The sequence below is a fragment of the Callospermophilus lateralis genome, chromosome 19, assembly GCF_048772815.1.
Source record: "Callospermophilus lateralis isolate mCalLat2 chromosome 19, mCalLat2.hap1, whole genome shotgun sequence".
Taxonomy (NCBI): domain Eukaryota; kingdom Metazoa; phylum Chordata; class Mammalia; order Rodentia; family Sciuridae; genus Callospermophilus; species Callospermophilus lateralis.
The window spans coordinates 12,331,426-12,614,303 of NC_135323.1; the positions used below are offsets into that span (position 1 = coordinate 12,331,426).

Consider the following 282,878-nt stretch of genomic DNA (forward strand, 5'->3'; position numbering starts at 1 on the left):
CCCAGACAGGCCAGAGGGCAGCGGTGCCAGTGATGCTCAGGGCCCGCCACTGGGGTTGGGAAGCTTGGGTTAGACGCACAGAGGACAGGTCTGGTGACCTGGCGAGTCTGGGGGCCCGGCTCATCCAACCACTCACTTGGGGTGGTGACTTGTCCAAGTTGTGCAGCCCCACGGGGGTCACCCTCCCGGCCACGTGCAACCTCCCACCAGGACTTGATCCCCGTAAAGCATGCTGCTAGTTTCAGGGACACTGGTGTCCCCCCACTGCCAGAGAGGAAGCACGGGATTTGGGCCAAGCTGTCCAGCACATTCCATCTTCCTGGCCACAAGGATTGGTTCAGGGGTGGCCTAGGACCTTCAGACGGATCAATCGGAGAGGAGAATCCTGGGAAATGTGGATGCTTTTTTCCCAAGGCTAGGCTTCAAAGGATAAAAGTGGTCTCAGCAACTGAGCTCAGGCATCTTATAATGCCCCCCGAATGAAGTAGGTAGACGCTGTGGAAGGCAGAGAGGTGAGACGGACAGAAAAAGACTCCTAGGGGATAGTTGAGTTGCTGGGTCAAGCCCCACCTGAAGTCTTTACTCTGGATGGTCAGTCACAGGATCCACAAGTCTGTTTTTGAGACAAAATAGATGTTTTATTACTTGAAACCATATGCAGAGGGCAGGGGACTGGCCTGCCTCTGTTCTTCATTCCTGGTCAGGTGTGCTGAGCCTTTTGGGAAGGCCTCATGCTTGTCCATGCACCTGGCTACTCCTGAGGCTGGCTCTGGTTGGGAGTTCACAATCTCTACTAGTCGAAGGAAGCAGGTTGGGTAACCACATGACCCAGATGCAGCTCCCCTGGCCCCCAAGCGCTGTGCTGGTGAGATCAAGCCTCACTCACCTTTGGATCACTGGGCCTGGCCTAGCATGGGAGGCGAGGTCACTGCTCACCCAGGCTCTTTCTGCGTCTTGCCTGACCTATTGCCGCTGACCTATTCTCTTTATAATCCACTTTCTTAAAAATTAGGACGAATTAAAAGCAAAGCCGACAAGATGCAAAGCCTTCACTCCAAGTCCCGACCCACAAACTGAGGATTTGCTCAGCTACTGGATTCTGGAAGGCCCAGTCCCACACCAGAGGCCAACCCCATCCCATGTGCTCACCACTGGGCTCGGCTGAGCACAAAACCTGGGCAAGGGGACAAAGGAGGGAACGGGTTGGAAACACTGAGTCAGAGAAGAGCGCGAATCTCAGGGCCAGGGAGGAGGCCTGGTGGCTCAAGGTCACCGGGCAGATCAGCCAGGAGGGGGAAGAACTCTTTACAGAGTAAGCCTTGTTCCAGCAGGACCTGATCCCGTGCAGGCTGCAAGGCCGGCTTCCGGGTGGACCGGGAGAAGGGCTGGGGGGGGGGGGGCGGCTCCAGGGCCAGACTTCTGGGCTTGCAGCCTGTGATGGTGGGGAAACTCCTTTTGCCACTAAAGCACTTGGTTGCCAACTGGATTCGTCGTCCTCGGTTTGTGAGTCGCTGGGGACCAGAGAGAGCGGTGACTCAGTGAGCCCCGAGCACGTCGTTGGCACTGGAGGGGGAGGGGCGACTCGGAGTCGCTCCTGGTGATCAACTTCAGAGCCTCCTCCTCCCCTCTCCTCCCAGCCGGGACCCAGGGGTCGGCCGCGCGACCGGGGACCCTTCCCCGGCTTCGACCCTCCCGAAGTGTCCACGACTCTCGGCGCCCGCAGACGACCCGGGACCCAGCGATCCCGGCGGGAAGCCTGCAGCACCCTCCGCTCCTCGTGCTCCGGCTTGGAACTCAGGCCCTCGGGACCCCTCTCGGGCCCACCGTCTGCCCCGGGCGACCCCGTCTCCCGGCCCGGGCTTTCTCTCCGCGGCGGGAACCGGCCCCTTCCCCGCCCCCACGTCCTGGGGTGTCCGTCTGCTCCGGCCGCCCCCGCCCCTCCCCGGCCCGCCCTCCTCCCGTCTCCGCCCCCGGCCCCGCCCCCGGCCCCGCCCTCGCGCGCCCCGCGGCCCCCGGCCCCTTCCCCAGCGCCCCCCGCCGGGGCCCGGGCTGTGGGGAGCGGGAGCCGCGCGGGCCCGCGCCCCCTCCCCGCGCGCCCCGTCCCCGCGCGCGCCCGCGCCCCTCCGCGGCCTCCCGGCGCCCGCCTCCCGCCCTCCTCCTCCTGGTGACGTCCGGTCCCTGCCCGTCTGAAAACTCCGCGCCGCGGCGGAGGAGGAGGCGGCGGCGGCGGCGGCGGAGCAGCGAGCCGAGGCGGCGGCGGGGCCGATCGGGAGCCCGAGCGGCAGCAGGGGCCGGGGAGCCGCGGGGAGCGCGGGGGCGGCCGGAGCGCGCCGGGGTCCCCGCGCCCGCCCGCTCGCCCGCTCGCCCGCCCGCCCGCCGCGCTCCGAAGATGGTGGCGGCGCCGTGCGCCCGGAGGCTGGCCCGGCGCTCGCACTCGGCGCTGCTGGCGGCGCTCACGGTGCTGCTGCTGCAGACGCTGGTCGTGTGGAATTTCAGCAGCCTCGACTCCGGGGCCGGCGAGCGCCGCGGGGGCGCAGCGGCCGGCGGCCACGAGCAGCCGCCCCCGGCCCCGGCCCCACGCCGCGAGCGCCGGGACCTGCCCGCGGAGCCGGCTGCAGCCCGGGGAGGAGGCGGCGGCGGCGGCGGCGGAGGCGGAGGACGAGGAGGAGGACGGGGGCCCCCGGCGCGGGCGCGGGGAGGCGGCCCCGGAGAAGCCCGCGCGCAGCAGCCGGCCAGCCGCGGGGCGCTGCCCGGCCGGGCGCAGCCGGTAAGATGCCCTTTGGGCCGGCGCCCTGCGGGGAGGGAGGGAGGGAGGCAGCCGGCCCCACGCCCCCAGCCCGAGCCGCGGTCGGCGGCAGCACGGCGCACCCTGCCCGCCCGCCCGCAGCCCTCTCTCCCCGGGCGGGCTCGGGGGTCGTGCGCTGCCCCGTCCGAGTCTGAGGACGGCCCCCTGGGGTCTGGGGAAGTTATCTCCGGAGGAGGCGCTCTGAGGGCTCCCGGAGCCTGGCCGGGCTCCTGTTCCCCGTCGCTCTTGCCGGGCGCCCGACTCGCTCCCCGCCTGTGGGTGTGGGTGCCTCGCTCCCCGCCCAGTGCGCGGATCGTGCCGGCGTCCTCCGCTGCTGAGGGGTGGCTCTAGCAGCTGCCCCCTCCGTCTCCGGCGAGCTGGGCGCAGACAGCGGAGCCCTCCTGGTCCTGGCTTGAGAAAGGCTCAGGGATGGGTGTCCCAAGTCCCTGACCGCGTCCCTCAATCGGCACTCTGTACTAAGTCTGAGGTCCCGGTTACTTTGAGCCTGGATGGCTCAGCATCCTGGCTCCACCTTCTCTCCCTCTCACCTTGCCATCTCCCGTGCCCTCCCGTCTGCAGCTTCAGGGCAGGGCCTCTTCCAGCCGACTGCCTCTGTCTCGGTGCCCCTTCACCTGTCAGCCCACTGTCCAGGCGCCTCCGTGGGTCCTTTGCCCTTGTTGGGTGTGAGCAGTCAGGGCTCTGAAACTGTCTTTCACGGATCTTGTGGGGCCATCTGGTTGGCTGGGTGGGGAACTGCCTTGTCCTACCCTGTCCCCAACTTCTCCAGGGGTCCCTTTCACACATTCGGAAGGCTCCTTGCTGAGCCCACTGAGGTGGGGGCTGGAGGTCCGCAGGCTTCCACTCTGGGCAGGGTCCACGCTCTGCATGGGCGGGATCTTCTGTCTTAAGGCGCAGGATGGGGATGGGTTGTGTCTGTCTGTGTCCTCCTCATGCCACTTGCCTGCAGGGATTTGCTTAGTCCCTTAAGGATGTTAGACACGGTGTGGGAAGGGGGGCCCAGGATCTGTAGGGATGGAATGCTTGTCTCTCCTCGTTTCACCCAAGACTGCCTGGGCACACAGCGCCTTCTGTGCCTTCTGGTCAGCCAAACTTCTTTGGAGTTGACCAGCCCTCTGTGCCAGAGTGTGGCTCTTTGTGCCTGCGGGCTGAGCCAGCCCCAAGATGTGATGTGATGGCATTTCTCCCTGCCCTGTGGGTTGCAGGGAGAAGTCTTCCCCTCACTTGTAAGGAGGAGAGAGTGGAGTGAAATTGCTGACGGAGAACCGGAATGTTCCCATGTCCTGCAGCCTCTTATTTACAGGGGAGGGGACTCAGAGGCGCTGCCTTTGAACTCCTGGAACTGAAAGTAATGTGTTCAGGCAGAAACACAATTAGATGTTCTCTCTGGATTCCGAGCCCTCCCGGGAGGTGGGCAGGAGGGTTCAGGAGCACGTCCTGCTGGCCCAGTGTTCTAGAGGTAGGGTGGTGCTGGGGCGGCGGGGAAGTGGGGCTGACTGGACCCTTTGCACCTGGGGTTCAGGAGATACCTTTGGGGTGCAGATACCACCTGTTGAAACAAATGAGGGGAAGAGATGGCTGGCTGACTTGTTCTCAGGGCCCTGATGACTTGAGCATCCGCCATGACCACTCCTTGTGGGTTCAGCTTAGTGTCCCTGCCATCTTAAGTGCCAGCTTAGCCACAGATGGTTTGCAGTGGGCAAGGTGGGGGTGGGGGTGGGGAGCATACCAGTTTCTTTTGAAAATTCCTTTTGGAATTCCAGGTGCAACTGTGGAGTTGCCTGGCTTCATTTTTTTCTGCAAGTTCAGTTCCTGTCCCCTCGTTTGCAGCTCCCAACGCCTCAGTCCTTCACCTTCTGATACAAGTATTTTCTTTTTCTTTTTCACTCTTCCCGTCCTGATAGTTGGCTACTGGGCTGTGTGCCGTTGGCGCTCCTGGGCTTGTGTTTTAGTGTATCTGTTCCTCTCTCTCTTGTCTTCCTCCCTTTCTGCATCTACCCCTGTGGGCTTCTAGGGCTTGAAGTCACAGCGCATATGCATACATTCTGGCTGCAGCCTGGGCTCTGGCCCCTTGTAGCTGTGCCCACCCAGCCCCTGCCCTTCCCCTGGACCAAGGAGACCAGAAGGGGGCAGGCTGTTCCCGAAGTCCAGCATAGCTGGTGCTTGGGTTGCAGGCAAGGAGAGGACCAGACCGATTTGCAAGCCACAGAGGCCCTTGCAACCCTCGGTTTGTTCCCAGACCCTTCTGGGGTGGGGGTGGGGGGGCTGCCAGCATGGTGTTTTGGAGGGACGACTGGGAGCAGGATATTAAAAAAAAAAAAAAAAAAGATTAAAAATTCCTGTGACTTTCCAGATGACTCCTGTAAAGCACCTCAGAGGCAGCGCTTGGGCAATGGTGTTCCTCTGCTCTGTGGCTGGTGGGGGTGGGGTGGGGTAGACAGCGTTGGCTCTTGCATGGAGAGGGGATCCGATCCGTGGCCTGGGGTGGGTGTGTCGCAGAGTGTCAGGCAGGCCTTGTGCATGGAGCATTTTTCTAAAACAGACCCTGCTGCAAGAGCCCACTCCGCCTGTGTGTGCTTTGCAGGCGCGGGGAGCTGTCAATCGCTGGAAAAAGCTGATTGTATTTTTTTTTTTTTTTTTTTTTTTGGTGCATTTCTGAAGCCGGGAAGGAGCATCCAGTTTTGCAAGGAGACAGAGTCAGAGGGCACAGGGACGGCGGTGAGATGGCATGTCCATCAAAGATGTGCAAGCGTCCGCTTTCCGCTCAGCCTCTTGCCTATTAGAATGATCGTGCCGATTGCAGCTGTTTGGTGGCCGGCCGTGGCCCTGATTTTTCCCTGGGTCTCCAGAAGCTGTGGATTTTATTGTCATCTCAGAATTTAAAAACAGCAGGCTTCGTTATATGGGGAGGGGATATACCGGGGCCAGTGGGGTGCTGTCAGAAAGATCAGCTCCAGTCTTGCATGCATTGTGGAGAAGATGAAAGAGAGTCGCTGTTAATGTAAAGAATGTTTCTTTTCTTTCCCTTGGTGAATCCCTGGAAGACCTCACAGTTTACTCTTTGTGCCCTTGGATAAACTGCTACTAAGTTTCACTTAAGAAATCTAATTTTTTTGTGTTTCTTTTTCCCTCCTCCACACAGACATAGACACCCTGCACTCTCCAAGTTTGATCTCTTTCTTTCTTTTTTTTAACTGACTCTTTTGAAATGTTGGTTTTTCGGCAGAAATTCCTCATACTTCGCATTACTCAGATAACTCAGAGGGCTTTTGCAGACAGTGGCAGTGACTTTGAAAGCTAGTTCACAGCATCCAGACCGCCCGGGCTTCCAGCAGGCTTCCAGCAGGCTTGGAGGCGTAGCTTTTCTTTCTGTCCAAATGTTTTGGGACCAAGAGGACAGAGGGTATTTTACTAATTTTTTTTTTCTTTTTTTATTTCTTGCTCTCAATGGAGTTTTGTTTTGTTGGAGCAATGCATTACACTTTGTGTCCAGAAATGTGTATCATTGGACCAATTTATCTTACTGCAAATGTTCCCATCTGCTTCATCGTATACTAGAAAATGTTAAAGGAAATAAAGTGGGGATTATTATCAACATATATACATACACAATATGATATAAAATATGATATAACAGGGTGTAGGTTGAGTGTTCCTTATTTGAAATGCTTGGGACCAGAAGTGTTTGCAATGATGGATTTTTAAATTTGAGAATATGTGCTTACACATAGTGAGATACCTGGGGAACGGGACCTCAGACGAAGCACAGAATTAACTTACAAAGCACAGAGCTCACTTACGTTGCACGCGTCCTTTGTGCACAGAGCCTGAAGGTAATTTAGTGTGGTATTTTTAGTGTGCCTGTGTCTCAACTGTGACAGGTCACATGAGGGCAGGCTTAGAATTTTCCCCTTGTGGGGTCGTGTTGGCACTTTAAAAAGTTCTGGATTTGAGAGCATTCAGATGGCAGGTTTTTGGACGAGGGTCCGTGCGGCCTAATGCGCGAGCCTGTGTAGTGAGCATGACCCTCTACCTGTGCACTCGCGCCTGTGTCTCTTTCTCGCTTTCTTCCTACTGTCACGTTTAGACTCTCTCTACACCAGTCGGTTTTTACCTTCCAGAAGGTTGGGTGGAGAGGAGCTTGCTGCTCTGCAGACAGGAAGCCAGCTGAGGCATAAATTCTTGCTTCCTGGGGACGGCCCAACTTTGGTCATTGGTCCTTGTGGAAAGAGAAATTGGGTGGCTTGGGTAGAGCCGAGTTGACATCATTGTGGGCATGTGTGTGCCCAGAGGAGAAAAACATCCCCTGGGGTCTCCGTGGCCGGATTTCACCTCCCCAGCTAGAGCTATTTAGGGTCAGGGGGCCACCGACCCCTAGGAAGGAAGACAGAAATGCACCCCAATGGGCCTGTGCAGGGCGAGGGCAGGCCCGGCCCTGGCTCTTGGTTAGTGCTGCTTTGTGCTGGTCACTTGCCAATCCCTCTCCCTTCTTCCTCCGCATCTCCCCATTTCTCGTGACCCCCCGATTCCCCATCTACCAGAGACAGAGAAGATGCTTTGAAGACAATAAATAATAACAACCCCAACCCCAGCAAAACCCAAATTCAAAGGGAGTGGGGGTGGGAACAGACAAAAAAGTTACAGGGAATATGTGACTGATTCCAGCACAAATGAAAGAGGCCTTGTGTGGTGCCCGGTGGCGCACCGCACCTGGGTTCCAATTCTAGCTCTGTGCCCTTCTACCTCCAGCCATGGGCAAGTCACTCTCCTCCGTCAATAGGCCACCAAGGCCACCTCAGTGGGTTGTGTGAGGATGGATTCCAGTAAAATGTGTGTGAACTGATTTGGGCCTGGCACATGCTAAATGGTCCAGTGTGAGCTGCTGTTCTTGACAGGAAATTCTTGGTCCATTTGGAAATGAGCATTTGTGTGTGTGATTATTCATTTTCCCACACAAAGGAGGGATTAAGTGAATACCAGGCCATTGAATGCATCTAGCTCCTTCTGCATGTGCAAGCCTTGAAGCAGGATGGACTGTGGCAGGACAAAGAATACCAACATTTATTGAGCACCGACTGCATGCTAGGCATAGTTCTGGTGGACTGCATACATTATTTTATTCAATGCTCCCCCCAAACATACCTACCTATCTATCTCCAGGAAGGAAGAGGCTGTTACCCAACTTATACCAAATTGTGTCTAAGAACCCTTAACTAGAAATCTCTGGTCTTAGGATTGCTGGTTTTGTGGCAGAAATAGAAGGGAGCTTTGTGAACATTATCTCACTGTCTCGCTGAATCCCCCCGAGCTCTATGGGATAGGGCTGTTGCTGTCCCCATATTACAGATGAAGAGACTGAGGTTCAGAGATGCAAAGCTGCTTGTTCATTAAGAACCCAAAGTAGGGGACTAGCAGAACTGGGAGCCACACCCAGCTCTGCCTCCTTCCCACTGCCGTGCAGCGTTCTGAGCTCCCTCTCTGCACAGTTCTTGGATAAACCCTCAATGCAGCTGTATCTTTTTTCTAAAAATCACTATACCACTCTTCTCACTTCTGACTGCAGATTCCTAAAAATGTGCCAACCTTAGAAAAGCAGCATATGCACCGTTTGCTTCGAATCCGCCCCCTAAACAATGATGCAAACTGATGGGCCACGATAGCAGTAGAGCCCGTTTTTCACCCTTCACATTAACTTCTCCGGTTAGAGGATTATACTTGCAGCAGCCAGCAGTCATGGGGCTGACCGTGACCAGGCCCTGTTGTGGATGTGTGCAAACATTAACTCCTTGAAACCTCCTGCTACAGAGAGGAAGCTGGGGCACGGGGCGGCGAAGGGACTTTCCCCGGGGTGCACCGTCTTCCGTGGCAGAGCAGGATCTGAACCCACGGAGTCTGCGTTCCTAAGGGCTCTGCAACCTCCGTCTTCTCAGCATCCCGTGAAGGCGTCTGGCTTGGAATCCCAGAGCGCATGTTGATTCCTTCAAAACGGCCAACCCCAAGGATGCGATCTTAGTTTTTAAGAATCTTATCGCCTTTACTGAAGGTAGCACACACAATCACTGTAGTTAGGCCCAGGGGCATATCCATCATGTCACCGGGTCACTCATTCTTTGGGGAGGGGCAAGAACACCTGGAATCTAGTCATTGAGCACAAATCCCGAGTCCAGTAACTGAGGGCGCCAGGCCAGGCGTCTTGTATGTCAGACTCTGGACTGGCTACTTTGTGTCCTTTGACCCAGATCTCCTGATTTCAAGGCAGAGTTTTATGGTCCTAGAGAAGAAAGTGTCTCCTGTAGTCCAGGAGGCTGGGAGCATGCCCGCGAAGAATGGAACTTGAAGGAGGAGTTGGCCGGAGGAAGCAGGTTGGGATTCGGCTCTCTCTCGCCAGGGGGCCGGGCAGGAAGGGGCTGTGCAGGGCCCGCTGGCCAGTGGGGGGTCGGTCCCCACTGCTGTTCCTGCTGCCCCCCGCCCCCCTTCAGTTCAGCTGCTCTGTGGTTATCTAGAGGAGCCCACGAGACCTGTCCCTGACAGCCGGGGTGACAGGGACGTGGCAGTGACATCTATCTCCTGAAGGCGCAGTTGGGATCTGGTGAGCACTTCCTTCCGCCTGCAGCAGGAGCCGTCCGTTTGCCCGCAGACGCTCACCGGGGTGTGCCCCTGCGATGCCTGTGGTTAGGTGGCCCCTCCCCAGGGAAGCCCGAGATGTCACAGAGGAGGGTGGATGTCACCTTCTGCTTTACTAGTGACCAGAGAGTGGAGCCCAGCCAGCTGGATACTTGGAGGAGTGGACCCATTCTAGCCCTTCTGGGGGAGATGGCCTCTGAATTCAGGGTCCCCTGAGAGCAATGAAATGGGCTTGTGTCCTCTGAGACCTGGTTTGTCCCCGCCAGGTGACTGGCTGGCTTAGCGGAGCATCTGATCCAGGCTGACGTGTCGGCGGATGGTGATGGGGTCCTGTGAGCTGCTTTGCCTCTCTCCCAGGGGCTCTGCCGTAGGCCTGCCCGGGAAGCAGAGAGGGTCGGTGTGTGGCCCTCCTGCAGCCTGAAGGGGTGGAATGGGGACCGCGAGGTTGACGCCAGGGCTCCCCACCCAGGGGAGCAGACGTTCAGGTGGTGACTGTGATAACAGTGACGGGGGAGGGCGGTTACTTTCGCTGAATGTTTGCCTGGCACCAGCCACAGCAGGAGGACTGGGAGGACCTAGCCCCTGGAATACAGCGACCCCCAAGTGAAAGCCTGCTACTCTCTCCTGTCACCTGTTTTATTGAAAATAATAAGAGCCAAGACAATAGATTGCATAAAAGTTAAACTTCCAAGAAGTGGCTGGAGTAGGAGTTGGGGTTCTGTGGTGACTCTGACGGCTGTTTTCTTAAGTCTCTGCCCAACTCAGTCAAAATAAGTGTCTCAGCCTAGCTTCACCTCTGCCCGCCCTGCATCCGTTCATGCATGCATGAATATATCCATCGTCTGTCCATCTGTCATCCACCCATCCATCTACCATCCACCCATCCACTCACCTATTCGTCCGTCCATCCACCCACCATCTATCCATCCACCCGTCCGTCCGTCTACCCACCCACCCATCCTCCACTCCAACAGAGTGGGCCAGGCCCCGTGCCCAGCACAGGGACCACCTTGGTGAACAGGAAGCGCATCCCTCCAGCCCTCCTGGAGGCAAGGATTCGGGGTGCACTTCTAGGTGCCTGTCACAGTTGAGGTTCCTCTCACATGTCTGCCCAGTTCTGATCGCCTTTTCCCACGGTGGCTTCGTGGACCCAAGAGGAAGGTTTCCTCTGGAAAGGCCCGAGAGAGAAATAGCATGGGCCAGGGCTCATGAAGGTGACAGGTCCCCGTCACCCCAGAACTGGCATTCCTGAGGCCTGGACCACCCCGCTCCTGGGGTCCCAGGTCTTCATCTTACATCTGAAGGGACGAGCCGGGAGATGTGGGGCAGTGCCAGGCGGAGGCCCAGAGGCTGCCTGTGGGGTTCAGGCGGGGCGGGCCCTGGCAGCGTCTGCTGGACCTGGCACGCGACTTCCTGTCTCCGCCTCCTCATCTGTAGCTTGGGGCCCAGGAAGGCAGCGGCTCACAGGGCTCGATGACGAGGTGTCACAGGGCCCACCTTCCTTATCTGCTCTGCCTCCTGGTGACCACACCAGGGAGACGCATGCAGGAGGGGCCTTGGATCTGCCCACGCACGGTGTCAGAACCACCAAGCACAGAAACGCAGGGACGGGTAGAAGTCCTGAGATGGGCCAGTTCTGGGTCCTTGTCCCTGCTTGGAGGCTAATGGCCATGCTGGAGGGTCGCACCCCAGACCATCCAGTCCCCCAGACCCGCCTCTACCTCCTGCAAGGTCCCCCGGCACCTGTGACCCGGGACTGGCCCCTCTGGGCCGCTGAGCTTGCAGCCTGTTTGGAAGACCTCTCTCGTCACTGGGAAGAGCTAAAGATACCTGTGGTCACCTGTCAGCTGTCCCCTTGTGCCATATTCGTAGCATTGATTCTCCCTAGCTGCGGTGGCCCTCCCTGGGCCTGTTGGAGGATTCCTCCGCTTCCTCCTTGCCCTGGGGACACCCAGGATAAGCAAATTCTCACAGCATCAGGCCGTCCAAGGGCGCACCTCCTGGACAGGAGCTCTGCCCGCGGTCCTGCGTGTGCTCAGCCGGGTTCCCCTGGGTGGGGAGCGTGGGGGTCAGGGTGGCTTACGTCATCCTCCCCCCTGGTTTTCCCATGCCCTTGCACCCCGAGGAGCTGTACCCAGGGAAGCTGGGAGTCATTGGAGATGAGGGCAGGGGGACCCTTAGAACATTCCAGAACACGTTGACTCTGATCCTAGCCCCTTCAAGGTTGATGTGTGAGTTCAGCTCTTTGTGTCTTTGTGGCCAGACCAGGCTGATAAGCCCACCTCCCGCTGTGGTCTGGAGGGTTCAGTTTGATAAGCGGATGGGAAAGTGCGTGGATGCTCAGAAAGCCCCGGAGGAGGACGGCAAGGGGGGACTCATTCTTAAAAAAGAAGACGGTCAGGGCTCGGACCTTTGTCCCCCTGCCCCCCACTCCTGCACCCGCCTGTGGAGTCCGCACACGTGGGTCCCGGGCCACTGTGTGCCCAGCTCGGTGTGAATAGGGGGAGCACAGAAGTGCCTTCGCTCTCCTGGGGAGGACCCGGTGGACGGATGGACTTGTTCCCAGCACGTGAGGGCAGGAGTTGAGGTCCCGAGAGAAAATCGGAGGCCGAGGTTGAGGGTTGGTTTTGGACGGGGAGATGTATATCTCTCTTCCTTTATTTACTTACTTTGGACTTATTTCATATATCATTGAGGGTGAGGCTATTTGGGGGTGAGGACTTCTTTGGACCGCTGGCTTTTGCCAGAGGAGTTACAGACGAGCGCTAAGGATCCCAGACGCAGCGTAGACACTGATCTCAGTGTGGCACTGATTACAGGGACGACCTGGGCAACGGTCCTCAATCTGACGCGTTTTATAGTCACTATTCATATATTTCATATGGGTACAGCATTCATTTAGTTCCTAAATTTTGTATATGTTCTTTCAACTGCCTTCCTTTCTTTCTTTTTTTTTTTTTTTTTTTTTTGGTACCAGGGATTGAACCCAGTGACTCTGACCACTGAGCAACATCCCCAACCCTTCTTATTTTTTACTTTTAAGACAGGGTTTCCTTAAGTTGCTTAGGGCCTTGCTAAGTTGCTGAGGCTGGCTTTGAACTTGCAATCCTCCTGCCTCAGCCTCCCAAGCCGCTGGGATGACCGGCACGCGCCACCGCGCCTGGCTGACATGGACATTCTTTTGTTTTTCTTTTGATGATTTTATTTTGAGACAGGGTTAAGTTTCCTGCGCTGGCCTCCAACTTGGCAATCCTCCTGTCTCAGCCCACTGAGTCGCTGGCATTACAGGTATGTGCCACTGTGCCCAGCTTACCTGCTTTTTTGTGTGTGGTGTTGTTGTTGTTGTTTTAGCCAAAAAGTATTCTACGCACTTTCTCCCAGGTGTGCAGCTTGGTAAGGTTTGACAAACTGGACACACCCCAGGAACCCACAGCCAGGGCAGGAGAGAGCACCGACAAGGTTCCAGGCGCCTCCCGCCTTGGCGTCGGGAGTGACCATCTTAAAGAACTGTTGGTAGCAGTGTCTCTCTTTAAATGTGTATCAGGGGAAAGACATAAGCGTGGTAGCCATTCCATCAAAATGACACATTGCTTAGCCTGTGGGAAAAGGGGCGTTGAAGCAAAAAGAAGTTAGTTAACAAAGTGAAGATGCTCACGTTATAGCGCCAGGTCCCCACCCGGATTCTAACCTGGATCCCAGCTTGGTTTGGTGAATGGCCATCTGGGAGGTCCAGAATGGCTACGGTTTGGGAAGCACCGATGTTTAGACGGCTGGACGATGTTTGGCTCCTCTGGTAAACAGCTGTGCTGCTCTGTTCCAAAGTTCAAGGGGGAGGGGTTGAAGTTAGACATTAGGAGGGACCGTGCTCTGGCTCCGCTGGAGTGGAAGTCCCCAACACGGGCCTGCTCGGTGGTCTCAGTGGCCATCTGTGTGGCTCCTACAGTCCTGGAAACTGATTGTCCCTAGCACGGCTTCTGTGACTGGGTCTGGGCTCCTCTCCTGTACCCTTTGGACTTACCGCCGTGCGTTCACTTTCTGTCGAATATCCGAACCCTGGTCCCCTACATGGCCGACGCGGAACGAGCCATAATGAATGACCGCGTTAGCCCCGAAAGGACATGTCGTTCTGAGCCAGGCAGCCAGGCTCAGCTGGGCGTTTGGAGCCGTTCCCAAAGGCCAGAGACGGCTGAGGAGCTAGCCCCCAGATGCAGAGCCCCGTGCCTCACCAGCCACGGGAATCGGTGGCCACTTCTGTCCCTGAGCCTCCAAGGGCGACCCCTGTCCTGACTTCTGACCCCCACCAGTTGTTTTGTGTCTCCTTTTGGGAATAGAATCCCTCAGTCTCATCTCGGCTTTGCTTAAGGCCATGTCCGTGAGAGTCATGTGTACCCGAGCTCAGCAGGCCACAGCCCCTGGGCCTCACCCGCCAGCTGCTTCCATAAGACCCGTGAGCTCAGAGCAGATTTTGCATTTGTAAATGGTTGGGCCAAAAAAAAAAAAAAAAAGAATTTTTCATGACATGTGACAATGACATTTGTGTCTACCAATAAAGCTTTATTGGAACGCTGTCCCGTGGGTGCCCTTCCAGGCTGGCCGTGACTTATTTGGCGCCACGGTGGCTCAGTGGAGACGGAGACTGGCCCACGGAAGTTAAAACATGCACTCTCCAGACTTTCTAAGAAAGTGAGCTGGCCTGGTGTCTGCAGGGGTCCTGGGACGGTCACTGCTGTCCCGCTGGGAGGCAGCCCAGTGGACATCTCGGTCCTGCTCTGGGCACACATGGAAGCTCCTGGTTTGGGGCCACCCTGCGTAGCGTCGCGGGGACCACTCCTGTGCGCGTCTGTTGGTGACCAGGGGAGCAGAAGTGTTCTGACCCTGGTTTTCAGCCGTCGATGGGGCAGATGCATTGGCAGTTGGAGCCTCGCCTTTCCTGCTAGGGCGGGGAGCTTGGGGACGCTGTCCTCTGTCTCGCAAGAGGGAGAATCCTCAGGCCCGGGACGCGTTCACGGTGGACGGCTGTTCCTCCATTTCGGTTTCTTCGAGGATGCCAGGAGCTGCCCGATGGTAACTGCTCTCGTTGCCTTTGGGAGCCGTGCCCTCCTCTGAGGTCTCCTAACCAGAGCCATCTTGTCCAAAGGGCTCTTATCTTTACGCACAAAACAGGGCTGGCAGAATGAGGCTCCCCCCAGACCCTGTCACTTCCTGGTTTGATTGACGCCTGTTTATCTCCGGCTCCTCTGGTTTTCTTGCTGGGAAGCAGATGAACACGGACTGGCAGCCCCGCTCGGCCCTCTCGCCCTCGGTGCGTGCGTCATTCTACATCCAAACGCTGGGCTGAGATGTCCCCTGGGGGACCACGGGCGTTGCGTGCAGGGCCACAGCGTGAGTGCAGGAGACCCCTGAGGAGCCGCCTTCCTGCACCTTGTCAGCGCCGCTTAGCACACAGGGTCCTGGTCTGGCTCTGACATGGGCCTTCTCCACTTGCCGCCCCACCTCTGCGGGCCCAGCCGCCAACCGCCCCGGGAGCAGGAGGTCAGGAGCTCTAGGAGCCCCTGGGCTTCCAGGTTCTCTTGGCACTGGCTGGGAACGGGACTTCAGGTTCCTCCTGGAGCCTGTCACAGAGTCTCATCAGCAGGGCCTCCCGCCGCCCGCCTGGCCAGCACTGAAGTCTGGCCGTGTTGGACGCCTGTCCTTGGGCTCTGCCCCGTGCAGTGAGCAGACTTGAGGGCTGTCACCGGAGAAGGCGGCTGGCGGCGGTCGCGGTATTTCTTTTGGATGAAGTTTGGATTATGTGCTGGAAGGGCTAGTGGCCCCGAGACCCAGTGGCAGCCAAAATCTGCTGTATTTGACGCTGTCTCTGGACGCTTCGGTTTTAGTTTTTAGAACAGGGCTGCTGAGCCGCAGTGCCACCCTGGGTTCTGAGCCCAGGGTCTGGGATTCCTAGACGTGAGACGCTGGACCCTGGATTCTGGTTGTAAGGTCCTTCCTGCAGCTTGACTGTTTGATTACTAAACGTTATGATTGTAAGTTTTTACAAAGGGTGTGTGTGTGTGCGTGTGCGCGTGTGTTCCAGAGGCGTCGTCCTTATCAAGACTGCTCTCTGGATGCCTTAACATGGCCTCATTGAAATCCATGCCTAACTTGGTCTCAGACAACAAATGAGCAAATGTGTAAACAAACAAACAAAAGGCTCATAGATTTCCAAGGTAGGGCTCTTCCAGGCCTCGTTCAGAGAACAGTGAGACGGGTTAAAATTCAACCTCTTCAAGCTCATCACAAAGAAAGCTAACCTGAGAGAACCCTTCTACATCACTCTTAGGTCAGAGAAGAAATCAGGTTGGACATTGCAGATCACTCAGTGATTAATGGAAACGAGAATCCCCCGTAGGACCCAAGAGGTAAGGCCAGTGCTGGGCCCAGAGGCCAATGGATAGCCTGTTTCGAAGGCGCTTTAGCTTTGGGTATTCAACAGGGAAGACGGAAGGGATTGACAGCCCCGTTTTGATTTGTTAAAAAGATCATTGAGAATTTTAAAAAGGCAGGAATCTGTGAAACAGGAAGCAAACACGGTCGTATTGACCCATGAAATCCTTCGTGAGCCAACAGTGCAGAGTATTGACTCAGCTCCTCTTAGGGTGAGAGTCTGGAATAGGTGAGTGTCCCCTCCCTCCAGCCGTGGCCAGTGCTTCTGCTATGGTGACTACAGTCCAGGGACCCGTGGGTAGCAGGAGAGGCCACCAGTGTAGTTTCATGCTGTTGGGACAGGTGGGCTCCTGCCTTGCTGTCTTTAAGACGGCTGAGGGATTCTTGTCCCTGTGTGTGTGTGTGCACCTGGGGCTGCCTGAGCCCTGGTTGCACATCTGTCTTCCTCCCAGGTGGGACCTGTGCTCGGGATCATCTCCCACCTCCCCACTACAGGGGGTCCCTCGGGTGTGCCCCGCCCTGCCCTCTGTCTGGGGGCCCTTAGTAGGACCCCCTTTCCCACCAGAGCTGACTGTGGGTCCATTGATCTCCCTGGGGTCTTTCCTGTGCATGAGCAGCACTTAGTAGGTGCTCATTAAGTGGTGCTCAGATGAGGAAGGGCCCTAAGTGCAGAAGCTATGGAGCTCCACTTCTTAAGACCAGGGGCCAAAGATTTTTCTCGAGCCAGGCCTCGAGTCCCGGGATGCGCTTTCCCGTCAGCCGCTCAGCCTTACGGGCGGTACCTTTTCAGTTTATTCTTTGTTCCTGTGGATGAGGGACATAACAGCAGTAGCAGCTGCCTTTATTAAGCCTTGACTGCATGCCAAGGTTCTTGTGTTTATGCTACCAGCGCCCTGTGTTGTGGGCATTGTCGAAATCGCTGTCTTGTGCATAGAGGAAGTGAGGCACAGAGAGGGGAAGTCACTGCCCCAAGATCGCCCAGCTGGTGAGGGACAGATCTGCCATCTCACCCGGCCTGGCACAGAACCCATGCTCTTCACCAGCACGTCACCCGATGCTGAGCCTTCTGGGTGGGATTCAGGATCAGCTGGATCTGGGTGAATCAGGGAGGGCCCCTCTCCCAGCTGCTGGCCCCGCCCCTTCCCTCTTGCCTCATCTTTGGCTAAAGGTCCGACAGACTCACATCCCGCCTGAGGGATTTTGTCCCCCTGCATGAGCACCTGGGGCCGCCTGAGCCCTGGTTGCACATCTGTCTTCCTCCCAGCTGGGACCTGGGCTTGGGATCATGATGGGGCCGCAGACTAGGGTGCACCTCCACAGGGAGACTCAGGGGGCCTCTGTGGCAGGAGAGAGTGGCTGGTCCTGCTCCCTGCCAGCTGTGTGACTTTAGGCAAGTTAGGCAGTCTCTGTGCCTCAGCTTCTTCATCTGCAAAATGGGGAGGACCACTGTGCCTGATTCAGAGGGTGGTGGGAGAAAGGAGTGGGTCGATGTATACAGACTGCTTAGCGCAGGGCCCGCGCACGTATTAATCACCATTAAGCTTGTGCTATTATTATCAGCGCTGGTCCTGGCAGGAGGAGGAGGAAGAGGACTGGACAAGGGGAAGTTGGGGACTGACACTGCCGCTTGCTCTCCTTCCTCCCTCTGGAAAGAGTGGGTGGCCCTGGATTCTGTTGCCCGCTGAGCCCTGCACGGCTGTGCAACCTCCACTCGGTCACATGGCGTCTCTGTACCCATTTTCCCACCTAAAAGTATCAGTCGTTGTAATGATGCTGATAAGGATAACTGGCCTCGTGGGAAGATGCACTTTTTTTTTTAACTTAGTAAATGATATTTCTAAAGCCTGGGATGAATTTTGCAATTGAGGTGTGTGTTTGCCGAATCTCCTGGGGCACGCCCTTGGGCCCCAGAACTTACTGGACGGGTGATGCGTCCCCCACGGGACAGATCAGTGTCCGGGAGGAGGCCGGCAGGGTACTGAGGTGCCGACCCACTCCTGCAGCCCGGGGTGGGGGGTTCTTGGGGTGCCCCCATTTCACAGATGTGGGCTCACGGGGGTCTGCTGGTCCAAGCTGCAGAGCTGGTCCTGGCCCCCCACAGGCCCGAAGCTGGGCCTGAGTCTCGCCCAGAGCGTGGAGAAGCGTCTCCGGCTCCCTCCCCAGGACGTGGGAACGTGTTCCTGGAGACAGCCTCAGTTTCTCCAGCTCCTGGTGGTCTCAGAGACCCTGCCAAGTTCCAACGCCTCTGACCATGAACTTGGCTGAGCGGCAGCGTTCTGGGCCAACCCCCCAGACCTGCGCCTTCCAGCACCCCAGGTCCTAGAGCCTTTGATAAAACAGCGTGGACGCGTCCCCAGCCTGGCGCAGGGTCTGGGGGGCTCAGCCGTGTTTCAGGCTGGACTTGCTGAGGCCAGACGCTCTGCCCTGGGGCTGGCGGGGCTGGGTGGGCTCTGGGAGTGCGGGAGGAGGGAGGAAACCCGCCGTGGCCCCTGGCAGCTCAGGCCAGGGCTGCTGGGCAGGGTCCAGACATCATCCTGCGGACGGCGACAGGCTGGGGGTCTGTGGGCAGCGGGGTCCTGAGTCATTGATGGCCGCTGACTGACTTGTGAAGGCCATTTGCAGAGGCCGGGTGGCAGCCAGGGCCGAGGCTCCCTCTGCCCGGAGCCCTGGGGACACTCGGGGCTCCCTCTGCTCTGGCCCAGCGAGCTTGGCTGTGGCCGCTGACCGGGAGATGGCTCTGGCCGCCCCCTGCTCTGTGCAGGAGCTGGTGGCCTCTGCCGTGGTGGGGGTGGGCTGTTCCCCCCGGAGGGCTGGTGACGCTCGGTGCTGAGCGGGGGTCCCCGAGCCGCCTGCAGTCCTGAGCGTCTCCCTGAGACTCTGGCCGCGGCCCTCGGGGACCGTTTGGCCCACTTTGTTTCAGCAGCTTGGCCTGGGGCCTGGGAACCCCGGGCCTGACTGGATCCCAGGTCCACCCCTTGCTACTCCGGCAAGAGGGGACCAGCGACATCCCGCTCTGGGCCTCAGCGTCCCACCTGTGAATGGGGTGGCAGTCCTCCCTGATTTGACGGGTTGTTGGGAAGATTCAGTTAATATTTAAACCGAGACACGGGGCTGGGGCTGGGGCTGGGGCGGCCCGGCCCATGGGAGGCCCCAGTAATGAACGTAAGTGCGTCCAGACGGGACCAAGCCCACCTGGTGCCTCCGAGCCCTCTCAGCAGCCCGCGGGGAAGCCAGGCTGGACCCGTAGAGGCCGAGGAGGGACAGTGGCCCTTGTGAAGTCACACAGCTGGTTTAAGGAGGGGTGCATTCTCCTTAGTGGGAAGACCTGGGCTCGGGTCCTGGGGCCACTGGAGACAGCTGGGACCCGCTGCCCAGCACCCGTGGGCTCTCTGGAGCCTCCTGGCCCCATGTGCAACTGAGATGAGCTACCTGCCCCGCCGGGAGCCCGTCATTGACTCATCCGTTCAGCAGTGACCAGGCATCGCCCGGGAGTGTGAAATATGAGCAGAGGTTCCTGCTTTGCCAAGTGGACATTCCGGAGGGGGAGGAGGACCCTCCTCAGTGACGGACGCTTCAGCAGATGTGTGTGGCTGCTCCGGAGCTGGGGTGACTGGCGTTTTCTACAGAGGGACAGAGAATCAGTCTTTTAGATTTTGCAGTTCAGTCTCTGTTGGGCTGGGAGGTCTGTGTGTGTGTGTGTGGTGGGGGTGCTCCCAAGTGCTTTTATAAGAATTAGAAGAAAGCGTCCACTCCAGCAGGAAGCGCGGGTTGACCCACAAAGTCTGTGCAGAGAAAAGTTAGCCTTCCCTCTGAACAACTCAGTCCCGACTGGAAAACAGCTGGATGAGCAGGTACCTTTGTGCAGTGCCCAACCAACACAACTGCCCATGGTGGCCCTGTGCAGGATGTCACCTCTATCAAATAGCAGGGAGTTGCTTTCTCTAGGTAACTCGGCCTCTGTTTGGCTGACCCCCGTATCCCAAGCCTGCCTGTCCAGCTAGGCATTGGCATAGACATTCAAGCATCTCTGAAGAGGCTGATATTGAGCAAGACATCACCATGAGGCCTGGCACCTCCCAGAGAGCCTTCCTGATGCTGGTGTCCGGCCTGCATCAGTGCCCCCCCCCTTTATCTTGTTAACAGTGAACACTGTTTTCTTGGGTCCCTTCTGCTGCTGAAGTGTGCCCTGGAGAACAGGCATTTGTGTTCCTTGCGGAGGCACCAAAGAGAGCTGGCGAGCAAACTGTGAGCAGCTGCTTCTCTGCTGGGGACAGGGACAGACAATGGGGCCTGCAGGGTATTAATCAGCTGCCTTTTCTGAGGCCTGGGGAGCCTCCACACTGGGGCAAGGCTGGGACTCCCTCACCAGCAAGGGGAAGAGCCCGGAGCCTGTGCCCTGTGCAAAGGCCCTCAGGCAGGTCTGGGTAGGGCTCCCGCGTTCCCTGCCGGAAACCCTGGGAGAGCCTGGGTCGAAGAGAGGCCTCCAGCTATTCACCGCGGGAGCGGTGGACTCCATTCTCAAACGCCACTTATTGAGCACCCTCTGTATGCCTGGCTCTCCCCGGGCCTCCACAAGAAGAGGACACTGGTTCAGAGTCCAGGGCCCAGGGTGTCTTGGCTGAGGACCACCAAACGCCCCACAAGGCTATTCTGATCTGGTTTGGGAAGAAGGTGGGGTCCTGGAGTCCCTCATTTTAGGGGGGGGGTCTTGCTGAGACCAGGGTGCAGAGACGTGGGCGGGAAGGGAGGAGCCGGTAGGCAGCAGCAGAGGGTCCCGGGGAGCTGGGCTCTCTGGTCAGCAGTCCCTGGGGACCCTGCCCCCGGCTTTAGGATAGGAGACTCCCCCCCAGCTCACTGAGGGTCCACAGCGGGGAACTCAGGATGAGGATCAGACACTGTCGCCCGCCCAGAGCGGCCGATGAGCCCACAGGGCGTTGAGCCTCCCCTGGTAAAAGTCGGTTTGTGGGAAGAAATGGGCAACTCGGAGTTCGTTGACTGTGACCGTCCATTGGTTCTGAGCACTGATGACATCAGCTGGATCACACATCTCTAGTCGGGGTTCTCCAGAGAGACAGGAGCAGTGGGTCACCTGTGTGTCACCAGGAACTGGCTCAAGGGGATCTAGAGGCTGAGAAGTCCCAAGGTGTGCATTCAGCCTGCAGGAGACCCAGGAGAGGGGGCTGAATAATTCCCGCCTCGAGCTCCGGGAAAAACTGAGTCCAAGGCAGGAAAAGGCTTGTGTCCCGACTCAAGCCTCAAGGGCAAGAGCAGCTGCCCTCACCTGAGGGTGGGCAGCCTTTTTGCTCCACTGAGACCTTCCACTGATTAGGAGGAGCCCACCACATTAGGAGGGGCCATTTATCTCAGTCAAAGGAGCATTCACGGACCTTTCCATGTTAATCTTTTCCAGAGACACCCTCACAGACACACCCAGCGTCCTGTTGGGCCAAATATCTGAGCACCTTCTGGCTCAGTCAACAAGTAAAATTAACCACCGCAAAGCGGGAGGGTCAAAAAAAAAACTTTAGAACTTTTGATCCTTGGGTTCTGGCAGCGCTTTTTTGGCTCATGAGGGGAGTCGGTCACAGATGGCTGTATGGCTGTCCTCTTTTCCGTAGGATCCTATCTTTATCCTTGTCCATTATCTGGCGCTTACTGTGGCTGGGGATTTCCTGAGGGGACACTTAATCTTGTTCATTGTCTATTCTTCCCTTGCTACTTTGAGTACTTGATATTTAAAAAAAAAAAAAAAAGTACAAGACCAAGAAAAAAGGTTCAGGGATTTTGAAGGAAGGTGGGACTTGAGGCATTGAACAAGGACCTTGGGACCGGGGCGGGTGGGAGCTGTGGAAGGAGCCCGGGTGGGGAATGGCGAGGCTTGTCGCGGCCAGAACACAGAAGCTGTGCGGGGAGCCAGAGGTTCTTGGGCTCCACTGCATGTGGCTGGACGAGAACCAGGCCCAGGGTCATCTGCTCTTTATGTTTTAAAAGAAACCAGACATTTGCATTTTTAGCATAATCCCTGATGGATATTGGCAACGGATTCCATTTTTTTCTTCTTGTTTAATGCCATGTCTGAACTAAACAAAACACTCCTCTGCGTGCATTTATCCTTTGAACCTTGCTGTCCCTGCTCATGAATGAAGTAATGAGAGTGATAATAACAAATCAATAATAATAATTTTACCAAAATGTGTAATATTTGTTTGTTTTGCCGTGAGCCTGGCGTGATTCCCCGTCCCTAGCTGTGCCATCTCCTGCAGTCTTGAGAAGCCAGGGAGGCCCGGGCGAGCCCAGTTCACCAGGGAGGTCAAACGCCACGCCCACAGCCGATGCCACGCCCACGGCCACGCCCACGGTTGCCCCACCAACAGCCACGCCCACACAGCAACTCCCGCAACCCACAGCCACGCCCACGCATGGTGCCACGCCCATAGCCACAAGTCCCGCCCACTTCCACGCCCACCAGGTCCCGCCCACTGCCACGCCCACCCGGTCCCGCCCATTGCCAGGCCCCCGCCCATTGCCACGCCCACATATACAGCCTGCCCACTGCCACGCCCACAGCCCCTGTCATGTCCATGCCCACACTGTCCTGGCCACCGGCCCGCCCATATCCGCTTGCTAGCACCTGTTGGGGCTCAGCCTTTTCTCTTTCCGCTGTTAAAGTCTCTACCACGAAGATTGCCCTGATGCGGAAGGGTGGGGCAGGGTGGGACCTGGCTCCCACCCACACTGAGCCCCGGAGTGTCCCCGCCTGGGTTGTTGCAGATCATAGCAGAGAGCGGCGAGACGCGAGGGTAACACGCAGGAAGCCGGGTTTTATGGGGCAGTCACAGACCATGCTAGCCCTAGCCGCTTAAATATAAGTGCACCTGACCCTCCCGTGGACACCACCCGGGGACCTTAGCACCCTGGTTCGACTTCCAGACTGCCCAGCTGGTGGGGACAGAGGCAGGATTCAAACTTGGGTCTGGGGGGCTTAAGGCCTCCGAAAGCTCTTCTGGTCTCGCTGTGAGTGACAGGCAGGGCCTCGGGCTCAGCACCTCTCCTGAACTTTTGTCTTCTAAATTTTCCACAGTGAACATGTGTTTCTTTAATCAGAAAAGATAACAGAAGTCATGGGTTCATTCTGCATTCAAGCTGGTAGCTAGAGCTGCGGTTGCTCCTCCTCCCTCCCTCCCTCCCTCCCTTCTTCCTCCCTCCCTCCCTTCTTCCTCCCTCCCTCCCTCCCTCCCTCCCTTCTTCCTCCCTCCCCCTTTTCCTCCCCTCCCCCCCTTCCTTCCCTTTGCTCCCCACATTATTTTCTGGTTATGGCGTGTGCCAACGCGTTTTTCTCTAGGGTAGAGTTGTACATTTCTCTTTTAAATAATCTATTCAAGTAAACACAGCGTAACTAATAGCATGAGATATACACAGGTATACCAAAAAATATGAAGGGCTTTGGAGGGATGACTAATTTAGGATTTTCCCTTTCAGCCCTCAGACAAGAGGTGCCTATTTCCCTGGGAATGGCTGGTTTTTTTTTTTTTAAAAAAATTATTATTATTTTTTTCCTGGTTTCTGGTGAGGTTCTAGAGAGCAGAGAAACAGTTTCTCTGACCCATCAGTCAGCTCTGATTGATGGGGTTGACAGGAAGATGGTTGGAGATTCGGAGGCTGTGCCTGGGTCCAGAGGCAGATTCTGTGGTCAGCTAGCCGTGCCTGGGGCGGATGCAGGAGGGAGAAGTGGCATCAGTGAGCCCGGTGTCTGCCATCGCTGACCTGGACTGGTGCTTCACCCACCTTCAGCCGTGGCGATGACCACCACGTGGGAGCAGTAGCACCCTGTGGGTATCGAGTGCCCTGTTCATACCAGGCATCGTGCTAAAGTGACACATACCCCATTGTATCCGTGTGACACCTCTTTGCATTAGGGTCCCCATAGTTTCTATTTCATAGAGGAGAACACAGACACCTTGCGGGTGAGCGGCTAACACAAGACCACCCGACAGGTGAGCCGTTGAAGTGGGATATGGACCCAGGGCCCATGACTCTCAAGCCCCCACCGCTGGCGTCCACACTGCACGCCGGACACACAGCAGTCTCACAGGCCGGTTGAGCGTGTGTGAAACCTGGTCTCCACTCCGCAGTCACCTTGGCCGTGGACACTCTAACAGTCTGTGTATCAGGGACATTGGTGTCCAGTGCACTGGAGTCTTTCCGTGAAGCCAAGGAGTCGTGGTCACTCTGTCGGATCACCCTGATCACCAGATTGGGCCAAGAGGGGGGTATGCAGGTACTGGGACCTGTCACCTGCCAAGCCGGAGCCAGGGGACAGCAGGGTCCTCATGGCTGTCTCTCCGCCCCTTGGGGCCTTCCCTGGCCCCCGTCTGATTTCTGCTGAGATTCCTTAGTTATTCCATTTCTATGACCATGAAGGAGCCCCCGGTCGTTTTGGAAGCCTGCGCCCCTCCTCTTACACGGTGGACGGGTCTCCCCTGGTTCTGTTCATTCCGTCCTTTTCGTTTGGCACCTGGTGTGTGAGGGTCTTCCCTCCTGAGAGTTTGTAGTTTGGGTTCCACTGCAGACCTCAAGAATTCGGTGGCGCCGCTGCACCAGCCAGTGACCAGCCCTTAGCCCCTTTGCTGCGGACGTCCCAAAGCCCGATTGGGCCCTGAGGGAGAGGATGTTGGAGTCCAGGAAACTGAATTTCACTGCATTCTTTACAAACTCACCAGATTTAAGTTCTGCACACTTTTGAAAGGTCCCCCTGCCTCTAGGAACAATTCTTCTGTAACCGTCGCGTGGAGATGGTACTCGGAAGGGGCCCTCTGATACCTCTTTCTCCCTCTTCTCCCATCCTAGGTGACAGTTCCCTGGGAAGCGGGCTGCCCCCCCACACCCCCCACCCCCGCCTCTGCTGTGCCTGGTGGCATTTGCCAGGCTGGTGCTCTAAGACAGTATCATTCCAAGTGTTGCACGAAGGATTAAAGCACATGCCAGGCAGATGTGGGTGACATCGTGCACATTGGCTTAACGTGGGACGGTTTCCTGGAGCGGCTCCAGGAAACATGTGGTACAGATCAAGATGGCCTGTCCCCAGATGTCTTCTTGGTTTCTGTGGAGCCAAATATGATTAGAGACAGAGGATGCTGGGTTTGGAGAGCGGGTTTCTGTGGCCACATGTGGGCATTCAGACCCGGGGAACGCCATTAAAGTGGCCTCAGGCTGCCCGTACCCCGCACGGGCCAGAGGGTTCCAGATCGCCAGCCCCCCACCCCCCGCCCCGTGTCTGAGAGGTTGGGATTTGGGCAAGCAGGCTTATTTATCTTTTTTCTTGGCATCCTCTTCCCTGTCCTCCGCACAGCATGTTCTAAGATGTCATCTAAGGACTGCGATCCCTCCCAGAGAAGGGCCACGTTCAGGCCTGGGCTCCGCTCAGCGTTCCGCTCTGTACAAGGCGACCCGTACTCTTTGCCTGCCACGGAGGGATCTTGTGAGGATTAAATGAGATAATGCGGGAGGATTATCTAGCCTGGGCCTGGCCCCCGCCCTGGAAGCACACAAGAAGGTCAGCTTGGACAGTCATCGTCAGCCATCCTGCACGCACGGCCCTCTCCGCGTTCTCCCAGGGAGCGCGGGTGTGACAGAGGGAGGGAGGTCGTCTGGATCGCTCTCCTCCCGGGTGACCAGGCAGTTGGATAGAACCTGCTCTTCTGTCTTGGGAGCTCAACGGGGATGTTAGCTCCTCAGAGGAGACAGCGAGGGAGACTCACGTTGTATTTCTGAACTGTCACATAGCTCTCCAGTGTATCTCTCTCTCTGTCTTTCTCTTTTTTGGTATTGGGGACTGAACCCAGGGCTGCTTAACCCCTTAGTCACATCCCAAGCCCTTTTAATTTTTTATTTTGACACAGTTTCTTAGGTCTTCTCCAAGTTGCCGAGGCTGGCTTCAAACTTACAGTCCTCCAGCCTCAGCCTCCCGAGTCCCTGGGATTAGAGGTGTGTGCCACCACCCTGGCCTCCGGTATATCTCATTTAATCATAATGTATTCGGGCCATGTCTCAGCCCTCCTGTCCACTGGAGGTAACGTCCTCTCTGCAGTCCTATCCCCAACTCCGGGAAACTCCCCAGGGCCAATCTCTGCTTTCCATTTTTATAGAATGACCTTGTTCCTCGCCCACAGCTTAGAAGCTGAATGTGATTGCAGTAGCTTTAAGTAAAATCATCAACTTCCATTTGGCAAACCTGACGTGGTCCCTGCTCTGCGCGGGCCACCAGGCCTGGAGACTGGGGCATTCTGAATACTTTGAGGGTCAAGGTGCTGCAGTGGTCTGAGACTCTGGGGCCACACAGCCTGGGTTTACATCCCTCCACCTCTTCCTGTCTGTGTGAGCTCAGGCAAGTGGCTGTACCTCTCTGAGCCTCCATGTCCTGACTTCTGAGATGGAAGGAAGTGAAGTCATGCGCGTCTCTTGCTTCCTGTGGAACACAGAGTCATCCCAGAGGTGCACAGGGTGGGTCCAGCCGCTCACAGGCAAGGAGGAAAATGGAGTTGGTGAGAGACGGTCGGGCCCTGGCCAGAGGACACTGGGCTTTTAGCGCACTGGATGCCCTCCTGCCTAGGCTGGACACTGGCACGTAGTAGGGTCTTTGTGAATGCTGGTGGAATGAATTGTGAAGACTCCTGAGGTCCCGTCCTGTAGGGTCATTGACCTCCCCAGCTCTGAGGTTGGACTTGGATGCACCAACCCACAGCCGCCTGCAGTCAGGGGCAGGGCCTGGCACAGCCCGGGCCCGTGTCCCGTGGCCGCTTCCTCCTCAGGAGCTGCTGCTTCCTCTTTTAAAACTTTCTTTGTGGTAGAGAAGGCGTTGGGGTGCTGGGCTCTGCGGGCACTGTGCCTTGGAAGGAGAAGTTTCCGGAAGGTCAGGTGTGGTTCCTTGAGCTTGGCCTGGGCTTCTGGGGGCGCCCCTCTGGCCCTGCCCTTCCTTCCACTCCAGGGTCTGTGTGGAAAGTCGGCGTTGGTGAGTCTTGTGCCTCTCTCCAGGGCAGGTCCCAGGGTGCTGCAGGTGTCCCCAGCCCTCGCGCTGGGCCCCTGCCTCATGTCAGATGGCGCCAGGCGGGACCCTGAGCCTCTTCCCTAGAGGAATCCCGTCCCAGGGCATCCCTGGCTGCTGGAGGCAGGGGCCCGTCCAGCGCTATGGGGAGAGCAGCTGGGACAGACCCAGGCCACGCAGCGCTGAGCACCTACTGTGTGCCTCCAGGGCTCGGCCAGCCCATTCATCTGCATAAAAAGCCACGCGGGTGTCACCGGGTCACCAATTCCATTTTACAAGATGATTAACCCCAGGGCTCCAGAGAACCAGCTTCCGTAGGGTCCCTAACCCAGATCTTTTGTGTCACCCCCCCCCACGTTTTTTTCCTTCTGAATCTCACTCTTGATGATGCCTTTGTTTTCAGAAATTGAAGAAATGCACTTATTGTTGGACATTTAATATTGGAAAGCACTGTGGATGGACTGCCATGGCCAGAAAGAAAGGGGGGGGGGTCTTGGAAGGGAATCCCTGGAACCCCGGGAGTGTGATGACATACTGTCACCTCTCCTTGGAGGCTGGGACATGCCTCGTTCCAGGATGTTCCCAGGATAACGTTCACCCGAACACCGCTTGACATTGACGGTGACGGAGTCAGCCCACCCCAGCTGGGCCCGGGAGGGGGAGGGCTGCGAGCCAGGGCAGGCCACCGCAGGACTGTCCACTTCGATAAAGCCCCGGCTTAGAAAACCCCAAACACACTAAAGTGGATACCGTGATGGGATTTACGCAATGCTCTGTGAAGGGCAGCCCCAGCCCCATAAATACATGTCCGAAATCCAATCTGCCAAATGAAATGTTAAGGGCGCCAAATGGATTTCTCAAAAGGACCAGAGCTAAGATGTAGTTTGCTGGCCCTTGCTGCGCTTGCACTGGGGTTAGACGGGGAGAAAGAGAGAAAGAGAGAGAGAAAAGAAATGGAGTTTAGATTTTACTGTATTCTCCAGTAACTTAAGATATTTTCTTTTTTTCAATGAAAAGAGAGGAAGAGATTATCAGGCCTCTGGGTGTGAAGCTAGTTCTCATCTAGACACCTCTGCGGGGACAAAGGGATGCTGTCACCCACCAACTGGAGCCCAGTCCAGGCTCCAGCTATAGCTGGTGGGCGTGGCCACCCGGTCAGCACCCTGAGAACCAGGGCTGCTGTCCTTCGCTGGGTCCCAACCCCCAGTTCTGCCCTGGACTCCGAGCCGTCGGCCGCCTGTGAGTGTGTTTGTGGGTGGTGGGGCCGGCTGAGGGCAGAAGGTCAGGGGGTTGGGTCCCTCCCGACCCTGCCTGGGCCCTGGGGGCTTCTGTGCTTCCCCCCGGCTGGAGATACTGATCTTCCCATGGAAGGGCTTTGTGGCAGGTCCCAGATCCCTTAGCTGAAGCCCACTCCTCAGGGTTTCTGTTTACTTCCAGGCACCGGGAGGGACTTCTGGCTTTAGAGAGTCCCCCTCCAGGGTGTCCACAGGCTTCCCAAAGCGTGCCACCCCGGAGAGCTTGGCTCTCAGCGAGGCAGGTTCCAGTGCCGCCAACGGTCAGGCCTCTGTCCCCTGGACCCTCCCTCCTGCTTCCCGGAGCTCAAGCCAGTGGGTCTCGGAGGCACCTTTGAGGGCAGTGTCCTCCGCCCTCCTGGTGCCCTGATGGAGCCAGCATCACGGTCAGAGCCACGGCTGGGCCCTGTGGCATCTTCTCGTCCCTGGATGAGACAGTTATCTGCAGAGGACTTGCTGCGGCCTCTCCTGGACCGGCCACCTGTCTTTGGGGGTGCTGCGCTCAGGCCTCCTGAGTCACCCAAGAGCTGGGGGAAGTGAAATGTGAAAAAGAAAAAGCAATGGAAACCTTTCATTTTTTTTTCCCCTGAAAAACCATAATAGCAAATTTATGGATTTGAACATGAAAAAAAAATTATATATTTCAGTAACAAGAATTTATACCTTTTAAGGGTTCTATCCAGGGAAGGTTAGGGAATCGATTGAGCTGGGGAACCATCTCCGTAACCTAGTTTTAGATTCCCTGTGTGTGGGGGAGTCATTCCCCAGGCCCCCCGTCACCTGCTGTGGGTGAAGGTCCTGTTCTGGATCTTGCATATAAGTGGAAGCCTATACGGCCTTTGCGTCGGGCTCCTCTCACTTAGCGTGATGTTTTGTAGGTCGGGGCACATCCCACTGTCAGGGTGCGCCATATTGGATTTATCCACTCACCATTCGATGGATGCGTGGGCTGTCCACTCTCTGGCTTCTGTGAGCCTATGCACAGGAGTTTATGCATGGCCTGGTCTTCGTTTCTCTTGGGTGGGTTCCAGGGACGGGACTTATCGGGTCATATGGCAAATGTATATAGAACTTTTTAAAAAAATATCATCAAACTGTTTTCCAAAGTGGCGATATCATCCCACCAACAGTGTATAAAGTGGAACCTTCCATTTTTGATCCTCCTGTAGCTGAACGGTGAAGAGATTTACTAGAGGCTTCTGCATGTGAAATCCAAAGATGGGCCCCTGCCTGTGGGGAAACAGTCCCTTGTGAGCTTCCTGGTGTCACCCTGCAAGAGCCTCAACTTGAGTTCCGACGTGAGCTGCCCCAGCATGCTCCAGAGCTCTCTGACCCCACGGGGATCTGGACGGGGGCTCCTTCTCCACCCCCCTGGCTGGTCTCGCCAGCCACACTCCCCTGCAGTCTGTCACACTCCAGAGAGGATTCACTTTTACCACAAGTGCCCTGAGTCACACTGTTGCTAATTTAGCAACTTTTATTGGACAATGTGATTTACCCTCCACCGCCTGCCTTCAGATGGATTCATTACCTGCATTGATTGCTCTCTGTTGCTGTTCACCGCTTGCTAGCAAATGCACAGCCCTGCTTAAAAAACCGGGTAGCGTTTTGCCTTCTGATAATGATACTGAACTCCCTCCTCCATCGCCAATGACATGGTATTCCTCTTTTTGAAGATGGGCTTAAATTGCATAACTCCTTTTCCATGGTGATGAGAAAATAAATTACTTTTCTCTATTGCTATTCGGCTAAGTGCTTCTTAAATTGGGGTTTGGGTAGGTTTAGAAACTTTTTAGGTTTTTTTTCCTGCTTCTTTTCTTTCTTCCGTGTTTTCTCTGGATACTCCAGGTGAGCGCCTTGGACCCGCAGCCTGGGCATCCTCCGAGAGCTCGTTAGCGATGCCCAAGCTCAGGCCCCGCCCCAGACCTGCCAACCAGCCCGCGCTTTAACAAGACCCCGGGGTGCTGTACCTACACGGGGAAGTCTGAGGCGCTCTGCCTGAACCAGGGGGCAGCAGAATGAGCTCCCCAGGGCTACCTCTGGCCAGCTGCCTGTTTTTACAAATAAAGTTTTATTGGAACCCAGCCACGCCCTTTAGTCTCTGTCTTCTGTGGCTACCCGGCCCTGCAAGTGCCACAGGGACCTCACAGCCTGCAGAGCCCAGAGTGACACTGCGGTAGCTTGGTGGCAAACATCTGCCCGCCTCTGCTCTGGGGGTGCCTTTGTTTCTATTTACCTAGGTATTTTCGTGGGTTTAATTGGTTAGCTTTTTCTTCTTGAACTCTGCCCATTTATTACCCTAGACTCTGGCTCATTCCACTCTTTTTTTTTTTTTTTTTATCTTGTCAATCAATAATCCAGGAGAGCGACGAGGTACACAGCATTAACGTCGTGGGCGGTATTAGGAGTAATCTGGGATATTCGGGGTGTGGAGGATGCTCTTCAGGTCATCCGCAGATACTGCAGCTATTTTGGGTAAGGGACCTGAGCCGCTGCAGATTCCGGTTTTCAAGGAGGGTCCTGGGACCAGGGCCCGCCAGGTCCCGAGGGGTGAGCCTGGGTGTGACTCTGTCTGCATCTCTCTAGCCAATCATGGGAATTGGCCACGTGCCTGCGGAAGCCAGGAAGCCCCGCTGTCTGCCACCGGCTAGCTGGAGACCCAGGGACCCTGGTCCCCGTCCCAAGGCCTGGGGACCAGGGGCCAATGCTGTCAGTCCCAGTGCAGGGCTGCGGAAGGTGGCTGGGAAAGGCAGATTCCCAGGTCCTACCCTGTCACACCGGGGAGGGCCACCCACATGACTGAGCCCCCCTCCCGTGCTCACCTCATGGACACACTCAGAGATGGGGTTCATTGGGCCCCTGCCCCCCCCCGGCACCCAGTACCCCCCCACCCCAGCACCCAGTTGCATTTTGCACTGGGCCCCGTGACGATGGGAACAGAAGCCGAGTTCTCGTGGCCTCCACTCAGCCTGCGGTGATTGTCCCATGGATTGTCCCACCCGGTGACTTTGTGGCTGCTGTTCTTCTTGTCACCAGCCCAGCAGGTCTGGCGACTGTCTTCCTGTCCCCTTACTTTGCTCGTGCCAGGGGGGAAAGGCCACTCTGTAATGATTTCTTGAATGAAGCTCTCAGAGACGAGTGCGGAGGGGGTTTCAAAGTGAATTAGGGATCCGCGGCGGTCGGTGACGGTTTCGATCCTCATGACGACGTGCCGGTAATTGCTTCCAGGTGGCGGCGGTTGCCCTTTCCTCCCGCAGAGTCAAGGTGAGAGGTGGCGCTTTTCTAAGAGGGATGCTCCCTGAAAACCCGGGGCTCCTGTCTCCCCGGAGGTTGCAGGTCCCCGGGGGCCTCTGAGCCAGCTGGCGGGGGCCAGGGGTCACTCTGGAAGCTTCCGATTGCACCACTTCTCCCCTGGTCCCTGCAGGGAGGGACTGCAGCCAGTGACCCCGCAGGTAGCTGATTGAGTCTGAAACAGCTGCCTCCCCGCCCAGCAGGGACCGGAGTAGGGAACACTGGCTGCAATTTCTTTCCTCCTCCTCTCGGAGAGATTGTTAATCAGGAGCCTTCTGGAAACAAAAAAATAGAAAGTCAAAAAACGAGACCTGGTTTGCTGGACCGCATGGAAATCCACCACCCTGCCAAGCGGGGCCCAAAGGCCCCGGGTAGCAAGAGGACCTCGGGGTGACCGGTGGGGGGCTGCCCAGGTCTCAGATGCTCAGCTGCATAACAGCAGGAGAGACTTCCAGAACTTGGTGGGAGGTCAAAGGACACCTTCTGTACACACTGATGACTGTATTTAATTATGCCCTTGTCATCAGAGCCCAGGGTACTCACTGAGCATGTGCGTGCGTGTGTCGGGACTGGGGCCAAATCACGTCCATCTCTTAACTCTTCCCTCAGCCCCTGTGACCTTTCACAAAGGAGGAGTCCAAGGTTCTCAGGGTTCACTGGGCCAGGAGCACCAGCCGAGAAGTGGCAGGGCCGGGCTGCAATTCTGTCCGACCCCAGAGCAGAAGCTGGGACCCCCCCCAAGCCGCCCTGGCTGACCCCCTTGAAAATGACCGCGGAGCCACCCAGCACTAGGGCGTCAGGAGCTGACCGTGGGTTGGAATGAACAGGGTTCCAGTAGCTTTGAGATCTCACCCTCCTTTCCCGGAGCGTAGCTGTGACGATTTCAGGTGGTAGACAGGTGAACGTTTTAAAAAATGTATTTATTGTGTTTAAAGGAAATATGTATTGCTTGTCTATTAAACCTGTGATTTCAAAGTGAACTCGCAGCTCTCTTCCAAGCACGGATGTAAGAAAAGAAACAGCGAGTCTTTTCAAATAAAAATGATGGTGTGGGTGAAGACGGGGTGGGGCTTGCCGAGCAGCGATTCTAGAAGAAACCTCTTGCCTGAGCATGGGACAGCCCGGCGCAGGGATGGGGTGGGCGGGAGACACGTGAGCAGCCGAGCTGGGGGTGCTGGCAAGGAGACTTGGTTCTGGGAGGTTCTGTCAGCCCCTCCTCCTAAGTGAAGGTGTGTCACCAGTTGAGAAAACCGGGATAGGTTCCCTGACTTTCAGAATCATTCCTGAGATTATGCGCAAGAAGCTCAGCACAGCCTGCGAGGCGCCACCTCATGTGTCCATCATGGGACCTAATCAGACCCACACTGCACCGGCCTTCTCTTTGACTCTGAGTTCTCCAAGCCTGAACCTGCCCCAGGGCCTTGGCACCCACTCTTTTTTCTTTCTTTCTGGAACTCTTTACCCCAGATATCGGCATAACTAACACCTTCTTATTTTTCTGACCACCTTCTGAAAGTGACCTTCTCTGTCTACCCTATGTAAAGTCCCACTCCCTGTGCCACACGTCTGCAGATGCTCCTAAGAAGCGCCAGATAGTGATTATTTGAGGCACCTGGGCCGTAGGGTGTCTGTCGTAGCTACTCGGCTCTGTCATTGGTGCTCGGGCGGAGCTCGGGGTGACCCACCTGGAGGCCAGGAGCAGGTGCTGCTGCAGGGTCGCAGGAGGCCGGAGAGCAGGCCTCGCAGGGCTGTCGCAGGGGCAGAGGTGGCTTCTCCAGGGCGCGGGTCTCGCCGTGTCGGGAGGACCTGCTGCAACTCTGGGTGGAGAAGAAGGGCGCCCTGGACCCGGGGAGCAGCCCCGACGGGCTGTGGGGAGACCAGGGCAGCGGCCACCGGCCACTGCAGCAGGTCTCTGGGAGAGCCCGGGCTGGGAGCCGGGGACCCGCTGGGTTGGCCTCCTGAGACCCGTGAGTGGGGGTCGCTTCTCTGGGGACTGAACGGTCGTGCTGCTGCCGGTCATCGGAGGGGAGCTGCCCGGTGGCCCTGCAGCCGCGGTCCAGGAGGAACGGCCTCTTGGGTCCTCAGCTAAGGAGATGCTGGGGGTGAGCATCGTGCTGCCTCTGTCGGCTCCAAGTCCCATCAGGCCGCCTGGGGGGCTGAGCAGGTTGGGGAGCCTGGGGGAGACGGAGGGAGGGGGGCCAGCCCTGTGTCCAGGAGGCGCCCAAATAAGAGAAACCGCGACCTGCACAGCTGGGGACTGTACCCCCTGTCACCCAGGCCAGGAGGAACCGTCCCCAGGACGGCAGGGATTTCCCTCCAACTGCAGGGCCATGGGACGGGGAAACACCCTTACTTAGCACCTACTGTATGCACTGACGCTGTCAGCACTGCACTCTGCCCTGCAGAAGTAGGGGTGTCCAGGTGCCTTGGTTCCTTGGTAGTTCCAGTGTCTGCCCACCTCTTCCCCAGCACTGGCTACTTGATAGTGTTCTTTAATAAATCTGTTCAGTTTTGACTCAGCCCGAACCTAAGCTACAGCATCCAGAAAACCACGCTGTTAATAAAGTCTGTTTTCTTCTAATACGTGTCAGTATGAGTACAGAACTATTGAGTATAAATGCCCCAGGAGGGGAGGAAACAGAGGCCCAGAGAAGACTAGCCACTTGCCCAAGGTCACACAGGAAACTGTAGAGTCTGGGTTTGAGCACAGCTCCTTTCTGGACCAAGTGGTATATGGCAGCTTCTCAGAGGAAGGACAGGAGGAAGGATGTGCAGGCGTCCCACAGGCTGGGTGGACAGTGCTGAGGCCAGACTGGCCCTTTCTTGGAAGGAAGAGGCAGCTTTGGCCCATGTCATCCGGGTCCCCTTGTGTTCTGCTGGGGGACTTGCCTCGACTGTGGGGTTGGCTCCCGGGTGGTGCTGGCTTGGCACCGTGGCCTCTAGGCATCCCCCAAGCAGCGGGTCGGTAGTGACTCAGCCGTCGTGACGGAGCCCCCAGCCGACCCCGGGGTGTGGCAGTGGTGGCCCAGCGCGGGGCAGGACTCCGGCCGGGGCTCGTGCGAGGCCTGCAGAGAGGAGCAGACCCACAGGTGGGGTGACGCCAAGCCCGGGTTAGGGGTCGCAGCTGGAGGACGGAGGAGAGGGCAGAGGGGCCCAGCGCGGTCACCAGGGCAGCCCCGGGCAGGGGCCCCGTCTCCATCTGGCTCTGCGGCTGCCCGGCTCTCGGCTCCCGATGTCCCGCTCCGTGTCACTGCTGGTCTGTGTGGCCCTGCGGGGCTGGAGAAGGGCACCCCCTGGGCACGGGACCCCGAGGAGTCGCCCGGGTCAGTGCAGCCTGGCCAGGCAGGGGCGGGTGGGGAGAGCCCTGGCCGGCGTGCATCCCTCCGGCCACCTGGCCTGCACAGCGGCCCTGAAGGAGGTCAGCCTTGTGTTTTGGTGAGAACTACGTGTGTGTGGTGTTCCCCACGACTGTGCAGCAGCCACCTGGAAACCTGGTGGCTCAGGGCCCCGGGTCGAGGATCCCTCATCCGCAGAGCTCCCGACCAGAAGTGGTTGGATTCTGGGTGTTTTTCAGACATTTTGGAATATTTGCATATCCATATCATTTGGGTTCCTGTACCCGGGACACGTGGCCTGAAGGTGGCCTTATAACTGTTTGTACGGCCTGTCGTGTGGGATAGGATGAGGTTTTCCTCTGCGGCCTCACGGAGGCCCTCAAAACAGTTTGGGATTTTGGAGCCTGACGCATTATGAATGTTCAGATGAGGAAGGCTCCACCCAGTTTTGTTTTGTCCAGGGTTTTGTGGAACAGGAGGCTGGGGGGTCCTGCTGGGAGGGGAGCTGGGTCCTGCAGGGGGGTGAGCTGGGTCCTGCTGGGAGTCCAGCTGGGGGGTCCTGCTGAGAGTCTTGCCTGAGCTCTGCATGCTGTCAGCGAGCGCTGGCGGAGCCACTTCTAAAACAGCGTCCATCCCTGCCGGGTGCTTCTCTCCTCCTGAGCCCTCTGCCCCCAAGGGGCATCCTGTCTTCCAGAGCCTCTTCCTCCTGCTTTGATGTCCCCACAGCTTGGGGACCTGGGGTAGTGGCACCTTTTTGGTGGCTGGTCTCCAACAGGCTGGAAGGTGGAAGCTTCCGGAAACGTAAGGGTCACACCCAGAACTGGGACAGCCTCCCTCTGGCCCTACGCCACTGCTCACGCAGGTCAAGGCCACACTGACTCTAGGGACTGGAGGACTCGCCCTGGGTGTCCTCAGAGGAGCTGGCGAGGTCTTGCAGAAAAGCGGGTGGGATGGGAGATGCAGCGCAGCCGTCTTGGCAGAACCCAGTCTGCCGCTCGGTGATGGCCGGGGCTCCTGGAGCCTCCCAGGGGTCCTTCCGACTTGGACTTCTGTCTCCCTGTTAGGGTTTGGCTCTGGTTTGGGAATGCCCCCGAGGGCTCTTCTGTTGGGAGGTCACTGGAGTTGATGACATTGGAAAGGAGTAAGGTAGTTCTCCTGGGACCCCTGAATAGCTCTTGGGAGAAGGTTGTTATAAAAGAGCAGTCGGTGTTGGCAATGTTGAACGAGCAGAACTGTAAGCTAAATAAACCTTTTTTCCCTTTGTACAGTCACCCAGCCTCCGGTATTTCATTATAGTAACAGAAAACAGACTGATATACTCCCTTAAAAAGAATAACAAGAGGCCACGCCCAATGTAGTCTCTTAAAGTCAAAATATAAGCCTGAATCTTAATTTTTCCAGGGCTTCTTCATGGAGTCGTAATGTTTGAACTGAAAAGTTGCTCTAGGAAGGGAAACCAGCTTGTGAAATGAAAATAATCCAGTGGGAGTCACAGCTGTGGAGGGTAAGATGTGCCCCTATTAGAGGGTCAAGATCAACTGCCTCGGGTTTAGGGTGGGCCCAGAGACAAGGGGATCTGGCTCAACCAACTCCCCTTCCACCCTTGCATTTCAACCTGAAGAGTGTTTTATTGAGTCCATGAAGAAAAATCCCGTTGTTGAAATAGAGGCCGATTCAGACAGCAAATTGATGTTTTTGGTTGACATTTGCTTGTAAGCCAAGCCCTGGGGTTATTATTGGGCATTAGCCTCCTTTTAAACATAGGATGCAACAAATAACAAGCTCACACACACACACAGTGGAATATTTGGTGCTCTCTTGGCTAAAAAAAGTCTGAATAATCAATCTAAATAATCACATTTAGGCTTTTGGATGGTGCAAAACTTTGCAAAGAACAATAGAAAGAGATGTTGCATATTAACTATAACTAGAAAGGGGTTGCCTTGAGATGTTCCCGACGTGAGCAGGCCTGGTTTGCCGCCTCCTCTCTGCCATTTTCTTAACTGTCACCAGGCAGGTCATGGATACCTCCTCTGAGCCTCAGTTTTTTCACCTATAAAATGAAAGCAGGTCTTCTTATTCTACCCAATCCTGGGATTGTTCTAAGAATAAAATGATGCAACAGTTTGTGTTTTTAAGTTGAAAACTTCTTTGTGTACTGAGCCAGTATGGCCGATAACAACCAACACAGCAAATTCCTGTTGCCAGAGACTCAACGTGATGGAAGGGCCGGGTGCAGGTCCGCGGTGGAGCACTTGCCTAGCTTGAAGGAGGCCCTGGGTTCCATCCCCAGCCCTGCCAGGAAAAAAATAAATAAAACATAAAATAAATTAGCCTTAGCCATACCTTGCTGGCTCATTTAAAAATTAAGTGCCTAGAGTCTATAATTATTTGAAAATGCAAAGTTTAAAAAATTAACTGTGTAATTCTGGCATGAACTAAAGTTCGGGTAATAAGCCATAATTTAAGCACTTGAGCATTCCACATACCTAAACCCAACGATATTGCCAGTTTGGGCCAACCTGGGCGGCACGTTCCAAAATCAAAGGTTCGATAGTACAGAGTCAAAGCGTGAGCCATTGGACAGCGTGGCGCTGTTTTGAATTAACTTCACCCACTAGTGGAGCCCTGATGTGGAACGGGCTGTTTAATAGTCATGGCGGGTTCTTCTCGCTCTAATCCCCGTTAACTGATCAGCAGGGCTCCCTGGGGGGCTGTGAGGGGACCCCTGGCCTGGAGCATGCTCAAGTTCAAGTTCAAGGGGACAGGTCTCACCCTCCTTCATCTGCTGGAAATCAATGTCCCAAGGGACTAAAGGTTTCCCCTATGAAGTCTCTCTCTCTCCCTGACCTTTTTCTTGGGTCCTGATCCATCCTGAGTGCTCAAAACACAGCCCAAGAAGTCGTGGGAGAGGTCAAGGAAGCCCCAGGCCGTCCACCCCAGGGCCTAGTGCTGCCTCGTCCACCAGGTTTCCAGACAGCGTGGTCCCTCCTAAGTTTAAGGACTGCTACAGTGTGCTCTCCACCTGGTGGACAACCCGGCCCCTGGGCTGTTTTTGTAAATAAAGTTTTATTGGAATGTAGCCACGCCCACTGATTTACATATGGTCTCTCCACTTTCACCCTGCTAGGGCACAAGGTTACAACCTAGGCCCTGCCCTGTGCCCTGCTGAACCCTACAAGGGCACAAGGACAGGGAGCAAGCGGTCATTTTAACCCTGAACCTTCCCCTGCAGGGAGGAGGACCCAGGCTTGACTCAGGACCAGGGTTCCACCTTTTCTTCCAAACCTAGGGCAAATAGGATTCGCTGGAAATAAAATGGTATTTTCAGTTTGAAGGGAGCCTTAGGATAATGGTTAAGAAGTAAAAAGGGTCTGGGGTGGGGGATTTGAAGCTCTGGACCCTGATTCAAATCCAGCCTCCACCGCGATGAGCTCACGCGTCGGACTCTTCACGGAACCTGCAACGAGTGTGTTCAGGAAGCACCTAGTCACGGCAGCTGCCCTGGGTGTGCACTGGTCCATTCCCCTGGACCCCTGCTGTGTAGGAAGTCCCTGTCCACATCCGTGGCTCATCCTCACGGATCCCTATTCCTAACCGCAGCCCCAGCCCTCCTGTCATGGTTCTCTCTCCCCTCTGGGGCCTCCACTTTGAACTCAAGCTCTTTTTCTTTTTTGCAGTACTGGGGACCAAAGGATGGCGGGCCTCGTCTGCCTGCTCGGCGAGTGCTTCACCACTGAGCTACGTCCCTGTGCCCCACACATTCTAATTGATTTAGAGACAAGGTCTCCCTAAGTTGCTGAGGCTGGCCTTGAACATACAATCCTCCTGCCTCAGCCTCCCTGATTGCTCACTGTACTGCACCTTCTCCTTCCTAGTTCTGGATCTGCAGCTCTCCACTGAACCCGGATGGACCCCCTTTGTGACGGTCTCCCTCTGGCCTGTGAAGACTTGGCTGTGGCTGGGTTGCCAGGGCATAGTTGTTGATCCTAAGCTGGCGTCCACCCGGGCAGGCGCTCCCTGTGTTAAACTGAGAGGATAAGAAATGGGGAGGGGGGTCGGAGGAGAAGCCGAGGAGAGTTTGGGGGATCAAATCCTGGCTGCTTGCACCAATTCCTAGCTTGGCAGTTGGGGAAACCTGCTCGACCTCTCAGAGCCGCAGTTTTCTTGTCTGTAAAGTGGGGTGGTGAGGTGTGACCCTGTGTGCGTGGCCCCGTGTGGGCCCCAGCTGCGGGCTGCTGCGTGCTGGGCACAGGGTAACGCTGGGTGGGAGGTGCCCCCTCGGGACGCTCCCCCCACGGGGCTGTGTGGTTCCGATTCCTCCGAGCGTCTGACCTGTGCCGGGTCAGGGGCGGGAGGGGGCAGCAGTGACGCCCCCCAGCCTTCCGCCAGGCTCAGCTCGGCCCTGAAGGTGCTGCGGCTGTCACGGGCTCCTGCCGCCGCGATTCCCCATCTGGAGGCGGGCAACTGGCGGTGGAGGTGGCTGGCCAGGGTGAGCAGGTGACACCAGAGGGGCCTTCGGACGATCGTGGGCCATGTGGCCCCGGAGCCTTAGCCACGGCCCACGCTCCACTCTGAGATTTGCTTTTCCTGTCACCTGTAGCACTGTGCCCTTTCTCCTTTGTCACTCGTGTGTGGGGGCTTCCTGTGGGTGCCCAAGGACAGTGCCCATGGACGGGCAGGGTCAAGCTCCCAAGAAGCTCCCGGCCCCTCCCTCGGTCCCTCCCTGGGACCCCAGCGGCAGACCTCACAGTGAGGCTCCGGGACTCTGCCTGGCCCTGGTTGCCATGGTGCCTAATCTGTTTACAGGGACTGGATTCCGGCTTCGGGGGGTAGAGGGGGGAGTGCGGTGGGGTCCAGGGGGTTCAACCTGGGCCTCTGGAATCCCTGGTATGTGGCGTGCGCGCTCACGTGTGTGTGCACGTGGGCGAATACGTGCGTGTGCACACCGACTCTGCTCACGGCAACCCGAGGAGTGTGCCCCTCCACCTCCCGGGGCATTTGCTCATCCTCCTGGGGTGAAACAGAGGCAGGGCTCCCCCTGGCTCCCTCGGACCCCGGGCTGTTGGAGACCAGGTGCCCCAGGACCCTCACCTCGGGGAGCAGCGCCCCCAAGCCGGAGTCCACTCTGCAGCGTTTCTGTCAGCTGCTCAGAGTTTTCTCCTTTTAATGTCCCGAGGTCCCCTTGTCACGTCAGAATCATCGGGTGAAGGGACGGGGGTGCTTTGTGAGCGGTTCTTTGGTGACCGGGCGTTCTGAGCACCTGGGGTGGTGGAGCAGCGTCCCTGGGCATGAAGGACCCCTCGTTCACTCTGGACATCACGTCATTAGTGGACGAGGAGCCGGCTGCATGGAGTGGGGAGTGGGGAGCGCTTTGTTCCGAGGACACTCTCTCAAACCGGCTCTGCCAAGGGGCTGTGATGTGATTATTTAAAATTTTACCATCGACTCAATCACAGCAGCTGAGTTTTTGTGCAAGTTGGTGGCACAGGTGCTGCGTCCGGGGCTTGGATCTTGTGTGAGCCTCATGACTGGCCGTGGCCCAGCGCTCTGACCACCTACCCTCTGCCCTCGGGGTTGGGTACAGAGCCGAGGTCTCACAGCGTGACCCGTGACCAGGACGGAGCCAAAGCCTTGCAAACCTGGGTTTGGTGTTTCTTTCTTCTTCTGCTGGCTGTGGCGCAGTTCGCGGAGGGCCAGGTGCTGGCCGCGTGACCTGGGGAGCCGCGGTGGCAGCCGAGATGGTCCTGGTGTGGCTGCTCTCCCTCCCTGTAGTGGATCCTGGGTGCTTGGCTGCGGTCCCACCCAGGACCCTGCAGGTGGCCAGGCGTCCTGAAGGGCCTTCTTTCTGTGCCTCAGCCAGGTCAGCGGCTGGCAGTTGAAAGCCGCAGCCCCAGCTGCGTGACCGTGGTGGCCCCCTCTCTAACCCTGCCTGCTCTTGTCACCTAGCGGAGGTGCCGGGAGGCAACTGTGGTTCCAGGTCGGCGTCCCTCACGTCATCGCTCACTTGCTGGTGCACCAGGTGGTCCTGGGAGTCGCGGGGGACAGCCAGGCCCCAGGCTGCCGGGGCTGTCCACTCTCTGGTGGACGACGTGAGTTTCGGCTCCCTGGGGTCTTCAGCCTCTCGGCTCCCGTCGCTTTCTCTGCTTCCCAGTGAACTTCAAAATAGAATTCAGTGGCAGGTTGGGAGGTGGACCTGCGCCTCTCTCTAGCTCCGAGGGAGGCGCCTTTGGCAGGCTCCGCGTCCTCCTGCGCGCTCTGCTCACTTGTAGAAGGAGGCGCCGGAGAAGGTCTGTGTGGTCGGCGGCGTCTTTGCCGGCTCTCCTGAGCAGACTCTCCGGCCCGGTTTCTAGGGCCTATTTGGGATCTCCGTGCCTGGCCTCTGCACCCCTCCCCCACCTTATTCTTCCAGCAGCTAAAAATGGATCCCGCAAGGATATCGCGGGCCCGTCCAGCCAGCCGTCCATGCGCTGGAGGGATCGTTTCCAGAGAGGGGCTGGAGATGGGGGAACTGGTCAGTGGTGTTCTGTGAGCTCTTCTGAGCACCCGAGAGCAGAACTTTCCAGGGAGCAGAACTCATTGGCACCACAAGGAATCTGATCCTGGCCCGTGCGCTGGGTTCGGGAGGTGCCTGAAATCGAGATCTCACGGGCTCCTTAGAAATAAATCTGAGTTATTCCTGTTTTACAGGGAAGGTGACCGGGATCTGAGAGGTCAGGGAAGTTGCCCAGGGGCACACAGCCAGGAAGCAGCTGGATTAGAATGCAGAGCCGCCCGGGATCCCCATCCCCAGGCCTTGTGCCTCCCTGAACCTCAGATGATCTCAGCAGGCGTCCCGGGAAGGGGCCGTGAGCAGGCCGAGACAGTTAAAGGGAATTTTTTTTTTTAAAAAAAAGCAAAGGGATAGCAATTTGAAAAGTGACTTTAGAGAATCTGTGGGACCCTCCTGGGAAGACAGTGGGAAACGTCTCTTTGTCATCTTTGGTCTTCTTTTCCTGTTGAGCCTCCACACCCTGCCCAGGGCCTCGCTCCTTCTGAGCGCACAGAATAATGTGCTGAATGAACCTGGGGTGAATAAGGAGAAGAAAGGCTTCTTCTGTCTGTCGCAGTCCCTCTCTCTGTTTTCTTTTGAGTTCACATTTAGCTGCTCAGCCTCTTCCTCCTTGTCCTAAGGGACCTTGTGGTCCCTTCTGACCCCCAGCTCCTAGGGCCAAGTGCAAGGACGTAGTGAATACAACTTCTCTTCCTCAGGGACCCCCTTGGCTCCGCGTCTCCCTGTCTGTTCTCCAGATGAACAAGTGACTCACCGGGTCCTCAGCCTTCTCAGACCCACTTTCCGCCCCCCGCCCCCCTCCCTCTTTCCTGATTTCTTCCGCAGGCAGCTTGGGCTTGGTCCCATTCCAGCCCCACTGCGGAGTTTCCTGGCTCCCAGATGCTGATTCACGGGACCCTGGGAGAGCCCTGACTGAAGGAAGCACAGAGAGGGAAGTGGTGTGCTCTGGGTCACACAGCTATTGACTATGGGAAGCCCTGGGGAGAGCTTGGGGTTTTGACAAGAGACTGCAGGAGGGTGCAGACTGTAGTCACTGCTTTATTTCTAGGTGGCTAAAGCAATAACACCGAGCACATAGTAGGTGCACATGAATGCACAAATAGGGGACATCTTAGGGTCTTCAGGCCCCTTTGGGAGCTAGTTCCTCTGCCAGGGGCCCCTTGGCCTAGTTGTGCTGGGTGTCTCTGCCCCTGGTCTGTCTCAGTCACTGCAGTTTGGGGCCTGGGCATCTCCCTGCTCACCAGGGCCCCAGGGAATGGGCGTCTTGTGGTCTTGCTCAGGCTGGCTCTGCTGACCGCCGCGGCCTGGGCCCCGCGGAAGACACCAGAAGCCGGCCTGCTGCCCAGCGCTCTCTGAAACCTCCCCGTGAATCGCGACTCCCCAGGGCTCCAGCAAGTGAGAACAAGGCCTGGCTGTGAGCAGGTCCCTGGCCTCCGGGCGGGGCGTGCAGTGAATGGAAAGTCAGCCCCTGGGCCTGGTGGCTTGGCCCCGCCAGCGGGATGTTTTATAAAGTGACTTTTCAGGGCCTTCCCCCTCCACCAGGCCTTGGCACCGCCCCAGGGCCCCAGAACTGAGCGGGCCTTGTGTCTGCCTGGAAGAAGGACGCGGAGACGGGGCTGGAGCGGACGCAGGCTCCGGTTCCAGGAGAACCAGGGCAGCGTGCTGTGCGGCCGCCGGGACAGAGCGCGACAAGTGGCACATTCATTCCCCAGCAGGGGCTGGACACTGCTCAGCACTGTCCGCTGTGGGGACAGGAGGCTGGGTGGCCAAGCCCTCGGCTGGGCCAGGGCAGCGCTGAATGCCGCTTTTCTCATCTGAGAAAGCGCTCTGTGCTGTGCACCCCGACCAGGCACGTTTCTGTGCAGTGGCGCCCCCCGGAGGTGTGCAGAGGGACAGCTCTGCGGAGCCATGCTCAGGGGTCTTTGTGCTGAGCCCTGGTTCAGGTCAGGACTCGCTGCCCGTTCACCTTGACAGAGCCCTTAACCCATCAGCCTCGGTTTCCCGTCTGTCTAATGAACTGGTCATCGTCCGCTCATGGCAGGACAGAGATGAAGGTCGGCTGGGGGAGGACTAGGAAGGGTGTAATCCTCAGTGGCTGTTTTCTGCTCCTTGTCCCTCACCCAGCTGGTGGACAGCTCCGCTCTCTACCCAGCCTGGTTTTCTTTGGCTCCCAAAGGCAAGTCCGGGTTTCAAGCTCGGGCCTTGTGGTCTTGGAGGCCAGTCCTCCATGGAGGCTTGTGTGCACAGTAGAGGGCGGAGGGCTGTTCCCGATGGGCATCCAGGAGGGGGGCCTTCCCCACTCCTCAGAGACAGGGGTACGAGGGTGCCTCTGTTCAGAGACCCAGAGGTCCAAGCCCTGGTTCCTCCGTTTCCTGGCTGTGTGACTGTGGGCAAGATGCTTGCCCTCTCTGAGCCTCAGCTTTTTCGCCTGCCAAATGGCCATGGCCTCTGAGGATGGATGTGAGGAAGAAAGGGGGCTGTCTGCACAACCCTGGAGCCCCGCCCAGCACGTAGGGAGCGTGGAAGCGCAGTGGTCACTGGTGTCTGCCGGTGACCCTCAGTTGAGCCATGACCTCTGCATGGGCTTCCTAGGCCAGGCGACGCTGGGGGGCTGCAGGGTGGCTCTGCCGCCTGCACCCAGTGGGCAGGGACCCAGGGCCCGTCCACGGGAAGAGGACGTGGTGGTAAAGACAACTAGAGGAAGGAAGGACTTGGGCTCAGCCCAGCCTGTCCCCCTCCTGTCCCCGCCGAGGGCAGCCCCCTCTCCGCCGAGGGCATTCCCACGCGTTTGGCCGTGGGTTAAAGTCCCCGTGACCCGCAGGCCCAGCGCAGCCGCAGTTCCCTCAAGTTCACGATGGCTTCCCGGGTGGGTCTGGGGGTGGGTCTGGGGGTGGCTCTGCCGACCGCGCAGCCGAGGCCTCCACGTCGATCACCGTCCATCACCGCGGACGCTCCTTCGAGGTAGCCCAGCTAAGGTTCCCGCTTTCGTCGGAGAGCAGGTGGCTTCGCTGTTTCCCCGATGCATCCTGCAGCGCCTGGTAACGGGTCAGCAAAGGGACGTCTGGCTCCTGCGCGGGGCGAGGCGGGCACGAAACGGGCGCCTGCTGCCCCTGCCCTCCCTTGGGGGGATGGGTCCTTAGGTCCCCTCTGCGCATTCCTGCGGCTCCCCTTTTACAGATGCAGGGTCTGGGGCGGGGGTGCCCCGAGGAGGGGCGGGATGCGGGTGGGAGCCTCCCAGGGAAGGTGTGGACGGACGTGGGGCCTCGCTGGCTCCTGGGGACAGTCGCGATCCTCCCCCACCAGGGTCGACAATGCGAGGCCCCCGGGCACCTCCCCGCGTGGGCAGAGGCAGCGCTGGACTCGCAGAAGGACCCTGGCTTTCCACGGGGGCACCCGGGGGGGCAGCGGGGGCCTGTGGGCAGCGTTTTCGCCCCCTCCGTTGCCTTTCCTCCGAGGCCCCCGGACCTGCCCGTGTACGGACCCTCACCCCAGGCTCCCAGCGCCCAGCGAGCTCCACCTCCCGACGCGTGTGGGAGAATGACCCTGAGCAGTGTGCCCGGGAGAGGGTGGGCGGGTTGGTGGGAGAGACGGGGAGGACGTGGACGGGCCTCCAGGGTCGGGGGTCCTTCAACTGTCAGGTCAGGCGTCTCCGGTGGCCCTGAACCCCACACCGTGGTCTTTCAATGGGTGCTCTCCTTAGGAGCCAGTTTTCTGGGTGGGTGGGTTGGTGGACTGCATGGGTACTGTGTCTGTGTTACTCAGGTACTTAGCACCCAGCACCCAGCAGCACCCAGCGCTCAGCACAGTGCCCGCATGCCTTGAGCTGTGCTATTTGTTGACTGAATGTTTGAGGTGGCCCCCGGCATTCCTTTTACTGAGGGCACCTGTCCCTGCTGCCACGCGGCCTAGGGCTGAGAGGGCTTTGAGTGCCGGCAGCCTCTGGGACTGTGACCTCTCCGTTTGGTGGGAAGCGAGAATCCCAGCAAGGGCCGTTCACTGGGTCCTTGGTGCTGCTCCACACTGGGGTCTGGTCCCCCCCTCCCCCTCCCCCTCCCCCTCCCCCCGCAGTGCGTGTTCTGTTATCATCGTGAGCAGGAGGGTGTTGGCCTGGGGTCAGAGAGAGCACCGTTTCCACAGAGACTGTCACGGGCTTGCAGTTAATAAAGATGCAGCCGTGGGGGGGAGCAGTGGCCGCCGTTTGGGCGGGAGTCGACCCTCCTCTTCCAGAAGCAGGCGAAGGAGGGGGAGACGCATGTCTATAAACAACTTATTACTTCGGCTGTGAGATAATTTGTTGAGAAAAAATGCCATTATTTTCCCGACCCAGGTCCCTGGGCGTGTGTGTCCGGGGCTCTGTTCTAGCTGTTGGTGCCTGGAAATGCTCAGAGAGCAGACGGAGGGAGGGCGGGCCTCCGCTCTCAGCCTGATGGCTCTTAAATAAACTGAATTTTCCGTCTTCCGCGGGGGTGAAAAGGGACACAGGCTCCCCCTGCCCGGCTCTGCACTGCGTCCTGCGGGCTCCACACCCGGCCCGAAGCCTCGGGGCCCCCCAGCAGCCCCAGACTCACAGGCTGAAGTCCCAGCCTCTGATACCTGGGCGGCGACGTCCTGGGAAGGAGGGTGCTTGCCGATCGGTGGGTCAAGAAGGGTCGTACCAGCCGGGCCCAGTGGCGCACACCTGTCAGCCCAGCGGCTCAGGAGGCTGAGGCAGGAGGATTGCGAGTTCAGAGCCAGCCTCAGCAAAAGCAAGGCTCTAAGCAACTCAGGGAGACCCTGTCTCTAAATAAAATGCAAAACAGGGCTGGGGAGGGGGCTCAGTTGTCAAGTGTCCCTGAGTTCAATCCCTGGTACCCAACCCCCAAAAAAGATGCTGGGTCACGCTGGCTTAGGGCCCTGCAGCCATGGTGACTGTGGTCACTGTAAGAAAGGGGTGGACACAGACCCACAGGAGAATGTGAGCCGAAGGGGACAGGGAGGTCAGAGGAGCCTCGGGAGTGGCCAGCGGGTGGGAAGGCGTCCAGAAGGGGCCAGCCCTGTCCTGCCCGGACTTCAGGCTCCAGGATCTGACACAGCCACCCAGCACCTGGCCCTGGGTCCCCGCAGCCGGAAGAAATGAATCCAGCACCAAGGGCTGCCGTGTACCCCCGCTACCCCCTGGACACAGTCACTCACACCCAGACAAGTGCCCGCGGCCACCTGTGACACTCTGGCCCTCACGGTACCCACCAGAATCTCACACACGCTTCGTCCTTGCCGGGGACAGTCGGCTGAACATCATTATGAGATCCTGAGCCTGGGGGACGGTTGGTGGGGACAGCCCGGCCTTTTTCTGGGTCCTACATTCAGTAAGTGCTTAAGCAGTGCTCGTTGGATTCAGTAGATCTGCCGACTGTGACCTGGAGCCTCCACTTCTAGTCCTTACCCTGAGCTGCACAGTATGAGGGATTTTTTTTTTTAATTGTGTGCCAAGGATTGAACTCAGGGTGCTTATCCCCTGAGCCATACACCCCCCCCCCCGGCCCTTTTAATTTATTTTATTTCTTATTTTGAGACAGAGTCTCCCTAAGTTGCTCAGGACCTCTCTAAGTTGCTGAGGCTGGCTTTGAACTTGCCATCCTCCTGCCTCAGCCTCCTGAGCCCCTAGGATCACAGACGTGGGCCACTGCGCCTGGCTCACCCCGAGTTTTAACTTTCCTAGTTCCTTGTTGCCTCACAGACACCTTCATTTTATTGGCCCCTGTGGATCCAAGACTTCTGCCTTCTCCAGGGTTTCATGCTTCAGCACTTGCTGAAATCAGGTCCCAGAAAGAGGCCCGGCCGCCCTCCTGAGGCTCACAGTCTCGGTCACAGCCACGTTCAGCTCTGCAGACTTCAAGGTGCCCTAGAGGAACGGTAGCAATGGCCCAGTCTTCTGTAGACGGAAGGGGGATGGTGGCTGGGTCCTGTCCAGCTTTGACATTCCCAGGCTGGGTGTCCTTAGGGAAGTTACTTAACCTCTCTGAACGGTGATTGGTTTTCTCATCTGTAAAGCGTTAACGATTGCCTTGTCTGCTTCATAGTGGGGCAGGGGAGGCCGGGGATGATGCTGGAGCCGAGGCCATAGACACGGGGCGTGGGGATCATGATAAACCGCAGGACAGGGAATTCATCAAAGGGGGTGGGTGGGAGGGCGGGCTCAGGGTGGCCAGAGCCTCTGCATTCTTCATGGGAGCCGGCGAGGTGGACGACTGGAGGGTTCCCGGCCTCCCAGGATTGTCTCAGTATTTTTAAGCACTTTCAAGTTCATGAAAAATAGATTTACAGACTATTTCTGGCCCCACAGGCCACCGTTCTGTGGCTCTGCTGTAGAATATGGCTCAGACAGAGGCTGACGGCTTCTTCTTCCTCTCTGTTCCCTGCTCCTGCTGGCCTGCGCCTCCTCCTCAGGAACCTGTGAAACGCAGGATTCATGTGGACCAGGGAAAAGTTGGGTGCCGCCTCCTCCAGGAAGCCTGCCCTGACTGCATCCTGGCTGATTTGAATCGGGTCACGCGTTGAAGGCTTCCTAAGGGCCCAACTCTGCCTCTCCGGCTCCCTGGGCCACCTCCCTTACTGCGTGTCCGTGGTGCCCGCCCAGGCAGGGCTCGGGAGCTTCTGCGGGAGGGACGGAATTCTCTGGGGACTTGGGCACCTGGCGGGAGGGTGCTCACAGGGACACTCTTTGTGACCGTTTCTCAACAGCCCTGTGCGGCCGCCTGCAGCAGGAGCCACGGGCCTCCCTGGAGGCCGCCTCTGCCTGTTTCCCCTGCGCCTGGCCTTCCAGCTGATGGGGGCTGGTGCTCTGCTCTGGCCTGGGGGGCGGGGGCTGATTTGGACCCTCCCGGCCTCTTGGCAGCGCTGACCTCTGAGGCCCCCAGACAGCTTTGGCGTCTCCCCCACGGGGCCTGGGCAGCCACCCCAGCCGCCAAGGCTCATGGGGGGGCCGGGCCTGGGTTCCAGCGCTGACCAGCAAGGCCCATCCGAGTGGCAAAGGGGACGGCGCGGCCGGGGGCCTCCCTGAGGGGGTTTGCCGACTTGACCCCTATTTAAAGTCCCCCAGAGGGTCCCTGCATTGAAGGAGTCCCCCGTGGGCGTCCCCGCCCGGCGAAGGCTCTGCCAGCCATCTCTCTGTGCTAGGAGGTGGTGTCCATCCACCTGGCCACCCACACTGCCCTGCGGTCAGCCAGGCTCAGGTCAGGAGCAGTGACGGCCATTAGAATGATGGGCACAGGGTCCTCGCTGTGCGCCAGGCACCGGGCCAGATGCGTTCCAGCCTCTCAGCTCCTCTGTGGGTCAGGGGCTGACCTTTTACTTGTGGGGAAACTGAGGCACAGAGAGGTCAACTGACGTGCCGAGGGACACACAGCCAGTGAGTGGGTGTGAGAGTGCAGACCGTCTAGTTCTCTTCCCGACGCACCGTCCCAGCTGGCCATGTGACGGCCTGAGGATTCATTAGGGGACACTTCTGTGTACCTTAAATAGAGGGCGTTTCTGGTAAAACCTGAGCATCTACGTTGGGGTCTGCCGTCACACAGAAGCACCCCCCCACGGGACCCCAGGTCACCTCCGGCAGTGCGTCCTCCATTCGCTGACAGATGTCCCTGGGCTCCAGTTACCGGCGGATATGGGTGGGCGCACCATGAGTGTCACCGTGCAGAAGACCTCGGGGACAGACAGAAAACACAGATGGTGTCCAAGGACGGGTGTCGTACCTGGGATTCAGATGCCACCGAGGGCTGAGGAACGTGGTCCCCGTGAGCCATCGGGAGGTGGCGTTGGGCCCGAGACCTGAATGACCAGGGAAGCCTCGAGAGCTCCTGGTGGGGAAAGCCTTCCAGGCAGAGGGGAGAGGCTGGAAAGTTCTGGAAACAGAGGAGGCCATCAGTCCTGGATTTGCTATTTTCTTCCCCCTCCCCCTCCCCCTTCCCCTCCCCCTCCCCCTCCGTTTTCAGTGCTGGGGATGGAACCAAGGACCTCACACGGGCTGGGCCAGTGCTTGCCCCTGAGCCACATCCCGGCCCTTTTTATTTTGTTCCGAGGCAGGACCTTGCTAAGTTGCCGAGGCCGGCCTTGAACTTGAGATCCTCCTGCCTCAGCCTCCCGGTAGCTGGGATCACAGGCGTGGGCCCCGGCGCCCACCTGCGGTTTGCTGCTTCTGTGTTGCCTGGGTTGGGGTTTTACACAGCTCCCTCTGGTGGCTGGGTGGAGAGGGGACGGCGGGGTGGGGGGCGGACTGAAGAGATGTTGAGATCGGAGACGGCCATGACTTGGACTTAGCACAGCGACGGTCAGGGTCAGAGGTGGACGGTTCCGGGCACATTCCGGAGGTTAATTCTGGTGGACTTTCTGCGCATTGGAGATGAGGTGGCCAGGAGGGGCCTGGAGGAGAAGGAGCTGTTGAAGGTCACGGCTCCCCTCCCGGTGGGCTTGGGCGCTGGGGTGGCCGGGCCCCGCGGACTCAGGTGCCTTCCTGCGGCTCCGAGACCTGCGGGAGGTTTCCATTTCCTGCCTCCTCTGTCTGCCTCCATGTCTGGCCGCTGATTCAGGCAGACAGAGCCGCAGCCTGACTGGGTCAGATGGTTTTGCGCCAGGAAAGAGGGATTTGCTCGTTTGGGGTGCGGCTCAGGGCCTGCCTGGCTTGTAACCTCCCGGGCTCCCCGTCTGGTCCTGCCCTGGATTAAGAACAGACCTCCTGAACCTGGGGACTCCCGCATTTCCCTCCCCCCCAGGCTGGTGCTGGGTGCTGAACAGGTGGGGGCGGGGGTGACTTGAACTGTGTGCCTGGGAGAAGTGGGGACTCTCGGGAGAAGGACAGCTGACAGGTCCCACTTCCTGCCTGGAAGCTCCACGTGAATTTCTACTCAACTAAAAATACCTCCGGAGCTGGACAGCCGCTTAAAGGGCTGTCGGTAAATTTGAAACAGCTTTGCGCGCGGCTGATTATAGCAGAGAACAAGTCAGGAGGGATTTTTTTTTTTTTTCTTTTCTGCAACATGTTTTAACTCCTGCTTCTCCTAGAACCTGTCCCCGTGGATTCTTGGGCGAATTGGGATGGTGGATGGTGTTTTTTGTTTGTTTGTTTCTTCTTCCTTTGGAAGGATCCATGGCCGGGAACTAGTTGAAGATGTCGGTGGCTTGGTGAGAAATGGTGCGTGCAGTGGTCCGTTTTCAGAAGATAGTACTTAGCCCTCGGCGTGAAATCACCTGTGACGCAAGCAAAGCAGAGAGGAGAGTTCTGAGCTGTCAACTCTCCTGGTAGCACCTGTGGGTGTGGCATCTGAACAGCCCCTGGGGGAGCAGGAGGCGGGGAAGGGGTCGGCCTGACCACTGAAGGGACAAATCTCTGTTAAGAAAGAGTAACGGGTTGAAGAAGTCAGAGCTGCCCACATGTCAGCATCTGCTCCCCCCAAGACAAAGGGACCAAAACCAAAGGTGCATTTCTTTATATAATCAATCGAAGACAGTGAAACCTAGGAGGCGGCTCGGGAAGATGCGCACCCCAGAGAACCCAGCAGAGCCATCAGAACAAGGTGCTCAGCCACGTGTGTGATGGCACCCGCCCATCCGTCATCCCAGCGGCTCAGGAGGCTGAGGCAGGAGGACTGCAAGTTGGAGGCCAGCCTCAGCAATGGAGCAAGTCTCTAAGCCATATAACGAGACCCTGTCTCCAGGTTAAAAAGAATGAAACGGGGCTGGGGATGTGGTTGAGTGGTCGGGCACTCGCCCATCATGTGTGAGGCTGTGGGTTCCGTCCCCGGTACGAGGGGAAAAGTTAAGAAAGCAGTGAAATCGTTGCTCACGAGAGTTTGGGAGTGGGGTTCAGTGTGTCCCCTCCCCAGGCCCCGGGCGGTGGCCTCCCCGACTGCACTGAGGACAGGCTGCCCTCAGGGCCCATCCCCTGCCCCTGACTGCCCCACCTTCACCCCCACGCCCCGGCTCTCTGGCCACGTCTTCTGCGTCCACGTGGAAGGTGCCCCGGGTGGTCTCCCTGGGGCAGGGTCCCTTCGCGCCGCCCCCTCCTGGCTCTATCTAGCGGGCGTCTGCGGTGCCTGTGAAACGTCTCACTCTCCCTCCTGCAGCGGCAGCAAGCGTGGCCTGGTGACATCAGCCTGGTGGGGGGCTCTGGGCCCGTGGAGCTGGCTGGTCCCACTCACGACGGTGTCGGCCACCTGAGCCCTGTCTGGTCCTCACGGCGCTGGCCGTCCACCTCCTGAGAGGCCATCCTGAGTCGCGGCTTGGGAGCACATTGGCTCTGGTCCCCGCCCCCTCCCGGCCTCGCTCCCCCCTCTGTGAACCCTCCTAGTAACTTGGAAGCCCCCGGGGGTTCACGAGTGCGGGGTGCTCGTGGGGGCGGGGCCTAACAGTATCCGCGGTGGCTTAAAACTCCCACATGTGGCATCTGTAGCTGCTGCTGGGTGTGGGCGCTGGGGAGGGGGCTTCTGCTCCCTGCTTTGCAGACCCCCGTGCACCCGGGCTCAGGACCCCTGGGGGGAAATGGGGTGTAAACAGAAACAGGCCCCTGGGTGCTGGGGAAGGTGCTGGACCTTCTGTCCCCGGGGACCTGGTGCATGCGGGCCCCAGGGCGCTGACCTGGGGAAGGACAGCGGCCACTGGGCTCAGACGTGGCACCTGCGGGGGCCCAGGAGCCAGCGCTGGCCGAGGGGGAGACGGCGATGGACATGGTCACGGCAATGATCTCGCTGCCGGCAGCCGCTGCTCCCAAGGAGCCCTCCCTGGCCGCCCTGAGAGCTGCAGATGGGCCTGGGCCATGGCGCCCTCCCGCCGGAGCCCGCTCACCTCGCCATGTTTCAAGAGGGGGACACGAGGCCAGGGCAGCTCCCAGGTGGCGGCCAGCTCCCGTGGATCTGCTCCCAGGCCCTCGGCCCTGCCGGGAGGAGGTGGGGCTTCTGCAGGTTGTGACAGCGGCCAGTGGGTGCCCTCAGGTGGGGACAGAGCCCAGGCCCTGGGGACTGGTGATGGGGACAGTGGGCTCTCTGGAGGCCAGGCCCGGCTGTGGGCACACCTGGACGCGGTGTCCCTTCTGTTCCCACAGCTGTCTCCACCGTTGGCCGTCCTTCCCTGTCCCCCACCCTGGGAGGGTCCCCAGGAGCCCCAGGGAGAGGGGAGTGAGACCCAGGACGGGGTCCTGGGCAGCGGTGGAAGGAGTCTCAGCCCCGTCAGTAGAGGCGCAGGCAGGTTGATACAGGAAGCCAGGACGCGTCCAGGAGGGAGCGCAGGGGCCACCTGGAGGACGTTTGGGGTCCCAGCTCCTCTTTCAAAGGAAGCGGGTGAGGGGTGGGCGCGGGAAGGTGAGAGCCAATGACATCAGCCTGGTGGCCTCAAGACGGGTTCTGGTGGCCTTTCTCAGGGTCCCTTGGCTCATGAGATGTTCATTACCTAATTAATAGGCAGAGCCGGAAAGTCCCCCAAATTATAGGTTTCTCTATTTGTATCTCTCTTAACTTATTGGTGGTCTAATCAACAACGATTGGTAGATTTACAGATTTCCCAGATATTTGGAAGTGGCAGAGCTTGGAAAACATGCTGCGGAATTAGAACCATATTTCCTTGTCTATCCTTTAGGTCTCCTTTCTACCTGTTTTTTTAAAAATTTCTCCTCTCCTCCATCACTCCTACCTTTTATAATCTAACCTCAGTGCCTGCTTCCTGGGTCAGGTGGCTCATTCTTCGAGGGGAGTCCCCTCCCTCTCTGAGCCTCGGTTTCCTCATCTGCAAAATGATAGCTGTTCACCTGAGTCACTGGGTCACCCCACAGGAGCCCCACGGGCCTGGAGCATTGTGAGCACTTCAGTTAAATCTCCCAGGGCTCCTACAGGAGGGCCTTGAAAACACAGGGGCTGGATTAGCGCTCTAAACCGCCGTGGTACAGATGCCCCCTCTTCAGTGATGGCGGTCAGCAGAGTCCTGGAGGGGAATTCGTCCCTGTCCTGGCATCTCATCCTTCTCTTTCCGGAATCTTCCCATGTTGACGTCTGGGATCATCTTAAAGATCACCGACAGCCCCTCTCCTTCCTGGCTGGGCCAACTCGGCTTTCCCTCCTGTCCTGGGGGCCCCTGCGCCTCGAGTCTTTAGTTCCCCATAAACAAGGCTTAAGCTGCTATTTAAAGCAACTCGGCGGCTGTTAATCCCTTTGTAGAAGCAAATCCTTCTGGAATGTGGGCTCCCCTCCCCCACCACTGCCCCGAGGCTCCCCCCTGGCCCTGCGGCTCCCCCCTGACCCGGGTTCCAGCTGTCTTTCCTCCGGAGGCTCCTCCGCAGGCAGATCCCCTGCCAGAGTCGGAACTGGAAGGGAGTGGACTCCCCCGAGTGGCCGGCTCCTGCCCTCCCCCCTTAGGAGAAGGGCCCCGGGGAGAGGCCTCTTCACAGCTGGGTCACAGCAAAGCCCAGACGCATGGTCTCCAAGCGCGATTCTCGGCTGTTACGTAAATGACGTTGTTTGCTTTTAATTGTCACATAACCATCCTAACATGGCAAGCCATACTGGTCTTGTCCATAAATAACACATAAATGACGCGCATAGGAGCTTTCCCTTGCCAGCCGCGATCCCGAGCGCTATGCAATAGGTGAACTTCCCTTCTTCAGGCTCCTTCGCCCCTGACCACCTCTGCCTGAGGTCAGCACGGTCCTCATCATCGTTCCCGGTGAGGAAACCGAGGCGCCGAGGGCCGAGCCCGCGGTGTCAGGAGTTGGTTGAAGAATGCGCTCCAGTTAGTATACAGGTGGCCTAAAAACATGGCAGAAATCACAGAAGTAGCGGGTAGGCCTTGGAAGCTGGGACCCATTCCCAGGTGACAGGTTTTCAGAAGGGGTCTGCCCCGTGTCCCTGGGAACAGGCGGCTCTTTGGAACTAGACCCCACCAGGGAGCTCTGCGGCCTGGGGCGCAGGTGACCTGGTGAGGCCCACGGGCTCCGGGAGGTGCCAGGGGGAGCCAGGCCAGCTCCGGAGTGGCCGCTGCTCTTTGTCATCACCTCCGTCAGGTGTGGCGGGACGCGCCCCGACACCTGTGACGGACTGCCAGCCTTCCCCGGGAGAGGTGGCAAGGACACGGTTGGTTTATCATTTAGCGGGACCATTTGTTGGCCTGCGTCTTTGCGTCCTGGAGATGTCCAAGACCTCAGGTGGCTCTGCAGCAGGGACCTGCCGTCAGACCTGGTAAATGAGACTGTCCCCGGCGCATCTCTTCCCGGGGCAGGCGGGCGGGTCAGGGGTGCACCAGCCACACGGGGCTGGGGGACAGCCACACCCCCTCTGCAGCAGACGGCGGTTGCTTCTCAGTGCCGTCCAGCGCACCGTGCGCGTCCAGCGTGGCCCATCTGGTGAGCTGCCCGGGGCGGTGGAGATCCAGAACTTGAACACATGCTCTTTCTGCGTTTCAAATTTTGGCAGCTGATTTAAAACTGAAAATCCGCCTTCCCGGCTCAAACGGAAGTTGGCTCATGGGGGACCGGTGGGTGACATCTTGCCTGACGGTCCCCTGAAAGTCAGGTCTGTCAGCGGAGTCACAAGAGGGTCTCTCAGACGTGGTATGAGGTCAAGAACAAGAAATTAGTCCAATCGCCTATTTGCCAGGGTCCACCCCGCGGCCCCGCCTCGTTCCCTCGGATGACCTCTGATAACGTTGGGTCCGGCGCCGTCCAGGTCCCGTGTCTCCCCAGCAGACTCCCACGCCGACCCCACCCGTTTAGTGAGCATTTACTAACTGCTTTGTCCGGGCCAAGGGCCTTGCATGCGTCTGCAGGGTCGATTCTCACCTGGAGGTACATCCTGGCATCATGGATGGAAGCCGTCGGGCTCCAGGGGTGAGTGCCTTGCTCAGGGGTCACACAGCTGACTTGGAGGCTCACCCTGGCCTGGCCCCAGGGCCTGAGAGGTTGAAATAGCCTCACTTCTCTCTCCCGTAGACAGAAGCCAGTTCTTGGCTCCGACAGTATAAATCCTCTTTTGTTTAAACCTTTGGTTTTTTGGCCATTCGCAGTCGGTGTTTGCCAGGCAAGGACCATAGTTCCGGCCCCCTGGTTGGCTCTGGGACAATGGGCGGGTAAGACCCAGCTCCTGCCACCAGGAATCCTCCATGTTACAGTGGCGCTAGGAAGAGCAGCCCCTGGAGAGGAGGACCCCTGGCACTCCAAGTCTGTGGCTCTGCATCCTCGGGCTGGAGCGACTGCGGCCAGAAACCCTTCTAAAATGTTCCCTCTGCACTGGGCCTGTGCACACCTTCCCGTTCCTGTCCCTCCCCCACAGTGCGGCACAACCACTTGCACAGATTCCCGTTGCCGAGGGTGTCGTGAGTGGTCCTGAGGTGGTTGGGTCTACTCGGGGGGGTGTGGTAGGTTTTAGGGAGATGGGGCGCCCCTTTATCCGGGGAACTTGAGCATCCTCCGATGCGGACCCTGGATCCAGCCCTTGCGGACAGTAACGGGTGGCTGAGATCACGTGTGGTGATGGTGGTGACCACGGCAGCTAGCCGGGGAGGAAGCGGTCCTCTCTGGGAGGTCAGGAAGGGTTTCCAAGAGAAAGTCTGAGCCGAGCTGGGCGGGCTGTGTGGAGCCTCCAGGTGAGCAAGTGGAGCTGTGCTCCTGGCCGAGGGACGGCCGGGGAAAGCCAGGAGGAGGCCTCCACATAGCCACCGTGTCTGCCCCTTGCACTGGCGCGGAGGGGACTGTCCCTGATCCTGCCTCTCAGCGCTTTCCATGGGAACCCTCTGTCCCCAGCTTGTTCAAAGTGAGCAGCTGGGTTTCAGGTGGCTGCCTCTCGGGAGGCAGGATTGGATGGTGGCTGGGACTTCCTGGGTCCAAGCCCCGGCTTGGCCAGCGACTGTGACTTCACTCAGAGGATCCTCAGTTTCCTCTCCTGGGAGACGGGCGTCCGAACAACTCCCTCTTGGAGCCTTTAGGGGACAATGCGCTGAAGCACCTTGCACAGACGTGCCCATGTGGGGACTGTCACCAGGACGGTTGTGGGCGGGATATCCACTCGGCCCCGAGCACCCGGCACATAATTCAGCTACCGTAGGACGACTGATAGGTGTGTCAATCCTCCAGATTGCCCCCGGGAACCCCACCTCCGGCCACCACTGAGCTGCCTCCGGTCCCCATGGGTGAGCTCACGCGTCCTGGATTCTCACCTAAATGGAACCCCAGGGGATGCACCCCCTGGCTCCTTCCTCACCCAGCACCTTGAGGCTCTGAGATTCCCGCACCCCAGAGGGTCCAGGTTGACGCAGTTGACTCTGTCTTTATGGCCGGTCCAGAAAGTTTACATTAGAAACCAAGACAGCGGCTCCCTGCCCTCATCATCCCTGATGCAGTTACATTAAAAAAAAAAAAAAAGATTGTTCTTACAGTGGAGTCAGCCTCTGTGTCATGGAGGAAGTGGGGGTCCCTTCCTTCCCCGCGCCCTCCCCACCCCCTTTCTCGGAGGTGCCCTTTTCTGTCGGTTTCTGTCTTATCCGTTTTTCCTTCTTTCCTGTTTTCCTGCGCATCACGTACAGAGCATCCAACTTACCATCTCAGCCTTTAAGGGACATCCAGGGACATCCAACACAGTCCCATTGCTGTGTGGCCACTACCACCGTCCGTCTCCCCGGTGTTTTTTATCTTCCCTGAGCCCCTTCAACAGCAGCTGCCCCCATCCCGCCTCCCGCCGTGTCAGGAGGTGGCACCTCCAGGGACCTCGCCTCAGTGGACTCAGCCTCCCTGGTTGTGGGGTGACAGGCGCGTCCCCTGTGCCAGCTGGCCTGCTCTTTTTAAGGAGCATTTGCAGCCTCTCCTTAGGGAAACCGTTGCCCCTTCTGTGTCCAGTGGGGTGGTGACCGTCTCTCTGAGTGTGTCTTGACAGTGAGGCTGCGTGTGTTGGTGGCACACATCCCCATTTCACAGATGGGGACATGCCCGGGCCTCCTGCTGCTCCTAACGTGACACCAAGGTTCAGCATCCCGGCAGCCCCCGGGGACACCTCCCTGGTCGCCCTGCAGGCCCCCTCCAGCCCGGACACCCTGCACCCTCCCCGGCGGGTCGGATGCTCATCTTCATACGTTACAGCTGCTCAGAAGTCCTGGGGCGGGGGTGGCTGCCCGGACACTGTGCCCCAGGGCGCTGGGCTCCCCTGACGGGCTCCCCTGACTCTGCGCAGCCTCCTGGTGTGAAGCTGCGTCGGACGGCGCAGATCCAGTTAGGAACAAGTGGTTTGGGCTGCGTTTTGGAGACGCTGACGCCAGATGGGAGCTCTGGAGTGTTTCCTTCTATATTTAGTCTCCGTGGTGAGCTCACTGGGGTTTGCAGGGTTTATTTTGGGAGGTGACTCCGTGGAGCGGGGGATGGGGCCAGGCTGCTTGTGGGGGCAGGGGCATGGGGTCGGGGGTGGATCTCTCAGGCTGATGCCCTTCTGGAAGATCCTCTGGCCTCTGACACCTCTGGGACAAGTGCCCCTTTGGCCACCTTCTCCTCTGATTCTGTCAACAATCCTGGGGAGCGGCTCGGCGAGGGGGGGGCGGTTTGTACCCATTTAGCAGATAAAGCGGCTGGCCTCGGGGGCTTGGCAAGGTGCTGGGGTAGAGCAGAGAGGGCATGGGCTTGGCCATTGCCTGCATGATATTTCTTCTGATAGAAATCAAAATTTTCGAAGTGTTTGTGCATGCACCATACCAAGGAGGGTGGAGACAAAGGTGGGATTTCTTCTGAGATTCCCAGGCCACCGTGCACAGAGCCCAGGCTGCAGAGTCCTCTCAGGTCCAAAGCCCAGCTCAGCCTCACTGGCTCTGCCCCTCGGACCAGCCAGACCTCCCCGAGTCCTTGCAGTGCTGTTATGAGGGCGGAACGGGAATTACAAACTGCTAAGGCCACGTCCTGGCACATAACAGACGTCTAGTAGGGAAGAGGAATGACGCTGCGTCTGAAGGAAAGGCAGCCTTCAGCGATATCCCCCCGGCACGCGCATCGATCAGAGGGGGACGTCTCCCTGCAAGACGACCCAAGGTGCCAGGCTAAATAAGGCGGGCACTGACTGGTGGCTGGCAGAGGGAGACCTCCGCCCCTGCCTCTGCAGGGACCCGGCTTCTGAGCAAATTCAACAGGCTCGGTCCAGACGACATCGCACGTCACGACGTGAGCCGCCAGACCGTGGCGGGGTAACACGCTTTGGGGATGGGAACTGCCATCCCTGTCCCCGGTGCACGCACAGGCGTTGTTCTGAGAGGGAGCAGGATCCTCTCCAAAGTTTTCTACTAAATAGTTGCTGACGTTCACTCCTCCACTGCACCTCTACTGAGCGCCAGCTGTATGCCATGCTCAGTGCGAGGCGGGGGCAGCCCCCCGTGTTGGGGTGTGTGTGCACACATCTGAGCCACTCCCTGGCAACGGTGGCAAAGGAAGCCCAGGTCAGGAATCGCCCGTCCTTCTGTCTGTGCCAGGAGTGGGGTGAGTTCAGGGGTCTTGTGGTGCTGGGCCGCTCTCGGTGCCGGAACTCGGCGAGGTCAAGAACGCGGTCTCCTTGGTCCACAGCCTAGAAGAGTGGTCTGGAGCAGCTTGCCCGGCCTCCCCCCGTGAGGAGCTGGTTCCGGCCCGAACGGGGTGCTCGGGGGTGAAACTCACAGGCCTCACGAGGTCAAGCCAGAAAGACAGTTGGGACCGTGTCGGGCTTGGGGGCCCCCCTGGTCATTCGGGCTGTCTTTGGAATAGGGAATCGTGAGAGGTGGGCCGGACGTGTGAGATGGTCGCTTGGGTTCCACCAAGGCCCAGGGCGCAGCCCTCTGTGTGCTGGGCGCGGGGCGGGGGTGGGAGGGTTGGAGGGGACTCCGAGCCAACCAGGCAGCCTCAAGCCCTGCTCCCGGGCGGAGAGCAGGCAGGCTGGGCCACCGGACAGGGGACTGCGCTTCTTGCCCCTCCTGTGGTGCGGAGGCTGCACCTTGGCAGGATGGACGTCCTGCCACCGTGTCCAGCTGAGGGCAGGGGCCGCCCAGCTGGCCTCCGGAGGCCCCGCCAGGCTGGGGTTCCCTCCTGGCTGACCTCCACGGGACCTCCAGGAATCCCTGCCTCCAGGACAGGGGTCCGAATCCACTCCACACTCCGGGTGTCGCCAGCGTGGGGTGATTTCGGATGGTCAGGATAAAGTGAGGGGGAAGGCCCATATGCTGGCCGACCCCCGTTGTGTGGGTGCCACCATTGTGTCATCGTCCCTGTCGAGACCTGCAGCTGGCTAAAGCTAAGGCTCCTCTGTCTCAGTGGCCTCCCTGGGGGATCACCCCCTCTCGAGGGCCTGCCTGGCTTGTGCACCCCTCAGGCTGAGGTTTCCCGTCCGTTAGGGGATCCCCCGTTTTTAACGGTCACCCAGACGCTGCTTTTGGCCCTGCAGAGGTGACTGTGACCAAAGCAGAGCTGGCCCCTCCCACCAGGACACTGGAGTCTGTTCCAGGGGCCTGGAAGCCAGGGGAAGGGTCTGGGAGGGACTTGGGCACAGCATGGCCGGCCCTGGTTGGCCCCAGCTCCTTCCCAGGGTTTCTGTGCCCCACGGGGTTGGTACTGGGCTGCGTCGTTTTTGTGGGGGGGCTTCCTGAACCCAGCGGGATGCTGAGCACCGCCCTGCCCTCCAGCCTCTCAGGGGGAGCAGCATCTTCTCCCTTAAGATGGGAGATGCAGACCTGTGCCTGGACGCTGCCGGCTGTCCCCGAGGGCACAGTCACCCCGGCTGAGCACCACGTCCCAGGGCATGAGGGGTGAGCCCCTAGAGGCCAAGGGGTAGCACAGACCGCAGTCCAGAGCCCACTTCACCCTGGCACACGGGTCTCAGGCCGCGTGCCCGGGGATACGTACTATGGGCACTTTAAGGGACACGTGGCTCCAGCGGCTCCCGTCTGGGCCTCTGGATGTGCAGCCCCAGCGTGTGGCATCTGAGGGTGAGGTTCCCACCCTGTTGGCCGAGGGGTTGTTCTTTTCTTTATTTGTTTTGGTCCTGAGGACTGAACCCAGGGGTGCCCTACCACGGAGCTACATCCCCAACCCTTTTAATCTTCTATTTTGAGACAGGGTCTCGATCCTGTGCTTAGGGCCTCGCTGAGTGGCTGAGGTTGGCCTTAAACTTGGGATCCTCCTGCCTCAGCCTCCCGAGTTGCTGGGATGACAGGCGTGCGCTGCTGTGCCCAGCCAGCGGGATCCCAAGAGCAAGTCCCCGTCCTTGAACGCTGAGCTTGGGCAACCTCAGCACCAGTGACCCTGTTTCCGGTGATACCATTCACCAGGGAGCCTGGTAAATCCACAGCCACGGGCAGAGCCAGCTTGGCGTTGGCCGTGAGCCTGGAGTCATTTTCTTTCTCACACGTCTGCTCAGAAAGTTGCATGAACAAGAAAACAGCAAAAACAGCAACATCTCTCCGACCTCCTGCATTGTTGTTGTGGTTTGGGGGTGCAGGGGCGTCTTGTGCAGAAGTTTGACGGGCAAGTGGGGTGACGCCACCAACGCAGGGCCATGTGCCCGCGTTCTCTGTGAACTGAGACTCCCCGCTTCTCGGGGAGATCAGCCTCCAGTTTTCCATGGGCACAAGGGGACTTAGAGGAGCACCAGCCTCAGGTGACGTTGTGAGGATTCAGTAAACAAGGGGCTGGGAGCACGGGGAGCCGCGGAACGTCCGCTAGTGACAGAAGGGTCGGAGTCACGCAGGTCAGGACCTGAACCGTGGTCCCCCTTCTGTCCTGCGTGTGACATTAACAGGTGTCCTCAGCTCTCTGAGCCTGTGGCTTGCTCACGTTGATGGCCATGGGTGTAGTGGCCAGAGTGACCCGTGCATCTCATTAGCCTGGAATGTTCCTGACTGTAGCACCAGGTGTCCCCTGTCCCCCGTTCGGAGCATAGGGATCTCGTTGGCCCCGCCAGCTACAGGGTGACATAAACCAGGGACCTGCCCCCAGGGGGCCTCAGGAGCCGGGGGCTTGCAGGAGGCGGCCTGCAGGTTCCTTCTGTGGGGGGTGGGTGGTGTTGGTGGGGACATTCTAGCTCCTCATTTCTTAAAACCCTCCAATACTAATGCCCTTCTCCTTGAGCCACAGAACTCAGAACCGCCAACGGACCTGTATCGGGCCCAGGCTGAGATTCTGTCAGATATTCTGTCAGCTCTCACACATCACCTCTTGCTTTCCTCCCAGTCTGTCGCAGTCACAAGGATGGAGCTCCACTTTGTGAAACTTGGTACGAGCCTGTGGCTTTGACCCTGGGGGAGGTGGGACGATCCCTAAAAGTGGGGAATAGCAATTATTTGAAACTCGTCCTAAAAGTCTTCCGCCTGCCGGCTCGAGGGTGGGGACCTAGAGGTGCCTTTGGATCTGATTACGTAGAGGCCTGTCCCCCGCCCTCCCCGGGGATCCCTGCCCCCGCTCTTGAGATGGGATCCAGGCTCCTCCCTAACCTCCCTCCACCCCAGGCCACGCCCCCTCCAGATTCTGCATTCAGATGCCTGTCTTCTGTCTTCCTCCAAAATTATGGGCTGTTATTATTACAGCCTCTTCTGCCCACAGCGCGGGCCCTCCCCACCTGTGACGAAGCCTGCCTTACTGCTCACTCCCTGAAGCACCTGAACAAAGAGTTGCCTGTCCTTCCTGCATCCCTCCTTTTTGGGGAGAATTTATCACAAATATAACAAAATAACGGATCCTGTCACTGGTAGTTTAACACATGAGGGTTGGATCGGCCTCTCTTCTGTCTTGTCGTATAGTATAATGTAGTGACACTTTTATGTGGTGTCTTTGTAAAGGAGACGGGTGTTGAATTTGATAGGCAGGAGAGAATGGAGAGCAGAGAGCCCAACAGCTGGGTCTGGGGCCAGGTCTCCTAGATTTGGGCAAATTTGGGCTCCGACGTTCTATAACTGTGTGACCTGGGCATGGTGCATAACCTCTCTGAGCCCACTAACCTCATTTGTAAAGTGAAGGCTGATACTAGGCCATCCTGAATGGGTGGGGGTTAAGTGAGTTAACGGTGGCATTGGCCTTGAACAGCGCCTGGCACAGAGGGACATCCCTGCTGGCGGGGTTGATATCATTAGTTCTGGTAATGGCAATACCAGTGATAGTAACCACCTTGGGAAATGCAACCAGCTGGCTTGGGGAATCACTGCGGGAGAGAATGTCACTCTTCTGGGCCACGTCGTGACTTTGTTTTATTAGCAGTCCACGTGACCATGGAGGTATTGTGTAAAGCCTCGGTTTCCTCGTCTGCAGCGTGGGGTCAGCATTGCCCTGGGGGATCCGTGCGAGCGCTGGAGGAGATGAGCACCAGGCCACCCAGCCCGGGGCATGGCAGGTGGAACTCAGCGACCCAGGGACTGGGGCAGACTAAGAGGGGGTTCGGATGCCGGAGCTCGGCATGCCAGAGACCTGCTTGGCTCTGAGGGGCGGGGCTGGAGACCCAGGTCCCCACAGCAGCCCAGCGACTGCTTCTCTGCAATTTCAAACCCAACCCAAAAGAACGATGGACCATCCCAGGTGCTGGCCTTATATGGCCGATCGCAAGCTAGCAGGGCAAGCCAACAGAACCAGCAAGGTCACAGGACTGTCTCCTGCTCCTGCTCGCTCACAGCGTGGTGGGCGGGTGTGGGGTCGAGAACGTGTCCGATGGCGGCTGCGATTCTATTCGCCACAGTCTGTCCTTCCTTCCCAAAGCCCACACGCCTGGCAATAGATATTTAAAAAAAATAAATAAGTAAATACTTATCTGATGGTTATTATGAACCCAACATTCTAAGCACTTTATAAAGATGAATTTAATCAACCGTGATGCTGTCGTCCCTGCTCCCCGTAAGGGGAAACCGAGGCACCTGGGTTTTAGGTAAACTCTTCCAGTTGGCAGAGCGTGACGGACGGACGGACGGAGCCGGCCCTTGACGCCAGTGCTGTGGCACAGAATTCCCCCTGGCAGCCGCCACTGGGAGGCTGCATGGGAGGGTGTCATGGGTAGAACTAGATAGCGGAGTGCAGACGCCCACTGGCCCCTCCGGGGGCCCTCCCCAGCTGTCCTTGGTGCTGAAATCGCCCGGCCTCGCGCCTGGGAGAAGTCGCCTAGCGCTTTCTGGAATGCAGGAGGCTCTGCACATCTGTGGGTTCCGCATCTGTGCATCCACCCAGGGATTGAAAATCGTCAGAAAACATAAACGTATCTGTCGTAACATCTACAGACTTTATTATTATTATTATTCTCCAACGAATACAGTATAACAACTATTTCTGTAGCATATTCATATTGTAGTGGGTGTGACAGGGAACCTAGGGGTGATTTGACGTGCGTGGGACCAAGTATGTTATGTGACAAGCAAATTCTGCCCCATCTGACCCGAGGGACGTGAGCACCCGGGGATCCTGGAACAAATCCCCCGTGGATACCACTGATGGAGACCCCGTCATTTCCCCTCTCTACCTTTGACACTGTGACCTCCCCCCGCCTCACCCTCTCTCCAAACTGATTTTCTTTTACTCTGTTAAAAATGCATGTGTAGTTTGCCCTACCTGCCGAAAGCAGGGTCTTAATTAGCCTTAATTTTTGAAGTCTGCAGCTGTAAACTGTGTTGCAAAGATTGAAAAGATTAGTGCACTAGTAATAAGATAATTGTCCCCAGGAAACGCTGTTAGCATGTAAACACAGTTAGCGTGTGAAATCAGAACAACGGCAGTGTGCCCCCCTTTCGGCATTTCAAGATGCTGCTGCGTGAATAATCACCGACGCCAAGTGCAGAGTTGGGGCGCTGCGTGTTCCCCCCTGTATTCTTCTCTGCTTCCCTCCCAGCCCAGAAATCAAAGTCAGCTTGGTGGAGCCCCACCTGAACCTTGCCCCCCACCCCGGCAGCCGTTTGAGATTAGTTCCAGGAGTGGGGTGACCCAGGGGTCGTCCCCAGAGCTAAAGGGATGCGAGGCAAACGCAGTTGACCATCTCACTGCTGCTTTGTAGGAGGGCGGTGGCTGGACGCGGCCACACGTGCAGACCTGTATACTCTTGCAGATGCTCACGTGTGTGCACATGTGTGTACGACGTGCCCTCGCGTGCACAGCTGCCCATGTGGAAAGCCCCAGTCCCCCTTCTTAGACCCAGAAAAGCTTCCAAGAAAAAGACCCCACACCCAGGGCTGGGAGGCCGATGGCGCTCTCTCCTGGCGTGTGTGGGGCCCTGGGTTCCATCCCAGCTCTGCACACAGCAACACCACCAAATGTCGCCTCTGCCGACACGTGGGGCCTTTCTTTTTTGAGCTCTTGCATCCTTTAATAAAAGGAGAACATGCTTCATACATTTTTAATTGGAAAAAATCTTATTTTTGCAATGCTGGGGACTGACCCAGGACCTCCTGCACTGCACCTCTGAGCCACAGGCGGCCCTGGGAACATATTTTAACGATGTCAGCACCAACAGTGTCTTCCTAGCTTGTCAGCGAGGCCACACAGCCCAAGACGAGCCTTTCTGCTGCCTCATCTCAGACTCTGGGCCAGTCCATAGGCTGCGCATGTCCGTCTCTGCCCGGTCCTTGGTGCACCAGCTCTCGGTGGCGAAGCCTTGCCTGGGCGCCTTGCCTCGGTGGGAGCCACCCCCCCGCCCCCCCAGTGCACACCTTGGCTGGGTCCTGAGAATTTATCTCTTATGCCATCCTAACGTGACTTGAGGTCCAGCCAATGGAGGTTCAGTGAAAACTGACCCAGTGGCCTTTCCAGGACAGTCCCAGGACTTCAGGAAACATGAAATAAGAAGATGGTCCCTGGCCCCCGGAAAGCAGGCTGAGTTGTCAAAATCATAACACCTGCTTTACTGGATCTGACTTTATTTCACTGTGCAGACGCTGCATTTTTTTTTTTTTTTAAATTGAAGGTTCCTGGCAACCCCATGTGGAGTCTGTTGGTAACTTTTATTTTCCTAATGACTCAAATGACCATTAGCATTTAGAAAAAATTTTGTTTTAGTTGTTGGTGGACTTGATTTATTTTTATGTGGTGCTGAGGATCGAACCCAGTTCCTCCCACTCTACCACTGAGCCACAACCCCAGCTCCCGATCCTTAGCATTTTAAAAATAATGTACTTTTAAACAAACAGGATGCACGCTGTTTTTCAGACACAATGCTATTGAACACTTAACACGGTATAAACATAACCTCGAATTTGTGTGACTCAGTAGGCACAATGGTGCACACACCTGTAATCCCAGCAATTTGGGAGGCTGAGGTAGGAGGATTGTAAGTTTGAGACCAGCCTCAGTAATTTAGCAAGACCCTGTCAATAAATAAATAAATAAAGGAGGGACTGGAGGTGGTGGCTTAGTGGTCAAGCACCCCTGGGTTCAATCCCTCGCATCCGCCCCCTGAGACTGTATTGACTCGCTTTACTGTGGTGCTTTGGAACTGGACCTACAACATCTCCAAAGTGTGGCCCTGTGTGACAGAGGGTGACGGGCACACAGGACTGCCAGCCCTCCTGGTGGGAACAGACTCTGGCCTTGGCCAGGTGTTCCTGGGTGTGTGCTTGTGTACTCATCTGGAGACAGCCGTGGGCTCCGTGGGCTCCGTGGGCTCCGTGGCCAAGTGTGTGTTGCGGTCTCCAGGCTCCCACGTCCACTTTTCTCTGAACCCCGCTCCTTCGGCCTCTGCGTCGAGCTTGGGACCCATGAGACCAGAGGTGAGCCACCCAGTGCCTGCAGGAGCCGTCAAGAGAAGGCGGCGTGGCAAGCCCGGGGGGCGCGTGCCCCTTGAGAGGGACGGCTTCTCCTTTTCCCCAGCAGGGCTGTGCCTCCAGGTGCTCGCTGTCAGAACTTGGTGCTTTTCCAAAGAAATGCTACGACTTTGTAGTTTTAGGTGAAACCTCCCAAACTTCAAGCTTCGCTGTTGGGTGTAGCATTTTTATTTTTCTTTTCCAAACACTGCACAAGCTGAACGCAGCCTATTTGAGCTGAATACCACTTTTTGGGCCCTGTGGGTGTTTGCTACCTCTGCAAAAAGTAAAAAAAAAAATAAAAATTAAAAAAAATCCTCTGCAAAGCCACGTTCCCAGGGCGCTTGCGGAGCAGGAGCGACTGCAGGGTCCCTGGGCCGGTTCCCACCCCGTCAGGAAAGCACACCCCTGGAGCCTGGGGCTTAGCATGCACCTCCCGTTCTTTCCCATCCTGCCCCCCCCTCCACAGATGTCTCAATGAAGTTCCTGGGAAAGAAGCGCTTCCTATCCTGAATAGGGGACCTTGGTGATGCCAAGCCTGGCACTCCTGTGGCCGAGGGTCCCCCGCCCGCCCCGGGTGCAGAAAAGCTTAGAAATCAAAGAGGATCATTGTCGCCTTTGGATTAGCCCAAGAGGACTTAGCCCAGTGGCGGTCTCCCGGGCGCTGATGACCGACTGGCCTGGGGACCTCGGGCTTTCGCCTGACCTTGGCAGAGGTCTGGCCCATGTGGCTTTCTGGGTGTAGAATCGGTCATTTCAGACACAAAGCCATTGAGCCAGGGATGAGGAGAGTCCTCTGTTCACCCATGAAAGGGGCTCATTGTACATCCGTGTGCGCCCGGCGACCCCCTTCCCCGCCTTCCTCTGGCCTCGCCGTCCCCTCCCCGGCTGGGCCTTCGCGGGGGGCTCCGACCCGGCCTCTGCTTTCTTTGCCTCTTCCTGTCTCTGGGGCTTCCCCGCGCAGGGGGGACGCTGGGCTCGCGGCCCCTGCGCACGTCCCCAGCTCCTCGGGCCAACTCCCTTGTCAAGTGCTTCCTTCCGAGGGCGCTGGGACAAGAGCGGCCGGCAGCGGGGAGCAGCTGCAGGCGCGGGGGCAGGAAGCCGGGAAACGTGGGCGCCCTGACCTCTTCCTGCAGCCTCCTCCTGCAGCCTCCTCCTGCAGCCTCCCCCTGCAGCCTCCCCTCCCCCACCGCCCTCCCTGCTCCCGAGTCAAGGTGATGAGCACAGCGTGGAGCCGGTCAGGGATGCCCAGCTGTGAACCTGCCCCTGGATGGCCGCCCGGTTTCCTGTGTCTTAAGCCCTGGGACCCTGAACCTCCTCAGGCTGGGGGCTGGTGTGGGGGTGAGGTCATGCTGGAGAAGCCGTCCAGGGGGGAATGGAAGGGTCTTGGTAAGGGCCATGGGAAAGCGCGGTGGGTGACACAGGAAGGAGTGGCAGACTCAGATGCTTCCAGGGCCCAGGAGGCCAGGACCAGCTGTGCTGAGACCACCTGAACACGTATGTCCACCTCCAAGGGGAAGAAGCCGCCTCTAGCCGTGGCCACTCGGGCTTTGCCTGCCCACTTGGTCAGATCTTTCAACATTTGGAGAAAAAGCCATAAATTTGGATGTTGTGAGGACATTTTAAGGGTTGGCAACTGGCAACTGTTTTTTTTTTTTTTAATTTTTTTGTTTTTTTTTTTTTTTTGGTACTGGGAATTGAATCCAGGGTCCCTTAACCACTGAGCCATATCCCCAGCCCTTTTTCTGTATTGTATTTTCAGTCGGGGTCTCGCTGAGCTGTTTAGGGCCTGGCTAAGTTGCTGAGGCTGTCTTTGAACCCACGATCCTCCTGCCTCAGCCTCCCGAGCTCCTGGTGGCAACTGGTTTTAAAAAAAAAAAAGTCCGTGTTCTGCATCCACGTGTTGCGGTTCCTTTGGTGACAGTGAGACAGGCCTGGCCCTATAACTTTTGAGCAAGGCTTGTAATTCCCTGAGCCTCAGTTTCCTTCCCTGTAAGTGAGGAGGGTCTGTAATTTGGAAACAGGCTCACGCCTCATGGTACCGAGAGCGTCTCCCAACAGCAAAAGCATCCAGAGAAATGGTCCCCGTTTCCAGACTTCCAGCCAGAGCCTGGCCAGGCTCCCGGGAAGATGTGTTGAAGTAACGCGCACAATTGCTGATTGCAGTGCTTCACGTGGACGTCAATGTCAGCTTTCACGATGGCCATTGTCACTGAGGAGGAAATGTAGGGGGGCGTTGGGGGCCTCCTGGAGGCAGGACCCTCCCCTGCCTTCATCCCGAGTCTGAGAAGAGGAAGCACATCTGTCCCTGCAGCCAGATGTCCCCAGCATCTCTGTGAGCCGGGAAGGAGGCGCCCCTCCCGGGCACAGCCTGAGTGTAGAGCTGCCCTCCTCCCTGGCTGCCCGGGATGGTCCCCCACCCCGTGGCCCTGGCAGTGCCGTGTGTGGTCTCCTGGAGACGTGCCTGGCGTGGGCAGGACCGCCTCCGTTTTCCCAGAGCTGGGACCCGGTGTCTTTGGAACAGAAGACGTCCCGGTCATCGGCTCTCAGAGAAGAGGGGGAGGGAAGCACTGGGAACTTGTCTTGGCCAAATGGGGCGAACCCAGGACTCGGGAGAGGACACTGGGTTCCAGCTGAGCTTTGCCATGAACCGTGTGCAGCCTGCAGGGCGGGCGGCTCCCTCCCTGGGTCTCGCGGGCTTCACCAGAAACCACTGGGCCGGATTCAAGTCAGGGACGGAGAGAAGCTTCATCTCATCAGGAAACCCAGATCCCTTGGCCTGTCTGCTCCTGCGGCCATCTTGGAGGTCAAGCGATGGCTTATCCGTGTCCCCTTGGGTCCCGTAGAGGGAGGAAGCTGCAGACTTGCCCAAGTTCCTTCTTCTTCTCTGATCTTGGATTCTGCAGCTCAGATCTGAACCAGTCCTCGTGGGGCAGGAAACACACCCCGTAGTCCCAGAAGCCATAGAACAGGGCCCAGTGTCCCTGGGGAATGTCAGCCGGGGTCTCAGGGACACTTGGGCCACTGCCCCCTCTTGATGACCATTGCGACAGGGAGCAAAATCGGTAGGTGCTGCAGTCTGTGCCTGGGACACATGGGTCATTGGGCTGAGCCCGAGATGTGGCTACTGTCCCCAGCCCCAGGAAGACAAGTGTCCAAACAGAGCCCTGTGGCCACCTTCGAAAGCACTGGGAGCCCACAGTTGGTGTGCTGAGGGGTACTGAGGACTGACTAGGCAGCACCTAGATGGGATGGGGGGTGCTGGGTCTGGGGGTGGGGGGCGTCCGTTCAGTCATCATCACCGTGGAGACCCCTCGGCAGGGAAACGGCATGAGGAACATCTGATCCAATCCCGTGGCCCCTCGTTCTCCTGTGCTGCCAGCTCATCGACTGAACCGTGGCTTAGCGAGTCCCACCGTGATTGAACTACTGAGAACCTGCTGTCCCATCATGGTCCAAGAGTGCTTCCACGGGCCACTCTGGTCCAAGTCCCGGCTGTGCCACTTACTGACGAATGACATGGAGCAAATTGGTTCTCTTCCGAGCCTCAGTTTCACCATCTGCAAAAAGGAGACTATTAGTACCGACACCCTACAGTTGGCGTGGTGTTTAAATGAGATAGTACTTACTGCCTGCTGACAATGATGCTTTGCATTCAGGAGGAGCCTAACCATGTGCTAGTATTCAGACGGTTGTGAATATCGACCACCCATGTGACCTCAGGCAAGTATCAGTGTGGGTGTGACGCACGCAGCTGCTTGCCGCAGCCGGGCACCGGGCACGGCCACTCAGATGAAGGAATGCCTCGCCAGCCTTGCTCCATCTTCTGCTTTTCACAAGAGAAGTGAGAATCTAGATTTGCACGTGAAATATCCTGGATTTAAAACACTGGCAATGATTTCAAATATTTTGTCAATGCCACAGGCCAAAACTAAAACATCCACAGGCCTCCCACGCGTCACCTGTCTTGACATTTCATATCCCCAGCCTCTATCTTTCAGGCAGAGGGTATTTAGAACCTTGCAGTTCAGAGGATTGTTAATCTGTGCATTTTTTGGAGGGGGGAGGGGTACTGGGGATTGAACCCAGGGGCACTTGACCACTGAGCCCCATCCCCAGCCCTATTTTACATTTTATTTAGAGACAGGGCCTCACTGAGTTGCTTAGCACCTTGCTTTTGCTGAGGCTGGCTTTGAACTTGCGATCCTCCTGCCTCAGCCTCCCAAGCCGCTGGGATGACAGGTGTGCTGAGTTACAAAACCTCTTGAAGCACATTCAGAACAAAATGTAAGATCTGGTGGTTGAGATTTGGGGGGATCATTTGTGCCTCAGGATACACACACCAAGCTGTGAGATCAGGCCAGTAATTCCCGAGTTTCCACGTATCTGTGGCTTCTCATAGTTTCCAAGGCTGTGGGTGATTAAAAACCAGCCCCAGAGACCTGAGCTCCATGTGGAGGTTCTGTGGATCCTTTCTGGGGTTTGGGCTTAAAAATGCGGGAGGAATGTGAAAGACTAACGAGGGAGACCCGTCCAGCCAGAGGAAGGGCCTCAGCCCACAGGCCCAGGTTCCCGGGCGCTGGGAAGGCCGGGCCTCTCTCTGGGGGCTCAGTTTTCTCCCCTGCGCTCTGTTGGAAGGTGAGTTAGCAATCCTGGCCTGCGGTCGCCTCCCAGAACACTCTTCTCAGACCACAAAGGGAGCTCTGTGTGGCTGGCGTCGGTCCCCAGCACCCCGGGCACTCGCGGAGCACGCGCCCAGCCAGCATCTCACAGCCACCCACACGTGAGAGGACTCACCAGGACCCCCCCGGGGCATCTAGAAAGAAAACCCCATTGTGGACCCGCTGACTGCTGCGACTGGGGCTCACGAAGGAGGTGAGACGGCCTCTCCGCGTCCCTGCAGAGAGGGAGCCATGGCAGCCTGGGGACAGAGGGACACTCTGCCATGTTAGGGGGAGAGAAAGAACACCTTGCAGCCACCATGGAAGGGTCCTGCCTGGGGGCACAGCAGGAGACCTCTTCTAAGAAGCCCGTGCATGCATCTCCACTTGGTGGCTGGCTCTCCCCGGAAGGAGCCTGTCCTTTGTCACCTGGAGCCTCTGGGTGTTGGATCACCATGGCACGGGGTCGGGGCTTTCAGGTTTGGGTCTGGTGTACATCAGAAGGGCCCAAGGGAATTCAATAAAAACCCAGATTCTCTGGACCCTTGCACGGAGACTCCGACTCAGTAAGTTCGTACTTTGAGAGAAACACCCAGGATACTGTTACGAGGGCAGTTTCTGGAGACTTCCAAACCTGCTTACTGCTCCAAGCTTGGCCCCTTCTGAGCCCGGCGTTTTTGAACCAGTTCTCGTCCGCGAGTATCAGTCATCTGATCGATAAAATGGGAAGTATGATCCCTCCCTTGGCGGGGCGGCCGTCTCGCATGCGCTTGGCACAGAGTGTCCATTCAAAGGGAATCAGCCACCTTGACCCACTCCACCGCCATCGGAGGAGACAGGGAGCTCGCAGGGAGAGCTGACTGTGCTTCAGCAGGGTTGCCCCACGGGGCCGAGCCAATCGCGTGGCCAAGCCCAGGGGTCGCAAAGTCCCGTGAGCGGAGGGCATGGCTGTGGGGCGCTGTGGAGAGGTCAGGCCCCCAGGTCCGTCTCCCTGGCGCCCTCTTGGACTCCCCCAGCCCACTCCTGGCAGTGGGAGGGGATGAAAGCCCTTCCCTGGTCTCAGTAGCATTGAGATTCCAGAAGCCTCTCCGCTGTGGCCGGCGGGCACGGTGCAGATGGCCCTCTGGAGCCGCCAAGGAGCCTTCCTCTGACCGACAGGAATTCACTCTACTGAAAACCAGAGAGCCCCAATTTAGACAGACAGGCTGGATCAGGCAGCCGGCACCATTGACCTAGTTCCACTTCGTTAACCTTTCCAATTAAGGAGGATGTTGCTGAAAGTGAGACCTCTCCGCAGACTGCACAGCCCCACGGAGTCCTGGGGCCTGGGCCTCTTAGGGAGAGTCTCGCATTTCCGTGGGGCGCAGAGGGAGGCGAACCAGATTTCCCTGGCCGGCGGGTCCTAAGTGTGAGCAACAGGCCCGCGGGAGCACCGCGCCCGCTTCCTGCCCTCGTTAATTAAGATGCTAAGTGGGCAGTGCCGGTGCTTGGGTCTTCCAGAAGCTTTTAAATAAATCGTGCACCCTGAACCACCAGGCGAGACGGGGGTCTCGCATCTCCCTTTGGAACAGCAAATCAAAGAGTCCGTGCAGCCGCCCCGGGTCCAGGGGCCAGGCCGTCCCTTTGGTCCACGCGGTTGACCGGTATTTCCCTGGCTTCCCGAGGAAGCTCTTTTTCCAGCGAGGTTCTTAGGGGGTCCAGTCTGGTGTTCTTCTCCGACTCGGAGCGGTGAAGCGTAAGCCCCCAACAATAGCCAAATGAGCTGTGAAGTACAGCTTAATTAATCTGGGCGTGCACCCAACACCCCCGGAGCCCTGCTCTGCGAGGATCTGGCTCTGAGAATGGAGGCTAATTTTGTGGCTGAGATGCAGTTTCTTATTTTTCTGATCAAAAATCTAGGTGGTGGGATCCGAGTGGACAGACGGACCCGGGGAGGGGAGAGTTTGCAGGCGCTCACTGGGTGGGCTGCCCAAGGTCTGGGGCAGGTCACCGGCCACAGACAGGATGATCTTGTCCCTTGAAGGTGAAACTAGGGCCTGTTGCTACGCACAGGGACCCTGCGGGGCCCTCCTCCTGCCTGCGAGCGGCAGTGGAACTGCTTGGTGGGGGCCCAGGAAGGGGAGCCAATGGGCCCACTCACCCCCAAAAGTGGCTCAGGAGATGTTGGGTTCCACGGGGGCACAGCTGCCACTTGGCCCTCGGGGAAGGAGGGGGCAGAAGGGTTCCCCTCAAGGTTTTCCGGGGTCTGAGGCCTGTTGGCGCCTGCGGAGTGTGAAGATGAGAGGCTCTTAGAACGTCCATCCTGTGGGCGGCCCCGGTGGGGGGGGGGCGTTGGGACCTGGACTCCAGCCTGGAATCCGGGATTCTGAGGCCAGAGCTCAACCTGCGCCCATGATCTTGGCCCTGACACCCGCCTGAATCAGGCGTCACAGTAAAGATGTGTCGGGACAGGGATCCAGAAAGCTGGAGCCTGGGGGTGCAGAGGGCTCCCCTTCCCCTCACCTCCTTCTCATTCACGGTCCAGGCCCCGGGGCGGGTGCTAATTCGCAAGGTTTCCTAGAAGCCCGAAAGTCTGCTAGGATAAAGCCAAGCCCCAAAGTGGGTGTCTGTGTGCTTCCGGGCCCCAGAACCAGGCCGCTCTCTGTAAGCCGCAGCTCGAGGCCCTGTTCCCAGAATCGCGGCCCCGCGATGGTTCTGTGCAGGGCAAACAGAAATAGCCTTTGTGCGCTGTTTCCTGTTTTCCTCCTCGGAAACCCCGGGCTGAACACCGCCGCCTCCCCTCTCGGTGCCTTCCTCCTTCTGTCCCTCCCGGTCCCTCCGCCAGCCCTCAGAGGTCCTGCCTGACGACCCCGAGGCATTGCCACCCGCACTCCCAGCCGCCTGGCCTTCGTGGACAGTGACGAAGGGGGCGCTTCCCCGGCCCCCTCTTCCCCGGCCACCGGAAGGCGCTCCCCGGACCCGCACCCGGCTCCTCTGTTTCTGGCTCCTTCTCTTATGTCCCTCTTTCTCCAACATCCGACCCCCGCTGAGGGCCTGGCCCTGAACAGGACTTTGGGTTCCTGGGGGTTCACTCCTCATCCTCCCCTGGACCAGCTTCTCCTTTGTCCCGAGGACCCCAACACCCGGGGACATGCTGGGTGACGGAGCTTTTCTCTTCTCTGGGCTGTTGACCCTTGCGGACAAACCTGGGCCTCCCTCCTTCTGGGCTCGCTGTGGGGAGAAGTGCTGGGGTGGGGGGCGGCGGCTTGGCCCAGCTCTTCTGTCACATCCCTGGAGCAAGGGCTGCCCCTCCCCGGGGCCAAGAGCTGGAGAAACGAGGCTTTGTTTGAAAATGACGTGGCTCTGGTGGGGACGTTCCCCCCCACTCACGTGACTTTCCTTCTTCTCCCCACAGGACCCGCACCCGAGCCCCCTGATCGCCCTGGGGACCCAGGTGAGTACCTCCCACGGTTTCGTCACCGGTCTGCACCTTGATGTTTTGGGACCGGCCCTGCAGGGGGCGTGCGCACAGCCTCTTGGCCCCCCAGCCCGGAGCCCGTGGTGCCCCGGTCGGGGCCGTGGGTGCACACGCGTGTGTCCGCGCTCTGGCCGGCTGTGTACCCGCGTGGGCACGGTCACATCCGGGTATCTAAAGGCACCTCTCACCTGGGGCCAGAACCAGAGCCATTTCTTTGTGTCCTCTGCCCTTGGCTCTCCCAGCAGGCACAGGGGGCTGGGGGGACACGCGAGCCACAGAGGGGGCGCTGCTCTTGGGAGCCCGGGGACGGGCAGAGGCCGTCGCCCTTCGTCTGCGTGCCTCCTGGGACAGTGTAGAAGGCAGTTGTGTTTTCGGTGGGGGGCGGGTGACCGGTGGGCCCAGTGAGCAGGGATGTGGCCCTGCGTCTGCGTCCTGCTGGGCTGGGGGTAGGACACAGGTATGGGCCCAGGCCCCGGCGTCCTGCCCACCCGGGTGGAGTTCCGGCTCTCCATCTTCCCGCCCTGGGAGGCTGGCAGGCCACCGAATCTCTCAGCTGGGATGCAGCCACAGGGCTGGCGTCCACCTTGCAGGAGTGCGGTGACAATCACAGGAAACGGTGTGTGCAGAGTCAGAGGTGGGGTGTCTGTGAGCTCCCAGAACCAGGACCGTCATCCTTCCTGCTGAGTTGGAAGGGTCCGTCTTTGGAGCCGTCATTTCCTGAGCTCCGTGAGCCGGTCACACCGTGCAGAGAGGGCAGGACGGGCCCTGGGCAGAGCCCCGTGGTGAACATTTTGCAGGGGTCCAACACGGTGAAGCCGAGGTGAGCATCCCGAGGCTGGGGAACAGTTCATCGGGGACTTCAAGAGCACCTTGGCAAAGGCCACCCGCCACCGCCGTCCTCCTCCTTAGGCTCCGTGTCTCCCTGGCCTCTCTGCGTGGGTCCGCCCAGGGGAGCGAGGAGAGGAACGCACCCGACTTCATGTGGCCAAGCCCTGGAGTTGTGGGGACAGGGCTCCAGGACTCTGTCCGTCCTGTCCCTGGCACACATGTGGTCTCTCAGCTCCGGGGACAGCTGGACAACCAGGCTGGCGGGTCAGCTGGGAGGGTGTGGCCTGGAGGGGAAGAGGCCAGGTCCCTGGGCCCGGGTGGCCGTCCTCTGTCTCATCTTCCCCTTCTCCTGTCCTTCCCGGACCCCCCCAAGCCATGTCGCCATGGGGACTTCCTGTGTTGGGGGAGGCCAGCTAGAGGGCATTTCTTCCTTAACTGGACTCACTGTAAGAGGTTGACTGTCCAGAGCCAGCGGTTTGGGCCCCTGAGGCTACTTGGTAAGGTCTGAAGACGTTTTGGCCTCACTGGGTCGTGTGTGCAGGGGCCGCTGCTCGGAACCCCCGGTGTCCAGTCCCACCTCCCGTGGTGTCGGTGGAGGACACTGTCTCGGGCAGTCGGACGGGTGGACTCGTGTTTGAAGTGCACCCAGGGGCAGGCGTGGGCTGTGAGCAGGACCCTGGGCGCCAAGTCCCGCTGCCCGGGCTGGAGCTGCCCGTGGAGGGTTCTGAGCTTGACCCTCCCGCAACCTCCTGGCTGGACACCAGCCGGCCAGCCTCAGAGCCTCCTCGGGAAAGGGCCATCAGTACCCCTGGCTTTGGCCAGTGCTTTGTGGGGGTGACAGCTCCCCACCCACAGTGGCCGCTCTTAAAGTCCCAGGGACCCAAACCTCCATCAGCGGCCAGGGGTGAGGCAGGGCGCACTTTCCCATCCGTGTGCCGTCCACTGGGAGAAGGACTCCCTGGGTCCCCGACAGGACTCTGCCCGGGCGCCTGGTTCTCTTTGGGGAGCCCTAGGCGATGGCTGTCTGGCCCCGAGTCCTGATTTTCCGGTGCTAAAGACTCACTGGAACCCAACCAAAGTTCAAAGTTTTTTTTAACTGTTGGCACGAGACCGTGGCCAGCTTGGCCTTCGCGCTGGGCCTCAGCCATCGCGGGGCGAACAAGGGGCCTGTTGAGCTCCTGCAGGCGGGTCAGACACGAGGGCAGGGCAGGGTTCGCTGGCAGAAAGCAGCGTCCCAGATGCTCCCCACATGCCGCAGGCCAGAGGGCGATGTGGCCGAGCCACGTGGCCCAGGAGCCCCGGGGCAGCTCCCACCCCCGCCCCAGCCCCAACCCCGAGTCCTTGGCCTCTCAGGACGACGTCACCCACTCCATCCTGAAGCCCAGGGTCACGGTGGCCCTGCCTGTTGGATGTCAGGGAGCGCTTGTCCTCGCCTCCCGCGGCAGCTCAGCTCTCCCTGGGCCACCTGGGCTGCTCTCCCCGTGTCTGTTGGCGGCATAGGTCCTGAGCGTGGCTCGGTCCCTCTGTCCCCGCACGGCTGTGCTGAGTGGGGGGCGATGGGGCTCCTCTGATGCTCTCGGCTGAGCTTTGCCACCATCGGATCAGCAGGAGTCGGCAGCCACATTAGCAGAATGAGGACGCCCAGGAAGGGCTACCTCCCCAGTGCCAGCTCGGAGCTGCGCGCACCAAGGAAGTCCTGGCCACCGTGGTCAACCTGGAACCGGGTGACCCAGAAATGGAGAAATAACAACAGCAGCGAGAGTCTGGAAGGAATCTGAGTTCGGGCTGTGGCTTGGTTTCATTATCCTGCTCTCCGCCCGGCACTAAGCTTCTTCATCTGCCAGGAACCGGCTTCTCCCACGGAACCTTCACGTGCCCCGGTTACATCCGTGTTCTTAGGCTACGTCATTTCTAAGAGATGTGCCTCAGGTTCAGAGAGGGTAGGTGACTTGTCCAGGGTCCCACAGGAAGATCAGGCACGGATGGGTGTCAGACGCAGGGTCTTTTGACATCAGAATCCCTCTACTCAATCTTTCTTCTCTTTTGCTGGAAAATGAAGTTGCCTGGACCGATTGAAAGGGGCCCAGCTAGGGGGCAGTGGGAGGTTTTCACCAAGGTTCATGAGAGGACGCTCCACACACAGAGGAGATGACGGGAAGAGGTGATTGTGGGCAGATGGACGGACGGATGGGAGGCACACGGAGTCATACAGGTGGAAATTTTTAATTTCATGTTTTTTTGGCGACACACAGTTTGTCATCAGGTTTATGAGTAGAATGGCGCGGGCATTGGCCCTAGTAGCAGTTTTATTTTAGTGCACACACACACACACACGCACGCACACACACAGGGCCACCTCTCCCTGTACGTCCACGGTGTCCTGATAAGTGTGAGGGCGTATTTGATTCTCTTTCTTATTGATCCTCAGGAGGCTGGTGGCTTCTGGGTCCTCGCCAGCTCAATCTCTTGTCATTTAATTTCAGCGTCTCGCCCCCCGCCCCGACCCACCAGCCTCTCTGTCAACTGGCCTCAGCTCGGGCTCCCGAGCACCTGGGGGTGGCGGGGGGAGGCGCTCTACAGTGGAGCCGGGGTGTGTCCACCTGGGTGTGTCCACCTGGGTGTTGGTGAGGCCGGCTCCGTCCAGGGGGGCAGACCTGCATCTGCCTCGAGCTCCCTCTCAGGCCCCCGTGGTCCAGGGCAGCGGGAGGAAGTCTCCCGACTGCTCCTTTTCAAAACCAACCAGGCACCTGGGTTTCTTTGACCCACGGACTCGGGGCAGAGGGGAGGGAAGAAGCAGCTCCATTGTTTAAAGACGCTGCCTGGCGGAGAGGCCGGTGGATAAGGCTGAGCCCTGAATGTGAGCGGAAATGAATGCTTTAAAAATTACATCCATGTAAATCTATCCATCTCCTCGCTTATTCAATAAATAGCTAATGGGCCATGCCGAGGCCAGGCCTCGCGCCAGATGCTAAAGATAGCGGTAACGGAGACAGAAAAACCCTGCCAGCGAGGAATCCATTTTTCCCCCCCTTTTGCTACTGGGGACTGAACCCGGGGATGCTTTATCCCAGCTCTTTTTATGTTTTTTTTTTTTTTTATCTTGAGACCGAATCTTGCTCAGTGGCTAAGGCTGGCCTCCAACTTGCGATCCTCCCGCCTCAGCCTCTCAAGTCCCTGGGATTACGGGCGTGTATCGCAGTGCTGGGCAGAGGATCCATTCTTTTTGGAGGAGTCAGACAGGAAATATACAAAAGACTGTGTCCCTGATTTCAGTTTAGTGATATGTGAATGGAACAAAGAAAAGCATGTTTAAAATAGAGAATGGACGGGGTGGAGCAGATTTGTTCAGTAGTTTCACTAGGGGAGACCTGAGCCTGGGAGGTGAGACCTGAGCTCAGGAGGGGAGATTGAAGCTGAACAGCTAACCTTGCCCCGAGGCGCAGTCAGACGGTTCTGAAATTCCTGCGTATTCTGTCTGGATTCCTCTAAAAATGATGCTAGTTGTCCTTAGAATCAATTAAGGTGTCAGGCTGGGCGCGGTGGTGCACACCTGTCATCCCAGCAGCTCCGGAGGCTGAGGCAGGAGGAACAAGAGTTCAAAGCCAGCCTCACCAAAAGTGAGGCACTAAGCAACTCAGGGGGACCCTGTCTCTAACAAAAATACAAAATAGGGCTGGGGTGTGGCTCAGTGGTCGAGGGCCCCTGAGTTCAATCCCTGCTACCATAATAATAATATTAATAATAATATTAATAAGGTGTCATTTCCATCAATCTCCTTCGTGAAGTAGCCGGGAGCTTCGGGTCTCAGCCATGTCCTGCTCACGTGGGGCCCGTGTCGGAAGCCGGGCTAATGGTTGTCCTCAGCTAATTATCGGCTGACCGCTGCTCAGACGAACTTAGATTTCACTGTCCACTCGTTCTCAATCAGGGTGATTTTGCCTGCCAGGGGGCATTTGGCTTTGCCTGGAGATATCTTTGGTGGTCACAACTCGGCACGTGGTGGAAAGAGGTCCTGAGCATCCTATACGGTGCACAGGCAGCACCCCCCACCAAGGAAGGACCACCCAGCCCCAGGCGCTGGGCGAGCTCCGAGCTGCGAGAATAGCCCCCCCACGGAGGGAGCCTGGGACGCCGGCGTGTCCTCACTTGCTCCGCCGATGGTTTATTTCATAAAAACACTTAGCGTTCTCCTGTTTGTATTCGAAGGCCACCCTCTCTTAAGGTCAGACGTCGCCCAGCCTGCGGGCTCTGGCCAGGACCCCTGCACGCCCAGCGTGTCTCTGTCTGTAGTGACCAAGGCCACACGCAGGAACCCAGGGTGCACATAGTGGGATCTCCGTGTGCATCAAGGGTGGATCTTGTTGAATAAAGACATAAACTGCTTGTCAGAAGGGGTGATTTCCTGAGAGACTTATGTCTCGATAGCGCAGAGACGATGTAGAGTTAAAAACAAACCAGGGCTGGGCACCTGCCTGGCGCGCACCGGACCCTGGGTCCACCCAGAGCACTGCAAAAATAAAAATGAAAATTTTAAAAAGACAGCTACTTGGCTGGGCCCCGGGTGGCGCTGGGCAATGCTCGGGCTGCTGGAAGGCCTCTGAGCATGCTGGCACTGGGTCCGGGGGCTCTTTCCGGGGCGGGCCGCGGCCTCTGCTGCCCAGGCTTCTTTCTGGGGAAGCTCCTCTGCGGAGAGCGCTCTTTGGATCATCAGGGAACTCCTGACGAGACTCCGGCCCATTGATTCTTACGGAGCCAGCGTCTGCAGAGCGGAGGGACAGGTTCCCCTCAGCCCTGGAGCTGGGTGTGAGCTGAATCCTTCGGGGGCAGACGAGGCTGGTTTGGGGACAGGCCAGGTCCTCTTGCCATGATTTTTTTTCCGCCGGTTCTGATTTGCCAGGTCTCTAATTAGCCCTGGTGGGGGTGGAGGGGGCCGGCTAGACCTTGGCCCGGGCAGAGGCTCAGCGCGCTGGGCGCTGGGCAGGGCGGTACACGCGGGCGCTGGAGCCATCTCGGGGAGGCTTTGTGGTCTCAGGGCCACCGGCTCCTCTCTCGTCGGTGTGACTCAGGCCAAATGACGTGATGCAACATTCTACAAATAGCCGGCAAGTTCCCCTAAGCACCGCCACATGCCTGGTCTCAAAAAATAGATCTGTCGAGGTCACCATGCCTGCGTGCTGGGCGGGCGTGGGCCTTGCTGGGGACGTTGCCGGTTTGAGCTTAGCCTTGAACTCACCTCGCCTGCAGTCACGGCGCCTGTCAGTCACGAGGACTCTCACCAGCACACGGCTGCCTCGAGGTGGCAACTGAACGTGCTCCGTGTTCATCTGACTCCGGGTGTCCCGCCATCGGCCCCGCAGTGCAGACCAGAAGCCCAGGCCCGACGCGCTCCAGGGACCTGCCCCGCCGGTGGCCAACGGGGGAGGACTTGAACCTGGTGGCCGGCCGTTTAGCTTTCATTATCAGGAAGGGACCTAGAGACAGATGCTGGGCCAGGAGAAAACTGAGGCCAAGTCTCCTTTCACGAGTTGTAGTCCGTGGCAGAGTCCAGACACCCACCGCCCGGTGCCGGATGAACCCTGTGGTCTGGATTCCATGTAGACTGTAGACCTCAGACAGGGACAGCTGTGAATTCGATTAGACGTGGATACAGAACAGAGGTGGTAGGAATCCGGCACGGGCTGGATGTGGAGGTAGATCAGGGTTGGGGCCGACGAGACACAGGCCGAGGTACCGAAGGGTGGGTTAGAGTTGATGCAGGCGAGGATTTCACGTTTACAGACGTAGGACACGTCACGTATGTTGCACACGGATCAGACGTGGATATCCACCCAGGTTCCATGCAAACATGGTCACTCCAGCCACAGGGGATGTGGGACTGAGAAGCCACGGCACAAGGGCTGGACGGCCCTGTCCACAGGGTAGGGTTCAGCTGAGGCTGGAGGCTGCAGCTCGGCCAGCAGAGCTCTGTCCTGGGCCAGAGGAGGGGCCCGGATCCCCTCTCGCAGACCCGTCCCCCTCTGAGTGCCCCCACTCACCACGGGCAGAGACGTAAGGCAGGGCACTGCAGCTGGGCCACAGGGCGCTGCCTCTGGACTGGCCCCGACTTCCGGCGTGGGAAGGCGCCCCTGACGTGTGGCATAAACATCCCACGCACTGGGGTCTTGAGTTCTGGGGCAGGGCTGTGTCCAGCTGGGAGCTTAGAAGAGAACGTTCCTGTGCGCGGACGTTCGGGCCTGAGCCAGGGCGGACGGGTTCGGTGCCCAGGACAATTCAGTCAAGAAAAATCCTTTTCACATGAAACGGCAGGACAAAGCAGGTCCAGGTGGATGAGGGCCATACAGGGCCACAGGTGGGCCCCCAGCCTGCGGGGCCAGGGACCTCGGGTGCCGCTGGCTGTGCTGTTGACCGTGTGGTCGCTGAGCCTGGGGCTTTGCTGAGGCTTTGTGTGCGGTGACTTGCTCTAATGGTGACAGTGGCCCTCGGGGAAGGTGCTCTTGGCTTCCTAAGGAGGCGCCTGGTCCTGGGCCTTGGAGCACAGGCCCCAGCGCAGCCCCCAGCTCCTGTGTCGGGCGCCTGCCCGGCTGCCTCCATCCAGGGTGTGGGAGACACCAGGCGCATGGGGTGTCCCCTGCGCCCTCCCAGGCCCTCTGTCCCTCCTCCTCTTCCCTCCCTGGGCCTCCAGAGGCCACGCAGCTGGACTCCATCAGCCACCCAGGGAGCAGGGGGCGGCGCCCAGGGGGTCTGTGTCCCCCTGGGGGTCACAGCTTCTGCAGGGACGCCCCGTCCCCTCCCCTCCAGGTGCCGCTGGCCCCCTCTGGGGCTGGTGGCCCTGATGCACAGCAGCCCCTGAGTCACTTTGCACAGACTCCTGGGTGGCCCCTGAGGACCCCTAGGGCAAGGCACCTCTTCCCTTGGGGACCACAGAGGACCAGCAGGGACAGTGGCCCTGGGTTGTCCTTCACTGACACCCGTCTGTCTGCCTGCCACAGGCTTCCCCAGAGAGGGATGGGGCCTAGGACGTGGGGCAGGGGGCAGCCCTCAGCGTCCCCTGAGGCCCCGAGCAGGCGCCAGGCCCAGAAGGCAGGTGCTCTCTGCGGCCAGCTTGACCTTCCAGATGTTCTGTCCTGGTCTTTGTCACACCCCAGCACTCGAAGCTGGCTTCTCAGGAGTGTCACCACCTCGCCCCCCTGTGGCTTCGCCACCCAAGGCGGGAGGGAGCGGCCCGGGATCTCTCCGGGCCAACGCGGCCCTGCCCGCCGGCTCCGCGCCTTTGGGAACAGGGACGTCTTATTAGTCACGACCCCCCCCCCCCCCCGGCTCCTCCTGCGAACCCCAGCTCTTGTTTGTCCACTGGAAGGAGAAGCCCCAGAGGGACACCGCGGTCAGCCGGGGCGCGGTGCCAGAGGGGCAGGGCCGAGGTCAGCAGTGCGGACCCGCTGTCCTGAGGAGGGAGGACCCGGCCAGGAGGAGCCTCCAGCTGGGCCGGGCCTCGAGAGGCCTCTGTGTCCAGGTCCTGCTCACTGCCCTTAGAGCCAGCCCAGCTGGCCGTGTGACCCTCTTATCACAGGGCCTGGACCCAAGCTAGGCCTTTGCTCCCCCTGGGCCTGGGGCTGGGCCTGGACTCGGCTTGGCCTGAGGATGGTTTTGGGGGGGCGCGGGGCTGGGGGGCTGTTGAGAAGCTGAGCCCCCAGCCGTGCCAGCCCCTAGGGCAGCTCAGCCCCTGTGCCTGGGCTCCTGCGCACCCAAGTCCCCCTGGGCCTGCGACCCTGTCCTCTCCCAGCAGGCCGCTGGGTGTCCTGTTTGTCCTGCCTCTGGAATTCCACTAGGTCCCCCAGCAGAGTGGACAGGGCACCCAGGGCCGCTGACCCTTGGCGCTTTGGTCAGGATCATCCTTCATCGTGGGTCCGGGCCTGCTCTGTGGGGTGTCCAGCGACATCCCTGGCTGCCCCTGGGCAGCAGTGCCCACCCCCCCAGTCGTGACAACTGGACACGCCTCCGGACTCGGCCATGTGTCCCCTGGGGCAGAACCACCCGAGGATGACAACCCGGCTAAGCCAGCGTGGTGGGCAGCCCTGGGACCATGAGGCTCGGGTGGCTCCACGGGGGCCTGGGCAGGGGCCCGATGCTGCTCTTTCCATTTAAAAAGCCAGTGACACTCCAGGCACACGGGGCTGGCGGACAGACCCCACCTGGCTCCTGGGGATGGAGACCCTGCACCCCGGTCACCTTTATGTGACAGGCCTGGTGATGGTCCTGGAGCCCGGCCCTCTGAGGACGGCGGGGTGGACGTGAAGGGGCTCTCAGAGTCGTGTGGCCCGCTGTCCCGGGAAGGCGTGGGCGCGCCTGACATCCGGACACAGGCTGTGGCTTTGGGGACCGGCGCTGCCGCGTGTTCAAACCCTGCTGGTGTCTGCTCCCCGGACCGTGAAAGAGGCTGTGTGCAGAGCCACCTCCCAGACAAGGGGCCCTGTGTGCCCCGCCGGCGGCCGTTGGGTGTTTACGCGCCAGGGAGCGGCCGGGGCCTCCGTCCTGTCCTCCCAGGGCGGCTGTGACGGGAAATGTGGTTTATTTTTATTTAAAAGGTTTTTTTTTACTTTCCCCCTGGGACCTGAGGTTCGTTTGGGACTTGGTTTTCATAGTTGCTACATAGTGTCACGGCGCCGTGGTTACGGTACCGGCTGCTGCATCGGGTCAATATTTGGGGAGCGTCTCCGAGGTGCGAGACACCACGACACAGGTCCCCCCCTGTGAGCTCGGTGCTGGCGGGCTGATGAGCGAGGACTGGGTGTTCTGTGTTAGGTCAGATGGTGACAAGCACCTACGCACCCAGGGAAGGGAGGGGGCGTGGGCCCAGTCACGTGGGTCTGGCTGGGGCAGCCCCTTGGCTTCAGTGGGGACTTTTCCATGTGGCAACATTTGAGCAGAGACTGAAGGGTGTGGGTGGACGCGCTGGATGAACAGGGATCAAAGCCCGTGCAAAGGCCCTGAGGCAGGATGCACTTGGCCAGTTCATTGCCCAGGAGAGGCTGGCAGAGTAGGGAAGAGGGCTTGGGGGTGGGGCAGCTGATAAAACAAAGCCCACACGGAAGCCCAGCAGTGAAGGGCGAGGTCACGCGGCCCTCACTCCTTTCTTCAGAGAGAACAGGCGCGGACGGGTCTTGATTTCCCCAAACCCCAGCAGGGAGGCCCGCTCCTCATCCTCAGATAATGAAAGAGAGGGACCTGCAGAATGGGGTTAAATAAGTCCCCCTGGGTCACGCAGAGAGAAGGCCGGGAGCTGGCCTTGGATCGAGGCAGAACCCGAGCCACCTGCCTCACGGTGGGCGGATTTGGTAACAGCGGGACTCTCCTTTAGGGCTCGACCGTGCTGTGGTATTTTGAAAACAAGACACCAGTCGGTTCCTGGCTTTGGGGACTCAGTGGTCTGGGCACAGGCTGGGGGCTGGGCCTCGGCCTGGGGCACATTCTGTGACATGCCCAAGGCCATACAAGGGAAGAGTGTTCCCTCTTTCCATACTGGTCACTGGTCACTCCTGACCAAGTGCCCAGCTGAGCTGCAGAACTGAATCTGAGTTACTGACTACAGAGATGTTAATTGATAGAACCGTGGGTTGGACCGGACGGAGGGTGGTGCGTGAGGAAAGGATACGGGGTGGCTGGACGGAAGAGTGGATGGATGGATGGTGGGTGGATGATGGGTGGATGGATGGATGATGGATGGGTGGATGATGGGTGGATGGATAGATGATGGATGGGTGGATGATGGGTGGATGGATGGATGATGGATGGGTAGATGATGGGTGGATGGATAGATGATGGATGGATGGATGATGGGTGGGTGGATGATGGGTGGATGGGTGGGTGGATGGATGGATGGATGATGGGTGGATGGATGGATGATGGGTGGGTGGATGATGGGTGGATGGGTGGGTGGATGGATGGATGGATGATGGGTGGATGGATGGATGATGGGTGGGTGGATGATGGGTGGATGGATAGATGATGGATGGGTAGATGATGGGTGGATGGATAGATGATGGATGGATGGATGATGGGTGGGTGGATGATGGGTGGATGGGTGGGTGGATGGATGGATGGATGATGGGTGGATGGATGGATGATGGGTGGGTGGATGATGGGTGGATGGGTGGGTGGATGGATGGATGGATGATGGGTGGATGGATGGATGATGGGTGGGTGGATGATGGGTGGATGGGTGGGTGGATGGATGGATGGATGATGGGTGGATGGATGGATGATGGGTGGGTGGATGATGGGTGGATGGGTGGATGATGAATGGATGGATGATGGGTGGGTGGATGATGGGTGGATGGGTGGATGATGGATGGATGGATGATGGGTGGATGGATGGATGATGGGTGGGTGGATGATGGGTGGATGGGTGGGTGGATGGGTGGGTGGATGGATGGATGGATGATAGATGGGTGGATGGATGAGTGGATGGGTAGATGGATGGGTGGGTGGGTGAATGGGTGGGTGGATGAATAGATGAGAGATGAAGGGAAAGAAGAAATGTTAGATAGTCTCATTTCATTTTTTAAACGACATCCCTCCTGTGACCTCCCACTTGTTTAGGAGCTAGGATTGGAAGATGAGGGACCTGGCGCCTTCCTCCCCTGAGCTCCCAGGACAGAGAGGGACACTGTCATTTCTCTGTCATGGAAGCCTTTGGTGTCTAGTAAAACCTGTGCCTCTCATCTCTGAAGAATAGTTCAAAATGCAAAATATCCATAATGCAAAGAAAAGCAGTGATATCACAGTACAGCTCCTAAAATGTATTTTAAAATAACCAATTTGGGCCGTAAGAATGCATTTGCTTCTTTATCAACACATTAGCTAACTGGATCTGGCAGCAGGTCTGACAGCGACTACGACTGTGAGTGATACTTGGAGACATCTGCTACCCAAGCAACGGGACCCGCGATATCTGCGTCTCGGGTGTCACCGACCCACACGTCTGCCGCCTACATTTGGGATTGAAGGGCAGGCGAAGTTCTAGTCAGAATCAGCGACTGGGCTAGACGGACGGACAGATCATCCCGAGGTGTTCACGGCAAGGAACGCCCTCACAGCGGAATGGTGGGCAGGGTCCGCGTGTAACTGACTTGTCCCACGGTCTCTCTCTTCTTTCCTGACTGTATTTCATAGCTGGATTTTTGTGAGATAGGCGGACTTGTGATGTCTGTAACGTGTCCTCAGGTCTCTGAGGAGCCCAGGGCCGGGCCGAGCTCGCTCAGAAGGCTTCCTGGAGGAGCGCTCGCCCACGCCATGTCCTAAGGGCGCGTGCACGTTAGCCAGGAGCAGACAGGACAAGGGGACACGGAAGGCCATTCCCAACCAAGAGAACTGAGGAGAAATTATGAATTCTCTCAGGGGACTGCAAACTGAAACTATGGTCACTAACGGAACATAGTGATGGGAGCACGGGTGGGCAGGCAGGTGGGCTGATGGAGTCGGCACAGACCCAGATATCGAGATTTATCCTGTGGCAATAGGGAGCCATTGAAGGTGTTTGAGCAGGAGAGCTGCGAGGTGCAAGATTGGTCTGAGAAAATCACTCTGGTTACTGCATGCAGAGTGCATTGGAGAGGGGAGTCTGTCCGGAGACGGAGAGAGTAGGAAGGGGACATTCAACCTGGAAGGGCTGCGATGAAGACCTGAACTGGGACACAGGGGAAGGAGAGAAGGGACCCATTAAGAGGTAGAAAGAACAGACAGCAATTTGGCAGGAGCGAGAACTGGCACAGGACAAAGTGAGACAGGAAAGGAGTAAACAAAGGGCAAGTGTGTCCTGGAAAAGAAGAATCTGGGTGCTAGGGATGAGCTCAGGGGCCCTGTACCCCTAGGTTACATCCCCTGCCCTTTCTATTTATTTATTTTTCTGAGACATGATCTTGCTAAGTTGAGGCTGACCTCCAACTTGCGATCCTCCTGCCTCAGCCTCCCAAGTTGCTGGGATAACAGGTTTGCAGCTCTGCACCTGGCACATGGAGGGACCTTAAGGAGCCTCCCAAGCTGCCTCCCCAGAAGCCCAAGCCTTCAGTGGCTTCCCTGAACCGGGTGGCGTGGACTCTCACACCTAGGACCTTGGGTGCCTGTCATGCTGCCGGTTCATTCTCAGGAAGTCCCTGTGATGAGCCACTTTTCGGGCCTCTGTTTCCCAGCAGTGAGCAGAGGTTAAAGGAGCAGGAAGGAAACCACTTTTTTAAAAGGGAAGCCTGCCTTTTGTAGGGATCTCTGGGCCTTCCTGGGGACGAATGTCAATCTGTCCCCAGCTGCAGCTGATGTCACAGATGACCTTCCAAAAAGCGGGGACAGAGAGCATCCGACGGATCCCCCGCTGCCAGAACCCCGGCCTCCTCTTCCAAGGGCCTTTGAATAAGCACCATCCCTGCGTGGGCCTGGCGGAGGGCAGGCCGCCGGTCTGTCCCGCAGTGAGCGGCCCTGGGTCTCCCGCCGTCGAGGGCCCAGGAGCCCCATCGCGGAAGCCCTGGCCCGGATCCAGAGGTCAGCCGGCTCCTCCCCGTGGGACTCAGACGGCCACAGTTGCCCCGACCCATTTAGAAGCTGACCTTTTACAAGACCCACGTGTCCCTTTGGTGGCCTGGTGACCCAGGGAGGAGGATCGTGGGCGCAGACCCAGCGAGGCCGGGGCTGGGCCACCTCCCCCGACGGCCTGCGGCGGCCACCTCTGGATTCTCCATTCTCCATTCTCCCTGGGACGTCACATTCAGAGGTCACCGTCACCCAGAGGCAGGACGGGAGGGTGGAATCAGAGGACAGGGTTGGGGGACCCCGAGGGTGTTGGTGGCCCTGGGGGGCTCTTTTATGGTGAGCTGGGACTGGCCCGGACACTGGTCCATCTCTCAGCCTGGTGAACCCACGGCACAGAGCCGGAAGTGTCTGGGCGGACCCAGGTCAGGGTCCGAGCCTCCCTCATTACGTGCCCCCCGCTGCCCTTCCCGCGCGCGCCTCTGACCAGGGACGCTCCTCCTCCCCTGGGCGCCTGCTCCTGGCCAGCTCGGGTCCCATGGCAAGGCTCTCTGAGCGTCCCCTGTAAACGGGGGCTGGGAGGATGAGCTTCGGCCGCGCCTGAGCAAACTTGAAAGAAATGATCCGCTCTCCGCGTGTTCCTCTCGTTAATTCCATGTATGGCAAACGCATTGGTTTCCCCTGACGTTGGTGGGTACCGTTTCCTTTTACAATGAATTCACAGACGTGAAAACACAGGTGGCTGGTTTCAAGGGAACTGGAAAGTACGTTTTTAAAAAACCTAGCATGGATGGACGGGGGACCTGGAGAGGGCCCAAGATGGGCGCATGGGAGGGGGCTGTTTCGTGTGGAGGGCCCCGTGCGGCGGGTGGGCCCCCCGAAAGCCCCAGAAAGAGATAGATGGGGTGGAGGTCACGGTGGGCGGCTCTGATGGAGGCCACCTTCCTGCTGAGGAAGGCTGTGACAGTTCCTACTGCAGGTCCCAAGCCACCCATGGAAGCCCAGGGTGAGCTTGTCCATCAGGACACGGCAGCTGGGAGGAGACGCTTGGCACACGATGGCTGACTAACGACCGAGTTGTGGCAAACCCCAGCCTTAGTCAACCTGTGCTGCTGTAACAAAATGCTCGAGACTGGGAAATTTATAAACAACAGAAGTTCGTTCTCATGGCGACTGGGAAGTCCACGCTCAGGCAACAGGATGGGGGTCTGGTGAGGGGTGCCGTCGGCTTCCAAGATGGAGCCATTTTGCCACATTGTCTGAAAGGGACAATTGCTGTGTCCTCACGTGACGGAACAGATGGGGGCTGTCCAGGCCATCCTTCCTCAGGAGGCAGCATGGGGGGTAGACAGTCAGAGCCGCAGCGATTCACCGTCTCTGGTACCCACAGCCCAGGGAGGGGCATGCGTCACACGTGAGGGCCCCATGGGGTGGCACTCGGGCACGGAGTGGACAGGAGGGGCGGCGGGAGCAGGCTGTGGAACCAGAGGTCACCCTGTTCCCGCGAGAGGAAGTGACCTCTTGTTGGAATAGCTCCAGGGCTCCCAGGGAACTAGAGCCGGCGACTTGGGACAGGCAGGGCCTGGTGAGGGACTTGAACCAAGGAGGCTCAGTGGACAGAGGGGCTTACGTTGAGGCTGAGTGAGGCCGTCTCGGTCTCCCCAGATGTCCAGGCAGCACAGACTGGGATGACCGGCCTCCACTGTGGTGTGGTGGGAAGGTGGACGGCGGAACCGTCTTCTCTGGGTCTGAATCCTGGCTGTGCTACTTATTATCAGCCCACCTTGAGCCCTCAGTGTGCCCACCAGCAGAAGGGGACATGGGCACGTGTGCAAAACACACACGTTTCTCCTTCCCGGAGGCTGGAATGATCCCCGTCCTTTAAACAACAAGGACATCACCACAAGCAAATCAGAACCAGGCTCGGATGGGAAGCAGATGTGTCAGCCGCGGTCCTGGAGCCAAAGGCCCCATCTGGCCCCGCGGACTGTCCCCCGCCCGCGCGAGGGCTTGGCTCTGCCCCGCCGGCGGCAGACATTGGCTCATTCGGATTCGAGGCCAAGGGACTGGGCTCTTGCCTTATGTCATGCTAAGGGGACACAGCCTCCGCCCTGGCTCTGACGTCCCTGGCCCTCAGCGCGCCGCGGGCAGCTGCTGGGGAGGAGGACGTTCTCGGGGACCCATCTGCTGCAGCTGAGTCACGGCCCCTCTCTGGTCCTCGGCCATCGCCCTCTTGGCTGCAGAGCTGGCCTCTGCACAGAGCCCTGGGGCCGAGGACACTCAGAGGGGACCTTGGAGAGCTGCCACCTGCTGTCCCAGGGGACCGGCAGGGACCTGATGGGTTCAAGCGCTCCCTTTGTGTCTGAAGGCCCTGCCTCCCACACACATGCGCCACTTTGTCTTAGGGCACAGCCACCCACGGGAGACGGTCCGAGTCCTCTAGTGCCCCAGGCCACCTCCTGTGTGTGGCGGGAATTTCCTGCCTCTTTGTCATCCCCCAAAGCCACCCCTAATAGGGACATTCTCCGTGGAAAAGCCCAGCCTCCGCCCCTCGTGGGATCCTGGGTCGCAGCTGGGACTCGGTGACGTGGGTGGGGGATGTTGTTCTGGAGTCGGGCCACCAGCCTGCAGCGTTGCGTAACCCGGGCCTGGATCCGCGGGTTCCTCGGCCCCTTCTGGGGGACCAGGGTGGGGCGGAGAGGCTCCCAGGCCCCGGGAGCCCAGCCCAGCCCTGGCTGGCGGCGGCGGCGGTTCTCGGGTTTGTTTGCGAGTGCGTGAATGAACAAGCCGCGCTTTCAGGAGCACGCGGGCGTGTCAGAGGAGGTCCCGCCTCGTGGAGTGTGTGTGGGCCCGGGTCGCGGACAGCGGGGACCTTCCACCGAGCGCTCTGGACGTGTTGAGGGCCAGGCCCCTCCTGTCCCTGGGTTCTCGAGACCCCGTCGGCTCACTCCCAGGATGGAGACGGACACAGTCGGGCACAAGCGAGGCCCCGCAGGAGGTCCCCAACCTGAGGAGGCAGAACTTTCTAGAACCTGGCCTTATGAGGACTATTTCAGAAATGAGGAGACCCGGGGGGAGTGATCAGGGGCCTTAGCGGGGGACCCTCACCCTGTGAGTCTCCCCACTGGGAAGTGGTGCCCACCAGGCCACGTGCCCCTCCTGCGTCCGTGTGTCTGGATTTTGCAGACTCTGTGTGTCCGTCTTTCTCCGGAGCAGGGCTTTCTTTGGAGAGCGCGGTCTCCGGCTCCAGCTATGATATGGGCTTCCCCGCCCTGTCTCCTTACTGGTGCAAAGGTCCAGGTGTCTGTCACTGGTCCCATGGACTAGAGAAGGGGACGGTGTGGGGCCCTGGGAAGACATGGGCAGACAGTCGGGGACAGCCCCCGAAGAATCTTCCGGAGGACTCCAGGGAGGCTGCTCTGATCTCTTCTCTCCCGTGTCTTCTGTGGGAGGCCACAGCCGAGGGCCGAGGGGCTGCTTTATCCTGTATTATAAAAGAGGGACTCAGTCTCCGGGGTCTGGAGTGGCAGATTCAGGACCTGAACCCAGGTCCAGCCCTGTGGGGGCCGCGGTCTCCCTTCTAGACCTGCAGGGGTGAAGCGTGAGCCAGGCCCGGTTTGTACCTGGAGCGTCTCAGCCTCGGGGCCATCCCATCTGGACCTCTATCTCTGGCTGGCGCGGGCTCCAGGGCAGGGCAGGGCCGTGGAGGTGGACACCACGTGGCCGGCTGAGCTGTCTTTACTGTCTGACCGTTTACCAGAAAAGTGGGCCAGACGCTGTGCCTGGCCATCCTGTGGGGCCCGTGATAGGAATCATTCTTAGAAATAGGTAAATAGGAAGGCCACAATAAGGCCACAGTCACCTGGAGGGTCGCCGGTCTGTCTCCTGGGAGTCTTTTTTAGTCACGTCACCCATTTCCCCACCTTCTTTTTTGGGGGAGGGGAGGGGTACTGTGGGTTGAACTCAGGGCACTGGACCATGGAGCCACACCCCCAGCCCTGGGTTCTATTTTATTTAGAGACAGGGTCTCACTGAGCTGCTTAGGGCCTCGCTAAGTTGCTGAGGCTGGCTTTGAACTTGCGATCCTCCAGCCTCAGCCTCCCGAGCGGCTGGGATGACAGGCATGTGCCACCGCGCCCGACTCCATTTCCCTAACTTCTGAGACAGAACAGGCCGGGGTATGTCCCTTTCCCTGAAGAACCTGGCCACCGTCTCAAGCTCCGGGCTTTGGAATCGACTCAGGCTATCCAAAATGCCGTCGCTCTTCCGCGGTGACCCCGAGGTCCTTTATTCCAGCATCTTCCCCTGCTGTTGGGGTTCTCGCCCCCTTCTGTGTGCCCAGCTGTGGCCATCTGCAGGCCCCGTGTCTCCACCCGGGAGATGCTCCTACTCTCTGGACCTGCACACAGTCAGCCAGCTCTGGGGGGGACCCCAGGCACCTGCACAGCTCCACCGTCCAAGGCCATTCTGTGCAGCTGACTCTGTGGAAGGGAGGTCACACTGTGCGTCTGTCACACTGTGTGTCTGTGTCCATTCCCTCCTGCAGTTCACAGGCAGAGGGTGGACCGAGCTTCCCTCCCCACAGCCCTGTGGTCCCAGGGCAACCGCAGGAGCTGGATGCAGATAATGAAGGAACCTGGATCCTCACGCTTGGCCAATACCCTATCTTATCCCCTGGTTTACGCTTCCTGGACCCCAGCCGAGGGCTGGTCACTTTAATCTTGACCGCAGATGTTCGCGGAGGCGAGGTCTGCCGGCTGAGTCTGGCTCAGGGGTGGAATTTCAGACGGGAGAAAGCAGCCTTGGCGTGTGAAATCCCAGCGCCACTTCACAGTCAGAGACGGGTTTTTAAAATAGAGACTGATGGCCAACGTGCAGGAACAGGCACTCGTTTTTAATAGTTGGACCCAAGTAGAGTTTGTGTGTGTGTCTGTGTGACAGTTTCCATACGATTTGTGAGTTATCCTAATGGCAACGTGCATGCTCGGCTTTCCAAACAATGTTTTCCCCTAAAGTTTAAGATATTTAGTGGACAAATAATGATCGAATGTATTCAAGGCGAATAATGTGACAATCTGATTAAAGTTCAGCGAGTGACGGTGACCACTGTCAAAGTCAAGTTCACGCCCACGCCCACCACCACCAGGTCCCGTGTTAGATCCGAGCGCCTTCATCTGATCACTGTAAGTTTCACACCCACGTTTGTTGTGGCTGCTGCTGTTGTGGCTGCTGCCTTGGGGACAGTGGCCCTGCAGCCTCACGGGTCCCTCCCCTGCATTGCAAAAGCCCAGACCAAACACCAGCCCAACAAACCTCCTTTGTTTTAAAGGTGAGAGAAGTGCAGCCAGCAGGAGGTGACTTACCCAAGGTCACAGGCATGATGTGTGGAGCCAGGCTTTGGCCACTTGGTCCAAAGTTCCAGTTGCCCAAGATGAGTGAGTCGTAGGGATTTGTAGGATGACGCGTGGCATCCCACGGCTAGCGACACTGTCCTGGGCACTTGAAAATGGGTTAAAAGGGTGGTTCTCAGGCTCGCTGGTCTTACCACCAAAAATAAAGTGGGACCAACAAGGGAGCTTTGGAAGGTGACGGACAGGTCCCTGCCTGTGTCCGACTCCCTAGTGCCTCTGGTAAACCCCTGAGGATTTTCTGTAGGTCGGCTGCACCTTGATAAAGCAGACCACGGGATCATGGGTGCAGATTCAGGTAACTCCAGGTCCATCCTGGTCACAGAGACAGAACTCATCCTTCCCTGTCCGTGCTTAGGGACCACGAGTAACTCCCATGGTGATCCATCCGTTAAAACCCATGAATTTAAATCTGCCACTCCCCCCTCTCCCCCCAGCACAGAGGTCGGCAGAACAAGCACCCAGTTGTACTTGCAATAGTCAAAAGTGGCTGCAAGGGGACTTTCCGTATCCATGATCTAAACACAAGCCTCCAATACTCTCAAAATGGCCCGCAATTTCTCTGCCTTGAAATATTCAAGTGGGATTCTTTGCAGTCATAAAGCAGCACCTTCTCATGGTTGGAAATTTGGAAAATGACCAAGAAGGATTAAAAAAAAAAAAAAAAAAAAAAAACTTACTTTTTTTTTTTTTGTATTTTTTCCCAGTCTTTTCCACGCATGTGTATTTTTTTACAATCAGTTTCAAACTCCCTTCATGTGAACCTTTTAGGTTCCATTTAATATTATATTAGGGTAAACCCTGAGATTGCTGTTTTCCTGAAATCAAAGAGCACTCTTTGTAAACATCGCGTTCATTGCCTGTATGAAATGCCGTCGTGGTACTGCCTACAACTCTATAATTTTTATTAAGCCACACAGACAATTATAAATAAATAATTACAACTCGATGCGTAATTATGCATAATTATAAATAACTATAAATCCTGTTATGATAAAGCATCTGACTCTTGTGCCTTCACAGAATATTCTTTTAAAAAAATAACATTCTCATTTTTGTGGGAGGAAAAAAAAGGTGTTTTATAAAACAGCTTGAAAGAAGAAGGAAAAAAAAAAGGTTCGTAAAATCATTATCTTGAAATAAGTCTGGGTGCATTTCTTCCAGGTCTCTGTTTTCTACATTTGTAGGGATGTGGAAGCCGCCTTGTTTTTCACCCCACAATGTTCGGGGGTTAAGTAGTACGTAGGTGCTCACTGACTCATGGTGGGGTTATGTCCTGAGACACCTGTTGTGAGTCAGAAATATCCTAAGTCAGAAACCTGTTTAATCCGCCTGACCTATTGAATGTCACAGCTGAGCAACAGCGCCCTGGACAGCGCCTGCTGTTTACCCTGTGATCCTAGCTGGCCAGGAGCTACTGCCTGCAGATAGCGAGAGGGAGGGAGAGAACCGTCTGCCCAGAGCCCAGGAAAAGACCCCAATTCAAAATTCCGAGGACGATTTCTTCCAAATATGTGTCACTTTTGCACCATCAAAAAAATAAAAAAGAATTTAAATCCAACTGTTATAAATCAGGGGCCATGGTTAAGATGAATTAAGTTGAGACCTGACGGCTTAGGGGATCTGTTTTTGAAAGGCCTCCTCCGGCCACGTGTGGTGGCGCACGCCTGTCATCCCAGTGACTTGGACTTGGGAGGCTGAGGCAGGAGGATTGCAAGTTCAAGGCCAGCCTCAACAACTTAGCCAGGCCCTAAGCAACTTAATGAGACCCTGGCTCAAAATTAAAAAATAATAAAAATGGCCGGGGATGTGGCTCAGTGGTTAACCCCCCTGGGTTCCAGCCCCAGTACCAAAAATAAATAAATACAATAATAATTTCAATTTCAGAAATGGAGGATGAGCTTTTTAAAACCTCATTAGCATTTGGGCATGACATGGCACCTAAGCACCTGAGACTTTTTCTTGTAGTTTTTTTTTCTTAATGCTTTGGGTTTGTTTTACAAAATCGCCACTCTGTGGTTGATTGGGGACAAAAAGGTTCTTCCACCCCTGGATTGAGAAGCCCTGCTATCGAGCTGGACCAGCTTAGGGGGCTATAGTGTGGGATAGGGGCTCTCTGATCCCTAGCACAGATGCAGGGCCAGGTTCCCAAAGCTGTCCTTTCTCATCACTTGCGGTACTTTGTTTATTCTGTCCCTTGCTGCTCTCAATGAGCACATTTCTGATGTCATTATTTTTCCTCTTTCTTCTTCTTCTTCCCTATTTTCTTTCTCCCGTGACATATTTTTGTTCCTTTCTCCTTTCCCCGCCTCGACTCTTGGTCGTGGGGGAGGGGGAGAGCCAGAAAATCGCAGCCATGCTTGTCGGGGTGGGCGGGGCCGCATCTGAGTCTGAACCAAACCTGCTTTTGTACCCAGCTGTTATGACCCATCTTCCTGTAGGCGGAGAGCGAGTCTTTTCTTATTTTAGTACAAAACGAAGTTGCATTGCAGATCTGAAGTTGGGCAGCCCCGAGGCCATTGGAACTTCCCTGATCCCTGCCACCTACTCTTGATGGAGATCCCAAGCTGACCCTAGGTCGGCCTGGCCATGCGCGGGGATGTGCACAGCACCTGATTACTTTTTCAGCCGATTAAAAAGCCCAGAGCCAGCAGCTGCACATTAGTGATGTTCTGTTGTCAGCGAACGGGAGCAGGTGACATTAAGCTTTGGAGTGATTCCGCCGACTCTGGGAATATGTCCCCTGGGCTACATGCACTAGTCCAGCACTGGGAACGGAGTGAACAGTGATGACGAAATAACTGGCTTTGGTTAAATAATTTGCTGTTTACGGCTTCTCTGTTTATGAATCAGTTAAAAGCCCCTTTAAGTGAAATTGGATAGACTACAAAGTGTTGGTTTCATGTGTTTTATTTGCAGTTTAATCAGCGTGATCCAGATGCCGGGGTGGGGGGGGCGCCGAGCTGGGCTTTAATTATCCCTACTTTGCCCGAGTTAGGAATTCCCAGCGGTGCCGTCTGCGCCAAGATGCCAAAAACCGCATTGTTCTTTAATTAGCTGTTGTAATTGTTGGAGTCTAATCTCCGTGATTAGCAGCAGCATTAAATACAGCAGGAAGAATAGGCCTGTCCTCTGCCTCTGCCCCCGTCAACACAGCCTCCCCTTCTGGAGAGGGGTCTGGTAGGAATCAATTAGCGCCCAACTAGCGCTGGCTGGGCAAGGAGGGACACGGGCCACCGCCAAGCGGCGGGCTGAGGGGAGTGGTTTTATGTCCCAGGATGGCCCTCCCCCACCAACTTGACCTGTCACCGAGGCATTGGGAGGGCCCTCTGGATGGAGAAATGGACCGCAGTGGGACCAGCTGGTCTGGCTTTGGGTCTTTTGCCTCATTCCTTAACTGTGGGGATTTATTGAGCGTTCCTTTTGTGCCAGGCCTTAGGCCGGGTGCTGGGGGTGCAGGGCTGAACCAAGCAGGCAAGGTCCCTGTCCCCACAGGGTCCGTAGTCTGAAGGAGGAGACCAGTGTCAGTCAAACCCTTGCACATGTGGTGCGTTCAGTGCACACCAGTCCCACCAGGAGGGAGTTTAACTGTTAACTCAGCTGAGCTGGGGTTCAAGAGGGTACCCCAGAGAAATGTATGGACTGAGATCCAGTGAGTGACAGTCGGCTGGGCAAGGAGGCCAAGGGGAGGTCTATGAGGCAGCAGGAACAGCGTGTGCAAAGGTCCTGAGACCGGCTGAGTGTGATCTGCTGAGCCAGATTCACGAGCTCCTTGGACTCGTCCCTTGTCCCTGCCACTCCGTTGCTGGGTGAAATTCTCCGCGTGGCTCTGCTCCACTTTGCCTTAGTGTCCCCGGGGTTGACGTGGAGACGATGACACGGGACGGCAGCAGGACAGAGGCAGCTTCTCCCCAGCAGGTGTGGAGAGCACCGTGGCAGATGGCCAGGCCGGGCCTGCACCAGGAACCGTTGTGTGGAGTCCAGCAAGGTGGGCCGCCTACCAGCTCTCTGACCGCGGCCCAGCGGCGTCACCTTGCTGTCCTCTTCTTGGGGACAACGTCAGGGAACTCAGAATCGCCCCGTGGCCTAGGCGTGTCAGGACTTTGTTGCCGTCATTCCTGAGGCTTCTGATCGGCAGTGGCGGGTCCTGGCGCTCAGTGACGCGCTGGCCCTTGGCCTCTCCTTTCATCCAAGGCTCCGCCCTCCCGTGCTCACCGACAGGATGACCCCTGCAGCCCCCGCCCCCGCCGTCTGGGGCTGGACCTGTCTTCCTTGGGCAGGGCGACTGCGCTGTGCCCCGTGGGGTGTTTGGAAGCATCTCTGATCTCTACCCACCGGATGCCAGGAACGGCCCCTCCTCAGCTGGGGGACATCCAGAATGTCTCTAGACACCACCCTGTGTCCCAGGCCCACCCCTGAAGTCCGATGGGACTGGTCTAAGACCCCCAGGTGGTTTGGATGGGGTGAGGAAGCACCTTCTAGTTGGGGGTAAAGGACGAGCCACAGACGGAGGAGACAGAAGACTGTTCCAGGCAGTGGGAACAGAGTGTGCAGGCTCCCCGGGGCTGAGGCGGCTCTCCTGGTGGAGGAGTGCAGTGGGGGTGGGGCGCAGGGTTAGGACGTGAATTCAGAGGGGCTCTGGGGCCAGGCGCGGGCCACTGTCAAAGGCCCAGAAGAGGGATGTGAGGGCCCCGCTGCTGAGGGCCAGAGCCAGCGTTCAGATCCAGGCTGAGCAGCTGGACAGAGGCTATTCAGAGGGCCCCGTCCCACGCATGGACTCCTTCTTTGGGCAGCCTGCTCTGCTGCGCGGCGTGGGAGGGAGGGCACTCAGGAGAGCCCTGTCTTGCTCGGAGACTCCAACAGACAGAAACCTCAGGCAAGGAGCCCCCGTACCCCAGGACTCAGCCGGCAGCGAGCGAAGGTCCGGCGGCCATGGATTGCCCGTCCCAGGCCCTCGAAGAGACGTCTTTCCCTTTTCTCCGGTGAGGGGTCCTGGGGACTGAACTCAGGGGCACTCGACCACTGAGCCACGTCCCCAGCCCCATTTTGTATTTAAAGACAAGGTCTCACTGAGTTGCTTAGCGCCGCACCACGGCTGAGGCTGGCCTTGAACTAAGGATCCTCCTGCCCCAGCCTCCCGAGCCGCTGGGATCACAGGTGTGCGCCACAGCACCCGGCCCGTATCTCTTGATGTGACCTTGGAAGTAAGCCCTGTGCCCTGGGGCACAGCCAGTGCCTCCCACCAGCAAGCGGGGGTCTTCAGTCAGTTCACCCAGCAAGCGAGTGAACAGGTCGTGGGTCTCCAAGGGGCCTCCCCCGTCTCGTCATAAATGGTCCAGAGAGAAGTTACAGCCCAAGGAACCACGAAGAAACACCGGAAGGCAGACACCCAGGTGTGGAGTCTCCCCGCCAATCGCTGCTGCTGGCCGGGGGCGCGGGCAACGAACCTTACCCAGACCCTCGGGGTGGCCCAGCCAGTCGGCCAGGAGCCCAGCAGCACCTGGTTCTCAGGTCTTCTCCCCCGACTCTCCCAAATCCGTCCCGAGATGGCGGAAGGTGGCCACGGCTCCCCAGCACCGTCACAGAAGCTTATAAATACTTGCGGCCAATAGCCCCAGGTCCCCAGGAGGCGTGTGTGCAGCTCCCTGCCCGCGGTACCCAGAGACCCAGTCAATAAGCCTGATTTCCCACGGATTCCACCGTTGCTGGGCCACAGCCTGGGAAATGGATCCCCGGAGGCCGGGGGAAGCGGGGTTTGTGCTGTGAACAGGAGACGAGGTGGCCTTGCGGCCAGCCAGGTGGGTCCTGCCTGATGCACCTTGGCTCCTGCGATCTGCCAGGACCCGACCCAGGTTCGGCTGCCGTTTCCTAACCTTCCGGACTCTTCTGCAGCTCATCATCAGACTGTGGCTGGCCTCCTGTCAATCACTGAGACCCCGCTGGACGGTGGTGGAAGACCCTCCCCCAGGACCTGCGGAGGCAAGATCAGGGCCTCTGGCTGGAGTCCAGAGCGATTGGAAGTAGGGTGCAGGGGCCTGGCCTCGGAGGGAGACCTGGCATCCGCCACTCGGTGGCCAGGAGCAGGGTGCGCGACCTCCGCGAGCGCCCGCTTCCCAACCTGGGGATGATCCACGGAGGCCATCCTGGGTTTATTAAGTGCCTGCTCCGTGCCAGGCCTGGTGCTGGGGCTGGAGGGGATGCTGCAGGCGCAGGCGCACTTTTGACTTTATGGACTAACAGGAAGAGGGCTGAAGCCAGCCAGCCAGCCACCCACAGGGGCACCAGGGTGGCCACAGGGGCCTCCTGGGATCAGCTCCTGGGGCGGAAACAGCCGAGTCTGGGCTGGAGGTGCGTGGAGTTCTGTCCTGGTGACGGGGGCCCTGGGAGGACACCTTCCAGGGAGCCTGCATATCCACAGAGGGTGGCAAACCCGCCAAGTGACAAAGAGCTTGCCCAGGACGGGGACAGAGGAGGACCAGAGTGAGGAAAGCGGAGCTCTTGTGTTGTACTGCAAAAACAGCTTCGAAGGGACGTCAACAGAACTCCCCCTGGAGAAGGGAGCGCCCACCTGGGTCCCAAGGATCTGCTGGTGGGTCCTGCGGCCCCCGTCCGCCACACAGAGCTCATCCTCATGAATGTCCAAGCCCAAGGACGTCCCTCCGAGGACCTGGCACTCCCTGAGCCTCGCCAGTCAAGGGGGCCCTTGTCTGGTCGGATGCTGGCCCCCGAGGGGGACGGCGGGAGGCCCTGTTAGAGGTGTCACGCCACATGTGTCCCCTCCCCTCTTCCCTCCCGCAGCCTGGCCGCCAGGCCTAGACGTTGGCCAGGGCTGAGCGGCCAGCCTTGGGCTTCCTGGCCCCACAAGGAAGCCTCTGTGGGGGTGCCAGGGCCGAGGGGCAGGGACGAGGCTCCGAACAGCAGAGGTCTGTCTGGTCCTGACGTTGGCAGGCAGCCCCGGCCAGCCCCGAGAGCGTCGCCAGCCAGGTACCTGGGGCGCAGACAGGCCTGCCTTTGAGCGGGAGTGAGCCTGGCTTCCCGGGAGCCGCGGGGCTGGGTGACGGTGGCCTTAGCCCTGGGGAGCGCGCCCTGGCAGCCTCCTGCCGCAGTTCGGCTGCAGCAAAATAACCTGGGGGTGACGAATAACTTGTGTACGTTGATGCAGCAGGAATAGGAGCCGTTTATTGTAGGATAACAGAGGTATTTATACATTTTGCACAGCTTATCTTAATTAGCATAAACTAGATACAGCAGTCAACCAATAAGGAATCTCCACACTTAATGGCTTGCTTTTGTTACTTCACAAACCACTCCCTCTGGCATTTTGTCAGGCGCCATTCAGACTTGTTTACAGACTCACAGCCTCCCTGCTCAGCCCTGCCATGGGCACATGTCCCAGAGGACCCCCGATTCGGGAGCATTTGCCACCCAGTAGGTCCTCAGAGGGGTGGACTGCCCCAGGCGACAGTTTGCACTGGCTTCCGGAACATTCCAGCAGGGAGAGGTTGCACAGTGGCCCCGAGCTGGGCCTCCTGAGCTTGCTGTCTGCCCTGCCCCTACCTGGACACGTCCCTTTGTGCTTCCTGAGCGTCCGTCTCCTTATCTGTAAACTGGGATAATGACCGGGAAGGTTAGAGTGTCAACACACGTGCACACACACACACACACACACACACATGCACATACACACGCACACACACAGGCACACACACACGCACATGCACATATGCTCACGCACACGCACACACGTACACATACTCACGCACACACATGCACATGCACATATGCTCACGCACATGCACACGCACACACACGTGCACATGCACATGCGCACACATGCACACACGTGCACACACGTGCACACACGTACACGCACACACATGCACACACGTGCACACACAGACACGTACACACACGTACACACACGCACACACGTACACACACGTACACACGCACACATGCACACACGTGCACACAGAGACATGTACACACACGTGCACACACATGCACACACACGTGCACACACAGAGACACGTACACACACGTGCACACATGCACACACACGTGCACACACAGACACGTACACACACGTACACACACGCACACATGTACACACACGTACACACACATGCACACACGTGCACACAGAGACATGTACACACACGTGCACACACACACACACACGTGCGCACACACAGAGACACGTACACACACGCACACACACGTGCACACACACAGAGACACGTGCACACACACACACGTGCACACACACGCACACACACACACGTGCACACACACACACACACGTGCGTGCAGAACTGGTGGAGACTGAGTGAAGCCCGGGTCTAGCTGCGGGGCCTGGCATCAATGAGGACCCGAGGCGGTCACTCCCTAGGTCACTCCCTAGGCCCTGCCACGGGGACCCTGCAGTCCCCAGCCCCTCCCCCTGGCCCCGCCCGGCCTGGGTGCCTCTCCTGGCCCAGGAGCTTGGCTCCCGCCTGCTGGCTGGTCCCTCCGTGGTGCCTCAGTCTAGAACATTCCTCTTCCCCCGTCTGTCTGGCAGGCTCCTGTCCGTCCTTCCAGTCCCCAATGGCGGCCTCTAGAAGCTCTTCCTGGCCCCCCTGGCCTCTGCCGGGACCTGAAAAGCCCCAGATCAGTTGTCCTCAAAGGGCGGCCCTGGGCCAGCTGTGCAGTGTCACGGGGGAGCTGGGGGGTGGTACGCAGCTCCGGCCACCCCAGACCTGCCGCACGGGCCCCTGGTGGTGGGCAGGTGGTGAGCGCGGGGTCCGGCCATCTGCAGGGTAATCACCCCAGGTCATCCTGACACCAGGCCACCGAGCCCAGTGCGTCTCCGGCCTGAGCAGGGGTCTGGTTGGGGGCAGGCTGCCGTCCAGCTGCTCTGCGGAGGGACCCGGGACTCTGCAGGGCTAACAAGCTCCTGGGCCACGCTGGGGCTCTGGGCTCCTCGGGGACAGGGTCCAGGTCCCCGTCTCCTCTGCGACTGTGGCAATGGAGTGACGTGTGCGGTCATGGATTGGATTCGCAGCCCGCGATTACCCGGCCCCCAGGGGCGGCCATCTCCTGGGCAGGGAGCGCCCGACTTCCTCCAGCGTGGGGAGGGATGCAGGGTGGGCAGAGGGGAGGAGGCAGCCCTGTCCTCCCAGGCGGGACGGGCACCGCGCTGTTTTATTTTAATGTCATCTGGGAACAGGGCCACAGAACGCGACCCTCAGCGGAACGCTCTGTCCTGAGGGGACCGGCCGCCCTGCACCCCCACCCAGCCCCGGGACTGGCACAGTCTGTCATGGAGCTGGAGGGTGACAGGTGAGACGGGAGGCTGTAGCTGCAGGGCCTGGCCTGGCCAGTCGGTGGGCAGCAGAGTGAAGGACCGTGGACCAGCTAAGGGTGAGTGCAGAAGGAGGAGGCGGCCCTGCCAGGCCCTGGTCCCAGTGGGAACCCGGTAAGGACCCAAGGGGATCTCAGAAGCCACAGGAGCAAGACGGGCCTGGACCCGGGGGCTTAGGACCCAGAAAGGACTGGAGCTGGACAGGAGGGAGCCTGAGAGGAGGCTGCAGGGGTTTGGTGGCAGATTTTCCAGAAGTTTCCAACTAGTGCCCTCCTCTGGGGGTGAGTGTCCCCTCCTTGAGGCAGAGGAGGGTCCCCCAGAGACCAGGCGCCTGAGCGGTGCTGGAGAAGTCGGGTGGGGCCTGCCCGGTCAGCCCTGTCCATCTTGGCCTGGTGACATTTCTACCCGGACTGTCCCTGGTGTGTTGGGGGGGCCGGGAGGAGATCGTTGGGGTTTTAGCAGCGTTCCTGGCCTCTACCCACCAGGTGCCCGGGGCACCTCACCCTCCCCAACGATGATAAGAGCCACAACCAAAAACATCCCCGGAGATTTCTAAGGGTCACCGTGGTCAGGGGAGGGGAGCAGCGGTCACTCCCTATAGCTGCTCCTTGGAGAAGGCCTGTCCTCAGGCAAATGGCCTCACCCACCTGTGGAGGGAGAGTGAGATTCAGAGGGAGCAGCCAGTCCCGCCAGGGCTTGTCACTAACGAGGACCTCCTGACCCCCCAGCACCAAGCGCTCCTGGTGCCATCTTGGAAGGCTGGGGTTGTGGGTGTCCCTCCGCCTCCACGCCCCGCGGCCTTGCGCAGAGCTCCGAGCTCTCCTAGCCCGGCCCATTGCAGATTTTTGAGAAGTGCCCGCTGATTGACATCTGGCACCCCGAGGCTGCACCCACCTCCCGTGCTTTGCAGACCCTGGAGGGGGGGGGAGTGACGTGCCATTTCTGGGACACTCAATGGCAGGTCCTCTCCGCGACCCCTTCAGAGCCTCTATTCTAGAGGCCTCCAGGCCTCAGTCCCTCTGAGGTCCCAGGTGGGAAAGGCTGAGCGCCTTTAACCCTTCTCTGCCCGCGGCTCACCAGCCAAGCCTCCCCTGAGGGTCCTCTCTGTAAGCGCAATTGCCCAATTGAATTCCATCTGCAGGCTCTGCCTCCTGGCGCCCAGCGGCCCCTGGGTGTGGAAGGGTTCCAAGCCCTGATCAATCCCTTCTTTTATTCAGGGCAAAGTTACAAATGGGCTGTAGTCATTGGAAGGAATTTCCACCTCGCTGTGCAGAGCAGCCCTTATGAAAGACGTATTGATGGCACCCCCCGTACCAGGATGTTACCGGCCTCAGAAAAGCAGTAAATAAGTATCTACTGGCCCTCTCTCTGCCACAAAAACTCTTTCAGGTCAAATTTCTCTGTGCCCAGGTGCATTTGATTTAAATCATTTCACTGCAAAAATATAAATAAAACAGAGATGGCTTCGGTAATCAACAAGAGAGACAGCCTGGTAATATGGTTTGACTTGGAGAAAACAGGGCATTAAAACTGTGGGTCGCAGAACCACTGCCTTCCCAGGCCCTGGGCACTGGCCGTGGATTGTAAACAGCACAAGCCGGGGACCATGGGAACATGTACCTCCAAAGAGACGAGACTCCCAGGCTCAAGGTTCAACCCTGACTCTAGCTGGGTGAGTCACTTGGCCTCTCTGGGCGTCAGACTCGTCCTCTGTGCAATCGGAGACCTGGAACAGATGGCCTCCGTAACCTTTTGTTTTCATGAATGTAAAAACATTCCAGCCAGGCACAGTGGCGCCAGCCTAATAATCCCAGCAGCTTGGGAGGCTGAAGCAAGAGGATCGCAAATTTGAGGCCAGCCTCAGCAACTCTGCAAACTTCTTAGCAACTTAGAGAGATCCTGACTTGAGGTTAGAAAAAACGAGCCCACACCCCACCCAGCTCCCTGCGGCTGCAGGAGCCCCTGGGGGCAGCGGGGTCTGCACACAGATGGGCTGTTTCTACTTTTGTGCACTCAAGGCCCTGCAAATAGAAGCCCTCAGAAGCCTCCCCTCCGGCTGAGGGCGTGAGTGGAGCAGAGTGGAGGGGCCAAGCTTCCCTTTGCAGAGTAAGGAATGTGCCAGGAAGGGACCCAGGACCCCCGAAGGTCACGTGCACACAGGCTCCAACTGCAGTCTGCGCTGGTGGCCGTGGGTCTCTGGGGCTTGTCTCGTTGTCGTCCAAAGCACAGTTAAAGTTTAACCTGCCTTAGGAAGCATTAGAGGTGGGACAGGAGATCAGCAGTCTGCCTTCCAGTCCCTTCATGTGGTGCTGGGGTAAGTGGCACCTCGAGACACAGTGACTAGGTCTCCCACAGGCTCCCTGCCTCTTGCTGTGTCATGCCCGGAGCTACCTCAGGACTCTGTTGGCAAGAAGGCCCCGAGACCAGAACCGTGAGCCAAAAAGAAACTTCTTTGCTTTGTAAACTTACCCAGTCTCTGGCGTTGTGTGATCAGCCACCAAAATGATGGACAACTTGGTGACATTGTGGGACATCTAAGCAAATAGCTTTATCTATCTTGAATTCTTACAGAAACAGACACTTGGCCATTCAGCCTTCCTCACGGAGGGCAAGGAAAGAAGAGAAGGCGGTTCAGCTGGTCCAGCCACTTGGGTTATGGGTTCCAACGCATTTGGTTCCCAAGCCTTTCTGCATTTACCGGACGGTTGACAGGTGACGCTTTAGGACAGGGGCTTGCAGCAGGTTCAGGGCCAAGAACACGTGTCAGCTATTTCCAAGGAGCCCGGCCGGGAGAGGCTGGGGTGGAACAAGTTATGCCACTTCCCAGCCCCCGCCCGCCACACCCCAGGGCTCCCGCCAGCTGATCCGCACAGACAAAGGGGCTCTCTGATCCTGGACACTGCGCTGGCCAGGTGCGCTGCCCAGAGCGTCATCTTTGCACCTGATTCTCCACCTGCCCTCCCCCGCCCGGGCCTCCTGGCTACACAGTTGCCTGGGGAGGTGAGGGTAGCTGCTCAAAGGTCACCTCCCGTGTCCTCCCTCCCGCCTTGCAGACTCCACACTGCCCTGGCTGTCCCCTTCTGCTGGCTTTGGCCATCAATTAGCACGAGGTACTGACACTGTCTGTCTTCCGAGGTCCCCTGTAAGCTCCAAGTGGGCCTCACGTTCGTCTTACAGACTGTGTGTCTGCTCTCACACTCACACTCACACTCACACACACGCACACGCATTCATCCCTCTGGATCCTGGGGCTGTGAGTCCTTGAGTTCGAGTGACCGTGGACTGGAAGTATCCGGGGAAGTGTATTGAGGGTGGACGGACCTTTGAGGGTCACGCAGTGTCCCTAAAGACAATGTAACACAGCGATGATGCAGGTCCACAGGAGGACGTGCAAAGGTCCTGTGCTCACGGCTGCCACTGGACCCTGCGAGGGTTCTGCTGTCCAGGGGGCTGTTTAGTTGGCCTTTTCTCTGCGGTGACCAAAAGACCTACGTCAGGAGGACAAGCTTGTTTAGGGCTCACGGTTTCAGAGGTCTCCGTCCACTGACGGTTCCTCTGGGCCCCGGATAGGCAGATCATCCTGGCGGAAGGGCCTGGAGGAGAGCAGCTCAGGACAGAGGGAGAGGGAGGGGGAGGGGGGAGGGAGGGGGAGGGAGGGAGAGGGAGGGAGAGAGAAAGGAAAGAGAGGGAGGGAGGGAGGGGGAGAGAGGGAGAGAGAGAGGGAGGGAGGGAGAGAGAGGGAGAGAGAGGGAGGGAGGGGGAGAGAGGGAGAGAGAGAGGGAGGGAGGGAGAGAGAGGGAGAGAGAGGGAGGGAGGGAGGAAGAGGAAAAGAGAGAGAGGGAGGGAGAGGGAGAGAGGAAGAGAGGGAGAGGCAGGGAGGGAGGGTAGAAGGGGGAGGGAGGAGAAGAAAAGAGAGAGGAGAGGGAGGGAGGGGGAGAGAGGGAGAGAGAGAGGGAGAGAGGGAGAGAGAGGAAAGGAAAGGGAGAGGGAGGGAGGGAGGGGAGGGCAGAGGCCCAGTGTCCACCTCCTGCAGCCACCCCTGCGGGCCTTCCCACGGCCAGTCCACCCGGGTGGGTCCAATTCGCTACTTGGTTTAAGGCTCTCTCATCTCATCATTTCCACCTCTAAACTTTCTTGCATCGTCTCACACATGAGCTTTTGGGGACAGCCCCTGTCTACACCATAACCAGGGTCCTGGACTCATTTCTAGGATCCAGTTACAGAACAAGGGACTTCCATGTGTATACACACGCGTGCGCGCGCGCACACACACACACACACACACGCACACACATTCATTACTCAAGTATGTCACCTGTTCATCATCCTCAGTACCTGGCACATGATTTTCTCTCCACAAACGGGCGTGAGTCATTTCTGCGCGCTGATCCTAAGGTGATCCTCGGTTTCAGAAATGCTGAAGTGGTGCCAGGCGCTGTGGCGCACGCCTGGACCCCCAGCAACTCCGGAGGTTGAGGCAGGAGGATCCCAAGTTCAAGGCCAGCCTCAGCAACTAAGCAAGACTCTGTCTCAGGATAAAAAATGCGAAAAGGGCTGGGGGTGTGGCTCCGTGGTTAAGTGCCCCCAGGGCTCAATTTGGGGGGGGGGGCACGAAATAGTGACCAAAAAATCTGCAAGTCAAGAGAACACAGCACGGTCGCCCGTGAAGCCCCTGCGCTCCTGAGAAGGAAGAGCTCCCCTGACTGCGCTGGGCTTCTCAGTGGGTTCCAGAACCTTCTCCCGTTCTGCCTTCCCAATGGCACTGTTACAGAGCCGTTTCATAGGGGACAATGCTGGGGTCTCCAAAGGACTTCAACGTTTCTCTTTGCTTCTTTGGAAAACTTGTGTGTGCTCACAGGGACACGGGAGCAAGTGACAGCTGAGCCAGGGGGTGGGTCAGCTGCCAAGGGCAGGCTCAAGGCGCCCTGGCCGGAGCCGCTGGTCCCTGGATTAAGTCCAGCTCCATAAGGTCAGGGGCCACGTCGCTGTGTCATCCCCGGGTCTCCTGCAGGGTGCTTTGCAGGAGGCAGGTCCTGGAGGAGTGAATGAGCTCCTGAGCCCTCCCCCCCCTCATCGCCCCCTCCCAAAGCCCCTGGGGAACCCGGTGGCGCAGCCCTGAGTTCTTCTGCCTGCTGGGGCTCTTCCGGGCACCTCCGGGGTTCCTTGTGCCGGCAGGGGGGTCTCCTCATTTAAGCCTCCCAGCAACATGGGGAAGTAAATGTCAGCCATCGGCCTCGTGCTGTTCCGAGTAGTTAGAATCCCTCGACTTGTGTGTTTTGGTTTTTTTCATGATCACCCTCCTAAGAAGAAAACTTTAATTTGCTTTAAATTCTCCCCAGTGAGAGAATTTAAATACCAAGGGATAAGGCTGTATGGAATAGGATTGAGCTTTGGGGCCCACAAACCAATGCAATATTTTAGATTTGTTTTTTTGTGTGTGCACACACACCTAACATGGCACTCTGCTTAGCAGTCTAATGGAGAGACGAAGAGGCCCAGAGGGGTCAAGCAACTCACCCAAAGCCACACAGCCAGCGAGAGGGAACCAGAGTGTGGTCTTTGGGACAGCTCCACACCACTGGTAACAGGTGGCCGCGACTCTACCAGCTGTTCCGTATCTTGCTTTGCTCCCGCGCTGACGTGTCTTCTGGATCATTCTGCCGTGGTGCATACCCAATGCCTTGGTTCTTTGGATGCGTGGAGTCATTTCTCTCCAGCATCAGAGGATTTATTTAACCAGACCCACGACGGCCGGCTGGGCTTGTTTCCGTCTTGTGCAATTAAAGCCTCCACCGTGACGCTCCGCCTGCACCTCCGCGTGTCGCTTCCAGCACAAGGAACTGTGAAGGTCACACTCCGCACCCGCCAGAGAGCCTGGCACCGGTCAGGGCACGGAGCCCTGCAGGAGCCCCCCCCCCCAGGTCATGCCACCGCCTTCCTAACGGCCAAGCTGCAGTTCCGACCGATTCCTGCTGACCTGATTATTGATGGAGGAGACACAGGCTCCCGTCCCTGCCACCTTTTATGCATTTGGTCACCGAAGGAGCCTCTTGTCGTCTGGCATTTCCTTGCCTCTGAGGCTTCCCAGGGTTTACTTTGACCTTCAGACTCAGCTCATTAACACAAGGCCGGGTGGATTCCTTTCCTGCTGCCTGGGGACCGGCTGGGGACCTCAGGAGCCTCCGAGTGTCTCCCGGGTCCTGGGGGGCCCTGGGCTAGGGGGACAGCAGGCTCTCCCCGGGTCGCTGGTCTTTACAAAAGTTTTCCAAGAACCTGGACGGGAGCTCATTCTGCAGAGTCTCCGCAGCTTCTTGGTCAAGGGCTGGGACTGTCCTTGGGCAGCCGGGGAGACCGTGGAGTGGCCTGTCCTCGAAGGCAGGGCCAGACGGGCCCCTCTTCTCCCAACCCTCACTCCTGCGGCTTCCGGGGCTCGGTGGGTCCCCCGCAGACGGGCCAGTCAGAGCGCCCCGAGGCGGGGAGGACTCGGGGACTCTGCAGAGCGCCTGTCACTAAAGCCACTGCGCCACCGTTAAACCACCCGATAATAACCCGGGGCCGTTGCTGTGGTTTGTTCTGGAAGCTCCTCCAGGAAGAGCAGCCTCCAGAGGGCAGGTGGGATTTGTGCCGACAGACCCCCCGCCTCCTTGGTGTGGCCGGGAAGGCGGGCGGAGGTCCCGTCCCCCCAGCCCCCTCTGCTAGCCCTGGTCCAGCTCAGAGGTGCTCAGCACCGCGGCGGAGGGTGGCCGGCTGCACTCCCTGGGTGCTGATGCTGGGGGGCGGGGAGGGGGCTGACCCTGGCCCCTCCCTCTGCCTAGAGCACAGCAGGTGCACGGAGACGGACTTAATGCGTCCAGGCACCCGCTCCACAAGTATTTACCCGATGCATGTCACATGCCAGGCAGCGCAAAGCCAGGGAGCTTGAGCTCCAGCTGCGGGACATAGATGATAAGAGAATATCGTGGTAAGTGGCACGAGGAGGTGTAGGTAATGCCTATGGGGAGGGGGGTTGCTTCTCGAAGGAGATGTCCTCTGAGCTGTGGCCTGAGCAAGGAACCATGAGGATATCGAGGGGACAGACAGCAAGTGCAAAGGCCCTGGGGTAGGTCAGACCCTCTCCACGGGGAAGCAGAGGTAAGATCCATGAAGAACACCCCAGAAGGTCAGAGCCAAAGGGCCTTCCATGGACGCCTTTTGTCAGGGAAATCCAGAGAGGGGAGAGGGGACTATGGCAAGATCAGACGCTGCAGGAAGAACTCTCTCTCTCTCTCTCCCTCTCTCTCTCTCTCCCTCTCTCTCTCCCTCTCTCCCTCCCTCCCTCCCTCTCTCTCCCTCTCTCTCTCTCTCTCTCTCCCTCTCTCCCTCCCCTCCCTCCCTCCCCTTCTCTCTCTCTCTCTCTCTCTCTCTCTCTCTCTCTCTCTCTCTCTCTCTCTTTCCTATCAATTCCTGACTCCCTTTTTCCTTGCTGTGGAGACTCAGGGACCTCAGAGCAGCGAGACCATGTCAGGCAGTAGCTCAGCTCCGGGGCCTGAATTCCTTCCCTGTGTCCTGGGTTTCCTCATCTGTGACGCAGAGGGGTGGTATCTCAGAACTGGCTTTCTCCGCGACGCCACTGTCCCCGAGGAGGTAAGGGGACGTCACCGAGAAAGCAAAGAGCGGTGGACGGCCGAGCCCCAGGGCCTTCCCCTCCCTGGCCCTGGCAGGCGGTTTGGTCCCCGGGCACCTCAGCGTCTTCACGTTTCAACGCGGTGCCCAGAGCCAGGCACGGGGCGTGCGTCTGCCACCGCGGCTGCCGGGGAGGCGTGAGGCAGGAGGACTGCGAGTCGGAGGTCAGCCTGGGCGCCTTGGCGAGACCCTGTCTCAAAATGAAAAATAGAAAGAGCTGGACGTGCAGCGGGTGTCAGGGCCCGCCTGGCCCACAAGGCGCTGGTTTCGATTCCCAGGGCTGCAAAAAGAAAGAGGGGCCCCCGAGGTGGCATTGGGGGTGTTATGAGGATCCATAAACCAACCGGCCTGACGCGCTGGGCAGTGTCCAGCCTAGAGGACAGCAGCGGTTCCTGCTCCCTCTTTTCCCTGAACGGGACCCACTAGGTTGCCAGGAGCATCCCCGAGTGTGACATCCTGAGGTCCCCAAGCATGGCGAGACGTCTTCTAGTGCGGAGTTACTCCCAGTGGTTACTCCCAGTGGTCCCCGTGGCCTCTTTGATCTCCCCTCCCACCGTCTTCTCCGGCCTGATCTCCTGGTTCTCATCCATTAGCTTTCCCCCTCCAGCCTCTGTGGCCTCCTTCCTGGTCCAGGTGAGCCACACCCTCACCTCAGGGCCTTTGCACGGCTGTTCCTTCCCTCTCCCTGTCCACCCACCTGCTCACCCATCCCTGGGAGGCCCCACTCAGCTCCCACGTTCTCAGCCCAGCGCCTCCGGGACCTGCCTTCAGGGGAACCACGCAGCACCCTCCCCGGGGCTGCCCTCTGCACACCAAGCTGGTCTGTCTCTGTCCACCCAGAGTCCCAGGGTACCTATTGTCCCCTGTGCTAAGGAGAAGAGTCTCCTGGAGGATCCTGGGGGGACAGAGGTGAGACAGGCAGCCGTCCAGGGCCATGGGGTGTGGGGCTGAGTCTCCCAGGCCGGTGCTGGACAGTCCTGCTTAACATCTCTCCGGGCCCCATCGCTGCGTCCACATGTCCGCATCCATCTTCCTGCGGCCCCTGCTGTGAACAAACCCCTCCCGCACCCTCGGGGACGCAGCCTGTGGCCTGGCTCTTGGGGCTGCGACACTCTGCTTATTTTGACTTTGGGGCCGTAACACACATCCCGGCTCCTCAGGTGGGCCAGGAAGCCATGGTCTCTCCCTTGCGTGGGGCAGCCTCCTCAGACAGGCGTCATCTGCTGTCGGTGACACCCACAAGTCGGGCTTGGTCCCCACCGCTGGGTTTTCCAGTGAGGCACAGAGAGGTTAAGGAGCTAGCTCCAGATCACACAGCCAGCCAGCCGGAGCAGAGCCAGGATCTGAACCCGCCTCTCTCCGTGGGTGCCAGAGCTGGTGCCGGGAGCCAGCCCCATCCTGCCCTCTGCTCTTGGCAGCCGAGATGGGATTCCCAAGACGTCCCCAGAGTCCTGCCTGCAGCTCCTTCGCGCGACCTTTCTGAGGAGTGAGCAGTGGGTGCCCGCAGAGGCTCTGGAGAGAGAGATTCTTTTTTCCACTTAAAATCTTTGAGTCAAAGCCCCGAAGCCTCTGGTTTGGGAGTCAATACGTGGCTGTGCACCTCGGAGTGTCACCTGAATTAATTGGAACAACTGTCCCCAGGGAACCAGGGTGGCCACGCTGAGTGGAGGTTCCATTAGGAGAGGCTCCGGGTCAGGAGGGCCAACAGCGTCGCGGGCGTCGCACGGAGACCTGGGTGCTGCTGGGGGGGGGACCCTGTCCTGCCGTCCCCTCTCCCGCTCACCTCCCAGGACCCCCGACCTCAGCCCGGGCGGCCGCCAGGGAGGCTCTTCCAACCTCGCGGGGCAGAATCCTTGGAGGGTCACTGGAGGGGCCCCGGGTCCTCTGCCCCCGCCTGCAGGTCTGCCCTCTGTCCCTGGAACGCTCCAGAGTCTGCAGGGAGCGCGACCCGGTGACCGTGCCCTGCCTGCCGCTGTCCAGTGCGCGCAGAGCCCTGGGCCCCGCCAAGCACACGCGTGGCCCTGCCCCTGAGGCCCCTGCTCTGTGCTGAGCCCGTCGTCCGTCCCCAGCAGGACAGGGTCAGGCGCGCAGAGGCCTGGGAACGGGGAAGTGGCCCCCGGTTCCCACGGGCCTCACCCTGCGCAGGAGGGCGTTTCGGGGCAGCTGGGGGCAGCTGGGGGCAGCTGGGGGCCGATGTCCCCGGAGGTGACTTTGCTCCTCTGCTTCCCCCTGAAGCGAGAGGTCCCTCGGCCTCGTTTCCGGTGGCTCCTCCAGTGACACCGTCTCCTACCAAGGCGGCTGCCCCTTCCTCTCTGCTCAGGGGACGCAGGGACGCAGGCCAGCGGGCGTCTTGCACTCAGAGGTGACAGGGAAGAGCCCTGGGTTGCTCAGCAGATGCAGGGACAGAACTGACCCTCGGAAGCAGAGCAGCCTCGGAACCTACGGCGCTGAGCGAAGAGGGGACCTTGTAAAGGAGGAGACCCCGGCTCCGACGCTGACCTGAGAGCAGCGGGTTTCCCTCTTTGCATTGCCTGCCAGGGAGCTCAGAGACGGAGCTCATACCTCTCACAAGTGACCGGGACCTGTTACATTTTGGGGAGATGTTCACTATGCACCCGGAGGCCAATGGACTTCCCTGTCTCTGCCCCCCTTGGTCCCCTTCTTTACTGCACCCCTTCTCACCAGTGTCTTTTATGTGTTTGATTGCTGGCGACCTGTGTTTTGTTAGTTTGCAACGCGGGAGGGTCAAGAGTTACTGAGATAAAACCCAGCCCCTCGCTCCGTTCCCTGTGTCCCTGGCCTCTGACCCTGGCCCTGCTCAGCTCATCCAGCTGGGAGGCTCCTCGGCCCACGTTCACCTTCAAGCCTCCACGTAAAGGGGCTCCCACGACTCCAGGCCGTAGAGTGCGGGGAGGCTGGGAAAAACGAAGGCTGGGGTGCTGCACCCGACCCAAGTCCAGCCCCTGCCGCCGGCTCCAGGCCGCCAGCCTGGGATCCGCTGCACTTTATTTATTCATTTATTTTTCACCAGGGATTGACCCCAGGGCACTTGGCCACTGAGCCACGTCCCCAGCCCTTTTTTTCTATTTTATTTGGAGACAGGGTCTCACTGGGTGAGATTGGCCTTGAACTCACGGTCCTCCTGCCTCAGCCTCCTGAGCTGCAGGGATTCCAGGCGTGGGCCACCGCATGAAAATGGAGACGGGCCTCCCTCTGCCTGTCCAGCTTCGGGATCCTAAAACTCAGAGCCCGTCCAGAGCCACGGCTTCATTCTCACGTGGGCGGTTGTTCCAGATGGCGGAAAGTTGGACGGCGACCTGGACTTTCCAGGAGGAGTGGCCGCCGGGGCGGCTCCTCCCCAGACGCACAGGCTGCCACCCGCCAGCCCCGGGAGCCAGGGAGACGGGCCTCGTGCAAATCCCACCGTCACTGCCAACAAGGGTCGTGTTCTGAGCAGGACCGGGACGAGGAGGGAGCTAGGAAGGTGGAGAATCTGCAGCCCGTGGTGACGTTTTATTTCCTGCTGAGCCACATCATCGTCTCAGAACGGAAAGTCGCCAGGGTTTTTATTTTATTTATTTTCTTTTTCCTTCCCAGCCTCATTTTTTTGTTCTCTGCAACAAGCTGCTGCCACGTCCCCCTCTGGCCGCTGAGATGGGGCCTGGTGGGGGGTGGCGAAGTCACGGGACACAGCTCTCCGGGTCCCTCTGAGTGACTTTGGCTTATTCTGTTCCCTTTTTTATTTTTGGTGACGGGGGCAGACTCTTTTGGAACCATTCAAACGTCTGTAGCGGCAGAACCGAAACTTCCTCTTTTTTTTTTTTAAATTTTATTTTTAAGGTTCGGGAGAAGAGTCATTTGCATTCCCAGCCGTGACAGTGACGACGCGGCGGGTCCTGGGTGTGGAGTCCCTGGGGCACCCCGAGAGCGACCCGCCTCCCGGTGGGAAAACACATCAGTCAAGCCCAGAGAGGGGAGGGCGGCCAGGCACACCCGGTGACAAAGCCGAGCTGTCACACGTCACGGGGTGTCACGTCGTCGAGTGTAAAGATGGTGGGAGATAATTGAAGGGTTCTGCAGGGAAATTCTAGAGATGGGAGAAGAGGAGGCGAGGGGAAGGGGAGCGGGAGAAGAGGTGATGTGGGGAAGGGGTCTCTCCTGGACCAGGCCTGGCCCGCCACCTGCCTTTATAAATAAAGTTTTATTGGAACACAGCAGACCTGCTCCTTTACACAGGGCTCACGGTGGGCGGCTTGGGCTGTCCAGGGGCAGTGTGGGGAGCCACGGAGACTCTGTGGCCTACCTGGCCTGGTGAGCCGGTCCTCTGTAGAAAGACTTGGGGACCTCAGGCACGGGTCATCGCGGACTTTAACCAGGTGCAGGATGGCCTCCGAGGCTCAAGCTGGGTGACCTTGGATGGGGAGCCTCTGTCTGCATCATGTTCCGTGTATCCTGGGGCCATTTTTAGCAAATCACCCCAAAACTCACCAGGACGATACAAGGAGATTTCCGTGATTCGTTTTGCTCCGGGGTCTTTGGGTCAGCTTGACCGTTCTTCTGGCCTCGGTGGGAGGTGACGGTTCCCGCCTTGGTGGACCTCACGTGTCTGCTGATAAGCCGCTGGGGGGCATTTCCACCCGACCTTGACCTCTCCCGGTCCAGCACACCTCCCCCTGGGCTCATCCACCGTGCGGCCAGGGGCCCACCAAGACGGGCGGGCATCCAAACTCCCCACCGGAGCTGCCCTCTGTGGACAAAGCAAATCACACACGGGCCCCGAGCTGCAGGTGACACGGTGGGGACATGGAAGAAACAGACCCCGGCCGTCGTCCCTGCGTGCTGGCGGTCCTGGGCTGGGGCTTGGCTGGCACGCGGTCTGTCCTGGGGTCTCTCTGCGTCCAACGTCATGGGGAGGCTGGCGACTGTTCCGGGCCCCCGCTGAAGAGCTGGGCCTCACGTGGTGCCTGGCCCGGGGCGGGGGGGACCCGGATCCGGGTCACGTCACCATTATCATCACTGCTGCTGCCTGTCGGAGGAGCAGCTGTCCACTCCTTTCTCAGATGCTCCTGTGCTGTCCCCAGCTCGGTCGACTCTCTCTCTCGGGGACACGCAGCAGAGACCTGTGGTCCCTTTTCTCCAAGAGCCCGGTACAGAGGTCCCTTAATGCAAAGTGACGGGCAGCGGAGGCCCGGCCCGGGAGGGCCCCCGGCAGCGGCTCTTGGCTGGAGGAGCCTCGCGCGGTCCTCGGGAGGACTAAATTGCAGCCTGACAGCGCAGATCTGGAAAGGTCACTGCGCAAAGTGTCTGCCCGGTGGGGGTGGGGAGGCCAGGCCGCGGGCAGCAGTGGACGCCAGGATTCCACAACTGCCTCACCGCAGAGAGGGGCCTTCTGCAGGCCCAGGGTCTTTCTGAGACTGTGATGAAGTGGCCGCCGCCTCTGGGGATGGAAAGGCACTGTCCACCTTTCGAACTTTTGTCCACACCCTGGATCTGGTGTTTAGGGAGCAGCCCTGAATGGGTCGAATCCAGAAGCAAGTTCAAAAAGAGAGGAGTGATGTGGAGAGAGGGACGGGGCATCTGCATGACCAAAAACCAAATCCAAGTCAGACCCGGGATCTCCGTTCTGCCGCTGACTAGTTGGGAATACGGTGCTCTGTGTACAGTTGTTCAGGACACACACTGCACAAGGGAATCTGCAGGAGCTAGCACTGCAGTCAGCAGGGGCCTGCTACAAGCCGCAGTGCTGCAACTGCGCAGGGTCCGGGGAACACTTTTCTGTAAATCTCATGAAGCTGCACCGTGAGCCAGCAGTGACCTTGGCTGGGTGGTCTGGGGTGGGTTCACCAGTTGTTCTTCTGTGAAGTGGGAATGAAAACAGCTCTGGTACCCTGTTTGATTTCCTGGTAACAGAAGGTGTTCCACGGGCTCAGAACAGCATAAGGACCCGATGAGGGAGGTCTACACAGACTCTGCCTCTGATGCTGTCCACAGAGCCGCGAGGCTTAGACACCTCTTCTCTTCTTGGGGTCTTCGGTTCCTCTTTTAAAGCGACCTGTGGGAGGGGCTGGCCTGAGAGGGACATGGGGTGACTTGAGCCTGCAGTCTCAGCTCGGATGCTGCTGCCTGGCTGTGCTCGGGGTCTTGGGGCCGACCTTGCCTTCTCTAGCTGGAACCTGCCCCGTGTTTTTGGGCTCATAAAATATTTCTCTCTCTCGGCCCCGATCTGCTGTGAGAGTGCGCGGACTGGACCACTGCCCAGGGCAGCTCTCCCAACCGTGAATTTCCAGTAACTGTGGGATTGTCAGTGAAGATGTGTGGATTTCCTGTAAATTTGGGAGTGTCAGGCTTGGGGGAAAAACTGGCCTAGGGGGACAGGACCGAGGCACTTTAGCACAGGACTGTGATGTCAAAGTGATGGTCTCCGTCCCCTTCCTCTGGGCCTTTCTACCCACCTTCTGTTTCCGGTCCTACCTCCCTCGGACCCACCGTCACCCCATCCGTGTCCACCCGTTCCTGCAGGGGAAGGGAAGGGTCTTGGTTTATGGGCTCACTGCAGCTTGGGTGGAATCCCAGTCCGGCCAGTCACTAGCCAGTGGGTGAACTTCCCGGGGTGGAGGGACCAGATTCTGCCTCCTCCTGAGCAGCCGAGGAGGATCCGGCACAGGTGCTCCGGGTCGCCTGGAGGCACAGCCTTCCCTGGCAGGTGACATTCTGACCCATTTGTCCTCGTGGAGGACACTCCTGAAACTTAGTCCTTCCCGCAGAGCTGAGGGGCTGCGGGGGCAGACACTCAGGGACACTGGGACGTCCTAGGCGAATCTGGTCCTCTGCGCCCGTGTGCGCATGCGCCTGCGGCTGGACCGTCCCTGCCTGGACCCGGCCACTGCGTGGATCCTGTGGCCCGTCCTCTGAGGTAGAAAGGGCCAGCCCCCGCCGGCTTCCCTCTGTGGCTTTCTGAGTGACCGTGAGTGCCGTGGCCCTCAGAGGGCCAGCCCCCGACAGATATCAAAGAGCGATTCACTTATCACAGCTAACGGCAGAGCATATGGAAAGGGGGGCTGCCTTCATGTCCGCTGCGGGTCCACCTGCTCCCCTTGGCCGGGCTTCTCCTGCAGCCGCCCCAGCCTGTGGGTTCCCAGGGCCAGCTCCCCGCTCTCCTTCACCCAAGGACAGGCGGGCACCTGCGTTTCCACCCACCCGTGCAGGACGGGCAGGAGGCCATGATCCCGGATCCGCTCTTGGCCAGCCCTGCAGCAGTGGACGGGTCATTGGTCACTCCCGGGCCTCAGTTTCCTTGACTATTAAATGAGTCCATTGAACAGTAGCCGCTGCCTCCAGGGGTGCTTGTGAGTGACATCCGGCACGTGAAGCCCTGGCCTCTGTGGCCCGGGTGACTCTGCAGGTGACAGCGGTGCTTGCTCTCGGTGAGAAGGATGTCCCCTGGCCTGTGCCGCACACCTCTTTCCACCGCCTCGTGCTTTGTCCCGGGGTGGCTTGATGGCTTTCTGTGCAGCAAGGTCACCCCCTGGAAGCTGTCCCTTGCATATCTACACCCTGGAGTCCCCAGCCCCATCTTCCCCATGATGCTCCCAACACGGAGCCAAGCTGGGGGCACCCAGGACGTGCTGAGTGGTGGGACCTGGAGGTGCCACCTCACCTGGGCGGCTGGGTTCCCCCCGAGCTGGCGAGACTCACCTGACGGGTGATTTTAGGGTCTGGTCCTCTGTCAGGAACCATTTCTAAGAACGTTCTCCCTGTCCCTCTCTGTCCCCTGCTGCCCGTGAAGCCGCGGGGTTGGGACCATTAGAACAGGACAGAGTTCCACCCTGGCCCCCGGGGAGGAGGGCACCGGGCAGGGGCCCTGTGCAGGGGGGGCTGGGGTGAGCGTCCTGAGCCGGCCGTGGCCGCTCCCGGGCCTCAGTTCCCTCGTCTGTGAGTGGAGCGTGGTCACAGCGCTTGCCCAGGGCTGCGGGGAGCTCTCTGGGCCAGCTCTGCAGGAGGCCGGGGACAGCCTCAGCTTACCTAAGGCCGCGCTTGGGCACCGTCGCTGGAGCTGGGAGGGGAGCCGTGAGGCAGCCACGGTGTCTTTCAGCCTCTCCGTGGCCGCCATCTCCCCACCCAGCCGCGGCTTCCTGAAGTCAGAGCTGCGCTGGGCAACTTGATGTCGGGGGTTCAGTAACGCGGCTCCTTGAACCCTCCATTCAGGCTTTAGGAACCCTGGCAGGACGCTTCTCTTTAATCCTATAAATGTCTAAGTCTGATGTGAGACAAAGAGAAGGGGACGGGCGCACAGGGAGTGCCACACCCACCCCGGCCCCTGCTCTTCAGTGCACCTGCCGGTCCGCGTGGCAGGTCCTGTGCCCTGGGGACGGGGCAGCGCTGAACTAGACTCCCAGCAGTGCTCACCCCCACACCCAATGGAATCGCCCAGAAGCTTTGAAAACCCCAATTCCCAGGTCCCAGGCGGAACCCACTGGCCCAGCGTCTCCAGGGCAGGCCTGGCACTGGCACTGCTAAAAGCTCCCGCTGATCCGAGAGGGCAGGGAGATTGAGATGGGCGCCGAATGCTGTCCTCCTTGCCGCCGGACGTTACCTGGGGACTCGTGAGAAGTGCAGAAACTACAGGAAGAGAAGGCACAGAGTGGAAATGCTAAGACAGCGAATGAGGAAAGCCGGGGGCGAGAGAGAGGGTTCCGGCAGGTGCCGTTCGCCCCACGTACACAGAAGAATACTCGATGCCACGGAGGAACACCTACGACGTGGCAGCTTCCCCAAGTCACACGGCCGCCGGGAAGTGGGCAAAGCCAGATTTCAAATTCAGAAGACTGACTCCGAAGCAAGCATGCGTGACCGCTCCTTTGGACAGTGCCCAGCGTGGCATGGCAGCGTGTCTCGGTCCCCGTGCCTGCCCAAGGCCTCCTCCTGACTCAGTTTGGAAAAATGGGCAACCTGACACGTTCCATCCGAAGGGACTGACCACAGCCTCCCTTTGGGGTGATGATCGTGCACACAAAAGTTGCTTGTGAGCCTGGCACGGTGGTGCACGCCTCAGGAGGCTGAGGCAGGAGGACCCCCAGTTCAAGGCCAGCCTCAGCGACTTAGCGAGACCCTGCCTCAACAAAAAAAATTTTAAAAGGGAAGGGGTACTGGGGAGCAGCTCGGGGGTGGAGCCCTCGTCTCACATGGTGAAGGCCTTGGGTTCCATTCCCAGGGCCACAAAAGAAAAAATATATTTTTTTTTAATTTTTTTTTTTTTTTATTGTGCTGAGGTTTTGCATCCAGACCCTGAAGCTTGGTGGAGAACAGCGGGTCTAATGACCTGTGCCGCCTAGAGGGCATGTCCCATCCTACCCTCCTCTGTGACCTTCTGAAAGCCCAGGGGTGGGCCTGGCTCTCTGCATAACTCCCGGGACTCCCACTGATGGACAGCCTCTATTCCACACCCAGCTCCGGTGTAAACAGGAGGCGCCCATGCAGCACCGACTGTCTGCAAGGAGCAGGCTTGCTGGGGAGCTTGGCCAGTGCAGACGTGCTGGAGCCCCCGTCCCTGTTGGGATGGGCCAAGGCAAACCCGGGCTCGTAAAGGAGATTGAGGGCGACGGACGCAGGTTCATTTGTTCCTCTGCATAGTAAGAATAATTTATCGGCGGCTGCTGAGAAACTCAGTCCTGAAATCGCGTGGACGGGCAGCATCAGGAGATTTCCCTGTCTCCCTCTCCCCACCCCGGATGGCCCGGGCTTTCAGATGATGTGAATTAATTGGGCTTGTGTGCGTGCGTGTGTGTTTCTGTTTATTTATTTTCAGGCGTCTTTTTTTATTTATGTGGCTGGCTCCGTGCACATTTCCGTCTCTTCCGAGGTTCAGTGGTAATGAGCTCGCAAGTGCCCGCTCATTACCCGTACTCAGGGCAGGTGTGGGGACAGCGAGGCAGAGGCTGGGTTTGGAGCTGGGTGTCCAGAGGACTGGGAGGGGCCTGGGAGGGATGGAGGCCAGGACGGGAGGCTGCAGGGATTGGAGGCCAGAGGGACAGAGAGGTTCCCTTGGGAAATAAGACACACAGCATGTGGAGGCTTGGCCGGGATTATCCTCGAGTAAGGAAGCTAGAGAAAGAATCAGAGTCGAAGCAACAGTTCTAAAGAAGAGGGGCGTGGAATAATATGAAGAAGAAGTAAATGAAAGTAATTTGTCAACTGCTAACATACCTTTTAGTCTTTAAATGAGCGGGTCAGTATTAATTCTGCTCATCCAAGAGGCCTCTCCACCTCCTAAGGTCCTCTTCGGTCTCTTCTTTCCGTGTTCCTTAGTTTCCACTGCAGAGATCCTTTGCCTCCTGGGTTAGATTGATTTCCGGGGTTTTTTGAGATCATTGTGAATGGGCTGGTTTTCCTGATTCCTTTCTCAGCAGAACGGCTGTTGAGCATTAGGGAAGCTATTGATCTGTGAGCCTTGATCTTGTACCTGCCACTTTGCTGATTCATTCAGCCGCCCTACAAGTCTCCGGTGGAGTTTTTCTGGGTCTTCTAGATACAGGATCATGTCGTCAGCCAACAGAGGTAGTTTGACTCCTTCTCTTTCTGTTTGCATCCCTTCAATTTCCTCCTCTTGCCCGATCGCCCTGCCTAGAGTTTCCAGAGAGCCCTACTGAAGAGAGTGGCCAGAGTGGACGCCCTCGTCTTGTTCCGACTTTAGGGGAAATGCTTTGGGTAATCCTCGTGGGGTCTGATGTTAAGCAACACTGGACCAGTGTGTCTCCAGCTTCAACGTGCGGACGGATCACCCAGGGCCCTGGTAACTCCGTCCTGGTCCAGAGGGGCCCGAGATCCTGCACATTCTAACAAGACTCCCCAGGAATGCCGCCCGTTGCTGGTCCACGGACCACCCGCCGAGTAGCAGGGGAGTCCTGGGTACAGGCAGAGGCCCGCTGCTGTTTGTTGAACCAGCAAGAGCTCCGTGGTTTCCCACGTAGCTGCACAACCAGGTATGTTGGCGGGTGCCTCTCCGCGTGGCCTTGCCGATGAAATTCTCTGAAACCGCAGTGAGATGTCGAGTCTGCCCTGGAAGGAAATCCTAGTTACTCTTCTAGAAAAGTGTGTGGTGGAGACCATTCATGAGTACTTTGTGTCACGTGTAAATCTGGCCCCAATAATGACAAATGCGTGGGTCACTCCCATGACATCGGGGGACATTTGGAAGTCCCCCGGGGTGCAGGCCAGTTCTTCATCGTGGGATGATGTGTGCCGCCTGACTTGTTGGTATCCGATCCGCTCACCTGAGAAGTGCTAGGAGTACCCACTGATTGTGGTGCCAGCCGGAAATGTCACCAGTGCTTCCAGAAGGCTCCATCAGGGGGCAATCCATAAAAGGGGTCATCGAGGATTCTGGGGCACTGGAGGCCACGCTTAGGAGGCAGAGGGTCACTTGGAGATCCTGGGTCCTCAGCGTCCTGCAGGGCTGCCCCCACAGGCCTGCTGTGGAGTAGGGGGACATGGCTGCGGTGCTCTGTAGATCTTCAAGAGCCCACTACCCAGGTCCCAGATGATGTCACAGGTGGAAATCCAAGCCGGGCCTTGCCAGGTCCCCTGATATTCCAACCACGAGCAGAAAGCCAGAACTTTAACTGGAGTCGTCTGACTTAGAAATGTGGGCAGGGATTAAAACTCAGGCAAAGCAGTACGCGCCCCAGAGCCGGCCACAGCTCTCTGCTCCATGTGCAGCCGCCGGCCCCCGCGGCGACCTCTGATGTCAATCCAAGGCCACGTGTGGGCTCCGGGGCACCTGGGTAAAGGTGTGACCCATGTCAGGGTCACTCCCTGCCCAGCTGGGGACCCTAACCCTCCTCCCACTTCCCCACACAGTGGCTGGTCCCCCTGACCACCCACTGGCCACCTGCCTCTCCCGCTCCACACCCGGCTCCTGGCTAACTGAGCCCTTTCCCCGGCCGCCCCCTTCCCCCCTGCTGACCCCTCCTGGTTCCTCAGCCCGGTTCTGATTCTAAACCAGGAAGGGTCATTTCTGGATAGAACAGGATTCCAATAGCCCAGGTCCACCCAGGGCGGAGGCAGGGCAGTGACCTGGCCCCACCCCTCCTGCAGGGGACTGTCAATAGTGGTCTGGGGACATTTGTGGTTGTCACATGGCTCTGGTGGGTAGAGGTCCCAGAGGCTGCTGGACACAGCACAGAGCACCGCCCACATAAAGAGCCTTCCCCCAGCGTCCATGGTGCCGTGGGGTAGAAACCCTGCGCTGGAGGTATCCAGAAGGGCTGCTCCTTCTCTGTCCCTCGCTCTCCCTCCTGGGCATGGTGGCCTTCGGTGTGGGATAAGGAATGTCGCAGTCCCAGGTGACCCAAGTTACATGGGGCTGGGGAGAGGATAGTCTAATGGTCACTTATTAAACGGTGTTGAGCTCCCCAGCAAAACCCCTCCTGTGTGTGGGTCATTGTCCTGGCCACTGTCCCTTCTGAGGGCTGTCCCTCCTCTGGCCTTCCAACCTGCTTCTGGCCTCCGAGTCCCGAGGGTCAGTTCTGACCGACTTCTCAACACGCGGCGTGACCTTGGGCCCCACCCCTGTTCCCTGGTTCCAAGTGCTCCCGCCTTCCCTGCAGAAGGACACCTGTGGGCTCCTGGGGGACCAGAGAGTCTCAGTGACAACTGCCTGCCTTGCTGTCACAGCAGGAGATCTCCACAGGGGCTCCACCGTGTTCTAGGGGAACTTGACCCTGAAGACAGCCCGCCAGGGGCTGGCCCTGACCTACTTTTGGAGACGGTTTTGTTTATTGAGATATTATGATTGTGATTTTTTGGAATAAACAGTATTGCGTCCACCCAAGGTTTACGGTGTGACCATACCAGACTCGGACATATGGGGCAACGGTTCCCAACGCGAAGTGGACAGACACATCTGTCACCTCCATCGTTACTGCCCTGGACACCAGAGGAGCTCAGTGGACTTCAGGAGATTCCCTGATGCGCCGCCGCATGGTCCCCCCAGGTGCCGCCTGAGCCGTGTGGGTCCCTGTAGCTCCAGTCGCAGCCTTTGACCTCGCCACCGGCCCCGCCACGCTCACCGCTGTTCCTCTCTCCCCTGGGTCCTCGACGCACAGACACGTGTCTGTCTGTCTGTCTGTGGGCTGCACATTTAAGTGAGATAGTGGACGCTGGCCCCCTGCCCCGGCTCATTTCACTTGGCCTCACGTCCCCCAGGTCCAGCCGGGATGCGGCACCTGGCTGGGAGGAAGGAGCGAGCCTCCGTGGGCTCCTGTCACACAGGCCACCCACAGAGTCCTCAGCCCAGGAGGTATTCCGGAGCAGCCGTGCGTGAAGATGTCCGTGGCTTTTCCCACGCGGGCTCAGGACCCCCAGATGTCCTCCCCTGTTTTTGAGGACCCTCAGAGAGCTTGGTCTAGGAAGATGAGACCTCTCCATTGTCTGCCATTTACGGACATTTGCACCGAGGTCTTCTTCAAGTGCTCATTTATTAATTCACTTAAAAATAACCAAGAAAACAATCCATTATGCGTCTATAGGAGCAAGGGTTGTTGTTTTTTTTTTTTTTTTAATGGGAAAATGTATATTTTCCACAACAGCAACAGAAAAGCTTCAGTGAGACATTTTTTGCAAGTCTCTGGAGCGTCTGGCTTCATAGAAAGGCACAGCTGCTTCTCTGAGTCTGGGTGCGATCTCGCACATCACGTCGCCTCCGGAAAATTCCACAGCACCCCAGCGAGAGAACCAGCAGAAAGGAAATGATGGAGAGAATAGTGTGTCCCTGCAGATCCTCTGGGAGGGTCTTGGGGTCCCCCCAGGGCCCCTAGACTATGCGATGGGAACTGCCACAGTAGGTCATTGTTGCAAGCGTCCATTTTATTTTAATAAGTTGTAGCAGACGTTGGAGGCCTTCCGGGCATTGCCCTGGTTCCTGGTGTGGATTAACACTTTCAGTTCTCAGACAGGTTTTTATCCCCATTAAACAGAGAGGGAAATTAAGGTCAGGCTGGGTTTATTGTCGGCCCCTGTAAACAAAGTGGCAGGGTCTGGATTTGAACCCCTGCTTGGCAGGTGCTAAATATAGACCAGGTGTTCTTTTGACACACAGAAGCCAGTAGCAGCAACCCGTCTTCCTTCATCCCTATTTTACCTTTGCAAAGCAGGTATTCTCCCCCCACCCACCCTTTTTTTTTTTTTTGGAGAGGAGAAAATGGAGGGTCCAGAAGGTGAAGCTCCTTCGCCCCACCCCCTGGTGCCCGGCTCTACCAGCCAGCTCCCTTCCTCCTCACCCCGTGCTCTGCTGTGCACCCCATTATCATGGGGCTGAATTGCAAAGGTCTTATTATTGGGGTTCTAGTAAAGCTGCCCGGGCCTCGCATGGCCCATGGGTTGCTGAGCGCCGGCCAGAGCAGCTGCCTTTCAACGGGCAAGGGGCTGCCGTGATCTGTTGGCCCCGGTAGCCTCCACAATTGTAAGTCCTCATTGGTTCAGCCTCACACACTGAGCCTCCACCCTCCGTCCCCCCTGGCACCGAGGTCCTTCTGGAAGCAGGTGTGGGCTGCTCCCCCAGGGTCCCTCCCAACGACTTTGGTGGCCCTGGCAATGGGAACGGAGCCCCGAACACCGAGTTCAACAGCAAACAGCTACCTGTGCACCTGACCTGAGGGCAGCAATCCACTGACCCTGGCGAGCGGGTGGGGCAGGGGCCTTCCTGCCTGGGCAGCACACCTGGCGGGGTAGACCTTAACGGTGCTCCACCTCCGAGCCACATCCCCAGCCTTTTTCATTTTTTTACTCTGAGACAAAGCCTCGTTGAGTGGCTCAGGCTGGCCTTGGACTTGCAATCCTCCTGCCTCGGCCTCCCATGTCCCTGGGATTAAGAGAGTGCGCCCCGGGGCCCATCCCGTCCCCGTTCTTACTAGCTGCGGAGAGGCGGTGTGACCTGGGCAGCCTGGGTTCAGGTGGCTCCTAGATGTGGGGATTCAGTCCAAAAAAGAAAAAAGGAAGAACGTGAAATCATCTCCTGCGCAGGCATGTCACGAGATGAACTGGTGAGGAGGTGGCGGGGACAGGGCCTCGGACACAGTGAGCACCGCCTGCACGCTTGAGTAAATGCTTTAAGAGCTGGTGACCGCGTCGCCTGACTCCAGACCTCTGAATCCGAGATTCAGAAGGATGAGGCTGGGACGTCAGGGGACACCACTCAGAGCCTCCCTCCATCCTCCCTCTCTGGTCTCCTCAAGTCCCTCAAATTGCAGGGTACTGCGGGTGGACCCAGGTTTCCCTTCCCCTGAGCCACATCCCCAGGCCCTTTTGACTTCTTCTTTGAGACTCTGCCTCCCTAAGTCGCTGAGGCTGGCCTTGACCTTGTGGTCCTCCGGCCTCAGCCTCCCGCGAAGCCGCTGGCATGTGCCACTGCTCCCAGCATCGTCACATTGTTTTTCCAGGAGCCGGAATGGCAGAATCGCGTGAGTTGATCATCTTGATTCACGCCCGACTCAGGGAATGGGAGTCACACTCCCGCAGGACTCCATCACCCATCTGTTTACGGATCAGAAAATTAAGTAGTCACTGAGGCAAGGCAGGTGCCCGGGCCTCTGCGCTCCCCACTGGGTGCTCCATCCACACCACAACAGGAGCAAAGGTGTGTCTCTAAGTGTGTCGTTCAAAAAGCCCAGCAGCCGCCCCCACCTCTCAGAAACAGGACCCAGGGCCTGGGGTGCAGCCAGCTGAGTGGGAATCCATTCTGAAGCCTGAACCCCCCAGAACCCCCGGGAAGACAGAAGCAGACCATCTTGTGTTTAGCATATTTCTACCTGATTGAAATGGGCTCTGAACATGCCCAAGGTTGAACAGAAATGGAGGACATTATTGCATTTAATTATTCCTCCGGAATAAAAATGGATTCTAGCAACGGCTCGGAGGTGAGGCAGAGTAATTAGAGCTTGGGAGCTCGCACGCAAACATTTAAATGTGCAATCATTGTAATAAGTGCATTAAAATAAAATAAGTCAAAGGGTTGCATTTGCATACCTCACCCAAGGTGAGAGAGCGGGATTGGCTGAGCATGCCCGGCGACGGCGACGTGGCCGGGCGATGGTGATGGAGGAGTCATGACGGGTCTGCCCTCCCTCCGGGTGGAGGAGCCGAGACCCGGCGTTAACTGGTGGGTACCCGCTTTGAGTTTATTGCTCATCCTTCCTCCTGTTTGAGTGACAGGAATGTTCCAGAAGCTTTGCATACATGCAGCCTCACCAAATGACCTGCGAGGTGAATATCATGATTGGTCCCGTGTTCCAGGAGAGAAACTGAGGCACAGGGAGGTTGGGTCGCTCCCTGAGGAGCAGAGGGACCTCGGGTGCTTAACGTCTGTGCCTCAGCTCCGTCCTCTTACTCAGGACTGGTACCTGCTGCTCAACCAGTGTCCCAGAGGACCAGGGCCCATGCCCCGGGGATCCTCTGCGTGAAGGGCCAGAGCTTGGGGCCACGTGGACCTTGGTGAATGGTAGTTCTCTCCGGGGCATCTGCCCGGGACCTTCCAAAGTTTTGCACAGAGAAGGGGACGTGAGCTAGGCTCTGTGGACTTGGGGACCCAGGGAAAGAAGAGCTGAGCCCTGTCGGCCCCTTGGTGATCACAGGAGGAATTGGGGCAGGGGGATCCCTCAGGCCCAGTGATGGACAATGGATGCAGAAAAGGTGGGGGGTTCGTACCGTGGAGTGGTTCTTGCTCACGTAGGAAGGAAACCTGTAGCGTGCGGCCTCATGGGTGAGCCTGAGGACCTCATGCCACAGGAGAGGGGACAGTGAGGTAACGCAGGCTCCATGACGTGGACTCTGCAGCTGCCAGTCATAGAGTCAGAGTGGACAGGCGGAGCCCGGGGCTGGGCCAGGAGTTTGGCAATTGCTCACCAGGGGGCCTGAAGTCTCAGTCATGCAAGCTGCCCCCAGCCTCCTCCCCATGGTCAACGGTTCTGCATTCTACACTTAAAACGGGGTGGTGGCAGGGCGTCTCGTAAATACAGCGAACTTTGTAGCTTATTGAAATTTTAATCTCACAATAAAGAAAATTCTAGAAAAAGGAGGTAGGGGAAGGTGAGGGAGGACCCACTGGCCACTATGGAAAACAGCGTGGATCAGGGTGATGGAGTGCCACACCTTCGGATCCTGCCTGACTCTCCCTGACCCTGCCTCTTGTGGACTTTTCTGGAAGCTAATATCTGTGAGCTCTTCAACCCAGGAGTCAGAATATCTTCCCTCCCTCTTGCCCATGAACCTTTGCATTTCCGTGGGCAGCCGAGCAGCGTCGGAGGCCGGCGGAGGCCACAGGGCCAGCCCGAGGCCACCGTCCCCGTTGCGGTTGGCTCTCCCGAGTTAGATGGTGCGGGTGAATCTGGGGCCATGTCAGACTGGGTGGTGGCACCGGTTCCTGGTCGTGCAAATTAGCTGGAGGAATCGGCTTCACAGATTGTCAGATTAGCTTTGTTGGTCTGGGCGGACGGAGAGCAGGGATCATGTCTCCCTGGTCTAGTTTTGTTGGTTGAAACTCTGCCAGAAAGTGCACAAAACATGAGCTTTTGAAATAGGCAGTTTATGGAGGTTTATGGGGGTTTGTGGGGGTTTATGGAGGTTTGTGGGGATTTTCCACTCAGGGCACCAAACTTGGTGAGTCTCTATTAACAGAAAGAGAAGAGTCCCAGAATAAAACTGTTGCTGTCTATAAGGACTCGGGTTTCTCTGGCTTATTCCCTGCCTTCTTGTGAACTTCCAAAAACTGGGCTTTTTAAGACAGAATTAATCAGAACAACATTAATCATGTTGTTAAAGTTGGACCCATCAAACTAATTTTCTCTGTGTTGGAGTCCAAACAAGTAAGAAAAAAAGAAAACAAACTTGGTTCCTGTGTTTGAGAAGAGCTGGGAGGAAGGGTGACCAAGTGGGCTCCTACACTAGTCAGGATGAGCTAGACCATGCTGCAGTAACAGAGATCCCCAAATCTCAGTGACATTAAGCAGAAGAGGTTCCATCTGCCCACTGGGGGTTGGTAGAATCTGTTCCATGCTGGCCACCCTCAGGGATGCAAGACCTTCACCATCAGGAAGATGGCCAATGTCTTGGTCAGCTTTCATTGCTGTAACAAAATACCTGAGATAAACAGCTTAAAGGAGGAAAGGTCTCCTTTCGCTCACAGTTTCAGAGGTTTCAGTCCATGGTGGCTTGGCCCTTTGCTTGTGGCCCTGTGGGGAGACAGTACATCATGGTGGGAGCCTGTGGTGGAAGACACTTGACAACCTCGTGATGGTCAGGAAGTGAAAAAGTGAGAGAGGAGGGGACTGGTGTTTCATGTCCCTTCGAGGGTACGTGCTCCCAATATCTAACTTCCACTAGGTCCCACATCCTCCTCGTGACCCTGAAAACCTTCTCTGGGCCTTTGGGGGGCATTTAAGATCCCAACCATGAGAGCTGGTGGCAATGCTGTGGGGTGGAGCTGGCCCCCAGCCCCGGCCAGTTGTCTTGGCTGTGTCCAGCTTGCAGGGAAGCACAGTCCTCCTCTGTGCCCAGAAGGAAGGGAACTGAATGTCCGTGGAGAGCCCCACTGAATCCCACCCTGCCCCGTCCAGCTCGTCCTACCTGGGCTGCTGCCGTGACGGCAGAGGGTGCTGGCTGGGTCCCCACATGGAGGCGGGGAGCCGATTCCTCTTGGCTTCCCTCTCGGGGGGACGGCAGGGTCACAACCTGCCAGCAACTTCCAGCATCAGGAGCCAGCTCACTGCCTGCCCCAGATGGCTGTGGGCACATATGTCCCAGCGCCCGCCTCCCTCCTCTGCGTCCTGGCAGAGGCCAGCACGACCTTGGAGCGTAGCTCTGGAGGTCAGGCGAGGCTTTGCACTGAAGGGCCCCGCACGGCTCCTTGAACAAGAGGGTCACAGCAACGGGCTGCCCTTGGTGTGAGAGGCGAGAAGAGGTCCTCCCCAGAGGGCCGTCCTCCTTGTCCAACGCGTGGGACCCGTGAGTCACCTACCGTGGGGCCTGGGTCGCACTGTGCTCAGAAAACGCGTCTGAGAGGCTCTGGACAGACGGACAAGAGCCATCAGTACAGCCCTACAGCCCGTGCGTTTAGGGACCAGGAACCCAGAGCTCTGGGAGCACCTGCCGGAGGCCTGGCAAGTCCCTGTGGGAAGGAAAGAGAGGCCACCTCCACAAGGTCCTGAGCCACAGGTCCCCGTGTGCCACGGCCGTCCGCCTCCGTCCTTCCGCCTCGGCCGCTGTGGGTTCAGCCGACGGCAGAGTGAAAATATTCAGGGGAAAAAAAGTGCATCAGTACTGACCACGCTCCTGTGTCAGGATTCCCTCAACGACTATTCCCATTTTCCAAATCACTGTATCAGGTGATCTAAGTCACCGAGAGACGATTTAAAGAATGCGGGATGGGAGGACGCATGTAGGGTATTTGCAAATAGGATGCCATCTTATACGAGGGACCTGTCCACCTCTGCATTTGGCGTCTCGCGGGGTCCTGGGTGACCAGCTGGTCTCCTTCCTTCTTCCTGCCCGGCCCCCAGCTCCTGCTGCCTCTGACTCTAGCACCCGGTGTCCCCAGCTTCTGGGCTCTGTCCCTCATGAACACAACACAGCAGGTCGCTGTCCGGCCTCCGGATGGCTGTCCAGGGGTCTCGTGTCCACAGCAGACTGACGAGCAGAGTCAGGCTGCGGTGCCTGAGGGGAGGGGACCATGGCTTCGGTCTCCTTGGCCGTCGGGAGCTGGGGGTCTGGGTCTGTCCTGCGGGGGCCCAGCGTCACCACCGGCTCACCTTGGGCAAGACACCCGGGTGCTCAGTTCCCCCTCCATAAAACAAGAAAACTGCAATGGCCCGACGCGCGCCGTGGCCATCTTGGTGTGGGCTGTCCTCCTTCCCACCTCCCCCGAGTGGACAGGGGCTTCATGCCAAGCAGGGGGCAGAGGTAGAGGGGGCAGCCCCATGTGTGGCTTTTCCTCCAGGCCACAGCTAAGCCAGCAAGGACAAGGAGGACAGGGCACCTACACCCCCTGCCGAGGACAGGAGGCCTTCACACTCGGCTCCTGCAGAGCGAGGACCACAGACTCTTCCTTCGAGGGCCCGACAGAAGGGTTCACGGTTTCCATTGCAACCGCCCCGTCTGTAGGGTACCATGAAGGCGGCCCCAGGCAATGCACAGATGAGCAGGTGTGGCTGCGTTTCAATCAAACTTTACTTACAAAAACAGGTGGCAGGCCAGATGGGGGCCCCCGGGGTGCAGGTGCTGACCTGCTGGAGGGAGAGCCCAGCAGAGCATGGGCTGCCATGTCCACCGCCCCGGAAATGGCCACTGCCCTCCCCTCGCCACTCTTCCTTGGGAACTGGAATTTTAGGACATTTTTAGCCCTCCCTAAAAAAAAAAAACAAAAAAAAAAAGCACACACAAAACAAAATTTTAAAATATCGATGCTACTCTTCACCAGTGCGCTTCCGGAGCAACAGGACAGGCCGAGGGAGCCCACGAGTGCTCTCGGTGCCGTCAGAGGTGCCCCTAGGGGTGGGCTTTGGGACCGTGAGTGCTTTTCGGGTTAGTCTCTGGGAATGGCCTCTACCCAGAAGCATCATGTTTCAAAGAACGATTCGGACCATTTGATCTAAACTCAAAATCACTAGGACCCATCTACCTACCCACCAAGGAGCAGGGTTTCTAGCACCATCTTTCTGGAAAGGTCCTTGTCTCCACTGACTTCTGACCTCTCTCTTGACCCCCGATGGCTCAATTCGCTCTGTCCCACTTACCAGCTTGGAGAGCCAAAGGACTCTCCTACAGAACTCACAGGGGCTCAGGTCTTGACCTCTGTGAAGGGCACAGGTACGGGATGCTCAAGGCAATTTAGAAGGTGTCCAAGATCCTGCCAATATGTTCTCCTTTTATAACATTATTATGTTATAACCATCACAGCCCTTTCTAGAGTTCCAACAGGAAGGTGGAATCAAATATCTGCTACCCAGTGACAGACAGGGTAAAAAGAAAGAGAGAAACTGACTTGAGGCTTTGAGAGTCACAGTCAGAGCAGAGGTGGGACTGGACGGTCCAGCTCAGACTCCCACAGCTGCACGCCCCGGTGTGTCGGGGTGGGGTGGGGGGTTCCTCGGGGACCAGCCCCCTGAGCACAGCCCCCAGGTCAAGCCTCTCTTCTCTGTTTCTTTTCCGTCTCCTGCAGGACGGCTACTTCTCTCACCGGCCCAAAGAGAAAGTGCGGACCGATAGCAACAACGAGAACTCGGTGCCCAAGGACTTTGAGAACGTGGACAACAGCAACTTCGCGCCCAGGACCCAGCAGCGGAAGCACCAGCCGGAGTCGGCCAGGAAGCCCCCAGGTCGGCCGAAGGAGCGTTTGCAGAGGAAGCTGGAGCCCCAGGAGAAAGGACAGGGACAGGGACGTCCCTTCCTGGGGAAAGGCCCCAAGGAGGCCCCGCCTCCCCGGGAGAGCGCTGCAGCCAACAGCAGCCGAGGGAAGGACCCCCCCAGACCCCCCCACGCCAGGAGGGGCGGAGGCAGCTCCCGGGAGACCAAGTACGACCAGCCCCCCAGGTGCGACATCTCGGGCAAGGAGGCCATCTCGGCCCTGTCCCGCGCCAAGTCCAAGCACTGCCGCCAGGAGATCGGGGAGACCTACTGCCAGCACAGGCTGGGGCTGCTGATGCCCGAGAGGGTGACGCGGCTCTGCCCCCTGGAGGGTAAGTCCCACTGGGCTCTGCTCAGACCTCACGGGCCGGAACCCGGGGTCTGGCTGGTTTGGGACTCTGGGGATGCTGAAGTCCCTTGTGAGAGTCCCATTGCCTGTGGCTGGTGCTCTACCCCCGTACCTACGTGACGAAGGGTCGGGTCACAGTGACACTGGGGCCCAGGGGAGCGGCAGGGGGCTGCGTGCAGAGGGATGGGGGTTGACCTGGCCCTGATGGTCACTGAGCGTGACCTGGAGGATTTCTGATTGGTGGCGTCCACTCTGGAGCTCTGGGGGGACAGCCTTCCCGTCCTCCTGGCCCCCGCAGCCCCTTCCTTCCTCGCCTCCCGTTTCTTCTTCTCTCTCTCCTCGATTTCTTCCCTCCCTCCCTCCTCCCTGGTGCGGGGCGCTCTTCCAGGTGCCCGTGACCCAGGGACGAGTCAGGTCTCCTGCAGGACGCAGGGCAGGCTCAGAGGCCGACAGAGGAGTCACGGGCAGAGTGCAGGGGCCCTGGGGGGCGGGGAGCATCCTGCACAGGTGAGACCGCACCTGTTTCTCTGCACCTAGAACCATGGCTTGGACGTGGGCATCTTGGCCATGATGACCGGTGCCTTCCCCAGGGCCCACGGGCGGGGGCAGCCTCCGCAGCTGCAGGCTGAGCCTCATTCCCTGGGCCACTGTGTCCCTCCCACCACCCCCTGATCAGCTCTGAGGCTGATTTTTTTTTTTTTCCCCAGACAAGAGACTGGGAAAAATCTTAGAAGGTTCCACAACTTGTCAGCAACCTTCTGAGATGTCACACGGAGACACCTGAGGTGGGGATGAGCTGGGCTGGATGAAGGGTCACTTTTGAGGTCCCCTCCTTCCTCCCGTTCTCTCTATATGAGCAGAAAAGTCCTAACTGGCCCCAGAGCGGGGAGGACCTCCTGCCCCTCCACCTGGCTGAGCGGTAGGACTGTGGTCACTGCTGTCCCCCCCCTGCATGCCCAGGCTGCCGTCCCCTTCACCCGTGGACTCTAAGGTGGCCCCTGGGAACCTGCTTACATTTTATTGTCCCTTGGGCCAGTTAGTAACTATTTTCCTGGAGGTTTTGTCCCTGGGGAGGACAGATGGCATCCAAGGGAAATTTTTGTACAGAGAGTCAGCGCCATTGAGAGCCGAGGCGGCGGCATTTGACATGAAGAGCGTGGACGCAGAAGGGAGGGGCGTGGAGAGAAGGACTGAGGAGGAAAGTCAGACTAGAGAGACCCCGTCCCGATGGACGGGGGACAAGAATGGGAGACCCCAGAGGGGAAGAACGTACCCAAGGTCCCCCCGTGGGTAGGAGCACGCTCATGTCAAGTGCAGCTGGTCCTTGGTCCCCACAGGCTCTGCACACCTGGAGCCAACTCACTGCAGATGGAAACTATTCCAAAGAGTTCATCCGCACTCAACATGGGCTTTTCCCCTTGTGATGGCTCCCAGAACCACATAAGAGAGCGACTGTTTTGATAGCATTCTCATTACGTCAGCTCTTCTGAGTGATCGGCGATGGCTTGACGTGCAGAGGTCAGAGAGACCACGGCATTTTATTTTATCTTAGATGTAGATGGACCTTTATTTTGTTCGTCTATTTGTATGTGGTGCTGAGGATGGAACCCAGGGCCTCACTCATGCTGGGCAAGCGCTCTACCCCCGAGCCACAGCCTCAGCCCCCGACCACCTGAGCGTCTGTGGATTCCAGTAGCCTGGTTGGCCAGTGCCCAGAACCAACCCCACAAACCCCCAGGGACAAGGGGACGGGCCTCCGTATTCACTAGTCACAATGTGGGAGTTGGATCTGACAGGCGGCGGCCACGCGAGCTCCGTGCATAGACCGAGGGCTGCGGGGACAGGACCCTTCATGTGGCCTCTGTGAGACGCTGTGGCCTGCAGTCGGGCAACCTGAAGGTTTCGACCAAGCTCATCTCTGCTCTTGAGCTGTTTGCAGGGAAAGTGTAGCTCTGCGGAACTTTCTTTCCAATAGAGAGATTTAAAGAGAAAGTCTTCCTTTGTCCCTCCCAGCCTCCCCCTCGGCTGCATCTCCAGGTGGCTCGGTCTGTACTCCTGATTGCTCTTGGCACTGGGATATAGGAATCACTGGGCGGAGGCTGACGTTTCCAAAAGCTTTTGTTAACCTGACGCCTGGCAGCGAAAACCTGGGTTAAAGGTCCGCCCAGGAGACTAATGTAGGGCTCCTACTGTATACCAGGCATGCTTGTTCTGCAAATGGCCAGATCGTAGGTATTCGGAGGGTCCTACAGTCTCTGTCACAAATACTGAACTTGCTGCAGCCGCAAAAACACAAACACAAACGTACCCGGGTACATTCTGGTGAAACTGAACTTGCAAACGTAGGCGAGGGCCAGGTGGGCCAGCGGGCCCTGGCTGGCTCACTCCTGTGTCGGTTCCAATTCTGCACACCGTGGCTCCTCCATTTACATGGGGTCACACTACCGTGGATCCGTCGCGAGTTGGAAATGCTTTTAAGGCGCTTGCCTGCCAGACACCGTGGCTTAGTGCAGCCGGCCTGCAGTGTGCAGAAGACTCGGGTCAGCTGCCGCTGGGCAGAGCCATCTAACAGGAAGCCCGCTCGGTGATAAAGTGTTGACGCTCTCGTGTGATTTATTGAATAAGCTCTGAAGCTGCAAAACCGCGTGGCTGTACGGTCGGGTTTTTGCTCCCGTGTTAAGTTGAAAAATCATTCATGGCAGCCTCCTGAGCTAGGAAGCGTTTGTGCGGGCCTCTAGGACTCTGTCTCCCAGCATCCGCGCTCTAGCCCCACAAAGGTACGTCTGTGGCGAACCCATTTTGCCAATGAGGAAATTGAGACTCCAGGAGGTTTGGGACTTGGCCAGAGGCACGTGGCTGGTAGGTGGCAGAGCAGGTGTTGGAACTCAGGTGACTGAGCCGGCATCCCATAAACCTGGCCCTGTGCCCTTCTGTCCTCGGTATATTCACAAAGGAGAAGGGAGGGCATTGCTGGGGGGTATGGGGGGGAGGGATGTTGCCAGTGGTTACGAGCCTGGCTGTGAAGCTGGACTTCCTGGATTCAAACTCCAGATCTCCCCTCCGCAAGCTGTGGGACCTTGGGCAACTCGCTTGACCTCTCTGTGCCTTGTTGCCTCCATCTGGAGGGGCACGTGAGCACACCTATCTCAGAGGGCTTGTGAGGGCTGAACACACAGTTAACAACTTTGCCGGGTCAGCCAGGACTGTGCGTCGCACACACATTTGCCGTATGACCTGCTCCGCAACTGTCCCTAAATAAATAAATACGGCGTCACCGTGAGCTAGGGGTTCCTACGGTTCTCCTGGTCATGCTGGGACACCTCCGGTGTGGTTCTGCAGGGTGGATTTGCCTGGGTCTTGTCCTAAGGCCTGTACCGCCTCGGCCAAGGTGGCCTGCCCTCCTGGGGCCGCTGAGCTGGTTACGAAGATGGGCGTTGAAGCGCCGTCTCCCACCCAGCCCCGGCACTACTTCAGCCTGCTCCACGGAGGCCTCCGCCTCTTGCAATAAATTTACTGTGAATAGACTAATTGCAAAATAACCCTAATTGGGTAGTTATCAATGAACAACTTCCCGCGGAACAAAACGGCTTACAATTAATAGCATTTAAGCCATAAACTATTCTTCTGCAGAAGGCGAAGATGTAATTACACCCCACAGAGAGATGGCGTTCCCCTCCTGGAAACCCTGACCCCCGGCATTCCCTCTGCTCAGGAGGGATTCGGGCTCCAGCCCCGTGGTCCTCTGATTTCCTCTAAGTGAGGAAATGCAGACAGCGGCGGGCAGTTGAGTCTCTGAGGCGGTGTCCCGGACCCATGCGCCCCACGCAGGGGGACGCGCTGTCTCCTCACTTCACTTGACAACCTCCAGATCCGGCCCGCGGGCTGCCGGACGTTGAGTGTCCTTAAGGAGGCCACCGAGCAGGGTTGAAGGGTTCCGAGGACAGGAAACGGGTTCTCTCCATGTTGACTGTTGCGAAGGGCTCCTGCCACCCGCCGTCTGTCCCCACGCCTTTTGCTGAGGCCCAGGGTGGCGTCGAGGAGCCCGGGGGTGCCTTGCTCTCTGCTGGGACCTGGCCTCCCTCACTCTGCCTCCTGGAGAAAGCAATTTTGAAGGGGGCAAAGGAAGCCACAGTGTCATTCCATTAGGTCAGGGGGTCCCCAGGCAGCCCGCCAGCGGCCGCGCAGGGGGGCTCTGTCCTGTCAGCACCGGGGGTGGCCTCACGGGAGCTCTCAGGAGCCACATGGTCACCCCAGGGACCCTGAGCTCACCTCAGGCCCAGGCTGTATGCGCTCACACACCATCGCCCGGACCGCCTGTCCCTCCTCAGTCTCCGGAACCACCCTGGGGCCTCCGGTCACTCTGCCTGGGCCCCCCTGTGTGTTTTTGGAAACGTCACCGTGTGAGAGTGAAGGCTACGAGCAGCGTGAACTGGGAAAAGGCCTTTCCACCCAAAGAGCTCTGGCCACTCGGGTGGGAATCCCGGCTCCGCCTTCTCCCGCGGCAGCCCCGACCTCCCGGTGCCCCGGTCTCCTCCCCTGCAAACTGGGCACAGATCCGCCTGCCCTCTCTTCGCAGGGGGCTGGCTGCAATGACGGAGCGCATTGGCTTGAGTCCGCTGTGACCAACGACCTGGCCAGAAGAATTTGAGAGGAGGAGAACTCTATGGGGGGCCCAGGGTTTCAGGGGTCTCCGTTCCTGAGCCCGAGCTGAGGCCGAACATCGTGGCAGAGGAAAGCAGCTCAGGACCCGGCCCCCCGGCAGCAGAGAGCGAGCCCCCCTCACCAGGGACCAAATATAGCCCCTGAGGTCAGGCCCCCAGTGACCCGGCTCCTCTGGCCACAGTCTCCCTGCCTCAGTCACCGCCCGTTACCCTGGAAGGGGTCATCACGGTGTGGGGCCACGGCTCTCCTAGCCCAGTCATGGCCCCCCTAGACGTCCCCGTGCTGTCACACGTTTTGGGGGCACCTCGTACCTAAACCGTGGAGCTGGAGAGCCTGGGTGGGCATCTAGGATGGCAGAGTCCGTGTGGTCATGGAGGGAAGGCCCCTGGGGAAGGTGGGGGCTGGACGGGCTGCTGGACAGTGTCCCCCCGATTCCCAGCCCCGTCTCGCTGGCTCTGCTCTTCAACTGGGACCCCACACGTCACCCTGCGTCCCACTCCACCTACCTTGGTGACTGCTGGGCTCAGCCTACGTGCGGCTCCCTCAGGGCCTTCCCCAGAAGCCGTGGCCACAGGGGACACCGTGACCCTGGGGAGGGATGTGCCCCCCCCTTTCCCAGTGAAGACTGTTTGGCCCGTGACCCAGAAGAAGCGCCTGGGACCAGCTGCTGGGTAGGGAGACTGCTCCTGCCTCATGGCATTTGGAACCACTAAAGGTCGGGTCGTCCCTGCGGTGGCCACAGGAAGGACACCCTGCCTCCCCGGGTCCCCCCGCACCTCCTCACCCTCTGCTGGGCTGGTTAAGGGCACCAGGGGGGCTTCGGTCCTGTGTTTCAGCAGCCTGGACCCCAGGAGCTCAGAGTGACCTGGGCCGGCACAGTGACTGGCAGGGAGGGTGGGGGGGCTGCTGCTTGGGCGCAAGTGGTGACGGCTCATCCCCAGTGCGCGATGCCGAAGGACCACTGCCCGCAAGTCAGCTGAGCGTTTTCAGGGCCGCAGGTGTGACCGGGGAACCAGGACCAGGTTTGCAGCTCGACAGACGGAAGGGGCTTCTGATGCAGGAACAGCACAGCCGTCCACCCCCCCACCCCAGCCTCCGCCCCGGCAGCCTTTGCCCGAGGCCCGAGGCTCTGATAAATGGGTTTGGGATGGGGATGGTTGGAGGCCGCCTGGCAGATGGCGCCGCCAGATGACGAAGCCTCGTGCCCCAGGGCTGGGGACTAACCACAAGGCGCGAGTAGCGGCTTCTCGGCAGCGTGGCCGGGAGGCTGGCATGGAGGGAAAGCTGAGACCAGGGTCGGCGTGGCCACACAGAGTGCCCCGGGGCGGGCACCTCGGTCTCCCATCTGTCAGTCGGGGACCCTGCTGTCTCCCAGGTCTCCCAGAATCCTTCAGTGTTGCCCTTGAAGGCGGGAGGGGCTGACTGCACTGAATCCAGGAAAATAAAACTCAGACCCTGCTCATGGATCACCGGCTGCCTGCCCGGGAGGGCTCAAGGCCACGGCCAGTCGGGAGCCCGTGGTCTCTGTCCCAACTCTTCACCTCTCCGCCCCAGCGGAAGCAGCCACCGACCACCTGCCGCCACAGGACCCACCAGGCCCTGATTCGGTGGGTCCTTCCTCCTGGCCTCCGGAGTGTGGTGTCGCGTCATTTCCACTGGCCGTGAAATGCGACTGGACTTCGGATCCTTTTCCATTTAGAAATGCAAACACCAGCCTTCCAGCAAGACAGGCAGCTGCAGGCCCTGGTTTGCCGGCCGCCGTGGTCCAAGTCCCGAGATGCAGCCACGGACCAGAGCAGAGGGCGCCCCGACCTGTCGGGCCTCCACCCTCCTCTGCAGGGCTGGGCCCGGCGCCTGCTGACCCCCGGTGACAATCCTGTGTCGCGATGGCTCTGCCCTCACGGCAGAGACCAGGTGACCCCTGCCCAGTATTTCCCAGTTGATTTTCTGGGTGGATGGGAGCTATGGAGACCAAGCAGGCCGTGCAAGGCGAGAGGTGGGCTGCAGGAGCCACCCAGGAGGCAGCCTCAGAAGGCCCCGCTGAGGGAGCAGGGATAGGCCCGGAATGTTCTAGAAGCAGTGAGGAGGCCCTTGGGGCTGGAACCCAGGGAGCAGTGAGGAAATAAAGAGGGACGGGGGACCGGCTGCAGGAGGAGGGGGCGGCTGTCCCGCAGGGCCTTTGGACATCCCTTCCGTGGGTTGGGATCCAGCGGGGGACGGTCAGAGTTGGCCGAGGTCCGGGGGCCGTCTTCGTCTCCACTTTGTGCTCTTATTTCATGGTGCTGAGGACACTTGCTACGAGAGCCGTTGTCGGATCTTTCAGTGTGCAGTGCAGCAGTGCTAGCTGTAGGCACAGTCTCCCAGGGCAGACCTCCGTAGGATTCGCTTTTCATGCACAATCGAAATGTTTTGCTTTTCTTTTAAATGAATGTTGCTGTCTGTATTTAAGGCATACGGCATGATGTTATGAGATGCACATCCACAGTGAAATGGATGCTCCAGGGAACTCAATCTGCGTATCTATCTTCTCATACGGTTACTTTTTGGTTTTTTTCTGGGGGTACCAGGGATTGAACTCAGGGACAGTGGACCACTGAGCCCCATCCCCAGCCCTACTTTGTATTTTACTTAGAGACAGGGGTCTCACTGAGTTGCTTATGGCCTCTCTTTTGCTGAGGCTGGCTTTGAACTCGCAATCCTCCTGCCTCAGCCTCCCGAGCTGCTGGGATGATGGGCGTGCGCCACCCCGCCCGGCAGGCTACGCTTTTATTTTGCCGTGGTGAGAAACAACCCCGGTCAACTCACGTGGCAAAAATCTCCAACACAGTATCATCGATGATAGCGCTTGTGTGGTTGGGCGCTGCCTCCAGAGCTTATGCCCACCATCAGCAATCCCCTTCTTCCCTGAGCCCCGGCAGCCCCATCCTGGTCTCCGAGCCTGTGGATCCGACTCTCTGGAAAGTCTGCGACGGGTTCATTTCAGGGAGCTTGATGTGCTTGGGGCTTGTCCATACTGGGTCCCACGTGTCCCTGGGTAGATTGCACACCCACACCGCTCACTCCTCCTCTCTGTGGCTGAATGACACGCCTCTGTCTGCCAGTGCCCTACTCCTCCGCCCACTCCGCCGTCCCTGGTCACATCAGCTGCTCTGTGTCCCGGCTGGTGTGGGCGATGCCACGTGGACACGTGCACCGCTCTCTCTGCCAGGTCCTGACTCCAGTTCCTTCAGACAGATGCCCCGAGAGGTGTCGCCGCACACACGTCGGGATGGCTGATATTAAAATAATAATAATAGTAATAATAATAATAAGCCAGATGTGAGCGAGGGTGGACGTGGCGGGTCACTGGGGACTTGGGCCTGCGTGCTGCTGGTGGGAAGCGTGCGGAGCCGTCAGGGGAACAGTCTGGAAGTGTCTCGGAGAGCAAGACGGAGCTGCCTCATGACCCAGCCGCCCGCTTCTGACCTGACTGTGCTTTAAGGCAGTTCCAGGGACAGGGACGTCACGGGGAGTTCCTCCCAGGGGTCCCAGGGAAGTGAGAGGGAGTGGAGGACATCAGGTGGGGTGACCGTCACTTGGTCATCAGGGCTTGTGGGTTTCCTTTGGACACAGAGGCCACTCGGGCTGCCCTCTTGGCAGACGGCATTGAACCCCTACCATGCCCCGGGCAGCAGTGGCCCACGGCTCCCCAGGTCCGAGGTGTCCCAACAGGCCAGTTCCTCCCCGCCTTTTCCTTCCAAGACACCTGGGGCCTGTCCCCTCCCCACCTTCTTGGGGTCATAAAGGAAGCCAGCTGCCACCTCGAGGTTTTGAGAAAGCTCAGCACGTGGGTCGGGGGGTGTCCCAAGGGCCCTCCGCCTCCTCCTCCGCCCCCCCTCCCCCCGGATGTCCCACCAGCTGCGTGACCACTGTCATTCTGCTCCAGAGCTGTCATTGGGGTGTATTTGTCCCCCTACCTGCCAGGCCTGAGAGCAGGGCTGAAAGGTTGGGGTGCAGAGAGGAGGAGAACCCCGGCCCCCGGGGAAGAGAGCGAGGGCACTTCCTGCTGGGCCTGGGCGCAGCTTCCAGAAACTGCCGTAGGAGAAGCACTTCCTGTGCAGGCGCAGCTGCAGCCGGAGGGTGAGGGTCCACGATTCCCTCCTGGGCAGGTGCCCGCGGTGGCATCTGGGGAGCCGCCATCGGGAGCGCGTTTCCAGCTCCACGTCTGTGGACCGCGGCTCGGGGCAGCTCTGCAGCAGGGCCCCGGGCCTCGGCTTCCCTGTCCCTGAGGACAGAGGGGCTACTGGACAGCAGGCCTGGCATCTCGGGCCGCAGCGGGCGGCCCTGGGTGTCTGCCCACGATGCCTGCGACCTCCCCTCCCCTGGCCAGGGTTCACCCGAGCACAGCCCTCTTGCCTGAGTGGCACATGGAGACACGGGCAGGCTGGGCTCTGTCACCAGGCGATTTGAGATGACATGTGCTCCAGGGTCTGCGGTTGGCAAGCTCTTGGGTCATCCACGGGAGCAGAATCAGAGATTTTTCTATCTGATCACAGAGTGAACATAAAATTGCAACCGTGACTCTGCGCGCCTTCTGCAGAGACGTGTAGCCATGGTTTACAGCTGAGCCAAGAGATGAAGCCTTAACTCAAGGCATGTACTCAAGGAAGTGGCATGAAGAGGCCACAAGAGCATCGTGTGCAAAGGCCCTGTGGTAGGAAGAGGGGGGACATTTGAGGAACTAGGGAGACCACCAGAGGAGCCATGAGCATGAGCAGGAGGGTCTGACTCCCTTTCCAGCCAAGGTTTTGGTGATCACCATCTTCACTTTGAGCATGGAGAGTGGCTGAGGCATCGCACAGGAACAAACTGAGGTTGCTAGAGACAGAACAAGAATCAGCCCCAAAGACAGGCATGGCTGTGGCAGACTGGGACTGGGGACAGGTCCCCTGTCCTCTTTCCTGTGCTCCTTCCACCTTAGGCCCTGACGATGGGTCATCTGGAGTCAGGAACAGCCCAGCCCTGCCCACGTCTCAGCCCTGGACTAGACACAGAGGTTGGCGACTCCAAGAGAGCACCTTTCTTCAGGTCTCGCTTCCTGGGCCGGGGCTGGGGCGTGGAGCGTTTGCTCAGCGTGTGCGAGGCACTGGGATTCTGCAAAGAGAGAGGAAGAAAGAGACCTGTTCCCGGTGCAGGACAGGGTGCAGAGGCCTGGGGACCAAGGTGGCATCCAACGCCCCAGCAAAAAGACCAGGTGGCTCTTCCTTCTAGCACAGACCTGCGAACCGGCATGCTCGCTCCTCTTTCTGAAATCACGTGGCAGCAGGCCTAGGGGTCCATGTGGACGCCCCTTCCTCCAGGTTCTCAGAAGATGCACACCCTGCCCAGGAGCTCCCCCACCTCATCCCCACTCTCCTTCCCCAAAGCCAGAGGAGCCGGGGGGCGGAGGTCTCTGGACAAGCACCAGTTCTCATGCACAGGTGGAGCATGCGCCCCGCACTTTGAAAACTCTTGGTCACCTGCAGAAGCCGCTGCCTCCGGTCTGATGCGGAGGGACAGGTGCAGCCAGAAAACTCACCTGGCGTTGGAAGGGGCTGGCCACACCCACCAGGACTGTGGCCTTCCAGGTGGGTCCCCTGGCTCGCGTGAAAAGCAGCCAGCCAGCTCCCTTCTCTCTGCCGGTTCCCGGTCGCCGTGGTATATTTGTGTTAGTGTAAAAATGACAAAGCAATAATTTCTCATTGTATCCTTCAGTCACCCATGAGAGATGGGATTTAGGTCACAATTTATTACCCTGTGGAATTGAATCCAATTTTTAACACCATGTCAGCCATTCTGGTATTAGAGCCTTTTAATGGCTGTGAAATTTATACAATGATAAAGTAATTTAAAACATATGTAGGAAGAACATCAGGCAAATTGATGTGTATAGAACCCCGTGGTAAAAATTGAACAGGAGATAAACACGGGAAATGGTGATTGATTAGGGCGCGTTGGGAAGAGCGCTCGCGTTGATAAACTCTTAATGGCGAAATTAGTAAACTAATTTATTCTTCACGATTTTGAGGAGGGTTTATGTTGCCCTAAATCAGGATCCAGGCTGAGCCACCGAGTGCAGATTAACTGCTCACCTCTGCGGGCGGCGGAGAAGCCCGTCTGCGGAACTGGGAGCCGGCCAAGGTCCCCCAGGATGTTTCCCGCCCCAAGAGAGAGAGGAGGGGGCGGAGGCAGGGGAGGGGGGGACCGATGGCAGGATTACTTCTTTTAAAAAAAGTATAAAGCGTGCTCCATCTTGCAAAACGCATGCTGGCTCTCATCCCTGTCATTGTACACACATGTCGGAACCTCACCTGGTACCCCATCAGGGTGGACGATTTGCCAATAAAAAGCAAAAGACCGCCCAATTTAAAATGAAGTGAAATTCAGAAATTACTGAAGACAGAGGGAAAGTCCACCTCGACGCGGGTTCCCCTCTGAACGATCACTTCAGGCACTTTTTTTTTTTCCTTTAGATACCTAAATCCAAAACAGAGCTTGGCTTTGTGTTGAGGGACTCATCTAGGACGTGATGTTGATGTGGAATTTTGCAGAAAAATGTAGAATCTGGCTGTGTGATGAGACTTCGAAGGTCATGAGGAACTTTTTAAAAATGGCCCTTTTTTTTTTTTTAATTTTTTTTGGCGGTTGGGTCAAGAGCAGAGGCCTGTGCCGTTGTTTTCGCGACTGTAGATCTGTGGTGTGGTGTGGGTGCACCAGGCATCACTGGCTGCTCCCCTGTGGATGGACACCTCGGTTGCTGCCAGGCATTTGCCATATTGAACCACTGTCCCCTCCATTCTCCCAAAGGCGGAGGTGACCAGCAGCGTTCCCACGGCCTCAGGGAGAAACGAATCTGCTCCCTGCAAGGGAAGACACAGGAACGTGGAGCTCAGTTCTCTCGGGACTCCCTCGTCACCACGGGCTGCTGGGGCAGAGCCTGGGGAACAGGAGCCACCAGGGACGACTCGGTGCAGCTGCCCTGTCGGAGGCTGTCCCACTCAGGCAGGGTGTTCCCTCCTGTGCTAGTCACAGACGGGAGGCCGGAAGCTCCTGACGCACCTCGACCTCCCAAGAGGACCGGCTTTCCTCCTGGGGAGCCTCATCGGGCCTCAGGGTGGCTGCAGCCCTCGCTCCCGTCCTGAGACCCCCGCAGTTCTCTTCCACGAGCGAGGACACCTGAGCTTCGGGGGGGACCCGGTGGGCGGAGGCTCCTTAGCACAGACTCCCAGCCGCGGCCGGGAAGCTGGGGCGGGGCCTGGGAAACCTGGCTCCCCAGCCTGGCCGCCCCTGCGGCTCCCGCAGCAGCACCCACCTGGGAGGGCGCCCCGTCTCCACGCTCTGCCCGTCCTCAGGCCGTGGTTCTCAGCCAAGGCCATCCTGCTGCCCACGGGCATCTGGCTGCATCTGGAGTCTCCGATCACCGTACCTGGCCTCTCATGGGCGGAGGCCGGGCTGAACCTCCTGAGGTGCTCAGGACAGCAGGGGCCAGGCCAGAAGTCACCCACTCTACCCTGAGCCGGGAGGCTGTGTGTGGGACTGGGGCGTCACCTCCCGCCACGGGTGGTTCACAGTCTGCAGGGTTGGCACTGCCATCTCCAGCGCTTCCCTCTGCCCCTCCAGCCTGAAGAAACAGGGACAGCTGGACACCACATCGTCAGTCCTGGCTGTCACCAGGCCTCACAGAGTTGTGCTTAACAGTGGGAGCCTCAGGCCTCTGGCCTGGGTTTCAATTCTGGCTGTGCCACTCGTTAGCTGGGTGACCTTGAGCAAAGAACTTCACCACTCTGTGCCTCATTTTCAATCTGCGAAATGAGGAGGAGATGGTGGTTGACATCCTGGTTTGCAGGGGACATTCCTGATCCCTGCCTGTTGTGCTGTGTGATTATTAACAGAGCCCCTGTCTCCCTTAGGAGTGTCCCAGTGTGGACAGTGATTACCATGGGCCCTGGTACGTGGTCATGCGCTGCCTTTGCAAGGTCATTTGAGGACTGAATGAGACGGTCTATAGGAGCTGTTCGAAAAGAGGCTGCATCTCAGAAGTGCTCATTAGCTCTTCTGGCGGGGCGCGGTGGCACACTATTGTTATCCCAGCAGCTTAGGAGGCTGAGGCAGGAGGATCGCAAGTTCAAAGCCAGCCCCAGCCAAAGCGAGGCCCTAAGCAACTCAGTGAGACCCTGTCTCTGAATAAAATACAAGATAGGGCTGGGGATGGGGCTCCGTGGTCGAACACCCCTGTGGTTCAATCCCCGGTACTTAAAAAAAGTCAGCTCTTCTGAAAGCACGCAGAGACTCGCTCAAGTCTCCCCCCAACCCGGGGCCATCGGCTTCGTTGGTCTCCCCTGTTTCACACAGAAGCCTGGGTGATTTGCTCCGCCTGAGACATTTCACCCAATCCTGGGGCAGTAGGGAGTCATTGATGGTTTGGGAGCAGAACAGCGGCGCGGTCGGACGTGGACTCTAGGACAGGGATTGGCGGACTTTCCATTGTGGCCCGACTTTCCACTTGGCCAGATCATGTTTGGGCTCATGAACGGGCCTGGGTGCCTGATGAGAAGCGCTGGATTTGGCCCCGGGCTGTAGTTTGCTGACCCCCTGATTCAGGGTGAGCTCCTGGCTGCTGTGTCCTTGGGACTGGGACAGACTGAGAAGAGAATTGCACCAGGCAGGACAGGCACCTGCCCCACCCGCATCTGACCCCCCAAAGTCGACCTTGGCGTAACCTGGCAGTGGGTGGCAGCAAGCCCCAGGTGCCCCAAGGGTCCCCGTGTCGATGCCGCCTGCCCTCCCCTACCCCAACCGTCTTGGAGGGAGCACCCAGGACAGGGACCCAGCTTGGTGACCCGCAGTCCCAGGGATCCCAGGCAGCCAGGCCAGGCGGGAACGTCCCTGTGCTCCCGACGCTGGCGTCTCCGTGTGTCTCGGGAGTCTCTTGGCACTCCAGCAGGGCACCCAGAGGACTGAGAGGTGCCGGTGCCATGGCTGTCTGAGCCTGGACCTCAAAGGGCAATTAACCTGGTTACCCAGCCGCCCGCCCGCCCGCCCTGTTTATTCTGTGAACACACTATCCGCGCACGGAACACCATCAAGAACTTAGCTGTAATTTAAAAGGCTCTATGGGAGGACCCCGGTGGCGGATTAATAATGCATTTGTAGAGCAATAAAGACTCCAGCAGCTCAGCGCAGCTCAGCCTCCTGGCCTCGTTTATGCATCTGGAATCCTAGGAGGTTCCTGGGAGGCGGCGGGTGGGGGGTCTGCCCCAGGGTGCTCTGGTTCTCTGGCAGGGCCCTCGTGAGATGAAGTGGTTCTGTTTCTAATCTCTGGGGTCTTGCAGTTGAAGGCTGGTTCCACCAGGGGCTGGAGAGGGCACTTGGGACCCCTGTTTAAACCTCTGTGTGCCTCATCTTTCCCACCTGTAAAATGGGCTGGTGCAGCTACTTCCCAGGTCCTGTTGAACAGGATGATAACCCACGGCACACGGAGGAGAGTGGGTGCTCAGTCAGCACCACCCCGCATTTCTGTCCTCCTTGTGGGAAGCCCAGATGACCGAGCCCGGCTGGCCGGCCTGTGTCTGTTCTCAGTCCTCACATCTCCTCCAGCCCGGAGACCTTGCAGGTCTATGTCCTGTCACTCCCCGGGCCGTTCCTCTCTGCTCCTCTGCCACCTCCCTGGCCACGCATCTCATGTGACTGTGGCGAGACACTTCCAACCCTCCTCACACCTGCCTGCTGCGCCCGCCTCCCCCACCCCTCCTGGACGGTTCTCCACTCCACATCTGGAGTGTTCTGCTGAAAACCACATCCTGAGGACCGTGTGGTTCGTCTGCCAACAGCCCCCCCGGAGACCGCCCTTTGCATGACAGGGAGTCTGCACACCCTGGCGGTGGCCTCTGGTGCCCGTGGTCATCTGCCCACCTCCTTCTCCTGCCTCATCTTCCGATACTCCGGGCCTTCCCTGCCCCCGGGTCGTTGTGCCAGGACCCACCCCGCCAGCCTCCCACAGCCCCAGCTGAGGCCCTTCCCACTGGCGGACTCCCTGAGCTGACCCCTGTTCTTGAGTCCGTCCTGGTGAGCGGATGCCACTTCTGGAGCCTGAGTTTAAACCCAGCTTTCTCAGTAAGCGCTTCTCCCTCGCTGTGAGAGGCACGTATTGGAGTGACCACTTGGTTAGCATCTCTTTCCCAGATTAGACGGGAAGACCCAGGAAGGCAGGTCCCATTTCCTTGTTTTCCTAACTTACCCATCTGGTACAAAGTGGACACCCAGGATGGTTGGGGTGGATGATGGATGGATGGATGGATGGATGATGGATGATGGTGGATAAATGAAGGGTGGATGGGTGGATAGACGGATAAAGGATGGACAGATGGATGGATGATGGATGCATGATGGATGATGGGTGGATGGATGGATGATGGGTGGATAAATGATGGATAGATGGATGAAAGATGGGCAGATGGATAGATGGATGATGCTAAATGGGTGGATGATGGTGGATGGATGGATGGATGATGGATGGACAGATGGATGGATGGATAATTGGTAGATGGATGGATGATGGATGATAGGTGGATGGATGATGGGTGGATAAGTGATGGATAGATGGATGGATAGATGGATGAGGGATGGGTGGGTGGATAGATGGATGAGGAATGGTTGCTGAATGGGTAAATGATGGGTGGATGGATGGACGGATGGGGGATGGATGATGGATGGGTGGATGGATTAACAGACAATAGATGGATCAAGAAATGGTTAGATGGATGGATGAAAAGGTGAGTGAATTGGTAAGACAGACAGACGGATGGATGGCTAAATGGGCAGATAAGAGGAGCTCAAGTCCACAAGCAAAGAGTCCAATAAGCACACCTTTGGGACAGTCATGCTAAGAAATGACAATGAGTTCCTTCGGACAAACCAGGAAAGGCTGGACTTGAGGACATTCAGGGAGTGCATTTGGCAGAACTCGGCAGCTAACTGGCTGTAGAGAGGGGGAGGGGGCGGCACCGAGCAGACCCTGGCCCGTCCATTAGAGTGGCGGAAATGGAGCGCTTTCCACGTCTGGGACACGGGTCTGATGACCGTCCCCGCCTCACGGTGGGGAGACTGAATAAACCAGACCCCCGGCAGGTTCTCAAAGGCTGAGGGAAGTGGGCGAAGCAGAGAAGGGCGGAGTCCATTCTGGGGGAGCTCTTGAACCAGAGGAATGGCTTTGCAGAAGTTCTAGAGTTGCTGGCCGCTGGCGAGACCAGGGAACAGAAAGAAGGAACCCTCGGCAGGGACCCTCGGGCTAGAAACGGCCAGAGCCTGCGTTGGTAGAGGCAGCTGGCCCTGTGTCCACGTGCCGTCTGTGGCTGCTTCCAGCCACCAGGGCAGAGGTGAGTGGTGGCCAGGGAGCCTGTTCAGCTCCCAAAGGCTAAACCACCTGCAATCTGTCCCTTGAAAGAACAAGCAAGCGACCTGTGTTCCCAGATCAAAGCCGAAAGCACCTGCCGCCTACGTCCAGTGCATATTGCAATATTCCACACATTCCCCGTTGCCTTCCAGACTGGTGAATGGGAATAGGTCACAGATTTTACTTATTTTTGCAAGGGTTCGGCTGACTTTCGGGGTTGGGGTGGGCGGATGGAAAGGTCAGGAGAAAATTACTCTGTCGGCAGCTCGTTACGAAACAACCCTCCAGTCTGTGCCCCAGATACACCCCCTTCCCTGGGAGGAGGATGCTGGGCGAGGCTGGGATGGCCTGACACGTACCAGATGCCCACCAAGTGTTTGTTGAATGACTAAAGAATGAACAACCACCTTCAGTCGCATCCGGAGCTGGCCTCACACCTGGAGGCTTGAAGATGAAGGCAAAGAGCTGCCTGCCCGCGGCTGCCCTTTCACCTAACAGATTCAGAACCAGAAGACACACACAGTCCCCCAAGTGGTACTGAAGAGCCCCTAGATTTTGCCGACAGGCCACCTGCAGCACGGACGCTCCCATGGTCTCCTAGAGAGTGGAATCTGACCCCAATCGGATCCTGGATCATCCTTTAACAATGCTGGTGAGGAATGCCGGTGATTGCCGTCTCCGGATTCTAATTACACCTCTGCGTCTCTCGGGAAGGAAGCGGCCTTTGCCACGGGCGCCCTTCACAGCTCCTCGGAAACCCAACACGGCTCGGATAATTACCTGTGTGCTTCCGGAGGCCCTGAGAAAGGTTCTGGAAACGGATTCACTGCTTGTCAGGGCAAAGGGCGTTGATCTCCAACCCCGGACTCCACCCGTCCCTTCTACCAGGTCACCCAGTTGGGCGTGGGAAGGGAGAGGGCAGGGCAGGGGCCCCCCCGGGGCGGGCAACCTGCGGGTGAGAAAAGTCCATTTGGAGGAAAAATGTCTCTAACTTGTCTCCGCTAAACAGTGGGAGTGGGGGAAAATGCCGGAAAGCATAGCTCTAAGCTCTAACTGTAGAATCATCATCATCATCATAATAATAATAGATTATTCACCGAGTCCTATTATTTCCACCTTATGAACATTAAAGTTCGAGATGCACCAGATTTTACACCGAGTTACATGGCTGCGCATCCCCTGATCCTTTGTCTCTTCTGGGATACCCCTGGAGTTGCTCTTCCGGTTACGGTCTGTGTGGAACAGCCACTTGGATGCTGGTGGTCCCCACATCCGCCTCTTGCCAGAGTCTCGGAACCTACCCTCCGTTGCTCAGGAGATCTTGGTTGCATCGAAGCCCTAAGCCCCAGAACTTGTGAGTGTGACCTGCTTTGGAAACCGGGTCCTTGCAGGTGCTAGAGTTGAAACGAAGCCATTAAAGTGGCCCTGATGCAGTGTGACTGTGCCCCCACGGAAAGGGGAAGTTGGGCCCAGACACACCCAAAGGGAGAACAGACAGGCCGGGGGGACTTGCAGCTGGAGACTGGGGTGGTGTCACTTCACGGCAAGGGATGTTGACGCCCGTCAGCCACCAGCTGCCGGGAGAGATCCTCCCCCAAGCCCCTCAGCAGGAACCCAGCTCGGCGGCTCCTTGGTCTGGGATCTCGGGCTTCTGAAACTCTGAGACGGTTGATTTGTGCCGCTCGCCCACCCGGTCGGGGTCATTTTGTTCGGGCAGCTGCAGAAAATTAATGGGCCAGGGACATCGCTGCTCAGATGGCCCACCAGCATCGGCTGCTCGATCCTACCCCCTCGGCCAAAGCCAGGCTTCTTGTCTCATCCTCCACGTCATTCACTGATGAGTCCCTGCATCGGGAACGTCCTGCTGTCTTCCAGACCCTGCTGGCCTGGGTCTGGGTCCGAGGGCCTCCCTCAGCCCCTGTGTTGACGCGGGATGCCCAGAGGTGAGAGGACCGGGTTGTGAGAGCTCGAGCCGAGTCAGTCCTTCCTCGTTTGAACGCGTAGGGTGGCAGGTGCAGGCAGGTGGGGCTTGGCTGGGGGGGGGGGGGCACCATGGCCTCCTTCCAGTGACCCCTTTGGCTGTCTCTGATTCCTGGTCCCCATGAGCGGAGCACTCCCTCACCACACCCCTCCGCCATGATGGTCTGCCTCACCTTGGGCCCCCCAATGCCCTCAGCTGACCATGGACTGAACCTGGGAACCAAACTAACTCCCCCTCCTCCATCCCTCGCTAATGGTTAAAAACTGGAGGCCTCCCTTGAAATGCCCAGATCCCCAGCTTCCCTGGAGATCAATGGAAAGACCCGGCAACCTGGTGCCCACGCTGGTCTCACACCGGGCCCTCCTCCCGCGGAGGTCCCGGCCCCTGTAGCTTGCCTGTCCAACCCCGTCAACAACACGGACAGGACGTGAGGGGCCGGCTCCAGCCCACTGGGTTAGGTGAGGACAAGATCCTAGAATCCCCAGGATGAGGAGAAACCCGACTGTCCCCAGTTCCCTCTCAGGAGCGTCCCCACCTCTTGGTGACTTTGGCCCCTCCTTCCCCCCACACGTGCACATGACGGAGAACAACGGGTGTGGTTGAAATACCCAATTGGTGACACCCAGGAACAACTCAGACTGGGACAGAAGCTGCTCCTTAGAGGACACTCGGGATGCCCTGGCCAGTCTGCTGCATTTCTGTGAACGGTGGCAGGCACTAGGCAGATGTGAAAGCTACGATCAGGAGAGGGACCATCCTCAGAGGGACTGCCGTGAACACATTTGTCATCCCGCCCCACTGGGTATCCTGAATGCATAATTCCTGCCGTGACTCAGCACATCTTGGAGGACTGAGAAACCCAAACAGTCCCTCTTGTACGTACAAAGAATCCTGAGAGGCACAGAGATGGAGGTCCTCCAAGTTCAGAGACTGCTTTCTAGCTGTGTGGCCTTGGGAAGGTCACCCGACCTCTCTGAACCTCATATGTAAATGGGGGACCAGTTCCTCTCTTTGAGGGTTGAGAGGACTAGAGAGGTTTCTCGAGGCACCGTGCTTAGCACACAGTAGGTCTTGAAAAATGTGCGATGACCGTGGTGATCCAGACTGCAGACTCCAGGCCACTCTCAACTCGCTGAGTCTTGGGAACAGCCGAACAGCTTCATCAGACTTTTCTGAGATCAGGATTTTCTTTCTGAAAATCCAGAACATGTTTAATTTCAAACATCCCTTCCAGAACCGGACTGGAACAAGCTCTTCTCCGCACCGAAACAAAGCGATGTATCACACAAAGCAAGAGGGGACTACTTTTTTATTATTTTTTTTCCTGGAAGTGTCTCCATTTTCTCATAATGAGAGATCATTAAAGTAACCAGGAGACCAAATGGCACCAGATTAATAAAAATGTAGATCAAATGGTCCTCCGTTACCTCTTTTTGCTCAGTCGCAGTTGAGGAACGCATTGATGAAACTGCCAGCAAAGCGTTATGGCCATATTCATTACGACGGTGCCATCTATCTTATTATGATAGGATGATAACTAACGCGGTCTCGCAGACGGACGTTTCTCTGTGGGCTAAGTCATCATTCACCACGGCTCTGCCCCAGAGGACACTGGGTTCCTTTCACCCCTGGTGGAAGCAACCTGAGGGTGGGGGAGGAGAGAAGCTAGTTTATTTCTGTATTTATCACGCGGCTCGGCCTCGGGGGGTCCCATGGGGACCGCACTTCAAGTGCACTAGGAAGTCTATCATGACCCAGGCAAGATCTTAGAAATGTCAGAAAAGACAGTCAATGAGCTGGTTTTATTAGATTGTTTTTGTTTCCACCGACTCCAAACCCAATAGCGGATTCGATCGATTTCTCGTGGCTTATTTATCCACGGGCTCATTAATTCATTAGGGGCTCATTCATTATTCACAGGGAGCCGGGGGACCGACTTGTGCTGAAGCCCAGGTATCTCAGGACCTGGGAGGCTCACAGCCAAGAGGGAAGGGTAGAGGCGGGGCTGATTGGTTACTGTCAGTGGGGACCCTGAGCATGCGGAGGCTGAGATGGAAGGACCAGACAGTGTGCAGGTGGCTTTGGGAGGGAAGATCTAGAGCCCGCAGAGGTGAGGGGCTTGGGTGCGGGGCAGGCTCTGCGTGTGAATCCTGACTGTCACTCACAATCCAGGCGTCGCCTGGCTCCTCCAATCCCGCTTCTCCTTTGCAGTTAGCGGGAGGGGACAGCAGAACCCGCCTCTGTTGAAACCTGGGCTCTGAGCGCCAGCCACACCCCACCCTTTGAAGGATCCCCACTGAATAACTCTGTAAGCACTTCTTAGGTGAAAGGTCACGGAATCCCTCAGGACAGAGGAGCAGCTGTCATCTAGGATCTTTGCTTGGCCCCGGAGGATTCAAAGCAGGTTCCTGGCCCGTGGTCACCTGGCCAGCCAAGGACAGAGCCAAGGCGAGGGCCACGCACTGCTTACCTGCACGATGCCGGCACTGGGTGCAGGGGTGCCATCTAAAGCAGAGGTCCCACAGCACCCACAGGGGCAGGGCCGGGCAGGAAGGCCTGGCGCGGGCAGGTGACGGCTGGCCCTGTTGAGCGGCTCCCCTGGAAAGCTCCAGCCGCCCTCGCTGTGGAGATTCCAGGCCCAGGCTTGTCTACGCTTCTGATGGTATTTATTTATTTATTTGTAAGAAACCTGAGTGTCTGGAGTCGCTTGCTTTAACTGACAGCTGATTTAATTGAAAACAAATAAAAGCAAAGCACAGTGTGAACCCTCCCTGGGAGTTTGCTCTGAAGCTGGACGCGGCTGCGGGCCACCTGGCAGGTCAGGCGCCCGCGGCTCCCTCCTCCCTCCTCTGGTTCCCCTGGGGCCTCCTGCCCGTCCTGCAGGCCCGCTGCGGTCACAGGCTGCTTCCTCCAGGTCCTGCTTGGGCTGCAGGCTGTCTTCCATGCAGAGGGTCAGTGTCCACCCTGCGTGGAAGCCCGTCCTCTGCCCCGAGCTCTGAGCGCCTGGAGGTCTCCCTGGGGCTGGCAGGGGGCAGGATGCCACCGCGCTGCTCCTGCTCTCCTTCTTCCTGGGGAGCTGGGAGAGCGTGTTGGAAGAGCCAGGGCCTCGTCCATCCACCCGCTTGCTGTCAACTGCATTTACAAAGTGGACGCGCTCTGCAGGTGCCAGGGGAGGCCAAGGGCCTGCAGAGCAGGGAGACAGGTAGAGACGGGAACCCTGACGTTGCAGATGGCAGAATGGCAGGTACTGAGGCCACGTGCAGCGCCGTAGAGGGGAGGAGCCGTGCCGGAGGAGGTGCCCGGGAAAGCGGCATCGTCATTAGCTAAATCAGCAGGTGTGGGTACGATCCACCTGCCGAGAGGGAAGCCACCACCCCCCTATGAAACCCCACCATCACCTGCACCCTAATCCCCCACCATCCCCCCTCCACCACCATCCCCCACCATCCCCCCTCCACCACCATCCCCCACCATCCCCCCTGCACCACCTCCACCAACCCACCCCATCAGAACCCACCACTATTACCTCTCCCACCACCATCCTCGTCATTGCCACCACAGCCACTGTCACCCAGGCACCCCTGCACCCCTGAAAGCGCCCTCTAGCCTTCTCCGTGTTTTCTGACTGGAGGTTCAGAACCCTCTGACCCGGGTATGATCTACGCTCTCATTTAAAGGTGAGGGTGTGGCTCCAATTTCAAAGCCAGCTCCTGACGCCTGAGCCCACACCTTAACCCCTCCCTGCACCACATGGCCAGCCAGCCAGGCAGGCTCCGCTACCCCCAGGGGAGCCCTCAGTGGACGCCCAGTGGACGTGCACTATTTTAGAACTACCAAGGCTCCGAAGGGGAATCCAAGCCTCTCCTACAGCTTCCGGTGGCTGCTGAGATCCATGCCCCCCCCCCGCCAGCCTTGCTGTGTGGCCTTCTTAGAAGACCACTGGGCATGGCCTTTGCAGCCCACCCTAATCCACAGGAGCTAATCTCAGTTTAACTGCTGACATCGGCAAAGACCCTTGCCAACTAAGGTCACATTCTGAATTCTGATCGGACGTGAATTTGGGGGGACCCTATTCAACCCAGCACACACATACACAGATTTGGAATATTGCCCCTAAGGATCAGTATTCCCAGAGGCTTCTGGATAAACCAGAAGACTGGGTGACATTGGACTGTACCCCCAGGCAAACAGCTGGCTGTGAAAGGGGTGGATCCTGTTGGGCAGGTGGGCAGCTCCTTCTGATTCACCTAGCCCCAGGGAGATTCCCCACAGCCCTGCTCAGCCGGCTTCTCTCAGGACCTTAAATGGGCAGCACTGGGAGCAGACTCCACCGGCTCTGGCCTCCACCCTCTCTGGCCTCCACCCTCTCTGGCCTCCGGATGGCCTGATAGAGAGCAGAGGCAGCTGTTCCCCCCTGGTGTCTTCTGATGCCAGGTTTAACTTGGTGTTGTTCAACCAACCCAGGGAAACACAGCTGGGCTCCGAAGGGCAAGACGGAGGCAAACCAGCCCTTCAGTAGCCCGCAGGCTAGGACTCTCTCTACCAGCTCATGGTACTTCCCTGGTTGGAGTTCAGGAGGCCCTTTGGCCATTGTCGATGTGTCAGTTCCGGAGTCCCACCCCAGAAGGCATGGTGCCAGAGGTGACCAAGCAGATCTGGATCTTTGGACTCTAGCTCTAGCCCTAACTAGCTGCGTGGCCTTAGACAAACCCCTTAACCTCTCTGACTCACAGCGTTCTCCTCCTTAGAACAGATGTACGCTCCGCTCGGCCCAAGGGTTTCTGTGGCCAAATGGAATGTGTGAATCTCCTCAAACAGGGCCAGGTAGAAGGTGGGCACTCAATAAATGACAACCATCCCCAAGTTACTGTCCTTTCTACTGTTAGTTGAGTTCTGGTCACCAGACAGAGGGCACGGGCGGCCATCAGGGATGCGGAGGAGCAGAGTGGGCCCAGAGAAGGGAGATGAGGTCTCCTCCAATCAGAAGCCTGGTTGATGAGGACATGGGGGTTCGAGGTCACCCATTGGCTGTTTGAGACGGGAAGTCTTCTGGGCGGCAGCAGCCCCCTCCCCTGGGCCCAACCTCCATCGGCGACCTGCGGTCATTTGGTATGCACCACCCGGTGCTGTAGGTGACACCTTATTAAACAAGGTCTGCTGGCGACCAGGCAAGTCACGATGAAGTCAGGAATTAAGATATAGCTTCCCGCGTGGCCTAATTGGATTACAGAGATCCTGCGACGATGCCCATGAAGCGGGCCGGGGATTATGCAGTAATGACTTTCTTCTGTGGCCCTTCACTAATCCTGACGATCGGGACTCGCTGGAGATGAGGAGAGAAGCCACCGGCAGGAGGTGACTCTCTCATTTGTGGCTGGGCCTCCCTGGTCTCATCCCTGGCCTGGAGTCCAGATACTGGACTTGCAATAGCGTCAAGGGACATGTCAGATCTTGAGTTCCCACCGGCATCTCAGGGTCCCCGAGAGAAGCCACCCGTGTTCCATCTCCAGATTCTTCTAGACCAACTGGCCCAAGCCAGAAACTCAGGACTCTCCCTACGGTTCCTGTTCCCTTAAATCCACGAGGCCACCTCCAGGCTAACAGGACAGTCTCTGTCTCCCTCTCCTCCTCCCCACCTCCCCGCGGCCCGTGGACCTGCCTTAATGCTCTCTTGCAGGATTCCTTCAGCTCCCAGCTCCTCCTCTGGCCTCAGTTTCGGCTTCTTGTCTGTCTTTTCTCTAAAAAAACAAGAGCAAGGCTTCAAGTACGAGCTAAAAACCAGACCCTGCGCATCTCCTGATGAGAACTCAGGGCCGTCCTGCGTTGCCAGGGGGGTTGGCCTCCCCTCCCGGGCCTGAGTGGACACTGCGAATCAGTTCCTGCCTGCTCTCCTGCTGACCCAGATCGGGACGGAGATGTGCGCTGAGTTCTCTGGGTTGGCAAGACAGAGGCAGCCTTGCCCGTCCGGACCCCTGGTCCTCCGCCTGCTCCTGCCTGGCTCCTGCTGCTGCTCCCCACCCCCACCATGGAATTCTCATCCCTGAGCCCTGGTGGCTCCTGTGTGTGACTCAGGCCACCACGCCTCTGCAAATGCAGTCTCTTCCAGCTGGAATTCCCGTCCTCCCACGGCTACCTGGGGACTTCTCACACTGCAGGTGCCATCTTCCCCACCAAGTCCCAAGATGGGGGACATTTTCCCTTCAGCCCCCACCGCCCTGCACCCAGGCCTCATTCGACCAAGGGTCCCGTTGCATGGACTCTAGTGTGCGTGCCAGGCTGTCCTCTGGTTTTTCTAGCTGCCATGCTGGGGACAGGGACAGGCTTGTGCCCCTGTGCATCGCCAGCACCTGTCACAGCTCAGCTGTGTTCAGTGACTGTTTATATCAAGTGACTGAACAAATGGCACCCGAGACTCGGAGCAATGAAGTCATCGGCTCAGGCCGCTCAGTGGTGGACCCAACTTGTCAAAGTTAATGTCCCCCAGGGACCTTTGGCCATGTTTGGAGACTTCTCACGGATAGAGTCCAGGGATGATGTTGGATATCAGTTAATCTTTGTTTTGTTTTGTTTTGTTTGTCACTGTGACCCAAATAAGAGCAACTCAGAGGAGGAAATGTTATGCGGGCTCACGGTGGCAGACGTCCAGTTCAGGGTCGGCCACCATTGCACTGGGCCCGAGTGAGGCCAGACATCATGGCTGAAGGGTGACAGAGGACTGCTTCTCTGCTCACGGTGGCCAGGAGGCAGAGACTGGGCAGGGCACACCCAGTGACCCACCTCCTACAGCCATGCCCGCCCCCTGCCTACAGGTGCCACCCGTCAGTCCACTCAAACTCTGATGGGCTGATTAGGTCCCAGCTCACATAGTCCTATCGCCTCCAGACATTCCTACATTGTCACAGGAGCTCTGGGGGGACACCTCATACCCAAACCACAACCACATCTTCCAAGGTACAGGACACTTTGTTTCCAACAGAGGATCATCCAGCCCCTAGTGCCAACAGAGTCAGCCTGCCAAGGGGAGCCACCGGCCCCTCAGCTTCTGCGCACAAGTGTGACCTTGAACGCTCCCTGCGTGGGCTGTGTGCCTTTTAACTTCTCATTAGTTTCATTGCCGAGCGTCACAGGCTGCACGGACGCAGTCTGTGTTGAGACTCTCTGAGAGCCAGGCATCCTGATGTCCCTTTCTTCCAAATCTTGGGACTCCATCATTAAAGGAAGGCAACTCCACCCGGACAGCTCTTGGTGCTAGCCATGTCTCCAGCCTCTCTTGTCCCTGAGGGGTCACTTTGCAACCCACTGCCTTGTGCAGACTTCTAGCAGCTGCCACGAAGACCTGCAGATTCCTCTCTTCCCTTTCTTTCAGCAGATGTTCTCAGGAGCAAGGTAAATAAGTAATTTAGATAAATCCAGAGAACTCGTGATGCGAATCCGCAGAACCCATGCAAAGTCGACAGAGGGTTAACAGCGCCCGATCCATTTTCATCAAGAAAGTTTGAACTTTGGTCCCAGCCTGCAACTTAGCTGCGATATTACATTATTTATTATTCATGGGGCATTGTAACTTACCACAGAGTCTGAGTAATCTTTTTAAGCCTGCCAAAAGAACCGGTGTTAATTGCTTACACTGGAACATATTTGCTGTTGGAAATGTCACACCATAATTATATCCCATTTCGCTGTCTGACAAGTAATATACTAAAAGAAAATTGGGTTTCTTATTTTCTTCCGCTTCTTCCTGTGATGTGTAAAGCCATTCTGGGAACCCTTCAGGCAGCAGGCAGGTGGCAAGTTTCTGGACTTGTCACGAAGTTCGTCAGAAAAACTTTGCAGGCTGTCAGGGATGCAAATAAGCAGCCCCTGCCTGGCGGACTTTGCACCCTGGGCCTGGGTGTGTACGCTCAGAGGGCCCCGGTGTTTGATTTAGTGTCTGTTTTCACCATCTTGAAACTCGTGGTTAATTTTTAGCAAAGCATTGTTAATGCTTTTCACTGATAATGGGCCCTGAAAATTCTCTAGTTGGCCCTGCAAAAGAGGCAGGGATGGGCGGTGTTTCTTCTGGTGACACCTTCAGTCCTCTGACCTCTGATTGTACATTCAGAGACCCAGGGGGCTGGTTCGAAGACCCCCGTGGATGCCGAACTCCAAGGACACTCAAGGCCCTGAAGTACCACGGTGCGTGCACTATTTGCATATAACCTACCCACATCCTCGCTAGATGACCTGTAGTACCTACTACACTGTAGGGCCATGTCCGTTGTTTTTACACTGTCTTGTGGTATGCAATAATAACAAGAGGAGGGGAAAAGTCTGTGTATATTCAGTACAATTTTTGTCCAAATATTTTCATCCTGCGGTTGGTCGAGTATGGAAATGAAGGACCACCTGCGTGCGTGTGCGCATGCGTGCGTGCGCCAACCTGCGCCCCTGCGTTTCCTAAGAATCGCCGGCCTGTGAGGTCACGCGGGGCCTAACATCTAATCGGATGGCTCTTTCTGGAAGGCTAGCGCTCAATACAGGGCTGGCCGAGCTTCTCTTAAACTGGGGTTTGCTACGCGCCAAGTCCAGTGGCCCCTTGGCCTGTGAGTCAAGTTCCCCTGGAGCACAGCAGCGCCCCTCGGCTTTGCCTGCCTCTGAAGCTGCTCGCTCTCTGCACCCGCGCAGCGGAGGAGGGAGTGTGCAAGAGTTCACGCAGGAGGCGTGCAGGTCAAGCCCCGGGGCCCTGCTCGTCACTCACGCTTGCGTTTGATTGGCTCACGCGAGCCACTTGGCTGGACCTAACTGCAAACGATGCCGGGAAGTGGGTGCTAAGGCGCGCCAAGGAGCAGGCAGGAGGGGGGCTGGAGGAAGAGCCTCAGGCGCTCCGCTGGCTCCACTGCTCCGGGAAGACTCGACTCTCTCCCTGTGCAGTTATCTCCAGCCCAGCCCGAGTCCCCTGGCCACTGGGAAGCACACGTGACCGCGGGCCTAGGCTCCTGCGAAGGGGTCACCTTCCCTGATGCTGAGCGCACGTCTCCAGGAATCAGTGCGCCGCGTGTCTGACAGGGATATGGGGCACCGGGGACGCGGGGTTCGTAATTTAGTTGTCACTGGCTGACAGGTTACTCTTAGAATCTGCTCCCTGCGATCCAAGGCTTGCGAGAGAGAAGACCGAGAGGGGCACTGAACAAATGCCAGCCTTCTCCCCTGGCATCGCTGCCGCCCGCTGACCCTGTGCGGCCGAGGCGCGTCTCTGGATGATTCCGTCAGCGCCTCCTCCCACTCACCCCTGGGGGTCTTCACCCACCTTCCAGGGGAAGTTTTCTTGGTGGTGGTCCACAGAGAGCGGCCGTCATGGTCTCTAGGCGCCTCTGCAAACACGGCTCGGACTCGGTCTCAAGGGAGGGGCCCTGGGATCTGCGTTTTGAGTTAGCTGCCCCCCATGAATCTAGTTCTAGAGAAGCACTGGTTTCCAATCAGAGTTTTACCACCTCTGCACGTGACGTTTTGAGCCCATTATGCCTTGTCCTTGTGCAAAGTAAGATTAGCTGCATCCCTGGCTTCCCCCTTCTGGATGCCAGTAGCACTTTTTCCTCCACTTGGGGCGACCAAAACTGTCTCCAGACCTTGCAGATGTCCCCAGGGTAGGAGGGAGAAGTGCTGGCTTAGGGGAGAGTGCTGGTTCTGGGGCAGGCACTGTAAATAGTCCTCAGAGTTCCATGTTCTCTCTGTTGTTATAGTCTCACACGCATCTGGGTGGCGTCCTGTGACTTGGTCTCCCTATATGGGGACATGAATGGAAGTGGATGGTCACTTCCTGGCCCAGCAATTTGTTGGGTAAATTCATCACCTCAATCCTGGTCCCTTCTGTGCACTGTAAGAGAAGGACTCTGGCTTGTGAAAGGGTGGAGTTGAAGTGGAAGTAGCTTGGGTCCCCAAGTCACCTCCTAAAGGAAGGTGCTACAAGAGAGCTTCCAGAACATCCCAGGAGTGATAAAGAAGTCTTTTCTGAGTCAAGCCACTATGAGTCGAGGGCCTATGTATTATTGCAGCAGAACCTAGCATTGCCCTGACTAATCCTGGATTTTAGTTCTCCAAGCTGGGCATAAGACACAGCCACCTTCCTTTCCTTATCAGCCACTCAAGCCACGTTCTTAAAACATTAGAGACAAGATGGAGCCGTGTCTTGTCCACGACTCTCCACTCAAGTACATTGAATCTGAAATCAGATCCACCTGGATTCAAATCCCAGCCCTGCCACTAGCTGCGTGATCTCGATTATGCTACATAACCTCTCTCAGTCTCAATTCTTTCCTTCTCTGTAAAATGAGGATACTGATGGCACCTGTACCATAGCATTTGTGAGAGTATTAAATGGAAAGAAATCCAACCAACCAAACACCCAAACTCTTTGAGCCATGCCTAGCGGGTAGTAAGTGCTTAACAAAATGCTGGCCTTTGTCAATATTATAGTTCTGGCAGCTCCGTGTACACATTTTCTTGGGTCAGCATCTTTCAGATTCCTGTTTCCTTCCAATCAATCAGCTTCCTGTGTCTCTATTGACTCAAGAACCAGGTTCTGTTAATATAGAAAAGGAGGGTGGAGGCAAGTGGACGGAGGCCAGGACCCCCCAAGAAGCCAGGAAACAGTAGGGATTGGAGGTGTGACTACCCCCAAATCAAGAGCACAGTGATTATGCTACCAGGAGACTGTGGTGGTGACTTGCAAGGGGTGCCCTAGGGCCCGCTCATTCCACATCTACCCGCTCCATGCCTGCCAGGGGACAGAGATGAAAAGGACAGGCAGGCCGTGTGGTCTTTTCCACGTATTTGAATACCATGTTATCTGAACATGGCAAAAGCCTCTTCCCACCCAGGTGACATTTCCGTCGGAACTGGAGAGAGAAACAAGTGATCATATCTGCCCAGGCCAAGAGCCACTGGACCAGCATCAAAAGTGGACAGATAGTGGCCCTGGTCCCCTAGTTTTCTCCAGATTGCCTCCAGCCCCCGCTACCCACGATTCTCCGATCAAGTACGTCGTATTGAGAACGCCTGGGTGACCAGGCCCGGGTGACAGCTTGCTCAACTTTCGATTGTGCTCGTAATTTTTTTTTTTTAAACGGCAATTTCAATAAATCCTACCCACTGATGCATTGTTTAACCAAATGTCATTTCTCTGCCTTTCTCATTTAAGTATCATCTGTTAGGTTTACACATTGGTACACCCATGAAATTAACATTACACGTGTTTCCTGGAGGAGCTAGCTAAATTTAATTTAATTGAAGTTGTTTTCGCTGTCAGTGGCCTTCCGAAGCCCCGGTAGCCTGGCTCTTGCGTCCTGGAAGGTTCACCCCATCCTGTCTGAAAAGCCGGGACTCCCCTCCTACTGCGAGTCCAGGGGCTAGCCCGGGTTTTAAGATGCCTGTCCTGGGCCACTTCATTTATGGGGGTTCTTATTAAGAAAAGGAAAATTCTCGGAGGCTGCGATTGAGTGCCTCTTCCACGCCACGGCTGGTCTCCCAGGCTGGGATGGCGGGTGGCTCATGTTGGGGGAGCCAGCAGCATTTGGTAATGGTTTCCCAGGTACTGGTACGCCTGTCCCTCTGCTGAGCACTGCCACGCCCCAGCGCCGCCTGCAGGTGCAGCCGCCCGTCTGGGAGGCGCTGAGGTGACCGTCTTTGAAGGCATTCGAGAAAGAACGGAACAGCTGTTCACGATTTACCCGGTAGGTTTCTGTCATTAAATGACAGAATTTTCCAAAATGCACAAAAGCATCGAAGAGAAGTAAAACTCCTCCCTCCTCTAGTGACACCCTCCCTACCCAGAGCCCTCTTCCTCGGGGTCCGGATCTCAGCTCCATGGTGGCTTCGTCACACCCCCGGGCCCATCTCCCTGGCCCCTGGCAGCCACAGCTCTTTCTTCTTTGCAGCCAGTACCTTTGGTGGAAGGAGTGAGTCTGTTGTCCGTCCCCTGTCCCCACAGGACAGTAAGCTCCTGGAGGTCGGACTCAGCAGGGGTCTCGCTCATTTCTGCCCCCCTGGCGGGGTGACTGCTGCCTGTGCTCTGAGGACCGGGGAGGGGAGAAGGAGGGAGGAGAGAAGGCGGAGATGCAGGGAGGATTCCAGGTCGTGTCCTTGAAGACACGATGCGGGTGACAGAGCCGAGTGCCGACGGTTATGTCGTGCGCGTGTGTCTCGTGAAGGGTCAAGAGTGGTGACCGCTGGACACTCGGACGTCTGAGGTTCTTTTTCGTTTGCTTTTTGGCTTCACTCGCCTGGTTCTGTGTGTGGAGTTTTCTCGTAGAAATCAAGAAAGGACCGGAAAGACGGAGGCGTGAAGCTGGCAGTTCAGGACAGAGCTCCTCCTCCGTGGCTTGGTCTTGGCACCTGCAGCTACCTCAAGGGCTGAGGTCTCCGGTCTGTGTGTCAGAGACCAGCCGAGGGCACGGCCAGGTGACACCGAGCTGGAGCAGTGGTCTATCAGGGTCCCAGTGCACCTGAGCCGTTCCTTGTGCCCCACGGCCGAGAACCTTCACGCACTGTGTCCAATGTCCACTCCTCCAATAGGAATGTACTCGGGATGTCCCCAGTGTCCCTGCATTGTCCCCAGACATCCCCCCAAGCCCCAAGGAGGAAAAACTGAAGAGAATTCTTCCTGCCTTCTGGAAGCAAATCCAGACACTGCACTGGGTGGACCATACTGTCCTTGCTGTTGAAATAAACCAAAGCGCTCTTTAGCAGCAGGCGGGGCCCGAGGAGCAGTGAGCCCTGGACGCAGAACATTCTAGAATCAGGCTGCCTGGATGAAATGCAAACCCTGTACTTCCTACCTGTGTGGCCTTGGGCAAATGACCCTCCTCCTGCTCTGCCTCAGTTTCCCTGTTCGTAAAATGGAGATGGCGCCAGGACTTCGCTTCTAGGTTTGCTGCAAGGACCGAGCGGGACGAAGCATGGGCAGGGCTTGACCCAGCGACCATGTGCCTGTGTGAGCCTTTATAATGACTCCCGTCTGCATTACTGTGAGGTGATGGCATTAACATGACAAATGGGTACCAATTTGGGGAAGCGTCCCTTTTTAAGAAGCACGCACCTGCAGAGTGCACTTCTGGTTTACGATCAGGAGGCAGCGTTAATGGCCCATAATGGGATTACGATAAGGGTTTTTATTAGGAAAATTCCAACCAATTTGGCATTAATTAATGTACTGTTAACTATAGAGTGTTGCTCACTGAGTCCTTGGAGAGTCAGAGAAAATAAACCTGTTGTCAAAACCCTCACCCTGAGAAGTAAATAAGAGTTGTTCCCTCCTCGAGAGGCCCCGTGTGTAATAAAAATAGATGAGTTGCGGCGTTTTTCCGTGGTGGTATTTATTGAGCCTAAGAGTCCCTTCAAGAGAGGAGAACGGAGGAGAGATGGAAGCACCCAGCGATGGGAAGCCTCCCAGGAGGCACCTGCAAAGGGCCACCTCCGGGTCAGAAGGCATGGGGTGTGACAGAAGCCAGAAGGCCTAGGGAGCTGAGCCCCAGAGCTCGAGAAGACATGGAGGCCAGGCGCGGTGGCTCACGCCTGTCATGCCAGCAGCTCGGGAGGCTGAGGCAGGAGGATCATGTGTTCAAAGCCAGCCTCCGTAAAAGCGAGGCACTGAACAACTCAGTGAGACCCTGTCTCTAAATAAAACACGAAATAGGGCTGGGGGTGTGGCTCCGCCCACCTCCTCCCTGTCCCCTGCTCTGCACCTGGACGAGTGCATCCCACACCAACCCCTGGGATATCTAAGGGCATCCTGCCTGCAATCCCCTTCTCCTCTGTGGGTGATAAGCCTGTCGCAAGGGCTCGTCTCCTTCTCTCATTGCAGTCCTTAAAGTGGTACCCAAGCCCCTGCAGGATGCCGTGGCTGTCTGTCCAACCCCGCCTCATAGGGCGCTTCCTCCTGGCCTCTCTGATCCAGCCACACTGGTCTTCCTCGGATCTCCCGTGCTCTTGACCATCACATGCTGGTCTTCTGCTCGGGGGCTCTCCCCGATCTTCTCTTACCCAGCGAACTCGTCACTTGACCTGCAGATTGTCCCCAGGAGGATGATGCTTGGCACCTTGAGCACTGTGCTAGGCTGCTAGGGCGGCCACAAGACGTCACAGAGCAGGGCACCTGAGCCTCTCGCAGAGCTGTGCGTCCAAGGTCAGGGTGGCAGCCTGGCCCGGGTTCTGGTGAGCACCTCCTCCTGGCTTACAGGTGGCTGCCCTGTTGTCCCCCCACGGTGGAGAGAAAGTGTCTCTTCTCACAAAGACGCCGCTCCACCAACCCAAGCCTCCACCCTGGTCTCTTCTTTAGAGGGCACTTGAGCTGCGGGAACAAGTCCTGGCAGGTATCACCGTTGATAAAGGAGAAGTTATCCGGCACCAAGAAGCACAAGGAGGGCTTCAATGACACCAGGTCACGCTGTGGTTCACGGAAAGGGTGACGGGAGGCGCACGGGGGGAAATGAGGTCAGAAAGGGAGAAGAGAAAGTGCCATTACCCACATGTCACCATTTAGGGGAAGAGTCATGATGCCACCATTTCATTTTCTCACGTCGGGTATTGATCCTGCAGAGGTTTGTGTGTTTATGGTCTGTCTTCCCTTTCTGGAGAGTCTGCTGCTTCTAAGGGAAGGCTCTCGAGGCGCCCGCAGCTCTCACTCCCAATCCCAGAGCAGTGCCTGCCTGGTGATCACTGACGCTCTTTGCAATTGCTACTGCAAAATAATTAACTGTCCCTAACTTTGTGACCTAAAACACCACCATCTTTTCATGTTTGTGGATTCGGTGGATCAGGAGTTTGGAAAACACACGTAGGAGCTGGGAAAATGCCCACAGAGCCTGGGACTCAGAGACTCTGTTCTCTATGAGGTCCTTTTCCTAACCCACGATTCCATACACTCCTCCCCATGAGGGAGGGATCCATATTTACCCTTATTTTATTAATGATGATCTAGAATCTTTAAGAGGTCATCTAACTTGCCCAAGCACCCAAGCTAGAGAGGGAAGAGCCATGGTTTTCACCCAGTTATATGCACTCTCCAAGCCAATCTTCTCCGGACTGGCTGCCCATGTGGCCAGAAGTGAGGTCGGCCATCTTGGCAGGGAACCTCCTGCCTCCAGGGCAATGAATGGTTCTCAAGCAACAACCAAACTCGTCCGCTAGAAGGTGTCGGGAAGCGCAAGAGATGAGAGGCTATTTGGGGGATGAGGGATGCTAAATGACCCGAAGTGTGTGGGACAGCCCCAGCTGCCCAAGAATGGTCTCTCCCCAAATCCCAACAGTCCCTGTCGAATGTCACCACCTGAGAAGTAGAAAAATGTGTGAAATATTAACCTGTGCCCAAACCACCTAGAAGGTGCTCAAATACAATAAGAACTCTTGTTTCCTTGTGTGGCTTAGCACAGGGGGTAATCACCCCGCATTTGGTGACTGACAAAAGGAGATTTGAACCCCAGTTTCACCACTTACCCGCTGGCCAGATCAGGTGACCACCCTGAGTCTCGATTTCCCTTATCTATAAAATGGGAATAATCAGAAGGCGTTCCTCAAAGATCTGCTCTGAGGATAAAAATGAAATATGTTTTTTGTTTCTAAATGCCGGGCGTGTTGCCGTCGCGTGGCCATTATCATAATAGCTCTTTTATCCTTGGTGTGTGGAAAAGGTCACACCAGCAGGATGGACAGGGGCTCGCAGGCCACAGCACGGCGTTCCCACAGATGATCTGTAACCGGCCAAGTGACTGGGACCCAGTGAATTGCGGCGAAATGTACCATACGCCATCAATATCTATCCCACCAGTTTCCATTTATTGAGCCGTACATCATTAGAATACCCCTGGGCTCTCGACAATAAAATCAATAAGACAGTTTAGCCATGGGCTGTGGTTTAATAACTCCAGACTTGAGTGGCGGGGGGCGGGGGGATCAGGGAGCGGAGAACGTCCTGAGCTCCGGGTCGGGGATGCAGGGAGACATTTCTTGAGTGGGAGAGAATCACGAGGGAGCCCCCCCCCCCGCCCCCAGCCTCTGGAGCAGGAGCCGGGAGGCCAGAGTGGGATTCTCAGCTCTCACTGTGGGTCGCCCCCTCTGGGGGAGGTCTGGAAATCACCAGAGCCAGCGCCTACCAAGCACAGCCAGCGTCGCTCTGGGACACCCGCTTACAACATCAGTTGATTCCCCCTGGTCTGGGCGTCATAGAGGGTATTTACCCCCAGGTGGCTGCAAGGTCATATGGGATCATTGTCACACTGAAGTCCATCCTAGACCTAAACGGCTTTAGCAGCTCTGGACTTTAAGAACTGGCAGGGGGTGGGGCCAAAGCAGGGTTGTCTCTTACTTTTTGGGGGGGATTGAACTCAGAGGCACTCAGCCACTGAGCCCCCTCCCCAGCCCTGTTTTGTGTTTTATTTAGAGACAGGGTCTCACTGAGTTGCTTAGCGCCTCGCTGTTGCTGAGGCTGGCTTTGAATCTGAGATCCTCCTGCCTCAGCCTCCAGAGCCGCTGCGCCACTGCGCCAGGCTCAGTGAATGGGGACATTTTGGGTTTTGTCATATCTGGGCAGGTTCCGGTGGTGGCGACCAGGGATGCTGCTAAACGTCCTGCTGTGACCAGGAATTATCTGGCCCCAAATATCAAAGGAGCCGAAGTTGAGAAACTGATACCACTGTAATTGGTGGTTTAAGAAGCCATTTGGACAGAGAAGGAGACATTGTGGTTCCAAGTGAGCTTCTTACCAGAGCCTGGATGAAAAGAAGGGGACGGATTCAGCTTGGAGAGGCCAGTACTTGAAGTCAGAACAGACTGAAGTCAGAACAGACTGTAACCTGACCTCTTCGCCGTCTCCTGGCTCTGTGACCTTGGGCATGTTCCTCACCCTCTCTGAGCCTGGAACAATTATCTGTAAATGAGGATAATTTTCATGTGCAGTATTGCCCCGAGAGATAAAAAGCCTGTGAGAGAACCTCATGAATGCTAAGTGCTCAGCAAATTGGAATGAAAATCAAAAGTGGAGTGCATCTCAGCAGACCCCTCTGTCTCTAGCAGGGAGATACTCCCCCCAAGAGTGCACCCCAGAAAACGCCCCCCAAAACCCTCCTGGGACTCACTGTGAGTGGGGAACCTGAGCCAGGAAAAACCAAGACCTGGGTCTTTGCATCCTTCCATGACGTCTGGGCTGCACGGGCATCTCTGGGCGCCGGCCTTCACGGTTCTCGTTTGATTAACACGCGGGGCACATCCTGGCGGAAGAAGCGCAGAGTCTAATTAAGCCCTTGCCCCCCCTTCACGACGGTGCTGCATCTGCCTCCACCTGCCCTGCTGATTTTACTGCAGTAGATCCACCTCTTTTTTTGCACATAAGTAAACGTTATTTTAAAAAGCAATTTTGCATCATGGCCGTAAGTGGGCATCTTACTGTCCCTTACCCTGAAGAGACAGCAGCCGTGCACACGAATGAACAGCAGTGGTCAGGGGCAGCCGGGCTCTCCTTTGGCCTGCCAGAGAGGCCAGGCGGGGTGCAGAGGCCTCCGGGAGTTCGGGAAGCAGGCGTGTTCGCATCCGCCTGAGACTTCACAGGTGGCTGATGGAGGAGTTGAAGGAGAGCGGAGAAGGGACCCATCCATCCAGTGCTGCTCCGTGTCCCCTCCGGGCACCACGGGACTCTTGGGGGTGGCTGTGACATTGCATTGAGGAACAGGAGCTGTGAAGTCCTGGAGGTCGGGTCACGGGCTGCCACCCCCCACGCCAACAGCTTACAAGGCTCAGTGTGACCTGCGCCTCCTCCACGGCTGAGCCCCGTCCCCCAACCCCACTACAGCCCCCCGGTCCTTGCCACACGGCTTGCAGGTGACCGCATGAGAGGCAAAGCCACCTGCTAAAATGAATGGCGGGTCCAGGATACCGACCCAGGCTGAGCGGCGAGGATCGGCTGCGTCAGGAAGCGCAGCACAGGACCCGAAATTTTAATTTTGTGTTAAGTGCAAACAGTTACGCTGTGATCCAGCAAAGCCACGCCTGGGTGTCTTCTCCAAAGAATCGAAATCAGGGACTCGAACAGAAGTTTGCACACCCAGGCTGGTAGCACACTGTTCCCAAGGGCCCAACGCTGGGAGCCACCGAGTGCATTTGAAAATCGAACAGATGGGCACACCGCGGGCTGTCCACCCCCGGAGCATCAGTCAGCGTTGGACAGGAAGGGGGTTCTGACACGGGCCACACTGTGGATCAGCCTTGGGGACATTAGACGCAGGCTTCCTCTCCAAGAGATCCCTAGGGCGCTCGATTCCTAGGAAGTGAGATGGCGATTGCGGGGTCTTAGGGAGGGAGACGCGGGCGGGGTGGCGGGGGGGGGGGGTACAGTCTCGGTTTTGCAAGGTGAAGAATATCTTCAGATCCCTGGTGCTGGTCACTCGACCCGGAAACGTGCTGCATGCACTGAAAATGGTCAAGATGGTGAATTCTACCTTACAGAGCTTTTAGCACAGTTTAAATTTAATAAGAGGTGCCGCATGCGGGGTGTGGCAGGGAAGGAGGGAGGAGAGCGGCTTCCCTGGGGAGGGCATTTCTCCTGAGACCCTCACAGCTGGGCTTTGGGTCCCCTCTAGACTCAGGACCCTGCCGGCAGCCCACCCTGTCGCCTGTTCCCAGGGGCTGGAGGGGACTCTGCTGTCGGAGGTGACCGGCAGTGGTGTGCAGGGTGCCCTGGGCCGTTGCTGGCTCCTCTGCGGAGGGCTTGGTGCTGCTGGGCAAAGGTCCTCAGGCTGCCCCAAAGCCTCCAGGGCAAGGGCCCAGCCCCCAGCAGGTTGGCGGGTGGAGAGGAGAAGCCACGCGCCTCGCTCACCCCAGCCTTGTGCAGGGACCTCCAGGGTCCACACGTGGCCGGAGCTGTCCACTCGAATCCGTCCATCAGAAATCACTCAGCCGGGCAGCCCCCCGGAGCTCGGCTCTGCGCCAGGCCTGGGGCAGGGACAGAGTCCTGCAGGAGATAAGAGCTCGGCTCTGCTCAGAGGGAGCCAGGGGACAGCTACCAGCAAGCCCCGACTCCCTCCGTGAGGCACTGCTGACCCCTCCGTTAGGTCAGATTCCCAGACTGTCCTGAAATTTCCAGAAATCTCTCGAAATGCCGTCTCCCTCGTGGGGTGAACTAATCCGGGCAGAGCCAAGCGTTGGTCTCCTTCTGGGCCTCAGTGCAGAGAGTGCCTTCTTGTCGCTCAGCACCCTGAGGTCCTGGGGACCTTCCTGGGAGGGCGGCACCTGCCTCTAGACCTTGGGATGACTAAATGACAGTCACCTGGGTCGTGCCTGGGACATACCCGTGCTTGATCTCCTCCCCATGGCTGCTGCTCTGTGGCTCTGCAGGACCCAGGAGGTGACTTGCCAGGGGCCCCATGGTGGATCCACGGCAGCAGGATTTCAGCCCACAGTGGCTCTTCATCACGCGGGCTCTGAGCACACCCTGCGCCTGTGAGAACAGGGGGCTGCCTTCCAGGCACCTCAGTTTAGTCCCCCAAAAGCTGCCTTGAAATTTCCCAGGGGAGCCGGGGGGCAGTGGCACATGCCCAGCATCCCAGCGGCTCAGGAGGCTGAGGCAGGAGGATCGCGAGTTCAAAGCCAGCCTCAGCAACAGCGAGGCCCTCAGCAACACAGTGAGACCCTGTCTCTAAATAAAATACAAAATAGGGCTGGGGTGGGGCTCCGTGGTCGAGTGCCCCTGAGTTCAATCCCTGGTACCCCCCCCCGATAAAAAGAAAGAGATTTCCCAGGGAAAAAAGCCATCCCAGCTAACAGCTCCTAGAGCCCCCGGAGCCTCCTCCTCAGGCTGGCCCACCTCTTCCTACCCTCGAGGTTCCTGCTGCCCCGTGGAACTGTCCCCACCCAGGATCATGAGTACCCCCAGGGTCCCGCGAGATCCGGGGACAGATGGTTCATCCCCCTGGATAGGTGAAATGGACCATCGTGGGGGTCTCCCCAAGGCCCACCCCAGCTGTGCCCCCTGTGCCCATGGCCCCCACCGTGTTCAGCTGGTGATGCCCACGACCTCGCTCCTGCCCCTCTGCACCCCCAGACCCACTGCCCCTCTTATCTGGAAGCAGATCAGAAAGCTCCCCTGGCAGCCGCGGAAGGAGCGCTTGGGAGTATAGCCCGAGTCCAAGGCTGGGCTGGAGTCAGTGTCCGTCAGGGTCTCCTTCGCATTGACCATTGCTGCTGGTCGGGGGCACTCGCTGCGGAGAGAAATTCAGTGGTGGGTGTTCATCTGCGAGCAGCAGGTGACGGGGTGTGCGCCGGAGCCGGGTCTGTGGGAGAGATCACACCCTGGTCACCCTGGTCACCCTGGTCACCCTGGTGGGCAGCCCAAGAGAAAGATGTTGACGATAGGATCACTTACTGGGCATTCAGTCTGTGCCGGGTGCTGCGCTCAGTCCTGATCTGAAACCCCATGTGAGGCGGGTTCTGTGGTCACGTGGACCCGCTTTACAGATGAGAAGGCTAAGGCCTGGAGACATGGCTGGACCAGGCTGAGCCCACGTGACCAGCCTGGCCAGAGACCGGGCTGCCCTTGCTCTTCCTCCTAGGTGCCATCCTGGCATCCCAGTGCCAGTGGAGTAGACCCCCTTATCCTCAGGGCATCCGTCCCCACACACCCCAGGGTGCCGGAAACCACAGATGTCACAGGACCCTGTATATGTGCCGTGCCTCCCTCCTTGTCCAGGGACCTGCCGTGGATGGTCAGGTCCGTCATATAAAATGGCCTGGTGTTTGCACAGAACCTACGCACACCTTCCTGCAGACTTTAAATCGTCTCCTCATTATTTACAACTCCAAATACAACGTCAGTGCTGTGTCCGTGGCTCTTACACTCGATAGTCTAGAGAATGACAGGAAAAAGTTCTGTACGTGTTCAGCAGAGAACCAACCTTTTTTTTGGTGTGTGTGTGTGTGTGTGTGTGTGTGAACCAGGGCTACTTGACCATGGAGCTACATCCCCAGGTTTTTGGTTGCTGATGTTATTTTTTTTATTTCGAGACAGGATCTCACTAAGTTGTTGAGGCTGACCTTGAACTTGCAATCCTCCTGCCTCAGCCTCCACAGTTGCCGCCGCACCCAGCACAGGCGCAATTTAAAAAGAAAGATGTTTTCAATCCACAGTTGGTTGAATCCGCGCTGCGGAAGCCACGGAATCAGAGGGAAGCTCGGTGTGTCCTTCTCCACCTACCTACCTACGTCTGGTAGCATTTAATTTATAAACCAGGCCCAGGAAGAGACGAACAACCACAGCGGATAATAAAATAGAGAGGTTGTAATAGCATATTGCAGCAAGATATATATCATATGTTTATTTCTGGAACTTTCCATCTGTTATTCTGGGTGACTACAACCTCAGAAAGCAGTGCTGCAGGTAAGGGGGATGGTGATCCACGCCTGGCCCCTCGACCTTGGCAAAGCACCTCCATCTCCGCCATCTCTCTGGAGCCCGAGGACCACGTGGTCCCTACTTAATGCACAACGCCACCGAGAACCAGAGTCGGGTCCGGGGCTGAGCGCGGCAGGGCTGGTTACCCGGGAGTGCGCCGCGGCTCCCGTCCGCAGCCTTCACACCTGCGCTGCCAAAATGCATTTGATATTCTCCCCCCATAAACCTGGCTTCTTAACATTCGTCTGAAGTCAGCTTCTCGCTGCCTGTAACCGTCCTGATTTTCCCACTGATTTTTTTTTTTTTTTTTTCAGCCACAGGAATCGGATTCCACTGTCAAGTTCACGGTTCTTTTCTAGGAGCCGGGCAGTGCTTGGGTTTCATCCTTCAGAGGGTCCCGTGTCTGAAGACCCCACAGCTCTGACTCAGGGATGGCTACCTACCGTCATCCGCCCAGCAGCTGGGGGTCAGTCCCAGGAGCAGATTTTCCTGTTTATAGGATGGGGACAGTTAGGTGGAGCTCAGGGACCGTGACAGGGTTCCAGGATCCCAGATTCGCTGCAGCCTGTGCTCAGCCACTTTCAGGGGATGGCCCTGAACCTCACAGCAGGGGGTCCTGGCTCCCTCCCGTGGGGTCTGGTGGGGTCTGGATGTGCGTGAACCACGCAGCCGCAGCCGGTGCTCAGCCCACACAGCAGGACTCTGGGGTTTCTGGTCCCTGTTTTCTTTGCAACTGTCTGCTACGAGGACCACTTTTTTTTTCTTTTGTAGCTGTAGAGGCACAGAATGCCTTTATTTGATTTGATTATTTTTATGTGGCGCTGAGGATGGAACCCAGGGCCTCACGCCCGCCAGGCGAGCGCTCTGCCACCGAGCCCCAGCCCCCCAGCCCCGAGGATGGCTTTATTTAAACAGAAGCAGCTGTTGCATCTCTAGGGTCGTCTTTGATTTCCCAGTGCCCCCTCCTCTGCCCCAGAAGGAAAGCATCCGTGTGTCTGTCTGGCTGGCTGCGAGTCTGCTCTCTAACCGCTGCAGCGAGCCGTGAAGGGCTTTTCCCCCGGCCAGTGTCCAGGTGCAGGGCCCCACGCCTGCCCTGACTCTGCTTCAGCAGAGGGCGGGTGGAACCCAGGGTGGCTGGGACTGGGTGACACGGGGCTTCTGCTCCCACCCCGGTCCTCACCGTGCGGCCTGGGAAGTGGGCCACCCTCTCCAGGCCTTGAAGGACAGTAACGCACTCTTCCCAGCGCCAAATAATGACGGACGCTCAAACATTGATAGCCCCCACGGTAGCAGGGATACACGCCAAACCCTCCGACATCATCAGCTCCGGGCCAGGAACGGAGCTCAGTGGGTAGAGGGCTTGCCTCACGTGCACAGGGCCCTGGGTTCAATCCCCAGCACCGCAAAAAAGAGGGGGAAAAAATAATCAGCTCCTCTGGACCAGAGAAGCCACTGGTTTTCAAAATGCATTCATTCATTCATTCACTCATTCACTCAGCAACGTGGCAGGAGACATCGGGGCCTGGAAGGGTGACGGTGGGTGGCATGACAGGTGGCAGGTGTTTCGTTGGAGGGGTAGTTGGATGGTGCTGTGTTTGGATGGATAGGTGGTTGGATCGGACGGATGGGTGGGTGGGTGGGTGGATGGATGGATGGACAGATAGATGACTGGGTGGACAGAAGGATGGAAGGAAGGATGGGTGGATGGAAGGACGGACGGGTGAATAGCTGAAAATGTGGCTTTACTGGTCACCTCACGTCGTCAGCCTCCCATCAAATACAAAAAGTCCCCTCCAGTACCGGTGACAGTCCTCGGATATGCATGCCTGCTCCCTGCAGTAACTAACTTAGGAGGCATTTCAGGACCAAGCATCGCCGTCAGGAACCCTTCCTTTGGGCTCTGGGTTGGACCATGTCCTCTGTGTCAGTGGTTCGGGGAGTGGCCTTTGGAGTGGGACCTGGATTCGAATCTCGGCTTAACCAACTAAAGCAGGGCGACCTGCAACAAACCCCTTGGCCTCTCTCTGCTGTGGTTTCCTCGTTTGAGAAAAGGGGCTAAGGGCACGCCCGTGCAAGGTCACCGTGAGGACAGCGTGTGGGGGGCAGGTCAATGCTTGGTGAAAGGTGCTGGGGTTCTACTGAGCCAGAATGGGCTCTGTGCCTTTTTCTTGGGCAGGAACCAGCTGTGTGCTAGATATCATGCGAGTGTTGCATGGTTAATGGTCGACGGGTCTGAAATAGTCCCCGGTCTCCCGGAGCTTTTGCTCCAGTGCTGTGTTCAGACAAAGAAGGAGATAAGCATTTTCAGATGGTGCCAAGGGCTAGGAGGAAAATTGAAGCAGGAGAGGCGAACAGCGTAAGGGACGGAGGCGGGAGTCCTCTGGGTGGGCTGTAAGCCAAAGTCAGGAAGGTGCAGCCAGGCAGAGATCTGGGGACAGGGACTTCTAGACAGCAAGAATGGCCGTGAAAAGGTCCTGAGGCAGAATGAGCTTGCCCAAGGAAAGGCAGGTAGACGAGGTGGCAAGGTGGGGAGTGGGACTGGTCAGGGCAGAGAAGTCCAGGGAGTGACGTCAGCCAGGCCTCCCGGGCAGCCGGATCTGGACATTATCCATGTTAATGTCGTCCTGTGGTCTGCAACATGGAAGGACTCCTGTTCATTTAGTGGTCATTCAGTTTTCCGACGGCAGCTGACAGGCTCTGGAGTTCTTGACCTCGGGCTCCACGGTCCACGTTCTTTGCATTCCTAGTTGGTCTTCTGGGACACCCACAACTGCCACCCAGTGTGAGTGACCTAAACCGAGATCCCATAAGAAATCTGTTAAACCCAAAGGACATGGGGCTGAGGAAAGCGAGGAGATTCCTGTTGGAATTGCGATGAACTCAGCCGGGAAGCTGTGTTTCTCCCGGGGTCCTTGTCCCTGCGGGATGTGGAGGGGAAACAGAGAGAAGGAGTCTTTGAGGCTGATTTCTGGATAAAATATGTCTGGAACCATTTATCCAGGCAGATATGGTGCAGGATCTGGCTTTAGAAGAAAAATAACACCATAATCCAAGTTGTGGCTCCCCTCCCGCCTGGTGAACCCGGGGGTTCAGATGGCCTCACTAGGACTCGGAGACTCACCGCCGCCCCGTGTCGGTTTTCTTCCGGCAAGTTCTCTCCATGTCGGGACAGAAAGGCTCTTGGGATCCTGCAGTTCGGTGTGCAACAGAAGGCGACCCTCCCCGATCTCACATTCCAGCCTGAGTGTGGCGGGCTCTTGTTGAGCGCTGTCCTGGTTGGCTCACGTGTCCCCCTGAACCGTGCTCTGGCCTGGGAGAAGCAGCGTTGTGACGGGCTTGTCCTGGCTGGTGTTTGGTGGCTCCTCTGCATCCACCTGGACCGAGCATGGCGGGGAGGGGGCCGTGCCTCCAGCAGCTTCAGGTGACCCAGCTTCAGGATGCGCCATGAACGCGTCCGTCTTTGCGCTTCAGGTGAACAGTAGGGTACTGCTGTGCGCTACGAGTCGGTGCCGAGGGTCGGTCTCAGGTTCTCTGTTCTCACCACAATTTGAAGGGGGCAAGGAAACATATTGGGTGCTGCTAGGAGAAGAAAGAACAACGGATTCCAGCCAGAGAAAAGCGGCTCCTGTGTTGGGGTTCCTAACCCAGAGGAAACGCAGCTTCCCCTGGGGTTCAAGGCTCCCTCCCCGAGCTCGACTCCTGCCTCACGCCACGGCTAACAGTGTCCCCGAGTCTCCATCCGTCTTTTTCAGGCTGCTTGGGAGTGGAAAGTAGGTCGTAAGCACCGGGGTCTCCTACCAGACTGGGGCTTGGACCTGCTTGGCTGAGTTGAATCAGGTCCCAGGGTCCAACGTGGATGTACCCTGGGAACAGTCCCCAGAAAGGAACAAAGAAAAAAATTCAGAGCAACTCCCTGCTGCCCCGTGGAGGCTGAGCCTCACCCTCACCTCTGTGGTCTCGGGTTTTCCCCAGGCAAAGCCAGCAAGAATGTTCAGTGGGACGAAGACTCCGTGGAGTACATGCCAGCCAACCCCGTCAGGATCGCCTTCGTCCTGGTGGTCCACGGCCGAGCCTCCCGGCAGCTGCAGCGCATGTTCAAGGCCATCTACCACAAGGACCACTTCTACTACATCCACGTGGATAAGGTGAGGAGCCGCTTCCCCTCCCGCCGTGCTGGGCTTCCTCTGCAGTCTGCCTGTCCCTCTCTGGTCCCTCCTCTCTCTACAAGTCCCAGCTAAGGCGCAGAGGCTGACCAGCATGTGGTTTCAGAGTTACCAGCTAAGGCTTCTGACTTTCTCCATAAACATTATTTTTCTTTCTTTCTTTTTATTTATTTTTATTTTGGCAGTGGGTACCAGGAATCGAACTCAGGGGCGCTTAACCACCGAGCCCCATCCCCAGCCCTATTTTGTATTTTACTTAGAGACAGGGTCTCACTGAGTTGCTTAGCGCCTGGCTGTTGCTGAGGCTGGCTTTGAACTCGTGATCCTCCTGCCTCAGCCTCCCGAGCCGCTGGGATGACAGACGTGCGCCCCCACACCCAGCTATTTTTTACTCTTGGTTGACACATAATAATTATACAGATTGCTGGGGTGCCATATGACATTCCAACGTATGCACACATGCCGTGCCCAGCCTGTTCCGAGTAATGAATATATCTGTTGCCTGAAATGCCTGTCATTTCTCTGGGGTGGTGACATTATTCAGGGTCTTCTATTTTTTTGATATTTTTGTTGTTGTCGATGGACCTTTAGTTTATTTATTTATATTATTTATATATGATGCTGAGAATTGAGCCCAGGGCCTCACCCATGCTAGACAGGGGCTCCACCCCTGAGCCCCAGCCCCATCTTTTCTACTACATTTTGAAATGGATGCGGGGTCACCTCCTGCTCCAGTTCAGCTGTGTGGTCCTCCTACCTCTTCTCCTGCCCAGCTCCTCCCCCTGCCTCGCAGACCTGGTAGCCAGAGTGGGCTCACCGTTTCTATAAAAGCCCAGGTCATAAATAATTCCGGCTTTGTGACCCACACACTCTGTGCCTCAGCCGCCCGGCTCTGCCCTGGTGGCGGGAAAGCAGCCACAGAAAACATGTGGACAAATGGGCGTGGCCATGTGCCAATAAAGCTTTATTGACAAACCCGGTGGGCCACGTGCTCACTGGGAGCTCTCCTGCCCCGGGAGTTTCCGCTGGCTGCCGATGAGGCCAGATGGCAAAGGGGCGGTTTCATGGCCAAGGTCTGCTCCTAGCAGAGCAGGGAGAGGGTGACGGAGGGCCACGGTGGGCAGGACGGGTGCAGACTCCATACAAGTCACATGTACCAACGCAGAGCCCCAGACCCTGCCAGCCCAGGGCTCGAGGCCATTAGCCAGAGTTGGGGCTGGGGAACCTGCGTTTCCCATTAAAATTTCCAGTGAATAGAAGGGCAGAGAGGTGCAGGGAGACCCCCGGCCAGGATCGGTGGCTTGGCCGAGTCTACAGTGGCCAGGAGGGGGAGCAGAGCGGGCCTGGGCGGGGGGTGCCCAGCCTGCCTGGCGTTGGCCCCTTTCTGGGCTGCTGAATGTCACCTTTCTCTCCTGGGCCAAGCGCTCTAATTACCTGCACCGGCAAGTGCTGCAGTTCGCCGGGCAGTACGGCAACGTCCGCGTCACCCCCTGGAGGATGGCCACCATCTGGGGGGGAGCCAGCCTCCTGGCCACCTACCTGCAGAGCATGCGGGACCTGCTGGAGATGACCGACTGGCCCTGGGACTTCTTCATCAACCTCAGCGCGGCCGACTACCCCATCAGGTAAGGCGGCCGGTGGCCCCGGGGGCCAGCCTGGTCTGATGTCCTCCTTCCTCTGTCTCCGCCTCTCCCTGGGACACTGGGAAGCATGGGCAGTCTGCTTCCTGTCCAGAGAAGCGCTCTGCCTCAGTGAGACACGCCATGGGCCTCCCGCGCTCTCCCTGAGGTCCCCACCCTGGTGCCGGCTGGACCCGAGGGCCCCCGGGCACTTCTTCCCTCACTAGGACCAGAGAGAATCTTGAGCACATGGTCCTCCCAGCTCTGTCCCAGGCTGTCCCTGTGCCCCAAAGAGACAGAGGCCCCTGCCTGCGGGGGGCTTCCATTCCAGCAAAGACCAACCAAAGAAGTCAACCGTAGGTAGGATAACGACACGCTGTGGGCACAGTTTGTTGGGATGATGGCGTGTTGGAAAGATGAAGCAGAGAACAGAGGCAGGGGCAGGCGGGTAGGATTGCGATGGAGCAGCCAGGGTTGTCCCCGGATGAGAAGGAGTGAGTCCCGCCGAGGGGGAGAGTGGCCCAGGTGACGGGTGGGGAGGGCTGAGCCCTGGGGTGGGACTGTGCCTGGGGTGTGCCCGGGACAGCAGGGCTGAGTGGCCATAATACGGCGAGGAGGGCCAGGGTGACAGGAGACACGTGGTCAGAGACACTGGGGCTCGGTCATGGAGAGTCTGGAAATTGTGGTCAGTCCAAGCAAGACGGACGCCACCGTGAGCTTGGGACAGAGGAAGGACAGGTCAGACTTGGTGTTGAGCTCCAAGCGGGGGAGGGGAGAAGGCGTCGGCTGCGGGGTCCGAGCAGCATCACAGATGGTGGGTGTCCTCGGGCTGCGTGAGGCCCATGGTGGGTTCGTGGGGCCCCCATCAAATTTTCACAGATGAGCTGACGGCCCACACTGGCAGCGTCCACCCAAAAGGACAGGTTCTGACATCTCTGGAAGCGCTGTGCCCGCCACCCTCGGCTGGGCACAGTTACCTGGAGCTGGAGGTGCAGCCAGCAGCCCCAAGGTGCCGGCAGGAGGGCTGTCCCTTTGTGCATGTGGCGTTTAAAGGACATCATAAGCCAAGAAAACCTCCCTAGAGATCGTGCAAGAAAACAGAGAAGCGAGACAATGAACTACCCTTGCAATCAAGAAGGCGGCTCCCAGGCGGGCGCCGTGGGAACACCCGTCAGCCCAGCGGCTGGGGAGGCTGAGGCTGGAGGATCGCGGGTTCAAAGCCAGCCTCAGCCAAAGCAAGGTGCCCAGCAGCTCAGTGAGACCCCGCCTCTAAATAAAATACAAAACAGGGCTGGGGATGGGGCTCAGTGGTGGGTGCCCCTGAATTCAATCTCCGGTATCCCCCCCCTCACAGACACAAAGAAGAAAGTGGCTCTTTGCCCCGTATAGTCTTGTTGACCAGGGTGCGTAGGAAATGGATTGGAGGGTGAAGAGGGCCTCCCTACAGCCCATGGCAACAGGGCACAGGATTCAGCCTTCCCTGGAGAACTGGGTAAAGGTGTCTAAAAAAGAAACTTCATCAGGACAATTTTCAAGCACACACGAGAGTGACGTAAGCAGCACCCGTGAGCCTCACCCAGTTTCGGCAACCACCAGTCACAGCCGGGCTGCTGGCCCAGGACTCTCGCCCTCCTCGCCCAGCCCTGGGTGTGTTGAGTGAATCCAAGGCATCGCACAGCGGCGTCTGCGGATATTTCACACTCGCGTCACAGACAGGACTGTCTTTGAACACGACGTCACTAGGACGCTCCCACCTGAGACGGTGGAGTCAGGATCCAGACGAGGAACAGGTATGAAGAAGACCTGGCTGCAGAGGTCGCAGCGAGGTCCTCGGCTCCCTTCTCCGTACCTGGGCTCAGGGGCATCCATCAACTGCTGGGAGACTCCAGATGAGTGAGAGGGAAGCATAATCTCTGGTCATTTTGGACAAGACACACCTGTTTCCTTTTGTTCATAGACTAATAGAGATATAGGGAGCAGGTTTGAAAGCATTGCTGACAAATGTCTACCTACCATGAATTTTCGTTTATTCAACATTTATTGAGCAACTACTACGCCAAGCACTGTTTGGGAATTTAGTGAACAGAAACGGCTTCTACTTCTCCCCGGCCTCGTGGAGCACATGTCCTAGTTGGGAAGGTGGAATCATGAGAGAGACACCAGCAGGATGAACTAGGGCCCCAGAGAAGAAGAGGCGTGAGTGAGAAAAGCTAGAGGAACATAAGCAGGAGACCATAAAGACGTGGCCATGTTCAGCTTGGGCTGAGGCCTGCAGAGGAACACAGGCTGGTTGACAGGGAAACAACAGAGATCGTTCTAGACCAGGATTCCCCAGCCGTGGCGCGGCGGATGTTCGCTGATGGATAATTCTCTGTTGTGGGGCGGTTCTGTGCCTTGTAGGGTGTTTGGCAACATCCCTGGTCTCTGCCCACTAGATGCCAAGAGCACACCCTGACCACTTGTGCAAACCACACGCCTCCGGACATTGCTGAGTGTCCCCTGGGGTCCAAGTCACCTCCAGCTGAGAGCCGCCACTTCTGATGGAGTGATAGCCTGGGTGTGAAGGGGGTCAGAGATGAGCTTACGGCATTTGAGAAATCTAAAACACGGGTGGAGCATCATATGATAAAAAGTGAGGAGTCGGGAGAGCGCACAGAGTGGAGGTCAGAACATTCCTCTCCACCTTCTAGGAAAGGGCTGAGTCCAGAAATGCCCCCCAGTGCTTCACACAGCCCCTAGCGGGACCGGTCCTTCCTTCAGCCCTCACAGCAAACTCGTTCTACAGATGGACAGACGGAGGCCCAAGGTCATGGGGTGAGCTCATGGCACAGCGGGGATCAGACCGGTTCTGTCTATTGTAACCCCGGTGCTCTTTCTGCTTGAAGTCGATCTCTTGGCAAAGTCAGCAGGCTCAGACTGGCTGGCTGGTCCCCAGCTGCAGAGCAAACAGAAGGGACAGTCCAGGCCCTTGAGCTCGCTCATGGCTGGACAGGACAGTGGACACACTGCAGCAGGGGATGTCAGAGCAAGGTGGTGCCCGGTGACTGTTGTCTCTGAGGATGAGGAGCCTTGGTCAAGGTTCCCACACTCCTCCTTCTCCAGACCTTCACTGGAAGCCTCGGAGGTCACTGCAGCCTGGGACCCCGGGCCTCAATCTGCCTGAGACCCGTGGAGGCCCCGTAGGTGGTGTGCGCTCTGCTGCCCCCTAGAGGCGCTGTGTATAGGTAGGCATGCGCTCTGCTGCCCCCTAGAGGCGCTGTGTATAGGTAGGTGTGCGCACTGCTGCCCCCTAGGGGCGCTGTGTATAGGTAGGTGTGCGCACGGCTGCCCCCTAGGGGCGCTGTGTATAGGTAGGCGTGCGCTCTGCTGCCCCCTAGGGGCGCTGGGTTGTGTTGCTTGGAAGTCGAGCCCGTAACCCAGGCCCCTTCAACTCAAGGGGGGGCCCAGCTCTGCTCAGCGTCCACGACAAAGCGTGCCCAGACCCCACCCCAGACTGCTCTGCAGCTCACACTGTGACCATGAGCAAGAGAACCCCATCGAGATACCACCACGAAACACAGAGTGCCCGACCCTTGGAAGGTGCTCAGTACACGCCAACTGTTTACATCTAAGCTCCACCAAAGTGGTGTCTCATATCAGCGGATGAGATACCAGAAACCCTTGCCCAGACCATGGGTCCACCCTACCTCAGGGTCCACAGGGGACATTCCCCATGTTTACAACTCCTTTAGCTGGGCCTTGGTGGTCTGGCTGGCCCTGGCTGGCCCTCTCCCTGATCTCACGGCCGTGGGGCCCACCGCCTGCCCGTTCCACTCTCCTGCCATTCTGCCCGCCAGCCTCAGGGCCAGAGGCGCCTCCTGCACGCGGTGTGGCTGGTGCCTCTGGCCGCTGTTTCGGGAGCCGCCTGCACCAAAACATAGGAAGTTTGCAGATGGATGACTTTATCCTGGGCCACTCGACTGGGTTTCAGCCCCATCTGCCGCTCCATCTGTGGCTTCCCATCCACTCCTTCCCCCATCCCAGGAGGGATGAGCAAACTTGGGCGCCTTCAGGAAGGAGTGGGCGTGCCCAGGTCAGACCCCGAGGAGCTGGGGGGGGGGTCTCCAAGGGCAGAAGCAGCGGAGATGTCCACCCTGAGCGGCTCTGTGCTTGGACACCACCTTCCAGTGTCCTCCGCCCGGCCCTAACAGAGCGTCCAGCCCCTCCCTCTTGGGTGGTAAAGACCTGCGGGTCTACTGGTCCCTAGTCTTGGGTGGGCCCTGGACACAGAGAGCCGCACTTCAGTCCCCTCTCCCACAGCCATGTGACCGGACAGAAGTGGCTGCCGTTTCCTGCATCTGAGTTTCTCCACCTTAAAAGGAGCACAACTTTGTGCCGATCTCAAAAGACCGTCTGGAGGGTAAATGGACTATGGCCGTCCAGCATCCCTGGTGGCCGATGTGCAGCAAGTGCTGGGTGAACGCTGGCCGGTCCTCTGGCAGTGGGTCGTGGGGGCCCCACGGTGGGACCTCGTCATCCTGGATGTCTGTCGCTCCCCCTCTTCCCTCCATAGAGTTTAAACGGCAGTAAAACGGCTCTTGAACCCACCTCCCCTCCAAGGTGGGAAAGGCAGAGTTAGGCGGCGAGGACGGAAGGCCCCCAGCGCCTCTATGGTCGGGGAGGGTTTCCCGTATTTGGAAGGTTCACGGGAAGCGTGTTGGAAGACCCCCAGCCTCGCCGCTCTGCTGTGGACGCTGCCTGGCCCGGGGAGCCTCTGACTGGAGCTGGTCACGGACGGGAACTCGAGGTCTTGACTCCAGCGCCGGACGATTTTGTTCAGTGTGTTCCACTCACAAAGGCGGGCACCAGCCCTGCGTCCTTCCGGTTGGCCACAGGAGGGAATGAAGCCAGATGCACTTGGCCCTGTTGGTTGGTTTGGACCCGCGCAGAGCATCAACGGCTCAGCCCCATGACGTCGCGGGCAGGGTCGGGTGACGGGTGCGCCCAGGGTGGTGATTTTGGGAGCCAGGGCTCCCTCTGACTTCACTCGGCTGCTGATCTCCTGCTGGGGACTGAATGTACCATTGCAAAGGAGGCAGGTGCTCCGAAGGGGTGGGGGGAGCCCTGAGCCCTGGAAGTGAGTCTCGCCTGGCTGGGGTGTGGGCGGCCTCCCCAAGGAGCAGTGTGGGACCTGGGGTGCCAGGAAAAGTGTTCCCGGAGGAGCGGGTAGCATGGGCAAAGGCCTGGGGGCCGTAGGGGCCTTGGCATATTGGAGAATGTGGCTGCCTTCCTGCAGGTGAGACAGGTAAGGGCAGCCATGCGGGGACTTTAGATCTGTGCTGATGGTTGACGCCTTGGCCCACAAGCGTGAGGTTTTATTTTGTTTGTTTGCTTGGGGGTGGGGGGGTACTACGGACTGAACTCAGGGGCACTCGACCACTGAGCCACATCCCCAGCCCTATTTTTGCATTTTATTTAGAGATAGCATCTCGCTGAGTTGTTTAGGGCCTCGCTTTTGCTGAGGCTGGCTTTGAACTCGCCATCCTCCTGCCTCAGCCTCCCGAGCCACTGGGAGGACAGGCGTGCGCCCGGCTGAGCTGTGAGGTTTAAGAGCAAGTAATCTTATGGCATTGCTGAGAGATCATTTTGGTGGTCATGGGAGAAAAGTTGGGCAGGGACCCAAATGGGAGGGGGAGGCCAGTCAGAGGGTGCGGCTCCTGCTGACCCGGAACCAGGCCCGCTCGGCCTGCTGTCCTCTTCCAGCCTGGCAAAGGCGGGCATCCCAGGAGCCACACTGAACTTGCAGAATCCACGCAGCCAGTCCGTCCTGGAGTCCCACACAGCCAGGCAGCCGCCGTCTGCTCGGGGACCGGAGCCCACAACTGCGCAGGCAGCCTTGGTCAGGAGTCGGCAGAGCCTGGGCACCTGAACTTGGGCACCTGACCTGAGGTCCCCGTGCCTCCATCTCCTCCTCTGTGAAGTGGAGACAGCCCGGAGCCACCCAGGAGCCTCAGGCAGGGGTCTCGGGTGGGGCCAGATGGCACACCCAGACCTGGCACGTTCCAGTGGTGATGCTGGCATCTCTCCCATGTGCAGTCTGTCCCCCACCCGCAGACCAGGCCTCGTCACCTCACCCAACCCTGCACGGATGGCCTCTGCCTGAGCCGTCAGTGTCCCCGAGTGGACACTTCCTGAGCCAGACCCTGGAAACAGTCCAGAGCTTCTCCAAGGCCATTTCCTGAGCATCTGCCAACTACAACAAAGGCCAGATCAAAACCAGGGTCCGCGTGGTTCTCCGCTCAGCCAGGGGACGCAGACGCCTCGTGGGTGGCCAGAACCTCTACGCGAAGCTGCCCACGGAGTTAAAATACATCCTGGAGGCCTGAAGACCACTCGCTGGAAAAGAGGGGGAGAGAGGGAGAGGGAGAGAGAGACAGAGAGGCAGAGAGATTCGTCACAGGATCAGAGGAGCACAGGACTGTCCCTGCCCTGACGCGTGGTAGTTAGCCGCAGCCCCAGGTGGGAGGTCACATCTGAGACCAAAACCCAGGTCATGGGGCGCGACCACCTCTGCTTCCAAACCACTCCTGCATGGAGGCGCCCTAGATGCTCGCCCTCTCCTGAGACCCCAGGCCCCAGAGACGGAGCCATCCCCGAGAGCTCCACCCAGACCCTGCGGGAGTCAGCAGGGCGCACCTGCTCCGGCCGCGGCAGCTCCCGGGAACTGGGAAAACGCGCCGATAATTACGCCGTTAGCAGTTCTGTTTGCATCTTGTAACAAAACAAACACATCCTCAGGCCTGGCGCTCTTCAGGCTGACAGCAGCTCCGGCTCCTGCTGAAGCGCCCGTGGCTGTCTCCCGCCGGCTGTCCCCGGTCTCCTGAGCTCTGTGCCAGGTCAGACGGCTCTGTACGCTCCCTCAAGGCCAAGACTGACCCCGAACACCCGCGGGACAAATGGAACGGGGGCTGGAGTGGCCATGAAATGCAGGGAGGAGCCTCCAGGTCCCTGGGAGAGCCAGCCGTGCGTGGTCCCATGGGTGTAGAAGGCCATCCTGGCTCACAGAGGTCAGGATGGAAGATTCTGGAAAAATACGGGGGAGTTCCCCAGATCAGTGTGAAAGGTCCCAGAATAAAAGGCAGCCACTCTTCACCCAAGGATGCCGCCGTCTGTCTCCAAGGCACCGCCATACTGTCTGCTGGCTTTGGATTCCTCGCTTTCGCGGGGGGTCATGTTCTCTCTTGAGTCCTGTGTCCTGTGGTCCGGAGGGACATCAGACTCAGGAGGGCAGAGACAGCGCCTCAGCTTGTTCCTTCGCCCCTCTTATTAAACGCAGCTCGCTGAGGTCCCCTGGCGAGGCGGGCAGCCTTCTAGACCCGAGCTGGCAGAGAGAACCTTCTGGAAATGGAGTGGAGTGCTCCACTGAGAAAGAATTCACTCACTTTTACCAGAAGAAGAGAGAGCCGGACGCGGCCTCCACCCTCTGCCAAAGGTCCCACCAGATCCCGGGTTGACGATAGGTTTTGAAAATGTTTTCTTCCTAATTCCTCGCTCCCCGGATGGCGCAGTCCCCTGTCCTCCCGGCCGGGCTCCCTGGCTGGGGGTGGGACATTTCCAGCCCGGGCACCTCCCCTCCGCTGCACGGAGCGTGTTTGCTGTGGGCAAAGCCGAGCCTTCTTATCCGTGGCTCCGCCACCCGCAGACGGGAGAGGGCTGGTGTGCGCTGGGGCTCCGAGGGCCTCCTGGGAATCTGGACATGAGCTCGGGGTGGTCCACACCCTGGAGCACGTTGCTTGCTGCCCGCCCGCCCCACCCAGCCCAGGTGGGGACTGTTTCCAGGTGCGCGCTGGAGAGGCAGCCAGCTCAGAGGTCCAGGGGGAAGGGAGTGTGCCTCTACCTTTCTGTAGGGATGATGGCAGGTATTTGCGTGAGCCCAAGGGACAGAGTTAAGGTCCAAACATCCTGTGTACAAACAGAAACTCTGGATTTTGGAAAAAATTCTTTTATTTCCTCTCCCTTGCCACATGCACTGCCATTACCCAGCACGGTCAGTGGTCAGTAGTGGCCTCCACAGTAGGTGCCTGGGAAGCCCCTAGGAGCTGCCACCCTCCAGGAGCACTTCAGAGTGGCCAGCACTCCTGAGTCGCTATCCAGTGTCACCCTGTGGCCGCCTCAGATGGTCGAACCTGTCACTTCAGCCCATTTCACAGGTGAAGAAAATGAGGCTGTGAGAAGTGAAGGACTTTGCCGGGGTCTCACAGCTGGTGGGGATCCGGGCTGGCGTTCAGACCCATGTGTCCTTCCTCACCGTCGGGGGCACCTGAGCTCTCCAGCGGCAGCTCCCGGTGAACCTGCTGGATCATTCCAGAAAGAAGCTGTGCACCGTGGCTTCCCCATCGCAGTCTTTGGTTCTCCATCTGGATGAGAACCCAGGAGGCAAGAGCTGTCCAGCAACAAGAGAGGAGCAGGCCCATGGGGCCTGAGACCCGGGGTCCCCTAACCTGCAGCCAGTCGCTCAGATGACTTGCCCAAGGTCACCCAGCAGGACCCTGGCTGAGCTGGGATTTGAACACAGGCCCAGCTGCCCGCCGAGCTCCACGTTCTTTGCTCTGGGCCCACCACCAGGTCACATAAGCAGCAGATCCCAGGGAGAGAAAACCCATCACACGAGACCACCCACCCCACCACGTGGCCACCGCAGCCAGCCTGGGCCAGTCCAGATGGGCTCGTTCCCTCTGTGGCTGATGCGAGATGGCACTTGAATGAATGCGTTTGCTCTAAGCACAGACCTGGGGACCAGCTGTCCCCATTAACTGGGACAGCCACGCTTTCATGTTCCCTGCTGGTCCTGCTCCCGGGGCATCCCGGACTCCTCAGGCCTCTCCCGGTAGGACTGGCCGATGGCTGATGGGATCCTCACTCATTTACATGTTATCCTCACACCTAAGGAGCAGTGAATGGAGGCGTTTCCCCAAAGACCTGGGATCATTTCCAAGCAAAACCCAAACCGTGCGGGCACTTCTGCACCATGGATTCATTCCACCAGGGCCGGGGACAAGGCCACGCCACGTCAGCCCGACCTGGATTGGAAATGTCGCTGTGGACGGAACCAGGTCCACTCAGATCCGCTAGGAGGGTGAGGGTGCAGCCTGGTCCTCGGGAGTTAGAAAAAGAAATGCCAACCATCTTCCCTCCTCTCTGTCATGCGAGGACACAGCCAGAAGGTGACCGTCTGGAAGAGGGCCTTCGCTAGCAAATTGACCAACACCTCCATCTTGAACCTCCGCCTCCGAGGTTATGAGAAAGCTGTCTGTTGAGGCCGCCCAGCCTGCAGGACCTTGTTAGGGTGACCTGCAGGACCTTGTTAGGGTGACCTGCAGGACCTTGTTAGGGTCGCCTGCAGGACCTTGTTAGGGTCACCTGCAGGACCTTGTTAGGGTCACCTGCAGGACCTTGTTAGGGTCGCCTGGGCTGACAAATGGGCCTCCCTACCCTCCCCCAGCTGCAGGCTCCCAAGACAAGGGAAGCCGAGCTTTCTGAGCCTCAGGTTCCTTACCTGTCAGAGGGGCAGGAGACGGGAGCTGTCACCGAGCTGTACTGCTGTCTGTCCAGCGCTCTGACACCCAGCCTGGCTGGCAGGGCGGCTCAGTCCTCTGCTCCCCACCGTCTCCCCTCTCCCTCCCCCAGCACCAGGACGGGGATGCTCAGCCTGCCGAAGGGCAAGAGAAGAGCTGGCCCAGTGACCCGGGTCGTCTTGAGGATGACAGTCATCCTGGTGGCGGGATCTGAAGGCCCTGCGGGGTCACGCATTTTAGACCAAAAGAAAAAACCTTGGTCCGGACTTTTGGGGGTCAATTTCTTTACTCCCTCCTGCTCATATTCATACCTCCACACCCTGAAACTGACAGAGGGCGTGGCTCTCAGGAAACCCGGTGGCTATGGGAGAGAGGAGGGGACTGCCGGGAGCTGAGCCATCTTATCAGCAGCTGAGGCCCCGCCGTGGCCCCTGGTCTTCCTCGCTGCCGGCCTGGCTGGTGCAGGGGCAGTGCTGACCTTCCCATGTCCCTCTCTCCTCTTGCCCTTGAATCAGAGCAGCTGCCATCTTCCTGAAATTCCCTCTGGGAAGCTTCCTCCAAATTCCCTGGGGGCCCATTGACTCGCCCACGGACCTCGCCCCCCCACCTCTCCCCAGATCCAAGCAGCGAGCCGCTGACCACCCCGCTGGCCCTAGGCAGTGACGGAGACCCCTATGGGTCCCTGGTGTGGGAATGGTCATGGCAGAGAAGCCAAGGCTGAGAGCAAAGTGCCCCATTGCTCCTTCGACCCACCCCCTGCCTCCTCCCGCCACAGCGGCCCTGGTCCAGATGGAGGGGCTGGGACCTGGATTCTGGCTTCGGCCCATTACCCATAACACCACCGGCCCATCGCCCAGTGGAGACCAGGCAAGAGGAGGCCACGGGCGGTGCTGGCCACTCTCCCCAGGGTGACGGTGACGCGCAGTGTCACACGGTGCTTTGTCTCCTTGCTAAGAAAGAATTAGAGATTATACCCCCAGAGCCACTGACCGCCTCCCGTGTCCTCCTTCCTCCAGAGAAGGCTCCTCCTTGGCGCGGCTTTAATGGTGCCCATCCATCAACATTACGCGGCGGAGCAAGCCCGGGGCGCAGACGTGGCCACCCCTTCTCAATATAACTGTGCTCCTTGGGGTGCGGGGATCCGGCTGAAGGCCAAGCAGGTTTTGATTACGGAGTCAATCTTTGTTTAAAAGTTTGCCACCCTCGGGACGTTTCTAACAAGTGGCTCTGAACAATGCATTCTCCGTCACCTACAGCTAAAGAGTCCCATTAATCCAAATGGCTTCGCCAGGGTGCTGGGGACCACTCAGGGGCAGGGGCCGTGTCCCCGAGGGGTTTCATCGAGAGCAAGGTCGCAGCATGAAGGGGAGCTGCTTTGTCACAGGGTGAGCGACAGGAGTCAGGTCCCTCCTGAGGTCCCCACCACAGCTCCCCCAGCTCTGAGCGTGTGCAGAGAGCTAAGTGCTTCTGAGGATCCAGCTCAATCTCTGGGCCACCTGGTGAGCAGGACCTTTACCATCCCTACCGATGGGAGAAGGGGCCTGAGGACATGTCCACCCGCTGAGACCCAGCCCCCCGATGCAAACCCACCCACGTCCTGGACAATAAGCCAGGGATCCTCCAGTGTGACCCCTGGGCCACCGTCTCGCATCCAAGGCGCCTTGTCGGGATCCGCAGGCCAGTTATCGGAAACACCAGCGTCACCCTGCGTTGACCTCCAACCCTGGCTTTCGGGAGCTGAGGTTTTCTCTTTAAAAATAGTTGATTTCAATCAGAAGTTTTTTGACAAAGTCATTATGCAAGGGTTAAGTCACTCTTCGGTCATCCAACAAGCCTTTATGGAGCGCCTACTGTATGGAGGCCAGCTGGGTGGTGGGGACACAGCCCTAAGGGTGAGCTGATGGGGAATATGTTGGGTACAAAGGTGTAGAGAAAGTCCCTTCCCAGGGGGCGCACAGGGTGGTCCAGGAAGTCACTTGATAAGTTGGACCTACCAGACAGCTGTGGGACAAGTGCAGGAACAACCCAAAATAAAGACTCCCGTTAGATGTGGGGATGGCAGGCTTTTTTTTTTTTTTTCTTAATATTTTTAGCTGTAAATGGACCCAATACCTTTATTTTACCTATTTATTTTTACGCGGTGCTGAGGATCCAACCCAGCGCCTGGCATGTGCTAGGCAAGAGCTCTGCCACTGAGCCACAACCCCAGCCCGATGGCGAGCATTTGGACCAGGGGACAGAGGGTGACTGTCTCCAGCTTGGTGGGCCGCGGAGTTTTGTCACTATGAATCCCCCGGCGCTGGGGTCACAGCCCCGGGGGGGGGGGGTCATGGATGACGCACATGGGCGGGGCTTCCCGTGCTCCTGGAAACTCGGCTAATGGACACAGGCCCAGGTTTGCAGACCCCTGCGCCAGACCGTCCACCAGCTCCCCGGCGTGTCAGAGAGTGGCCAGGCCAGCACCCAGCACGGTCTCTGCCCACTTAGCTTCTGACCCACCCGCCCTCTTTCTAGGTGTGGCCTTTCCTACATTGCCCAAGTGGTTTCTGTCCACCCTGGTACCAGCTTGTGGTCCCCGCAGGGGCTCAGATTGCAGGACCCTGGACAGAGAACTGCGGTCCTGATTCCCAAGGCCTGTGGCCTCCCTCCCCTGACCCCGAGCTGGGCTCCCTCCAGCCTGGGCAGCTGAACCCCACATAGGACATCAGACTCCCTCTACCGTCCCTCCATGCCTGTGGTGTGCCCGGCCCAATCCCCAGCTGAGGAGCGGCACTGTGAGACCTGTTCCCACACCGGCCTGCCTGCCCGGGGCCCACCAAGAAGAGACTTGCTCGGTTGTCCAGCACTGTAGCCTCCTCCACTCCCCGGAGCGTGTGGTCACCAGGGCGTCTGTGCTCCGCCCACTTGACCTTCTCTGCATGATACCTGTGCCGACTGGCCCCGTCCCCAACCTGCACACCTTCCTCAATCTGAATCAAAAAGGTTAATGACACTGAGTCTCAACCCTCATTGGTTTCAGCCCTTACCCGAGACCTCTGCTTCCCCGAGACACACACACACACACACACACACACACACACACCACACACACACCAGCATCCTCCCGTGGCTGGCCAGGCAAGTCACCAGCTAATGCCTTCATGCCTGCTGATTCTCCAAGATTTCCCAGAGTGACCGCACTCAGGCCCCTGTTCTGTTCTGCAAATCTGGCTGATCCCGTAGGTCTGGTTCCCCACCAACATCTTGCCTAGATATGTGTCCCCCCCCCCACCCCCTCCCCCCGCCACCATTTGTCTCAGGAGTCTGCCAAATTGTCCTTTTAAAGAGGGAGAGAAATTTTTAACCAACGCGAAGATCACAAAATGGGTCTCAGTGAAATATCAGCTTTAGGGTCTCAGGCCTGACCGATTGATTCACTCGGCCATCTAATCGGTCAGCGCTCACTTGTTGGAAACCTGAAGTGGACCAGGCAGTGGCGAGCAGCTGAGGTCGCAGCCACCAACAGGACATTTTAACACCTCCGCCTTGAGGAACGTACTGATTAGGCCATTAAATAATCACACCTTCATGAAACTATTAGGAAGGAAATTTACATGCGTATCATGCCGGAAAATAACATGCATAGAACCTCTTCTCTTCTAAGAGGTCAGAGAGACTTCCCTGGAGAAGCACCTTTGAGATGAGATTGAACAAAAGGGGAAATTAACTCGAATAAAAAAACTGGACAGAAGATGAGGTCTCCAGGCCAAGGAGGCTGTGTGTGCAAAGGTCCTGAGGTAGGAGAGCATAGAACTCAGGCAGCAAATGAAAAGAAGCTACGTGGACAAGGAGTGTTAGGGGGATAATCCAGGAGAATGGGGCTGGTTGCCCCTGTTCAGAGGGCGGCAATGCTGCCCAGACATTCTGCCTCTTCCAAAACAAAGAAGTGGATCTCAATCGGCCATTGTCTTTAATAATTTTTGAGCCTTTGTTTTGAAGCTACTAACTCTTTGGATGAAGTGTCCGATGAAAGTCCTCGGTGAAGTGGCTCTGTGAGCCGCCCGAGGCCCCAGAGGTCCAGGAGAACTTGGGGCTCCCCCCATATGCAGTTGGAAAACCCCTCATCCATATGACAAATTCTCTTTTAAAACATTTCTGGTTTCCTGTCCCCAGGGATTGGCAGATTAGCCCCCGTTGGCCTGTGACCTCTGCTCAGTCTGATCTTTTAAAATGTCTCATCCGCCCAGAGACAAAGAGACGGCCTTGGGAACCTGTGGGGAAAGAATATACGGGCAGGTGGCGGGGGTGCTGACCTGCCCATTTCCAAAGGTGGCCTTGGTGTCTGACTTCCTGTTTGCTCCAGGGCATTTTAACCTTGCTCCCTGGGAGATAGGTGAGTGGAGCTGGCAGGCCACCAGAGGAGGAGGAGGAGGAGGAGGAGGAGGAGGAGGAGGAGGGGGGGGGGAGGATAGGGCTCTCCATCCCCCTCCCCCCCACAGGCTGAAATCCCAACGGACCCGGCCCTGGAGTTCGGGGGTCAAGATCCTTTTCCCACCCCACATTCAGGACCCCATCTCTGGGGCCTCTCTCTGTGTGAGCTGGGAGGTCTCTTTTGCAATAGTTGATTCTCTCTTGTTCCGTGAAACTGCGAGCAGCTCTGAGATGGAGGGTTGTTCCCACCCCCGGTTGTAAAGATGAGCATCAGGTCACTAAAATGACCCAACCCCCGGGCCGCTCAGCCAGGAGGTAATGGCACTGGGACCTGCACCAGCCCCTCTGATCTCAGGCCTGCGTCTTCTTAGCCTCTTCAACTTCCAATGCCTGGACGTCGGTGCACTTGGGACATCTTTGTGGTGAAATTGAAATGGATGAATTATGACCGTGTAGATCCTGGTCATTATCGGAACAAACCCCGGGGGTGTAATGGGGCAGAAAAATCTGTTTTTAGTCATCAATACAGAGGAAGTGGAGCTTATTGACAGAGTTCGGTGTAGTTGAGTGGTCATTTAACCCCTGTCCTTCCCAGTTGCATGGACACTGAGCTGACGGTTGTAGGAGCTGATGGAGCAAAGCTGTGCGCAGGGCGTTCCCAGCTTAGGGACGTTAGGAACGATGGACTCCACTCGGGAATGAGGATCTGGGCTGAGCAGTTGCTGTGGTCACTCTGGGCTGGGTGTGGGGACCCAAAGAGAAATGGGCATAAGGCTGATGGAGCCTGTCATGTTCCAGGCCTGAGATGGACATTGTGGGGGACACAGATGAATCAAACAAGCTAGGGGGACAGGTGGGCAAAATTAAAACCCCCCGGCTCAGAAGAGGCCTGGCCGGGGCTGCCCACCACAGCCTCCCGCGTTTCCAGACAGGAATACAGACGCGTCCTTCCAGTCTTTCCCCAGCGCCTGCTGTGGCCTCAGCCCCGCGAGGGACATCCGGGCAGCTCGGACACCACTCGCGCTCCCACTTGGCAGATGGGGAAACCGAGTCTCCGCGAGCCCAAGGCAGCGTTCAAAACACTCAGCAAGAAAGGGACAAAGATCACCAGGAAGTCTCTACAAATCTGTGCCCGAGAGGCTTTGTCGCAGCCGAACCCGGCTCCCCCTCCGGATTCCATCCCTTGGTGTCCTGCGAAGGGGAACCAAACCCCATCAGAAGCTGTCATCGGTTGTCATCTGGGACTGTGGAGTTTGGCTAACCAGATGTCCTGCTCGCTCGAGATGCCCGGTGGCACCTGAGGACAATCTGATTTCAGAGAATTAAAACGTAATCCCATCGCGTTCCCACGCGCACGCGTACGCGCACAGCGGGCTGGAGGGCAGCTCCCCACACGGTGCTGGAGGACCCCCTGTGACCCCCGAGGGCCGGTTCCTGTCCTTTCCCTTACAGCCCTCGGGAGGGAAGCCGCCGGGTGAGGGGTCCTGTTGGTGGGCCCTCAGAGGAACCGCCCCTGAGAAGGGCTCCTGTGTGTTGACAGTGAGGCGCGGTGACTTCACGGTGGCCTGCCACCGTGTTGGGGCTCTGAGAAGCCACACGCCAGCCCCTCCAGGCCGGGAGCTTGTTTCTGTGCTGTGTGGCTCTCATCAGTAACGAAAGGGTGAATCCGGTTAAAACGACTGGATTTTGTCACCCAGGTGGCTTTGCTATGTGCTGCCTGCCTGCGTGGAGGGAGGGACTGTCCCCCACCATGTCCCCACATGCAAATGCTTTGCCTTTGCCTCCCTTGAGCTCCCGGGTCTCACCCCAGGTCACAAGGACCTACCCATGGGTCGCCTGCCCCAGCCTACCAGGTCCGTCTGGAGGACAGGGACTTCTGCTGTTGCCGAGGTCTGGCGCAGAGCTGGACGTGTCAGAGGACTGGGACGTCCCCTCCCCCAGAGAGCAAACGGCCCTCCCAACCCTCCGAGTTGGGCGGGAGCACAGAAGCCCAGAAAGCTCCGGGGAGTCCCGAAGATGGAGTCGGAAGGGCCAGACTGGACACCACCCCTGGGCCTCACCCAGGAGGGCGCATCGTCCTGCTGCTGGCCGGCAGCCACTGAAGGACAGGAGGGCAAGAGGTGACACCACCAGGCTCGTGTTTTAGAAAGATCCAGCGGCTGCTCGCTGGAGCCCTGGGAGAGGACAGACGGCGCTTCTGTCCACTCACTTTCCCTCGGGGGGCCCATGGTGGCCGTAAGGGTGCCCACAGGGTCCGGGAGGAGAGTGGTGTCCAGCCCCCTCTGGACATTTCCCCTGCGTCTTGGCAAAGGCTCTGCGAGACTCCGCCCGTCTGAACCTGAGACACCTCACCCCTGCCCTGAACAACCCCCGGGGGGACAAGGGGTCCGCAGCCTGGAGTAGGTGTGGGGAAGAGAGGTGGCGGCTGGGATGGGAGGGGAGCCAGGACAGAGGTGCCACCTGCGCGTGTTCTCGTGAGTACCCTGACCCTCCGGATCATGGTCCCAGATCTCCCCCAGGTCACTGGGCAAAGACATGGAGAAGCCCACTCCTGGCAGAGAGGCCAGACGGGCAAAGGCACGGTCCGGAAGCGAGTGAAGTGGATGGTGGCACACCCGCCCTTGGAGCCTGTCAGTCCTTAGAGCTGGGGGCTGGGCACAGGGGTGAGCCTCCACAGCCAACCGCGCTCCACCGGGCACTTGTTAAGAATGACAGTGTTAGTTGATCACCTGCTATGTGCCAGGTCCTGCAGGGAGAGAGGGAATTAGACTCCAAGCCTGCTCTTCCCAGGACTCTGAGGGGCTCCTGGGAGGTGCTGTCCGAGGTGCTGCTCCTCCAACCCACAGGGAAACTCCTGTTGCAGGTAGCAGGCAGGTGGACATCAGCTGCAGCTGACCCCCCAGGCCCAAGAGAAGATTGTGTGCCCCACCCCTACCCTGCCTCGACACTTGAGGACGTCTCATTCCACCAAAATGTGTCTTTCCAAAAGCAAAGTGAGGCTTGGAGTAAGCAATTCCAGACCTAGGAACATAATCATGCAGAAATCTAGCACACCCATCCACAAGCACAGATCTGCAAGCCCGCGCCTTGAGGTGTTGTCTGTAAGAGGAAAGAAACGGAGACAACGTAGGTGTCCATCGCTGGGGGATTGACTGTGCCGATTCCACAAGATTCTGTGCAGCCGTTAAAAGGGCGACATCTGCCTGTGTGTTGATCATTCAGGACAGCAAGGCATATCATTATGTCATCATGAATGCACATTTCTGTTTACGTAATTTTAAAATGGATATAAACATAGAAGCATGGACTTCGTAGGTCATCATAGGGCTAAGTGGATTGGTGGATGTTGCTATCGCTGGTGTTCAGTTCTTAATCTGGCCGTATCTAAGCTTTCATGATCAACTTTAAAAGCTGAGGAAAGCCTGACAATTAACCTCCCCATCCGCCTTTCTGCACACGTGGATTCTCCATAGAAAAAGCTTCCTACTCCTATGGGGCATGCCATTTTTCCTGTGATGACACATCCCTCCATGGATCCATACCTGGGGCCACAACTCGTCTTGACTTGCTGAGGACCATCCAATTTTAAAATTCTGTGTCAGCCTGGGAAAATCAGGACAGTGGAGCCCTCTGTGGAGGCCCTTGATGACCTGGGGGATTTAGAAAGAACACAGACTAGCAATTGTTAACTGCTTTTCATATATACTTGGGGCAGGGGCAGGGGAATCCCATGGGTGGTGTATCAGACTGGAATACTATTCAGCCCTGAAATGGAAAGCACACATGCTACAACATGGATGGAATTTGAGGACATTCTCCTAGGCAAGACAAGCCATGCACAAAAAGACAAATCCTGCAGAGTTAAGCAAAGTCCCCAGGGTAGTCAAAATCGTCGAGATGGAACGCAGAACCATAGTTGCCGGAGGCCCAGAAAGGGAGGAGTGGAGAGTCATTGTTTAATGGGTGTCCAGCCTCCATGTGCCAAAACAAAAAGAAAACTCTGGGTGTGGGTGGCACACACAGCAAGCCCGTTCCAGATACCAGTGAACCCGTGCCTACAGATGGTGAGGGTGGACATTTTTATGTTACATGTTATTTTACTACAATGAAAAATTGGGAAAAAATAGTACATCAGATACTATGGGTATCATTGCTCAGGATGAAGCTAAAGAGGTGTTCAAATCCAAGATGCATGTGAAATACCCTGTGGATGGAGAGGCGCTAGAGGAGGAGGCTGGGAGGTCCCTTCTGAGCTCAGATCCAAGGTACCCCGACCCCTCCTGGTCTCAGCCTGTCCCTCCAGCCCCTATCCCGCACCTGTCACAGGATCTCCGCCCCAGAATGGCCAGTGCACTGCCGTCCCCAGGGCTAAACCCCAGGGCTCTGTGGGGCCACACGTGTCCGGCCGTGCCGGGGACTGAAGTCCTGAATCCCAACGTTCACAGACGTCCTGCGCCTGGCTTTGCCTGGGCCCTGCGTCCTCGCCATCAGGGACATGCCTCTGGGAGGGCTCTTCTTAGCACTCTGCACTGGGAAGGTTCTGGATCTCTAGAGGGCTGGGCAGGAGGGGTCTGGGAAGTGCAGCCAGCTCTGGGCCGAGCTCCTTCCCCGTGGAGGCTGAGCGGGCCTCCTCCTCTCCTCCTCCTGTCACCTGCTGCCAGCAGACAGGCCTCACTTTGCTGTGACCCTGAACTGCAGAAGCTTGGGCTCCTAGCTGCTCCCGGGACGCCAGAGCTGTGCCCTCCTTCTTGTATGTCCAGCTGATGGTGTCATGGCCACTGGGAGCCAGCTTCTCGCTCGGACCCCAGCCAGGAGACGGTGGGGCTCTTCCCACTCTGCGCTCTACAGAACGCCCCCTGGTCTTCCGCCCAGAAAGCCCTCCAAGTTCAAGTCAAGTTGGGCCTTTGCACGGCTTCCCCTGGTGCACGACGTCCTGAGCATCTGACCTTCAAGATGGCAATAATTCCATTAAGTCACAGCTAACGCTGACCCAGGGCTTCCTCTCCACCAGGTGCTGCGGCCCGGGTCTTAGGTGCATGATTTTGTGTGACACTCCCAACACTCCCCGTGGCTCATGCAGATGAAAGTCACTTGCTCCGAGTCTCGGTTTTCCAGAAGAGACCGTGGGGAGCAGAAGCAGCTGAACTTGATTGGGAGCAGTGCTTCTTGTACTTGAAAGAGCGCCCACAGCATCCGGGAATCTCACTGAAAAGCAGAGTGGAGCTCACGGGTCTTGGGTGGGGCCCGAGACATCAAAGCTGCTGGTCTGCGGACCCGGCTGTGACCCGGGAGGCTTTAGTGCTCTGGAGCCTTACTCCTGCACGTGGGGTGGAATTCATGCATCCACTCACGCATCCTTTCTCTGTCACTTGCAGAAGGTGTCCCACTGCAAAGGGCACCCGCTATGACGCTGAGTGTGAGGTTCCAATCCCGGTCTGCACTTTCCCCCCACAGAAGGCTCCTCTGAGTCTCAGCCACCCAGTCTGTAAAATGAGAATGAAATCCACACTGTGTCGCAGGTACAATCAGACACAGCAAGAGCGTGTCGCGAGCCCCAGGACACAGCGGACATTCAACAAATGGCTTATTTGATTACTCGCACAGTCACCCAATTCAGCTGAGATCCCCGTGTGCTTCCGGGTCGGATTCTTTTAGCACTTATTTATTTAGTACTTATTTCAGCAACGATTTCCCCGGGCTCTCAGGGTTGCAGGGATGGGTCCCCATTACACCCGGGACAGAGGAACTGGTGTGAAACACCACGATTTCTAATCCCATCCGCCAGTGTTAGAAGGAAACTGATCAAGAGATGGGATCCCAGGAATGAGCCCTGGGAGCCTCTTTGGCACCAGGAGGAGCGAGAAGTGGGAGCGGAGGAGAGGGCAAGGGACTGGAACCGGGTAAAATGTCAACAGATCGGGAGCTGCTCATTATCCAGAGAGAACTAAATATTATGCAGGCAATTATCGACAGGCGTCTGAAAGCAGCGCAGGGGAACTTGGTCCCCAGCCCAATTCCATGGGAGAAGGGCTGGGAGGCACTTTACACCCAGGGGGAGCGGGGAGCAGGGGTCCCCCGGCCCCACCAGACCAGCCAATCCAGCCAGGTCCTGGGCCGGGCCCACAGTGCTTGGCTCTGAAAGGGGGCTTTATCCACGAGCTCCAGGCCTGGAGCCCGCGCCCCTCCCGTCCCCCTCCCGTCCCCTCCCTCCCCCAAGATGTCATCTTTTGAGACCATTTCATGTGGAAGCATCGCTAAGTAAATTCGCTAAATGCCTATTCATCCCCGTCAGATGGGGACCCGGTGAAGCGGTAAATGTGAAAATAGCCCCAGCTCAGGCCTGGAAGGCGCTTTCCGGGGTTGCCAAATGGAGCTGCGGCGGCGCCTGACCCCCGGAGGCAGGGAGGCTTCGCGAGAGGGGGGCCCCCCAGTCCTCCCACCGAGAGGCCCTGTTTATCATTCCGGCCGCGGGGACCCATTCAGCGGTTAACTTGTCCCGCATTCATCAGGACACAATAATGAACTGTCGCAGAGAGCGACGAGGGGGCTGGCAAACAGGGCTGCGGAGGCCGGACGGAGGGGGCCTCTCTGCGGCTGGGAAGAGACATTGTTGGATTTTTTTTTCCAACGTGGGTTGATTTAGTGGCCTCTTCTCCCAGGCGCTCCTTCAAGACCCTGTCCTTTGGCCAGCGACAGGAACCGGGGTGCAGGCGCCGCGGGGCTCCCCCCGGCGGGCACGGGCGCTGGTTCAGGCGGGGGGCGCAGCGCTCGCTGTGCGGCACTTGGGGTCCTCCATGCGCGTCCCCGCGTCCCCGTGGGGTGCTCCCGCGCCGCCACCGCGCAGCCCAGCTCGGCTCTGCGCCCCTGGGACGGAGTCACCTCTGCGCAGACCCGGGGCTCGCCTGGCGCCCGAGAACCGGGCTGGCCGCGGGTGTTCACTTCGGTCACGGGATGGGACACCGGGCGGCAGGCTCCTTTTCACGGCGACAGCGCCCCCCGCCCCGGCCGGAATGAGGAGTCGGTCAACAGGCGGCGCCCAATGAGAGCGCACAGGCTCCGAGTGGCGAGACTGCGGAGTCAGGGGAGCGGCAGGAGGGGCCCGGGCGGGCGCACGGAGCGGGCCGTGTACACGGTGCGCACGTATGGTGCGCCTACTGTGTGCCCTTCCAAGGCACCCGGCTATTCACCCCGTGTGTGGGGGGAAGGGCCTACTAGGTGCATGTTGAAATCAGCCGCCACCCAGAGAGGCTCGAGAGCTGCTCCCTGGACACAGCGGGCGAGCCGCACCGCTGGGCCCTCTTTCCAGATCCTCCTGTCTCTGGAGCCTGGGCATCACTTTCTAAAGCGCTGTCGAGCTTCTGCAAAGTCTAGCCTCGCTCCTTGTTCCTTGCCACCGCCTGCACCCGCCGCCTCTCTCCGGGTCTGAGACAATGGTCAACCCCTTCCTGCTAAGTAAAACTGGGAGCCCAGAGCCCGCCGACGAAGGGGCTGTCACATCAGCGCCCTTTACCTGTTTGGGTTTGTTCAGCGGAAGAGGCGACTGCGTCTCTGGCAGATGGAGACCTGTGCGGCTGCCTTTGAAAACACTGTCACAGCTGCATGCACAAGCTGATTAGCTGTGACTGCACTGCTGGTGCCGAGATTGATGGCGATAAATTTGGGATAACAATGCCGGGAAGGGAGGCATCCGTTTGTAGGGCACAGCGGAGGGTTTGAAAGCTCCCTCCTCCCCTAGCCCCGTGGTGTCGCGGTCTCCACGCCCGATCACCAGGTGTCAGTCCAAAGGCAACTCGTGTCCATTCGTTCCTTCATTCATTCAGCAAACACTGAAGTAGCTCCTACTGTGTGCCAGCGATAAACAGTGACCAGGGGCTATCCTTGGGGTGCTCACCTTGTATGGTTAGCAAGCTCAGAGTATCCAGATGGTGACAGAATGTGATAAGGGTGGGGGGAGGGGCGGGTGCTACTTGAGGTCAGGTGGCCCGAAGAGGCCTCCCTGAAGAGGTGACATTTGGAAAGCCTGGTTGAAAAGAGCAGGCAGCAGTGGGAAGATAACACGGCCAAATTTCCCAGGGACAGCGAATGCAAAGGTCCTGAGGCCACCCTGTGTTTGGCACCAGGCTACACACTGATGGTTGCCAAGCCCCCAGGGCTGAGCCCTGGAGATTCTAAAACATGTCACACACAATGATGGGCTGTCCTCCAGGGGTTCCCAGGACAGTGGAGTGCGTGGGTCAGAGCTGCCCAGACAGGCGTTTCAATGCAGGGGTGGGGTGGTCAAGAGAGCGCCCTACCAGGCTGGTGATCGGGGAAGGCCGGAAGAGCTGGGTGACACACAGCGAGACTGGATTCTGTGGCCCAGAAGGGAGCCAAGACCCAAAGTCTCCATAGTCCCCTCCACCTGGGGACCCTGACTTTCCTCTCTGTTTATTTCCACAGGACGAATGACCAGTTGGTGGCATTTCTCTCCCGGTACCGAGATATGAATTTCCTGAAGTCACATGGCCGGGACAATGCCAGGTAGCACATCGTCCCCTCCCCCTGCGCAAAGCAGAAATGGGAAACCTGATCATTGGGGGGGCTTCCTTCGAAGCTGATCCTGATGTTGAGATAAGTTGAGGCTGGGGGCAGGGGAGGCCATGTTCATCTTCGGGCAAGATGTGAGGTGGCCCCTCCTGTCCAGCCAAGGGACAGCGAGAAATGGAAATGCGCCTCCTGTCACAGCCCTTTTCTCCCCTGAGCATTTTCCCGCGTCGTGGTCTCCGATGGCAACCCTTTGAGTAGGGCGGAGGGTTCACTCCCATTTTGTCCACGGGAAGACTGAGGCCCCAGGTCATTCGGTAAAGTGCCTACTGTGTGCCAGGCACACACTGTGCTAGCCCCGAAGGAGACCAACAGCTGACTCTCGAGGGATCTGCTGCCTGCAGGAGAGAGCCCCGCACCAGCTGGACCCAGAGGTCTGACTCCCAGCCCCATGTCCTCATGGGAGGCACCAGAGCCCCAACCTGGATCCCTTACCCCCTCTCTCAGTTAAAAGGAGCAATGTCAAAAAAACAGCTCTGTGTGGCAGACCGGCTAGAACTGACGCAGTCTTGAGCGCCCCCTGTAGGAGAAATCTGAGTCCTGCCGTTGAACTCCGCATACCTGGCAAGTCAGGGTCCTGGTAGCTTGTTAAGTGGCTGTTTGACCCTTTTGGTGTTTCCGTTTGCTTTGTTTTAATCCAGGTGTTTCATTTGAAAATGAACAGCTCTATCGAGAGACTGCCATATAGCCAGGCATGGGGATGCACGCCTGTAATCCCAGAGACAGGGGAGGCTGAGGCAGGAGGATCACGGGTTTGAGGCCAGCCACAGTCATTTAAGGAGGGCCTAGGAACTCAGCAAGACCCTGTTTCAAAATTTAAAAATAATAATAATAAGAGAAAAAAAAAAGAAAGACAGCAAAACTTCCCATGAAAATCCAGATTTCCAGCTAGGTCACCCCAAAGGTCCCTAACACTGAGATCTAGACAAAGCCCACCCTCATCAAACCACCACGGCCCCCACCTGTCTCCCTGCCCAGCCTGGCCCCACAAGGCCGCCATCTCTGCTTCAGATCCCTCTGTTCCTGCCCGTGAGGTATCGTTTGGCTGGTCCTGTGACTCAGTTTACCTGGTTATCCCAAGGGTGGGACGAAAGTGAGCAATGACCTCCACGCCCCACGGCTGCAGGACATTGCTCCGGACTCCTGCGCTGTCTCCTTGTCCTAAAGGTTAACTCTGACTGCATTTGGCCGACCGTGTGCCCCTTCTCCCTGGCTGCTCACCCCTGCCTCCGTTACTCAAAGGAGCCCCCAGACTCAAAGGTGCTCCGCCGGCCTCTAGCTGCTCAGGCCCCTGGGGGTGGAGAGGCTGGGCACAGAAGAATGATAGCCGTTGTGTCCGGTGTCACCCATTCATTCCTGATTTCATTCAATGCAGTGGTAAGAATCATTGCTCTCGCTGTCAGGAAATGAAGGGGGGCTCTGGGAGCTGACATGGTGGTCCCTAAGGCCACCCGGCTGGCTGGAGGATAGAATGTGAACCCAGGTCTTTCTGGCCCCAAAGGTAGAGCGAGGGACCGTTCCACAGAGGAGGGCGCTCACAGAAGTAGCCCCAGAACTGGTACAGAACGAAAACCCTTCCTCCTGTCCATGCAGCTTGGAGTACACAGTCTGGGCCCATGAAGTAGCCTCGTGGGCAGGAGCCCATTCTAAGTTGACCAGTTCATGGCTAAATTACATCCACCCTAATATGTTGCCGTGGCCCAGTTGGTATTCATTCCCTGTGAGCACCATTTGCCAGGTTCTCTGCTAGGAACTGGGTTAAAATCACAGGCTTTGAGGTTCCTCTTTCTCTGTTGGGAGTCTGGTCTAGTATGTCCTAGCTGGGTTGCACTGGACAAGTGACTTAACCTGTCTGAACCTTTTCCATTACCTGGACAGAGAATATCCATAGGCCTACACCTATAGGGTTTGGGGAGACTAAGTGAGATGTGGCCTGTAAAGCATTTGGCACAGTAAATACCAATGATGATGATGGTGGTGATGGTGGTGATGATGGTGATGGGGATGGTGGTGATGATGATGGTGATGATGATGATGGTGGTGATATGGTGGTGATGGTGATGATGATGGTGGTGATGGTGGTGATGGTGGTGATGATGATGGTGGCGATATGGTGGTGATGGTGATGATGGTGGTAATGATGATGGTGGTGATGGTGATGATGATGGTGATGGTGATGATGATGGTGGTGATGGTGGTGATGATGGTGATGGTGGTAATGATGGTGATGGGGATGGTGGTGATGATGATGGTGGTGATATGGTGGTGATGGTGATGATGGTGGTAATGATGATGGTGGTGATGGTGATGATAATGGTGATGGTGGTGGTGATGGTGGTGTTGTTGATGGTGATGGTGATGATGATGATGATGGTGGTGGTGATGATGGTGATGATGATGGGGATGGTGGTGGTGATGGTGGTGGTAATGATAGTGATGGTGGTGATGATGATGATGGTGGTGATGGTGATGATGGTGATGATGGTGGTGATGGTGATGGTGATAGTGGTGATGGTGGTGATGATGATGGTGATGGTGATGATGGTGATGGTGATAGTGGTGATGGTGGTAATGATGGTGATGGTGATAGTGGTGATGGTGGTGATGATGGTGATGATGATGGTGGTGATGGTGATGATGGTGATGGTGGTGGTGATGGTGATGATGGTGATGGTGATGGTGGTGGTGATGGTGATGATGGTGATGGTGATGGTGATGATGGTGGTGATGATGATGGTGATGGTGATGATGGTGATGGTGATGGTGATGATGGTGGTAATGATGGTGATGATGATGGTGGTGATGGTGATGATGGTGATGGTGGTGGTGATGGTGATGATGGTGATGGTGATGATGGTGATGATGGTGATGGTGGTGGTGATGGTGATGATGGTGATGGTGATGATGGTGATGATGGTGATGGTGTTGATGATGGTGGTGGTGGTGGTGGTGGTGATGGTGTTGGTGGTGATGGTGGTGGTGATGGTGTTGGTGGTGATGGTGATGATGATGGTGGTGGTGGTGATGATGGTGATGGTGTTGATGATGGTGGTGGTGGTGGTGGTGGTGATGGTGATGATGGTGGTGATGGTGGTGGTGATGGTGTTGGTGGTGATGGTGATGATGATGGTGGTGGTGATGGTGATGGTGATGATGGTGATGGTGGTGATGGTGATGATGGTGATGGTGATGATGATGGTGATGATGGTGATGATGATGATGGTGATGATGGTGATGATGTTGGTGATGATGGTGGTGGTGATGGTGATGGTGATGATGGTGATGGTGATGGTGGTGGCAATGTCAAGGGTGATGTCATTGTCGTGATAAGCACAGAACTAAAATGTTGCAGGAAGACATAAACAGGTGGCTTATACACCTATTTATGTGCCTGAGGGGGGAGTCGTCCTGTGTGACAGCTGCGCGTCAGCAGTTGACAGTTGGTACCCAGATGGCAGGGGGCAGGGTGAGATGTGGCTGGTACCTGCCTCCAAACCCCAGGAGCCCAGAGCCCTCAGGACAGAGTGGCTCACAAGTCCCCCTCGTGCCGCTGAGGCCTGCTGGGGTCCCCGCCTTACCTGAATGAGGCAGGAGGTCAGTGGTGACTCAGTAGCGAAGCCACCAAGAGCTGTCCTCTGCCTTTCTCCTCTCAGTCAGGCCCTCACTTTCTGCATGAACAAGGTGCCCCAGCCCGACTTCCCTCACCTCTCCCAAGGGTGCAGAGCCGGGCCTCACTGGTGCGTGTTAGGAAGAACTATTTGGTGGAAAATGACCAAAACCCAGTTCAAACTTGCTTTTGGGTAAAGAAAGTTATTAAACCAGGCAACTGAAACACTGGTCTGTCTTCAGGTATGGCTGAATCAAGCCACTGAGACAACACCCTCCACCCCAGACTCTCTATTGGTTTTTGTTTTCTTCTGTGTTTGTTTAATTTTCTGGCTCCAGGTAGTGACTACTGTCAGCTAAATAAGTCACCCCATTTCACAGATAAGGAAACTGAGACTGAGAGAGATGAAGTGATTTGATTGAGTTCACTCAGCTGAGTCAGGGCTGGGACCCAGGCCCAGGATGTCCACAGAAGACAAACTCATCCTTCCCATCAGTGAAGCCTCTTTGAGCCCCAGCCCTGCTTTCCTCGACATGCTGTGTGATTTTAAGGCAGCCGCTGTGCTTCTCTGAGCTTTATTTTCTCTCTCTAATAAACAAGGGAGTTGAAGGGGTGGTCTGCAAAGCCCCTCCCTGTTCTAAGAGTCTGTGCTTCTGGAACAGTCCTTGTGCAGCGAACGATGCGGCCAGACAGCTTGAAAGACAGAAAGATGGAGGGGCACAGAGGCAGGCAGGGAGTGCGGAGGAGGCCACGGGCTGCCTCTGCTTTTCTTTCCGCCCAGCGCCTAATGGCAGCCTTGACCTTCTGTCCTCTTCCCCAGCCTTCAGCAGCCAATTTGGACTCTAGCCCCTGCTGCGAGGAGCCGGCGAGAGGCCACTAGTGTTTTAATAGCTGCCAAATTGGTCCTGACGGTTCCTGTAATTAGGTGAAGGGAGTGCTGGGCGCGCGGCTTCTCTTTGCTTCCCTCCAAAAAAATAAAGTGACCAGACAGAGCGGATGAGGAGGCGCAGCCCTGCCTCCCGGGCTCTGCAGGCGCCACGTCTGAGCCAGTGGGGCAGGTCCCCTCTGGGGGTTGGAAAGGGAAGATTCACGCGCCGGGCACAACACGGCCTCCCCGGGGACACGTCCTGCCGGGCTGGGTGGCACGTCCTGCCGGGCTGGGTGGCGGGGCTGCATGGGACGCAGACAGCAACCCACACTGGGGTTGGCCCCCCAGGCCACCCAGCTGGGCGCTTGTGAGTGCCCTCCCTCACTCCAGCCTCACCTGGAGCTGTGGTCCGTTTTGGAAAGACAGGGCTTCGGGGACCACAGCTCTACCTGCTCGGGTCCTGTGGCTGGTGAGTGGCAGGGGGGACAGAAGGAGGCTCAGTGAACCTGGCTCAGCTCCACCTGAGGGCCTGGGCTCTCTTGTCACCCCGTGGTCAGCAAGGCCCCAGGGGCTCCGCAGTCTGAAGGTCGCCGTGTGGGGACCAGGACAGGGCAGGAGCCCACCAACAGGAAGACGGGTCTTCCTCTTTTTTCCTAGAATCACCACTTCCCAAACTGTGTTCAGGGCGTGCCGCTGACCTCTGGGGTTCCTTGGGGTCATTTATAAGTGGGTGGACTGTGGACATCAGATATTGATCTTATAGGTGTCAACAGAAGTGTAGCCGATCATCCCATCGGGTCTGTGGTCTCAGGAATACTATGCTAGATGACGGCCAAGGTTAAGAAACAGCCACTGAACGTTGGCTTCGAGACACAGGGAGAGCTCTCCCACAGCACTGCGCACGCTCAGGCCTGGAAGTGAAGACAGGCTCTGCAGCAGGTTGTCAGGGTCGGGGTGCCAGCTCTGCGCACTCACTGGGAGTGTGACTTGGGTAAGTCACGTCACTACTGTGTCTCAGTTTCCTCATCTGAAAAAATTCCTCATGGGAATGATGCTAATAGTGCTGACCCGTGAAGTCACTGCAGGAATTAACCAGGAACAGTTAGTGTGTGTGGGGAGCTGGGGTGGTGAGGGCAATGGTGCTGATGATGTTGGTGGTGGTGAGGGTGATGTTGGTGGCAAGGGTGATGTTGATGGTGGAGATGATGGTATAATGGTGGTGATGATGGTGGTGATGATAGTGATGATGTTGATGATAGTGATGGTGATGATGATGGTGATGGTGGCGATGATGGTGATGGTGATGGTGGTGGTGGTGATGGTGGTGATGTTGGTGATGGTGATGATGATGGTGATGGTGTTGATGATGGTGATGATGATGGTGGTGTTGAAGATGGTGATGGTGATGGTGATGGTGGTGATGGTGTTGGTGATGGTGGTGATGATGGTGATGGTGTTGATGATGGTGATGATGGTGGTGATGGTGGTGATGGTGGTGATGGTGGTGATGATGGTGATGGTGTTGATGATGGTGATGATGGTGATGATGGTGGTGATGGTGGTGATAGTGGTGATGGTGGTGATGATGGTGATGGTGGTGATGGTGATGGTGTTGATGATGGTGGTGATGATGATGGTGGTGGTGATGGTGGTGATGATGATGGTGGTGGTGATGGTGATGGTGTTGATGATGGTGGTGATGATGATGGTGGTGATGATGGTGATGGTGGTGATGATGATGGTGGTGATGGTGATGGTGGTGATGATGATGGTGGTGATGATGGTGATGGTGTTGATGATGGTGGTGATGATGATGGTGGTGATGATGGTGATGGTGATGATGGTGATGGTGGTGATGGTGATGGTGGTGATGATGATGGTGGTGATGATGGTGATGGTGTTGATGATGGTGATGGTGATGGTGATGGTGGTGATGGTGTTGATGATGGTGGTGGTGATGGTGATGGTGGTGATGATGGTGATGGTGTTGATGATGGTGGTGGTGATGGTGATGGTGTTGATGATGGTGGTGATGGTGGTGATGGTGGTGATGATGGTGATGGTGATGGTGCTGATGATGGTGATGGTGATGGTGGTGATGGTGGTGATGATGGTGGTGGTGATGGTGTTGATGATGGTGATGGTGATGATGGTGATGGTGGTGATGGTGTTGATGATGGTGATGGTGATGGTGTTGATGGTGGTGATGGTGATGATGATGATGGTGTTGATGATGGTGGTGGTGATGGTGATGATGATGGTGGTGATGATGGTGATGGTGGTGTGGAAGAGATGAGAAGAATCACAAGGATGATGGACAAGTGACTCTAAGCCTTAGAGAAGCAACTGGCATCCCCCGTGTGAGGAGGCTAGACAGGGAGGAGGTGACGAGAGGCCCAGCCCTGGTGGAAAAGGAAATGTTTCCCTCTTCTCCGGCCTGGACTCTGCCCCTGGAGCCAGCACTGCCCCAGTGGGCACCAGAGTGGCCCTGGCCGCAGCAACAGCTCCCTTCTCTGACACGGAACTAATCCTCAAGCCCAAATCTCCTCCATGTGTAAACAGCCAGTGATTAAGCAGAGCTGGAGAGTCTGCGGCAGCCTGGCCGGGGCCCTGCAGGCAGACGTGCTGTCAGGAGGCGAGTCCAGCTTCCCTCTGGGGGACGGGCCCTCTCCCAGCCTAGGCGCAGCACCAGGACTGACGGGTGGGTAGTTCATGCCTTGTCCCAGGAGGGAGAGCAGGTTGGTTTCTCTTCTGCTTCCCGTAAGCCCAAGCGGTACACTGGTGGCACCCCACTTGTCTATTTCCGTCTGATTGTGGCCCGAGCCACAGTGGAGCTCAGCACCCCCTCACTGCATACCTCTTGCCCTGGCCTCGGCTGGTGCCGTGACGTCCCCTTTGGGACTTTTTAACCCCCAGATGATGTGCACAGAAGTTGGACAACAGACCCACAAGAAACCATCTCCCAGAGTCATCCCGGACAAGTAGGTGTAGTCATTTCTCCTCTGCATTTTTCTTATGTCCTGAGCCTTCCAGGAAGGACATGCATCACTGGGGCCAGGACTCAGGCCCCAGGACACAGGCCCCAGGACACAGGCCCCAGGATCCAGGCCCCAGGATCCAGGCCCCAGGATCCTGGCCCCAGGACTCAGGCCCCAGATCCAGGCCCCAGGACTCAGGCCCCAGGACTCAGGCCCCAGGACACAGGCCCCAGGACTCAGGCCCCAGGACTCAGGCCCCAGGACTCAGGCCCCAGCATCTAGGTCCCAGGACACAGGCCCCAGGACACAGGCCCCAGGACTCAGGCCCCAGGACTCAGGCCCCTGGCTCCATAGGCCCCAGGATCCAGGCCCCAGGCCCCAGGCCCCAGGCCCCAGGCCCCAGGCCCCAGGCCCCAGGATCCAGGCCCCAGGACTCAGACCCCAGGGCTCAGGCCCCAGGATCCAGGCTCCAGGACTCAGGCCCCAGGACCCAGGCCCCAGGACTCAGGCCCCAGGATCCAGATCCCAGGACTCAGGCCCCAGGACACAGGCCCCAGGACCCAGGCCCCAGGACCCAGGCCCCAAGACTCAGGCCCCTGGCTCCACAGACCCCAAGACTCAGGCCCCTGGCTCCACAGTCCCCAGGACTCAGGCCCCAGGCCCCAGGCCCCAGGATCCAGGTCCCAGGACACAGGCCCCAGGACTCAGGCCCCTGGCTCCATAGGCCCCAGGACTCAGGCCCCTGGCTCCATAGGCCCCAGGACTCAGGCCCCAGGATCCAGGCCCCAGGCCCCAGGCCCCAGGATCCAGGCCCCAGGACTCAGACCCCAGGGCTCAGGCCCCAGGATCCAGGCTCCAGGACTCAGGCCCCAGGACTCAGGCCCCTGGCTCCACAGGACCCAAGACCCAGGCCCCAGGACCCAGGACCCAGGACCCAGGACCCAGGACGCAGGCCCCTGGCTCCAGAGGCCCCAGGACCCAGGCCCCAGGACCCAGGCCCCAGTACCCAGGCCCCAGGACGCAGGCCCCAGGACCCAGGCCCCAGGACCCAGGCCCCAGGACTCAGGCCCCAGGGCTCAGGCCCCAGGATCCAGACTCCAGGACTCAGGCCCCAGGACTCAGGCCCCTGGCTCCACAGGACCCAGGACTCAGGCCCCAGGATCCAGGCCCCAGGACTCAGGCCCCAGGATTCAGGCCCCAGTACCCAGGCCCCAGGATGCAGGCCCCAGGCCCCAGGACTCAGGCCCCTGGCTCCACAGGCCCCAGGCCCCAGGCCCCAGGACGCAGGCCCCAGGACGCAGGCCCCAGGCCCCAGGACCCAGGCCCCAGGACGCAGGCCCCTGGCTCCCCAGGCCCCAGGACTCAGGCCCCAGGACCCAGGCCCCAGGCCCCAGGACCCAGGACCCAGGACTCAGGCCCCTGGCTCCACAGGCCCCAGGCCCCAGGCCCCAGGGCGCAGGCCCCTGGCTCCACAGACCCTCTCTGGCTTCTTTTCTTCCCACCAAGTGGGCTGTCTGCACAGCGCAGCAGCAGCTGCACCTGGAAGGTTCCTGGGTGGCGGGGACTGTCTGAAGCCCCTGCAGGAATGGACCCTTCAGTCCCCACCACAGGCCTCTCATGGCCTGCAGCGCTGCTCATGTCCATCTCCAGGTGTGGACGCTGAGTCTGGAGAGATTAAGCAGCACGCAGAGGGCAGGTGGGGAAGCAGGTCTGAGCCCAGGTGGTCGGGCGCTGCAGTCCGGTTCTTATAACCCCTGGGCAGTGTGATCAGCCAGGTGTTCTGTGGAGCTTCCCTCTGCGTCCAGGTGTGGACACCCATGTTCTGTTACTATAATAAAATACCTGAGGCAGGGTATTTGTGAAGAAAGAGGTTTATTCGCTCAGAGTGTTAGAGGCCAAAGTTCCAAACAGCATCATCCCAGCTCCAGCAAGGGTCCCACGGCAGATGGCAGTTCAATCCCTTCTGAGGGCCTGACCCTGCCTTGACTTATTAAGGTTTGAATCCTATCCTTGCCACTGACTGGCTGTGTGATCTTGGGAAGATTACTGAACCTCTCTGTCTCTGTTCTTTCATTCGTAAAATGAATCCCCGTGGGCGGAAGTGAAGACTAACAGAATACACACGGAGTGAGTGGGATGTAGTCCGCGTTCCAGGAACGATAACTGTTAGGATCTACATTTTCTCTCCCCCTCGGAGTGAGAGAAGGACAGGGATGGTTCCCACCTGATCCCCAACCACATTCTCAGCACACAAACCAGGGCCTGGAACATCCAAGACGCTCTCCGGAGCTGCGGTCACTGTGGCTGTCCCAAGCCCTGGGCGCTTCCAGCTGCTGCAGAGCAGAGGCGTGACAGGGGACTCCAGCCTGGTCAGCAGGGCACAGCCACCTGAGCCTGGGAGGGCCCCTCGGAGCTGCCAAGCTCAGGACCCAGTGAGCTGGGTCCTCGTAGGCCATGACATTTGTCACCTCCTCCCTGCCACAACGGTGGGTGTTGCTAAAAGGGTTGGGGGATGGGGTCCCGGGCCTTGGCCGCTGTCCTTGGTGCTGACGTCCCTCTGCTCTCCTGGTCACAGCTTCTCGTTAGCCCGGGGGTGCCCGACCCGCCTGTCTACCAGACCCCAGGAGAGGCAGAGGTCAAGGCTCCCAGCTCGGTGCAGGAGCACGTGAGGGCCCGGGGGTCCACGGAGCGCTCACCTGCGCTGGGCGACCCGCCGAGCCCACCCCACCACCTCCCCATAGTCTCATTGCGACCTTCACGCCTGACCTTGGGTGGGCCCCATGGCAGTCACCCCTCTCTACATGAGATCCCGGAGCAGCTCACAGCTAAGGGCACCGAGGTCAGCAGCCCGGGAGTCCCTGGTGACAGTGGTGTCCCTATTCATGTCACCGGCTGATTTCCCACCTTGTGGGTCTTTATGCTTCATTCTGTGACTTTTTCTTTTTTTTTTTTCCCACCAAAATGCGTAGGCCATGCTGGTGCCGAGGGAGGAAGGAGGGTTCAGTGTCACATGGCTGGATAGGGAAACAGGAGAGCAGGGGACTTTCCCCTAGGCTCATCCGTTCTCCCTGGGGCTCGGGTTTGGTTTGGTTTTCATCTGTGGAATGAGTCGCGTTGGTTGTTGGCTGCGTTGGTTTCCATCGCTGGGACACGACCTGGGAAAATCAGCTTAAAGAGAGGGAAGATTTATTTTGGCTCCTGGGCGCAGAGGTTCTGGTCCACGGTCAGCTGGCTCCAGAGAAGGCAGGGGTCATGATGGGGCAGAGCTGCTCAGCTCTCGGTGGCCAGGCAGCACGAGGGACAGGGGAAGGGACCGGGCTGGGGCTCCAATGTCCCCTTCAAGGGACGCCACGAGAGCCCAGGATGTAAAGCTGAGTGCGAACGGTTCCAAGCTGTCCCCCTTCGTCGCCCGCCCGGTCTGAAGACAGGTTCTCACAGGATCATCAGGAAAGCCTCTTCCAAAACCAACAAGGAAGCCTGTCTCTAGCTTCTCTCTCATCTCGGAGCACCATCTTTGGGAGGCAGACGTCCTCAGATTCTTTATTTCTATTCTACTGGAGGGACCCTGGCGAATGGGGACAGGGAAGGATGGCAGGGTCCTTAGGAGTCTGCGCTGGATTCGGCCACACCTGGACTCAGGTCCAAGACTGGCTGCTGTGCCACTTGGGGGAAATTACTTAACCTCTCTGAGATTCAGTTCTTTTGTTTGCTGAGTGCGTTCGGAGGCTCTGATACCTGGCTACTCGTGTCTGTTGGTGGTCCAGCTGTTCCCCTTCCCTCCATTCACTCATCAATAAGTATTACCTGAGCATCTCAAAGACGCTCCTCACTATTCTAGGTGTGAGGGACACGGCCGGGAACAAAAACAGATTCACAATCTCTGCCATCTGAGGGCTCATGTCTAGTGAGTAGAAATAGACCGTGAACCCAGACCTGGATGCTGTTCTAGAAAGTTAGAAGCGATTGGATGAAAACGTTAAGCATGAACGAGCGTCCGCGACGCCGGGGATGGGAGAGAGACGTCAGCATCGCCTCACTGGTAGGTGGCGATGATCACACTTTGCAAGGCCCTTCGAGAACCATCGACACTTCATCCTGGGAACTGTCCGGCTTCATGGGCTCATCTTACGTGAGAGCAGGCTAAGGACCCACCACCTGTGCCTGGTGTCTGCCCTGCCATAATGCCCCCTGTCACTCTCTTTGCCCCCAAGGTAGCCATGGCAATGGGAAATGAAAGGTCCCCTTCTGTGCACGAGGCCTGCGGCTGCCTCCCTAGGGCACATGAGCCAGCATCTGTGAGGTGCACCCCAGGGGCCTCCCTACGGACTTGTCTTGCTCTCTGGCACCTTCTTTCCAAGTTCTGGACGTTTCCTGCAAAAGGCAGGAAAATACAGCCTCTCCCAGCCCAGACAGCTGATTCCTCTCTCCAGGTCGGTACCCTGACTCGGGGCCTCTGCCACCTTCTTCCGGGCCAAAAGAAAGTCTTTGGTAGCCCCCCTGTGACCCCAGAAACTTTTCCGAGATCTGGGGAATTGGCTGTCTCTATTTATTCATAATTAACCAAAGCCTATATTTGCAGCTTATCAGCTTTTGAATTCAGTAAATAAAGAGACCAATCTCCCGATGCCATGAATATTTCATTTTGGAGATGACTGCATGAATATTGTATTTGGATATTATGGCCTGGGACGTCACATTAAAATTGCAAGGCAATGACATTATCCCATATAATGGAACATGAAATTAAAAAGCTGCACCCCGGAAGGAGCAAATCACTAGAAAAGTTTCTTTCTCTTCCCTACAGGAATCCTGCCCTTCCTCCCCCTCCCCCTCCTCCTCCCCCTCCCCCTCCTCCTCCCCCTCCCCCTCCTCCTCCTCCTCCCCCCCTCCTCCTCCTCCTCCCCCTTCTCCTCCTCCTCCTCCTCCTCCTCCTCCTCCTCCTCCTCCTCCTCCTCCTCCTCTTTCTCACAGTATGATTTCCATGTAAGTTTTCATACAAGTCATCTAAAATCTAAAGTTTGCAACACAGTTCCGTGCACCCACCGGGCGTTATTGCAAAATCAGCACTAGCCAGAGCCCCAGAGCCCCAGAGCCGAGGTAGGATCTCCCTTTCCTAAACTCGGGGCTTGCTTGAAAGCCCAGTTGTGTCTCCACGCGGTGATACTGTGACCATAATGAAAATTCTCACCAAGTCCCTCCCCAGCAAGGACATGGCTCTGCTAATGAGCTTCATTTTGCATGCGGAAGATGCATTGGGTAAGAATGAGACCAGGAGGTTGGATACCTGGGCCTTCCAGATGGTTCTGCCCTGGGGCTGAGTCCTCTGTGCATCCTTGGAAAAGTCCTCAGCCTTCTCTGGGCTTCTCTGTCCGCATATGGAAGGTGACACCGGCCCCACACCCTCCTCTGGGTGTAACAGTGACTTACAGCTGTCATCCTGGCCGGGTCCTATGGTCAGAGTTCAGCCTAGAGAGGTTTTATTTGCCCAGAAACGCTTTTTCTTCAAGGCATGTGAGTGCCTCTCGGAACGCGCACTTTCTGCCCCTCTGTGGTGGGAACCGTGGCTCGGGTCATCTGAGCCTCTTCACGGTTTCGGTTTCTCCTTTCTGGCCAATCGCTGCCGGCATCTAACGTCAAATCCAGATCTAGCCCACCTTGGCCATTATGCCAAGAGGAAAGCTGAGACCCAGAGAGGATGCCTCACCTTCCAAAGTCACCCAGCTGGGAGGGAGGTTTTCAGGCCCGCACCAAAGCTGCGCCAGAGGCTGGTGTGCACCAGGAGCTGGGGCGGAGGAACCCGAGGGGGCGCTCAGAAGGGGCGTTGCTGAGATGGACTAGAGCAGCCCAGGTTCCCAGATGTGTGTGGGGGGGGGCTCCGTGGGCTGAAGAAGCAGAAGTTCCCGGGCCGGGAGACCTCTGGGCTATAAGAGCCCAACCTAAGGACTAGTTCCCTGGTACAGGGACCCTCCCTGCTTCTCTAGTACCCCACGAGGGCCCAGCACCGTGCCTGGCACACAGTAGGTGTACAATAAACATTCACAGTGAACACTCCTGTCTCAGCAGCTCTGCCCCCAAGGAGCTCTGGGTTCTGCATCCACAAAACAGGAAAAGCCAGTTCTATCCGTCCTCTTCAGGCAGTCCCAAGGGAGATGATCAGACCTCCATTTACCTCCTGGAGTAGAAGTTCCTGTTCCGGGGGTTCTCGGGGAGCACTCAGGGGTCTGTGGCCTGGATGGGAACAAAGTGATACCTTTACTTCCTCCGAAGTCTAATGGCAGTCTAACTGGCCATAGATGCCAAAGGCAGCCCCACTTACAGTAGCTGAGTGGGACACGGGCAGCAATCATGTGTTTCATGTTCCGGCAGAGGTGGCCTAGACCCCTTATGCTCGCTCTTCTGCAAAATTACAGGTGTCCCTCAGAGGTAGAGCGCTGGCCTCGCATGCCCAAGGCCCCCGGTTGATCCCCAGCACTGCAAAATAATAATAATAAAAATAATAATAAAAATAATAATAATAATAAAAAAATAATAATTACAGTAGGTATTAGACCTGCCATGATCTCTTGTTTCATGTGTTCACAATGAAACATCCTACGTTTGTTATTTGTCAAAGTACTTTGCAATCGGGGGTACAATGTGTCAATCAAGAAGCGGAGGCGGTCTGGGGGTGTGGCTGGGGTGGAGCGCATGCATCTGGGGGCGCCGTCCTGAGATGAGGGCACAGGCTGCGTCCACCACGACAGCCCGGCCCCAGCAGGTTCCCTGAAAGGTCTCTAGGGAGGAAGCGGGCAGAGCTGACCGTCGTGGCCCTCCGATGGTGCCGGGCAGTACCCTGGGCTCTCTGCGCCTCGGTGGCCGCAGACGTGAAGTGGGGCCACCCCGGAACCTGCCTCACGGGAGCGCGCCCCGCTTCCCTGCGAGGCCAAGACGCGAACCCCACACTGACCCTGGTTCTGCGCCTGGAGCGCAAGATGTGCCCCCCAAATCCTGCTGCTGCCGTGAGGGTTTCTGTTTGTCTGTTTGCATCTGGGCTCTGGGGACCAGGGCACCCTGGGCTCAGGGCCACCTCGTCCCACCCAGGTTCATCCGGAAACAAGGCCTGGACCGGCTCTTCCTGGAGTGCGACGCGCACATGTGGCGCCTGGGGGACCGCAGGATCCCGGAGGGCATCTCGGTGGACGGCGGCTCCGATTGGTTCCTGCTGAACCGGAAGTTTGTGGAGTACGTGACGTTCTCCACGGACGACCTGGTGACCAAGATGAAGCAGTTCTACGCCTACACGCTGCTTCCCGCGGAGGTGAGCGCAGGAAAACTTCCCGGGGTTGGGGAGGGATGGGGGGCTCTAGCCACCGGCTGCAGTGCTGGTCCCCAAACCTGAACCCAGGACGGGGAGCCGCACCTGCCCCAGGGCCTTTGCAGTGGCAGAGCCTCTGGTCGCATGTCCAGTTTGCCCCAAGGCTATAGGAATGGGACGCTCTGGGTCTCCACCATCCTGCATGTGCCTCTGCAAAAGGTAGAAAATGGAGCGCTCGCTGGGCATTTGGCCCCTATTAAATAGAAAAACGTCCCAATGTACTGATTGTGTTAGAACAAGGCAGTTTATTGCTGTTTTCCAGAAAATGTTGTGAAAAAAATTACAAACCCCTCATATCTACCAGATTGATCCCCCCGCACCCCGTGTTGTGCAGTGCATAACCTATACAACTGGATAGCCTCAACCTTTAAGGACATACCCACATGGACTTCGGAGTGACCTCTGCAGTCACCAGTGCTGTAGTAACCACCTTTTTGACACCCAAGAATTCCCTTTCTTCTTTGAATATAGCTCTGTCACTCTCTGATAGAAAACAGTGTCGGCTTCATTGGTCAGATCTCAGAAATACAAGAGATCCCAGGGACAGCCAGCCAGGGACACCTACACTAGCCCCTGTGGCCACCTGCCCAGGACTAGAGAGAGACAGGACCCCTGCTTCAGCCCCACGGACATCAGGCACCCTGCCCTTCCCTGGGTTGTCCTGCTGAGTGGCAAAGACAGGGCCCTTCAACCCTAGGCTGGATGGCGCCCGAGGGTCGGGCCGCCTTCACCCAGGGGTGAAATCCCAGCGCACATGTCCTTGGTACCAAGCTATCTCAGACCTGAAGCCTGTCGCTTTCAAATCTGGCCCTTTAAAAAGTAAGAGCCCTCTTGGCTCAAGGTTCCTGGAAAATTGTCCCCATGCTGGCCTCTGCCCCCTCCCCTGCGTTGACGTACCCGAGAGACTTCCTGTCCGCTGAGCTCGCTTGCTGCAGGTGCCTGGGGCGATGGGCTGTCTTGAAATCAGGTGGAGACGGGGAGAGACAGCGCTGGGGCCGGGGGACACTTCTAGGTAGAATCCAGCCACCGAGTTGACAGGCCTGGCAGTTGTCCCCAAGAGTCTCCAGGAGCACTCCGTGCCGCTGGAGGGCCTCTGGGGCCCGCCTGGGGGAGGCCGGGGAGGGCTGAGCTGGGCTCCTCTCTCCCCACAGTCCTTCTTCCACACGGTCCTGGAGAACAGCCCCCACTGCAACACCATGGTGGACAACAACCTGCGGGTCACCAACTGGAACCGCAAGCTGGGCTGCAAGTGCCAGTACAAGCACATCGTGGACTGGTGTGGCTGCTCCCCCAACGACTTCAAGCCCCAGGACTTCCACCGCTTCCAGGTGAGCCCCTCCCGACCCCAGACCCCAGACCCCGCCCACCAGCCACCTCTGAGGCCTCCAGGGAGCCCCGAGGCCGCCCCACCCCTCCATGCCCTGCCCCGGGACTGCTGGTCACAGCAACCCCTTCAAGAAAAGAGCCAGCCCTAACTGAGCACTTACTGCGTCCGGGGGCTGGTCTAACCATTCTGATGAATGGACTCATTAAACTCCGCAAAACACAGGATAGGGCGTCCGGTTATTGTTAGGATTCCTTCTGAGACAAACTGAGGCACAGAAACATCAACAACCGTATTCAAGGTCAGACGGTCAGGGTATCTGTCCCCAGGGGCCATCCTCGTCCTCTTCTCTGCACTACCTTTCGGGCACAATGCCCTGGAAGGTTATTAAAAACGTATCTCTGAACACAAACTTGGACTTAGAGAGGGCAGAGTTTTAAGGCAGTCTTGACACTGTGCCTGGATCCTTCTGCGTTGTACCCTGGGGGTGTTTAGCAGCCGTCCCTGGCCTCCTCCACACACTAGATGTACCTTCCAGCTGTGACAGTCCCCAAATGCCTCCAAACATTGCCACATGTCCCCCGGAGCCAGACTCGCCCCTGCTTGAGAACCGCCACTCTCCACCGAGGTCCAGAAACGTGTGTGTCTCTGTTGTATCACACTTTGGAAAAATCTGACGCGCAGCGAGGTTTGGAAACCACCCTGCTCCGCCCGCGAACTTGAAGGAGTACCGAGAGGTAGAAATGTCATTACCTTCACAGCTGTCTCCGCGCAGCCTAGCAATTTACAGTTCTGGGGACGGCAGAGGCAGGAGGGAGGTCACTGCTCTTCTGCTTGTGTGAGCCTGGGGAGGGCTCCTCAGCTCCACTCCTGCCCAGGGGAAGCTCTTCCCATCCCTGGTGTGGCCGGGAAGTGTGGCAGGAAGTGTGGCCGGGAAGTGTGGCTGGGAAGTGTGGCGGGAAGTGTGGCCGGGAAGTGTGGCCGGGAAGTGTGGCTGGCAAGTGTGGCCGGGAAGTATGGCAGGAAGTGTGGCTGGGAAGTGTGGCCAGGAAGTGTGGCCGGGAAGTGTGGCCAGGAAGTGTGGCTGGCAAATGTGGCCAGCAAGTGTGGCAGGAAGTGTGACCGGGAAGGGATGGGGCTCTGAGCTTCTTCCTCCCCTCCCCTGACCACAGCCAGGCCCAGGCTGCAGCCTGCACAAGCTGAGCACCATGAAATGTTCGACCAAACCAGACCGAGGTCCCTAGAGCCACCCCGTGGTGATGGCTTGCGGCTTCCCAAACTGCCAACTTGGAGGGACCATGGGGACAATTGATGGAAGAGAGCCAGGCTGTAACCCAGCCAAGGTGTCCCTGCTGAAGCATCCAGGGGAGGACGCCCTGCCCGCCTGGCTCCCCAGAGCAGGGCCGTGGCCCTCGGGCACTGCCATCACCAGCAGCTCAGAATGCAGAAGCTCAGGGTGCTCCACACCCTGAGGACCAGCGGGGACCCCTGGAAAGGTCCCTGGTGACCCGGAGGCTCTCCTGTTGATCTGCCTGTGCCAGGGATGTCCTCAAACCCTGGTTAATTAGGCAGGAACCCGGATGATGTCCTGACTCTGCCCTGTCCGTGCAGAAAGGACCTGCCACTGCCCCCGCTGCAGACAGCCATCACCATCTGAGAAGGTGGCCCGGGGCTCGGCTCCCCCAGCCCCCGTGTCCGGGGCCAAGGTGGTCCCTGATGAAGCCTGGCTGGCTTAGCGAGCACCCCAGCTCTGTCTTTCCCGTAAACAAAGATCCACCGTAGAACCAAGCAACGCTGCCTGTGAGGAACTCGGAGCTCTTGTTCAAAGAGACGATAAATATAGAAACGTGCCCTTTCCCCAGAGCAGGCTGCGGCCAGAGAATGGCAGGAGGAGACAGAAGCCTGTCCAGCCGCTAAGACTGGTCTTCTCCCTCCAGAAATGAAGACTGACGGCCCCTGGGGAGACAGGCCCCCGTTGCAAGCTGAAGCGGTTATGATAGTCGCGCGTAGCCAGGGCAGCTGATAACCCATGTGGTTGAACCCACTTTAAGGATGAGGAAGCCGGGGCCAGGGGGAGTTGGGGGGTCACCAGCTGACTCAATGAGCTCGATCGTAGAGTGACGGGGTTCTGGAGATACTGGGCCTGGGGACAAGCCTTACGAGTGGGCTCTCTGTGCTCCCGTGTCCTCATCTGAAACATCTGTTCGGCTGAGTCACGGGGGGATTCGCGGTGGTGACTTCAGTGCAGCGCCTGTCTGTAGGACGTGCTTACTGGTCACTGTCGTCATTATTGTTACTATTCACGCACAGCCCTGCTAGACCCACAGTTAGGTCCTCGAGGGACAGGGCTGTTTTTTATTTGCTTCTGCAGCCCTAGACCAAGGGTCAGCCAACTGCAGCAACCCCACCCCCTGGGGGTCGGCGTCTGACCTCAGCCCTGGCCAAGAAGAAGTTTCCCTGGCTCACAGCCCCGCCCATGATCTACAGCTTTGCCCCTGGCTGTTTCTATGCTGCAAAGGCAGAGTGAGTGTTTTCAAAGCTGTGTGCATTTACTCTCTGATGCTTTCTTGAAAATGTTTGCCAATCTCGGCCCTAGACGGGTATCGAGGCTGGCAGACAGCAGGTGCTCAGTATCCTTTTTAACCCTGGACCCTGCATCTTCTACAGATGTGCTGTGTGTCCTTGGATAGAGTCCCTGCCCCTCTCTGGGCCTGTTTCATCGAGGGCTCAGTTTACATCAGTGGCCCTCACCCTCAACCCTGCATCGACATCGCCAGGGAACTTTACTTTATAAAAATACAGTCTCTCAGCCCCACTCCTGAAGGTCCTGATCCGTGACTCTGGAGCGTGCCTTGTGAGTCTGCAAGCCAGTCCAAGTGCCAGGGAGGCACTAGAGAGTGGTGGGGACTGTGGCAGGCTGAGGAGCCCCATGTCCATTCAGCGCTCGATGGTTGCTCCCATGTAGGATGTGGGCCTCAGGCTGCCGGGTGTATTGCTGTTTTCTGTTTCCATGAATCTCACCCTTTTAAATGCTGCCAGCTAATTCAATTTTAAAATGTTCTGTTGGGCAACCGAAATACATCTGCAGGCTGTATTTGCCCTGGACGACTGGTCTGTGACCTCAGCTAAATGATGTCTGAGCTCCAGCCCAGCCAGAAACATCCAGGATTGAATTTATTTAACAGTCACTGAAATGATACATACTAAGTGTCCGTCATTGCTTTACCCATATTAACCCACTCATTCGGGGTACACATCCTCCTTCTTTTTCAAACTTTATTTTATGATGATTGCTCAGTCATTAATTAGACAGATGAATGGGTTTCAGGGTGACAGTTCCATAATGCATGTCCCTACTAACCCCCTGGCCCTCCCCTCCCCCACTCCCCCCACCCCCCTTCTTTATCCCTAGTAGTTGATCTTGTCTTTTCTAGTTATACCTTTTCTTTTCCACATATGAGAGAAAACACACGCTACTGAACCTTTCTCTGCCTGGCTGATTTTATTCAACATGATGGCCTCTGGTTCCATCCATTTTTGTGCAAATAACATTTGCATTAACATTATTAATGGTCAAATAAAATTCTATTGTGTCTATATACATTTTTTTTTAACCCATTCATCCGTTGATGGGCATCTAGGCTGAGCCATACCTTGGCCATTGTCATAGTGACACAGTAAACACAGTATATTGGAGTCTTTTGCTTACCAACTTCCTTTCCTTCAGGAGTGTCCCCAGAAGTAGCTCCAATTGTGGATCTGTTTTTCGATTTTTCATAGATGTTTTACCCCCCCACCACACGTGTTACTTTTTTTGCAGGGAAGTGTTACTTTTTCCCCACATCCTAGGCCAGCCTTTGTTATTTGTTGGTCTGGGTGTTTGTCTTGATAGAACCCTTTGCCCTGGGGTGAGATGGCATCTCCGTGAAGTTTTAATTAGCATTTCCCTTTCGCTCCGGGTGTTGAGAGTGTTCTCCTGTATGTATTGGCCATTTGTATTTCCGCTTTGGAGAAGCGTCCCTTCAGATGGGCTGCCCAGTTATTGACTGGCTCCTTTGTTCCCTTGTTATCTTTGGGGGGTTATTTGTATATCCTGGATGTTCATCCTCCGTCAGGTGAATGGCTGGCAAAGATTCCTCTCCCTTTCCGTATCTGAATCTTCGCTCTGTTGGCTGTTTTCTTCGCTGGGCGCAGGCTTTATAATTCGAGGTAATCCCATTTGTCAATTTTCGCTCCTGTGGCCTGAGCTGTTGGAGTCCTGTTCAGGAAATTGTCGCTGTGCCGATATCTTGAAGCGTTTCCCCTGTTTTTCCTCGGGGGGTCTCAGCTTCTCAGGTCTTGCAGGAAGCTCTTTGATCTGTTTGGAGGTGGGTTTTGTGCCGGGCGTGAGAGAGCAATCCTGGTTTCCGGCTTCTCTACCTGGATGGCTTTGCCCAGCCCCTCTCACGCTCCATTCTGACCCAGGTTCCAGATGAGGAAACCGAGACCAGAGAGGCCATGCCGTGTCAGAGCTGGGCCTTGGGCCCGCCCTGCTCCTGACCGCGGGGTGCAGCCTGAGGTCCCCGCAGTCGCGGGCTGACGCGGTCTTCTCCCTTCCTCTCCGAGCGCAGCAGACGGCGCGGCCCACCTTCTTTGCGCGCAAGTTCGAGGCGGTGGTGAACCAGGAGGTCATCGGGCAGCTGGACTACTACCTGTACGGGAACTACCCGGCCGGCACCCCGGGCCTGCGCGCCTACTGGGAGAACGTGTACGAGGAGCCCGACGGCGTCCACAGCCTGAGCGACGTGGCGCTGTCGCTGTACCACGCCTTCGCGCGCCTGGGGCTGCGCAGGGCCGAGGCCTCGCTGCACACGGACGGCGAGAACAGCTGCCGGTGAGTGGCCGGCGGCGCTGGGGGTGCCCGAGGTTGGGGGGCACTGGGGTGTGGGAGTGGAAGCCCCAAGCTGCAGATCGGGGTACCCCCTCTTCCAGGGCTGCACCCCCACCCCGCACTTGGCCTCTTCCTGTGTCCCCCGGTGATCTCGCAGCCTGGGGGGCTCCCAGCTGAGCCTCGGCCACCTCCCTGCTGAACGTTCCTCTTTGTCAGGTCTAAGTTGACTGTTGGTGGCCTTGGGGCCTCTCCTCTGTGTATCTTAGAGGGAGGCTTTATGTCCACATTGTGTGTGTCTTGAATGGAAGGTCACCGTGACAGAATACAATTTTTTTTTTTTTTGTACTCTTCATGATGGAAAGTGTGGGACATGTACAAAATAGGAGAGTGGGACCCCGTGACCCCCTCTGTCAGCCCCAGCGGGTAACCAGCCAGCTCCACTCCTGAGTCTCCTTCCCGCCTCCTCCCAGAGGAGTTTGAAGCGAGCCTCAGACGCCCCATCGTTTCAGCCTCAAATGTTCCAATATCGGTCTCTGTCTCCGATGGCTCTCCTTCCCCTGTTCCCCTCCTCCTCCGGCCTCCTTTGAACAGCGTAGCAACAACAAAAAATGTCTACTGAGCCTCCATCCCTTGTCTCTGCTCCTTCCTGTTTGCCCCACCCTTCCCTTTTCTCGGGGAGGGAAGAGAGGGGCTATTCTGTCCCCTAAACCCTGTCAGTACACACAGGGCTCCTGTCTGCTTCTGCCAACCTGCCACCATCTCCATTCCCGCCTTATTTCTCTGTGCCTTCCCTCTCCTTTCTGTCTCCCTGTGGGCTTTGGTTTAAAGGGAGACCAGAGTGGGTTAGGAGCCCGGGGCCTGCACTGTGAACTCACCTCTACTTACTAGCTTAGCTGTTGACCCTGGACAAGTCGTGAACCTCTCTGACCCTCAGGTTCTTCTTCTGTACAATGAGAATAATCGTCATCATTCCCCAGATGGTCTTGTGACGTTTAAAGTAGAAAATGGTTGAAAACCAACCTCACGAGCGATAGCATGTTGTCTTAGGTCGACAGTTTCACATACGAAACGCTCAGTCCTGTTCCTCACTGCTCTTCTCGGTGCCGTTATATCAAGCGGGGAAAATTGGTCAGCCTGACCCTGCTGTGTGGTGTGCGGTGGTCACTGGCCACATGAGCCACTCACGGCTGTCTCGGTGACCCCAATGTCACTGCATTGCCAACCTTTGCCCAGTCATCAGGGCCACCCAGGTGCCACCTCCCCTGGGAAGCTTTTATAAGGGCTTGGGGTGATAGCCCCACCCCCCACCTCTCCAGAGCAGCAAGTTCGGGGACTTCACTTCCAACGTCCCCGTTGTGTGTGGCTGCAGTGCCACAGCGCCCTGGCTTAAGGTCACGGAGACCGTGACTTCCCCTCCAGCAAGCCTGGCACAGAGTCTACATCCCTGAGCCACAGAATGGATCCCCGGTGCCCGGTGCTGTGCGGCACCCCTGGGAGCCGAGAGTCACCCAGGAGCAGTTTCAACCAGGAGCTTCCTAGAATGTACAAGATAAGCGACCGATAGGACATTGCAGAAGACACCCCGATTTATTGAGCCTCGTTGAGATGTCCACCGGGTGCGTGCTCTGGGATGAAGGGAGCCACCGAGCTGCCTCGGGCCTGGAATCCTTCGGCTTCTACCTCATTTTTTATTCTGAAGGGACCATTGGGCCCCACGGTGGGCAAAGCCCTGTGTTTATGAAGAGGAGCCTGCGAATGAATCAGGACAAAAGACCCTCATCCCCGGGAGCAGAGGAGGATGGATCACTACCCGGGAAACAGTGAGCGAAACCCATCCTCCTGCATCCGGGCATCTGTGCACCTTGGGCACGTCCAGTCCGGGCGTGGCCTTCACAGAGTGAGGCCTGTTGATTTTATTCTCATGATAACATAACACGTGCCCCGCAGACCCTGCGGAAATGTGTGAACTGGCGGATTCAAACATTAAGAGAAGAAGAAGATAAAGACGCTCATGACCCACCCCAGGATCAGCATGTCGGATTTTATGACAGATCCTCACACTCGTGCCCTCCAGGGGGTCAGGCAGGCAGCCCCGGCCAGTCAGTGTGGCCTCCCCAGGGCAGGCTGACCCACCGACCTCCCGCACCTGGGCTCCATACAGTCCGCTGCAATGCAGAGTTGGAGCTGCAAAGCAGTCTCCTGGGTTTTCAAGAGAAATCCAAAATCCGGATTTTTTTTTTCACTCTCCTAATTAAATAAGGGGAATAAAATACCTTGGGCCAAAAACACACATGCATCTGTGGTATCCTATGGGCTATTGTATTGCCTCTTGATTTTGACTCTTCTCTTAAAAAAAACTAACCTTTTTAATTACCTAAGTACCAAATACGGTGAAGAGGAGACCCTGCAGAGCTTTGTTCCCTGTTTCAGGTTACCTGTTCCCCAGATGTACCTCAGAAGGTTCTAGAGAAACCTTTCTAGGTCTCACCACGGGCCAGGCTCTGGGTTAGGCACTGGCTTCCACAGATCAGGCCCCTGAGCTAAACCCTTCACATTCCAGTCGAAGACAGACAGATCCTGAGCACCAGCAAACCAGGGTCAAATCAATTAGAATAATCCCTGCAGGAGGGGGAGGTAAGCTCAGCGGTAGAGCACTTTCCTGGCATGGGCAAAGCTCTGAGTTCCATCCTGCAAAACACACATAAATAGAAATAAATAGCTGTTCTGCCGAGAATGAAAATAGTCGTGAGACAGTGATGAGTTAGTGACTTAGGGTTCCGCAGACAAGGACCATCTCTCCATCATGTAAGACAGAGCCAGCCGCGCACTCAACAGCAGGAGAGCATCCCCAGCAGACAGAATATCCTGTGCAAAGGCCCCGAGGCAGAAAGGAACTTCTGTTCAAGAATTCAAAATAAGCTGCCAGTGGCTCCAAGGTGGTAGATTGGAAGAGGGAAGAGGGAAGCAAACCAAGGCGAGAGAAAGAGGCAGGGCTTCACAGCCCAGGTAAGAAGTCTGGCTGCCACCGCAAGCATTAAGCGCACCACTTGGGGTGTCTAGCAGAGGGTGAGGGAGGTGACTTCCGTGAGAATAGGTTGTAGCACACAAAATTAAGACGAGATCCGTTGAGGAAGTCCCTGCAACACTCCCCGTGGGGAAGGACGGTGGCTTGGACCAGGGTTCTGGCGGTGCCAGAGGGGAGACAAGAGGGTCCCATGGTAGAAAGAAGGGGAGGGAGGAGTGGGAGGGCTGCCCAGGTGTGTAGGGCACCCGACCTTGATGGTTCTCTTGACCTTGATCAGTGCTCAACACGGGCGACCACTCTCTTCTGCAAACACGTCCTTCTTTTGACCCCCAAGGCAAAGCCCTCCTGCCTTTCTGCCTCCCTCCACGGCCCCCCACCTTCCAGAGCAAGCTCTGACCGTGCACGTTCATGGATCAAACAGCAGCAACGTGCGCACGTGGTCCGCGTTCTGCAGTGATAGGCGTTTCCTGGAGCTCTGGTCTGTGGATCAGCCTGGCAGATTCCCCGATCGGGGCTGGATACACTCCTGCGTCCTCAGTCGGCTCCGGGTCGGACGCCCGCAGTGGCTGTGTTCCCGCTGCGTTCCCTCCAGCAGGGTAGCTGAGGCGCGCTCTCACGGTGGTCACTCGAGAGCAAGGAAGCACAGGAGATTTCAGGAGGCCTGGCCGGGGACAGGCCCGACACCCCTCCCGCCACCTGCCAGAGCAAACTCAAGAGGTGGGAAACTGGCCTACCACCCTGGCGCAAAGAAACCGGCAAGGTCACCTGGATACAAGAGGCTGAGGGGGCCATTGGGACACTGGTGCAGGTGACCACAGACGTCCAGGACTCCCTCTGTGCCGCCCGTTACGGAGTCAGAGCCACAGGGGCTGTTTACACTGAGATCAAATCAAATCAGGCAGGTGCATTGGCGCACGCCTGTCGTCCCAGCAGCTCGGGAGGCTGAGGCAGGAGGATCGCTGGTGCAAAGCCAGCTTCAGCAACAGCGAGGCGCCAAGCAGCTCCGTGAGACCCCGTCTCTACATAAAATACAAACTGGGGCTGGGGATGGGGCTCAGTGGTTGAGCGCCCCTGAGTTCAATCCCTGGTACCTCCCCCCCCAAAAAAAATTAACATAAAAATAAAAATGCACATCCTCAGTGACACTAGCCCCATTTCCAGTGCTCAGACATCACACGTGGCCAGCGGCCACCATACTGGACAGAACAGACATACACTATTCCATCCTCTTAGAAGCTCCTGCCTAGACTTGGCTGCAGCTTCACCCCGCCCCCCCGGCATCCGCACCTGAAGGTGACATGAGCCATGGACACCCAGCGTCCGAAGGGCACGCAGGCTGCTTGTGCAAACCCAGAGGCATCCCAGGAACAAGGCGGTGATCTCAGGAGCGGCATCCACACGGGAAGGCGGCTCCCCCCCACCCCACCCCGCCGCCATCATTGGACATAAAGACTTAGAACTCCAGATCGGAACCCAAGGGAAGCCTGCATTTGGCCGAGCGGGGACAGTGATTTGTGGACTGCTATTATTAAGAAGCCACCAGCAGCCTCCTCGGGCCGTGCAATTTAAATGTTGCAGGAGCAGTAGCTTTATTCTGTCCAAGTAGGAGGGAAGGACTGGGAGCCGAGCCGCCAGAGCACGGCCCGTCTCTGCTCCCCGCTCCCTCCCGTCCTCTGGGCATCTCTGCTTAGTAGCTTCCCTGACCCCTCCAGCCAGCGGGCCTCAACGGATCAAAGATGTGTGTTTTTAAACAAGCTACTTCTGCAAGCTTGTGTATGCATTTGCGTGCATATGAGTCTCAGAGTGGCAATGATTTTTAAAGAAGCAGCACAGCATCAGGGGCAAGGAACAATGAGGGTATAAATTGGTATTTCTGATAAAGTCAGACCTTACAGAGACCCTTGAGATGGAGAGAGAGAGAGAGAGAGAGAGAGAGAGAGAGAGAGAGATGTTCCAAAACATGATTTTTTTTTTTTTTGGCTCAACAATGATGAATGCAGCTTTATTTGGAATAGAAAAAAAAATTATAAACCATTTATGGCTCATCAATGGGGACTGACTCTAAAATCTGTGCTCCACCCAGTAAAAACCTTTGCATCACACGACACACGTACACATTCTTGTTTTCAGAGATTTAAAAAAAAAAAAAAAAAAAAAAAGGAAAAAAATATGCTCAGGAAATCCTGTGGAGCCAAAGCAGGATACAGCCAGTGTGTACATTACGATCTCCATGATGCAATATTTATGCAAATACATGCATAGAAGAGTGGGCTGCAGGGAAATGCATGAGGAGTCTGTTTGCACACCATTGCCGCTCCCAGCCCCAGCACCGAGGACTCAGTAAATATCGGAATCGACGTTATTTATGGGAAGAGGCATCAAAAGTAGTAATTTTATTTTCTTGATTTGACTTCCCTGTAGTCAGCACGTTTCACATTTATAACTCAGCAAAAAAGTTATTCATAGTCACTGAGATCATAGCTGCACCGGGAGCAGCTTCCAGACTGGCACAAAGAACCCGCCAAGTGCCGGGGAAATGGGGTCTATTTCAGGAACAGGCTCGAAGGCTCGGGTGGCGGGGGTTGGGAGGATGCCACACGCCTCCGGCCCTGGCCCACGATCGCCTGTGTTTTCAGGTACTACCCGATGGGCCACCCAGCATCTGTCCACCTCTACTTCCTCGCTGACCGCTTCCAGGGCTTTCTGGTCAAGCACCATGCTACCAATCTGGCCGTGAGCAAACTCGAGACCCTGGAGACGTGGGTGATGCCGAAGAAAGTCTTCAAGATCGCAAGCCCCCCCAGCGACTTCGGGAGGCTTCAGTTCTCTGAGGTAAGAGGCCAGACACGGTCACCCTGGGGGTTTGGCAGCCCCCCTGGCCGGGAGCTCTGCCCCATTTGGATGCTTGCAGCTGGAGAGGGAGGAGGAATGGATTTGCAGACCCTAGAGATGAGTCACATCTGTGAGACTGTGCAGCCCCGGACACTAGAGCCAGGGACTTTGTTTCGTCCTAGCCAGGGACTCCTTCTAAACCTGTGTTCATAGGATGCCGGCAACAACCCAGCTTCCCAAGGACACAGTCCCATGAACACCATCTTACAGACGGGGAATTAAGGCAGATGGAGATCCAGTGGTTTTCTGGATCGTAGCTAGGAAGTGGAAGAGCTCAAAGTTGACCCCAGGTCTCTGGTCACAGACACTATGTTTAATTGTGTGTTTATGCCACCCCAGGTCCTAGCACAGGAATGACTGCAAGTGAGCACTGGTTCAGTCTTTGGCTACAGTAGTGGATGGATGGATGGATGGATGGATGGATGGATGGATGGATAAACAGATGGATGGGTGGAAGGATGAATGGATGGATGGGTGGGTGGGAGGATGGATAGATGAGGTGTATGGATGGATGGATGGTGGATAGATGGGTAGATGGGTGGATGGATGAGTACATGGATGGTGGATGGATGGATGGGGGATGGATGGATGGATGGGTAGAAGGATGAATAGATGATGGATGGGTGGGTAGATGAATGGATGGATGAATAGATGGATGGTGGATGGATAGATGGATGAGTACATGGATGGTGGATGGATGGATGGATAGATGGGGGATGGATGGATGGATGGATAGGTGGAAGGATGAATGATGCTGGTGGGTGGATGGATGGATGAATAATGGATGGTGGATGGTGAATGAATAGATGGATACATGGATGAGTAGATGGATGGTGGATGGGTGGGTGAGTACATGGATGGTGGATGGATGGATAGATAGATGGGGGATGGATGGGTGGAAGGATGAATGATGATGGATGGGTGGGTGGGTGGATGGATGAATAATGGATGGTGGATGGTGAATGAATAGATGGATGCATGGATGAGTAGATGGATGGTGAATTAATGGGTGGCTGATGCATAGATGGAGGATGGATGGGTGGAAGGATGAATGGATGATAGATGGGTGGGTGGGTGGGTAGATGGATGGATGGATGGATAGATGGATGGATGGGTGGGTGGGTGGGTAGATGGATGGATGAATGGATAGATGGATGGATAGATGAGTAGATGGATGGCGGATGGATGGATGGATGATCGAGGCATGGACAGATGGACTGATGCATGGATCATGGATCCATAAAATGCAGTCTCCCCTCCCACAACAGCATCAGCCTTTAGTTACTTCTCTGGCTGGGGAAGCAGGTTCACCAGCACCACCCTCACCCCCGGCCCTGCCTCCAGGCCCAGAAGGCCCCATGGGGCCCAGCCTGTTTTCTTGTCCAGCCTCGGCCAGTGCTGCTCTCCTCCCTGCTCACGCTTCTGTGCCTGTGCCAAACACACCACACTTGTTCTGGCCTCGGACACAGTCCTGGGGTCGCCTCGTTTCTCTCTCTGTCATTCCAATCTAGATCCAAGCAGTGTCCCCTCAGAATGGCCGCCCTGGCCACCTCCTCAGGCGGCAGTGGCTACATTACCCACCCGACTCCTCCCTGTGGAACTGTTTCTCTCTTGGTATTTGCCAGGTGAAGTTGATTTATCAGCTCATTTATTGATTGTCCACCAGAGAGCCGAACCGATACCCTCCTGTTCCCTGCCGTGTCCCCACGTACATCATCTGTAGGAGAGCGCCAGCCACTTACAGATGCTGACTGTGATTTCTGAAGGAATGAGCCAAAGCCCGTGGGTAGCGATACTGGAAGGGAGGGTGGTGTGACCCCAGGAACCCCAGCATCCAACGTCTGCCCTCCCCAGGTCAGTACGCCGCTCAGGCGGGTGCAGGACCTGGCCACGGGGTTAAGGATGAAGAATCTGATCCTAGAGTACGAAGAGCATGTAGGACTGGGCTGTGATGGAGGTGGGGTCTCACCCCCTGCTCCTCCCCCAGCCCACTGTGGCCGTGCCTAGCTGTCCCGTCCCCCTCTCAGTGTGCCCCATGTCAATCAGGCACGGGTGACTTTCTTGTTAGACCCACATTTTCAACTAAGCTCCAGATGGATTGGCTGGATTTGAACATGATAAATTACTGGTGAGTCAGGGGTAATTAGACGCTGCCCCAGTTGGATTCTGTGCTGGGGGCCCACGTGGCCCATTGAAGACATTAACGTCCCATTAAAGAGATGGATGCCTGGCGTCTGGGCTCTCCCTGTTTATCAGCCTGTGGTTGGATGACTAGGTCCCTCCGGCAGTGACAAACGATGCTGGCCACTCCACGGCTAGTGATCTGCAAGGGTTCCTGGGTAGGTCTGGTAGCGTTGGAGAGGAGCCACCAAGATCACTGGCAGAAATAATGTCATGGGACCCATGAAGTCCTAATCTTGAATTTTGAAAGTTTTCTAGCGTTATTTATGTTTTGTTGTATTTTTTAATTTTTTTTTTTTTTTGCAGTTCTGGGGATAGAACCTGGGGCCTTGCACATGCTCAACGAGTGCTCCACCCCTGAGCTATACAGCCCGACCCTCTTAGTCTTGCTTATTTTTAACAGCATAGACATAAAACCGCGAGAGAAGGAAGGGCAGAACTCGGAGCCGCTCGGAGGGCTGCCGAGAGGCTCCCTGGCAGTAGCGCTGGGGCCTTGCCTGGCGTCCGGGTCTGGCTTGTTGCGGGTGGCCAGTGTCATATTTCTCCAGTCCATGAGAATCCCGTGCTGTTGGCTTGGAGAAGAGATGCCTAATCTTTCTCCAGGCCACCAGCAGCAGCGTGCTAGACTCCCGAGGGACAGCAGTGAGCCAGACAGATGAGGCCCCTATTGTCATAAAATGCAGTCTAGTGGGGCAGACAGCCAGCGAGTGAAAGAATAAAAGAACAGAAGCTGCTCAGCTAATGACAGGTGTCACAGATAAAATAAGACTTCATTCGTGGGACTGCTGAGGACTTGGGAGGCTGATGGAGATCACCTCCCAGAGGGTGGTTCATTCCACAAGGCTCTTCAAAAGAGAAAAATGTAGAGCTGAAAGCTGTAAAGGAGATTCTCAGATGGGCAGATCTGGAACGGTCCTGGCACAAGAAAGAGGGGAAAGAGCATGTACAAAGGCCCTGAGGTTCAGAAGGAGTGTGGCATACCCCAGGGGCAGCCAGGCCAGTGTGGCCAGAGCACAGTGAGGGGGAGAATGGCGGAAGCCAGGTCTCGAGAGGCAACAGGGTCTTGTAGGCCCTGGAAAGGTCCAGATGGGGAGCTTTGGACTGGGATTGGAAGCTGGGGAACAGCATGTTAGGTCTGAACCGGTGTTTAAATTGGGGCAGTTGATCCTCTTGCAGAAAATAGCTGTGGATTTCGACACTGAGGCTCACTAGATCTCAGAGGTCACAGCGGACGGGACCATAGTGGGCTCCTTCTCCGACTGGCCCCGGCCCCCTTCTCAACCTAGGAGCAAGACGCAGAGATTCAGTCAGCTGCTCCCCAACACCTGCCTGCCTTCTCTGGGCTTTGGAACCCAGATTTCAGACAACGGCTCATTTCCATTTCTGTGGTGAGCCGGGGACAGTGCTCTCCAGGGTCCCCACAGCCCCTGTCTGATCACAAAGCCCTTTCTGTGTGACCTCGAGGTGGCTCTGTGACAGTTCATCCTTTAGTCTGTTGGAAGGTCGGCATGGAGAGCCTGGGTGCCCGGGGAAGCCCGGTCCTCAGCCCTGTCCATTCAGCATGCGTTCAAGTTCAAGACGGAGACCTAATGGACAGTCGTATGATTGCTTGCTTGAGGAGAGGTAGAGAGATAATAGATAAGGTGGACATACAGATGAGATGCACAGATGAGAAATAGATAATTGATAGGGAGTAGATGGACAGAAGACTGGTGATTGACAGGCAGATGGGAGGGTCTCCTGCACTCCGCTGGGCTCTCTTGGGAGCCCTGAGGCAGAGCGGCCTCCTGCACGCGCTGCAGGGCCCAGAGGCACTCACTCCTCTAACCAGGTCCCTCCCACGGGGAAGAACTTCTGAGCAGGAGCAGCCCCCCCGGGCCGCAGTCTGGATTCTGGAGCTGGAGCTGGCAGGATAGGAAGCCTGTGCCACAGAGAGACCTAGGACCCTGGCAGGATAGGAAGCCAGTGCCACAGAGAGACCCAGGACCCTGGCAGGATAGGAAGCCTGTGCCACAGAGAGACCCAGGGCCCTGGCAGGATAGGAAGCCTGTGCCACAGAGAGACCCAGGACCCTGGCAGGATAGGAAGCCTGTGCCACAGAGAGACCCAGGACCCTGGCAGGATAGGAAGCCTGTGCCACAGAGAGACCCAGGGCCCTGGCAGGATAGGAAGCCTGTGCCACAGAGAGACCCAGGGCCCTGGCAGGATAGGAAGCCTGTGCCACAGAGAGACCCAGGACCCTGGCCGGAGAGGCCGAGAGCCCTGCGCAGCGCCTGGGGTGAGGGCCAGGGAGGAGAGGGGCGGGGCAGGCCCTGGCCAGACCAGCGAGGGGTGGGGCTTTCTCAAGTCTGGGGGACGTCCACCCGTGGCCCCGCCCCTCCCCCAGCTCAAGTTCGCCTCGGGTCCATGGAAGCCGGTGGAAAGCTGCACTGACCCTGCGTGTGCGCCAGCCACCCAGTGGGTGGGGGCTCCTGGCTTGAGTGTGCGGGTGAGTGAGTGAAGGGACGCAGCCCCCGGTGCCACACTGGCGGCCCCTGCGCTTCTGACCGTGGCACGTCAGGTCCTCTGAGCAACGAGGACACCGGCAGGCCCTCCCCTTTCTGGATTCTGGAACACGGAGGGAATCAATGCCCCCAGCCTGTCCCCTCGTGCCTTAAGCCCTCCGTGTGTACTAGCCGCCCAGCTCCGTGTCCTGGGTGGAGAGTGGACAGTGACCCCAGGCAAGGCCAAGGAGGGCCTCGGTCAGCCCCTGTTGGCTCCCGAGCTCGTCTCCAGGAGGGTGCGACCGCGCACACCTCCCCCTCGACCTGCCACACGCGCCGACGTTGGGGTGCTTGCTGGTCCTCTGCCACCGTCGTGCCCGGTGCCATCGGTGGATCGATCCTCCCCAGGGAGATCGACACTTTTTTTTCCAAGTTAGAAAACCCCTCATTTAATGTGATCTGAAATAGCCGCGGAGTTCAGGGCTGGCCATCGAGGCCGTTAGTCCGCGTTCTTGTCAAGTCATTCACTGGATCAGACAGGTATTGCTTAAGCGCTTGCTGTGTGCCGAGCCCAGTAATATATTAGGCACCCAGAAAGCACAGAGAGCCAGATAAGGAAGGCTGCTCACAGGGGGCTTCTGGTACAAGGGGTGGGAGGGAATGACCGGCCGCTGGTGGGTCATGCTCAGCAGATAAGCAGCGGCAGTGACAGTGACCGAGGGCCATTCTAGATCTGGGGGTGGGGGGGGGGTGAGAGGCGACGTTGGAAGTGAAGGGCCAGCTGGGCTGGGAGGTGACAGCATTGCAGGCTGGACAGGTGGAGTGGGGACCCGGGGTGGGAACAGGCCTGATGGATCTGAAGGTCTGAAACAGGGCCAGCAGGGGGTGATGGGGAGGTGGAGGCGGAGGGCAGGCCAGGCTAGGGGGGCTCCGAAGGCCGAGTTCCCCTCTCGCACACTACAGGAACTGGCTGCCTGCAGTTTGGAAAACTCACGACCCAGCGACAACCAGCCACACCCATGGGGTGCCTTTGGGGAATGGCCTGAAAGCTGGTATTCATTCATGCGTGTGTTTACTGCCTGTTTGGGGGGATTGATTTCAAAAGCATATTCCATGTACGGAGCACCGGAGGCCCCAAGGTTTCATGAGAGGACCGCAGGCCCTGGGATCCCCAGGCAGGGCTCACATCTGCTGACCAGCTGTGCAGGCTGGAGTAGGTGACTTACTCTGAGCCTCGGTCTCCTCGTCTGTGAAATGGGTCCATGAAACCTACCAAGCAGGATGCTAGGTCCCTCTGGGACCCAGCCCCCTAGGTCACCAGCGGCCTCAGGACTCGCTCTCCCCTTCCAGGTCGGCACGGACTGGGACGCCAAGGAGCGGCTGTTCCGCAACTTCGGGAGTCTCCTGGGGCCCATGGACGAGCCAGTGGGAATGCAGAAGTGGGGGAAGGGGCCCAACGTGACCGTGACCGTCATCTGGGTGGATCCTGTCAATGTCATCGCAGCCACCTACGATATCCTGATTGAGTCCACCGCGGAGTTCACCCACTACAAGCCCCCTTTGAACTTGCCCCTGAGGCCCGGGGTCTGGACAGTGAGAATTCTCCACCACTGGGTGCCGGTTGCTGAGACCAAATTCCTTGTCGCACCTCTGACCTTCTCCAACAGGCAGCCCATCAAACCAGGTGAGTGTTCCAGCGTCCCCGCGGGGGAGAGAGTCCCTCGCAGGTCCCTCTCCTTGGCGGAGAGCATGCTCTGGCATGGTGGGGGGGGGGGGCGGGGCTCGGGACAGCCACTTAGAGCCCTCCTCTCCTCTTTCCGTAGCTTCTACTTGTCTGTCCTAGAGCCCCGTGGAATTCCCTCCCGGTACCTATTTATTAGGTCCCCTCCCCGTTGACTTCAGGAGGTCTGAGCGTGTTTATGACAAATGGGAGATGAGCCCAGGGAGATATTAGGTTTCAGCACGTCTTATTTGCTGTTTAGAAAACAATAATTAACACAGGAATTCTATTCATCAAAAATATAATACCTTCAGTGAAAACAGAACCCACCCCCTGGTGGAAGATACTGGCTTTTAAAAGCACTCATGTTCGGAATACATAAGGAAATCCGTACGTCGGAGGTGGGCAAGCACAAGACCCCAGGCCAAACATGGTGTGTTTTTGTAAGTATGCTTTTATAAGAATACAGCCACGGATAACTAATTGGATCAAATTAAAAAAAAAAAAAAAAAAAAAAAAGAACACAGCCACACCCATTCATTTGTACGGTGAGTGTTTCTGCTCTGGGCTACGGTGGCAGAGTCGAGAATCAAGCGCCCTGTTGCTTAGCTGCACTCCTGGCACCCCCCAGGGTCCTCAGAGCCAGAAGTGGAGGTGAAGGATGTGATCAGCATCCTCCTGTGTGCATTCTGATGGGACAGCCTAGAAATGTCCCTGAACCCTCCCACCCCGGGACAGCCGGGCCATGCACTGGGACCCTGGTCTTTCCAGTGTTTTCTGCTGGAATTTCTGAGGAAGGCCGAGCCCTTCCCCCCACTGGCCCAGGAAGACCTAGGGGTTGTCTTCCCCCACCGGGAGCAGACCCCTGGTGTCGGTAATCGTACGTGCTCACGATGTTCTCACAACAGGGAACACGAAGGTAGGAGCCATCCAATTTGTAAAATGATTCATCACGAGTAATTTGCCATTGATGCGTCCCCAGTAATCTCAAGAAATCTGATGAGGTGGAATTGAGGCAAATTTAATTACAGAGGCGAGAATCATGAGCTGGTACTGTAACCGCGTTCCCCACATTAACCTCATTTTTCATAAGGGTTTCTTGCATCAACCACGATTTGCGTTTCCAACATTTGTGCATTCGCTAGCTGCTCCTTTCGCTTGGAATGTGCTGCCCCTGGTCAGTTTGGACACCCCGCCGCCTCCCAGTGTTAGAGAACTTGGTGGAAAGCACCAAAGACAGAAGGCTCTGTTCTCCTGGCAGGTGGTGCTGGCACTGCCCGCCCTGTCTGTCAATCTGAGAAGTGAGCTAGGACCAGATTTATAAGCATGGCAGCTTCCAGCATATGCTCAGTGCGTCCTGGTCTCCTCTTTCCCCTCCGGCTCCCCAGGGCATTGAGAATGGAAGGAATGGCGTTCCTGTCTGTGTTGGCCAAGGTCGATGCATGTTCTGAATTCAGCTAGTATTCTCGTTGCTTTTAGAAATGAGGCAGGCCTAGGGTCTTTCTGTTTCCTCCTTCCCTACTCAGGACCCACCTATTAGAAGAAAGTAGCATCCTGTCGCAGGCTCTCCCGGTTACCTTAGTGGGGACAGCTGTTGGTAAGCAAAAAGGAAGCATTGTCTTCCGAGCACGGTGTTGTCTCATAAGGAGGTGTCTTCTGATCCTAGCCAGCATGGCTGTACAAACCCGACTGGTGGAACAAAACTCGCCAGCCTCACTGGCCAACACTTTTTCAGAAAAATGTGTTCTTGTCATTGGCTCCAAAACAGGCAACGAATGTGAACTTCTTCAAGATGGGAACATCTAGCTTGTGCATGGGAGGATCACAGACTAACAAAAAACCAACAGTAACAATCCTAGCGTGGATTATGAGCCAGGTGCCACTTTGAGCACTCTCTCCCAGCCAGCCTGGTTAATCAGAGAGCTGAGGGAGACGTTAGTGCCCTCTTCATTCCATGGAGGAGGAAACAGAGGTGCCAGGAGTCCAAGTCAGAAGCCACACACCCAGTTTGTGGGATGTGGAGATTCAGACCAGAGTGTAGCATCTGGGCTCGTACATGAAGCACTTCACAGAACAGTTGGCGCACAGTAGGTGCTCAGCAAGGTGGAGTTATCACAAGGACATTCCCCTCCACCCACCCTCTGGCTCAAACGTCCTGCTGCCTAGGGGAGCTCATGCACCAGCGCCTTCCGCTGAGCAACGCCTGGTGTATCCAGGGTCGGTGGTGGGCACGCGGCAGCCAGGATCTGAGGTCAACACACCCGGGTTCAACCCTGGCCCCGACACCTGTGACCTCCGTGAACAGCCTCTGTCCCAACTCACCTCTGCTAGGGTGGCACAAAAGCAGCCATAAATGATCCGTGAGCAAGTGGGCGTGGCTGTGTTCTAATAAAACTTTATTTATAAATACCCATGGTGGGCTGGATCCGGCCCTCGGGCTGTCTGCAGTCTACTCTGACCCAGTACCCTGTTATGGTCTTTGTGACATTTATCTCTGCCTGAAATGACCTCGTTTACCTAATTGTTCATTTTGTTGTTGTTGCTGCCACCATAGCATCACCCCTCTCTCTGGTTCATCCCACCACCTAGAATGCAGCCGGTACCTGGAATAAGAGGCATTTATTGTATCGCTATCCGATCAGTCAATCAATCAATGCCTTGCAGATAAGAGATGTTTAGTAAGTGTTGAGTGAATGTTCTGCACAAAGTAGATCCTTAAAAACATCTGTTTTTAAGCGCCTGTCATCCCAGCAGCTCGAGAGGCTGAGGCAGGAGGATGGTGAGTTCAAAGCCAGCCTCAGCAACAGCGAGGCACTAAGCAACTCAGTGAGACCCTGTCTCTAAATAAAATACAAAAGAGGGCTGGGGATGGGGCTCCGTGGTTAAGTGCCCTTGGGGTTCAATTCTGGTACCAAAAAACAAAATTCAAAAAAAAAACAAAACACCCCACCTGTGTTGAAGGAGTGAACGACAGGCCACTAACCCATAAACATATGCCCACTGGATCCCAGGTGGAGGGTGCCCTGCATTAAGTGGGCCATGTCCCTGAAGGGCACTTCCACCTGTCCAATGGGACTGCTCAAGCACTTCCCGTGAGATTGTCACAGGAGTTACCTAGGTGCTGCCCAGTGCCCCCCGTGCCAGGTGCCCCGAGGCAGGTGTCCAGTCGGTGGCTCCTGGACTCACGGTTCCCTTTGGCTTGCAGAGGAGGCGCTGAAGCTGCACAACGGACCCCCCCGCAGTGCCTACATGGAGCAGAGCTTCCAGAGCCTGAACCCCGTCCTCAGCCTGCCCATCAGCCCCGCCCAAGTCGAGCAGGCTGCCCGCCACGCCGCCTCCACGGGCGCAGCGCTGGAGGGCTGGCTGGACTCGCTGGTGGGCGGGATGTGGACTGCCATGGACGTCTGCGCCACGGGCCCCACCGCCTGCCCCGTCATGCAGACCTGCAGCCAGACAGCCTGGAGCTCCTTCAGCCCCGACCCCAAGTCAGAGCTGGGGGCCGTCAAACCCGATGGCCGGCTGAGGTAGCACTGGCCACGGGAGGGCCACCGCGTGATCTCCACGGGAAGGCAGCCGGAGGGCTGGTGCAGCGGGACCCCGGCCTCCCGCCCTGGGCGTGCCCCTTGTGCCAGGGGCTCTCCTGGCCATTGGACAGAGGAGGCGGAGGGTTTGGAGGTCAGAGCAGAGCCAACCTGCACCTGGCGAGCTGGCTTCTGGGGCTGGCACCAGGGCGGTCCCACCTCTGCTGGCGGGTCCCCCAAGTTCCGCAGGTCCCTCTCCTCCCCGTCCTGTGACCTGCACTCATCCCGCACAAGTGATCTCACACTTTTATTTTGAGCAGCAGAACTGGGTTTACTTGGTAGGTGGAAGTTCAGGCGCAGAGGAAATCCAGGCTGTGCCCCTGGGAAGCCAAGGGGTGAGGCCCCCTCCCCAGGCTCAGCCCGCCAGGCTGGCCCTTTGCCCAGGACATCTCCCAAGGTCCCTCTTCCAAACCCAAGGGCTCTGCAAAACCCAGTTAGACAAGCACTGCCCAGAGGGAAGTCCGGCTTCCTGCTGCCCTCTGCTTAGCTTTCTGCTCCTTCGTCTGGGAATCCCCCGGCCAGCCCTAATGTGGCCAGTCCCTGAGGTCACAGTCTCAGGCCTTTCCAAGGGAGATGGGCTCGGGAAGACCCTGAGCCTCCCACCAGTCCTTCTAGGCATGAGCTGTTCTTCCTGATCAATAGAGAAGCAGGAAAGCCTGTTGATGGGACCTGGCCAAGAAGTGTGACTGCCCGGTGGCCATGAGTCTAGGCCACCCTCCACTGAGGCTGCCGCCCAGGGTAGTGGAGATGGAATGAGGTTGGCGAGCAGGAGCCTCGAGTCCCAACCGTTGGTTTTCTGGGAGACGGAGACCGTGACCTCTTAGGCTCTTCAGCCTGGGAATGGTGGGGACCGTGGCCAGGGAAGTCACGAGGCCCTGCCTGGGCAGGTCTCCCGAGCTGGGTAGCAAAGCAATACCCGCCCCCTACCTGCCACAGCCCGTCCGTTCTGAGGTCAGGCGCCCAAACCCTTTGTGACTCGCACACCTGGTGCTGCGGGTGGGGGGACAAAGGCCCGGACCAGGCTCCTTGCAGGGAAAAGCATCTCCGGGTCGCAGAGGAACTCCATGTCCCTCGTGCCCGCCACCCACAGGCCCATCTGAGAAGGTTGAGTCTTGAAAGCGGGAAGGTGGTCCAAACGTTCAAAAAGAGTGTTATTCGAATTGCTTGAGTGACCAGAGACTTGAAGGGTCTCCTTGCCATGTGCTCTCTAGAGGACACCCCCACACACAGCTCACTGGGGGCCCCCCAAGGCCCCTCTTCTTCCTCAAATCCCACCTCTCCTGAGTGACAGGGTGCCCTGGGAGCAGACGCTCCTGTTCGTCCCACGGGGAGCTGGTCTGGGCACCGGCCCTGGCCTAGGCGAGCAGGTTCTGCGGTTCACCTGGGCGACAGACCTCCCAAGACATGGCCCCCACCCCCCCCCAGCGAGGCAGGATGTCCTGCTGGCAATGGAGGACACAGAGAAGGGACACTAGGTATTTATTATTTGTATGTTTCAGTCCGTGACTGATCAGCAGGTGCTGGGGTCCCAGCCTGTCGCTGACCTTTTCTTCCTGACGGAAGCCGCCTTTCTTTCACGAAAGGCCCCCTCCCTCCTGGCCACCCCCTCGTCTGTCTGTCTGTCTGTCTGTCCCTCTCTCAGTTTCTGTCTTTCTGGGTCTGCCTACATCCTCCCTGTCCTCAGAATAGAGCAGGGGCCTTGGACACCAGGAGAGAGCTTCAGCCGGTGTCGTCCCCTGGCAGCGGGTGGGACCCTGGGGACGACCGGCGTCTGGCTTTCCCCTGTTAAGGTGTTAGGCTCATCTGTCCCTGAGCCGCCCCTGTCCCCTGCCCTAAGCACAGAGTAGGGACAGCTGCAGGACGGGCAGTGGGCGTGCTGGCTGCAGGGAGCTTGGGCATGGCGGACTCCCAGGCCGATGTCACCATGGCCTCGATGTGAACAGGCTCCTCCGCAGGGGGACGGGTGTGGTCAGCCCCAGCCAGGAGAGTCCAGAGAAAGGCAGCTGTTGTCCAAGGTGGTTCTGGGAGCCTGGGCCTCTTTCTCAGAAAGCCTGTAGGGTCCCAAGGTGGTTTCACCCAGTCCAAGGGGACCATGGGGCCAGTGACAGGGCCTCTTTCTGTCCCCAGCCTCTGCCTCCTGGAGCTGGGAGGCTCTCCTCCCCCTCCCCGCTGAGCTGCTAGGACTCTCTTCTGCAGTATTATGATTGGTGGCTTTAGGGACGCAGCCCTGGCAGGCCCCTGTACACAGAGCAGGCGACCAACTCCAGCACCCGGCCCCTCCCGACCCACTGGCATTTCTGGCTCTCTCCATCCTGGACAGGTGGAGGCCTGGCCGCACTGGCCTGCTCTGGGGACCCCCCTCCTCCCCAAGGCTTCCCTCCCCACTTGCTGCAACTGATTTGGGGGCTGAGAAGTCACACGGGGAGTTCTTTTGTCTCCGCTGTTTGGGGATCATGAGAGGAATGTTGGAGCTGTCACATTTGATTAAAAAAAAACAAAAAATTCCAAACAAAGCCTAGTGCAGTTTGCCAAAAGGAGATGTTTCCCCAGGGAGGAAGACAGTGTCGGTTCCTTTGTTGTTGTTGTTGTTGGGTTGTTAACCTGCCCGACAACGGTTTCTTTGTCAGAGGCCCCTGGCCAGGCAGCTTGGAGGCTGTCTGAAGATTTCAAGGGCTTGGAGCAGGGGTCTCTGGGGACCCTGTTACCCTCTCAGAGGCGAGAGGCTATGGGGTCAGCCACTGATGGAGACCCTGAAAACTCTGGAAGGTGAGACTTGGGTGTCAGCCACGAGGCAGGGGAGAGGTGGTGGATCGGAGCTTTCTGTGCGAGCAGCACCCACCAGCGCACTGGGGCAGGGAGAGCTCCCAGGCAGCCGGCTTCCCGAATCCCACCTCCCGAGGGCCTTGCATGGACCCGAAAGCCTCCAAGGAGGAGGTGAGCCACTCCTTGTTCCCTGTGGAAAACAGCCTTCCTGGTGGGGCTTCCTGCTCCTGGTCCATTTCAAAATCCAAAAGGAGCTTAGAGAAGATGAGCCACACCACACAGCCCCCCACCCCCCAAGGGTCAGATTTCTGCCACCCTGGACACATGCTGGACATGTGGCTCTCTGGTCTGCAATACAGGAGGGAACTAGTGAACTTTGACCTCTCGATCAAGAAGGTCCAGAGTAGATTGGAGCAGGAGCCACCAGATGTGGGGCATGAGGACAGCCCCCTTGCACAACCAGCTTCACGGGGGGTCTGGGACACCAGGTCCCTGGCAGCATTTCGAGGCAGGGTGGGTGCACTGGAACCCACCGTGAAGGTGTCCAGCTTTGAGCGTGCCAAGGTGGCTTTCCAGAGCACAGGCACACACTGCGGTAGGGTGGCAGACGCTTTCTGAGATCCAGGACATGGACAGAGATGAGTGAGGCCGCTGATGTGAGTCCCAGGCGGTGGTGAGGGCAGGGGTCTGTCATGCGTGTGGCCCAGCCTGCTGCAAGAACAAGCTCCAAGTGTTGGAATTTTCCAGTTTGGTCAGGGAAGCCAGAAATCCAGATTTTTCTGAGAAAATCTGATTTTTTCAATGTCAGCTGTTTTGTTTTGTTTTGTTTTTTAAACCGAGTGTGAGTCAAAAAAAATAATAATTCCATCCTTCCAATTATGCACTAGCAGCCATCTCTGCTCTCTGGGAAGGTGGTTCCATGAGGTGAACGCTTCCCACTGGAAGAGGGGGAAAGAGCTAGAACTGGAGAAAGGCAGTCGCTGGGGCTGAATTCTGAAGGGCACGGGGACCTCTGGCTGCTCTGTCCCCTCCTAAACAGACGGTCCCACAGAGGAGGGCTGGTGGTTCAGCAATCCTGGCCCCAAGACAAGACTGTGCAGAGGGAATAAGGAACACCATTTGGAGCTCTGGACTGCTGCCCCTAGTGGACACACAGAGGTCCTTGTCCCCCTGGGTCCACACCCTACAGGATTCCATCAGACCAGGCAGAAACGGCAGGGACCCAGGGGAAGAGGGTGGTGCGTGAAACAGCCAGTCTCTCTCCACATCCCAAGTCTTGGCCGCCATCTTGCCACCTCTGGACGCTCCTTCAGAAACCGCACTGAGCTGTGCTTGTTCACGGGGTGTCCCCTAGCTTCTGCCTCAGTTACCTTACTTTGCCCATGGGTCAACCACAGGCGCTACCTCATTGTGTCTGCTCAGAAGTTTACCTGGGGGTGGGGGGAAGGAAGGTGTCCAAACCTGCTGGAGCTGAATGTACGATCTATGCAAATTATTTCTCTCTGTGTGTGTGTCTGTCTCTCTCTCTCTCTCTCTCTCTCTTTCACTAACTTAGAAGTATTATTTTTTTTAACCTTGAAAACAAGATACTGTATAGGACCCTCTTAGACCGGAGGAGGGCCTTCATGCACCACCTGTGACGACCCTCCTGTTGTCCCTGGTTCTGTTCTTGCCAAGCCCCCCGCAGGGAGAAAGAGGCCTCTTGTCTCCCCACTTGGCTGGGAATACTCCAACTGCCTCTGCCTAGGACACCACCAGGAAGCGGTCCTGCCCCTTGCCACCCACCCCGGATGCCATTTGGTCCCTTCTGCATCCTCCTCCGACTTGCTCCTCCTGACCCCACATCCTTGCATCCAACCTCATCCCCCACCCCCCCAAAGCCTTAGGTTTCTCCTTTTTGAAATGTGGCCTTAAAATTCTTTTTGGAAAGCTCACCATCCTCTCCCCAGAGTTTCTCCCACCCTCACAGGAGTAAGCGGCATCGCCAAGCTCTCCGGGCGGGCGGCCTCCCTGGGCGAGGCCATCCATTTGCAGTTTGCAGGTGCCATAGAAATTGCTCACACCTGTCGTCTTTAAGGGGAAAAATAAAATGTTCTCCTGTTTTTCCTATGGGCACAATGAAGGCTCGGGTGCTCGTCTAAGCCTCAGCTGATTCCTGAAGCCCTCCCGGGTCCCACTGTTCCTTAGGGGACTGGCTTGATGACTGGCAGGGGGCTCCAACCCAGGACTGGGTGACTTTACGGACGTCATTCAAGGGTCCTTCAGGAGAGTTTCTCAAGTGATCTCTTCATCCTTCCTGCCTGGAAAGTGGTGGTATTAATCAGTCCCAGCGGATGGGTCGCCTTCGCCAAGGGATCCTCCTCTCCCCACCTTCAGCCTCCATTCCCGACTCCCTCCGCCACGAGCGCTGACGGAGGCCAAAGACAATCCCAGGGTTTTCATAGGAAATTCACTGGAATTGAGTTCCATTGTCTTTGTACTCTTTCTTGTCTCCTTCTTTTTTAAAATATTAAGTTGTCAATAGCATTGATTTGGGTATTTGTTTTAGAGGCCTCGCGATAAGTTATTACTGTCTCCCTCATTGTTTTCAAAGACATGTGGTGATATAGTTTTTAAAAATAACTATTTTGTTACAGATCATAATATGCATAAAACTGTACAGAAAAAAATATTTTGTAATGTATTGATTTAAAAAAAAAGAGAGAGAATCTGTAAATAAAGTTTTAAAAAAAGAGAATCCACTTGGCACAGGCTGAAAGATGTAGATATTTTGCTATTTATTTAAAGGAGTATTTTAAGAGAGATTGAACTATCTGAAATTTGACCAATAATCAAAGTTCTAACCATCCAAATGCTTTTCCTCAAGGTAGAATGTGATTCTCAGAACCAATTGCATTACCTGCTCATTTTTTTGCACCTTTTCTGTCTTTTTGTTTAGCAGAAAAACAACGAAATTGTGCCTTAGCTGTATTTTTCTTTTGTCTAGGGGAGTTTGTTTCTGTCTGACAAAGCAAAATCTTTTGCAGAAAAGAGTGGATGTATTAAATATTGTATCATACCAAAAACACTGCAGGTGTATATAGACGCTTTCTGTCATACTGTGTTTTCAGATGCAGAATTTTAAAATTAAAAAAAAAAATGCTGTCTTTATTGAACAAAGTGGTGTGTCTTTGGAATCGTAGCGTGCATCCTCCGGCAATCTCATATTCTCTTCTGTCATCTGCACCATGACAACTAGGATGACTATATAATGTGCTCTACCAGCTGGGGTACCAGTCAGAGTAGACACCAACTGAGTGCATGCCAGGCATCAATGGGCTTTTCCTGGGAACACCTGGCTGTATGGGTGCACCTCATCATAAAGTAGGCTGGGCCATTGCGAGACCCAGGGATGCCCCTGGATAGGTCAAAAGTCATGATTTTAAACCCTTATTATAGCTAAGTGGCGAGCCAGTGGGTATGAAGAAACTGGGCTTGGTTAGAAGACAGCGAGGAGGCCCTGCCTTCTAACCAAGCATAGTTTCTTCAAGCCCAAAGGGCTGGCCACTTGGAGCAAACAGGTTCTCTTTCCTCTTTGCCACACATCTGGACTACATTTCCCAGAATGCCTTGCACTTAGACGCAGCCACGCAACTGACTTCCGCCTGGGAAGGTTGATGTGATGGGCGCAAGGTCCCTCCCTTCTTCCCTCAATCATTTTCTGTTTTCCAGCTGAAATGTTTTGAAGCCTCTTGAGTTGGTGGATTCCTTTACTAGGCCTGTTCTGCTGCCCTCTTTGGAAACATCATCGCAACATGAAGGGGTGGGCAGAGCCACAAATAGGAGGAGCTTGGGTCCCTGCATGGCCACAGGAGAGGCCTCCTGACCAGAGTCACCCCATTGACAGGGACATGAAAAGAAATCAACATTTATTTTGTTTTGCCACTAAGAATCCAACTGTTACAGCCGCTAACCTCACCTTAACCAGTCCTTCCAAAGGTAGAAATGCTGATATTCCTCTGGAAGAATCCATTTTAGCCCCATTCCATTAGGCGAAAGTGTGAGAACCAGGTGGGTCAACGGACCTTCCGGAAGCCACTCAGCATGCTCAAGTCTGGAAGCAAGATTTCCAGTTCCCCAGGGAGTCCTTGACACGCACCTCAGTGAGAGGGCCAGTTCCTCCAAGCTTGAGTTTGCTTGGGATGATGTCTCTTCTTGGCTTCGGAAGGTCATGGCCCAAGATTGGGCGTGCCCAGCTGGCAGAGTTGTGAAGATGCCCCTAACTCACCCTTCCAAGTCCTTGTAGGCAAAGAACAGACTGACAGACAAATAAGATTTTAGTGGCCAGAGCAAGGTAGGGTAGCAGTCTTCTCCCTGGACAGGCAGAGAGGCCAAAGAATGGGAGCCGGCTTCAGCCTCCCGGAGCTCCGCTCAAGCAAGAGGGTCAGGGGCTTCGTATTTGAGGTGAATGGACCCAAGGCTCAGTTTCCAAACCTCTTTCCAGTCTGACCTTAGACCCAACTTCCTCTTCCTCTCCCAAAGGTGAGCCCTTAAAAAAAAACAAAAAAAAGTTTGGTTTCAAGGGAAGAATAAACTTCTAAAATCTCTATAAGAATCTCAGCTTTCTTATTCCTGTACTCAGCACTGTCCCCGATTCCATGGGACAGGCACTCCATGACTAGTGAATGAATAAGCAAATGAGGTCATATTTCTGAATTAATAATAGGGGCATGGGGTCATTTGTCCAAGATGCCATCTATATCCATCATTTGATGGATCACATTTGTCAAAACTTGTGTTACTGGAAAGTAAACCTTGATTTTTTTTTTTTTTTTTTACCTCCAATAATGAGGTTTCCAAACCTATTTCATTGAAGGCTCAGTTGGGATTTCTTTCCTACTTACTTACTTGACCTAAGTTTCCTTCAAGTTTGGACACGTAGTGCATAGACCCATTTCCACCCAAAGAAAGGGTTGGTCTAAGTTCATTAAAATAATGGCTGCAAGTTTTTTTTTTTCTTTTTCTTAAAGGGAACACCTTTTCAAACCAAATTGTACATTAAAACCCCTATATTAACAAAGAGACTTACAAATTGGGGGAGGGGAAGGATGCCCCAGTTACAGCAGGAGCCAAAAATTCCATCTTAGTAGTTTGCCCTGCCACCTCACGGGCCAACCTCCTTGGTGTCCCGAGAGGGACATGTTTTGAAGTCCATACCTCTGGTGGAAGCAGTAGGCTTTTTGTAGGGTCACTCTGAGGCTTTGCTGCTGAAAATTGAGTTCTAATCCAGGTGAGAGTGAGACCAAAACAAAAGAATAAGTCGCTCCTCCCCTGGTCTTGGAAAGTCAGAAGGGCGGAAACTTAAATCTAGAACCAAAAGGAGAGGTGGCTGACCCGAGGTCAAGTTTGGGGGCCTCTGGATCCCATGCCTTCACATGTCATGCATCTGTCCAAGTGTTCTTTCTGGAAACTTCCTGCAGCTCCAGTCCAGATGGGAGGTACAGAGAACCAAGGACTTGCTGTGTGACCATAGCAATTCTCTTTCTGGGACGGGTCTCCTTCCCATCATCTGATAAATAAAAGAGAAAGGGGGCCCTCAAGGACCGCTGGAGTCCCTCCAAGGTTAGATATGTAGCTGCACCATCCAATTCCCGTACAGCACTAACAGAGGGCTTGTAAGACCAGAAAGAAACGTGATAAGAAAATGGCCCTGAGATCCTATTTTTGCAGACTGTTGTGGGCATTAGAGTTCTTGCGCTTGCAAGTCCCAGTAACCAACGCACAGGAGCTTAATCAGAAGGTGGATGAATTGAACCAGGGAATGTGGAAGACCGCAGAGTTAAAAGGCAAAGTACAAGAACCAAGGCCGACTTAGGGTGGAAACAGACCTGGAGCTAAAGCCTCAATACTCAGTCCCCCTCTTTCTCCATTTATTTCTGGCCCCAGTTGGAGTCTAGTTGGCCCCTAGTTGGGGCCAGGTAGAGACATAAGGCTCCACAAGCCCAAGCTTCTTGGCCTTCAGACTCCATATTACAACAACATCAGCGCCCTTCCCGTTCCTTGCCAAAAGAGACGCTCCAACTCAGGACCTTAGAGGTCAGGCAAACCAGGCGCTATGATTGGCTGAGCCTGGATCCTACGTCCCGCCCCTGTGGCCAGGGGATTGGGTAGAAACCTGTGATTGACAGGCCCATCCCAATCAGAGGATCGCCGTAGAAAAGCTGCAGATCCCCAGAGGGAGAGGATGGTGTTGAACCAAGGACAAAAACCACAGATGTCGTCCATGGCTGCGGCCAACTCCAGGCCCAGGTGGCTCCCCGACTTGCCAGTCCGATTCGTTTCTGCTTCTCAAGTGCCCCCATTGTCCCCTCCCAGCTCTTCTCCCTGCGGAGAAGGGCTCTGGAGCTCTTTAAGCAAATCAGTTAAGTCGAGGTCACGTGGATGGCGCACATGACCTGTCCTAATGAGCGGCGGAGTGCTGGTGCCGATGGATTTCTCCTCTCATCCTCGGAACCTGGCCGCGGGATTCCAAGGCCCACGGACCTGCCCTTTGCTAATCACAGGGCAGAGAAGGCAGGACCTGCAGACCTGCCTCAGAGAGCCGCACTCTCTCCTTGGGTCTGGCATGGTCTGGGATCCCAGCCTCGCTGCTGGGCCTCCCTCTGCCTGTGCCCCCCAACAGGACCCAGCTGGCTCACAGTAGCAAACCCAGCCGCAGGGCTATGGCAGAGGCCTGCTGCGTGGGGTGGTAAGTTTTTGCAGGTGGAGCTGGTGGGGAAGCGGTTCACCCTCCCTTCTCCCCCTGGATGGGGGGTTTCTCTATCCTTCACATCCCAGGTAGAAAGCACTAGAAGGGATGGGCCATTAGGCTTCAGAGCAGACTGGGGGACACTCAGGAGAAACACAAGGAATGCTTTTCAAATCATCCTACCAAGCCCAATCCACGTTTTCCAGGGTCTCTCATCAAAACTGAGACCCGCTCCTCCTCCAGTTTAGGAATCAACGCTGGTTTCATCATAGATTAGCTAAATCAGGTTCGATTCAATTTTCCTGACCTCCCTGTGCCTCAGTTTCCCTGTCCATATATTGGAGGGAATAACTGCTTACAAAACTGCTGGGAGACTATTTTAAGAGACAGTACATGCAACATACGTGTCCCTGTGTCTGCATACAGGAGGAGCTCAGTAAATGTCAGTTCCCCTTGGCTTCCATTTATTAGGGTGAAAAGGGTCCCTAAGAGGGACTCTGGTGCCAGGTAGGACAGCCACCACATGAAACACCCCTCCCCCAGCCCCATCGTTCTGATGCAACATGATCCTGCTGCCAAGTGACCTCTGCGTGCTTTGGCCCCATTCCCTGGATAAGGCTTTTGACTTTTCCTAACACCTCTGGGGGCTTCTCGCCACCATGAAAGTTCCCTCCGCATCTCCGGCCTCGGTCTCATCCAATCATTTAACTGGGGATGAATCCCAGGCAGGTAGGTTGCAAGTGTCCAAAGATGAACTTGAACGAACTCCCGGAGTGCAGCTTGCTCAGAACTAAGAACATGGGCCTTCTAGGGCTGGGTCCAGGGAAGTACAGTCCTTCCTGCCAGCCTTCGTTTTCCAACCTTGAGTATTCACGGCTTGCATCAGTGGACGGTGACATTGACTTTGTCATTAAGAGGCTTAGGATTTATTCGTCTAATATAGGCATTGGCCTGGACTTAGCTTCAAAGACTGGAAACAGGGACAGAGGAGCATCCAGGGACATTAGGGACGTAGAAATCTAACTGGACTCTAACTCGAAGTCGGACCTTGATCCAGAAGCCTGGATTGGCTGAGCCTGGATCCTATTTGTCCCGCCCCTGTGGCCAGGGGATTGGGTAGAAATCTCCCTCTCCTCCTCTGTGGTGGGCCATAACCGTAGCCCCCCCACGGAGGCCAAAGGTAAGACTGAAGAGCAGAGTACTAGCCAGCTCAGGGCTGAGCGCCCACCCTTCTATTTATTAGTTGTGTGGCTTTAAGACAAGTCACTTTTTTAAAAGTGGGGGATGGAGTAGGATCTTTTCTGCCTAACCTCTCAGTGAAAGGTTCAAGTGAGATTAAACCAGCTGTCCTCACAATAGACCCATCTGGGGAGATTCCGAAAGTTCTAATGCCCAGCTACACCCTCAACCAATTAAGTCAGAACCTCTGGAGACGAGACCCAGGCACCAGGAATTTTTAAAGCTTTCAAGATATTCCAATGTGCCATCAAGACCGAGAGCTGGGGAAGCCACTCCTTGGATGTCGGGGATTGGCACTGTCACCCGACCCTGACCTGAGCTCCTCTTTTTTTAGGGGAGGGGTACCAGGGATTGAACTCAGGGCCACGCAGCCATTGAGCCCCATCCCCAGCCCTGTTTTGTATTTTATTTAGAGACAGGGTCTCACTGAGTTGCTTAGCGCCTTGCCATTGCTGAAGCTGGCTTTGAACTTGCCATCCTCCTGCCTCAGCCTGCTGATCAGCTGGGATCACAGGTGTGCACCACGGCACCCAGTCTTGGCCCATGAGGACAGGAGCTGAGCCTCCTGCCATAGCCGCATGAGTGCACGGTCTTGAAAGTGGACCCTCGAGCCCCTGTCAGTCAACAGCGTGAATATGACCCCCAAGATTCCCTGGTCTTCATGTTCATGGCAGCACAACTCACAGTAGCCTAACTATGGAGCCAGCCTAGGTGTCCATCAGTGGTTGAATGGATAGAGAAACTGGGGTATATAGGCACAATGGAACTTTACTGAGCCATAAAGAAGAAGGAAAGTGTGTCATTCAATGGAAAATGGATGGAACTTGAGAGCATCGTGTTAAGCAAAACAAGCCAAACTCAGAAAGTCAAGGGTCCTGTTTTCCTCCCCTATGTGGAAACTAGTTAGAAAAAAAAAGAAAAGAAAGGGATGGGGGTATCTCATGAAAACTGAAGGGACCCCAGCTGCAGCTGTCAAAAAGAATGAGGTGCTGTCATTCACAGCACGGGTGAGAATGGAGCATGGAGAAGGTAGATCAACCGGTACTAAGTTGCAGTTCAACAGGAACAAGAAATGCTGGTGCGCTACCGTACAGTAGGGTGACTACAGGTGACAGAAACATGTAGTGCATTTCCAAAAGCCACAAGGAAGGGTTGTGAAAGTCTTTACCATAAAGGAATGGTACATGCTCGAAGGGAGAAATCTGTTTGACCCAATTTAAACAGTATGCAACGTATACATGCATTGAACGTTACGTGGTACCCCAATCATGTGGACAAATTTCATGTTTGTATAGATTATTTAAAAGAATTAAAATAAGCCCATGGAAAAAACAACCTTTTCTCACACTTGATGGGGAACGTACACGTTTTGGATGAAAACGCGGCCTCACGTTACATCCTACCTGTATTTGACCATCATTTGCCGATCGCAGCTGGGATGCAAGCTCCAGCAAGACAATATGCATCTTGTTTTATCACCTCTGAGTCTCTGGAGCTCAAGAGAGAGCCAGACGCATAGCAGGTGTTTGTTAGGGTTTGGATGTGAGGTGTCCCCCCGAATCTCCTGCCAATTGCAGGGCTATTCGAGGTGAAATGATTGGATAGTGAGAGCTGGAACCTGGATGGACTGACGGGTGGCAACTGTGGTTAGGTGGGGCGTGGCTGGGGGAGGTGGGCCTCTGGGGGCTGCCCTGGAAGGTGCATCGTCCCTGATGTCCCTGATACCCCACTCCCCAGTCTCTTGTTCTCTGCTTCCTGATGCCACCATGAGCTGAGCAGCTGTCCTCTGCTGGGTCCTTCCTCTGTGATGTTCTGGCTCACCCTGGGTCCAGAGCAATGGAGTCGGCCATCTGTGGACTGAGACCTCTGAAGCCATGAACCCCAGATCAACTGTTTCCCCTAAACGCTCTTATGGGGTGTTGTGGTCAAGCGACACTAAAGCTACCTGAAACCGTGGTGAGAACACACTAGATGAAGGAATCAACATTTCGACCAAGCCGTCTGCAGCAAGTCCTCTGTCGCCCTAGAAGAGTGTCCCTCCTCCATTCAGAGGTCTGGGCAGTGACACTGTCTTCCAGAAGAGCCATTGGGAAGGCGATTCCATACGGGTCTGTGGCAGTGGCTTCCAGGCAGAAACCTAATTCCCGGAGGCTTTAGAAGCCAACCGTGGCACCGTGGGCTCCTCTTCCTTCCGTGTGACACCTTCCCGTGTACACTAGCGAGTCCGCGCCAGTTGGCACCCGTTCATCCAGTCTTGGTGAAGTTGGCCAAGCGGACACAGCCGTTCACAGAGCAGGACAGATTACTGGGGATCCAGCAGAACGCCTGCTCTGCGTCTCAGCCCGCGAGGGCAAAGGGCTTCTCGGGTGGGATGGGAAGTGGGTGGTAGTTGAAGGTCACCCTGGGTGCAGCTGGCCACGCTGTCATCACAGGGGTCAGAGGGGAGGTCGTGAGCAACAGGGCCTCTCAGACTGGGGTGAAGGCAGGAGCCAGGGATGACTCGGCAGCCTCCTGGCTGTGCCTCCTGCGGCCTGTGCACACCACACCCTCCCCGCCAGCCCTTACACTGCAGGAAAGGACTCTCCGTCCAGTGGGAGAGGGCAGAGGGCAGAAAGGTGGGCTCACCCGAGGAGCCCAGGGCTGCGGAGGGACCCAGGCGGGAGCTGGGAAGTCAGCCCGAGTCTGAACACTGACCTCGCGTCTGTCCTCTGACCTTGGGTTGAGTAATGACCTCGAGCCTGGCCTTCCTCACCTGCAGGTTAACTTCATGGTGTGAAGCAAGAGACCGCACCTGAGTGTGTGCCTGTGAGTGTGTGAGTGTACGAGTGCATGTCTGAGTGAGAGCATGCATGTGTGTGTATGTACATGTGAGTATGTATGGGTGTGTGCGTGAGTGTGCATGTGTGTGAGTGTGTATGGATATTTGTATGTGTGTGAGTGGTTATGTGTGTCAGTTTATATATGTGTCAGCATGTGGGAGTGTGAGAATGCATATGTGGATGTGAGTGTGTGGGAATGGGTATGTGAGAGTGTGTAACAGTGTATGTGCATGACTATGTAGTGTGGATGTGTATACATGTGTGTGAATGTATATAAACATGAGTGTGTGTGAGTATAAATGGGTATGTATATGTGTGATTTTTGTAGAGTGTTGATGAGTGTGCTGTGAATGGGTGCATATGTGTGTATAAGTCTGTGAATCTGTGTGTGTACATGAGTATGTGTGTGCAAGTATGTACATGTAGGTGTGTCATTATGTGGGAGAATGTATATATGAGTGTGTGTGAATGTGTTGTGTGTAAGTGTGTGTGAGTGTGCTTAGTGTATTTGAGTGTGAATGGATTTGTGTATGTGTGTAAGTGTATTATGAATAGGTGTGTGCATGTGTGTGCGTGTATGTGGGTGTGGGTACATGTGTGTGAATGTGTATAAGTGTGTGAGTGTACATGAGTATGAGTGGGTTTGTGTATGGGTGTGTATGTGAGTGTGTATAAGTGTATGTGTGTGATGTGTGAGTGTGTGTGCATACATGTGCATGAGTGTGTTGGTGTGTATACATGTGTGTGTGCTAATGCGTGTGAATATGTATAGGTGCGTGCATGAGTGTGAATGGGTATATGTATGTATGTGTGTGTGAGTGTGTATAAGTATATTTGCGGGTGTGAGTGAATGCATAATAATTTGCATGAGTGCATATGGATGTATATATGTGTGTGAGTGTGTGTAAATGTGTGAATGCATACATATATATGAGTGTGAATGTGTGAGTGTGTACATGTGTGAGTATGCAAGTATGTGTGTCCATTTTTATGTGTATGTGTTTATGTGTGTGTTATGTAAGTGTGTATGTATGTGCATAAGTATGTGTATATGTGAGTGTGTATAAGTATATACATAGTGTGTGTGAGTGTGTGTGTGTGAGTATGTGCATGCATGAGCTTAATGGGTGTGTGTGTGTGAGAGTGCATGTGTGTGTCTAAGTGCATGTGAGTGTGGATGATGAGTGTGCGTGAATGTGTGAGCTGATCGTGAAAGACGTTGACCTTGAGAGGTGCTTTTGACACGACGATGGCTGCTCTGGCCTCAGCGCCGGGCCCGATGGGGCAAAGCCTTTTCCCAGGGGCTCTGGTGACTTGGCTGACAGCAGTAGGATTCCTTACAGGAGAAGTCTCGTCACTGTCACTCCATCCAGGCACCGTGGGTTGAATTTGTGGAGTCCCCAGGCACCGGGCCTGCAGCCCAGGTGGTCAGCGGGGCCTTCTTTGCTAACTGTGTGAGGCAGCAGCGAGCAGCGAGCAGTGGAATGCAGGAAGGGTCACATCGTGTTCTTTAAATGACTTGAGGGTCTTCCTTAGGTTACTTCAAAGTAGACGAGAAAGGAAAGGGTGGTAGTTAATTTATAGAAAATAAGCAGACGCAAAAGAGCTAATGGGAAGACTCATCAGGAAAAAAGGACCAATGGGACCAACTCTGGCAGGGTCCACGGAGGCTGGTGTGGAGCTAGGATTAGAGCCACGTCTCCGTTTGTCTGGGAAGGAAGACCCGTTAGTAGCGCAGGCGCACTAAGGTGACTTCTGCCCAGCTGTTGAGCCCCGCGCCCACATTAACAAGGGATTGACTTGTAGATCAAGCCCCTAAATAGGATGGCCACCATCACAGTTCCCGATGGGACCAACTAAGGTCAAAAACTCCACCTCCCAACCTGAAGGGGGAGTTGAACACCTGAGTGGGAAAGAGGGTGGTGCCCGGCTGTCCCGGTCAACAGCAAACAGTGAATCTGCAGCCGCCACCCCTCCTTTTCCTCTGCCTGGAGACGGCCCACTCTCTCCCTTGACAGTGCTCTCTGCTTGAGCCTCATTTTTCTTTTTCTTTCCTTTCTCCTCACTTTCGCTTATAATAAAGTTCTCTTGCATGACTTTTGGGTCTGACTTTAAATCTTCTTTCATGGGAACACAAGAACCGAGGTTGGGAGTTTCAGCTGCTGCTTTCCTGGGACGCTACCACCCCAGCAAGCCTTGGGGACGTTTGTGGAGCCAGCGACGATTCTCAGAGGTGATGAAAGGAATTCCGGTGGGACAAGATTCTATTTCCAATTTCAAAACGTTGCCAGGGCCCTCCTGCTTTCCAACACACGGAGTACATCTCCAGGAAGCAACATGTTTAAAAATGCTTCTGTTGCTGCTAAAATTAAAAGTCCGGGATCCATTTCCTTTCTTGAGAAATATGGTGGATTAATTTTCCTGGGTGAGGAAGGTGTTCCTACAACCAGAGATTCTCAACGGGGGACAAGTTTGTCTCTAGACGACATTTGGAATTGACTGGTGACATATTTGGTTGTTATAGGTTGGGGGAGCTTTAGGAGAAGAGTGGGTAGAAGCCCAGGGATACTCTTCAACATCGTAGGAGTCACAGGACACGCGCACACACACACACACACACCATCATCATCACCATCATCATCAGCTGCTCTGTCTCCCTCCAGGTTACCACGGTGTGTATGGGGTGGGACTTATGTCTGTTCTATTTACCTCTCTGCCTTCAGCACCACGGATAGTGCCTAATAGTTCGGGAACCCTGACCCTGGATAAATGTCTGTTAAATTAAAGATGTACCTTTATGCTCAAATCAATGACAAAGGGACAGTTTTCGTTCTCGCGTGACAAAAACGAAGCAACCAAGGCGCAGGAATGCAGCTCGGTTTGTCCAAGAACACACAGCTAGTAAGCTACAGAACCAGGATTCCTTTGACCCTAAAGAACATTCTTCCCCTTCAAGCAGCATTTGCCCTTTTTAGAAGGAAGGCACAACACAGGTCAGTTCTTGGGAATATTTTAGTGGCTTCGGTTGACGTTTCCAAGACAGAGCAGAGCTGGTCCTCAACCTATCTGCCTGCCCCCCCAACACACACACACACCAGTCGCTTTTCCTTCCCAGGTGAAATAATGATTGAACGAGGAAGGCTGAGCTTTGGCAAGGAAGAAAAGGCGCCAATCCCCCAAGCTGGCTCTCTCCGTGGCGGGCTAGACACCGAGGAATGTGCTCCAGGAGTGATGGAGTCTCTTTGTTTCAGCTTACAAACTTCAATTGGTTGCTAAGAAACTGTACAAAGGAGACCCATTAGAAGCCCTCTGCACCCACAAGCAGTTGCATAATAGCCGGCCCATCCTTTATAGAAATGCAAATGGCTCCAGGGCAGTGCCCGCCTGCAGCCTGGGTTGCAGGCGATAAGCGGATTTCTGTTTGGGCCCCAAGAAATCCTGCCTCGTGGGGGATGGGCTGTGGAGGAACCGAGTGGTCGGGGAGGGTTCTCCATTCAGCCCCGCTTCCAAAGGACTTAAATATTCATTAACATGCAATCTGAGCCCCACTCCACAATAGCCAGATCCTAGGCAATCGCTGCTCACAGCTAATTAATTCGATGATCCTGTTGTGTTCTTTCCAACGTTGCTTTTCTGGCATTTCCAATCAGCAGGCAGGGGGAGCGTGTATGTTATGGCCCCTGATGCTGTGAAACCAAGATACCTTTTAGGCAAGTTGCATGAGTACCTCTCCTTACAGTCACTTCCTGGACTGTGCTTACAGAACCTAACTTAAACAAGGGGCCACTAAGACCAACCAGGCCAGGGCTGGGAAGCTCTGCGTCCTCCAAGCCAGTGTGTTTGGAATCTTCTGGGTCAGAATCTGAGACCTGATTCCTGATCCTGGAGGGTTTTATGGTCAGAGGTGAGTAGCCAGGATGACTAATCAACGGCTGCATAATCCATGGCCACAGGACCTCCCCTCCCACCTGTTTTAGTCCACAGCTATTTAGAGAGCACATAGCATGTGCTACATGACATTCAGAGAGGTGAGGATGGGACGGTGAACCAGAGAGACGTCATCCCTGTTCTCCCAGGTTTGCATGAGGCCAAGAGACAATAATAAATATGTCAAGGAATAAAAGCATCCACAAATCACAAGAGCTATGACAATAAGGAACCCTGTGATATGGTGGAGAGACTGGGTGGCAGGAAGGGGGACCAGCCTCCACTTACCCAGGACCATTCTGCTTTTAACCCACTTTGTTTGGCTTGTTATAGGGCCACCTCTAACAAATTAGATCATCACTTATAAATGACCATGAAATGACAGTCCGTGCCAGACAAAGTGTCGGGGAAGGCCTGTCCAAGGAGGTGACACTTCTGCAAAGTCTGGATATGGAAACAGGTCATCCATGGCTGGAACCACGGATGGTTCCAGGACCCCCTCTCAAAACCCCAGTTCTTGCTAGCAAGTCAGAAAGATTGCAGACATGTCACCCAGAGTAAAAGGAATGAGTTTATTGAAGGAATGGGAGAAAGGGAAGGGGACACTCTCAAGGGAGACAGTGGGTCCTGTCGGAGAGGAGACAGCCCATGTGCCTCCCCTGCACCTCAGTTTTATTGGGAGCCCCAGAGAAGGTTCCAGAGAATCCCACCCAGGTCCACTCTTGACTTTTGACTGACAGTGGGGTGACATCAGACTTTCAAGTCCCCACTGTCATGGCAACTCTATGTCACCCTGGCCCAGGCTGACTGGTTCTAATTGGGTTCTTCACCATAGATTACCAATTTTATGGTTAGGAGAACTATATCTTCCAGAGTTTCAAGATCTGGTCACAAAAGTCTCCTCCGCCAGAGTGACTTGGGTCCCTCTTACCAACATGGTCTGGGGCCGGCACTTCTCCTCCTGGGACAGGTCCTGTCCACTGAGGCCAGGCAGCGCTGCAGGTGAATTTCTTCTTGGAAAAGAAAGCCTGTGGTGTTGTGGGGTGGACTGATCAATATAATCCACAAGTCATAGACGTAGGTTATAGGTGATTGGAATAAGGTAAGATAACAGAGCTAAGCCACGGTAAGACAGAGTTCATAGGTGAACTCATCAGGAGTAAGCCTAAGTAGTAGTAATAAAAATATGGAACTGTAAGACATAGGATTTAAGCCACGGGGAACAGACGTGGAACAGTGAAAGTGGTAAGTCAGTATGGTAATATAGGCTGATAGGTCGATATAGAGACAGACATGGGTGAATCAATATAGTTGCATTAGCTTGATCATGTAGACCTAGGCTTAGAGATATCAGTAGTAGAATGGTGAGCAAATGAGGTAACTGCAAGCATCAAGTAAGTTACTAGTACTGGGGTAGCGGGAATGACGTCCCCGTGGCTATACAAAGTGTGGCCATAGGGACGCCATCTTCGCTGTTCTGACTCCTTCCTGTCTTTCTGTTACTGCTCTTGTGAAAGAGGGAACTGCAGGAACCACTTCTGAGAAAAAGAAACAAAAGCTGTCTTCTTTAATAAAACTGTTTTTCCGCACTCTGCACCCCACAGAGTGTAGCCAGCTCAGGACATGGTGGTGGCTGTGGTGAGCTCCATCCTGGGTTGGGGACACTGATGGACTTTGAAACAGATGCTCGCCCCTGCTCAGCTGAACTCAGGATACGGTTGGCTAATGCTTGTTGGGACCCGGGATGCGGTTAAGTCACCTGCTCTTTTCAGCTTCGGTAACTTGCTTGCTTGCGTGACGATGAGAAAAGCCCGAGTTGTGGGTTTTTGTCCTTAAATTCCAGGCCAGGAAACTGCTGTTCTCCCACCGAGCATCAGTCTCTACGGGTGGGAGACAGTCCCTGGCCAGGTCAATAAAGCTCTCTTTTGTTTGATTTCGGACTTAGAGTGTTTTCTAAGGGGGCTCCCATAACAGTGGGCGTCAGCCCCGTGGGCCTAGTTTATAGAATGATTCTCTTAACCTCGTGTTCCCACCATCCTCACCTGTCTGTCCCCTGTCACTAGGAGTCAGGCACCGCAGTGGCCAGGGCCTCCTGAATCCAATTTAATCTTCACCATAACCCTCAAAGGCTGGGCACTGTTACTCTGTTTCACAGGTAGAAGGAAAAAAAAAAAAATCAGAGACGATGCGGTATATGATTTTTGCACAACTGATTAAGCTGTGTTTTAGGATGTGCACTCAGAAAAACCTAACATCAAATCCTAGAGGAAACAGCAGAATTTCATGAAAAGGAAAAGCCAAGACCATTTCCCTCAGATCTAGGAATCTGGCTTTGAAATGATGGATTCTGTCTAAATTGATAGAAAAGGTCACCGGGGACTATTGCAGGAAACTATTTTGGAGGAAGAAGAAGACAGAGAAAGTTTCTAGAACTCTACCCTCCTTTCAGACAGAAGAACAGAGAAACAGAATCTTGAGGGAGGAATTAGAAGAACCTCAGAAGACAGATAACACAGCTCAGGAAATGGCTCAGCGGGAGGAATTGAGCCTGCTTCAGACTGGGGTGAGGGGTGCAGGGAAAAGCAGTCAGCTTTTCTCCAAGAACATTCAAATCTCAACTTGAGCAACCCTCTTCCCGTTGAAATCCCAAGCCCTGTTTAAATTCTCCCAGCTCTCTTGGGCACAATGAGAAAGTAAACTGCAAGCATCAAGTTAGTTACTAGTACTGGGACAGGTGTAACCCCACCTGTAACCCCAGAGGCTTAGGAGGCTGAGGCAGGAGGATCACGAGTTCAGAGCCAGCCTCAGCAACTTAGGGAGGTCCTAAGCAAGTTAGCAGACCTTGTCTCTAAATAAAATATAAAGGGCTGGGGAGGTGGCTCCGTGGTTAAATGCCCCTGGGTTCACACAGGTGTGGGGAAAGTCTTCCACGGCCCATTATATAACCACCAACTGTGGTTCTCACCTTAGGAATAGCTGGCTTTCATCCAAAGGACTGACCAGCCCAGCCTCTGGTGACAGCACTGTCACTTTTCCCAGGGGCTATGTTTTCCCCCACCATCTGGCAGGGAATTATTTTATTAGTGGAAGAACAAGGAAGGCTGGGCTCAGGGAGGAGAGGAGAATATCCGCTGCGGTCTCCGGAAATACAAGGAGGTTTAGTCTAAGACAAATCCTATTAGCAAGGACACGGATCTGTGCAAAGTCTCCGTTTAGCGACTCTGAGGACAGATGGGAGTGTGCCAGGAGAGAATGTGGAACCCGTCAGGTCGAGGGATAAACTCCTAGACAGGGGTCAGCACCACCGTTCTCACTTGTGTCCACCCTTAGGCAGAGCGAGCCACACTGACCCGGAGCTTCCTCGGACCTCCCAAGGTAGCCTCCTCTCGGTGAGCTGCATCATTAATATTTTGCTTATTTATTTATTTGGTATCAGGGATCGAACCCAGGAGCACTTAACCACTGAGTCACATCCCCAGCCCTTTTTATATTTTATTCAGAGACAGGGTCTCGCTGAGTTGCTTAGTACCTCACTAAGTTGCTGAGGCTGGCTCTGAACTTGCAATCCTCCTGCCTCAGCCTCCCCAGCCGCTGGGATGACAGGCATGCGCCATTGCACCCGGCTAGGATTTTTGATTATTTAAAATGCATGCCTGTGGCCTCAGTAAAGGAGATTTTACCTCCTGGGGTGCATTCTGGAAATGCAGGCATGGTTTTTGGTTGAGGAGGTGCAATGGTGGCCATGGAGCAGATTGGGTCCGAGCACTGAAGAGGCCACATCAGCCCATGTAGAATTGTGCCCAGCCCTGGCTGATTTCCTTATGTCCCTCTGGATACGCAGGTAGAGGCTAAACTCCATTTCCCCTACTAACACAAAGTGACCGTTCTCAGCCTTACTTACACTGAAACCTCCGCGCCCAAAACTAAATTGCAAATCTCACTTTGTTGGAAGTTGCCAATCCAGAAAACCCAGCCTTGTGCTGGCAGCGCTGTATGTGGTTGTCCATGGAACACACCTGAATCCAGAGCCTCTGGAGCATCCGTGGGCCGGGGACTCTAGTGACAGGTGCAAGCATTTACCCACTTGTCTTTTCTGTTCATAGCCGAGCATTTACCTATTGAAAGACAGATCATTTTATACAGTTTCCTTTATCACAAATACTGTTAGCTCATTTCATTAAATTTCTACAAAATTATGTGTGTATGTGAATTTTATAAATCTATAAATTTCATTTCAGAATACTTAAGAGAATGTCCCCAAATATTTGCTAGAATGAGGGAGCGCCGGGCCAGCAGGGCTGGGACACATAAAACACCGTGACACGTTATTAAAGACATTATTAAGAAGGGAGGAAAAATCAGCCTAAGAGATTACTTCCAGTTCTTCAATACGCCTTCCTGGTTCCCCTCCCCACGTCTGCCCACTTGGGAATAGTTTTAATCACAGTTCACGTTCGAGTCTTCATCCCCATTTTATGGACAGGGAAACCGAGGCTCAGAGAAGCCAGGCAGGCATCTCCGCAGAATTGGGGAGTAGCTGAGCCACATTTTCACTCTCCTTAAACCACGGTCCATTTTCATGTAATACATATTTATATGAACATGGGACCTGGTCACAGCTCTGCCATTTCTGTGACTATAGGCAAGCGACTGCCGTCTGCTCTTGCATTTGGGTGACTAAGAATGTGATTGTCTGCCCACCCAATCGCCCAAGGTTGTAGTGACCAGCCCAGAGGACAGGAGAGATTTCCAGAAAAATGCAAAGCCTCATTGCAAACGTGGACAGGGCCCTCTTGGAGATGCTTCTGAAGCGCCTCCAGCTGGGTCCTCAGGGCCCCTGGAGGCATAGCAGGTTGGCAGGCCTCCTGCACGTGCCTTCTGGAACGTTCCCTCCCACACGGAGGTAATCTTAGAGGCAGCAGCTGAAACCCACCTATCACCAAGCAACCCCCCATTTCCTTGCATTCCTGTGCTCTGAGACGGGCCCTGGCCAGACCTGGGTTTGTCATTGAGGTCCATTGAATTTTATTAGCAATTTTCTCCTTTGTTAGCAATTGCACAGCGTGTATTAGCATTTGTTTTCGTATCATATTAGCATTCATCACAAAAGGCTAATCCCATTAGCACATTTCACATTGTATTAGAGAAAACAAATAACAGGCAAGGTACCCATGTGACGCTGCACCCGCCCGGCCTTCTCCCGTGGCTGTTTGTCTATTGATTTCAGATCTAACCCACTTTTCTCTGCAGAGCTGCCTACAAAGAGCGAAAACTCAGAGGCCAACTCTTGAGTCAGTGAGGCGATTGCAAAACTGGGGTTTGTTCATTCTCCAATTTTTCCTTCCTTCCTTCCTCCCTCTCTTCCTCCCTAACTGTTTCAGATGTCAGGCTTATTTCTAGGGATACAGTCTGAAACAAGACTCTATAGAAAAAAAAAAAAAAAAAAGGCAAATAAATGTTTTTCTTGAGTTCCAGGCTTATCTGAATAAGTGGCAAGGGAAAGTTTAAGCAAACATTTTTAGAACATTTTGTAGTTGTTTTTTTGCGGACAAAATTGATATGCTAATTTTGATGCTTTTCATCTCAGTCTGTTCAGATCTCTCAAGGTCTCTAACGAGCCTCTAGTTAATAAGCCCCGGCAGAGACTGAAGGAAATCGTCCTGCATCCTCAACGTATTTCTCGATTTTTAAGATTTTCCTGAGCCCTGATTTGTTTCTACATGAATGTTTTTGACATTTTGAGATTTTTTTTCCCAAAGGTAGGTATTTAGAGAATGCATTCAAAAGAAAAATAGTTTTTGTTAATTTTTTTTTAAACAAGCCCACTTATCCTCTGTTTTCTGATCATTCTCAGAGTAAAATCGGCCACCCTCAATTGTTAGATTCAGATACTGAAATTTCTGGTCCATGTCTCATTTACAGAAACCCAGCCCGCAGTCCTGATTGGTCGTCTGCAGGTTCCCACAGCTATGTAAATAAAATGTGAAGGTGTGATCAGAGGCTGAGTGTCAAAGGAACCTTCGGATGACTGGACCCTGTGGCAGAAATGCAGATTTTAGCAGTCTGAAGTACCCCGCATTCAATTAAAAAGAAACTGACTTCATCGAGTTGCAGTTATTATAAGAGTGTTTAATTGCAATATACAAATATGTGAGGTTCTTTAAAAAAACATTTCACCATGGAAAAACTTGCAACATCGAATAGCAAACAGAACAGGATCAGGAGCTTCATGTTCCCAGGACCTGGACTCAGCACCTGTGGGATTCTTCCATTCTCCTTTCATTAAAACCTCCCTCTGCTCTCCGCCCCTTGGGTTTCATTATCCCCATTACTCTCGGCCCCAGGATGGACCCCAGAGGTGCTCTACCTCGGAGCCACACCCCAGCGCTTTTCACCTTTTATTCTGAGACAGGGTCTCGCTAAGTTCCCGAGGCTGGACTAGAACTTGCGATCCTCCTGCTTCCGCCTCCAAAATCACTGGGATTCCCAGGTGCACCCCTGGGCCCAGCTTAGTACTGTTATTATTGTAATTACTGTGCTGGGGTTCCAACCCAGGGCTCTGTGCATGCAGGCAAGTGCTCTACCCCAAACCTGCATCCCGGGGCCCATCAGCTTTATTACGTTTTTAGGCAAAAGGTCCACATGCTGGAATTCACTGTTCTGAACTGAACGTGGTAGGCAAAGGGATATGGTTTTGTTAGGTAAAGTTAGGTAACACGTCCCAGGTCATCTGCTCCCCAGGTTTCGAAACTAGGATGGGAACCTAAGAAAGAATTAAAGATACCTGGCTCTAATTCCTGCTCGGTCACTTACTAGCTGTGTGACTACTGGTGAGATCCTTAACTCTCTGGTCTAAAATCAAGGGCCCCAAATGGATTCAGAGCACTTCCCTCCAGGGCTGTGGGGATGATCCAGGTCTTTACAAAGGAATCTGATCATTTAGGATTCAACAAAATGGACTCCAACCCCCATCCAAAATGAAACTGGAGCCCCGGGTCCCCCTAAACCTCTCCAGAGGGACGTGAAGAGGTCGCCGTGTCTTTCCTCATCACGTGTGGCTCCAAGTTCCCGGTGTCACTGACGTGGCTGGAGATGGGGCTTGCTGGACACCTTAACCAAGGCCCAGTGTGGCCCAGGAAGAGGGTAGAGGAGAGCCAGGTCCATCCAGTTGCTGCTGCTTTCCATACGATTTGACTGTAGTTATGGGCAAGGGGCTCAGAAGGCAGAGCCGGGGGTCCTGAGAAGCAGACCCGACCCACATAGGAGCTGCTCAAAGGTGCACACGGCTGGGCTCTGCCCCAGACCCGTGAACCAACACCGACGGCAGTGGTCCCCTAAGTAAGGCTGGGGCATGTTCCTGTTTGAGAGGCCCTCCCCCAGGGGCCATTTGGAATGGCTTGGGCATGGGGTAGACTCTCTCTCTCCCTCCCCAGTGCCCAGCACAGGCCATGGTTCCCAGTAAGTTATTCAGAGACGGGATGCTCCGTCCACCCACGGAGGTCCAGGGCAGTTCCTGGGACATAGCATGTGCTCAGTAGTAACACCTACTCTCACTTTGCTTCGAATGAATATAAGTTGCCCTTCTCGCCTGAAGAATTTTTTAAGGACAGCATTTATTAGTCGTCTAGATCAAAGTAAAGAGAGGTCTGATTAGAGATGGTGAGGTCAGCAAAGGTGATGATGACGGTGATGACCATATTGCAGCAGAATGGAGCCCCCTCATGGGTCCCCCTTCCACATCCCTCTTTGTCACCACATCCCTGCCACACAATTCTGTAATACCTGTCGTGAACTGGTGGCCTTGCCTCTGGGCTCAACCATGTCATGTGCTTTGTCCAATGGATATTAGCAGACGGGTCACAAGGGGGGTTTGAAATGCACTGTGTGGTTGGGCACACCCTCTAGTGACTCTGTCATTACCAGGAGAACAGCTTCCCCTGGGTGGCTGCTTCTCCATCAGCACGGGCCCCAGGATAAACACACAGAGACCAGATTGCTGTGGTGGTGTGCCACTGAGATTTCTGTATTTGTTATGCAGCAATAGCTGACTGACACATGATCATGATGGCAACGCTGGGAATAACAAATATCATCTAATTCCCTTATACAGAGCTGCTTTCAATAATGCAAAGAAGGCCGAAGAACGCAGAAGGGTCCTGGGTGGTGAGGTCTGTCCTGGTTCCACACAGGTTGTGCAAATGATGCCCCATGATGGTCTCCAGTCTGCCTTAATTTCATGGTCTGTGTCTGTAAAATAGGAACACTTATTCATCTTACAATTCGATCATGAAAAAATAAACATCTGCTAGGTGCCTAGCACACAGTAAGCACTTACCAAAGCACCAGGGAGGAGGGCTCTTCCTGAAAACAGCAAGTTCACCTGGAATCAAGGCAGAAGGTTCCCACAGGCCGTGCTCCGCCTCCCCCTGAGCTCTGCTCAGGCCGCCCTGACTCTCAGATGCACGTGGCTCCTCTCCCAGGGCCTCCCAGGGTCCTTCCCCAGGGGAGGACCAAGCCAGGTATCTAATCCTCTCCGGAGGCTTCTCTCCCTTTCAAACCTGTTGCCCCAGGAATCCGGCTCCCGAACTGCCAGCCCCCGGCAGAAGACAGACGGAAAGACGGGAGGAAGGGACAAACCCGCCCTCCTGTACCTCGCTGGGAAATCATCGTCAGCCTTTGATATATTAAAATTGAAGGGCTGTAGATGCCGGTTGTCATGGCGACACCTCGCAGGCCGCCCTGCGATTGGCGGTGTAAGTTCCCCTTCCTTTGGGCGTTGCAGCCTAATTAACTGTTATTTTTGTCCGTGTGCAGGGAGAGCCCGCCCTGGGGGCTTTCAGGCGGTGACAGCAGCCCCTGCGGACTGAGTTAATTTTCATCGGCGACAAAGAGAGAAATGGCTGGGCCCCCGCCGTCTGGATCGTCCCAGAGAACTTGCCAAGGTTTAAGTCAGTCAGAGGAAATGTCAGAGGGCTCCCCGACTTCTCCTTGACCGTGTCACGGCCTCCGGTCATCGCAGAACTCACTGGGGCTGCGTCGGGGACAACAGCCGTCATTATCTCCCAAACTCAGAATCTGTCCTTTTCTCCTGGTTCCGGCTGACTCTGCCTCCCCCCGTCAGACAGGCATGTACTTGTAGCCCGAACCCTCTGGAATGTTCTGCTCGGCACTTCATCCCCCGAGTTGGTGATTACACACTGACAGCATTCCCCCGGGCCGGCAGGGACATGTGAGAGCCATGGGATCTCTCTCTCTCTCTCCACCCCCAGCCGCGTGGTAATGAGGCCAGCCAACTCCAAGGGTCCCGCCAACTCCCTACAGACCTCCCGGAGAGACCTTCCAGGTCGCCACACGCCCAAGAAGCAGAACACCCTCTCGCTGCCGTCCAGACCAATTTGTTTTGGATTGGGGTTCTGAGGCAAGCTGAGGTTGACCTCACCTTCTCATGTGAATTTGCTCAACTCATATGTACTCCCAGACAAAAATAAAAAATGCTCCCTGTCATGCATTTTCAAAAATGGAAGGACCCCTTCCAGGAAAGAGAAATAAATAAATAAATAAATAAATAAACAGCACATTTTCCACTGGTAAAAATTGGGGTTCCTTATTTAGGAGGAGCTAAGCTCTTCTGGAGGTGGGGAGCAGCTGCAGGTTCAGTGTGCGTCTTTGGGACTAAAAAACATAGAAGACTGTCATGGAAACTTGATGCTAATACGAGAAGAAAGAAAGAAAAATACTGGATCAGGACCCTGAATGCATTGAAATTTAATCTCAAAAAGCTGTCTCCAGAGTACATGGAGCTGAATGAAGTTTTAAGCCCTCTGCTCCTTTGCCTGCCTTTCACTGGTTGGAGATGGCTCCATGTTGTGGCAGAAGTTTAGAATCCTCCTTCCCTGAGGCTCCTGCACAGAGCAGGGGTGTGGCTCGGGCTCCTCCAATCAATGCAAGACTTTGGAGTGAAAGCGCCGGCCCCTGGGATCCACCCTGGAGAGAGGGGTAGCAGCAATGCCCGGCTTCCAGAAATGGCAGACAGGAGATCCTGGTGGCAGCAGCCGTGCCTGGGGCCAGCAGCTGGACAGGGGTGTCTGGCCCAGGGTGGCCATTGTGGGAGTTCCTCCAGCACAGAGCTGCAGTGTGACCTCAGTGATGCTCCTGAATCCATGCCTGTGTGTGTGTGTGTGTGTGTGTGTGTGTGAGAGAGAGAGAGAGAGAGAGAGAGAGATTACTAGTGTTATAAGCAGGATGAGACCAGCCCAGGAGCTCCCTGAAGAGAGAATATCTATTGTCTTCCTCATGAAACAGGACCCAGCTTCTACCTAAGAGACCACATTTGATCCCACAACCAACAGAGTCTCACCAAGCCACCGTAATCCCAAACGATCAGTTACATGCCGGTAATCCCAGCAGTTCAGGAGGCTGAGGCAGGAGGATGGCGAGTTCAAAGCCAGCCTCCGCATCTTGGTGAGGCACTGAGCAACTCAGGGAGACCCTGTCTCTAAATATTTTAAAAGGGCTGGGGTTTTGGTTAAGTGCCCCTGGGTTCAACCCCCAGTATCAAATAATCAATCAATTAATTAACTAACTTTGTAAAGCCTCACTTCTTGGTGCTCAGGGTTTCCTAGCCTCCCGGGAGTTTGAGTTTGACCACGAGTCAGACTCAGTTGTAAGATTCGTCTTCTCGACTGGGTGACGGGGCTAATGGGCCGGGCCTTTCCCAGCATTCGGCATGACTGTATTGGTCACTTACACAAAGCAGATCGGGGTGGCGTGGTGCTGCAGGGCATGGGGTTCACTCAGGTGCCACGCCCTGCCTGTCCTGAGTGTCATGTGTAGACCCCTCCCAGCTTCAGATCTTCCAGCTTCCAGCTGGTCCTGGGCCTCCGCCACCACGCAGGCGCAGACAGAACCTGTCTCTTTCTGCTTTCTTCTGAGGTCAAAGACGCAGGTCAGGGATGCTGGGAGGCAATGACTCATGTGGAAGTAGATTCGGTGATTGCTTGCCAAAGGGAAGCGCTAAAAGTTCCTTTCCTCGTTAAACTAGCTGGTGATTTCTGTTGCTAGCAGCTAAGAATACCACTAATCGATGCTGAAAAGCTTGGCTGCCTGTTTTTGTAAATAAAGCTTTATCAAAACCCATGCTTGTTCACTTACACTGTATCTATAGTTGCTTTCTGCACCACGTGGAGAAGAATTACCAGATGCCGGGACTACTCACTATCAGACTCTTCACAGGAAAAGTTTGGTGACCCTTGGTCTGGGGCATTGCTACTCCAAGAGGGGCTCAGGGATCAGTAGCATCTGAGGTATGGAATCAGGCTATATCTGCAAGGGGAAGGAACAAGGATTTATGTTTTAACAAGTTCTCTATGTGACACTTGTGCACAAAATGCAAGAAAATTCTTGCATTTTTTATTTTGACAGATTTTTATGTTGCATAGAAATCTGTCAAAAGTGGAGAAGGTGTGGTGTTTCTAGTTTCCCCCTGAAACATCCCCAAACAAATCTAATCCCTATTTTCCCCAATTGCCCTTGAGTCTCCAGGACATCCTTTCGTTAATAAATAGTCTCTTCCTACCTTGGTTCTCTATTCATCCCTCCGTCTCCTTCCCCAAGTCCATCTAAGATGCTTGTCAACGCTCTCGCTGCGCTGTCTGAACTCTAAGCCGTACGATGGTTTTTGCAAGGTCAACACCATTGTACTCTCAGGTGATAAGCAAATGGCAGAGTGTGTAAGTACTGGAACCTTGAAGTCAGACAAGCGGATTTATACCCTGGTCTTGCCCTGTGACCTTGGCTGAGATGCTTCATCTCTTCCAGCCTGTGAAGTGAGCACTACAATATCAGCTTCCACCTCTGGGGGCCATTATGAGAGTTAAATGAGATAATGCACAAATATTTGGCTCTTGCTAGATGCTTAGACTGGTGTTATTATTAATCAGTGGCCCATCACAGACATTAAGCCTACTTAGTTAGAGTTATGCCCAAGCCAAGAAGGCAGCAGGCAATGGTCAGCAACCTTGGTATGAAAGCATTTGTCTACAGTCACACATTCATGAAGGACATGGTCACTTCACCAGGTGCCCTGAAAGCCCTTAGCTTCCTTTCCATAATTTAGGGATTTTCAAATCCGGATGTGTCCTCTCACTCCTTCTTGGTCATCATTCAGCTCCATCCGAGGGCTTGTCACCTGTCAAGCACCTCCTGTGTATCAGGCATAGCACCATGCACCCGGGAGTCACCGGTACCCAAGGCGACCTTGTTCCTGAGAATATCTTAGTGGACAGCCCTGTTTGGAAAAGGAGTCTTTCCCCTGCTCCCTCCTAAAACAAGGTCTTAAACAGAATGCAAAAATGCAGAAAAAGAGATGAAAAGAGAATGTTCCCGGGGGAGCCAGGAGGGGCCTGAGCCCTGCCCACTGAGCTTCCTTCTGAATCCCACCCTAGAACCCTGTGAAGGATGGTAACGAGTTTTCCCAGAGCCCCACCTGCCTGCAGAACAAAAAAATGGAAGACCCCGGTCCAGGTGTTGTGGGATTTGGGGATCAGACTGAACTGGGCTTTGAAAGCGTTTCTTCTGAAGTGAACTCTCTCTTGAGGGGACATTGAAACATTCTGTTTCTGTTCCTGAGCAAACGTCTCTGAAGGATCCTTCTCTCCCCTCCTGTCTTTGGTTCCTTCTGTGCACCGCAAGCCAACCCCTTCCCTAAAGTCCTCAGAAGCCAGAGCGGCCTGGAGGCCCGGAGCGCTCACAGGGCCGTGGGCTTCGGGGCTTTGCTGGTCAACACCTCCTTCCCCTTCTGGGGCCTGACACCTGTCTGACTCCCAAGCCACAGTCTAGGCTCCTGGAGGGGCCATGTGACTCAGCGGGGCCAATCAGAGCGCGGCCTTCTCCCAGGCCTCAGCGATTGGTCTAGTTCTGGGCAAGCGACCCAATCAGAACGGAGACTCCTTTGCAGGGCGCAGGAGCTGTCAGACTGGGAACCTGGGTTCCAGGGGGTTCATTCCGACACCTCCTCCCGCAGCGGGAAGGCAGCTGGAGGAGGCCATGGGAGCTGATTGTCCAGGTTTAAATAAGATCTTCCACCAGGGTTCAAAAAAAAAATTTTTTTTTTTCGATACCGGGGATTGAACTCAGGGGCACTCAACCATGAAGCCCCATCCCCAGTCCTATTCTGTATTTTATTTAGAGACAGGGTCTCACTGAGTTGCTTAGCATCTCACCATGGCTAAGGCTGGCTTGGAACTCTGGATCCTCCCGCCTCAGCCTCCCAGAGGCTGGGATGGTCAAGCATCTTTTAAAAGACAGCCCTGCCCAGTATTCCATCTGTACAGTTTAGTAGTGAAGAGAGGGTGTCAGAGGTCAGGTAGACCCGGGTCTCGCCACTCCTGCCTGTCTCCATCACAGGTTAGGCCCCTTAACCTCTCAGAGCCTCGGTTTCCCCGTTAGTAAATTATCACTGCCTGTGAGAATTTATTAAGGTCGTGAAAGTGATGTGCTCTATCACAGTGGCTGGCATCTAATGAATATCCTAAAATACACTCCAGATGGTCCTTGACTTATGCTTGTTCCATTTATGATTTTTTGACTTTAGTATGAAATCGGTACACTTTAATTTGGATTTTGAATTGGATCTCTTCCCACCTTAGCAACATGCAGAAGGGTCCTTCCTCTCTCTTGAGACTGGGCATCCTCAGTGAGCCGCTGCTGCCTGTCAACCTGCACCAGGGCAGACAACCCGTCCTCACCATGCTAGGTGTGGCTAAGAGAAGGTGTCCAGCTGGTTGGGTGCATTGCACCTTCAACTTGTGGTATTTTCACCGATCAATGGGCTGAACGGGATGCATATTCATCATAAGTCAAGAAGTGTTTGCATTCGCCGAAGAAGGAAAAAAATATATCGGGATCTGGGTCCAGGCTCTAGAACAGGGCGTTTTTACAAAGGATGCGGCAGGAGATCGGAGAATGGAAATTCAGCTTATTCTAGCGTTTAGAAAGAAGGGGGTGGTTGGGGTGGTGGGGCGCTCCAGGGATGACAGAAATAGAGAACTTTAAGAAATGGCTATGACCTAGTCTTCAAAGAGCTGCCACTCCTTGACAGTAGCCATTTTCGGGCTGGCTGTCAGCTTTGACAAGGCTGCAAGTGGCCAATCTTTGCCAACAGACCGGTAGTGTAGCTTTCCCATTACCATGCTATAAATTAGCATTTCAACATGAAACTGATCTGGAAATGCAGCTCAAATCAATTCCCCTGCTCCCTCTTCAGTCTTGCCTTGCAGTTATTGCCCTCCGATGCTTATTAAGCCACCAATGAACCCCACCGGCCTCCACTCCATGTTTGATGTCAGCAAGGGAGAGGAAAAGGAGGATTCTGTTTATCCCCAAGTCATAACCCAAGACAATGGTGTGGCTCGGTGCGCCTGCTGCCATTTTTCTTTGCCTTTGTTCTTTTATTCCTGGTCATTGTTACTGGCTTCTATGGTGGAATCAAGCAGAGTTTGAAATCTCACCCCCTTCCGTCTCTCCTCTGCTTTGAAGGGACCTGCGACGCACAGCCCAGCAGCGAAGAGATGTCTCCTTCCTCTCTCATGTTATGCTACATTCCGACACAAGCTGCAGGACTCCCAAGGATGCTTTTGACTTTAAAGTTCTTGTGATCTATTTGTGCAATACACATGTTAAATTAGAAATTCATTTGTCACTCCCAGATAATAATGTGCAGAATGGTACTTCCTGCATGAATCATTATCTTCAGCCTGGAGTTGTTCTCCTCATGAATATGCATGAGCGCAGAGAGGGAGAAGGGAAATGTGTGCAACCTGTTTCTCTCTGCGCAGGAGCTTCGGATGGCTCAGCTCAGGGTTCTGAGTTGGAGCTTCCAGAGCCAAAGCCAGCCCATGCCTCGCTACTCACAGCCCACCCAGTCCTCTAGAAACACCTGCTCTCTGGTGACAGCAAGTGCCCAGTGACAGTGGGGAGCCCACCTGGCCCATTCATGAGAGAGAGGGGGACTCCGGAACACAGCAGAGGGACAGGAGGCACGGAAATTGAAGTGGCCTCCCAAAGTTCCAGCTGGAGAATCGGGAAACCCTGCGGGGATGCCTCCTGGCTGTGTCCCCAGGAGTTCCGAATCAGGAATCTAAAGAGCAATTAATTTCAAAGAGACACAATCGCTGTAGGCTGGCTACAGCGGCCATGAGGGGAGGAGGCGACCCCCAAACCAGCAGCTGAATGTCAAATAAGGCAAAGGTTCAGACGTCACCATCCCCGGAGCCTGCCTGGAGTCCCACAGCAGCCTGGCCACACCTGGGTAATGTCAGGGCTTGATTTTCCTCCCAGGGCCACCAGGCAGGGTCCTGCTGCCGAGGACAGCTCTTTGGAATAGCTCATTCCGTTTGGATGGGTTTCGTCTCGGATCCAGGCTTCTGGATGCTGAAGCTCCCTGGAAACCTTTTGCACTGATCAGAAGAGATCCTATCCGTTGATGAGCTACTCTGCACTGGCCCGAGCCAGATGGCGTACTACTGTCCAGAGAGAGAGAGTGTTTTTGAAATATATGAAAGCCCCACACCCTCCCAGCATCCACTGCCTCGGGACTAGTTCCACCATAACTGGCCCAATTGACATTGGTGTAGTTATGGTGGAAACTCCCAGAGAAAGGAGCATTCACACTTTATTTTATTTTATTTTGTACTGGGGAGTGAACACAGAGGCACTTAACCACGGAGCCCCCTCCCCAGCCCTTTTTTTTTTTTTGTATTTTATTTTGAGTCTTTCAGAGTTGCTCAGGGCCTCATTGAGTTGCTGAGGCTGGCTTTGAACTCCCGATCCTCCTGCCTCAGCCTCCCGAGCTGCGGGGGTGACAGGCGTGCTCTGCGCAGGAGCCCTCAGACTGCGAACCTGGGTTCCAGAAGGCTCATTTCGGCACCTCCTCCAGGGTGCGTTGAGAGAGAAAGGCAGACTTCTGAATTCCAGACCGACTCTAAAGCAGCCCGGGGAGATCTGAGCATAGACACGGACTGCAAGCTGCAAGAGAAGATTCGGAGAGAATGCTTGCCTCTTAGAAAGAAGTAGCTGTAGTCCTGGGCCAGGGGTGGGGGGCCAAACGGGGAAACCACAGGAGACAGAAGGTGAAAGGAAGAGACAGCCAGGTCCCTTGGCCTGAAGAGAGAGCCTAAATGGCTGGAGAGGACACCGAAATCCAAGAAGCCCCTTCTGGCCGGGTGTCCCTGAGCTGGTTTGGAACAGTCCTGCTCAGGCAGCAGAGGCTGAGAGGGGCCCTCTTTTAGTCCTGTTACAAAGGGTCACACAGAGCTCTGCACTCTGACACAAAGACCAGGGTCAGCGGGCTTTTCTTGCAAAGGTCTCTGCAGGAACTACTTGGCCTTGAGACCTGTGCGGTGTTTGCACAAATATCGACTCTGCTGCTGCCGCTCAGGAATGTGTGACCCGGTGGGTGAAGCGCTGCTCCCATTAAACTTGACTTACAAAATCCAGTGACAGGCCCCCAGATTTGGCTCATGGGTCGTAGTTTTTGGTCTCCTGACACAGACGACGGTGGTGGTGATGGTGTCCTGGCGTAGCCGTCCTGCAGAGAGCAGTAAGATCCCTTACGTCCTTCCTTCCAGAAGGGCCCGGAGTTTCCAAGACAATGGTTAAGGCAGAGGAGGCCTGGCCCAGGAGCACGGGGTTACGGAGGAAGGAAAGTTCGGGGCCAGGACCAGGGCCAGAGCTCTGTGGTTGCAGAAGGTCGCAGAGGTTCCATCCAAACGTGCAGGAAGGAGCCGTGTCTCTGTGGTTGGCCGCCAGCGCAGGTCACCTGGGGTCAAGTCGAGAGTCAGAACCCTGTAGTGGAGGCTCAGGAGTAGAAAGTCCCTGTTTTTTTCCCTTCACCTGGAAACCCCTGGACTTCTCCTTTTCTCATATTTCTTATTGATGCATTATAATCACATACGATCCTGGGATTCGCTGTGACGTATTCACACGGGCACATGATAGAAATAGGTATTTTATTCACCCTTGTTCCCCAGGAACCCCCGGACCACCTGATGGTCCCAGATCCTGCCTTCGAGAGGTGAGGAAGAAAGACCCCCGAGATCATCAACCTGGAGAGAATTTGAATATCGACCGATTCTTGGCCCAAATCCAATTAGCATGGGAAACATGGAGGCAAAACCCATTTTTCTTACACATCTGTCCCCGGCGTTTGCAGGGACGGGGACTCACTCAGAGCAGGCCGAGATTGATTATGGAGAACAGGCAGCTCCACAGACTCCTGCTCTCGCTCTCCCGCATGTGGGGCGGGTCCTGCGGCGGCCCGTTGCTGCCCGGGCGGGCTGGACTGGGGTCTGGTGAAGGGAGGCCGCGGCTTCTATCTTTCCTTCAGTTACAATTTGCCCTCTTCATCTTTTCTGCATTCATAAGGTGCCACCGTCACCAGCTCCTATCCCCACCCCTCTTTCATGGTGACGCTGACACTCTCCGTTCCCTGACCACTGACTCCCCTCCTCCCCACCCCGGCCTTGGTGACCACCATTTTTCTTTCTGTCCCTCTGGGTTGGCTCCGCTCAGGCCAAGAGGCTCCTCCCACACTTGACCTTGAGGCTGGCTTATTTCACTCAGCGCAGTGTCCTCAAGTGACAGGGGTCAGAATGTCCTTTCTTTCTAAGGCAGGATCAGGTTCCCTGGTTTGGATGGACCCGGGTTTGCTCATCCACTCCTCTGCCAAGGGACACTGGGGCAGCTGCCCAGTGGGAGCCATTGTCTTAAAACGGCTGTTGTTACGAGGCATGGCGTCGTGCGGGTCCGTGTGTGTACACCGGCCTGGAATGTTCTATTTTGTTTTTTTCTTTCTCTCAAGGCAAAGTGTAGAGTGGCACTCAGCCTAATGGAAGAGAGACAGGTATGGAGGTTACTGGAGTCGAAGGTGGGAGGAAGCCCACTGGAAATTCTACAGAATGCTGTGTGGGTTTGAGGGGAGCAGAGAGTAGGAGCGATTCCATTTGCTAAGCAGAAATCAGAAGGCTCCAGGGCAGAGGGGCATTCCATATGACAACACGCATCACATGATGGCTATTGTGAAGTGTGTCCACCATTTCCTATTACTATGACACATTACCAGAGGTTGGGTACTTTGTAAAGAAAAGAGGTATATTTAGCGCACATTTCTGGAGGTTTAAGAACATGGTGCCAGCATCCACTTGGCTTTGATGAGGTCCTCTTGGCAGGTAGCAGCACCGTGATGGGAGACCATTTAAGAGCAATTGTATGGAGAGACAGGAAGCTAGAGGGATCCATGGACCAAGCTTATTCTTTCTATAGCAGCAGGTTAGTTCTCAGGAACAAAACAGGGTCTACATTAATCCCTTCCAGGGGCAGTGCCCCCAATGGCCTGACCACCTTCCCTAGGGTCCACCTCTTAAAGGTTCTGCTGCCTCTCGATATCTCCACGCTGGGGACACAGCTTCCGGGGACCCTGAGGGACACACTCAAACCACATCCACGCCACAGTAGGTCTGCGCCAGCAGCATCCCCCGAGATGAAATGCAAAATGCCAGGCGCCTCAGGCCTTCTGAATCAGAGCTTTCCATTTAACCAGATCATATCACGGAGTGATAAATAACCAGGCTGGCTCTAGAGGAGGAGGTGGAGGGCCTCTAAGACCCCTCCATGTTCCAGAAGGAAGCAGCTGGGCCACAGCCTTCCCAGCACATGGTCAGACCAAGAGTCCCCGCGGCAGCGATGCTCCAGCCACGGAAACGCGATTTTCCTCCAGATCAAGCCTCACAGAGCGTTTAGAGCGCACTAGGACATGCCCGAGAGTCCCCCCGCAGGAGAGAAGGACACAAGAAGCAGCCAAAGATGTTGTCAAGGATCCACAACATGCTCATGATGTAGGGCCACCACATCATCTGAAGGGAGGGCCGTGATGAATGTCCACCTCTCCGTCAACACCGCGGACACCTTGGCAAAAGAGACTGCATCGCTTCCTGGCAGAAGCTCTGGGCACAGCCCCGGACACCTCCCGCCATGGGGTCTGCCCTACCTCGGGCCCAGGGCCAGGGGGTCAGCTGTCTGTGGGCTGGACCTCGGAACTGGGAGCCCCAAATACACATTTCGTCCCGTAAGTTGTCCCTGTCAAGTCCTTGTATCACAGCAACGAGAAGTGCCAGGACGGCATCTTGAGGAGTAGAAATGGAAGAGCCATCTGCACTCTCCTGCCCGCGGCCACACGTCTCATTGCAGCCAGGACATGGACCATCCTGATATCCCTGGATGGAGGCACTGATCCCATGTGACCTGCACCCTGTGTGTGCCCACACACAAGGGGACACCACAACATCAATGAGGCTGTAGGACATCATCATCATCATCATCATCATCATCATCATCAGGGACCATGGATCGAACCCAGGGGCCGCTGACCACTGAGCCTCATCCCCACATCCCCAGCCCATCTTATTTATTTATTTATTTTTAAATTTGAGACAAAATCTCAGTAAGTTGCTGAGGCTGGCCTTAAACATACGATCCTCCTGCCTCAGCCTCCTGAGCTGCTGGGATGACAGGTGTGCACCGCTGTGCCTGGTTTATAGGGAGCTATTGTAAGAAATTAGCGGGGCACAGAGAAACAAGTGTCCTGTCACCTTACAGCGGTTGACAGTGGAATGGCGGTTCCCAGAGACAGGGAGGGCTGAGGAGGTGGGAGGCGACGGCTGATTCACAGGTCCAAGTCTCAGGGAGAGAGCAGCAGGAGGCTCCGGTGTGCTAGTGTACAGCCAGGCGGAGACAGGAACAATCACACACCCCACGTTTTCAAAAGCCCAGACGAACGGGCGTTGAAAATTTTTGCCATAAAGAAATGATGCTTTATAAATGGATTTCAATATCACACAACGTAACACCTGAGTCAGAGCATCGCTTTTCTCCATTAACACGTACAGTTTATGCCTTTATGTATCTGCTTTAAAAAGTTAATCATAAAAATCATTTTTAGAAAATGTTAAAAAAAAGCATTTGGGTTGGAATGAATAAGTCCTGGAAATCTAACACACAGCATGTGACCATAGTGATAACGTACGCTTGAAAAGCCTCACTGAAAAAGAGTAGACCTTTGATGTTCTTCTCAAAAAGAAAAGATTAGGTAGGTGAGGTGAGGGGTATGTCAATTAGTTTGATTGGGTAATGATTTCACAATATACACATATATCAAAATGCATTGTACAGCATAAACAGATAATTTCTTTCTTTCTTTCTTTCTTTCTTTCTTTCTTTCTTTCTTTTTTTTTTTTTTTTTTTTTTTGGTACTGGGAATTGAACCCAGAGGCACTTTACCACTCAGACACATCCCTTTTTATTTTGAGACAGTTACTTAGAGCATTTTTAAGATGTTGAGGCTGGCCTCTAACTTGGGATCCTCCTGCCTCAGTCTCCTAAGTTTCTACAATTACAAGTGTGCACACATTACACCCAGCTGGATACAATTTTTAAGAATCAAAAGAGCTGGAAAAAAAGTTATAAACATATGCGAACATAGGTGTTTATAGTAGTCACTGATAAATTTTTATGGATTCAGGTGCACAATGTTTTCCATGCATTATCTCAGTTAATTCCCATACAACCTCATGGTTTTGGTACTTTATTATTTCCATTTTACGGTTGGGAAAAGTAAGGGTTAGAGAGACCGAGAGCCCAAAATTAGTAATAGAGTGAACAATTAAAGCCCGTTTGTCTGAAGCCAAGATCACCCTTCTTAATAATTTGGCTAGCGTCGACGGAAGTTCTCAGGAGGAGAAAATAGTTAGGAAATCCGGTGGCCTCCTCTTCGACATCGTCTTCTCCCTTATTAACACGGTGTTTTTATTCATCACTTCTCCACTTTGTCACCAATGTCCAAAGGTCACACCCGGGAGCCAGGCTCAGCCCATCTTCCTGGGTGATCCGTCTTTGAACCCAAGATCATGTCACCACATGAGCCATTGGTGTGAGAGCCCCGAGCTGAGCCTCCGTGGATGGCATGGCCTCCTCCCCAGTGGAGTCCCGTGGAGAAGGTCATCGTCCACTCCACAGGCACAGAAACGGAGGCTGAGAGAGGATGCACAATCTGGGGGAGGCTGCAGAGCCAGGACTTGAGCCTGGGGCCAGGGCCCACATGGTGCCTGCCGCTGGTCCTGGGTGCACTGTCCCCTGCAGGGCCATGAACTTGCCAGAGAAAACACCCAGGGTGCCCCGCACCAGGCAGGCTCCAGTTGGTTTTTACTCGCTGGTAAAATTTGGTCCCAGCACCCACTTAGCAAAGTGCTAGTTTTTTTTTTTTTTTTTTTTTTCCTTCTTTTAAACCTATCTTTTTGCTTATTTAAACAAATTGCCGTCCTTTGTCTATAATTTTCAATTCCCATTTTCCACTTAAGTCTACGCTGACGAGGCTTCTACAACCACGGCCAGCCACCGGCTGCCTCTCACCCGTCCTCCCCTGGGACCAGGGCCACCCAGCAGGTCAGCCCCCCCCCCCCCCCCCCCCCCCCCCCCCCCCCCGGGAGGAGCTTCTCTTGTTCTTTCCCCGGAGTGAGCCAGCCGCCAGCCGCGGGAAGGAGGTCCATGGAGCTTCCAGGCTGAAGAGGAGACAGGGGCTTCTGAGGGCCTCACTGGCTCACGCTACATGCATTATTATTCGGTTAAATAAGGCGACTGCCGCCTCTTTCCCTCAGTCTGCTGGGCAGGCAGCCAAGTGGCTTCTTAGGCGCAGCTGATCTTGCACAAAGAGGAGATAGAGTGATGAGCACCAGCTCCAAGCCAGGCCACCTAGGTCCACATCCAGCTTTGCTCTTTCCTAGCTGTGTGACCTGGGGAAAGTCGGCCAACCTCTCTGAGCTTCGGTTTCCTCACCTGTGAAATAAGGACAAAGAACTTGAAACTGCGTCCGGAAGCGATCACAGCTTCTGTGGCATTGAAGGCTCTGTGTGAGCATTTGTCATAAACACGAGCCATGTTAATATAACAGGTTGGTGAATGTGCCAGAGGCTGAGAGGCTGAAGGATCCTGGAGAACTTCAAGGGTCAGGGACTCGACCATGGAGGCTGCGGGTCCCTGGATCTCCCCCAGGACATTCCTGCCCCCTGCCCTCCCTTGTCCTCCTGTCTTGTGTGAATGGCAAATGAGCAGGAAGAATCTATCCCCGGGGTCATATCCGTGTCCACGTTAGTAGCCTGGCGTGTCCAGGCCCTGGGGAGGCCATGGCAGGTCCCTTCCCCAGCCCCCAAGAAGGCGGGGTACATTCGGGAAGCCTCCACCTTCCAGGGAACTGGGGAGTCAGGAGGCTCATGGTGACAAATGGCAGGGCTGGGGTGCCAGCCCCCAAACCTGGCTCCCTCTGTTTCAAGGGCTGCCCTCCCCTTGCAGGTCCTCCCCCGAGCAGAGCCCCAGACGGGACAGGGGAATGGTGGGAGCCAGTTTAGGCGTAGGAAAAAGGAGAGAGTCAGACGGACAGAGGGCTAGGGCCCGAGGGGGTGGGGACACCCTGACCAGGGGCGACCCACTGGGCTCATCCCTGGAGGCTGCAGCCCAGAGCTGAGTGGCCGGCCTCGGGTCACCCCAGGAGGGTGGCACCCGGCAGCTTCACCACCGCTCCCTGGTCGGGAGCAGGTGCCCAGGACACTCCAGCCTCAGTCACTCCTCCGCGTGTGGCCTGAGTCACCTCGGTGGGCGGGAGGGCTGCAGCGTGGAGAGGTCGCACCAGGTGGCACCGTGGGTGGGAGGCAGGCGGCCGAGCGGCAGGACATGGCCTGCAGTTTTATGCATGGTAACCGAGGTGTGCCGATCAGCCAGGAGGACGCGCAGAGGCAAAGTCATGTGACAGGGGCCAGGTGGGGCGCCAGGGCGGGTTGTGGGGCGGCTCTGTCAAACGTGCGTGGCCCTCTCCACCCCCTGGACGCGCACCCTCATCCGATTTTCGAGGAGGAGTCACGCGAGGCGGAGATTCCCCACGGCGCGTGGCTGGAGTGTGGTCAGAGGGCGCTGAGGACCGGGTCCCCTGAAGCCCCATCCTGCATCCCAGACAGTCAGCGTCGTGACTTGTGGAGGCTGTGTGCTGCAGGTGACGTGTCCTCCAGCGCTCCAGCAGCGCCGATCAGGACTGCTGATGTCCTCGCAGCCCAGTAAACAGCGCTGTCCCCCGCTGGGCGCTGTCAGCTGGAAGCCCCCCCCCAACATCCTCACCGCACCCCCGGGACCCGAGGTCTTTAAGTGCTGCCCGCCGCATGTCCCCCCAGTATCTCTCCAATCCGCTCATTCCCCCAGCTCTGTTGAAAAGCCCTCATCTCACGGTCACCGGTTCTTTCATGAGTCACTGCTGCAGTCCCCTGACTTATTCCCTTGCCCCTCCCCAGGCCACAGGCCGCCAGGATGGGCTTTTCAAATGTGAAGTGTAAACGTGACCAGGTGCCCGCCTTGCTCCAGGTGCTCAGCGACTTCCTGGTAAACTTAGGAATAAAAGATGCACTTTTTTTTTTTTTTTAACTCAGGGCCTCTTAAAGCTCTGAGCCACATCTCCAGCCCTTTTTATTTATTTATTTATTTTTGAAATAGGATCTCACTAAGTTGCTCAGGGCCTCACTAAATTGTTGAGGCTGACCTCCAACTTGCAACCCTCCTGCTTCAGCCTCCTAAGCTGCTGGGATCACAGGTGCGGCCACTGCTCTCGGCAGGGTGAACTCTTTATGTGGCTCATAAGCTCATGCGCGTCCTGACTTCTCTACTCCGTGGCCACCTGTCCCCTTCCTGAGAGCTTCCTGGCCACTTGGTCTCTTTTCTGACCCTCGAACACAGGAAGTCCGGCTCTCCTTGGGGCTTTGCAGCTGCTATTCCCTCTGCCCGAAATGCTTTTCCATCAGCTCCTCTCACACTGTTCCTTCTCGCCCTTGAGCTCCCAGCTCAAGTCCCCCTCCGTGGAGAGATTTTGTCTCCTGACGCAGCCGCAGGGCCCCTCCACTGCGGTGCTGTTGGCTTTGGGCCTGGGTCGCCCTTTGCTCTGGGGGCTGTCTTGGACAGTAGAGGAAGCTCAGCAGCATCCTGCCTTGTCCCCACTAGAGGCACAGCGCCTCTTTCCAAGTTGTGACTCCTGAGATTTGTCAAATGTCCCTTGGGGAGCGAGTCACTCACAGCAGAGCTCATTTCCGCCCAAAGTGCCCCCAACAGCTGCCCTTTCTCTCAGCTCTTCCGACAGCCCATGCCCTCAGCGTTCTCTGCAAATGACCTCTGCATTATGATGTGTCATAAACAAGAAAAAGGTCACCCACCTGAGCGCAAGAGCTCTGTCTGGCTGATGGCCTGCATCCTCAGGGTACCTGGCCCGCAGAAGGTATGCCATAGATAGGCACCGAATGTATGAGCAGGAGTCAACATTCGCACCGTGAGCCCTACGCTGCGCTCGGCTCCGTTCCGCTCAGATGCAGCAGGGAGTGGATAACACCGTTAGCCCTGGCTTCAGCTATGGAAAATGAGATCCAGAGAGGTTTAGGCATGAAGCACATAAGGACAAACCAGGAGGCAAAACCCTCAGGGGACCTCATTGCTGAGCTGTGTTGCCTCTGTGAAAACTTCAACCAGAACGCCTCCCAAGCTGGATGCTCCCAGGAGTTGCTGACTCTCCTCCTTCCACCTCCTACTCATCCTTCAGGACATTTCTGTTTTATTTTGGGTAACAGGAATTGGACCCAGGGACACTCGACCCCTGAGCCCCGTCCCCAGCCCTATTTTGTATTTTATTTTAGAGACAGGGTCTCCCTGAGTTGCTTAGTGCCTCGCTTTGGCTGAGGCTGGCTTTGAACTCGCCATCCTCCTGCCTCAGCCTCCCGAGCCACTGCGATGACAGGTGTGCGTCACTGAGCCCAGCTCATTTCTTACACCTCTTAGATGCTATCCCAGGTTCCACCCGTCTTCTCCATCCACCGAGGTCCTCGGCAACTCTCTGATGGTACAAGAACAGCCTCCTGTAGCAGGTCTCCACCTTGCTGGCCTCCGCCCACTCCCCACCACCCCCGTATGACACCTGTGTGCACCTCTGCTGCAGGTCAGGTGGCCCTGGAATGTCTGTCGGTTTCCTGATACTACACGTAAAACCCAAACGACCCCACGTGGCCTCGGCATGGGATGGGGTCTCTCTGAACCTCTGTTCCCTGTCTGTAAGAACAGGCCTGGGAGAGTCCTTCCTAGAGATGTTCTAGGATTCAGTGGGGCGAGACGTCTGGGAATTTACAGTGGGTGCCGGGCTGTATCGACTCTTTCCTTCCCTTTCTTCACAGATAACTTCGTCTCCCATCAATCTCCCTCCTCCTCCCTCTGGGCCATTTTCGATTTATCCTCCCAATTGCAGCTCAAATGCCTTTGCCAGGATCAAGTCCCCTGCCTTCTCCGTCGGGGTTGGAGGCCCTGGTCTGAGGCCCCAGGCCTCCACTCTAGGATTTAATAAATTGTTCCTTTAAACTTTGTGTCATCATTTGTCTACATGGGTCTCTTCTCCGTTAGACAAGGGCGAGGAGTTACACACTTCTGAATCCCCAGCACCGAGCTGAGGGCCTGGCACATACTATCTGCTTAATAAACGATCCCTTTAGGGCTGGGGAGATTTCAACGCAGCCCTACCATCACACCAGCCTGGGTGACTCTCCTCCTCATTTACTGTGAAACTCCCGAGCCATTTATGTCTCCTTTCTGGGCCTTGGCTCTTCTTTCTCTAAAAATGGAGAGAGTTCGATCTTCCTTAGAGATAAAACTACATAATTAACGTACAGTCTCACATGTAGGCCTGACCCAGGGTCATCACTCAAGAAATGACAATCTGTTATGATCATTGTCTGAGTCAACCACTCCACTTAAGTCAACGAGGGGCTACTTGGAGAATCGAAGCTACTGGAATATCGACAGGTGGAAAAATATAGAAACACACAGCCCAATAACATGAGCCTGAATAAAGCCCCAAAGGAAATTGTCATAGGTTGGCAGGAGAGGGGGCCCCGGGCAGGTGAGGGTTGACCTCCCGAGACAGGCAACTAAGGGTCTCCAAAGATGGCTGCCAACCGCTCCTCCCCGCCATCAGGAGCTGAAACGCTCTTCTGCGCTCAGTGAACCCTGGGCTGGCCTGGCAGCTTGGGCACAGAATGCACGGTGACAGTTCTGGAACTCCACCCGAGGGTCCTGCAGCTTCCTCTCTAGCTCTAAGAAGCAGCCCCCAGCTATAAAGGGAGACCAGGGGTCACACACCCAGCAATGCCGGGCAGGTCTGTGCATCTTCAGCCCCTGCCCAGGCCAGCGAGAGGGAGGCCAAGCAAGAGATGTCACCCATTGCCGCAAGGAGCAGGAGAGCCACCCGCAGACCCCCACGGCCATGCTTCATCTTGGGAAATGTGAAACTTGCTGTTTTAAGCCACTCCGTGTGGGGGTTAAAAACATGTTCAAAAGCAATAGCTGAAAGAAACAGGTCGGAACTGGAGTATCCGCAGGCCTAACAGGAAAGGCCTTCCCAACAGGGAAACCCAGTGTTGGGAACGGGGACTTGGTCCTGCTGACACCCCAGCTCCCATCCAGCTCCCCAGCCTGCCTCCCACACCTGCTGCACCCCAGGGGTGCTGCGTTGCTCTCTTGAGCCCCCGTCTCTGCCCTGCTTTCCCGAGGTGGCCCTCTCTCAGGTCTTCTCTGGATAGCTCAGCTCTGTGCCTTACAGGTGGGGTGTCAGGAGGGCTTCCCCGGGATGGGGGGGGGCTGCCTTCCTTCACCCCGCCCACCAGCCAGCTTGTATCCCAGTCTTGCTCTTGTTAACCTGGTGACCTCATTTCTCCATCATGAAGATTAATTAATTAATGGAGGAAAGAAGAAACACCTTCTTACAAGTAGAATGCAAACTCATTAATGGGAAAGGAATCATGGAAAGAGAAAATGATCATTTGCCCACCTCACGCTAATAATGCATTCGGGCAAGAATCATCAAAAGAAACGAAAACGAGTGGGTAAAAGTTTGGAGAGATGCAGGATGCTCATGCAGCCTGTGCTTCCTGAGGACGGGGCCTGAGCAATCCCCCAGCAAGACAGCGGAACCCTCAGATAAACCCAAATCACAGCATGTTTATGCTCTCCAACATATCAACCTCCCAAAAGACAAAAAGGGACTGAAGGAATATTCTAGAATCAGGGGTACTATGGAGATGTTTAAATGCAATGCTTGGTGCCGGATCAAAACCTGAACCCGAAAAAACAAACCAACACACACACACACACACGCACGCACGCACACACACACACACACACACACACACGCACAAACTATGAAAAGACATTTACCTGGGAAAAGTGTAATAAGCTCTAAAGATTGCATGAGTATATTTCATGGATGTTGAATTTTCTGATTTGGATTATTACACTGTGTTTATTTAAAAGACGGTTCTTGGCAAACACCCTCTGAAATATTTAGTAGTCAATGGGGCATGATATCTGAAGCATTTCCTACTTTTAAAAACAATATGCATATGCATGATAGAGAAAATCATAAAGCAAGTGGAGGAAATTATTAACAGTGGTGGCTGTGGATAAAGAACATGTAATTTGGCACTGATCTTGCAACTTATTTCTATAAGTTTGAAAGTCCTTCAAAAGAAAAATAGAAAGAAATAAAATACCAGATATTTGGTGGATAAAGTATAGCATGATACGTGCACATGCCAGAGGGTTTAAAATAAAAAAGATAAATAAAAATAAAAGTTGGTAAGTACGTGAAATTACAGGAACTCACTTTCTCTAACCACATGGGAAATCCTTTGGCGGGGTCCCCTTAAGTCAAATAGACCTGGATCTTACGGCTCAGCAATTCCATGTCAAAACACATACCTATTAAAATGTGTGCATGCCGGGCGCGGTGGTGCACACTTGTAGTCCCAGCAGCTTAGAAGGCTGAGACAGGAGGAGGATAATGAGTTCAAAGCCAGCCTCAGCCAAAGCGAGGCACTAAGCAACTCAGTGAGACCCTGTCTCTAAATACAATACGAAATTGGACTGGATGTGGCTCCGTGGTTGAGTGCCCCTGAGTTCAATCCCCAGTACTCCCCACCCCAAAATGGGTACATATACAAATTCTCCAAAAGACGAGCATTAGAATGTATCACAGAACCTCTGTAACTCTGGAGTTAGAAATTGGAAACAACCCAAATGTCCACCAAGAGGAGAAGAGATAAATATGCGGGAGCGTCTTCCCCGAGTGGAATATGCAGTCTATGGCAATGAAAATTGAATTCTTTCTACTGACGGAAATAGAGAATGAATCTGAGAAGAATATTAAGCGGAAGAAATCAGACAGAAATAGAGCATACTCTCTGACTCCGTTTATATAATGTTCAAAAACGCGAAACTAGCCTACGGTCATCAGCAGCCAGAAGAGAGTGGTTCCCCAGTGGAGCGGAGGGCTGACGGCAGGAGAGGGAGGTGACAGCCCCTCCGAGCCCTGCGAAGGCTTTGTTTGTTGATGTGGGTGCTGATTCCTCAGATGTGCCTCTCTGTGAAAGCTCCTTGGCTTTATTTATAATTCAGGCATCTCACATGGATCGCACTCTCAGGCCAAAAATAGAGAGAGAATGGCAACAAAGCCTGATCCTCTCCCAGGGCATTGTTCTCCGTGTTCTCCGAGGATGGAGAAGGTAGATGGCACCTGGTGGCTGCTTATGCCACAAGCCCCGCCCCCCACCCACCCATTTTTAACAGCTGGAGAAACTGAGGCCCAAAGACGTTGAACAACTTTCCAGAGGTGGCCAAGCAGAACTCGCTCCAGGCTGCCGGCCGCCTCTGCGATCCTTGGGGCTGAGTTTCACTCCATCCTAATGAAGAGCCCTTTGGTGGAGAGAAGACCTTCTGCGGGCCTTCATCAAAGGGCCTCCCGAATAAACCCAGGATGCCAGGCATTATGCAAATGAGCTTTTAAAAAAATCACGGACTCTGCTAATAAAGATGGAGAGAGGAATACAGTGCCTAAGTGAAACGTGATAATGAGGCTGATCTTAATGCCACTTCTCAGTCCT

General features: G+C 56.5%; 1 protein-coding gene across 1 annotated transcript; it reads left to right on the forward strand.

Annotated features, from left to right (window-relative positions):
* Positions 1-2,389: 2,389 nt before the first annotated feature.
* On the forward strand, positions 2,390-242,205 carry Xylt1 (xylosyltransferase 1). The gene is made up of 11 exons (XM_076840180.2): positions 2,390-2,767; positions 131,145-131,661; positions 175,113-175,285; positions 176,726-176,928; positions 199,326-199,406; positions 214,003-214,219; positions 215,428-215,604; positions 220,211-220,473; positions 226,132-226,327; positions 232,402-232,735; positions 235,977-242,205. Exons 1-11 carry the CDS (start codon positions 2,390-2,392, stop codon positions 236,297-236,299), a joined length of 2,862 nt encoding a protein of 953 aa, XP_076696295.2. The 3' UTR covers positions 236,300-242,205.
* Positions 242,206-282,878: the final 40,673 nt, after the last annotated feature.

Bases quoted from the DNA above. Each gene is read 5' to 3' on its own strand.
- Xylt1 (XM_076840180.2), top strand. From the start codon at position 2,390: ATGGTGGCGGCGCCGTGCGCCCGGAGGCTGGCCCGGCGCTCGCACTCG. The intron at 2,768-131,144 runs GTAAGATGCCCT...CGTCTCCTGCAG, and splicing joins TGCCCGGCCGGGCGCAGCCG to GACGGCTACTTCTCTCACCG. The intron at 220,474-226,131 runs GTGAGTGGCCGG...CTGTGTTTTCAG, and splicing joins GACGGCGAGAACAGCTGCCG to GTACTACCCGATGGGCCACC.